The sequence below is a fragment of the Coloeus monedula genome, assembly GCF_965178545.1.
Source record: "Coloeus monedula genome assembly, chromosome: 1".
Lineage (NCBI taxonomy): Eukaryota > Metazoa > Chordata > Aves > Passeriformes > Corvidae > Coloeus > Coloeus monedula.
This window is the reverse complement of record NC_138781.1, coordinates 24,096,776-24,379,469: the sequence shown is the minus strand read 5'-3', so window position 1 is coordinate 24,379,469 and position 282,694 is coordinate 24,096,776. Positions and strand designations below refer to the sequence as shown.

The following is a 282,694-nucleotide window of genomic DNA, read 5'->3' as shown; positions in this document are numbered from 1 at the left end:
TGAAACATAATTAGGACTCAGTCTTCCTGTGTGTTACTTCTGCTAAATTTCCATTTAACAGTCAATGTTCAAGAAAAATGCTTATTTTCTCAGTCAGGTGTGGGATTGCTGCCTTGGCTCAGTGCACAACCTTATGGGATATGTTTGGGCTGTACAATGTTCCCTTTACTAGTAATGTAGATTTTGCAGTCTGTACTTTGGTCTCTGACATTTCTTCAGTTTTAGTAATGAAGAAGAATGAAAAGGAGGTTGTGGTGAATGAACTGCACAATCTTTTATTGGCACAGAGAGTGTTTGTATAGCTGAAGGTGAAAACAGACGGGATCAGGAAACAAAGATTGCATTTGCAAAGGTTTGATTTGTGGGATTTTAATAACTGCATAGCTTTCTAACCTCTATTTATTGAGTTCCCAAGAATTTCCCAGGAGCTTTTAAAAAAGTGTCTAGGGCTCCTTATCTCTGTCCTTGGAGATTTATATCTATATTTATTAAGGTAAATACCTTTGAAAATCTGGCTCCACCTCTCATTTTCAAAGTGGTTGAAGACCAGGTGGTTCACAGCTCATGCTAAATGTCCTGCTCAGAATCACACAACTTAGCATTGCTGAACATAAGACTCTTTCTTTTCTTGAGTACCAGGATCTCACCGTGCAGGTAAGATCACCATGAAAAGGGTGTGCATAATTTTGCCCATTAGGTGGGCAGTTGTTTAGAATGGGAAAGCTGAAAAACAGGAAAATAAGTGAAAAGTGCATGTATAAATGGCTGACTTGGTGAATTGGCCAGAAATGAGTGGCCAGAAATGGTCGGAGGCTGAGCCAGATCCCAGTCTCTGCTGCCTTCTGCTTTTGAATGTAAATTTGGGGCTGTGAATTTTGCAATATTAGGAGCTGCCCAAAATGTAATTGATTTGAATAAAGAAGAAAAAAAATTCCATAAATGCTGCAGTATGAGAAAGCATCAAGATGTGAACCATCCCTGTTTTCAGATTTGCAAATCAGAAACCTGTCTGGCATTTTGTGCAATCAAAACTGCACCCTTTTCCATTCAGCTTTGATTTATTAATGAGAAAACTCCCATATCATTCCCTCTTTCCATGGTTGCTGGTACTATCTGCAGTTTCAGATAACAGAAAAGAAAACTTGCTGTTCCAAAGATGGCAGTGATTATAGTTTTCATTTTTTAACACAGTTATCATTTTCACATTTCTATTTTATGTGTTTTTGATTTCTGAAATGAATCATACATGGAAAAAAATAAAACACTTTATATTAAATCAGTCTCAGAATGACAAGAAAAAATATCTACCGCACCCTGTGATTAATTCATTAATCCATCTTTCAAAACAAGCGGTCTAATTAGCTTGCAAACAAGAACATGACGCACATGTGGCTCTTCAAACAGTGTTGACATACTGAATAGTTTGGATTCCTGCAATACACAGCCTTTCACTTGCTACTTCCAGTTCCAGTAAGACCTAAGACCAGAATATTTTTGATCTCAAAGTTTCCTTGATGCACAGTAGGGAATGAGCTTGTGGTCTGTGGCTGGGGCACAAAGAACAGATTATTTGAAGAAAGTTGATATTTCAAGTGCATCTGAGTGGCAGTCCTGATCTGAACACAGCTGACTAAAAAAATATGCAGATGGTAAAAAAATCTGAGTGCTATTGTTTGGCCTCTTCATGAGAACCAAAACCCAACTGATGGCTCATGCCATATATATGTATTTGCATACATGAAAGAGAAGGAGAATTGATGGGAGCAGACTGTGAAGATTGCAAAGACAGGTCTGTCAGCTCAGTTAAGGGAGCTGTACCACATCAAGAGGCTTTACAGTGCTGTATAAAGTAAGGGTGATGGTTTCAGGGTAGAAGGTGGGGCTGAAGCTGAATTTCATATGTACCTCTCATTCAATTAAAAGGCAATCCAGAAAACCTACTGAATAAAACCTTTACTATTCTATTCATAATGATTCAATTACCTTTAAATATTTGTGAAAGATTGACCAGGATAAGCAGACTGGTTTTAATTTCTTAATTTTTGTCCTTAGGTAGTGGTTATTTTCACTTTCCCTGCTTATATCTGACTCTGCTACTATGTCACTAGATCTCAGAAATGGGACTGAGGTGAGCATGTGGTAACCCTCAAGGTCTCTGCCATGGCACCCACATTAACAGTCCTTTTGGCTAATGGAGGTACTGCTGCACTGAATTCGTCCCTGTCATCATCCAACCCAACTTCTCGTACTGACTTCTTGACCTTTTACTAACATTTTTGGCATAGACTGTGATATAACTGGAATTTTTTTTTTTTTTAATGTTCAACACAAAAGAGACAATTAAGATGCCAGCTGCATTGCTCAAGATTTTGTTTATTTTGGAAATCTGTAAGGAACACAATCAGTTTCTAAGACTTAAATTCTCCCATTGACTGCAGAAAAAAGAGGAAAGCTATAATGCCACAGCAAAGACAAGGAAGATGAATGATCTATCACATTTACCCATGTCTGACAAGATGTCTTCTGTCACATCTAATGTTTGGTTAGTGACTGGGATGGGTGAGGAGCAATGTGTGAAAATACACATACACCTTCTGTGTTGTGTAATGTTCTTGCATTGGTTGCCTGCACCAGCTGAATCAGAAAGCTGTGATGGGGTGGCCTTGCAGCAGACTATGGGAAAGGCCAGAGCTTTGGGTTCATGTGGATCCAGTCATGCTAGTAAAACAGCAGGGAGGTTGACAAATGCATTGATGGTTGAGAATGACCAACATATGAGTAAACCATGAACTGAGGGAATTTCTCCTATAGAAGGCACACAGAAAGGAACTGGTTTGGAAGCAATCAGAGCACTCAATACAATCACTCACAATATGTGTGAAATGCAGGCCTGGTAAGCAGTGCTGCTTGTTGTAACCCCAAATTTCTGTCCTTTGGGTAATCTCCAAGCTCCAAATATTTTCTTTCACTGCTGGGCTGCAAAAAAAATGAAAGTATAAATATCAGGTTTTAAGTAAAGAATGTTTTTATAAGATTGAATTGCCTCTCAAATATATAATTTTTAGTAAAAGGAGTACAAGAGCAATCAAGTCTAACCAAAAAGTCCTGAAAATAAAGATGCAAAATGCTTTGTTCTTATCTGCCCTATAAAATGTGTGAAGTAGGTTCTCACTAAACAGTCAGTCTCACACAGACTGATATTCCTTAACACAAAGTTTGTTTCTTTTGTAATGCTTCGACAAAGCCAAGTCAGAGATTTCATATATACCCAGTGCATATATAATTTTCATATCAATGAGAAATTTTGGAAGCTGTTGGGGTTTTAGTTTTCCTAGTTTTTTTCCTGTTAAAGGAATTTTTTCCCATATGCATGTTGCTAGGGGACAAATGGCTGTACTTGAGAAAGACAAAAGAGCTGCCCATTGGGGGTGGGGTGGGCCTGGCTACTCCTTTGTTTCACCTGGGTGTGGGGTCAGTTCGATCTCAGCATTCAGAGGGAGAAGCTGCAGAGAAAAGAGCTGCTTTTTCTTTCTGCTGGAAACAACGCCGGGATCCCAAAGCCGCTTTCCCTGCCCTGCTGGAGGCCGGGCTGTGGCCGCCCTGCCCCGCTGCTGCTTTGAGCCTTCGCTACGTGTTAGCCCTGCTCACCCTCCCTGCCCAACCTCCAGGGGGGTTCCCCGTTTGGATACATCTCGTCTGGCCTCCGGGATTTGTGCTCGTCCCTGCCGCTCCAGCCCGCCGTTCCAGCCTGCCGCTCCAGCCTGCCGTTCCCGAGGGTCCGGCCGGACACCGGGATCGGCTGCCCAGGGGTTTGTGGAGCCTTTGTCCCATCCCTTCCCGGGATCCCAGGCCGCCAGTGCCGCGTGCTCCCCGAGCTCGCTCCGGAGCGCCCCCTGCAGCCGCGGGGGAACCATCGCACCTGCCCTGCTCACCGGGAGCCGCCAGCGCCCCTGCCGGCTGCGAGCGGAACTGCACCCGAGGGGAAAGGGCCCGACAGCCGAGAAGGCTGGCACTGGGTTTGGGATTGTTTGCTGTTACTGCCAGAGTTATTGTTGCTTGTTTGACTGGTTATACACATATAGATATATAATAGTAAAGAACTGTTATTCCTATTTCCCACATCTTTGCCTAAAGGCCCTTGATTTCAAAATTATAATAACTTGGAGGGAAGGGGGTTATATCTGCCACTTCAAGGGAGGCTTCTGCCTTCCTTAGCAGACACCTGTCTTTCAAAACCAAGACAGAAGCCTGGTAGATGAAAATTTGGTATGTTCATTTGACTGAGAAGTCACAAAGAAATACAGGAAAACCCCAGTGTTACATCATCTGAAGAACTGCAAGGCCTAGGAGTCCTTTCAGGGTGCTTGTACATCCACCGTGAACAGTTATCAGAAATGCTTAATCTACAGACAGGGTCCCTTTATCTGAGGCATTGGGGCTAAAGATGAGCGGATAAGTGAACATAAAGAAAGTGTTTCGGCTTCTGCAGCTGCACAGATCGCTGCAGAGCCATATCATCCATCTCAGTATTGTACCCCCAGGGCTTTCAGCCTGGAAATACCAACCCAGTCTCAGCCTGGCATGAAAGCACCAGGGCTGCTGCTGGCCTGCATGACTTTAAAAACATTGTGAAGTTGCATTTTCTTGGCACTGCACATGAGCTAGGAAACCAACGCAAAAACTGGGGACCCAGCACATGGCTAAGCCTCAAGGCACAGTCTCTCAGGTTATACATTGTCAGTTCCACTCATGCTGTCCTGTGAACGAGGGAGGTCTTTTCATGATCATTGTGCAGAGCAGGAAAGAGAAGGTGTAGAAGTCATGTCCTGTAGTACAGTTAGACATTTCACAAAGTTAGTGAAAATTACTTACAAGTTGGATCATAAAGGACCTAACTTACTTGCCTAAAACAGAATGGAAAGGCTTGGATAGCAGGCAAACTTCAGTTTGGGTAATTCTGGTACCTAATGCCAAGAAAACCAGCTCTCAAATGGGCAGCTGGTTTTAGCACTAGTGCAGTCATGTCCAGCCAGACCACAGTACAAGCAAGACAAGGCTGGTCCATCATCAAAAAGAAAGATGGTCATACTCTTAGTTTATTTAGCCAAATGTTTTATATGTCAATGCAAATTTATTTATATTTAAATTTATTTACTTTTTATTTTATATACAAATATAAAATAATATAAAATATAAATACTTCTTACATACTATTTTCTGTTCCACATAAAATATTTGGATTCTTTCTCTTTAAGCACAAAGGTTTGAAATCTAGTATAATGGAAAGCAAAGGTGCTGGAGCAATATCTGACATAGGCAGACACCCATGGGATTCTTCTCACACATCATTGACCCATTTCTGTGTCTCAAAATTTTTTCAAAAAATAAAGTCTCAGCAACTTTTTACAAGCTGAATAAACAGCCATGCTATTTTCTAAAGTTAAATCTGATCAGCAGTTCCTCTTGTTGCACAAGTCTGTTCTTTTTTACTTAGATGAACAGCTTATTTTATGTTTTTTAAAAGACCTGGTCCCTAAAATTTGTCATCTGAAAGACAGATGTATAGAACACAAATTATACTGAGAAATGTAGGAGCATATACATGAGTTCCCTTGTATTCATTTTTCTTATCACATGAAGTGGGTCTAGAAAGCTAAATGTGGGTAATAGACTATTCCTGCTAAGTCATCTTAGGAGTAAGAATTTATTTTTTCAAACTAAGGTGTATTAGTATACTGTAGAGTGAAAGAAGCTATTGTCTCCCATTTAGTTTACTATATAAAATATATATAGTTAGAGGTACATATCTAGTTAGAGTTATTTGGAAGAAACATGGATGGTTCCTTCACTTCTGAAATCACATTTTCCTCTAAAGTTAAAATAGAAAGATTGGTTTACAGAGTGTTTGCAGTTAGTTTTTATTATGCACTGCTGGTTTTATAGCCCAGCATTTTATGATGTTCTGTGAAACTAACCTAGAAGCATCCCACATGTTCTTATCATCCAAAAGTCTAACCCTCCAGTCTTTTTCTAGGTAATACTCTTAATGCAATTCTTGGTAATACCATAGAACTTGGCTTTAAAACATTCTTAGCTAATTTGATGTTTCTGTTTGCTTCATCAGTTTTAATTTCAGGTATGCCCTACTGCAACCAAATATGATGACAGCATCTTTCAGAAAATCATACTAGCTTCACTCCACTAGTTTCCTTCCCTAAAATTTTGTTTCGCGCTCTTGTACCCCTTGTAACTCAGCTCTTTTTTATTGCTTTTTCTACTGATAGAGAGAACTTTACAATTCTTCCCATGTGTGTGGTAAATAAATGAAAGCCAGTTAGGAACAACAATTAAACCAGGAAACGCTTTTGAAAAAATAAAACCCAGGAAAAATACTAAAGTAACTCTTTTGATACTGTAACAAGGACTTCTTTCCAGGTTCAAAAAATACTTTGAATTGCCCTGTGGACTGTTTTCTTTTTTTCTTATTTTTTTTCACAAAAAAATGCATAATGTACGGTCTCAAAAATTACAACATTTCTGTCTATAAAATCATTAGTGCCTGGAATTGTTTTTGAGAAAGCATTTTCATGGCTCAGAAGGGGGATAAACTCACTTGAAAAAATTGATGTCCATCAGATTTCCCAGCTGCTGCTCTCACAGCCCTTGTGGTACCGTTTCTGTTTTGCTGGGGAATAGCAGCAGACTGGGCTGAGTAAGTGATCACCTTATGTATTATTAGAAACAAGGTTTGGGTAATGCTGGGCTGGATTTGGACAGAGAAGTCATGTGGCATTGCGACACAACTACACAATCTGAATTTCCAATATGGAGCAGACATTACCCTGTCCCCCATATAATTTGTCTTTTTATTCCATTTTGGTTCCAGGACACACAGAGTTGACATACCCCACAAGGAAGTGAGATTCATTTCACTTACTACTGGAAAACAGAATGGGAAATTATACTCAATAAGGCTGACTGAGAAGTTTTAAAAAATATAAAATATAACTCAATTTGAAAATCAATAAAAAAGCAGATTTATATCATTTCTCATTACAATCAGAGATAATTCTTCATAAATGCTGAACAGCTTCAAAGTATGTATTGCCTCATCTTCCAGGAAAGCCAGTTTTCTGTGAGACCCAACCTGCATATTGTAATAAAGCAAGAACCTTAGAAGTATTAAGCTGTCCTGTTCCCGATCTAGACACACTCTTTATGTGTTGTGCCTCCCTATCAGCCTGCAAGCACTCAGAAACCTTCCAGAGTGCTGGGTTGGGCTGTAGTCTTCCTTTCCAGAGCAGAAACTCTGAGATGCACTGTTTCCCACCTGGATGGGATCGCTGGCCCCAGCTGCTGCAGTATCCCCCCTCCCAACCCTAATTTGCACTCTCCAAAACCTGATGAAGACATCCCTTCCCTACATGCCCCACAGACTCCCTGCTTGCACACAGGCATGTGTGTCATGAGGCCAAAACCCATATTCACTGAGTCCTGAAGCACAGCAGCTTGAAAATGAGGATCAAAAAGACAAGATCCTAATTATACCAAGGCAGAAACTTTTCCTCTTCTTCTTCTAGCCCATTAGAAATACCAAAGAGTTTATCTTCAGAGTTCTCAGAGCCTTTGAGGTTATTTTTGTCCAGACAAATTAAATTCCTCTTTGCAAGTGACGGATATTTGTCTCACATGCAGGTAATCTGAAGAAATATATATTTCTTAACCATGAAAATTTATCAAGAGTCTGTTAATACCACATAGTGAGTGACTAATTTTGCCTAACATTTAGCAAGGTTCAGCATTGTTAGGCTGTAATGGATGCACCCAACAAGGCTTAGTTGCTTAGAAATCACAGCTCAGTGTCCAAGACAGCTCACATTGACTGCTGTCACAATATTGTTGTGAAAAGATCTGATGCCTTAGGATTTTAGCTTCTGTATTTTTCATATATATGTAACCCTGTAATTCTTTAGTTATAATTCTTTATAACTCTAAACTCCATATATAAAGTTAGCTACTGTTCTCCCATTTTGGTCAGACAAAACAATTCCTCTCTAGGCCTGGAAACCAAGGACACCTTACTGTCTCAGGCCCTGAGAAATGTAAAAAAAAGTGATTTGGGGGGAGCAAACTTGGGATAAATTACTTTATTACCTGAAGCTGTAATTGGAGGATTAACCCCTGATATGCAAATGAGCCAAACATATAAAAGTATGAAAACCCATGACCTGTCATCCATTTTTTGATTGTAGCCCTGGGGGCTTTGACTGTCCTAAATGTACCTGAAGGACCTTCAATAAATATAACTGCCTTTTATTCTCTTAATTTTGTCTAGCCTCTGTTTTTAGGTAGCCCTACAAGGCATCAGATCCTTACCAGCTACAAATTAGCACTGGTCAGCTGGATGGGCCACCGAAAACCTGTACCATACCCTTAGTGAAACAGTAGTAATGATCTGTCTTTTAGCACATTTTCTGATTTCATTGCCATCTTTTACACAGGAGCTGCTTTTCTGCTGAAGAGGAAATTAGTGACTCAGTGGCTTAATAATGCAAGGAACTGTTTTGAGCCATTTTGATTTCTTTTGAATTGGATAGATGAAATACCTGCAATATCACTATCACTTGAGTTTCTGCCTGAGTCTTTTCCCCGATGTAAGATACATTTTCTTTGTTTCATGAGCTGCTGACTGTAACTGCATTGAGTATCTCAAGAAATCCCACAAAGATGTACAGGTAACATGATGTTTCCTTGCTCCCTCTTCAACTTCTTGAATGCTTGTTTTGGATGAAGTAAAAGGAAAGGGAGGGAAATGTTTTAGCTTAAGTTAAATTTTTTTTATCTAGTTTTGTCTGTAAATATCCCACCTGAAGACATTCTGCCAAGCGTGTGCCTCTTCAGTGAAAAGTGTCTGCCTAGGTACAGTCACTAAGAGAGAGAATGAAAGAATAGGAAGAATATCAGGTTAGAAAGGAAGAGTGAATGATTGGGAAGACATGAGGGAAAAGATACTGCTCTGGCTAATGCCATTTCACCATGAGTACTATGAACATGACACTTAGAGGTATTAGCTGCATCTCTGTGCATGTTACTTCGATCTCCTTTTTATCTGTAGCATTGAGCCCTAGATCTCATTGTTGTATTGAAGAGATAAATAAACATTTATAAGGATATTCTACCTGAACTGATAGAAAACATTATTTCAAGCTGTAAAAAGGCCACATAAAAGCTTAAGACAAAAAAAGAATATTTCCAACTGAAGAGCCTTGTGACAGGCTGACATACAGCATCCTGTGGGAGTCTTGCCTTTCAGTGTCACCATCAGATTTCTGCTCACCAGGAAAAAGAATCTGGGAACATTTAGAAGCTGATTTAGATAGTTTCTAGAGAGACGACAAAAACATATTACAGCCACAGGCTGAGCAAGTGTTGGAGCACTCTTGGTTTTTGCTGTTGTGGGAGTCTACATGTCCCAGCCTCCTGCCAGGAGCGGGGTGCCAATACCATGAGGTATGCTTGTCTAGGTGCCAGCAGAAGCTTAAATGTGTACAGGAAAGATTCAGCTATGTGCAAAATCCTCATTATTAGCTGAAGATGATTCACCAAAAGAAAAAAATAAATTCAAGCATACTTATTCAGCCTAACCACAGTTAAAATGCAGAAACTCATAACCTCCAACAACATTCATAAGGCCCCTAAATTGTACATGGGGAAGGTTAACTGACAACAAGAAGTATCTATCATAGCCAACACTTAAGGTAGACAGTAAAAAGCAGTTTTTGAGTGTGCCAGTGGGACACAATTCAATCTTAGCAGACTATTGGCCTGTCATTCTGGGGAGGAATTCCCCACTAGGCTCTTCCTTGCAGGGAAGTTTGTGCTAAATAATAATTTTCCTACTGTTTCAGCCATCAGCTCAATGGTTACAGCTTTTGCATAGATATGAAGACCCATAGTCAGTTCTTTCCTCTGCCAAAATATTATAAACCTACACATTCCTCTTAAACACTCTAGCCTCACCATACAGCCTCTTCCAATCTTTCTCGTTGAAATTATTCAATAATTCAGTATTCATTGAAAGAGAAAGATGTTATTAAACATAACTATAGTCCAACGGAATATAAAAAAATGAGAGAGCAGGATTCCAGAAAGCTGCATCAGGGAACATTTTGTATGAAAAATTTAAGTAGCTGCCATCTGAATTTCTGCCTCTTCAAAAGAAAAGAAACCAACTTTACAGTCAGATTCCAGCGTCTGATTCATCTCTCATTTCTCCCATAGCCCCTGTGTGTGCAAGGCTTTCTCATGTATGTGCTCTGAGAATGCCAATGTCTAGATGGTTATGAGACACAAAAGAATGATGACTCAGTAAATCTCACCAGGGTGGTTATGAGAGAAATGTTTGTTTTCTTACGACCACATTTGAAAGATCTTTAGTCACTAAGGTCTTTGGAGGAAAAAATGTAGGTATCTACAGAATTTAAAATCTCCTAGGTTAGCAAAATTTTGAGGGCCGAAATTTTGAATGCAGGAAGTTGTGGGGCACAAATGAACAAAATATTTAATTTAATTTTGCTCTTCATAACAGTTTTCTGGGCTGTTTCTCCAGTGTTACACCTCTGGAGCTAGTACTGTTACACCAGCATGCTCAGCTGGTGGGGCAGGTCGCAGTTGTTTCAGTTGTGCTTCAGCACCAGACTCCTTCCGGCACCAGCCTATTTTCAACATTTTCAGGATTTTATTCCATACTGCTAGTCAAATAAAATAATCCCTAAAATTGCCTGTGAAACAAAGTGCAGCTACAGATCAAGGACTAAATTACAGAAATGAAATGTTTCCCATTCCAGATAAATTACTTCACCCTATATATTTCGCATGTATTTCTAAGTAACTGCATGTTCCCTCCAGAGAACTGACTTCATTTTTCAGATGCAATAAATCCCATAGGTTAAATAATTTCAGCTCTTAAGCAATCCTATTTTATCTATTCTAACTGAGCATTGCACAAGGCAGAGAAATAGCCAAAGAAGTAATTCAGCTAATCATTTCCCTGTGGTAAGGACACCTATGCTAATTTAGGGACTCCTCATCATGCTCTAAAGATCTCTTTTTATGGCAGTATGTCCGGACCAATTGCTAGATCGATTCCCTGTTCCATGGAAAAAAAAGGTGTCATCTTGTGTTGTGATTTTAATTACCTTATGCTGCCACAGCACCTTTAGGCTGCGTCTCTGTCAGCTGTGAGAAGTGGGGAAGGTTTAAATGAATCAGTTTAGAAGACTAGGCTACACGAGTCCAGATCCCTTTGTGGAGATAATTATTTTAACTCTTGAACACAAATCTATGTAAAAAAATGTCTTGATTTCATGGGCTAAAACAATCTGATTGCATTTAAAATTCTGCTTTCTCAGTGATTTCTTAAATTACACGAAAGTCTGAGCTGTATTCCCTGAACAACTAGGCAGAAAAAATAGAAAATACCTAAGAAAAGAATTCTGGCAAATGAAATACTGCCATGATAAGTTAATTCCCAAGTAACTCCATAAAGATAGCACAAATAATATTCTCCTTATCTTTCTTTTTTCAAATGAATTTTTAAAATAAAACTTAGTAAAACAGTGAATGTATTGCTACAGAAATCAGGTCATGGATGAAATTATGTTCCTTCTGAAGTCAGTGGATGAATAAAATCTACCCAAACTGATTCTAGCGTTTTACTTCAATTCTCCCTGCTTCTAGAAAAGTTGATTACCTCACCTATTCAAGTAGGCTTCAGGTATCTTTTTCTAAACTTAATCAATTTTCATGTTAAAATTATTAACTGAACACATATGAATAAAATCCCCAGTGATGATTGATCTACATTAAAATACTGATTGATTCCTACATTAGTCTCAAAAGCAGATGATAATGTCTGTGTGTAAAATGGTCAGCATTTGATAGACAAAAAGTGATTCAGTGCTTATCTCAGAAGATGAGGAATGTCAGAAACTGAAATATCTCGCTAGAGGCTTTTTTGCACCTCCAAATCCTTCTCTGTTTTGCTCCATACCTCGAGCCCCACAAGCTGCTTGAAATAGAGTGTGTGCAGGACCCTCAATAGTACCCTGTCATTGCTCTGGACTGCCCTGGATGTGTGAAGAAAATAATTTTCTATACCCTTTCCTCCTTGTTTTATACACATTTATACTATTATGTTTTTACTTCAGTTGGGTCATCTGTTAAAGGTTGAGGACAAAGAAATACAACATGAAATGGCTTAAAGTCTTGATGTGTTTCTGCCAGCTGGACAGTCTTAAATAAATAATGAGAGTTAACCTGTGCATGCAAAGCTTTTGTGAAGTTTTCTCGTTCAAGAAAGGTTGCACTCAGCTACTAATAAACTTTTGTATGCAGAAAACCTTTCTCATCTCTTCTTTTTTACAGGAAAAAGCTAGTTAGAGTAGAGCGTCCTCACACAAAGAAGGCAGGAAAAAAAAGAGGAAAAAATGCTGAGAAAGATTCTGTTTCTACCAAAAACTTCCTGTAATGAAGAGGAACTTCTCGTTTGCTGGACAAGAAAGGTCTAAGCACCCACTTCTAGCTCTGGGTCTCAAGGAAATAACCAGACCAGACCAAGCTGTTTAAATACTCAGCATTGTACCTCTACTAGTGTTTGCCAAATATAAGTGGCATTCATTTCCCATCATTATTACTGCTGGATAGGTAGGAAACCACAGCCTCCAGGGTAGCACGTTTGTCCTGTAAGGAGTCTGGTCTCATGACTAAGCACAGCTACCTTTTGATGTCACTCTTACATTTGTTTCCACAGCAGTGCTGCCCTTCTATCCCACTTAATTTTCTTGCAGAGTTCTTTTATAATGTCATCTTGATAGCCACTGCAAGAATGCAAACATAAATTGTTGGATTTCACAGTTCAGGCTGGACTATGAGGAGATAGATATTTTGTCTAACGAGTTCATGCCCGGCACTTTGAGACATTTCTTTTCTTGAAGAAAGGCATTCCTCTGTACCAGCTGGCATTTTATTTTGATAAAATCAGACAGAACAATGAGTGGTTTTACTTCAGCAATTACATCTATGCAGATTCCAAGTGGTTTATTGTTTGACTTAGTTTTTCAAGTGTCTTTTTTTCCCCTTTGCTTGCACAGAGCTTCCCACAGCAGTGCCATGCTCTGGTGAGAGCTCCAAGGCACTCCAGAGTCTTGACTTACACAACCAGCCATAGAAATGTTGAATATCAAATTAATTCCTGTTTGGTAGCAAACAGCAATGCATTCTTGGGCAATTCTTTCTTATACTTACTAGGTCTGGGATCCCTTTTCTACTTCATTTTTATAGGTTTCCTGAAAAAAGGCTTCTAGCAAACATGTGGAGAAGGTTCAATGTGTTGTGGTAATATCCTAGCAGTTAGGAAAGAATTAGAGGAAAATAGTAATATGAAATTGAAGCCCTTTGCAAAAGCAGAGAAAGAGCAGGTTAAAATACTTGTTTCCTTCTATAAAACCAAATAAACTTCATGGCCACTATTGAAATAATAGAGAATAACTTAACATTTTACAGACTGCTTTTTACATCAACACAGGGCATAGGAAGAAGAATGTAGGAAAGTGCTTTGGTACAAGCCTGGTTGCTCTGCAGCCAGTTTTGCTCTGGAGAGCACTCAAAGGAGCCAGAAGAGCAACATGGCTTGCTAAGATCAGCAAGAATTATTACTTGGAGAGTACATGCACTCCCAGGAGCTGGTGACTGGGGGAGTTAGGGGAGGAAATTATGTGTTTAGATGTGGGAAAAGCTAGCAGAGATAAGAGAAATACCAGCTCTGCTGTGCAATCCAAGAAAGGAAGGGAGGCAGTTGGTGGAGGAGTGTGGGGGTCACTACTGCAAAGCTGACCCAGAGCTGACATTATTCACAGCAAGGTTAAAAGTGAAGATGATGAGATTTTAATGTATTTGCTCAGAGAAAATTTCAGAAGTTCATTTCTATATTTTTCCTTTTATTCTGCAAATATTGAAATGTTTTCTAATATGCAAACCTTGTTGCTTAGTTTCCTTTTAACTTTTGTTCTATGCTTATTTCAGTATCACATTTACATTGGATGACATGTGTGAGTTATGTAGGATGTCTGAAAGTTGAAAAAAGGGTAGTTTATCTTTCAAAAATGACATTTTATCTTTCACAAGGGCATTTTGGTGGAAATTTCCTTCAGATTCCTTAAAAATATTTGAACTAATAAAAGTTAAATAAAACCTAAACTGGGAATTTTATATGAAGATTAGCCAGGTGAGTGTCTATTACCACTGTCAAGTTAAAGAGACTGTGAATTATGCTAAATAGAGAGAAATGATTTTCAGCATTAAATGAGATTAAATGAGGCAGAAGTAAGCCATCAGGCAACCTCTGAAAATTAGCAGGACACCTGCAAATTTCAGACAGAAGCTCTTGGTGTAACTGCACCTGTCAGCAAAGCCTTGGCAGCAAACTCTCTTCTGGGCACCACTTACCTTTCAGATCCATCATCTATTTCCATAACCCAGGAGGAGGGAAAGCTGCTCCCCTGTTTTAACACCTGAAAACTGGAGAATTTCACCAGTGATCCAAGAGAGAGATGACACAAGTCCATGCTTAGCTTTATTTTTAAAAGAAAAAAAGAAAGCAACAAAAAGCTCTGAACTCTTCAACTGGCAGCTGTTGTCACTGGTTCTGATCACTGTGTCATCCTTTTGGGACACTGACACAGTGCCCATGCCATATGCTCTCAGTTTGTAGGGTAAATGGTGACCTACTGGTTTCTTTGCCCCCAAACTGCTGGAAAGGTTGGCCCATGGGGTTGAGTTCTGTGGCTTTTGCCTTCTGGAGCAGAGGGTGCTGTGTTACTGACCTCGGAAGAGCCCAAGCTCCCATTTTTGTGAGCAGAACCTACAACATCTCTCCTGAACTCATTTACAGGGGTTTGTTGGAGCACAGGATCAATGCTGTTTCCTTGGTTTGCAAGTGGAGGATTGTGAGCAAGCACCAGTGGTGCAGACAAACAGGACTTAAAGGGCAAGAACCACCAAAGGAGCAATTTCACGTATTATTCTTGACATAGGAAAGGGATTGCATCCCAGAAGGCACTTACAGATGCACAGGAAGCATGGAAAAAAACCACTGCAAATAAAATTATAAGCAACGCAAGGAAAATCTGTGAAGAAATGCACTTCCAGACTTTTGAGTAAGAAAAAGTAGGACATTGTAAAAGCACTCAAACTTCTAGAAAGTTCTGAATTCCAACCTTTTTGTAAATAATGCTATTTATTGTGCAGCATATTTCAAAATCAGATAAAATTGTTCTTTAGATTGTTTGGATGTTGCAGCAAACTGGGCAAAAGCAGAATTTATTAAGCAAACAATTTTACTGCCTAGTTATGGGTGAAATACATATCTACCCATATCCCTAAATGTTTCATCAAGATAGGATGGGGCTTATCAGTAGTAATTTTAATTTGTTCTTGAAAGGACAGATTAGAGATTAAAAGATTGCTTCCTGTTGCATAAATTCAACCCTTAACAGCCTCCTGCTGGGAAATGGTAGGTCAATAACATGTCAAGAAGCCTTAGTAGTTTCAAAGTAAATTTTAAAAAAATTAATTAAGAGGGTGATATATCACAGTTGGCTGGAATAGCTGGGATCCAGACCATGGGTTATATTCTTCACTTGAGTTTTGACTGTCACATGTAGTGGTGTCATTGCTGCTCCCCTCATGGGAGGAAAATATTTCAGGTTTTCAGAAAAGGGATCAGAGTTGGAAGAGAATCATCATTTAAACCAGCAATAAGTGGGGTGCCACTTTCCAGAATAAAAACTTCAGTGTTGGAGGGAAATACTGCTGCTACAAAATGCAGCTGTCTTGGGGGCTGCGAGTGCTGAACTTGCTCCTTTTGTGTCGGAAAGAAGCAAGGAGAGAAAGAATTGGCAGTGGTGTTATGATGACTCATTTTTTCTCCTCTGGCATCTCCTGGTCATTCTTCTCCCTCATGTGATTCTTCCCACAAAAAAACCCTTCTAAATACATGTCAGAGGATCTATTGATGCCTTAGGTTTTAACTTCCATATTTTTCAAATCCTGTACTGCCTAGTGTGTAACTCTGAAGTTTCTTGTAGCCTGTTAACTTCTGCTCTCTCGTGCTAGGCAGACATAACAAAGCCTCTCCAGGGCTGCTCTCCAAGGACACTCAGACTGTCCTAGGCCCAAAATGTAAAACAAAGCCTCTGAAAGGGGAGGTTGGGGGGGGTGGAGCAAGCTTGGGGAAATTACATCATTAACTGAAGCTTTAATTGGGGAATTAACCCTGATATGCAAATGAACCAAACTTACAAAAGTGTGAAGAACTCATGACCTGCTGTCCAGCTTGGGGTCTATCTTGGCAGTAGTAGCCTCTGGCTCCCCAGGGGGTACCTTTGAAGGCCTTTCAAATAAACACCTACCTTTATTCCCTTATTCTTGTCTATTCTCTGTTTTTAGGTGGCCTCTTCAGGCATTACTACAGCCACACTGTCAGCACAGCTTTTGTTTGGCAGCTGCTAGGAGTCTTCTCTGTTAACTGGGGACTGTAAGGAACCACCAGTTCATGCAGTCCAGTTCATGCTAGCTTAGGTGTGAGAGAACTGGACTGCATGAGCACTTTACACCAGCATTTTATAGCATGAACTACCTCCTCAGTCCCACTAGGTATTTGGAAAAGATTCTTCTGGTGACCTAAGCTGTCTAGGTTTGTTTTGGTTGTTGAAATTCTCTCATAGATACAGAACAAAAGATTTGTGAGCAGAGAGCAACAGGTTCCTTGGCAAAAGCACTCTGAAAAGAAAAACAGCCTTTTGACCTTTAAGAAAATGTAAAGCTGGAGTAATTATTGTCATCTAAAAAACCCACAGCAAGGGGCAGCCAGGAAGTTTCATGTACCTCCTTAGAGGCAGTTACACCAGCTAGTGCTATTACAGATCTGTATTACAGATCTGTTGAAGGACAAGCCTGGATGATACATAGACGACACAGAAAAACATAATGCAATTCTTCTACATTATGGTGCAAGTGCCAATTAAAATTTGAAAAAATCTTTCAAGACATAAAAAATATTTGTACAAACCCAGTGATGTATCCTGGTATTTACTATCTGTGTCAGGAGCTGCCTTCTGCACATCATGGTTAGTCAACCCCTGGAGGGATTTGGAAGAAGGAGTAACTTGTGCGTCAGGGGCTGCTGGAGAGTTTGATGGTTGGGAGGAAATACAGAGCTGGCAATCTCACAGGGATGTTTTGGACTCTCTTCCCTGTGCCTATGATGTTTATGTGCTTAAGCTTAGCAGCGACCAGTCAGCACCTCAAAATGCATCAATAAAATAGAACCTGTTCTTCCTCCCCACCTCAAAACCTAATATTTCATTCTTCACATAGTATTGTCCAGGCCCAGAGGTCTGTGGGCTTTCTCTGCTTAGCAGATGACTGGCAGTTCATATATATTCTCTACATATATATTTTTCATGTCATTTCAGCTGTAGAAAAGACACTATCTAGTGCAAACATAGAGGTTTATACTATTAATGTGAAAGACTGTCATATATAAATTTTCATCTGTACAACAGTGGGATAAAAGGTTTTCAAGAGTCCAATTAAACCATAGTAGAAAACCAAGTCCAAGTGTTGTCTAGAAGAAGATCAAATGTTTTATTTTAATTATAGCTGGAGAAGAAAGAAAATGAGCTTGGAGCTGTTCCACTAGGTGCATGTTATTCATGTAGCAACTTTTTATTATATTAGTGATTTGAACAGAAGACAGGGAAGATACATAAATGAATTTCCTCTTTGTTATCAAAGGAAAATAATTTTAATAGGCCAAGTCTATACTATGCATCTTTCTAGGCCCAGACGTTATCACAGAATCATATAACAGTTTGGGTTGGAAGGGACTTCTAAAGATCATCTTGTCCAACTCTCCTGCAATGATCAGGGACATCTTCAATAGGATCAAGTTGCTCTGGACAACTAAATCAACCTGACCTCGAACACTTGTGGGGATGAGGCATTTACAACTTCTCTGGGCAACGTGTTCCAGTGTCTCACTGCTCTCATTGCAAAAATCTTCTTCCTTACAGCTAGTCTAAATTTACCGTATTTTAGCTTAAACCCATTACCCATTGTGTTATTGCAACAGGCCCTGCTAAAAAAAGCCTTTCTCCATCTTTTTTATTAGCCCCCTTTAAAGTATTGAAATGCTGCAGTAAAGTTTCCGTAGAACCTTCCCTTCTCCAGGTTAAACAGCTCCAACTCGCTCAGTCTTTCCTCACAGGGGAAGGTGCTCCAGCCCTCTGACCATTTTTGTGACTCTCCTCCAGACCCACTCCAACAGGTCCATGTCTTTCCTGTGGTGATGACCCCCGAGCTGGACATAGTACTTCAGATGGGTCTCATCAGGAAAGGGAAGATGGGTGGAATCACTGCCCTTGACCTGTTGGGCTTCAGAAGCAAGTCATTCTCTTTTGCTTTTCTGGGGCATTTGTGTGGGTCTTGCTGTCTACTACTAACACTAATTGGATGTTATAAATGTAGTGTCACCACATACTCAGTGATGCTGAACAGCTCTGGGGCAAAGCCTGAAAATACTACTGTTCTTGGAACCACAGTCCTTGACCACTGTGCCAGATATGCAAATAGGAATCAAACAGTTCACCCAGTTTTTATTTGCATTTCACACTGCAGCTGGCTTAAAGGAGCAGAATCTGAAAATATTAAAGCCACCCAAGCTGTTATCTGTGCTGGTACCAGTGTAAAAATCTTTAGAAATAATTTATAGATAAGAAAGCATTCTATGTTAAAGATGGAGCAGAGACTCACATCAAGAGCAGCATTAAGCTACTGTTGGCTGTGTCCACTGAGCTGAGCCTGAGAATGACAAAGCACATAGTGCACAAGAACATGCACTTTAACAGCCAATCGCCTACAAAACATAGAGTTCCTGACAGGATGCCAGACATGTTGAGGAAGAAGCTTGGCTTAGTTACCTTACAGAGCTTTTTCCTGAACATCTTTATTTGTTAAAGGATGGAAAGATACTAAGTTTTGCTTCCCATCAGGATCCAGTACTTGGCCTATTTACAATTCTGTGGGCTAGAGTCCAGCTAGGACTGTATTTGCATCCAAACAAGGCAGGTTTCTGACGGAAATACAAATAGAGTCCTGCATTTAGTCATCAAGTAGTTATCAAAATATCAAAGTACTTCCTTGGAATATTGCAACACTTAAATGTGGGAGCTCATTCTTCAGATGCCAGTCTACAAATGGCATTTCATAGGAAAATTTTGCTGATATTTTATCTCAGGGGTGTTTTCTTGGGAACATTATTAGATGTTATGATTTGTGGTAGATCTGGAAGTGCTGGGTTAACAGTGGACTTAATGACCTTAAAGGTCTTTTCCTGAATTATTCTGTGATTGTGGTAGGTCAGCCCAACTCTCTCCTCTGCCTTTTCAGCTTTCCAAAGAGGTTATGTATATTCTCTGGTGGAATAAGTTCTATAGCGATGGACACATATTATTTCATTAAAAAATGGTAAATAAAGAAAAACCCCTGTATTTTGTAGTTTCTCACAACTGATAAAGGTATGGTAATTTTAATTCAGCTTTATTCACAAATTACTCAAGAATTATTGTATTTTACTCTCATTCACAAGAAACTGCAAGCACACAGAAAGGGTAAGAACACAATTTGACTGACTTCCTGACCTGTCATCCTGGATCTGGTGACTTGCAGCCCTGGTGCTCAGTCCCTGGAGGTGATCTGTATGCATGCTGCTGGTCATCAGAGTCATGCGGGTTCAGTGTGTAACACTTCTTGAATAATGGTTGAGAAATGAGCCAGAGCTGGTTACATAAACCTTGTCATATTTCATGCACACAGCTGCCAGTCTCTGCACTGTTTGCTGCTGTTTGTCATTTGTGTTTTCTGTCACCAAGATAAGATATCACCAAAAATAAATACCTGAAGAGAAAAAAATATGGTTCTGCAAAGCTTGCTGTGCTTTTACTCTCCCTGTATATATATTGTGTTATTCTTTCCCAATGGCTAAAAGAAAAGAATAAAAACTCAGATTAACTTTCCCTTTAAACAACCTATAAGAAAAATATTGCTTGGTAGTCTTAGTCCAAATACACATAGTCAGTTTTTTAAGACAAATGTTAAGTTTTGGTTTGAAGAGAGGTTTTAAAAATCCAGGATCTGTAACATTTATCCTGTGTCTTTTGAATAATATTTTCACTGCTTTAGCAATGGTCTTATACATATAGGAAAGGTGTTCAGAGAAATCAGGCTGCTCTATGTGGAACTCATTGCTAAGAAAAAATGGTCTGGTTTTCTCAGATATCAACTGACTACAGCCCTCTGAAGTCAGAGCTCTGTGTCTGAGCCTGTATTTATGTGGGTATCTACGTCTAGATTTTGGAATGCATTTTTAGCAGCCAAATGTGAAAGTTTCGGAAATGTAAAAATTGCTGCTGACAAGAGGTAGAGATGAAAATATCAGAGTTATCAGTGAGATGTAATTGAAAGATTGACCTTATTACTTCATGAAAAATCAAGTAGTAAGAGACTGCTTAGATCTTATAGCAATGCACACAGAAAAACCCTATCCACAAGATAAGGCCAAGGGTCACAGAAATGCAGCATTTCTTCATTGCTGTCTTCTCCCTGGCTGTTACCTGTTCACAAAGGAATATGAAGCAGAATTAGAAGCAGGGCAGAACTGCATTTTTTCTCTGTCCTAATTTGTCATTGTTAATAATGATGGATGGTTACTGACCCAAAGCCATGCTGCATCTTCCCTGAGAATTACAGAGCTGCTGCTCTGGATGTGGATATTGGATCAAATTCCTGCCAACAAGTTGTTGACTGGGTTTCAGCCACAGCATGTGGACTGCTGATGGCTCCCCTCATCCCAGTGTCTCAGGGAAGACCCTAACCATTACCCTAAACACAGCCCAAATTCACTCTTAATGTGTTAATTACCTCATAACATCCTCCAGGAAGAGCTGAATGTTCCCAGAAGTACTATCATCACTCTACCCTGTGTATGGCTCTGAAAGTGAAGGATACTTGCCTTTTTCAGACAAAGAGCAAAACAAAGCTTGAGATGGGATGTGGCTCCTCCCTGACCATGACAATTGGATGACAATGCTGGCAAAAGAACAAATGAAATAGCAAAACAGGGTCAATTTATGATAGAAATTCAAAAGTGGTGTGTGTGTGGATCATGAGACCAATGAGGTTTTGGAACAGCTTTCTAGAAAAAAAATGAAGCAAAAAGTCCTTATTTTAAAAGGGATTTAAGCCTTTTTTATATAAAAGAGATTTTAAGATGTGGTTTTCTGAGCAGTCAGAGGCTCAGTCACTTCCAGTCAGATGTGCTGTGTTGGGAGACCTCTCTTCCCTCCCAATCTCCACTTTTACATGGCCTTTTTCTAGATGAAAGTTTGCCTGGTAGTCCAAGAAATCTTTTGTTTATGTGCACAAATGGCATGTTCTCCAGACACCCAAGGCTGCCACAGACTTGATCACTGTAAATGTGTCATGCTGCTGCTCACTTCTTGCACAGCTTTAACCTCCCTTAGAGGAGCTCAATTAGATGTAAATCTGCTGACAAGGCTTGACTATTATTTTGTGCTTGCCTCTCAGGTACCTCTTTTAACTGGGTCAGAGTAAACCCATTGCCCTCTATATTTGGTACACAGTAGGAATATTTACCTAGCAGAAGTCATAACTCTTTGATGTTTTCTAAAGTATATATTGATTCACCTAACCTTGAGGTCAGTCTCATTTCTAACTGTGTAGATGAACCATGCAACACTTCTTGTACGTTTTGATAGCAGTATTTCAGGACCAAAAAGGAGATGCCCTATTGTGCAGAAACCACCCTTCGGACTTTCCTTAAGTTCAAGACTTGCACAGCAGAGCTATAGGGGCACCAGGCCATTTCTGATGTAGGAAAGGCAAGGACAATTTCTCTGAGCAGATTCAGAAACCCTCACAGGCTCACCTCTGTCCAGACCACTCCCAATAGGCGTTGGTCTGTTTGAGTCTTGCTAACTCAAATCTGAGAGAGATTCTCTATGAACCATCTATTCCCATTTTAAAATTAGGCAACCACAGGCAGAGGCAACCCATCAAAGCTGGCCTTGCACAGGCAGTCTGTGGGAACTTGCTCATACAACCAAGTTCACTGCTGGGAGGTCTGAAGGTAAACTTTATGTAGGAAAAGGCACATGATTGTCTTCCTCAGGGACTTTGCAACTGCAAATTCTACAACCTATTTTGTAAATGATACTACCCAAACATATTTATTATTTGCAATTGTGTCCTAAAATCTAACATGAGTCTTCTCTGCCTCTACTTAATCTGATTTTTTGTCTTGCTCTACCCCCAGAGGCTGCCTAGATAATCACTACCGTTTCATATTGTTCAGTTATGTCCTAATTTAGATACCTCTTTTCTATATAAAATCATCCTAATTTTCTCAGGTTTTAGGTTTATTTTTTCTAAATGTCAAATAATTTCTACTGTTATTTAAATGTAATTTCTTCTGGTTTTTATGGGTACTAAAACTAAGCTGCCTAAGGTGTAATTCTCTAGGTCACAGTTTCTTCCACTTTCAAAAAAAGTTATTCTTTTTATAGTATTTTTCCTTCTCCAGTGTTCTGGGACTTCACTAACTTTTGATAAATGGTTGTTTTGGATTTTTTTTTTTTTTTGTTAAAAAATCATAATTATTTAAGCACATACAGTTTTTTCCAGTTCTGTAGGAAATCAAGGGTATGTTCATCTTGTGCCTTCAGTCTGAATATATCCCACTCACCTAAACAGTCTTTAATCTGCTCTTTCCCCTCTCCTGGTGAGGACTTTCCTCCTCAATTTTCCTTAACAGTTTAAATAACAGTCACTATTAAGATTTTTGTGAAAGTGACACCTAATAGGTTCTATGTAGTTTATTCGTCTTCCTGATGATTATTTTCTCTCCCTTTCTCATAAAAGATACATGGGTGAAAATGTAGCACATTATTTAATTTCTTATGCATTTAGCCAACATTAGTTTTACTTGCCACTTTTGCACCTTCCTCTTTGAAATTAATTTCACCCCCTGCTTGTGGCAATCAGCTATAAATATTTATAGTTATTAGCACAGTTTTCCCTTTTTATTTCTCTTGGTTTTTCTGGTTTTCCTGGTATTCCTTATCCAGCCCTTATCAATGCCCCACTGTGACATTTTCCTAGTTTTATTCTACAGGAAGACAGAATTATGTTGTTTCCTTGACATTGCTTCATATAAGAATTGGCATTTCTCCTGAAATATTTTTACCCTTTGGGATTCTTCTCCGTGAGCACCTTGCCTCCCTGTCTGCAGCCTGCTACATTGGCTGTTTTGAAGTACACTGCTAATAATCATCATCTGCTCAGATTCATTCCTTTCTCTTACAACCATGAACTCTATTAGAACAAGATCATTTTCACTCAGATTGTTTTCTGTGATTTTTTAAAAAATCCTGGTCAAACACAGTAAAAACCAAGCCAACCAGGGACACTTTCAGAGCCTCTGAATTCTAGGACAGTGAGCTGTGCCCCAAGGAAGAGGAAACGTGCCAAGAATAAAACCAGATGTTCAGTTTTTGCAGCTGTTAACATTACAAAGGGAACAGAGAGTAAGTATGCTGACTAAATAGAGGAATAGCTATTACATGAATTCAACTCTCAGAACAGCTAAGAAATGCAGGACACTTGTGCTGGTGATGCAAAGGGGTGGCACAGTGGCTACAGCAGCAGCAGCTTTATGGGCAGAACCATCTCCCTTGCAGAACTGACTTCCCTGTCACAGGTGAAACACCAGCTCCCGTGGCAAAGCCAGGCAGTTGTCCCACTGGACAACACTCAGTTCATTCACCCTTTCTCTTCTTCCAGTCCCCTTTTCTGTCCTTCAACACTCTCCTAGGAGGGGTTGCTAATTTTCCTGCTGACTGTAAATGCACAGGGTGTTGGCAGCTCAGCTTGTTCTGGCCTGGGGAAAGGAAGCCATAGAATGGCCGGTTTGGAAGGGACCTTACAGACAATCCAGTTCCAACCCCTGGCCATGGGCAGGGACAGCTTTCACTAGACCGGGTTTCTCAAAGCCCCATCCAACCTGGCCTTGAACACTTCCAGGGATGGTGTATCCACAGCTTCTTGGAACAACCTCTTCCAGTGCCTCACCACCCTCACAGTGAAGCATTTCCTCCATATATCTAATCTAAACCTACTCTCTTTCAGTTTGAAGCTATTTCCCCTTGTCCTGTCACTATATTCTTGTGTAAGTAGCCTCTCTCCATCTTTCTTTTAGGGTCCCTTCAGGTACTGAAAGGCTGCAATTAGGTCATCTTCATCAGATACTTTTTTTCCCCTCTGGTAAGCACTCATCTGTTACTGCAAGAAATACCCTTTTCTAAACTGGGTCACCCCCCCATCAGCAATTGCAGAGACATAAGGAAAAACTACATTCAGGAAGTGTTGAAAGCAGCAAATATATAAATTTGGAATAAACAGGAGCCACTGTTTTGCATCTTTCTTCTTCCTCAGATGTCTCCTTTATAATCTTCTTCCTCCGTCCCCACTACCATACCTTACTTTTTGCTTATGGAATTGTTTCATGGCTGTAGGTAGCAGGGCAGTTCTTTGATAACACAGCATGAACTCTCTCTTATTCTGGTTTTTACATAGCTTCAATTGCATGATACCTGAGTACAGTCAACAGCATTGAAAAACTGTGCTTGTCCACCAGGAAGTTAACAGAGATAAAAAATAGGAGGTAAAAAAGTAGAGATCTTGGATTTTCTCTAGTTTTATTTCTAAATTTAAATTGTCACTTCTCCAGCATTGGCAACAGCACCAGATACAGCTGATCATAAAGTCAAAGAAAACTGCTGAAAGCCTTCTGTGAGCTTCCTTTCTGCTGACGGCTGGCTGGCAAAGTCATGAGGTGCATAACACCAAGGCAGACCCTTCCCACCTGCCTACAGTCTGAAGTGCCTGAAAGCCTTGCATTTATCTCTATTTTGTTTTACTGGAAATTGATATTGGATAATTTTACATTCTTAATGCAGCTACAAAAGCCTATCATTTAGTTCTTTTAGATCTTCTCTAGAAAGAAAGCATGTATATAGAAACCTGCCATACTTTGTCAAGGCAGGGAGGTATCCACGCATATCAACCCAGGCTTTTTTTATAGCTGTGTAAGATAAGTAGACTGTCCCAGTGAAAACTCCATTACCACAGTGTTTTTCATCATGAATGCAGTCCAGGTGCTTTTATTTGGTTGAATAAATGATTTTTATAAGCTTGTATGTGTGTATGCCTAAGATGTTGTATTTATCAAAGTGGTTGCTGCTGCTGTTTGTCCAGCTAAAGATATTTTATGTTTTCGCATAAGAAATTATTTTATGCACATTACAGTCTCCAGCTTCAAACCTCTTAGAATAAGCATCCTGACATTTAGAAGAAGAATAAGGATGTCGGTGAATACAATATTTTTGTAGACCTTAGGGAAAAGTTGGAAATATTTAAAGGAAGATGGACTGCTGCTTTAAACTGGAATGGTGGAAATTAGTTCTTTTTCATGTGATTACCTTTACACAACAGTTTCTGCGTGTCTGCATTGTCTCCGCACTAGACTACAGATCTTAATGCTCAGTGTTAGATTCCAGCTGAGTCCTGGGCATTGCTTACAATTCTGATGTACAGCAAAATTTTCATACCACAGAGATATGTATGCATGAAGGAAAGTAACTTTCAACCATAGTAAAGTGAATTGCTAAGAAAAAAAAGAAAATAAAAGAAAAAAAAGGAAAAAAAGGAAAAAAGAAAAAAGAAAGAAAAAAAAGAAAAAAAAAAAAAAGTGAAAATGTTCAAAATGCCCATACTGAATATTTACCTTGAAACAGTAAAATATACCATGAAGCATACCCTGACACAGAACAGAAAGGACCATGCCACTAAAGCAAACTCTTTCCTGGCTATTGTAGCTGCATAAATTCTAGTTTTATCCAGATGACAAGATGAAGACCTTACTGGCTTACAGATGAAAAAAAGTGGGACTCAATAGCAAAAAAAGAATAAACTTTGTCAAGTTTAAAAATCAAAATAGTGAATTTTCTAATCAGGTGTCTGTCTGCATCTCATTGAACTTTGAAGAGATCTGGGCTCCTAAAAGTCGTCTTCTCAATGGTGTTTACTGCAGGCTTCTGTCTCTCAAAGGACATCTGTACTGGTGGCATTTTCAGAAGTACCTTGTGGACACAGGTCTACAGAGGTTGCTGTATTCCCCCACCAGCTTGTAGGCCATACTGTGATGGGCAAGTTCTCTTCCAGTATCATAATCCTATCACAAAAGCATTGTTATTTCCAGGGTCCGTATTTGCAGAGGGTCTCTTGCATTTTACCAAATTCCTTGCTTTTCCCCCTTCTCCAATGTCTTTCATGTGAATATTTTTTTCTTTTCACAATCTCTTCTGAGTACTTTTGCTCTGGTTTTACAAATGCGAGTTTTTGGGAATGATAATTGACACCTGAAAGTATATTTGCCTTTGACTATTTAACATCCATTGAGCCTTGGGAAAGAAATAAGCAAATAATCTTACATTTTAGCTGTCTACACCAATTTGTGTGAAGCACAGATAAAAAGGTTATTTATATATGTGTTTGGCAGGACAAAGGATTCCTATTTTTGAAGCATGGGAGAGATGGGAAAACATTCTACTTCCTTCATTTTATGAACTACCTACCAGTAATATGTCATCTGCCACTTCCTCCCCACCACTGTGCAAAGAGCAAAGAATGGAATTCAGGTCCTTCAAAGCCTAAAGAATTGATCCAGGATGCCTCATTCCTGCAGGTTATGGCTGAGCTTTGGTCCCAGGAGACTGTCTCAGTCCTGTCAAGGGAGGGAAAAGACAACCCAGACAGCAACTATTATTACTGTGTGTCAAGAAATGAAAAGCCTGACACATTAGTGTATGTAAAGGAGACTGTGAGATGAGATACCCTGTCTTCAGCACAGGTCCCTCACTCACTCACTTATGTGACAGCCTGTGATAGGAGAAAGTTGACATCAGACATATGAACTCAGCCCACAGAAACAGCAAACTTGAGACCATGTGTCAAAAAGTTTCTTTACTTGATAAGCACCAGAGTCTAGATTTCACATTTGAGATTATTTTGATCTTCTCATGTCTAGCTAATGATTGCAGCAACTTGCATGCTTCAGCAGTTAAATGAGTCCTGAAAGCTGTTTTTGTTTGAAAGAAATTACTTTAAAAAGATTTTTTTTTTTTTTTTTATCAAGCCTTCATTTTGTAAGCCACTGGAGTCAACCACAGAGGAAGTGCCTTTTTTCCTCCCAACATCACACACAAAGGAAAGGAAGTTTTCCTTCTTTTTTAAATAGCAGAATAAACACTGAAAAACTCACCCACCCAAAGTTTTATTTAAAATCTGCCATTTTCCCCAACTACATTGCAAGTTTTCCCCAGTCTGCAGAATTCTTAGATACACTCACAGCAAAGTTGAGATGTTCAACTAATCACCTATCCAATACACTGCACCTCGACAGAAACAGATACTGTGGGGTCTTTTTACTTCATGAGGAGGTAGGGCAGGTAGTAATGGTTTGCGTGTTTTACAGTGTATTGTTTTGGTCAGGATATTGGAGCCTCTTTCAGCACTCCCATATTCCTCTGTGCAACATTTTCAGCTGCTGAAATAGTCCTCATACTCTTGAGATAGCCTATTCTACCTCCCTCCCTGCCTCGCTCCCTGCTTCCCTCCCTATTTTTTTGATACCCATGGCTTAACCCAACCTCTGCGTTTGCACAGGGCTTTTAACTACCAGCCTGAGGCAAGCTGGAAGCAGCAGAGGAAGGAAGGGAGTAGATCAGGAAGCCACTAAGCCAATTTTCCATTAACCAAAGGAGCAGCGTCCTGTAACTTTTCTTTGAGGTAAGGAAAACTGAGAAATGAAAGTCTCTCATAGCTGTCTGTAGGTCACTCATTAATTCACAGCTTACTGCAACTTTCAGACTGTCCAATAATGATTTTTGCTAGCAGGGCCACATTCAAGCTGTTGATACCTTTGATTCCTACTGCTTTGTTCCAGTAATATCTCAACAGACAGGCTTAATTTTTAAAATTAATTTTCCTATGTAAAGTCAGAAGTCAATCTCCAGCAATATTGCTCTAAACAATTTGTTAGTGTTATTTTTCAGGAAAATGAAACTAAAAGCAGCATTCTCTTGCTTAAAACAAAATGCATCTGTTTCAGTTTGGAATTCATGCAGAATTTTAGAGTTGAACCTATTTCATATGGAAATTAAATTTTCCTGAAGAAAACAATTTTTTCTGGACTTTAGAATAGAGTTTCACTTTTATTTTTTGCAGGTACCAAAAAAATAACAGAACAAAAACATCACTCCTCAAGTTAATTTTTGTCGTGTTTGGAATTTTGCACTTTTCAGGTAAAACCAATTAGATTTTAGTGGGAAATTGATGCCAACTGTCAAAGTCTAAATAGGATTTATTTTTCAGGATGGACACAAAGGAGCTCTGTGGAGCTCCTAGGCAGATGAGAAGTTGCTGGGCAGTTCCATGTCAGATAAGGTATATACACACATACCTATGATTCATCCCCATTTCCTAGAAAGAGGAAATGACTTAGTAAAACCACAATGCTGGATGAAAAGTTAAACTTTTCTTTATGATGTTTCATGTACAATTATGTACATCCTCATGGACAATTATCACCATTAAAAGAAAGTAATTTTAAGAAAATCTCTATAAAATACTGTCTTTCTCTGGCAAAGAGAAACTATTCTTCACTAGAAGCTCTGGAACACTTTCCGTGAAAAACAGGTCACTTTATTCTCTCATCCTAAATAAGACTGGGTAAAACTGATCTGAAATGTCTTTCCTAGTGTCTCTCCATGTCAGAAATATTTAACTGTGGGTTATACATCCTCTGGAGTTTAGCAGCTCATTCATTATAGAAACAGCATTATAGAAACAGGTTCGTGCATTTCTGAAAGAAGAACTAATTTCTCTCTGCCAATCCAGGCAAAACCTCCAGATTTTACTCTTTAGCCTTTGCACCTGGTGGCAAAGTCAGACTAAGAAGTTCTTGGCCCTTCTCTTCTCTTGGTGCTCTCACTTCTTCCCAGGTGCTTTGCTCCTGCTGCTGCACCACGTGCTCGCCTCATCTGCACTGCTGCTTGGTGCTGGAAATCAAGTTAGGAATTAGAACTAATTTTTTAAATATAGATAATATTATGTATTTAACCCACATCAATCCCCAATCTGTTTCCCAGAAGACGCCTGGCAGAAAAAAAGCAGAATTATAACGGTCATATCCTACAACAGAAGGTCAGGAATTAGGTGCTAATGTGGAAATAAATCTTGAGAGTGGCTGAGAAACTGAATGCCTGAGTGTTGGGTTGTCCCTGGCAGAAGGTGGAAGGACACATCAGAGAATGAATACAAAAGAAAATTAGGTTTTTAAAAGTAGGTTCCCAGACTAATGAACCAGATTTGTTAAATGCTATCATTTCTTGCTGTGTATCATTTTTAATGAGTTCTGGGAACTATTATTGACATCTGACTTGTTAAAAGAATGCACTCATTATAAAGGAAGGTATAGACGTCAAAGTGCAGCATTCTGAAAATAATAGCATGATGACATTTGTATCCCAGGGGCTACAAATTATGGCTTAATTTCCGTTGCAGTCAAACTTACTCACAGCATTCACAAAAAGGAAAATTCTTCTTCTCATCCCTTGGGTACAAGGATGATCATCCACTGTATAACAAGGTTCAGAATTTCATAATAGTTTTACTGTGTAAATTGACTTTACCTGGTTGTCTGCTCAGCTGTATATGTTCAGAAAATGCAGTAGGAGATGTCTTGACCTTGATTCAGGAGGCATAGAAAAGAGTGATGGCTGAACAGACAGACTCAGTGTAGGGAGGTGAAAAAAACTATGTAGGGAGGGAGGGAAATTAGACCTCACACATATTACAGAAATGCTCAGCACAGGCAATGGACTAAGCAGGAGAAATACTCCAAGTACAGTCTTGTGTGAGTCATTATATTTCACCAGGTGACAGATCAGCATATCCCCAGGCTTTTTTGTGCCTCTGATATGTGCTACTTGTGATTAGATATGGCAAGACTGAAATGAAGAGTAACTGGGTGCTTATTCTCTTCCCTCTTACATCCATGCACACCAGGAGCCAAGAGAGTCAGAGATGTCTAAGGGTATTAGCTCTAATTCCCAGGCTTTCATATGACTAGTCTGCTACTGAACTGTTGGAGCAAAATAGATTATTTCCAACTTTTGTCTCCAGGACTATTTCCTCAGCTGCCCTCCTATCTTTCAAAGAAGTATTAATAGATGCAAGCAGGAAAGGGAAGGTTTAAGAAGCCACCTAATGCTCTCTGCAGAGAGAGCACTGGATATAGGATGGATACAGGAAATCCATTGTTTTTTTTCAAGCTGCAGTCAATAAGTTTTTTGAAGATGAATCACTAGGAGCAACTGATAGGCATAGTAAAACTGGAGGTTGTAGTCTGCTTATGAGCAGGAGTCAAAGGCTAATAACTTTCTCTATGCTGGGAAGCCCTTTGTCTGGCAGGCCCTGACTGAACTCGGCCTGAAGACATTGTTTTGTTTCAAAATCTGTGAGTACTCCTGTTTCTTTGGTTCCACTTCACATTTGTTGGGTCTATCAAGTCACACAGCTGCCATAGTGAATGTTTGTAAACAACCTCCTCCTGGAGGGTCTGAAAAAACACCCAGGCAACACCCTCGTAAAGAGAGAGAGAGTGAGCAAGAGCAAGACCAAGAGCTCTAAAAGGAGAGAGAACTCGCCATGATCTGCAAGGCAGGGTGCAACTGCAAGACACTGAGATGCACAGGAGGATGTGGGTGTCTGGAGCTTAGGCACAGTAGGGCTGCTCCTGGGGCAAAGGAGGAGTGTCCATCCCCTTCCAAATGGGTTGTGGGAGCCTGCAAAGAGCACCTGGGGAGCTCATGCTCTGCAGGCAAAGGTATCTCACCTGAGGGAGTGCCCACATTCCCCTGAGACCCCAGCCTCTGGGTGACATCATTTAACACCATGGGTGGCAGTTCTGGTGTGACATCCTGCTTTGCCCAAAAGGATGAATTCACCTCTAGAGCATTTGGTTTTCTGGTGAGTGACTCAGGTTTCCAGCTGATCTGCTGCTCACTTGGCTGAGCAAAGCCCACCCTTTTGCCAGGGTCAGACCTGGCAGCCCTTGTGCAGGAGATGCTGACTGAGCCGTGAGAGAGCTTCTCAATAGAGAGGGAACACACATCCCATCCCTGTTTCTGCCCAAGAGAGACGTAAACTCCACTTTTATGAGGAAATATGAGAAAATGTCTCAAACCTTAGAGGAGAATGACATACCAGGTTTAACTCTTCTGCCTGAGAATCTTTTGGGGCAACTTCAGGTCACACCCTCAGGAACATCAACCTCTTGGGCACCCCAGAGCTCTGCGTGGCACTCTGGGGACTGCTGGACATACATCACTTCACCTCAGCGGCTCCTTTGCTGGTGCCAAAGCAACAGACTGAATACTCTTCTTGCAATTAGATGTATTCAACATCTGCACATACAGAGATCTATCTCATCTGTTTCAGTTATCCACATGGCTATAAAGAGAATTACAAAGACTTTGGTTTTGGCCTAGGATTACTAGGCATGGAAATTGGCCTAGGATTTGGCCTAGGATTGCTAGGACTGACTCATCCATAGCTGGGCTATGTGAGAACAAAAATTCTTTGAGGAAAGACAGATATTTGCAACTGATTCAATAGGAATTTTCCATCAGCAGTATTTTCCTTCCAGTGTTAGCCCTGAGGACAAATTTCAGATGTATTCTTGACACAGAGAATATCCTAAACTTCTAGTGACACCAGTTTTATCCTCCAGGACACAGGGAAATCTCTGAGGTGGGCTCATAGCTTTGCTCCTGGTGTCAGAGAGACAGGTAGCAGTGCCTTTTTTCTCTCAATTCATGAAATGCAGACACAGAGATGTGAAGTACAAGCCCACAAAAAATGCTAACCAGTATTGCTTTGGAGTCACAAATCTGATAAAAATGTTGTCTTTTTGCCAAAGGAAGTTCCCTGAAGCACAATTTATTCTCAATTTTAATAACTTAGAAGTATTGTGATATTAGCTTTGCTTTGTTATAAAAGCACTGAAACACTAAACAAGACTACAGATTAGGGATTCTTTTTCTAAGAAGAATATCTATGCTAGTTCTCTAAATAATATCTAGGAAGTTATTTTTTAACTGACCTTGTAGGTCTTTCAGCTTTTTGTACATTATGTTAATGTGCTGAGACCTATTTCTAGAATTCAAAAAGGCAGGAAAAATCCCTCATTTTCTTATAAAAAGCAGACATTTTCTCAACCATTACTAGTAAATAGGTGTTAACAGAAATATGTGAATATATATACACACACAGATAATATACATTTTCAAACAGATAATTCTTTGAAATATACAGCCAAGATTGTTGGTACTGTCCACAGTAAATAGAAATTTAAAGAGAGGATGATTCTGACACCACAGTACCAGCAGCTTTAGAAAGGGCACAATGGCATAGCATTGTGAAGGAATCTCCTCACATGTTGATGCTGAGAGATGCAGAGCATAGAAAGGAAAGGTTTAAATGCACAGAGTCTGTGTTTGGATCCTTCTGTTGTAATAATCATGAAAAAGGAGAATAATCAGAGAACTATTATTATAAAACCTTTGCTGACACAATTGACCACTTAGTAAAGTATTAATGCAGGACATACGTCTTTGCCATATCAAGTGAACAGAGAGTCAAAAGTTTCCAGTCTTTGCTCTAACAAAAATTCTAAACTTGATCCTGGGCAACCTTCACAATGGGTTAAAAGCCTGGGCCTTTTACATGTTCTGTCCCCTGAGACTTGTCTAGACAAACCAACCACTTCCTTTTCTCAAGGATATTCATACCACAACAGGAAAAGCCACAAGGTCTTGGTCATCTCCTCTTATGTAAAATCCTACAGGAGAAGAGGGGCTGGGGTGGGGGGAAGAGCCCCTGAAATTTTCTCCACCACTAGTTGAATACCAATGCTGGAGTTTGCCTCTGGAAACCCAGCTATGGAGCCCTACCCTGTGCACGGCAATTGGGCCATCCTGTCATTACAGGTCTCTATCAGCCACGGTCCTTTCAAGATGCTGTGTCAAAAGAATCCCATGAGTGAACATTAACCAACATTTTCTATAGCATAGGCCCCAGAGAAGTCTTAATAAAGCTACAGGTTTTGTAATGTTTTCATCCACAAAAGGCAATAATTGGGTTTATGGCTCTTTCCATCTTTCTCACTTTGCAGCTCCTCTTTCCCTTATATACCATTTACTATCTGTTCCTTCAGGTGAAGAGATGGGGCCTCACTGTCTCTTTTTCCACGCTCTGTTAAGATTATGGCTTTTTTTAATATATAAGAGATTAATATCCATAGTTTGGAGTGCTGCTACGACCCTCCACTATCTACATCACTTTGGTCAACGGGGAGCAGTACAGAAGTTGCAGAGGTAGAAAAATCATAAAAGGTGCCAAGTACATCATGTAGCAAGGATTGAGTGTGATAGTGAATAAACAAGTAGTGTTTGCTGTGAAAAATGGTGTCATGAAACAGCATTTCAGTTATGAGTGCTGCTAAGAGTGTTTCTGCACTCATTGCCTCTCATAAAAAGACCCTTTTCCTCCCTGGGACACAAAAAATTCCCATTTCACACTCAGTGCCTCTCCAAAGGCTCTCAGCACTGCAGGCATCAAGGTGAAGCCTCTCCATGGCTGCAGCACCTCCTCCGAGGCTGCCAAGCCTGATACTGCTCCAGCTGCTCCTCTGCCTTTCCTCAGCTGTAGTATCCCCCACACTCACAAAAATCACTGATGAGGGAAAGATGCTGGGACTTGTATATGAGCTAGAACCTGCTGGGACGCACAGATATTAGTGAGATTGTAACTGGGCTTGGTGATTCCTATTGATGAGGAAACTTTTTGCTAAATGGGGAAAAGGCAGAACATCAAAGCCTCAGGTAACCTGCCGAAATAAGCCAAACAGGAAACAAAAGCCAGCGCCTTCATCAACATGACCCAAACAGCACAGGTCAGCCTTCAGACAGATTTCTACTTACACATTCTTCTCTAAAAAGTATGTGGTCTGCACCTTCAACTAATTTGAAGTGCAGCCTCTGCAGATCTAAGCTGCCAGCTCTTGATCTGTATGGTGCTTCCTCTACACTTTCAGAGCAGGGGCTCTGCTTCTGTTCCCTTCCTCTGCCACACTGACTCTTAACAGAGTGATAAAAATTTCACATTTAAATAAAATTAAGCCAATAAAGAAAACCAAGAATTAAAATCCATGACTGACCAATTCAGCTTCCAGATGCCGCTTTAGGCACATGACACTACAAAATTCTATTATAACTTAGCTTAATTTATGAAGAGTTTAACATGCCAGTAAAATAATTGGGAAAGAAATTCAAATAAATGGGCTCCCCTACCATGAACAGGTGAGGGGCTAAAGTTATCTAGCTCACAATACAAATGGTTTTGTTGTTCATTCAGATCAACTTCTGTGCCTGCGCCAAGGCTGAATTGTTGATTATGCCACTTGTTTTGTGAACAGATTTAAAGGCCAAAGAGAGTTCAAAGGCAATTGAGGTGTTCATGAATAAGTACAGCTCTGAGCATGGCACTGACCTGAGGACAACACCTCTTATGAGTCTCTTCTTCCAAAGTATTAATTATTGTGGAGTAGATTGCTGCAGCTTCCACAAGTGTAGGTGTGATTGCAAAACCACCTTTGTGAGCACAGCAGGTCCTGCACAGGTCTTTGGAGTTTGTCCCTTCTCTGATCACTGTAATTAATAGCCAGTTTTGGGACTGACTGGTAGCTTTTGGTATCAGTGAATAAAGGGACTTTACACTTTTAGGACAGCTTCTCCAGTGTCAGTGAGCTGATTAAATACCAGCACCTGATGTCTACCTTGGAGTGGCAGATGAGAGGAAAGGACATTTTTAGATGAACGTGCTTTTCAGATTCACAGATAGGGTTGAACAGGTCTGATTTGTTCCCTTTTCTTCTGCAGCTGTTTATAATCAGAACTATGCATGGAGAAAATGAATATTCTAATTATATTTTCTTCTATTAATGAAAAATGAGAAACAGCAGTATCATCTTCAGTTGCAAAGAATCAAAAGTGAATTGTTGTTAAAACTAGGACCACTATTTGTCATGCTAGCACACTAATTTGCATTTATTTCCCACCTTCTCCCCAAAGTACTTTGCTGATTCCTTGAAGACCACCTTGCAACCATTGGGAATTTCACCTTTTACAGGATTATAACTTCATTGAATGCCAAGGAAGCAGCAAGAACCGATGAACCTCTAAATACAAAATAGGATGCTTTGATGAACGAGGTCAGAGAAACACAGTAGCTTCCAAGTCAGAAGGTGTAAGTGTTGGTATGCCAAGGTTTACAACTGAGCCCATGGATACTGCCAACTCCATGCTGGAGTTACTCTCCATGGGTGACAACAAGAGAAGTGCTGAATCCAAAGGTGTGTCAGAAGGGGCAGCATGGGCCCACTGTGGGTGGGGTGCCACCAGGTTGGCACTCTTACGCCATCAGTGCTTCTGGTGATAGTGCATGGCTGGTGTCAAGCAGAGAACATCACTTACCAATGGGCAAACCAGGTGTCAGGGCAGCCAGAGCTTGGGCTGGACAGACAGAGCTACAAATATCCCAGCACTCAGCACTTCCACGTCTGGCAGTGGCTCAGAGAGGCAAAGGAAAGGTTGTCTCCTGCCTTACTCAACACCAGACCAAGTGACCATTCAAGTGAGGCAGAATATATAAGATCTACACAAATATAAATGGGTTTAATGCTTTTTAGACCACTAGGACTCACTGTTGGAAAGTATTAACAAAGGCAAGAACTAAATACAATTCAAACTGGACTTGAAATTCTAGAAGCCATTGGATTTTTGGTTGCATTAAACTTTAAAAACTTTGGAAATGCAGTAAATATCATGCTATTTCTGTGAGCAGGTGAATGGAGGAGAGGGTGGAGGAGTTGGGAAAAAATTTGTGGGCAGCTGATTTGGTAATTATTTACCTGAGTGTTCCTGTACTTCTCCTCAGAAAGTAGCTTGTCCTCTTCAGAAACAAGGCATGAAAACACACTGAATACTAAATTGTTCCCGTAGGCCAATTTTCTTGTGCCTAAGGATCCTCCAAAATTGAACCCAGCTACAAATTTTCCCACAAATCTTCTGTTTACCACTTTGCTTTTAATGCCTAAAATTGCACTGAAAAGTAGAGTATAAAAATACTTTTCTGGCGGCTGTATCACCACCAGTTTTTTATATCAGGACAAAATAATTTAAAAGCAAAATGCTTGCTTCCCTACTTAATAACCTGTCACTTGTTCTGGTGGGCTTTTTCCACCCCTTATTAAATTTGTTTGTTCTCTAATTTGTTGCTTTGTAGTTGTTTGCTTTTAAAGCCTTCTAGTTCTTTATTCTTTTGTGCTCCATCCACAGCAATAAAAATTCTTACAGTGAGTTTTGACTTCAGAGAAATTTTTATAAATTCATTGCTCTCATGAGCATTTGAACACCAGTCTGCTCAGCAGACTCTCAGAAGCATTCTGCCCTAAACATCAAGAAGCAGTAAGTACCTCTAGTTATCACTGATTTTCACTGACCACTTCTTGCATGACAGTGATTTTCTTTTCTCCGTGAACCTAGAATCTCCATTTTAATTTGATTGAATTTAAAAATTGATTTAATTTTAATTATATGAACTAAAACATCCATATTAAACAAGTGGAATTCAGACTGGCTGTTACTATGTGTATGCAGTAGCCATAATCACTTTGAGGTACTGTGGTTATTTGTTTCCAAATGTCTCCTTAGATTAACAGTATAAAACTCCAACTGCCATCTGATATAATGTGCCATGCTTCTGTTTAGTCAAAGCATTAATGTCCTGAAATATGGGTCCAGGTTCTGGAGCAGGCAGGCAGATCCTCCTCATGCCTCAGTAGAGGTGAGGGAAGCTGGTCACATTGGTGGGATACGGCACGGGTTGGACACCAGCCCTGCAGTGTCAGAACCACAGACAACAGAAAATATGGAAACATTTCTGTCCATCTCTTTCCAAGACAGGACACCAGGTAGTCCCAGTATGGATTTAATGCCTGGAAAAATAGTTGCAGCCACATTTATTATTATTGGTGTTACAGCAGCACCTAGAGACCCATCCTGGGACTGGGATTCCGTCTTCCTGGCAGTAGGCAAAGAGGGGCTGGAGGAGGGACCCTGAAATGAAGAGGTTACTGCCTAAATGGAAAAGACAGATGAAAGTTGGAGGGGAAGTAGTTGAGGAGCAGAATGAGGGGTTTGCATCTGCCAGCAGATAGCCTGGGCTATATCTGGATTTGTTATCACGTAAGCAGAAGAGGAAACACAACCTCCTCGTGAGCGGGCTGCATTGACACACAGTGTTTTAGCCTGAAGTTTAATATATGGGTTATCTTTGGGCTTGACTTACCAGGGGAGACATTGTTAGAAATTGAACAATATGAATTGTTTAATATCTGTGCACCAAAACAAGAAGTTTCCCGTTCATTGAGATAATTCTGAAATCAAAAGAGCTGCAGATGAGGTTATATGGAAAATAAATATTAAGATACCAGTGTTTATCAAAATCAGCTGGCCTTTTGGAGTGTTGTTACAGTGAGCTGGAAATCAGACATTGTGGACTTTATCCAAGCTGCTGTAGGAATAGATCACTTTTTCTGCCTGTTGCCTGAAATGAACAATTACCATAATATTTAATGTTTGCTTAACTATGAAAGTTGATAGAAAACCACAACAATGCTCATTTTCTAATACTGCAGTGTTTTAATTAATGATAAAGACCATATTTTGTTTAATGTGTTTGTATTTTAGGATCCTAAAGTCTCAAGTCTGGAAAGCTAAACACAAAATTGGAAGCATAATTAGAGACATTCATGAAAATATTTGCCTTATTTCTTTCTGATCTTGTACTACACTCTTGAAAATTGTGTATTCCAGCACTAGAAATAAATTTTTCTGTGTGTCTATAGAAAAGAGAAAAAGGGGTCTTGGCATAGTGTTTATTAATTTTCATTAGAAAGAATATTTTCCCAAGCATAACTTTATATGAGTTAGGAGCACAGTGAGACCTAATGCAAAGTGAGTATTTCCTGTACCTTGCAGACAACGCTTTCAGGAATCTCCATCGCTAGAGAAAAGTATTTTAAAAATATTTTAAGAATATTTTCCTCTTTCATTTGTAGTTAGTGCTGTCTTAAGGAAAGTGTTCACTCTTTAATGCCTGTGTATGGATAAGAATGATACACAGCAAAATATAAGCTTTACTAGAAATAAGTAAAGCCAGGGATGCTTCTGTGTTTATTTTCCTGTGACTTCCTCAAACTAGTGTAGAATTAGATAAATATGTAGAGCTTTCTCTGATGCTGAGAAGTGAAGGATATCCTCTGCTCTGGGAAAGGCAGTCTTCAGCACTCAGCCTCTTTGGTACAGTCCCTTCAAATAGCTATATTAGCACAAATCTGTTTTCCAGTTTTAGGTTTATTTCACTGGGAGAGGTAAAAAAAAGACACCCTGCATTTTTTCATTTCCTAAATACAGTTTCCAGTCCTCAATTTGAAGCATCACCCTGAAAACACACTAGAATATGATAACTGTATAGTTTTATCACACTAACACATATTTACCAGTCAAATAGCATTCCCAGGATATCACATCTGCTATACTTAATTCTTAAATCCCTGAGTGTTGCAGTGGGGATACTGCAACATGCATATACCAAACCAGGAGTCCCGAGGAAAGGAAATATATATGGACAGACAGATTCTTGCTAGATGTTTCAGAGATGTTTATTTCTCCAGCCCCATGGCCGGGGCTCTGCCCAGGAACTGCTCAATCCTGGGACCCGAGGGTCCTTCTGCCCACGCAGGGAACACAAACCAACCCATGGGAACGAGGCTGAGCAGGAGCAGGCAAACCCCGTGTCTGTGCCCTCAGGGCCCCTCTGCCAGGCTCCATGGCAGGGGAGGGCCCCAACACCTGAGAAAAGTGCTCTGCAAAGAAATAGGCTCAACTAGTCCACAAACTGGTTTTTAGAGGGTATATCCCTCTTCTAAGCACTCTTCCTTCTGAGTAACATGAGCTGGTTTTTAGTTAGAAAAATAAGAAGGACCTTCCAGGGCCAAAGAAATGGTGTTTGGAAGAAGTCCTGTAGGGCTTTTTTCTCCGTGCCGCTCTTCCTCATGCTGGACACAAGGTGTGGGCTGGATGAGCCAGCTGGCCCCACCAGGTGTTAGCACAGAAAGGCAACTCCGAGGGCGATGGGGTCCAGAGCCCACCCAGCTCCCCCAGCCCCCTCCTCTGGGCCCACCTTGCCCTTGTTTCACTGCTCTTCACCCAGTTGAAAGCTTGGCTGAAGATGGTTTGAGTGTGGCAAAGATCCTGCAGGCTCCAACAATGACTTCCAAAGGAGGCTCGGACAGCTTCTGTGGTTTGCAGGACTTGGTGTAGAATTCTGTAATGCAAGAGATGATGTGTTTGCTGCCCTGGTGCCTTGACATGTGAGTGCCTCATCCTGTGATGTTCTTTGGCCAGAAACTGGCTTTTGGTCTTTTATTTGCTGCATAGATTTCAAGTGTAAGCCTTTGTTTTCTTATTGGCTTTTGACTGTTATATCTTACCCGTTTGGAGAGGTGCTTGGAAGAGCTGGCTAACACACCATTCAGCATCTCTTCCCATGGCAACTCTCTGTTAGGACACAACATGAGGCAGGTGAGGCAATGTGCCTGTCTTTTCATTGTGCTGATGGGAGCTGTGGAGGAATCAGCAGGATCAATCCGCGGTGGACAAAGATCATGAGCTCTTAGGTACGGAGATCACAGTCCCCTCTGCCGTGGCACACTGAACTCACCTTCCTTGGGAGGCTTTCTCTGAAGCCCCACTGTGTGCAAGTGGGCAGATCATCATCCTGTTTGTGTTAAACATAATTTTCAATAATCTCAGTATGGAGACTTCCATTAACATCAAGATCTAGGTTCAGCTTTGTAAGTGGGCACAATTCTTTCAGTTGATGTGATTTAGTCATAGTTAAACACTCAGTCTGGCTTTAAATATGGCTCAAAGCGATGCATTTTAAGTTAAATTTTGTTTACACGAATTTAATAGGTGTGAGGTTACTCTTTATTATTTGCTTTGAGTTTGCTTGTCCTTCCTCTTTCAGCTTAGTTGTTTTCTTATTCACATTTTGCTGACTTGTGTATGTTTAGAACTTTAATACATTAAGTTACAGAGTGAATTAGTTCTTCAGTTATTAAATAGGACAAAGTATTGTGCAAAAGCATGTGCTATCCAATGTTTGAAATAGTCCTTAGGCTTTTGTTTACCAGTACTTATTCCCTGTAGTTTGGATTGCAACAGGTATGCCCAAAGTCAGCCAGGTCAGATGTATGGAAGAATAGTGATCAGTCTAAGGAAATTGTTCCTGCAAATTGGCTAATTGGCTGTTATGCACACTGTTGGTCCCTTCAACAGGAAAATTGAAATGGAAAAAAGAGCAAAATATTCATATACCCACTTAATTTTTTGTGCTGAATATTCTGAGCTGTGGAAATAATACAGGAGAATATTAACATCTAGTATTTTAACTTTAAATAGGAGCATCTTAGTTGTGATTATCTCAGCTCTGAAATAACCAGTAGGACTAGGAAACAGATCTCTTGAAGTTGGGAGTTTGGCACTATTTTGGAATGGAGGGGTAATAGCAGAGAATGAAATGGGACCTGGATGACTGGTGAACACTGTGCTGTCAGCAGCAACTGGGTTTGCTGTTTATCTCTGCACTCCTGTCTGTGGTTTAAGGGAAGGCACCAGGAAACACTTGTGTCACTGATGAAGCTCACTGATCATAAAATACAAGAATAGTTCTTGATGAACTAAAGATAAGTTTATTTCAATTGCCTGCATTTTCCTGGATGATTGATACCCTAAATAAGGGAAGGAAGATTTATGGGGTCCAGATGAGAGTGTTAAAGACACAGCAGAAAGAGAGGGGGAGCTGGCTGCAGGTGAGCTCTCTGTACTGTAGGAAAATGATTGTCTCCTACTGAGAATTGAGCAAAATGAAATAAAGCAGACGAGACATAGAAGAAAATACAAACTCTTTGGAGAATCCAGAATAAGGACAGGAATATTGGCCAGAAGTTAAAAGTGTTTGGAGTCTTCCAAAAATTTTGGGTGTTTATGAGAAAACTGATACCAGGTGGGACCCCTGCAAGGAGATGGCAAAGAAAGCATTAGAACAGATCATAGGAACAGAAAGAATGTTTTGATAAAATTGCAGGAAAGCAGCTGAGATTGACATATAGCAGAGTTGTAGCCTTCAGAATCAGAATTGAACTCTGGATGAGAAACTCTCTAAAGCCAGAGGGCAACTCGTGAGGCCAGCAGTACAAGGAGAAAGGCAATAGTTCCATGGCTTGGGGAAAAAGATGAATTAGGTTAGGAAGTTTAGCAAAATAAACACATTTTATAAGGGTATCGATGCATGGAAGAGAGGATATTAACCACGTCTATGTCTGATAAAGAACAAATAAGGAATCCTTTTCATTATAAAAAACTCAATTACAGAAGAGCACGGAAAGTGCTTCTATGAGTCCACTACAGGGAGATGTTTAATAGTGAATAAAAATCTGTCTTCTAGACACACGAGCTATTTGTGGAAGGATTAAATTTTGAAGTGATTCAAGAGGCAATCAGGAGCTCAGGAACAACAGAACACCAGGTGCTGATAATGTTGCCACAGAATTATCAGACATGGGAAAGAATATGACAATTCTTTTCCATGATTTAGAGGTTTTAAAAAGAATTGCAAGACAATGAAAGCAGGTAATGAGATTGCTGTAGGGAGAGAATAAAAGGGAAAAAATAGAAACAACAACTCCCTCATCTTATTGCTCTTTATGGCTGATAGTATCCTCTTTTTGGTATTTTTTATCATCACCTCCCTTTTAGTGAGGCTATATATGAAATCTGTGTTCTAGAAAAATATATCTCCTACAAATCAGCTGTTTTCATTTTGTCATTACTGGAGACAAAAAAATGTTAAGATTATTACAATGCTGTATTTTTAATATATGAGCTAAAATGGAAGGGTGTTGAAAACCTGGTGCATTTATCAGAATGGTGTAACTGTGAGTTTGGAGTACAAAATGTGGAATTGCATCTGTCGTATTTTGGAGACTTAGGAAAATATACTAACACTGCTGCTGGAAAGAGTAGCAGAGTTACAGCACAGTTTGCAAAACATCCGGTATTTGCAAACATAGGTGCTGCTTTGACAATCCTGTGAAGGCAAAGCAAAGACATGAAGAACATTAGGCAAAGCAAAGATTTGAAGAACATTGCTCAAATACACAGGACAGGGAGAAATATGCCTTTAATAGGAAACAAAGTGCAAAATTTGTGAGAGATGTGAAGAATCCCTAGTCTTTATTATTATGAATTCATGATAGAATTTTTAAAAATTCAAACCATGGTCAGCTTTAAACCGTGACATTCGCTGGACAGAATCATACATCATAAGTATCTGCAAAAAGAAGATTTCTTCTGATATAATTTCATTTAACCGTATGTCGTGGTTTTGAGCCCAGGTGAAAAATAAGCACCATGCAGCCACTCACTCCCTCTCTCCCTCACCCTGGTGGAATAGGGAGGAGAATTAAAGTAAAACTTGTATGTTGAGGTAAGAACAATTCAATAATTGGAAATAAAAGAAAATACAGTAATAATGGTGATTTATTATAATAATAATAATGATAGTAAAAAAAGAAAAAACAAGTGATGCACAATGCCAGACACCCCTTCCTGCACCCAGATCAGCCACCCTTCTAGTCAACTCCTCCCAGTTTATATACTGGGCATGACTTTATATGGTGTGGAACATCCCTTTGGTCAGCTCAGGTCACCTGTCCCAGCTCTGCTCCCTCCCAGTTTGTTTTGCACACCTCCTCACTGGCCCAGCATGAGACACAAAAAAAAAGTCCTTGACTCAGAATAAAGACAACTTAGCAGAAAACCAAACCACTGTGCCACCACCACCATTCTCATTCCAAATCCAAAACACAGCACTGTAACAGCTACTGAGAAGAAGTTGACTTTATCCCAGCTGAAATCCAGACACCATAGTAAAATGCTACAGACCATCTATTTATATGGGATTATACACTGTATTTTCAACTATGTATTATGGCAAGAATAAACAACTTTTTCAACCAGTATTCCTTGTTCTTGCTTTATTTTTTAAGTCAATGCAGAGATATTATTGTAAAATGTTTAAGGAGCATTAGAGAGGGTCAGTTATTTAAAACCAGCCTTATAGCTAATTTGCAGGATTGAAAAATTCCCATTTCTTCTTATATTCCTGGTGGTAATCCAGGGTCCAAGTGTACAGGCATAGTACAAGGTTAGCAGCTATGACTTAACAGAATAATCAAATCAGTACTATGAGCAGTGCAAATACATTTATTTTTCCAGTCTATAGGACTGATCCCACAAACTGCACTGAACACTATTATCCCACCTTTTTTTATGTGAATACCATACATGCAGCATAAAATTATTAGCAGACACTGTGTGCTGGAACACTGAGCTCCTGCCTGCACCTGAGAAAAGAATGATCATTTGAAGGTATTTACTATCCCCATCTTGGCTGAGAGTTCAGAGAAGCTTTCCATTAGAGAAAACAAGAGGAGACAACAACAGACACAGAGGACACTCTTTGATGATCAACTGCCTAGAAAAAAAACAAGCCCTAAAAGATGGAAAATAAAATGGATACCTATATTTTCAACAAAAAATACTACTCAGTTTCTCAAAAAGGACTTAAAATTGGATGTCATATGTCTTCTCTTTTCTCCTGAGGAACCAGGTGCTTTATTTCCCAATATCCAGATCTGTGGGGAGGCAGTTTGATTCCTGAGACCACCCCTGTAACTCTTCAGGACCCAGCTCTGCCTGCTGCTGACCTGGCAAAGAAGGGAGGCCCATCCATTGCCTGTAATGCCATCTCCCGCTCTTAGGCCACATAAAGGCACTGAGGAGACCTATTTTTTTCTCTTTTTTACCCTCCCTGCTGCTGGCTAAAGCAGGAGTTAGGGGGGCAGAAAATAAAAAAGTGATGGGGCTGTAACTACGGGTGAAAGTTATCCAGCGCAGGTTGCAAAGCCAAGTTTCAATGGCTGGAGTGAATTTGCAGTACCAGCTTTCAAAGAAAGTGTTTCCATGGAGGGACCAGGCCAGAATTTCTCCTAGGGCTGATGCTGGTGTGAATTGCACTGAAAAGGAAGCCTGGACAAAGCACATAATGTGCCCTTGCTGTGCACGAGAGGGAAATTTAATTCCCAGGGTGTCACTTGGTGTTCACACTGGGCAATTTCTGCAGGACCTTTCTTTCCATCCAAAGGGTTGTTTTTCAGTTTTTTTTCATTGTGCCACATTTTTAAAATTTTTCGTTAGTATTCATTAATTTTTGTTTCTTTGCTGTATCAGAGGCAGCGTGACTGCTGCCATCACTGTTGCATTTCTGTTTTCTCAGATGATATAACCGCAAGATACTGAACACATAGAAAAGAGCATCACACTGCTTTGCAACCCCAAAATAGGAAGACAGAGAATATTAAGTCTCTTCAGTTAGAAAGGCCTCTTTCTGATGTTTTTTTTTTTCCCAAGCCAATTACAGGTTGAGATCTGAGAAACGTCGTGTGTAAACCAAGGCTCATAGTACAGACAGTAGGATTTTGAACTTTTGAGACAGGGAAGGTGGGGAACACTGAGCTGAGGTGTGCTAGCAGGGGTCCTGGGGTTGTATTTAAGACTAAAGGGATGCATCTAGTCTGTTGTTTTCCCTGCATCAGGTTTCAACATGTTTCAAGCAACATTTCTGCCATGTTGTAGTTAGATGTTACATTTCTGCTAGATTTCCTATGGGAAAAAATTGGAGCTTTTACCGTTTTTTTCCCTTGGCTTTGTAATGTAGGGCTGGCTGCTGCCTGGAACCCTCTGTGATGAGGGAGGGAGAGAGAGAAAAGTTTACGATGGCATTTGTAGGCAAGGCTGGAAAAGCAGAGCTATCAAAAATGCATCAGAATGGGGCAGTGATGAAATGGGAGGGGAGAAAAGTTATGAAGAAATGCAGTAAATATGGAAAAAGTGGGTGAAATCCTTCTGCAGTACAGGAATACCTTTAAATTACAGGCTGATCTCATAGTTCTGTTGCTGAAAATCAGAACTACTGCAGCATGGCCTGCGTGCTCTAAGACTTGATAGCACACAGCAGGGACCTGGCCATCAGCATCTCTATACCTTGTCCATGGAAATACACTCCTGCTCTGTGGATAAAGAACTTCAAAACTCACGGGTCTCCTGACAGTAAAAAAATAGTCACAAATGTAAAAATAATGTATATTTAGACAGTGAGAGAAAGCAGATCAGAATCTCACGGGTTCATTTTCTATATATGGAAACATTTAGGACAGAAAACCTCAGTCATTCTATCCAGCACCTAAATAACTTTGAAAGGAAAAGCCAGAGGGTAATCCAGTTATCTAAAGGTTAAGGGAAAATGTGAAGTGTGTTACTGAGAAAAGTGATCCAAACCTTTGGTAGTAACACAGGGGCTGGCCATTTCATTGCACTTAATAGAATCTAAGGAAGAGCTTTTTTCTTGCAGAACTACTGCCTTATTTGTAAGTAAGGTAAACTCTATTTATCCTATTATGCATTTATTTTATTCATGCTTATACATACCTTGAAAAGCAAATAAATTTACTTTTTCTGTTGTAAAATAGAATACAAGTAGACAGCAGAAAAAGTTAGAATTCTTTTTTGGGTTTTTTTGCTAGAGGAAAATACATTTTTCAGTTAAAACACCCAGAAAGTAAGATTCTAGGCATATTTTTATCTACAAAAATGGAAACTTCTAAGTAGTTCTTTTGAGCAATAAAGAAATCAAAGCTGCCTGCAGAACACAGGCAGTACTTATAAAAATATTGTTTTGCTGAAAACTTAATTTCACATCAAAATCAGTTTTGAGAGAAAGCTTTTCATCAGTCAAAGAATGTAGCATGCTGTTTTATAACCCAGCCAGGTCCTACAGTGTCCCCGTTGCTGCTCCTGCCATCCTTCCGCAAATCTTATCCACTGCCCTGTGGAGCTGTGGATCAATGCCCAAGCTGTAGAGAACAGCTCTGCCTCCAGACCATTTCCTAACAGGGAATGGCATCTGGGGAAGGATGATCCTAGAGGTTAAGTCTCCTGAAGGCAGCTGTGGATCCACAGGATAAATTATACTCTCAGTCCTCCCCTGCACAAGGATTGCAGCTGGTTGAGCATCTCACGTTTTTCAGTAGCTCTTCACCACTTTTTCAGCTGTTTAAGCACCAGCTGAAACTGCAGTGAGTCTCAGCTGTTCAGCACTTCTCCCATCACTGATTACAAAGAGGATCCAGTCCTAGAGCTTGTCTTCTCCATCCTTCTGTGGTTTCACTCTATTTTGGTCTTCTAGTGTCTGCATTTTGCAGACAAAGGTCAGTATAATGGTTTAAAAGCTCCTTTAAAAATGTGTAAAATGATTGAGTGATATATTTTAGACTAGAAAAGTGATGGAGTTTGACATGGGGTAGTCCTGCCGTACAACCCTAATGCTGGTGGGAAGGTGTGCTGGCAGGTAAGGTGCCTCACACTGCTGTGGGACACATAAAGACAGCAGAGAAGACAACAGAGAATAGCTGGGTCTATCTGTCTGTCCATGTCTGACTTCACCTTTATCATCTTGCTACTGGCACAGAGGCATTACCACAGGATCACCAGCAGGCATTAATCACCCTACTGTGAGAAAAACCGGAAGAGAAACAAAAAAAACACCAAAAAGCCAAATTAGAATGGCAGCTACTTTTTTCCTCTCTGAAAGAATGGATTTCTTGCATTTATTTGCAGAACACAAAAAACATCTCCAAGATTTATATTAGCTTGAAAAATCCTTCAAGGTTTCTGACAGTCACCTTGGAAAATGTTATGTCAGAGCTTTTCAGACGTTACCTCTAAATGAGAGACCTTTTAGCTTCCTTCACCACCCAAAGTCAGGATGTTCAGGGTATCTGAGGAGGCTTGTTTATCTGAAACCCACTGCTTTCTTTCCAGCTCTTAGTGTCAGATAGCAATCACTTTGGGGTAGTTTTACAGCAGAGAGAAAGGATTGCTTTGGTTATGATGCCATGATTTCCGAATAATCAACCCCCAAAACAACCAGACCGCTGCAGTTTGTTCCTCAGACTCACCTCCATGAATGAGGATGATTCCATTCTGCTCTTCACAGATGGTCTGTGGCTGGACAAGTGTGTTTCAGAATTGCTTTGGCTGGGAACAGCAAGTGGAGTGCCATACTGAGGCCCTGGGAAAGGGACATGAATTAGCAGAGCTGCCTTCAGAGATCTAGCATGAGATGCTTGGCTCCCCTTGTTAACCCATTTGTAGTAATGAATGAAAAAAGCAGTCCTCAAAAGTAAAAAAAAGGATAAAAACTACCCATAAAACTGTGGCACACTTAGTGGTTGATTTACTTGCTTGGATACCTGTTTCTGGGTAAGAACTAAATCTGGTAGAAATACTCTGGGTTTCGTTCATTTATCCAAGCTTGTGAAATGTTTCAGATATTGATCTTTCAGATGTTGTACAAATAAAAATATGGAAAAAGTCTCTAGTCCTGGACAGTTTGAATTTTTAAGGTTTTCTTAAATGACGAGCAAATAAGATACATTACCAGTGATGAGACTGTGGAACTTTTTTTAGTCATAAATCTATATATTCAATTTAAAGCAAGTTTCCATGCTGGCCTCTATAACCTTTCCATCATGGGTCTTCCAAAGTTTAAAATGAATATTAGAGCCAGACTCTGATTCACTGATTGCTCTGCTGTGAGCAAAGCCATATATGAGCCTGGGATGGTCTGGTCATGTTGGTAGATGAGCTGCTGTGTGGTAGGAGGTTTGACACACACACCTGTACCACTGCAAAAGAGCACTTAAAAGCCCATTCTGTTTTCTACATTGTTCCCCCACTGCTTTCATCCCACTTTTTTCACAGAAGGCATAACATAGATATATTTTCTTGACAGACAGGGAGGATTTTCCCTGTTGGAACCTGGCTGTAATATGAAATACAGGCAGAAGCGCAGTGATTATCATTCTGTGTGTATGATTTGGGGGCAGTGAGGGACCACACAGCAACTTTCACTGGCTTGAAATGGTGTTGTAAGATGCTAGAGGCTGCAATGGAAGATTTTTGCATGTTTCTAAAACAGACGGGAAAATTAGAAGGATAATATCTGAAAACTCCTCCATATTCTGCATCATATTCTGCAAACACACAGCACTGTGAACCAAGTTAAGGAGGAAGGGTCACTAGATAATGTAAGACATTGTTTTTATGGCATTTTTCAACTAATTTTGTCATTATCTTTGCACAGAATTCATCTACATTTTTAAAGGGGAGTACAGAGATTTTAAAAGAGGAATGCTTCTCACCGTGCTTGCAAACAAAATTCAAATATGTGTTCATTCTGGATCCGTAAATGTCCTTTGGCAATTGAAGCCATAATCAATCTTCATTGCATGAGTATAGCTAAGTAGGAGCAATGGGCTTTATATGTAACAAACAGAACAGGCAATCAAGCATGAAAAGAACAGGGTTTATGTTTTACAATTGATTTATTAATAATCTATTTGTGCTGGGGAAGGAGAAGGTGAGACCACATTTAAAAGTACCAAGATGTTGTATCCCTGACTTTGAGTCTTGCCCTGTCTGCTTGTACAGCAGTGCTATGGGCTCATTCACTTATTTCTTGGGCAGGTCAGTAAAGGAAAATGAGCAAAACAGTGGGATAAACCAGTACTCAGCTTGAATGAGGATGGTAAAATGTGGTCAGTAGTCTTTTCCCCATGCCAGTAATTTTTGATGGAAGGTGAAATTAGGTTCAATGACTAAATAAAAACAATCCACATAAGAAGTTCATTTCTGGATTTTAAAAATACAAGACCTCAAGAACTCTGTTGAGTGTAGCTGAACTGTTTAAGCTTGTTGGACAACTTTTTGCACTGTTTTTGGCTATGGTAGAGGTAATTTTCTTCACAGTAGCTGTTTTGGGGCTATGTTCTGGATTTCTGCTGAACACAGGGTTTGCAGTTCAGGGATGATTTTATTACTGCTGACCAGTGCTTAACAGAGTCAAGGCCTTTCCTGCTTCTCACACCACCCCACCAGACAGGGGGCTGGGGGTACCCAAGGAGCTGGGAAGGGACACAGCCAGGACAGCTGACCCCAACTGACCACAGGGATATTTCAGACCATGTGGCATCATGACCAGAAAAACGGAGGGAAGGCTGTTCAGGAGTTCACTGCTCAGGCACTGGCTGAGCATCAGTTGGTGGTGAGCAGTAATTTTAATTTTTATCACTTGTCTTTCTTGAGTTTTATTTATCTCTGCTATTTCCCTTTTAATTACTGTTGTTGTTATTATTATTATTATTATTATTATTATTACTACTATACTCTTCCCAGCCCAAGAGGTTTCTCACTTTGTCCCTTCCAATTTTCTTGCCCCCATACAGTCTGGGTGAAGGTTGATGGAGATGTCTGGTGCATAGTTGGCAGCTTGGGTTAAACCATGGCACTCTTTCATGCCAAATACAATGTTACATATTTTTTACTGCTGTCTTGAACTGTTTATGAAGGCTGTGTAATTCTTGCCAGACTAGTGTCCCTGTAGGATATGCTGGTACATCCTATATGTGTCTTGTTACAGCCGTGACGACAACGTTAGGACAGAGGCTGGAGGTACAAACATCTAGCAATTTCTAGGAGTAGTTTTATTCTCCTCTCAGTACTATGTGCCAAAAATATATTCCAAGTTAGATTTTGTGAAATCCTAAGGCACACGAGACAGATGGAGATGCAACTGCATTCCTCTGTATTATCTTGGGTACACTTAAGCCTAATCGGCAGCTATTGAGTTTACTAGCTTGGAACAAAAACAACACATCTCAAAGTTTTTCTGGTTTATATTAATAAATGTTTTTGCTAATGATTTTCTTTCCTAAATAAACTCATATTGCATTTGAGGGAAGCCCATCCCCGTGTAGCAGGTATTTGGCAGTCTGAAACTCTGCAAGAAGTAATATGACACAAACCCAGCTCCCTATTCAAAGAGATATTAACCTTTCATAATAAGATGTAATTCCTGCTGGGAATTCAGTGCACACTTAAAAGGAGTTTCTTCCATAAAACTATCACTTTAGTTGACCTCATAAACGAAGATCTTTGCGCAAAACCAGCAGAGATTATGACTGATCACCAGCTTAAGTACTGTCATTTTTTAAAGGACAGAGTAAAAGGTCCAAGAACTGCTTCAGCTGAAGTACCAAATAACAACTAACAACTGTGTTTCACTGAAAATGAACCTGTTAAACTGCCTGGTCTCTATGAGGCAGAAAAATAGGCTGTGGTTTTATCTTCAGGAAGCTCAGAGAGTATGCAAAAAGGAACTGTGACATGCCAAAACAGGACACAGAGGAGAGTGAGGTGACTTGGAGACTCCACCTCCATCCCAGGTAATCGCTGATTGGGAGTCCTGGAGTGTATGGACATTTTCTTTCCCTTTGTAGTGAATGCCTGGGGGCTTCTGGGGTGCTCACATGAATGCAGTGCTGGGCCTGTTTGTCATGACTAAACAGAGAAACACATGTAAGCATGACAGCTACATCTAAACCTTTCAAGAATTTGTAATTACAGGTTAATCTGCAACCACTACTATGCATATTCACCTTCTCTGTTCTGGAGGTTTGGTGCTCAAGAAATGTCAGCTCCAGCACTATTGTCACTGCTCTAGGAGCAGGGGTGGTGCATCAGAAAAGACTCAGAAAGGCAAGGCTGCTTCCTCAAACAACAGCATCATGTGGAAGCTGAGCTGTCTCCCCTGCAATCCTCCTTCAAAGCATCCAGGGAAACTCAGGATATCCTTAATCTGCAAAAGTGGGATGAAGAAATTAGAAGTTCTTATAGGCTGCCAGAGTGACTGTACATAACTCTTTTCGGTAGCCTGCCCAACCATCATGACCTAGGTAGGTAGCAGCCTTGAAAACAGGATGGAAGTGAAGAAAATCAGACAAATGAAAACATCAGTGGCATTTTATTTGACCATTAGTAAAAGTTATGCAGGCAAGAATAATATAATGATATGCCATTCATCTGCAGCTTCTTAGTAGCAACAAGATTTTCAGAACTAGATCTTTGAATCTAGATTTTCCAAAGGAGACAAATCAATTCAGCTGAGAGCAGAAAGTGTGAAACAAGCTGAGAATCGTGCATTGTCTTAACTTATCACCATGTTATTGTCTTAACTTATCACCATGTTATATGTCTGTGATAATTAGGGACAAGTTCTGCGCCCAACAACATGGAAAATGAGAAAAATTATAGAATTAATCACAGTGGTATCAGTTCTCTGGAGAGTTGAAACTTAGATATGTACTAGATTTCATAGCTTAAAGTGTAATTCAATTAATTTCTTTAGCTGTGTATTAAATTGATCCTTATTAATCTTTTATGAAAAGATATTCGAGTGGATCTGAGGGTAACGATAGCATTATTTCATCTCCACACACAAATAAAGAGATGATATAAACAGTCATCATGACATAAATATAAGAACAGAATAACTGTCTGACCAATATCACAGCAAAGGTGATTTTACTCAACTTTTAAGTCTCCACCAGTGAGTAGCAATGGTACTTTATGGATAATGTGAATGGAGGTATGCCCAGGATGAGGGGTTCTTAAGCTAAAAGTAGCATGTGAGATATTTTGTTTACTAAGCAGTATAAGAACTCTTGCATTAATAATTTTGGCCACTGAAACATCCTGCAAAAATAAGCCCTATAGTTTAATTCTAGCCCAACAAATAATTCCAAAATTTTGATTCTATCAGTCCTATTTGCAAACACAACTTATGAATACTGGCAGGACTGGTAAAACACTTTTAGCACCTAGATAAGCTTTCCAGGACTGCCTTTCCTTCAGACTTGGAGGAAGTTGGCAGAATTTATTCACAATCACATTGCTGTCAAGGTCATGAGAACTAAACAACATTAGGGATTAGAGACAGAGGCCAGAAAGAACCCTTGTCCACTCAATATTCATGTGTCAACTGAGATCAGTTGTTTTATGCTTCCTTATAAACATCAGTAGACAATAAAACCAAAAGTGATTGCCTGAACCAACAAACTAACCCATCACTAATGGCAATACTACTGGCAGGACTTCGAAAGGCAGTGATGAATGAGAAAGGAAATGAGAGGAAAAAAAGAAAGTCTGAGATGTTTGGCTCAATTTTGTGTGATGTCTCCCTTGGGAAAGAGAAGGCTTTGGAGATTAGTGGCTGTAACCCTCTCAAGCAAAAGAATCAAAGATAAAAGGTCTGTACAAGGCAGTGAGTTGGCATAGAACGTGGTAATGTTGCTTTGGTAGATACCACAGGGTATCACAAGATTGCTCTCACATGGCCTCTTTAGGCTATGGATTGGATTAAGAGACCATTAAACCTTGGTTTTCTTTAAACAGAAAAATGAAATATTCTTTCATTATTCAAGGAAAAAACATTTACTGTTCTTCAAAGCATAATCATAGAATGCCGAATGGATTTTTTAATTCCTAATTGAAATGCTTTCAGATAGATATATTTAATTTTCAGATTAATTGAAGAGTCATTTTAAAGACAAGTAGTTTCCTTTTGAGAAAAAATTGCCTTTGCTTGTAATTTTTCCTCCTTTTGAAAGTCCCATTCAAATATAAAGACAAAAATGAAGCTACAGGCTTTGCTTTTAAAATGTACACCTCTATCACTACTTTCTTGATACATGAACATGAAAAACTCTTTGATGTAGCCTTGATAAGATCCAAATGTTCTTGGTTTCATGCAAACAAAATGGATATATCTTCAAAGCAGAAATCCTCCAGCTCTTTTTGTCTATAACAGATAAGCACCCCTTAAAAAGAAAGAAAATGGCAGAATTTGTACTTTAAAAAAAAGGATAGAGTTTGAAGATGTATTTCATTCTGTTTACTAGTTGGTGATGCAGGCTTTACAATGATTTGTTTGTAAGGAATAAAATGCTTTTATTCCAATGGTATTTAGTAGCCAGGATGTTTTTGTGTGACCCTTATGTACATTTTAAAAATCAAATCTATTTTTTTTTTACTAGTTCATAAAAGTCCCCAGTTGGGGAGCACACTTCTGTCTTTGCAGGAAAAGAGACCTCCAGTAGCATGAACATGACAGTGCAACTCAGGATCTGCAGTTATATCATCTGCTACTGATTTACTCTTGGACTATTTAGTAAAATGAGTTCAGACCTGTAAACACAAACAGCAAGAAAATGTATGGCTGGATTCTCAATCTGTATAAACACCCAACAAGGTTATTGGCATCTCCAGACAGTGTACATCCTCAGACAATATACTTTTATTAAAATGCATCACACAAAATGAAGCAGTTGTGATTTTTGTTTGTTTCAGCCGCTGAACCATGTCAATCAACCATGAAGCCCCGGAAGACCAAGGATTTTGGAATCACAACTTATAGGAAAAAAAGGAACAAAAAAGGAGATTCTGTTTTACTTCGTAAGTTGCTTGAACACATTTGAAAGAAATTTTTTGACAAAAATTTATACAAAAAGAAAAATTGAAGAGCATAAAACATTTTGAAATGGTGTGCTCTAGTCTTTGTTGACCAAAGTATTGTTTAATTTTTCATTGTCCCTTTCAATGTCATTTGGTCAAAATGTAGGAGAATCCTGAGTATCTAATGCTAATCCATGACTGTTTGGTTCAATCATTCCTGGAAATAACTTGATTGATTCAAAGTCTCAGCTATTCTCCAAGACTTCCTGCTATTGAATAAAATAAAGTTTGAAATAAAACAGTTTCCTTTGAAGGAAAGAATATGGAGCTAGACTGAGGTTTCATTAGAAAGAGGTGTCCAGCATCAATCAGTTTTTCTGGCAGCTGGGAGGGGATAAAGCATCAAGGTATCATTAAGATCATTGATGTAATATCTTTGAGTGACCTGATATTAGGAATTTTCTACCTACTGCCAAGCCAGTGTCTTTCAACTTCCATGAAGTAGCCAGTGCTGGTGTCACTCTGCGTGTCAGGATGGAGGCTCCCAGAGAAAGGGTTCACGTGATTTTGTGCTCCCTAGACAGGATGTGCTTCTCTTGTCTTACTGTGTGGAACACACAGCCCAGGAAAGAAGCGGAAATTCAAACAGTTCTTAAAAAGTCACTATTCTCACAACAAAACAAGTCAATGCAGAAAGACCTGATAGTGTCCTTCTAAAACTACAATGACTTTCTAGTTTTGTCTGAGTTTTGTAGAGAAACTCTAACTTGCTTTTGATTGGAGATACATGGCCAGTTGAAGATGATGAAAATGAATGTGACAAATGGAAAAATGTTTGTATAAACCACTGGAAAAATGACTTATGTTGTTTTCTACAACTGTCTCAAGCTGGAGACAAATGCTTGTCTTTCTTAAATACAATAGTAAAACCAGGATGCTGTAAGCTGATTTGCAATTCACCTACCATTGCCACAGCTGTGATTCAGAATTTTGGGTTCACTCTCAGAACTGTGTATGGTGCCCCAGAGCTGGCTGATCTTGCAAGTTTTCTGCCCTTCTTGGATGTTTGTAAAGCTACTCTCAGGATATCTGTTTACTCTTGCAGGATAGAAACATTTCTCCCCTTTTCATGACTCTTAGCATATCTGTACTCTTCAGTATCTGCAAGCTAAGTGCTTGAAGAGGTGCGGATGTGCTACAACCTGGACAAAAACTGAACCATTTTCAGTCCTGTTATTTACACAAGAGTGGCTGAGTCTCTCTTAAAAATGTGCAAACTTTTTCAGACCTTTTTTTGGTTTTTTTGGCTCTTAGCTGACATTCTAAGCCTTGCTGGTGAGCTTCCTCTGCTGATCCAGAAATGAAAGCTACCAATTGCCTGGTTTGAAACAGAGGCAGCTTGTTCTGGCTAATCTGACCAGAAGTGTCATCGTACATATCATTAACAGTTTTTTTCATACCTGGAAAGGGAAGAAAGAAAGAGGCTGATAAATATTATTCTCTTACCTGCTGGTTACATTTGAATGAAGAGGGTTACAAGCAGCTGTTGCAACAGCCGTAACAGAAAGCGCTCTTACTCAGCACTAAAGGCTTTTCCAAAAAGCATAGTAGAAATGTGTGAATGTCTTTTCACTCAGCATCATACTAGAAAACTTCTAAAAGTTCCCTGGATCCCACCAGTGATGGTACTTTTGGCAGCTTAGTGGAAAACAGAAACTGGCTGAAGTCTTTCAGCCGCATTGGTTTCTGGTTTCCCCTCTCCTGTTCAGCATTTTTCTGTGCCTTTCTGATCTGGGAACACATGAGTTCAACAATCTGTCACTGCTGTCCTAGGAAAATGGGGTATTACAGTACTTCCTGCATGCAGAGCCTTGCCTCCTGGGTTCAGCTTCTGCAGGCAGCAGCCAAAGGCTATTAGCATTACTTTCTGTATTGTTACAGTGCCTGAAAATTCAAGGCAAGAATCAGGCCTGATTGTGATGGGTGTTGAACAAGCACAGCTGGAAAGTCCTGCTCTGAAGGATTCATGGACCTCTTAGCAATAATCCTGATTATAATAATTTACAGACTTACACTAGTAGAACCTAGGGCAATTTAGCCTGTGAAATTTATAAGCATGGTGTGGAGTAACTCATGAAAATGGCAAAAAGGCATATTCACATGAAAATCTTAGTCCATGTGCCGAGGTTTAGGAGACTAATTTCACTCTATAGTCACTGGATGGTGGGGAGGATACAAGAAGCAATTCAGGGTCCTGCCCTGAATCACAACCTGGAAAAGCTCTTGCCCCATATTCCCTGAAAAAAAAAAAATCACTTCCAAGGTGGACACAAATCATAGGTTTCATGTTTAGGCTGTTTTAACACCTCCAGAAACAGAGTTTCACAAAAAATGGACCCTGATAATAAGTCCTATTTAAAGCATGCCAACATTAAATAATTCTAAGAATATGTGCAGTTTCATAAAATTTTAAGTACATTGTACAATTAAGTTAGTTGTAATGAAAGGCCTTGATATAATAATTGGAAGTTTTAATTTCTGCAGAGTCATCTTGATCCATTTCTTCTTACCTTATTACTATATGAAATACTGATTTTAACTTCATACCTAATGTTATAAGCATACAATCTTTTGCATTTCAATGTTAATCTAAGTAAAATTAATGGAAGCTTCTTAAACTTAACAAAATATATGCCTCTATATTCATACAGCATTTTTAGAAATTATTATTATTGACCTATATAGATGCTGTTTGCCTATAAAAGATAACCTAGGCTATATATTATCTATAGGTATTTATATAAAACGTGTGATTTCTCTGTTCAAGAGAAAGTTGCCATGTCATATTTTAGCTTATTGGAAGTTTTGCAATATCAGTTGTTTTTCACCATAATCTAGAATTACTAGAAGGAAGACACGAATGAAAGGCCACAGCAGATGATTCTGAAGGTCTGTACAGCTCAATGTCCTCTCTCTAACTGGGTCCCAGAGCAAGTGACTGAACGGGAGCACAGACACAGGAGAGCACACAACCATGTCGGGTGTGCCAAGCACAGTCATGGCTCTCAGGGCTTAGCAGACCAGTGTGGCTTCTGTGCCTTCAGTAACCCTTAATAAGCTGGTTTTTCTTAGACTTGTCCAGTCTCCCGTGACCCCATGTAAACTTTTAGCAACACAATACTGCAGCCAGATCATCCACATGCCAAGCTTTTGAAAGTGTGTTTTGAATAGGTCTCCTTTTGGTTTCCTTTGATGCCCCCTGTTCTTTTACTGAGAAAGACAGAAAATCAATAGTCCCTGATTCGCTTTCTCCTTGTGCCCTTCATGACTTTATGGAGTTTCAAATTTCTGGAATGCTGGAATTTTATTCTACAGAAATTACTGTGGAACAGGCTTCTGGTTCTCAAAAATTTAAAGAGAAGATTGTAATTAGCAATAATGGCAGTCCCTTCAATAGATTGTTCTCTAGTGGCTTTGGACACAGTCGTATGGGTAACATATGAAGATATATTCCTTTCTAGGTATAAAATTTTAGAATCTATTTTTGTTAGTGAACTGCAGGAAAGCACAAACACATGCACACATGCAGAACAACAAACCTTTCATTTGCTTTCTGTGAGAGGAGACAAAAATCCAGTGCTTGCCAGATTCATGTTGTTCAGATTTCTAAATATGATGAAGGACTGTGAAAATTCCCATTAACTGCAGACACAAAAGTCTTATATTTGATTTACTTATCAAAACTACACTGTACCATGTAAAGCCAAAGATTTGCTACTTTTTAGGGTATTTTGGAGTCTAGATGCTTAGTGTTATAAAAGAGCCTGAATTGATTAACTCCACCTCTAGTTAGAGGAAGTGATGCATGTTCTAATAGTTCACAGGCCATCTTTCAACCAAAAAACCTTTCTATCATCTTGTATTGCTTGTTATTATGAATCTCACAAGGTCTGAATATACTTTGAAAACATTTTCAAGCATTATTCTCCAAATCTCCCAAAATTATGGCAACTCCAAAGGCTTGCTGACATTTTTAGAGCTACTGCGTAGCACTGAGGTATCCATGTGATTCATCTGAAGTGCAAAGCAGGTGGGGCAACTGAAGACAGAAATATTTGATGAGATTGTTGCTGTTGTTGGATGGTTGCTCTGACATACAGTGTGGAAACTGAAGGCATTTTGGAGAAGAACAGGGAAGGACAATTTGGGATAATTTTGTAATTTATGATGCATGAAGTCATTATGGAAAAATTGTTCTTTTATACTTGGTAGGGATACCATCTGTCATCAACAAGGCTTTGAATAAGTATTGCATCATTATTTGCTGTTATATCAATGCTATGTGTTTCAACCACTATGATTTTGAATTTTGTTTTTATTAATTTGGAAATCTGGAATACTATGAATAAGCAGCAAATTTCTGCTGAGGAGGGCTGAAAGACCTTCACTGGATAAAGACGTTCAGATTTTGGATAACCTGTCAGGTAACAACAGCTGGGTTGCAGCTGGCTGCAGCTGGAGACAGAGGGCAGGGGACAGACCTGGAGCTGAAATGTTCGTAGAAGAGATGCTGCTGGCTTTCCTTGGCTCCTAAGGAGCCACGCGTGTTTCTGGGACAGCCTCAAGAGAATGAAGAATTTGCGAAGTTATAGGCAGAGAGGCTTTGCCTCATTTTTTCAGAAGTGTGTGGTGTATTATCTTGTTATTATTACTATTGATAGCAATGTGTGCTACATCCAGCACACTTTTTATGCTTAATATTAACAACAGATGCTGTAGGATGATAATACTAATGCAAAAGGAGAAATAAAGCAACAAGTTAAACAACTGTGAAATTGTTCATTGCTTCTTCAATACCCCATTAATCACACAGCTCACTGATGGATATTGGCTGTGAACCAATGTGACAGATGCTGAACAAAAATCAATGTCTTTTAAAAACCACCCACAGCAATATATTTCAGTTTTACATTTTGGGCCTGCTTCTCTTCTTCTAGCCATGAGGTAACGCAGCATAAGTATACATCTCTGTGAACAACAGCAATGAAAGGAGGTCCAAATCATCTTTAAAATAAAATGTAGGATCATTTCTTAGAAATAAGTAACTTACTTTGGAATTTATTTTCCAATGCATTGTGGAATTTATGTTACCTGATAGTACTAACATGAACTGTAATTGATTGTGTACTTAAAATGGAAATGGAGAATTATCACTGAGAGAATGATCTCCAGGTGACACAAAAAGTCCCACTTTAAAGTTTTTTTTAGAGATTGCGTAAAGGAAGACTAATTCTTTTACCCACTCTTTACCACCATACTTGTTCTGCAATCCTTGTGTTATGGCTTCCTCTATTGTCAAGCCCACAGCTGACATAAGAGTCAACTGGATTAATCTTCTCCTCTTCCAATAATTTTCAAAATTTACTAATTTAGTGGCATTATAAAACATTCTGCAGTTAAGGTGTGGATACCTTTAGAATTTTCCTGTACTTAGGTGTATAGATACTGTGGTTTTTTGAAAATAACAAAATTAAAATTATTGATCTATCTTCAACCAAAACTATTTGGGAATCCAAGAAGAATACCTTTAAATATTTTTTGATAGAAAGTAAACAAATTTCAAAACTTCACGTTTTGTTTATACACTTAAAAAAACCAAGTTCTGATTTCCATTTCTAAGTGAGGTTTTTCAAACTTCCAGGCTGCACAAAGAAGTTGCCCTAGGTCATGTTGTCAGGCATAGGCAACAAAAAAATCCATATGAAAAAATTCCCACTCTGATGAAAATCACCCACTGATTTACACCTAGTTTGCTCCTTTCCGTTTCGTTATCTCACTCTGTGATATCTGACACATTTGCTTTCAGTTTCTGAACTCTTTTAAGCATGTCCCTTATCTAATTTTCAGAGCATCTGTCTCTTTTCAAAGATATACTTATCTAATATTCCACTTATGGTGTCTATTTAGAATAAATATGGAATGTGAGTGCAGTGATTTGTGTCAGTGCCCTGGTTCTGGCCAGGAACAGGGTTAAAATTAACCCTGTCCTGGCCGGAACCAGGATACAAATCAAAAACTTTTGCTAGAAAAATAATGGTTCTGAATTCCACTAGGGTGAAAAATGATGGATGCAGCATTCCACCACGTCTCTCAGCTTACAGCTACCTGGGCAGAAAGCAGATAACCAATAACAGCTCTTCAGATGGCTTACCTGAAATAGATGCGCAGGCTGAAGCAGAAAGGTACACAGACACCCAGAAAATGTGCCATTATGACCTGAACAACAAAGCAACAGACTGGGACAAAAGCCAGGAGGAAGAAGCTGGTCCCAGGTGGCTGTCCCAGCTGGAGAGCCCCAGCTGCCCTCGGAGGTGCCAAGAAGCTCAGTGCAGGGCTGGGCTGGTCTCACATGTGCCACATGTGCTGGCTGGATGAAGGACAGCCAGGCTGCAGGATGCTGGTGCTGGACCTGATCAGTTTTAAAGTGCTGACATCATGTGGGCAACTACAAAGCCAAATCAAGATTTTTGCCCTTTTTCTTTAGTGGCTAGATATATTAACAAGACAAAATCCTGCTGTCAGGTTTGATTGCCTGAGTACAGTTAAGGGCACATAACATTGTCTTGCCAACCTAAGTTTTAGATCCAGCTTTGTTTGTTGCTTCTGCTACTACTGCAGGTTTGGTTTTTTTATCAGATATTTTACTGATAATATTTTATATTTTGTTGTGGCGGTGGTTTTGGTTTTTTTCCTAGAAAACTTACTTAGCAGTACTCCTGAAAGAATAAGCCAGTAGCTGCACAGCAGCACTGATGAAACTTCTAGCACCCAAAGCATCTGCAATTAAAGACCATTATTTCAGTTTGCTTTACAAGATAAATACATTTCAAAAAATCCTATTAAAAGTTGAGCACCAAAATACTCATTAAAAACCAATTAAACATCTTTAAATGTTTAAAAGCTGTAAGAATTTTATATTGTGACTGAACTGCCAACAATAATGTTTTATTAGCAGCCCTCCGCGCTGTAAAACTGTGGGAAGCAGATGCAGTATATCTGGAGCATATGATAAACAATTTCACAAAGTGTAAAATCAGAAAATCTGAATATGTTTTCATTAAATGCTTTGATGGTCATGAGCTGATTGTAAACAGAACGTCAAGCATCAGGATAAAATCTATAGCATATTAATTACCCCAAACACGGTATGCTCCAAGTAGATCTATGAAACAAGGACCCATATCAAGTGTTGAAGACTGTACTTCTAAAAAAATTGCAGCATAAAACAGGTGTTTCACTAACAGAAACTACAGATGGTCCCAGTCCAGAACATGATCCAAGCATGATATGTGGTCCAAAAGTTAGCATCAACATTGCTTATTTACAGTGGGCAACATAAGCAAATGTGAGTGGAATTGCTGCATCTTGCAAATCCTTTGGAGATTTTTCAAATCTGCCATTTCTCCAATTGTATAAACTTTTAAATGCATCCATATAACTACTTAGACCAAAGCGATCAAACCTGAGGGTGAGTGGCTCTAACCTTGTATCCCTTCAATTATTTCTTGGGAAAACAAGTTGCCATTGGAGAATGACCTGTTACAGCCAAAGTCTTCTACTTCTGTTCATCTGCTTATATCTTCCACCTGGAACACACAAAGCAGTTGCCCACTCACCCTCTCTCCTCCTGCCTCCCATATCCTGCAGGTCATGCAGATCTGCACTTATTTATACTCTGGTGTGAGTTCTCACCGCAGCACATGTAATCCCTGGAGAATGCACTCCAGCACTGCTGCTGGAGCTCTGTGCAAGAAAGGCTACAGCGACGTGGAGCTAGCAGGGTACCAGGATCCCACCACTCCAGGATCTCCAGGATCCTGGAGAACAAGGAGCAAGAAACTGAAGTGACACTGCCCATATTGCATGCAATGACAAGGTTTTAGTGTGTGGATTTTTCTGCACTTTGGCAAAGGAAGCTCTCACTTCATGTGAAAACAGATAGAAAAAGGACACAATCGTATAGACAACATGAGTAGCTGTGGATTAAGACCAAAGTATAAAATAAGAGGCATATGAATATGAGATGCAAATACACCTGCATGTCTCTAACTTGCAAACAGCAGTTATTAATTGTATCTGAGCATCACGATCCCCTTATCACAGAGATACCTATTTGAGGGACGGCAAACCCAAGGTATGTTTGAATATTTTCTGGTTTATGTAGTCCAGGTAAAAATAAAACTCGGTTACCAAGTAAATCTGATCTTACAAAAGTGACCTTTGTCTATTACAGAGTTAAGACAAAGATGTTGTCTTTTTGGCCAGAGAAAAAATTATACAAGTTTTAATAACACATCTAAAATGATCCTAGATCTGCATCATTTTTATTTGGGTTTTTCAAAAAACGTTTGCAAAATCTTTAGGGAGATACACCTAATATACAGAGTTAACCATCCTTCTTCAGAGGAAAAAAAAGTGTATTTTTTTATTTCTGATACTGTATCTTGTACTGAAACAGAGCACATGTTTTTCTCTGTTCTGCTTTCAGCTATTTTTTGCTTCTCTTCATTTGAGGCTTGGCAACAACAGAATTTATTTTCCCCGTCTGCATTGACTGAAGCAATGTGGTCCCTTCCTTCCTTGCTCTCAGCACTACTTGAACACTGCTGTATATTAGCAGAGGGTAAGACAAGACATTAGATATTAACTTTACAGAGTGAATCAGTGGCTATTTTGCAAAATAGAAGACAAATCATATATAGCCTGACATGTGAGTAGTCTAAATTAGAGCAACATCACAACACAAAGGAGGCAACTTCTGTAAGACTTTAATCCTCTTTACTAGCTTCAGCTTTCTGAAGACGAAAGTTGCTCATCACATGGCTGTTACCCAAACACCTGTTCTGTAAATTAACCAGTGATTTTCACCTCCAGTGAGGTCGATAAAGTATTTCAAACCCATCTTTACAAAGTATGCTCATTAGACAAAATGGACATGCAATAATTCTCTTCTAAAACATATAAAGTATTTCTCTAGAGCCTTATTTAGTCCTCTTTTTCACTCTGAAAATAATTAGACACTCAGAGTGAAGTGCCATACAACTTTGGTAAGGACAGCAGAATGACTCCTCTTCTGTTTGTTACGTGGTCCTTGTGGCAGCTCGCGGGTTCATAGCAGGAGGTGATGAACGGGACATTACACCAAATGTCCTCCAGAGGCAGCTTAAAAACTCTTCTCCCTGAACCATTGCAGCCAGCTCCATTTAGACCATTCACAATCAAAGATTTGATTAAAAGAGTGTATCCAACAGGAACTCATCAACCTGTGTCACTAAACAAGAATTAGAAGCCTTAGAAAGAAACCCTTTCTCTAAACCCAGGCCAAATTCAGTAGATTTGCTTTACTTTCAACAGACTCAAACAATCACATCCAGCACCTACCAGGAGAACCACCGCTGCATCCTGGAGAGCTGTACTTCTCCAAATTTCTGTCCTGGGTAACAACTGCCATCTTATAAGACAGGGAGGGCCAGGAACTCCTTTGTATGTAAAACTTATGTTTTGCATTTTGCAGCTGTCAGTTGAGCCCTGTTCTCCCAACAGGATAATTCCTTTCCTTCTGTGTGTGAGTTGGCAGGGAGAACAGGGACAGATGGTATTATTCCTGATATAAAAGGGGGAATTTAGGCATGGAGGAGAAAAGATAAATATTTATTAATTTGAATGTCCTGTTTGAAGAAGTAGGGTCTGAACTTCCAAAAATCTTTGTGCTATTTAGATATATGTGTTCAAAAGAAGACAAATTGCAGAGACGCCAGCTGTGGTTGCTATTTCTCTATGTTTTTATAAACCAGAGCTCCCAAGTCAGACAGCTGGAAAATGGGTAAAAAGAAAACAAACCCAAAGACTGCCTGTGAAAATGTTGGCTTACCTGATCTCTCCAGGACTACTCAAAGCCTCAGTTGGTAAGTTAGAACTAGGCCCCAGTTTCTGGGGCAATGTTCTTTGCATATGGTGATGCCTTTCCCTTTAGTAAGCGATCTGATCCTCAGCTCTGTGCCTGTGTTCTAAAACAAATTAAGCTCCTGATGCATTCCCAGATCAGCTCTACACTAGGCTGCATACAAGGGAGTTCTGAGGTTAAAGACAAAAATGACCATGCACAATGCAATTTCTAAAAGTGTCATTTTCTCCACAACTTCTCTATGTTTTGAAAAAAAATTTTCTTACTATATGAGAAACAAAAAGCCCCAACCAAACAAAAACACAGTAGCTATTTAATACAAATGAGTTGCAGATTCTGAAATCTGGGCATGTCATCTTTTGCTTGTTCAGTGGAGCAAAATGGAGAAAATCCCGTAACTTCATCATACTGATGAATGTCTTTCCCAGTGGAAACATTTTGATTCACTGTTGCTTGAGCTAATGAGCCTTCATTAATGCGTTGTGATCCTCCTTGAGGACCAGCCCTAAAGAGGGAAAGAGATGTTCGGAGACCAAGTCATGTACAAGTCTTCTACCAGAAAGAAATGAACTTTGGAAACTCTTTCTTTTCCAAAGGAATGGCAAAATACAGGCACTATAAAGTCATCCTCAATCCAGCCCTTCCCAGCTCTGGCTCTTGCTCCCTTTGTATTGGGCAGTTCCTTTGTACCAGCTGAGCTTTGATGCTGAGATTGACAGGTATATGCATTTTGGGATGCAAATGGTAAATTCTGCATCCAAATGAAGTGTACCTGGCCATGTGCTCCCCCATAGAAACTCTTGATAAACTTCATTATTTCTTTTACTTTCAGGGAAATATACCTGGCAAGCTTTAGTAAATAACTAGTCTGTAAAAAATACATGAACAGTGGTAAGAAAAGGCATATCTCCATTGTGGTCTTTTCCATTTTTCTATTTTTGGTTTTAAAACAAGCAAAATAAACGGAAAACCCCAAACCTTAACCAAAATGACACAATTTTTTTTTTTAGGTAGTCAGGATAGCATATTTTACATTGACCTACATCTTAAAAAATGGGTAAAAGATGTCATCAGAAATTAAATTAAAATATTCAGTCTGTGGTAGGTGCTTAAAAAGAGAATTTATTTTCAAATGCTTAAATTCTACAAAAGTTATATAACTGAAAAAGGATTAAGAGTGAGAAATACTAAGTAGGTTTAAAATAAAACTGGATCTGGAAGTAAAAATTCTATTTCACTACTTTTGTTTCAAAAGTAATACACATACCAGCTTATGCAAATTATTCATAAATTCATGCTATATTTTGATCTTTTGTCAACAAGAAAAATAACTTCACAATGCAATTGAGAAGCATTTCTTAACACTTACTGAAATTTTTTCTTTTACTCTCTTGACGTGACATTTTGACAAGTGATTTTGCATAAATTTGAAAGTCAAAAAAAAAGAAGGTAGGAGATGGTTTACCTTTCCATTTCAGGAGTGAAAGTTTAGAAGTTTTTTTTCAGATCAGATCTTCAGGAATCATTCTTTTGCCTGCTTACCAAATTGGAAAATAATCACCCATACACCTCTAAATAAGTGTCATCCTGATCATTCCCTCATTTGTCCACTTTCATTTAAAAATCTGGAAGTGAACAGATAACACACTTTGGCCCTGAACCAATCAGAACATAATTACATATGTAATACATACATAATTACATCTTTATTCACAAAGTACCTGCATGGTTTTAGCACATGATTAGGTCCTCTTCAAATTTAAATCTTAAAAGTAGATGAGGAAGAAAAAGTGCTCCAGAATGTTTTTTTTAAAGCTGTGGCCTCCCATTGTTATCCTAAAAATCAAAACACTTCCAGTAAACAGAAAACAGACACTTATTTCAGGATAAGCTGATGAACCTGTGACAATTTGGCATGGCACTGATTTAATTCCTATTAAGCCAAAAAGAAGGAGGTTGAGCCCATGATGTTATTTGGCAGAGGTTTCTGCACTAAAGGAACAGCTGTTCTTGTAAAGGTTTCTGTCCCTCTGGAGTCTCACTTAAAGGAATGGCTTCATGTAATTTTATTCTACTGAAAAGGGAAAGAGAAAAAAAACCCCAAACAACCCAAACCAAGCCCTTTTAATAATAGGTGAACTTTGTACCTTTGGAAGATCTTTTGTCACAGCATAGAGATCAGCCATTTTTAACTGGCTGCCATTAGCCCCATTTGGTCAACAGAACCAAATAATCAAAATGATACCACCAAAATAAATCACATAGTCAAATCTTTCACCAAAATGCTGATATATTCAGAAGAAAACTGCTGGAGTGGATGAGAACAGAAACATCAGGGGGAGGCACATGCATCCTTCACAGAGTTTGGGCAGTGTTAGAGCAATGAACAAAATCCCACAAGAGTAGAGGCAATTGACCTGCTGTGTCAATGTATTCATTAGACCTACAGTCCCCGGAAAAGCTTCTTCCCCAAAGCACTGGATTCAGCTGTTGCTTGCTGCTTCAGGGAATTCTGGCTGCCTATTTAATTTTTATCAATCAACAATTAATTAGCAGTTTCTTACAGAAAACTTCTGATAAACAAACATAAAATAAACTCACACAGAATTCCCTAATGATGGCCTCCTCTTCAAAACACACTTGAAAAGAAAAGCTAGTATAAGATCTTTTAAAAAAAGGAAACCAAAGAAACACTCTTTCATTTCAAGTGATTTATCCAGAGTGGAAGACGGATGGTCTTTGCACCTTTGCCAATTGTTGGTTTATACTTGGCAAATATAAGGATCTGCAAAAAAGACAAACAGAACACTAGAACTGACCACATTTCCTCCTTGCATAGGTTTGCAAAAACGCTTTCAAACCTCAGGTCTAGGATAGAACAGAGGAAAATTGGGTATTTTAAGGGTAGACTAAAAAGGACTTTTGTGTGAACTGCTTGAATATCTACTTGAAAGGTAAATGTAAAATGCTTATTAAGGTTATTTATTAGTTGTGTCTCATTCAATTTCACCCCTGGGTCTTGCCTGAGTTTTAGCCAAAATTAAGTTCTTTGAGATATAAGGAAAGCACAATACTACTGATTTCTTCCTCTCTTGTTCTCATACATGACTTGTAACCTACAAAATATTCTCAGTTTGCCATCAGCAGTAAGAAACATAATGATTGTATAAACAAATAGTGAAAAAAAGCTATATCTCTTCAAAGCAAAGGAGACTGTCCACAACCTCAGCTGCATGATCCTTCATTTCTGATGCAGTGATAAAGTTGCAGGATGCCAGATTTGCTGGAAAGCTAAAAAGGAAATGTTGGGATCAAGTATGGCATTCTACAATAAAAAAGTAGAGCAATAAGGCAAGGTGTAAGAACTGTGAGCAGTCCTCATCATTCTATTTTCTGAGCAAACATGGAAGTTTGGACAAGTCATTCTCCCTGTTGAAAACTCCATTTTCAAGGAGAGGGGGTGGAGGTGATCTAATTCAATCATACATTTGTTGTTGTTGCCCATCTGGAGCAGGAGCTGGGAGACAGCTCCAGCTCTATATTCAGGAGAGGTGGGCTGGACTGCCACACTAGTGGCTATGAGGTCAGATTTTGGAGAGCCTTTCAGAGGATCCTTTTTTCTATGATATATGTGCATCATCCTGCAGCTTTTGTTTGCACACAGCAGGCATTGCCCATGTGGATGCAAACAAGTCTCTGTTGACACTAATATGTGTTCTTGGCCTTGTGCAGATCCTGCAGTTTCTTGGTGGTGTGAGCTTATTGGTTTCTCCAGACACACCAGACTCTGCAGCTTAGCACATTGGGGAAATTTTCACCACTCTCTCAGTATGCACTTTCCCCCTCTTTGGCCAGCTGTTTTATAGTGCCTCCTTGTTCCTCCAGACTTGCACAGGAAAAGGGACTTCTAGAAGATCTATTTCTAGTACTGTGTGCTTGCTGGAGACAGCTTTAGCCATCCGCAGAATTTGCTTCTAAATAAACACAAAATTACAACACCTGCAGGACTCAAGGGTGATGTTTGGGGACAGCATGGTGTGCTGCTGGTGTGCTGTGGCCCAGCTGGGAGCAAATCCCAAGCAAAGAACCAGGCTGCTGCTGGAGGCAGAGGAAGTTCCTGGCAATGCTAACAACTATCACTCAAAGTGAGAGGAGAGCAGGATCCTGCCAGCCCTAGAGGAACATGATATCTCTTATCTTATAAACATATTGATGTTGCTGAAATGCTCCTTGTACTGAGAGCTGAGTGTCCCAGCCTGCCATAGTGCTGGCCCAAAGCTGGGAGACCTGACCAAATCCACAACAATTAGAAATCCCACGCAGCCAAGCCTCTGGGCTTTTTATCATGAATCATAAATCAGTTGCTGCTTTTAAGAATGTTTTTGGACTGCCATGTATGCCTGTATGTTTTATCAGCTTAGTCCAGTGTTGTTAAATTTGTCATTTCTCCCTTTTGGAAGGAAAGGCTTTTGAAAGGCAGCACAGCTGTGAGTGCTCTGGAGGGTCTAGCCATGCCAATAACAAGAGGGGAATTTCAGAATAGGAGCTTTAGAATCCTCCTGCCACAGCAGAGTGAGGAATGATTTCATTTGCTCTGGTGGATGATCAGGCTGTACATACAAATTCATTATCTGCATTCCAGGTGTCTAGGGAGATTAGTAATTCACTCTAGTGTGTCTCTGGTGGCTGAAGAGAACGTCTGAATTCCTTGCTATGTCTCCTAACTGCACAGTTGGGAATGCAGTCAGAAATATTAAGCAAAACCTTCTGAATGATAGTGGCAGGAATTTGTCAATCCTTACTTTCATGATGTGATGTTGAAACCTTAAAACATACAAGTCTTGGGTTTATATTCCACACCAGTGCCTGGAACAAGGTAGAAGGGGAATTTAAGGCACATGAAAAATATTGTCATCCCAGACAGACGCCATGCAGCTAGGAAATTAACTCCTTGGATACCTCCCTGACTAAGGCTCTCTTGGTGCCTAGACCTACTCTCCAAAATGTCCCCAGTCAGACCACCTTGTAGCCTACCCCTAAGGACAGCTAATGCCCCACCCTCTAAGCTCCCTGTGGGATCAGATCTAGATCAGACCCAGAAGGTGTTGCCAGACAGCACCCCACATACAGCCATCAGGCTCCTCTGAAACATATTTTCTGCAAGATAATGTGTCTGAGTGGCTACACATCATGTGTCTTAAGGGGGTATGTGGAGATCCTTCCTCTTAGAACAGTTTGTACAAGAACCTGTCTGATATATTTTCTTTTTGATGTAGCATTCTTGCTTCACTTCCTAACTGTTAATTTCCAGAACCCAGTCCCCTCTTGCGTTTTCTCATGCTGGTTCAGCAGACCTGACATTTTCTGCATTGCTGGTGACCCCAGAGGAAAGGAAGAACCCATAGAGGACAGCCTGCTGACCAATACATTGTCCTGCAGGGTGAAAAAGCTGCATGTGAACTGTCTCAACATGAACCTTCATCATCCATACAGTGGCTAGATACTGTACAACTGAGGCAGCAGTAGTATAAGTCTTGGTGCTTAATTTTTATGATCATCCAATTCAGTGGGGGATGGATACTCTGCTCATATCCTGAGACAACAGTCTTTTCCTGTGTATTTTGCAGGGAACCACAGTTTTTTTTTTCCAGGACTCTGTATTTCATTTAGATCCGTCAATGAATTTTGCTTTTGTTTTTTTGTGTTTGTCTGCAAAAAACAACCCCAGCCGAGAAATACACTGAGTGAAGTGATGGAAAAACATCATAATTTGAAAAGGTTGCCCTGTCAGTAAAATTGCACTCTATGAACACAAAATGCCTGAACATAAAGTGATCTTCATTCACTTTGTAGTAATGAGAAGTACAAGTTAGTTGGGCTTTATAATAGGAGTAGCTCTCAAATCTGTATGGCAACAATTCTGAGAGCAGAGACATCTTATACCAACTGAGGAGCAGCATTTCTCCTCAGAGCCAATATTGGTGTCAGTATACAAAAATCTTTTCTAGATTCAAGCTTAATTCTACAACCAATTCATCAGAAAGAAAACACAGCCAATAACTACTTCATACAAGGATCCTTGGTGGCAGCTATATTGAAAATCTCTCTTGGATTTGGAAAACCTGCTCCATGCAATGAGATGACATTGTAAAGAAACAAAAAACAAGTTTACTTATAACTCTCTCTCACTTTCTTGTCTGAGCAAATGCTTTTGGCATGTCTGGGACCTTTGATTTTACCTGGTAATTACACAATATTCTTAAAACGTTGATAGTTGACTGTTTAACCAGAAATTCACTTTTAGGGAAGAAGCTCACCAGTTAAGTAGCTGGTGAATCAGATGCTTTCCTTCCAAGCTCCAGTCTTAGCATCTGAAGCAGTGACCATGCTACTATCAGCACTTTGCTTGTAGATCTTAACCACATGCACTTGGATCACAGTTCTGTCCACTCTGGACCCTGCCCTACTACAAGTTCCATGTGAACTGATGATTCAATCTCTACTGAGTCTGAAATCATGATGGTGGCTGAGGATGAGAGATGACCAAGCTTCCTTGTTTTGATATTTTATTAATAAAATTGTCATTGGATGAATATCAATGAATTTTAATAGCCATCAGTGAATATTAATGAATAGGGAATTTTTTTTTTCAACTAGGGCTAATAAAATTTTTCAGACTCTTTTTTTTGCAAGAAGGTAAAAATGCAAAGTATGAGGATGTTTTATCCACTTTGAAATGCACCTACAGGTACCTAGAAAGATTAACATTTGAAAGAGTGGCTTCCTTTTGTGTTGGTTCCTTTACAAGCAAATTCTCAAATCCATATTAACAAAACTGTGGCTGTTTTCAGAAATCCCTTTGAAGACTAAGATACTATCAATAATCTATGCTCTACAATTGAATATCTGAATATTTGTACACATATACATAACATGTTTTAGTTGTCTTTTGCTAATTTAAATAGGAGCAATCAAAAGACTTCCAAAGGTTCTTAGTTTCACTGTATTTTAGGCTGAATTTATGAATAAATGAAATTCGGTAAAGAATTCTGAACAGTGCCCGCTCATTATTAACTTTTTCCCATTTATCTCAGTTTCAATTTTCTTTCATTATGGAAAAGTCCTTTTCCACAATTTTTCTATGACTTTATGGAAATTAGTATTTTAAAATATTCTTTCCCACTTCCCATTGTGAAAGTAACAAAAGAAATACATATTGTGCACTGATCCCTGTGAAGTTTAGATTTGTATTTCCTTTTATTGAGGACATATTTTAGATTTCTTGTGGGTTTCAGGAAAGCCAGGGCATCATCTTGTTTAACAGGCAGTTCTCACAGAGCTCTTTTTTTTTCTTATCCCATGATTTCTGACTGATGTGGCTATACACATCTTCTGCTACTCAGACCCCCAGAGAAGCTTTTGGTATTGATGTATTTTATAAGCCTATTATATTATATTAGCCTCCAGACATTTGAAGTAATTAAAGGAAAAGACTGCTGTTGGAGCAACTCTTTCGGGGTGTAGTGACTGTGAGCAGCCTGGCAATGATGCTGCTGCACCTTTATCAGGTTCTAAACACTCACAGCCACAGAAGTCATAAGTTTCCTACTGTGGCAAAGCAAGGCACTATGTAAAGAAAAACTTATAAAGGGGGTTGTGAAGGTTAAACCAGCAAGAAATGAGTTTGTGTTTTCAAAAAGAATGGATCAGGATGATAATAAAGGGATCTTTGAGCATGGTGACCTATGAAACAAACCTCTATAAAAAGAAGAAATAAGCACCTAAAGGGACCTGTAAGTGAGCATTCATTCATTCCACACCATGAGGTACTTGAACTCTGACATTCCACTGCCATTTGGAGTCTTCTTTCTGAAAGATTTCATGTCTGGATTTTCGTCTGGAGGACGAACAAGTTTTGAAGGTGGATAATGATCATGAACACAGAAAAACTCTACAGTAATGTAGAACAACAAACTATTAATTATCTTGTTATTTTTTTGCAGTGTGGGGTTTTTGCTTGCTCTGTTATGGTTCCACCCCACTCCCCCTCCCCAGAAAGCTACAGTTTGTCCATAGAGTAGAAAGACACCCCCAAGTTACAGATAAACAGATACAAAAGCTAGTTCTGGTAGGATGTCAAGAAATTTATCTGTTCCTAAAAGCTCTGAAACTTCTTCAAGAATTTATTATTAAAACTAGTCACAAAGTAGGCTTTATCCCCTCCAAAATTTTGTCAAAAATGTGAAATTCAATTATGGCTTTGACTTCATTAACGCTCCATGAGTTGCTCAGTGTTCTTCTCACCTGAACAGAGATCAAGATGGAGCAAATAGCTGCATATGATGGAGACTTTGAATTAAAAAAGTAGATTAGCCCTTAGAAAATATGTTAGTAGCCTGTATCAAGAAAATATGATTCATTTCCCCTGAATGAACTTCATGTGTTAGTTAATGAAACTATTCATTAGTGGGTTGTTACAGAAACACCAGCTTCGTGGCTACAATATGAATTTTTCGCTTGGAGTTCTCTATATTAAGTGCACAAAGCACGCCTAGTTTTTACACTGGCCTATCTGTGCAGAATTTAGGCATTAATATTTGAAAACTGATCCTGTATCCTGTTCAAGCCAGGAAATGTATTTTATATATTTATCTATATGCTGCCAAAAGGGCTCTATTTGTTACAGCTAAGGAAAGAATCCTTCTGTCAATAGCTGTATAAGGGCCAGCTACAATAAATTCCTGCCAGCAGGCTTCAGTGTAAGGCCCAAATTGAGCATCCAATGTTTGTCATGATTTGAATGAGTTTCTGAAGTGTAGGATACAATAAATTGACTGGAGTCTTTCAACCACTTGTACTTGTGAAAGTATTTTGTTTACTTCTCTTTTAGTTTTACAGGTAACAACTCATTAAATTACCTGATTAAAAAAAAAAAAAAGAGTAAAGAAAAGCCATCTGTTTTCTTTGCATACATTTAAATGGAGCAGGGACTTTAGTTGCTTTGGTCCATGACGTTCTGTGTGGAGGAAAAAAGTTGTCATGCTTTTGCATTTTCCCAATAATTTCCTAGAACCAGATTATCACTTGGTGGTCAGTTACCTTTAAAACCCTTATCAGTATCATTAGGAGACAGCTGTCAGCTTCTTTGATAAATGGCAGCAATTTTTATGATAAATGTGTAAAATGCATTTGGTTGCCAGATCTAACAAAGCCCAAAAGGAAAAAAATATTTCTTCTAGCTGTAGGCAACTAGCCATAAACATGTAAGATGAAGGAGAAACAAAAATGTTTATTCTCTTCCAGTGAGCTCAAGCTCAACTTCATCATTGATAACCAAATCTTTGCTTAGAAATATAACTTCCTGCCTTACAAGCAGATAAAACAGAAGGTCAACCAATTACTGAGTTTCAGTTCTTACTTTAAAGTCACAGAGCATGTAAGTGGGGTTTTTTCAGATTTATCTTCCATATTTTCAATCAAATTCTATACACTGGATATGAAGGGCCTAACTGAAACAAAGCAAACAATGAGCTGTAGGCAATATGATCAATAAAAATTCAGTGTTTGAAGGTCAAGGATCTCTAAAAGGCAATGAAACCAATATGAGGTAAATTCTACTAGTAAAATTATGTAGTGAGTTGTTAAATAATTTGGAATGGAAACACACTTACCTGCTCCTATATGTTTACTAGTGTCTTTATTTGTTACATAACCCATAGATATGGTTGTATAATATCATGTGTCAAAATACATGGCTGGGAAATCCCAAACTGAGCTTCCTTCCAACAGATACTACAGTGAGAAGAACATGAGTGACACTTGGAAAAGAGCTTTCAGCTCAGATGAAGACATGCAGCTTTCAGATGCTGAAGCTAGCACCAAAAGTCTAAAGTTTGTCCTTGCTAGTAACCTTGTGCAGAGATGATGATCTTGCTCAGGATCTTCTTTAATTCAGATTGAGATGAAATAGATTACAATGCAGATGGTGCAATCAGCGAAACCCCTAAAACTGAATTAAGCCCTTTCAATAAAGTTTTCTACAGTGTCTCTGGAAATATGTCACAGTTTAAGCCTAGCTGGAAATTAAGCACCACACAGCAGCTCACTCAACCCTCCTCTCCCCAACCGACCTGATGGAATAGGGAGGAGAATCAAAATAAAACATGTAGGTTGAGATAAGAACAGTTTAATAAGGAAAGCAAAAGCCATGCACACAAGCAGTAAAAAACAGGGAATTCAGTCACTGCTTCCCAAGGGCAGGCAGGTGTTCAGCCATCCCCAGGAGAGCAGGGCCCCATCACAGGTAACGGTGACTTGTAATGACAAACACCATCACTCCAAATGTCCCCCCAGTTCCTCCTTCTTCCCCCCTCTTTGTATACTGAGCATGACGCCATACGGTATGGAATATTCCTTTGGTCAGCTGGGGTCACCTGTCCTGGCTGTGCCTCCTCCCAACTTCCCATTCACCCCCAGACCCCCTGCCAGCGTGGCAGAATGAAGAGCAGAAAAGGCCTGGGCTCTATATAAACTCTGCTCAGCAATAGCAAAATCACCTCTGTATTATAGCCACTGTGTCCAGGACAAACCCAAAACACAGCCCCGTGCCAGCCACTGCGAAGACAGTTGATTCTACCCCAGCCAAAACCAGCATAAAATGGTAAGCAGAGGTTCGAGGTCTTGTCAAAATGGAACAATTCTCTCACTCCATTTGGGGAGTGAGATTCATCCTACAAAAAATATTATCTGAACTGATTAACTGTAAGAAAAGCATCTGACTCACTAGATGAAATAAGTCTCTGATCAGCTATTTACAGCTTGCAAGCAGAAGCAGGCAGACATGCTTATCTGTAATTGCTTTTATATTGAATTTCCATATTGACTATAATCTGTATATACATCCCCATAAATCACTGAACTGAAAGCTTAGACTTCATGCCTTACTTTAACAACACTGTAATCAGGAAGTGACAGAGAGGAAAACACAAGAGCATGACAAACCAGAACAAAAAATAAAAGACAATAAGCATTCAAATACTTCTTCTCACAAACAAAATTATTTAGGATTGCCTTATGGACAAACTGTAACTCACAGAAACACTCCAATTACAATGGGACTTGCAGTTAACTTGCATTTTTTTTCTTCTGCCACAGAAATATGAGACTGGAACACCTGTTGAGCTATCAAAATCCTCAACATGTAAAAAGAGCTCATGCATGACATACCCATTATTATACAAAAGAGTAATGCTATTTGTAAGCTCCTTCCAGCCCAGTCTATCACTAAGCACTCAAACCAGAACCAAGGCTCCATCATGCTAAAATAAAACTACAGCAGAGAAAATCAATCTAAATTACAGCATCCTATTCTGCATTGCACAAACATCCTCTTTGGTTCAAAGACATATAACTATTCCTCCGTCTCTTAATTAGGATACAGACTCATTGCAGAATGGAAACTTGAGACAGGAAGGAAAATAGGCAGGAAATAAAAAGACCATTCAGAAATATACAGTTGAGCAGTTTCCAGAATTTATTAGTATTTTCATTTCTTTCCTGTTCCAATCCTCCACGAATCTCTAGATTATTTCTTTCAACACAGATGGCTATGAAAAATTCAGTCAGCACAGGAAAGCATAATCTTCCACTCCCTGCTTTTTTCTTGTTTTCCATGCCTTCTCTTGACACTTAGGGATCTACCATTGGGATATTGTTGAGGCAGCTATGGGTATAAAATCAGTGTCTTGCTTTAAAAATAAGAAGTTCAGGCCTCCCACATTTTAACAACTTATTTCCCTGTGCCAATTTGAATTAATTTATTGTCTCACAGGTCAGAACTAGAGGTTACATTTCTGCCATACCCATTTCCTCCCACAGGAGTTGTTCACTAGGTCTTATTGCCAAGGGAAGCACTTGTGATGCTGACAGCACCATTGAGTTGCAATTTGGAGAGGCTACTGCAGTGTGCCTTACCCCAATAATTTCAGTGACCTTACATTTATTTTCCATATCACTCAATTTCTTTTAACTTTGCAAATCACAGCAGTGATTACACAGAGGTAGTCTCTCACCAGCAGTTTTTAAGTTGACATTTTAAAAAATTCATAGTTTTTCTGTGGAAGATGCCAGATGTGCTAGAATAAATAGCAGAATAGTATAGAGGTAAATACTATGTTTTTTAATGTAGCCTGCACTTACAGGATATATGTGTACATAATAAATTTATACATATATGTAATTGCACATGTGCAACTGCATGCCTGTCCCTTTTGAAAGCTGGTCTGTAGCTTGAGAATAAAGTGCTCAAGAAGGGGAATATGTGGGCTCCTTGTCCTTTGCTATGGAATTCAGGATTTAAAATATTTTTGAAAGTCTAGTGCAAAATGTGAACAAAATCCATCCCAACCTGACCTCTGAGTAAAAAAATTCTGTTACAGATACTAAAGTACAAATGCATCTAGAGTCAAAGAATCTAATCTAATGCTGAATCTAATTCAATATAGAAAGTCTTTGTTGGTATCTTGCTATACCTATTTTTTGTTTCTTGCTCTATTTCCTGAATGGTAACAATCTCTTTTAAAAATTACAGGGGTGGGATGGAGCATCATGGGGCAGCTGCTGTGTTGTATCAGGCCCTGTTTTGGAGCATTTTTAATAGCTCATATAACATTTCCCACAGAAATTGCCACTGCTGCTCTAAGATCTACTTGATGTTTCGCAGAGTATCTTGATTATACAAGTATAGTCTAAGCACACTTATATTTGTGGGTCTGATCTCCATGTGTCTAATCACAGTCTATACTCCTTGCATTCTTGATTGGCAATCAACTTCGTTAAAGCAAAATTTGAGAAATTACAGGAAGTCTAGCTGTTGGATGAAGGAGAAGAGATACAAACCCACTGTGAATACCTGATGAATGGAAGAGCCTGTGGGACAAGACAGACATGCGAAGAAATAATTCACCCTCCACAGGGAGCAATGAAGAGGAAAGTAATTCTGAGACCAAAAACAAGATCAAGAAACAGAAAAGAGGATATTTTTGAAGACATCAAAGCAGAAGTTAAAATATCCATGGTTCATTAATGTTTAGAGCATAATGTTCTTTGAAAGGTAAAACAAAAACTTTGATTAAAACATCTAATTACTACAGAATATTTGAAGTCAGAGACCTTACATTAGTCTGTAATAGACAGCCCTTAATAGAGTTGGTCTATAATCTAGTGAGTCTCATGTCTGAGCAGCAATAATCATGGTAGATAATAATATATATATAATGTATAACGCTATACATAATAGCAACGTAAGGGCAAGTAGTGCTGAGCCAAATAGTGGCTAAGAGCCAATGGATCTGTCTTTTGAAGACTGCAAAGACTCTGGTTAATAAAATGTCAATGTTTTATTAGGAGCAACATGCTCCTATTAGGATCAAGATGAGCTGTGATGAAAAATAGCGATTTTGAAAGGATCCCACAGCCTTGCCATAAAATATGCATTTCGTTTTAACAACTACAGGAAAAGATAAAATCACATTACTCATTGCCCCACCTAAAGACAAGCAGCAAATTCATCCATATTAAACCCACCCCAAGAATGTCTGTGACTTTTAAAATGAGCACACGTTGCTCCAAAAGCTTTGTAAGTGGATTGATGATGCAAGCAGACACCATCACTCCACTCTGCACCCCCCAGGCCCAACTTCCCCTCAGCAGCAGGACAGAAACCTGCCAGAGGAGATTCTGAGCTTCCAGAGCATAAAGAGGCTTTCAGTTCTTGGGTATTGGTGTCAGCTTGCAGCATCTGAAAGCTCCTTCCATGGAAATGCAGTCTAAAGCTGAAAAAGAGACACTGTGGCATCCTGCTCCAGGAACACCGTGGGCCGCTGGTTTGCATGGAATTTCCCTGTGACAAAGTGGTCACCAAGGATTTTAGATATGTTGAGAGGTAAAATCTGAACCAATCCATACTGAATTTTTACATTGTTATTTTAAATAAATGCACTGCAAAGTGCCATTTTTCTGTGTATATCAGCCAGTGAGTCACAGCCTTTATTTTCACCTTATTTTATTGATTTTTCCAAAGATAGACCAGAGCAAATTGATATAATGTGAAAATTGCTCCACTGTATCTTTTACATTAAAGCAAATACTTCTGAGATATAAAATCAATTAAAAATTAATAAACCAACAAAGGAACAAACAGGTAATAAAATATTTGTTCTTAGTTAATGCATACATAAAATCATGAATCAACAAAATAAAATAATAAAATCCCCTGACCCCTGAAATAAAATACTTCCTCCTCTGCAATAAATGTTCAGGCATTTGCATGTCATTAAATGAGTAGTTTGCATTAAGGAGCAAGATGTGTCCCTTCATTGATTAAAGCTTGTCAAGGGAATAAGCAGAGGGCAATAGCCCTGAAAAATTTTGTTCTTTGTAATTTAAACAGAAGCTTGAGAAATCAATCTTTTCTTCCGTTGTATTTGATGAGACTGTGCAGATTTACAGCTCTTTGCTGATCTGACCCTGAAAGCCAAAAGGAAGTAGTTGAATATTGAAAAATGGAAGAATGCAAGTAAATATTGTGGTGTCTTGCAACACAGTTCCATCCCTTTCAATGATAAAATCTATTGATAAAATGTGACCAGCTCTGCAGAAACAGAACCTGCACATGGTCCTTAGGTCAGTGCCATCAAACCTGCACAGAGTTAGCAGGGCCAGCTGTCAGCAGGATGCTCACACAAGAGACAAAGGAGGGAATTGGCACACTGTAACAGCATGTGACAAAAGGAAGCTGTAGATGCTTATTTAAAATTAATGTAACATAAGAAAAAAGGCATTTCAGAGACATCCTTTTTGTTGGTTCACCTGCTTTTTTTCCTTCATCAAACTGATCACACAATAACATGAGCAGCATGATGCTGCCATGGCACAGGGTTTCCTAACAAAATGAAATTAACAGAAGATAAAATGTATATAAACATAAATATTTTGGGGGTTTTTTCTAAATGAAGTGAGAAAGCCCTTATTTGTGGCATTAGTATTCAACTAGCATTTTAATCTGAGATTTTAAAACTGCCAAGGTAATGTTGTCAGACATGTCAAAGTAAATTGAAAGCAAATATCCTACAAAATCATTCTAAAAGCAAAAGGGTCATTATTCCAGTGTTCCTTCTCAAAGTGGTGAGCTGCTTCCTGGCCTGTGCTGTGAGTGGAAATCCATACTAGTAGCTGCAGACTATTTGCTTACTTGGAAAAGCACATTAGAATTAGTACATTGAATAGGTGGCAGCAGGTATGGATTGGCAATGTGTATGATAAGCCTGATTCCCAGTGTTTATGATTAGAGATACAAGTGGAAGTGAGGGGTGCAGTCTGTAAGGGTTTGTTTCTCATGTTATTGTGTTTACAAGATGATTCACTTATAAAAAAACAAGTACTAAATAAAACATTATTAATTGACCAGTCATTTTTAAGTTTTATAAACACTTAGTGAAAATGGCTTTCAGAAAATCTAATTTTGAAGGGAAAATTAATAATAATTATTAAAATGCTTAGAGAACCCTTCTGAGGAAACCTGTAAAACTGTGGTTTATATTAGACTAGATAATACAGTTGGAAAAAGGAGAACGTTTTTCTACATTTAAAGAAAATCATATTATTTGATAGAAGAAACACTTTTTGAGCAAAGCACAAATTATTCTGAGTTGAAGGGATGATGTTAATCAAATTAAGACAGCTTGAGAGGGAAGGATAACTAGCATTTCTGGAGATGGAGTAGATATGGTTTACCAAAAAAAAAAAAAAAAAAAGTAGCTTTTACACAGTAAATCCTGTGGGACCACAGGATGTAGTAATTTATATATTAAATTTATCCAGAGTTGAACTCCCAAACATCTCACAGAAAAAGGCACTTATGCATAATTCTATTATGATATTTTTATAAAAGTATATCATAACAATACTTGCTGTATCCCAAGAGAATAAACCCATTGAACAAGATTATATGATCTCACTTACTTGAAATCTGTGAAGTCAGCTTTAGTCTGAGGTATAAACAAAGTGAGATTCCCATCCTCATCCAACACTTTAATTTTGGGGCAAAATTCACAAACTACTGGATTAAAAGTAATTAGAGGGTAGAGTTTCATGGAGTTGTATGAAAGCAGAGCTCTCAACCACTAACAGTTTAATCTCTTTTTTTTTTTTTTTTGTAACTTTAATGAATTCTGAAAGCAATTGCAAAACTGAATTACTTCATGTATCATTTCTGCTGCAGGAAGTGTGGGTTATATAAACCTGTGACAGATTAGATCAATTTATATTGCAAAAACTGTTCTGCAAGTTATCAAATCCCTTTCCGACCGGCTCCATGTATTTAATAAATATGGCTGGACAGGAAGACTTCCCAATCCTTTTAAAGTGTATCCTACTCCATACATTTCCAACTGGCCAGGAGAGAACGTCTTGTGACACATTTATTACAAAACTTTGAATGCCTAATATCATAAATATTTACAGATTTCTTTAACTCATATAGCTGAATAGGATTTGATTCTACACTAAGATCCAGACAGGCAGAATTCAGTGCCAGTAGCTGATTGACTCTCAGATGTCATTCTCAAAGGTATTTGTGTTAAAGGAATTAAAAAAAACTACAGAGCAGGATGCTTAGAGTAACCCAAAGAAAAACAGTAGTAACAGCAATGACATTAAAAGCAACATTGTGCTTCCTGTATTTCTCCTTTAAAGGATTTCTCCTTCAAAGCATTACTCCTTCACTGCTCCAGGGTTGAACTATCAAAAATGTACCACCAGTTGTCTACAGGCAGTGGTAGCAACAGATCCCAGCTCCTACTGATTCCATGTCCTGCACCTCCTGTGCATCTCCACCCACATGGAATATCACTGAAGCTTCTCTGTGTCCTCCCTCCCAGGGTGCCTCCAGCTCCATCAAATGCTCCACACCTACTGAGATGAGTAAGTGGCAACAAGGTTAGGACTAGTTCAGAGCTCGAGCTACTAAATGGTCTGCTGGTTCTCTTAGGGATTTATATTTGACAGAAACAAATCATCATTTTCTTCAGTGGTATGATGAACTTGGATCTTGCCTGTCTATCCAGGCACTGATCCTCGCCAGAGTTTTTAGAACTGAACGTTTTGGAACATCCTGTCTACTGTCAGTTTTGGTTGAAATCAACTAATTACTTTAAATACTACATAAGGTGGAGAAATGGGCTAACAAACTGAGAAACTGAAGTCTTCTCTTAGGGAACAAAGCAGAGAAGTTACACAAAATATGCTCAGTCATTTTCACTCTTTCCTGTTACAATTCACTTCCTCTGATTGTAAGTGCACCTCCCCATCATCAGCACAGGAGACCTCAAAAAGCTGCAAGCACTCTTTGCTGTCCACCTGACTGGTTCAGGCACCAACAGTTTTCACATCTTCATCCCATAGAAAATACTTACCCTTCAAAGTAATTTTTGGTTGCTAGGTCAAGGACAGAGGCTGAGGGCCAGACAGCATTAATTGTTGTTTATACATTGCTGATCTTGCAAAACACTTAATTACTGACTGGATATCTAAGATATAATAAATGCCAAAGTTGACTGAGGGCCAAGCACTTCCTAAGTTCAAGGTTCAGATGTACAAGATGTCTTACTGGCACAGCAAAAATAGGCCCTGGCCTCTCTGAGCACTCTGTAATGGAGAAAATGAAGACAGAACACCAGCTGGAGGTAACATTTCCAAAGAAAAAGAAAATATGGTGACATTTACAGATTTGTATAGAGGATGTTTCGCTTAGTATTTTCTTGATAATGCTATTTTTTCTATTTTCTTGAGATAGTAGCATGTCCTGAACATAAAAAAAATAAGTGATAAAAGGGGTTTGATGACAGTACTTTGAAGTACGGAATGGAAACTGTAATGGCAGAGGGCTCATTAGAGTACAGTAGCATGGAGAAAGGCTGAGAAGTACTTGTGGGAAAAGGAAGGGTGACATGAGAAATGAAATGATAATAAATAAACTGAAGGTGGCTGAAAGTACCTAGATAGAGCTAGGGCCATGGAAAGGTCTCTGATCACAAAGGTATGAGCTCTGAATATCTCCTTTAGTACTACAAGCATCAACGGGTCAGACTACGTGCCTTGTGCTACTGGCGACATTAGCACATCACCACCAGGTAAGTATTTAATTGCCTAACACCAGGTACAAATTCCAATAATGCACTAAAGAGAGTGCTTTTTGATAGGAGAAGGGGACTTTTGCTGCCAGAGCAGTTTCATCTCTATTGATAGACCTAAGCATTTTAGTGAGAAGCCAGAGTATATAAAAGTGGGACTCTGGGCCATGTGCAATTCTTCATCTGCCTTCAAGATCCTGCTACAGCTCAAGCCCTGCTTCTTCCTTATGGAATTCCCACGAAGATGAAATAAATAAAAATCTTTTAGTTAAGCCTTTTAGTTTGCTTTTCAGGCTGAGGATTCTAAGAGGTGAATCAGTGCATAAAGCTGAGAAGAGAGCAAATGTATGCATCAAAGTGGGAAACAGCTCAAAGCCTTAAATCAGCTCTGAAAAAAATATAAACCTAAATGAGCCTGTTGAGAAAGGGGCTCCACTGACCAGCAAACCCTATGCAAAGAACACTGACTACCTACATCCCAGTTAAGCAGGGGGAACCCTGATTATCGTTAATCAAGATCTTGTCAGGAGGCTCTTGTGGGCAACTTATTTCATTGGAAATTAAGTCTGAAATGGGTCAGAGCATAGCTTCAATGTATATAAATTTATAGTGAAGAAAGAAAAGGAGGAGGAAGTACTCTGGGCACCAGAGCAGAGACTCCCCTGCAGTCAGTGGTGAAGATGATGGTGGAGCAGCGGTCCCCCCAGGGCCCAGCCCATGGAGGCCCATGGTGGAGCAGATATCCACCTGCAGCCAGTGGAGGACCCCACTGTGGAACAAGTGAATGCCCAAAGGAGGTGGAGATCCCCTGGGAAGCCCGTGCTGGAGCAGGCTCCTGGCTGGACCTGTGAACCTGTAGAGACAGGACTCCATGCTGGAGGAGATTTGTTGGCAGGACTTGTGACCCTGTGGAAGTGACTGGAGCTGGAGCAGTCTGTTTCTGAAGAACCGGAGCCCATGGGAAGGACCTATGTTGGAGCAGGGGAAGATTGAGGGGAGGAAGTAGCGGCAGAAATTGTCATGGATTGACTCCAGTCTCCATTCCTCATCCCCCTGCACTGCTGAGAGGAGGAGATAGAAAATCAGGAATAAAGTAAAGCCTGGGGAGAGAAGAGGGGCGGGGAAAGACATCTTTAATGTTTGGTTTTACTTCTCATTAAACTACTCTGATTAGATTGGTAGTAAATTAAGCCAATTTCCCCAAGTCAAGTCTATTTTGCCCATGACCATAACTGCTGGGTGATCTCTCCCTGCCCTTATCTTGACCCACAAGCCTTTCATTATATTGTCTCTTCTCTGTCCAGCTGAGGAGGGGAGTGATAGAGCAGCTTTGGTGTGCAGGTGGTGTCCAGACAGGGTCAACCCACCCCATTCCTATCACGAGTTGTAAGAGAAACTACACTAATTTTCTAGGATGCTTGTTAGAAACAGGCATTTAAAATCACGTGAAGAGGTGTCCTATCTGTGATGCTTTGACTTGGACAATCACAGTCAAATCAATTTGTTTCGAAAAATGCCTTATATACTTAGATATATTTCAATCTGACAGGTCTGACTCATGCAGCTCTTATGAGAAATGAGATCCAGTCATGTTGAATTAACTTCAGTAACACACAAAATAATCAATGTAATTCCCAGTTTTATCCTCAGCTTAGTTGTGCTGAGGGTTGAAATATAAAACCTGCAGAAACATTACTTTCACACCTCTTCCGCATACAGTTCCTCTGCCTCTCCATGCAAATGCACACATTTCCCAGAGCAGCTCTAGAGCAAGATTCTGATGCAAAGGGACATCAGCCTTCAGCAAAGCCACATATGAGCCTCTGCAGATCTTATAGACCCACACTCATAGAAATACCCTGAAGAGAATTTAGGAGACATGAGGGAAGATGTGCACCGTGTTCTCATTAAGCACCTTACCTACCTTTTGTGCAACATAATAGGTTGCAATCCAATGGCCAGAAAGTCTCTGGGGCCACCACAGACTAGTTTTCCAGTCACACCATGTACTGGGTATAAACTAAGTAGAGAGGATTCTATCTATAAACCAAAATCTGTTTTTTAGTTTCTCTCTAAAGTGTAGAAATGCTACCCTGGAAAGGGAATTTTTCACTGTTTGTAGGACATATCCTCTTTGTTGCCACTTCAAGGACTCTAAGATTTATTTGCATTTAGTCTTTGTACACTTTTGAAAGTTAGGTTGAATGTGTTCCTGTTCATGAGAACAATTCCAAGAAATGTAAAATCTAGATATGTAGCAGCCTTAGGAAAAAATATTTTAGTAGTTAATACAACAGGCAAAGGTAAGATTCAGTTTTAGAGGTATCAATTCCTCATCTTGCTAGTGCTGTGCCAGCACTTCATGATTACCCTGTATGAACAGAGAAGAACACACTGTGAAGGGTGAGCTTAACCTCAAAATCTTGCATGGCACACAGGATGTTTGGGTGGATTGAGCCATAGACTAGGATAATACTTTAAATCCTGGGAGTGTCAGAGCTGGGCTTGATAGAAACAAAACCCAATCAGCTATCTGATATCTATTGGGAACTGACAACTTGCTTCTACCATTCATAATATAGGTATTTTATTTGGTAGAACAATACTACTGAATTTAAGCATGCAACTGGAGACCTTGAAAAGATGAGTCTTGATCCTCTGCAAAAACAATGTCCTTTCAGTGACTACAGACAAAAACCTTTGAGCCGCAGTCACTAAGAGTAGAAGTGAGACTTGGAAATATAAAGAGATGACATACATACATGTGATGAACATAGACCGTTGTGTTTACAGAAGATACACACTTCATATACTCGCTTTCTCTACAGCACTGTTTTCTGTTCAACAACATTTCTGTGTTGTTTAAAAAGGCATTTCAATTTACATGCTGAATATGAGACTCTGGAGACCACCGAGCTGATGGCATGTGGCTGTTACTGAGGGCAAAAGAACAAACTACATGCTCCAAATATAATGATGTAAATAAAAGTTATTCTTATGCAGAAAGAGGTTGGTCTGCATTACTTTTAAAACAAATATGAAAATAAAGTGAGCAAGAGGATGGGCAATGAATTCAAAATTAGCTGGAAGTTTATGAAAGATTTGTTAGTACTCCTGGGAGAGCAACAAAATTGTGTGCTGGGATACCATCTAATGAAGTGGAAAGTAAAAAAAAAAATGAGGAAAAAACTATAGTGCTTAAGATTCCGCAGCTTCTTTTTCCGAAGCATGTGCTTTTGGGGTCCATCCTAAATGTCCAGATACAACAATCTTTGGGCAATACAACAGTGGATTTTTGGCAATTAACTTCCTAGAATATCATAAATCAGGAATAATGTATTTCATGTATATTCTTACCTGTCTTACAAAAATAGAGATGGACAACTACTTGAAGGAATGAAATAATTTAATATGTTCTACAGCCATATCTATTTTAATCATTAATTTTGTAAAGCTTTTATACAGGGACTGACAAAGGGGTTTGAAATACATATCCAATCTCTAGCAAGGAATAGACTGCTAACTCCTGCTTTAGATAATGCAGTGCCATGATTTAAATGCTTAACTATTTCCATTTCCTTCCAGTCAGCTAGAAGAAATACAGTGTATTCAGTCTCACCCTCTGGCTGGTAGGCATTGTCACAGCACTACAATTTAAAGGTTGCAAATATTTCAAGAAGCTGATTTAGTCCACTCAAAATGTACAGGTGCTTTGAGTATTTTTTTTTCATTCCCATGGGAAGCACTGCAAAAGATTTTCTGGGGAGATAGTAGAGTGTCCATCATAAGAAAACTTTAAAAACGGACTAGATGAATACAACAGAATCATAGAATTTTTCACAGGAAGTGTAATTTCCACTTCAGACCTGTTTTTGCAGGATCCTGACTGAGTTTTGAAGACCTCCAAGGCTGGAGGCTTCACAACCTCTTTCGGAAAAATGCTCCAGCATTTATTCACTTCCACATTGAAAAAATTCTTCCTTACAGCCTGTGAGAATTTATCTTCTTGTAGATTGCAACTGTTGCCACTTGTTTTCTTGATGTGCCAATTGGAGGAAAGTCTAGTTTCACCTTCTCTGTAACACACCTTTAGGTGGTTGGAGACAAGTATCATGTCCCTCTGTAGTCTTGTCTTCTCCAGGCTGAGCAACACCAGCTCCCTCAGTGCTCCATCTCCAGACCATTGTAGAGGTTTTCTGCTGGACTCTCAAACTTGCCATTCCATCTCTTGTTAGTGCCACCTTGTGAGAGACACATCTGGACAGAGCACTCCCAATGTGGCCTTGGAAGTGCCTTCCAGCAATGAGCCTATTCCTTGACCTGCTGGTTATGTTCATTGCTTGCAAGGACTAACTACTGACTGATGTTAAACTTGCTGGCACCAAGGCACCCAGGCCTGGTCCCTGGTCAGCCCAGTTTGCACCCAGCTCATTATTCTGTCTAGTATGGAATTATTCACATGCATTTATTAAATATATGTAGTATGGAATAGTCTGTATATAATATTTATATTTAGATATATGTGCATGAGCTGATTTGGTACAAATCTTTTTTTCTGGACCCTTTTTATGACTTTACTCACTTAACATTCTTGCTTTACTCTGCTGTAATACTGAACACAAAAGCAGATAAACTCTCCTGCTTTGTATATAGAAGTAGGTAAACCTTTTATAGCCTCAGGTGAATAAAATATTTTCACCTGGCTTTACCCTGAACTTGAATGCTGTTGCACTTTACAGTAGAATAAGAAAAAATATGGGCCATTTATTATATACGTGGACCTGAACATCTTTAATTATATTTTAGATTTTATCAACCAGTCCTTGAAAATCACTTTTCTGTTAATAGAGCCCCAATTTTCCATTCACTTCCTGACAGTTCACAGACCTTTGGAAAATCTCAGAGGGGTTTAACTGCAGTAATCAACAGTAAGTAGCAAAATGACCTGCTCTTACGCAAAGCATAGCTGAGTCACAGCAAGTTTTTACCAGTGGCAGCTCTGTGTTGAAAGTCTTTAAACTAATCAACTTCTCTAAATTCTGCTGGCAGATGATTTTTTTGCTTATATCTAACATGTGATGCACAATACTCAGAGCTGGTTTTAAAAGGACAGCTAGGAAATGAGAATATTATTCTGAGTGCTTCTTTGGTGCCTTATTTTTTACCTATGACATGGATGTGGAGAATATCCAAGAGCAGATACTGACACCAGCTCTGAAGATAGAATTTTACTGCTTTGGCAGAGATTTTTTAATTTAGATTCCCAAGAATTTGCTATGTTTGGAGACAACTCCTGAAGTAAGGAGGAGTTGAAGGAGAAAGAGCCCTTGTAGACATTTCCAAGGGCACTAGGGGATGATGCCATTGCTGAAGTATCTAAATACTTCATATATTCATCCCGCTAGAGCTAGTGGGCAGACACAAGTTTATCAGGGGAAAGAAAGGGAGCAAGTGAAAAAAGGTTAAGCAGCCCAATGACTATCTTCCCATCTCCATTGAAACTGAATTCATTTCTCATTCAAGAGGTAGAGTTCCAACAGGAGAATCTGATTTTTTTTTACCAAGTGTCTCCTTACTCGGGCAAACACTTGATAAAGTTTGCAGAGTTATCTTCTTTCTGTTCCTATCACATCATCCCCAGGGCTGTCAAAGATTCACATAATATTTGACATTCTGGACTGGTGGGTCAGAATCACACCTGTGGTACCAGGTATCTAATTCTACAACTGACAGTGCCTTGTCACCTCTACATAGCTACATTATGGGGTACCAATATTGTCCTAGGATGTGTTTTCCACACTTCCTCTGTATGAAGGGGCGTGATGATGACCAACCAGTTTCACTGTCAGCTCAAACCTGTCTCTGACTATTTTCTGCAGCAGATCACCAAAAAATAGGACTGAAAAGAATCTGAAGAGAAGCCAGACATCTTATCTGCCTGCCTAATCCCTGATGGCAGCTGCCAAATAGCTGCAATCTGTGATGGAAGTTCACCACTGCACCCCCATATCAGCTGAACCAGGGATCTGCTGCAAGAAATTTTTATCTTCTTTGTGGCCTACACCTTGTTTTACTTTGCCTGGAAAATAGGGTAGGGAATGGGAAGATGTTCAGGAATGGGAAGGAGATGATTATTTTGTCTGGATAACTGGGGCACAGCAAGGACTTACCCAGTCACAGGAGACCAGACTGTCCTGCAATACAAACTATTTTGTACTCTATGGGGTCCTCTTCAGATCTTCCAATGAGAAAGATATGACACATTACAGATAATGTATTCCTGTCTTTCACCCTCCTTACCACCAGAAAAACCTCCCTGATGTGAATCCTAAATCTTGGTTACTCAAAGCTAATGACATCTGTCTTCTTACCTGCAGCAACTAAGTCATCAGAATCTGCTTTCTTTTTTAAGGATCCCTTAGGTCTTCTCTTGGTATTTTTCAGACTGAACGGATTTCCTTACATCTTCTTAGGCCATGCTTGTTTGGCAGCTGATCACTCTCACAGCTTATTGTTGGTCTCTTTTTTATCCAGCTGCTGCTTGATGGTTGAACACAGTTCTTCAGAAAGAAGCATCTGTCATTTAAAGCATGAGCCACAATCCTCATTGCTTCCCATCTGGGTCTGAAATTTGAAAGCTAAATGAACAAGGAAAAGTGAGAATTCCTTGCTACAGTAATCTTATAGTAACAGTTACTTAGCAGCCCCTTTTCCTTGTTGCAGGCAGGTTTAAATCCACTTTTTCACTTAATGTAATTTTCCTTAAGTTAAAACAAGTATTACAAATTTTAGGGGTCATTCAAAATTTAAAGTGCCCACCCAAATCCACTCACCAAGAAAAATCCTGCTTTAAAATATAGTTAACTAAACCACCAAAATTGGAAAGCAGGAAATCTTTTGATTTATTTGCATTAAACCAAAAATGGCTATGGCCACATGCCTCTTAATATTTTAATGAAAAAATTTAAAAATCTAGGATATTTCTAGCCACAAAATTAGTTCCAAAACAAATTTCAAATGTCATTCTTCAAAAATCCAATAGATACATTTTTAGAATAGTATTATATTATTTTAAAGACTTATCATGTGAGTTATGCCCATTTTCTAGTGACTTGGGAACTAATTTTGTTCATAGCATGTTGCACCTTATGAAAAACCCTAATGTCTCCAAATTTCTGATTATTTTCTACTGAAACAGGATGGATATTTATAAATAGCATTTTCTCACTCCCCACACAGTCATTAGCTAACCAAATCTCTCTCCAGCCCAGGGCTCTAGATATGAGACATCAGTTGGGGTACAACAGCATTACTGACTGTGTGTTTGAGATACATGATCCATGCTCCTGTTTTCCTCCAATTTTTCACAAAAAAGCTTTTCCTGTGAAGGTTGGTTCCCTAGCTAACTGCCCTTTGAATTTAGTCTTCCTTTTTTTTTTTTTTTTTTTTTTAATTGCCTGGATGCCTCAGAGTCTGCTTGGTTTAAATTAGGCTGGCCATTTTAATCTTTTACATTTGGTCTTTAAAATGTGAGAGTGAGCAGAAACCCTTCATTCCCAGGGACAAGGTGCATGAGAGATACTTGCTTCTGCCAGGTCGCTGACTGTGAGCCAGCACTCACTTCCTTTTCTCAGGACAGGACCAACAGCATCCTGCTGGTGTGAGAGGAAGCAATCCAAACCAAGCAGCTCCACAGCACCTGCAGGAAGCACCTGATTGCCTCTATCTTGTGCCTGAGAGCAGCAGCTCCTGCTGAGTTCCTGCTGGCATTCTGAATGCAGCCATGTTCTTCTCCCACAGTGGGTGAAAATAGGTCTAAATTCACATTGAAATGGGTGGTACGATATGCCACCCTATTCTGCTTCAGTCTGCTCCCGGATCATGCTAACAGGGAAGTGTTATACTGCACTGATTCACAGAGTGAATCTGTCTTCTCACTGATGCAAATTAGACAAAAACACTTGGAAGTCACACCTCAATAAAACAACAATATGAAGCAGGATGAGAAACCCCTACAACATAACTCCTGAATTCCATTTGCAAAAGCTGGGACAGTCAGCCAGCCATCAGCACCAAGGAAGAAAGAAACCTGGCAGAGATGCTTTTCCAGCTGACACATTCTGAGATGCTACAAGGAGCGGAGCAAGACCATTGCCAAATGTTCGTGGGAATTCCGTATTTCTGCTGACAAGTACTGCAAGGACATTTTAATACCACTCAGTTTTGCATACACTTTGCTTGAGAATGTGTTCATGGAGTATACCAACTAAATGGTCATTTAAAGTCACCAGATTTTACTATGGCACAAACTGTCTGCATTACCCAGTATTTGTCCTCAAAATAGCAATAACAAATCTTTCTGCATGAGCTGTACTGAAGTCAGTTGACAGGGTACAATAATGCTAAGTAGCAACAAGGAAGAATTGTATTTGTCAACCACAAAACACAAATGCTACACAGCCAATTTTGAGGGCCAGGACATGATGGGATGACCAGAAAGGGAGAGACCACATGCTGAAGGCAGCTGGCAGAGGTGACAAGTGCATTCATTTGGGCTTTCAAAAGTAATAAAAGTTGGAAGACCTCTAGAGGCAAATACAGGCTGACTGAAGCATTTCTTGGGCTCTCCTTGATTTAGCTGTGCTCTCCCTGGTAGTTTCCACACTAAGCGCCCATAGCAGGACACACGACGTTGTTGTGGGTCAGGAATCACAAATCATCTTCATGTTGGAAAAAAAAATACTTAAGCCATGAAAAAAAATCTTCTCTTACTTAATTCTTAACTTTCCCAAGAGCTTCTCTTGCTCATTGCTAGCACACTGTTTCTATCTATCTCAAGTAGTTCCAAAGGACAGTAGGGGAGAAAAAAGTGCATAAAGACAATTAAATACAAAAGAATTCAAATACAATGACAAAGAGATTCTAGAGACTTATTAGGAGGGAAAAAAAAGAAACGTGATGGGTTTTCAATCTATGAGTGCCAAATTGGAAGGAAAAAACTTTTATTTTAAAACCATACCAAAATCTACCACAAAAATGCTGAAAGTAGAATCAGTGAAGGACTTTTAGGGTTCTGGAGCAGTACTCATGCAACATCCCTTCTAACATGTCCAGGTTAGGACCTTCAGAATGGTGAGCCAAAGCAGATGAGAAGATAAACAGGGAGCCATCATCTTCACTCTCCTCAGTGTGAAACACTCTTTAACTATCTTGCAGGAAAATACAGATGACTGAGACAACGAAACCTTTTTGCTAGATAACTTACTGTGTTTTTATAATGGAGAGCATTTTCTTGCCATTTGCGTCGTCTAAAGGAGTCTTGAGGAAATCAGTGTATCTAAAACCAGGGGTATTTAGCACAATAGGTACATCAGATGAACTTTCCTGCATGATGGGGCCAAGGCAGCATCACACATTATCCTGTCTCTTAGAAATTACCAGAAGAAGTGCTTTGATTTCATTTCAAAGTTATGAAGCAACAAAATGGTGACTGATGAATATATTCTGTTCCAAATGAACTCAGTGTTAGGCTGGGCATGTGCTTCAGGGGAATTGGGGCTTGAGAGACTGGATGCATGACCTCATTTGGGGATCTGGTATTAAGTAACAAGGAACATCACTGATACAATCCCCAGTCCTATCAGTTTAAGGAAAAAGAAAACAGAACCATGTTTTAATTCAACTAAATTATTTTTTATGGTGCACTATATATCAAGCTTCAAAAATGTTCACTCACTTTGGAATAGACACTTCTAAAGCAATATTGTACTGTAAAATGTCTGGAAAAATCTTTGAATGCTGTTAAAGTTGGTGGGGTGAGGCACTGGGAATTGCATTTTTCTTGTATTTTGGGGCTGGTATTTTTTGGTTAGTTGGTTTGGTGCTTTCTCCCCCGAACCCCCCACAAATATATACCCCAAAATCTTGAAAAGAAAACAAGTACTAGTGGACTTTTTACTAGGCAAGAATACCTCCAAAATGACTACATTCCATCAGCCTAGAGAGTGGAGTAGGAGGAGATTTCTTTTCTTCCCAGTCTTCCTTCTCATTGTGATATTTTGTCCAGTTCCTCATCTTCCTCTACACTACTCATATTCCTCATGAATTATGAAATTAGCAACCTCAGTACAATTCTTTGTTACAACTATTCTTTCAGTTACATAGACAACTAGATAGTAAAGCATGTATGCAGTCAGAACACTCAGCAACAAGTTGGTAAGATATATTCCGTTTCACAAAAAAATCCAACCAATTCTAGGTTGAAACAGCATAATATACAAAAAAGTATAGTAAAACTCTGCCCAGCATTCCTCCTTGCCTCTCTTTACTCTTCTCTACAGATGTAAAAGAACATCAGGAGTTATGTTCTTGAGCAAATATTCAGTAGGGTACTCAGACCCAGTTTTAGGCCACCAAGTAAGTGCCATGTGTTTTCAGAGGTTATCTAGCAGTGATGTCAATGAAGGCATTGCTGCCATCTTTCACTAAGCTATCCCAGTTAGATATTTTTCATTTTGCCTCATGTGGCTGATGCTATATCCTTCTTGTAATAGTTGCTAAATCAAAAGATCGTCTCCTGACCTGAATGTAGTGAACTCAGAGGAAAGAACCCTTTCCAAGAGACTGTAGACATGGTTCCACTAAACAAACCTTCACTATTTGGATTGCTTCATAGTCTGAATTAAATACATCCTACAGTAAGAAAATTCATCTTGATATAATGGCTTTTCTCTGGGCACAAAGATCTCTAGCAGCTTCATAATAGCTACAAAAATGAAAAAGACAAATAAACAAAATCTGTAGCCTTCTCTTTCAAATATTTTTGCATTCTCGACCTCATCCTGAAAAAAATTCAAAACATGTAGCAACAGCAGCAAAAAGAGCAAAGTCCTTCACTGTTGGGGTCCCCCCCCCTGCCATGTGGTCCTGGGAGAGGGGCCCTGAGGGCACAGGCACGGGGTTTCCCTGCCCCTGCTCAGCCTCGTTCCCATGGGTTGGTTTGTGTTCCCTGCGCGGGCAGAAGGACCCTCGGGTCCTGTGATTGAGCAGTTCCTCAGCAGAGCCCCGGCCATGGGGCTGGAGAAATAAACATCTCTGAAACAGCCATCAAGAATCGGTCCTTATATATTTCTTTCCCATGGGCCTCCTTGTTTGGTACATCATGTTACAGAATCCCCACTGTACCACTTCACCTTACAGGAAAAAGGTTTATTAAATCTTGAACAGCTGAAAGAATATCTCATGAGCATTTTATACTGGAAGGTAAAATGAACTTGCAGAGACAAGTTCAGCCCACTGGATGATATGTGCTTGTTGTTATTAAGTTATATATATGACACTGTGATGTGTGACTGAAGCTACTCTGGGAAGAAGGGAATTATGTCCTGTCTGACTTTCCTTGGAAAGAATTGGAAACACTTTTAAATGAATGTCCTAGATCTTTAACAAGAATTGTGTCATCTGAAATATATGACTCATACCATGTACCATCTAATGCTCTTGCAGTAAATAGAATCACTGTTAGAAAGAATGAAATGCACAAATGCTTCAGTTTTCATTATGGTTTAATAAATATGGAAATAATATGAGTGTTAAACACTTCATTTATGTATTAAAAGTTACTGACCCTCAGTTTCCGACTCAACTTCTAAGGACCCACACTTGTTTAGACATGTGGTGAGCCAGGCTCCACACCTCAAAAAAATTCATTAATCACTAGGAAAACTCATCTTGCAAAGTGAGTTCAGAGATGTTACATTGAGAAAAATGATGCCAGCATCACAAAAGATCAGGATTTGCATTAGATTAACACGCAATCAAACTGGTCCCACCACATCTCTAATGATGTCTTTAGAATACACCCTCTTTAGAAAGAGTATATGGAAATTATAATGATTGAATTCACACCATGTGCTCAAACCGGGACCAGAAATTTTAAGCACAACTCTCTCAAATTTTCTTCTGTGATTTGCAGTCTTCTTTGAGTATCCTGCTAACATTTAACTTGTGTTCACAGTTCACGGGGAGACATTACACTGGACAACAAGTGGATCAATATTACTGCTAGAATAAAGATGTAATTGTGTACATGTTTATGCCTCAGTAGTGTGGAGAGAGGTGAGAGTCCTGGGTATATTTACTGCCCAAATTTGATGTATTTTCACATTCTGTAAAACTGCAAGTGACAAAAATTAGGCTGTGAAGAATTTGAAAAGAACCTTGTTAAACTCCTGTGAGGTGATTCACAGCTCAGAACATAACAGTATGGAAAACTATGCCATATTTTTATTTTTAGGACTCGTCAGCAAAAAGTAACAGTTTAAAAAAGGTTTCAGCTTAAAAAAATGCTAAAACCACATCACACAGGAAGTTACAACAGAAGAATGCTTTTCTTCTTCTTTCCAGTTGCAATTTATTGTCTGAGACATTTGTTATTTATGTAAAAATTTCAGATTTTTCATTTACTGGCATTTGAAAGAAACCTTTAAATCTTTTTCCAAATCTCTCTACAGACAAGGTCCAAAACACAAACAGAAAAGGTGTTATTGGCCAAGACTAAAATGCATTGGCAGTCTTCTGATTGAAAACTTCTAATATTCTTGCTTTCTGATATTCAGCAATAACTAAAAGGACTGGTTTGGGCTTAGGCAGGTGGCAACTCCTGCATCTCCTGCCTTTCTAGCATTTATTTTTCCCTTTGAAAGAGCAAAGAGGAGCAAAGAACACAGAGGAGTATTTTACACATGACTACCTCCAAAGATTTCATGATGATAAGAAGAACTAAGGAGAGGCTTTTAGGGCTTGAGAAAGTGATAAAACATATCAAGAATAGAAATAGAAAAGTGGCAGACAAAATTACTTTCCTCTGGGAGATCTTGTTATATTTAAATGTCTGGACCCTCTAGAGCCTGGCACCTCTCATCTCTGTCCCTATATCTGTTTCAAATGACTGAAGAAGCACCAGCCTTACAGTGCTCTTTCAGAAATACAGGCCTGGTGTAGGACCTCTTCACGTGATTTCACTTACGTATCAGGAGGAAAGGAAATGCAGCTAAGGGAGACCTCAGATGCACAGCCATCTGTGCCTCTGCTGTACAAAGTGAATCATTAGGTTCAGACAAAGGTAAGCAACATTTTTTATGCTCAGACATTTCCCTGAAGACTTGTGTTCTGTGATTTGCAGCTCTCTTTGAGCATCTGACCCTCAATAACCACATTTAGTTTCTATTACAAGTTTGGTTGGTGAGATTTAAATGGGCAGCTGTTACAGGAAAAACAGTGTCAAAGATATTCAATTACTAACCATACTGGAATAAATATGTGCTTGTTCTTGTGTGCATGTGTGAAGAGAAGTGAGAGGAGAATAACACTGGAAGTGAGAAGGTGAATTTTTTTACGTGAATCAACATGATGAGCATGCATTTTGTCTCTGTAGTGCTTTCCTGCTAGCTCCCTTTTCCAGGCTAGTGCTTGTCCCCAACTGCATGCAATCACCTACTTGTTTTGTCATCAGAACCTAAAGTCCTTCGAGATGCAAACATTCTCATCCTACTTTCTTTAATATGAGCTGTATATTTAGAAATCTACTCATAATTATGCTCCTCATTCCTTACAGTAAGGTTAAATATAAAAGTAGTAGCTGATGTTCTCATGCTCATCAAACCCTCTAGACTCGCATGGGTTATAATTATGATGCTAGATGAAATACTGAAAATTAGTCCCTACTCCACAAATTCCTTACAGACTTCAGAGACAAGGAGAAGAAAAGACTGTAAGGGAAGTCAGATGTATCTGGAGAAAACTATCTGAACTTTTGCCTCTTCAGCTGCTCTGTGTCTAAATATTGCATAAAGGTCGTTACCCATTTGAAATGAATTCTGCCAATTTAATCTTTACTTTAAAAGCTGAGAAAAATCGATTAGACTTCTTCTCTAATGTCTTTTTGTGATACTGATATTCATCCGTAAAGGCAGCTGAAATATTTCCCAGCTTCCCTGTACTACATGTCATTATGGCCAAGTATCTGTAAGGCCCCTCACTGCTCTAGTATATTCACCAAGGCTCTGCCAGGCATTCTGTTGATGGGAGACAGCAGTGCCTCCCTTAAAGACTTCGATTAACACCTCCACCCTGCAAACATCTCTGCACCCAAGGAACTCTATGTCAGTCACTTGTCGTGTTGCTGTGGGAGAACTTTCACACCCAACACAAGGAGATTTCTACACACCAACTTGTTTGGAGGGGCAGAACTTAATTTTAGACACGTCAAACTGAGTGACAAACAAATGATGGTAATGAGAATGATTAAGCCTACATTTACTGTCAAGAGCTGGGGTTTAATCAGTTGTGTGTCTATTACAGTTCTATTTTTCAGGCAACAAGACTTTTTGAAATACCATGCTAATCAGAAATAATTTCTGTCTAGCAGAGCAAGGATTTAATCTAAATTTCACCTTTTTTCACAAAACTAATATGAGCTTTTAGCACTGCTTTAGTTTCACTTAAAACATATACTGAGGGGGTAAGCAAAGCCTTAATGATACACAGGCCCCAGGCCAGTTTGCAAGATAGAAAATTTTATCTGTATGAAAATACATAGATGAGTCTTGAGTTTTAATAGATTCTTAGATTACCTGTAACTACATTTTTGACTTAAGGTAAAACTTATATTGATGGGACCTTCTAAGTATGTATGATTTATTAAATATGCCTGCTGGTGGTTTGTAGACAGTTCATAAGCTCTTAAAATAGTTTCCAGGGAAATTTTGTGTGACCTAGAATATGTAATGATTTATACACTGTACAAACACCAGAGAGGACATTTCTTGCAACTGTCAGTGCCTTTAATTCTCCTGAAGAGCTCTTCTTTTTGATGCTTGTCTGAGGTTCAGCCTAGAATCATGTACAGCTACACACTGGCTTAATGAAGCCTGGGGTACTGGGTTCCAAGTGAAGATGGAAAATACTTGCTCATTCTGAGGGAATCAGATGCCCACTCTTTGGAAACATTCCGTAGATTTTCATTATCTTGTTTGCTTTCCCTTTTCCTCCTCTACACAGAGCAAGCAGAGCCCACTGTGTTTCTGCTACCAAGATGGATAATTACTGAGTGCTGTACTAATGAAAACATGTGTAGCTAAATTAAAATAGTTTCTTCTAGAGAAAATTGAACATGGTATAAATACTAGCAACTGGAATGTCTCTATTCATTTTTGTTTATTCTTTGAAAACTTGAATACAAGTAATTTTCTTGTATTTTTCATTTTCTATTTCTTTGCTTTTGTATCTCTGAATTACTGACTTAATGTATTGTTCTTTAAAAAGCCCAAAAAAACACTAAAACCCAAAAATTATCTTTTAGAGGCATATGTTGGGATTTTTTCCCTTCACTTCAAAATGTTTTGGAGATCCTCTTAGAAAGTCCTGAGATGTGAATTGAAGAATCAATACTTGGATACATTACGTAACGTAACATAAATTAAAAACAGGAATTTAAGCAAGGAGGCAAATGCAATTACCCATGCCTTTTTTGTGCATTAAGAAACTTACTGAGATTGTTGTACATTAAGCAACTGATTTAAATAAATCTATTGTGAAATAAGAACAATTTGTACATCATTCTAATGAAATATCCGCTATTGGATAAACACGTAAATCTTGATTTTTCAGGTTTCTACAAACAAAACTAACAAAAAATTTAACACAATCATTAATTTTGGAAAGAGCTGTTTTAAAAACACAGTTCTTTGATAACTTGATAGCTTCTGAGATTAGAAATAAAACACTGTTACAATTCTCTAATAATCCTAGTCTAAACTCTTCATACGTCTTCCAGCCACTTGAGCATTTCTATACTTCTCCTGACGTTGCCTTTCTTGTTTGGAATGGACTTCTGCAACTGGCAGTAGCCTCATAAATATGTTTCCCTGTCACTCTGCAAATCCCTAATTCTGGAGTGACCTCTTTTTCTGAAAATTAGAAGAAACATTGTCTCATTAGAGATGCATGGTTGGAACAGCAGCTACAGCCGCTCTGTGAATTTCCCCTCACAGAGCTGATGTGTTTTCCAGTGGGCAGGGTTTGGAAGCCAGCATTGCTGCTGATAATTCTGTAACTATTCTCAGAGTTTTCAATCAGGTCACGTCCAGGAGTGAAGATTACCAAGTTGTATGCAAAAGAATTAAATACTCCTATGGAAGCCTTAAAAGGACTGATGTTAACTTCTGCTGAAGCTAATGGCAAATTCCCATTCTTTTGATCTTGTACTGGATTAGGGTGAATGTCTTACCCTTTTTGTTTAAATGCTGTCTTTTATTCATTCCAGTTTTTTATCCAAATTGTGAATGCAGCCCTCACTCGAGTGCATTATTTACAATCCTTTTATCAAAGGATACAGCATCCCCCCACAGTCTTCTCTAAACAGCTCAATGCTCACACTTCCCATGCTTCAAATGACCTAAATCTGAACAAACTCTTCTTTGATAATACTGTGCTCTGGGTAATTCCTATGGGGTATACCATTCCAAGCAGGAAAGATACACAAACTATGACAGGAAATAATTTGTCTCCCAGCAGCTTGCAATGCAGGCATCTGCAAAAGATTGTGGAAATTTCTCTACCCAATCCATGGAAAGCTTATAGGTCCAGCTGGGAATTTTTCTTTCAAATTCTTCACCTGACCAAGAAAATTAGGCTAGTGCCTGTTTCATAAGTGGCATCCTCACTATTAAATGTAAACAAAATTAAAGTACTATTAAAGGTAAACAAAATATATTTACAGAATAAAAGGTGGTGTAAATGAGACAAACTACACAACTGCACAACTTTCCATAGTATGTGGAAAAATGTTTTCCCTCCTAACAGAATAAAATCACTGAAATTTTGGAAGGTTTGGACTTTCTTCACTTTTCACGTACAGAGCAAAACTATAACATCACAACATAAAACACTAGCTCAGCCTCTTTTCCACAGAAGTCAGTGTTGTAATGACTCGTGAGCATAAGAAGAAATAAAACCATCAAGGTACAGTTAATAATAATTTTCCAGTTGTTATTTATGGGCATGACCAGAATTTTACATACATGCTAAATAGTAACTCCTCATTGCTTGCAGTCCCATGGGGCACAGTGGAATTGCTTACAGCAGAACAAAAGAGAAAGTGCTGCTTCTGTGTGCAAGATAATGGTCAACAAACGGGAGTTTATAAAAAAAACCACCCAAACCTTAGGAAAGCTATTTCCAGATTATGGGACGACAGATTTATACTTAAGCAGATGAATACTATTCACTAAGAAAACAGAGCAACATGCAATCTGTTTTGAAATAAATATAAAACCAGTCAGTGAAAATGTGATGCGTTCCAATCATAGAATGAACAGCATTAGCTGGATAACACACAAAAATTTCCTAAATAGGTGGACCTTGGGAGAAACTAGCTCTCTATTTTACCTCTTTCAATTTACTGCTGCAGTGTCAGGAAGAGGGATTCTCCTGCTTTCCCTAGGCTTCAGCATGAGGTTTTGCTTCTCAGCAGTCCCTCTTCCACAAACATCTGAAGCACTTAGAACCGTGACTCACCCAAGCCCACCTCGGGCAGCTGTAGCATGAGAGGGACACGACTGCAGTGAGTCCATAGGGGTGCTGCTCCATGGTGCCAGACCTAGTGCAGCTAATGAGAACCTCCCCTAACTTCACTGTTCCTACCAGAGAATGCTGCAAAGAGTGAAGCAATTGTGGCACACTGAGAGCTCATAAAAGCAGTTTCCACGTTTCTCTTTGCTATCTCCAGAATAGTAACGGATAAAACCTACAGTGAAAGTTTAAATCCTAAAGGAATAACAATTTACATCTTATTACAGTTGGCCCCAGCTTGCCCCCACTCCCCCCAATATCAAGGAGGAAGGAGGAAAACTTTTCTTCAATGGTATTATCTAGAGGAACTCTTTTATCAGCTGCTGGGAAAAGTTGCAAGAAGTTCTTTATTCTTGGACCTTGGTGCATACTAAGCCCAGCACCTCCTTCTGAGCACTAAGCTCCCTTGCTCCTGTCCCTCCCACCCTTCTCAGCATGGCTTGAGCTGCAGAAAGGCAGCCAGCTGCTGTTGCATGCAGGTTTCTGTGAGAAAGGCAAGCTGTAAAATTTGGCTGTAGTCTGTAAGAGAAAGTGGCAGGTGGAAAAAAAACACCTGAGAACCGTTTCAATGTGAGCTAACTTTCCATTCAGAAGTAAGCGAGGCGACTTTAAAGCCAGTTTCTTTTATTTTATGGCAGCAACAGCCTTCACACAGAAAGACGAAAGAAAAAAAGCTGCTCTCAGCCGGGTGGTGGTACCTTTTGAACAAGTTTGTTTGCTTCCTGACTCCACCTGCTGGGAAGACACTCCACTACCTGCTATCCGCCCTGACATGTTTGTCAGGAGTGCTGAGGTGAATCACCGTGCGTTCGCTCCGTCTCCCACCCTCACTGTGGCTCTCTGGATGTTTAAATGGCGGGCAGCTTGGAACAGTCATAGCAGAGAAGTCCTTCCCTGCACTACTTCATGCACAACCACTCGACGTTCTTCCGCGAGGTGGGGGGTGTTGGCTCAGTTGCCCCTGCATGCCCGTGTAGCTGGGGTCTGCTTTTGTGAGGAGACCAGAGGTGCTTGGAACCAGGTCTTTCTCGACCTCTTCTTAGAGTTAGTTAGTATAAAACGCTTACATGGCTTCTGGAGGAGAAACGAGAATTTAGATGACTCTGCCGTCCGATGAATGCTGCGGCCATCCCTTGTTCATCCTCCCCAGCTTGGTAGACGGTAGGTAGATGGTTCATGCAAGCTGGAAAAGCATCAGAGGAGACAGGGCAGACGGGAGGACGCGGGACAGCATCCCCGGGGCGTCCAGGGGCCACCTCGATCCGCTGCGGGAGTAGCGCCCCACCCGCCCAGGTGCCGGATCGCAGGGGTCCCACGCTCCACGCCCTGCATTCCCCCGGCATTCCTTTCCGAAAGATGCCCGCGATGAAACCTCAACGCTGGCTCGGGTCTGAAGACCGTCTCCTCCAAGAGGAGGACGCGAGGTCCCCGGCCGGGCCTCTGACACCGCAGGGTCCGAGCTCCTGCGGGGCGACGCACCCTCGCTGCGGACAGAGCCCGGCCGACGGCGGACCGGGAACTCCCGGCCCCGCACGGAAGGGACCGCCGGGACAAAGGGCAGTCGGCCGCGCTGCCGCCCCCGCCTCCCCCGCGGGGACGAGGGGCGTGGGGGACGCGCCCCCGCCCCTGGGCCGGGCGTCCCTCGGCTCCGCGCAGCGGGACCGCCGTTCCTCAGGCGCTGTGCGGCCCCGGCTCCCCGCCGCCCCCGCAGCGCCGGCTCCGGCACGGCCGCCCCGCCGGCAGCAGCGCCGGGAGCCGCGGGGAGGCGGGGGCGGGGGAGGCGCTGCCGCCGCCGCCGGGCGGGCTCCGGCCGCCCCGCACCGACGTCGGCGCGAAGCCCCGCCGCGCCCGGGGTGGAGCGGGGACTGGGCGCGTCGCGGGAGAGAGGAGGCAGATGCTTCCCGAGGCGCAGCCCCGCCGGAGGGGCTCGACCCTGGCTAGTGCCTGTCCGCCCCCTCCGGGCCGCGGGGACCCACCGGGCGGGTGCCGGGGAGCGGGCAGCGCCATGCGCCGTTCCGAGGAGTGAAGGGACGTCCGGGCTGCTCCGGTGCGGGCGCGGAGCCGCCGCGGAGGTGGCCCGAGGTGACGGGAGGCCGGGAGAGGTGCCGCGCCAGCGCCGGTAGCGCTGCCACCGTAAGTCCCGGCACCTTCGCCGCCTGCCCTTCCCCACCCGCCGCCCCCGGGACAGCGGCCGCGGGGCAGGAGGGGCGAGAGAGGCGCCGGGTCCAGCGAACCCGCGGGGCAGGCAGGGAGCGGGGTACCGGGGGAACACAGCCCCTGGCTGGCAGTGCACCCAAAAACAGGGGGGAGAGAGGGACTGGGTTGTAGGAGCTCCGACCCGCTGCGACGGCGTGTGCGGTGCACCCCGGGGGAAGGGGCGAGGGACGGCCGGCCGCTGCTGCCCGGCGCCGGCGGTCGGGGCGCAGCGCGGGGACGGGGCACGGTGGACCCCGGAGTTTCCACTGCGGTTTCTGCACTGGCGAGCAGGTCGCTGCCGGTACCGTATTGCACAGAGAGCAGCCACTCTCCGTACTGGAAGTACAGGGCGTTTAAATTACACCTGAGTCACTAGTTCGTGCTCCTCAGGCATATCAGATATCATTTCCGTGTTATTTTTCATCTGCTGGACCGATATCTGTACTTACTTTGGCGTTTCACACCGCAAATGTAATAAACAACATTAGTAGGTTTCAGAATATTTCCATTGATGACGGTAGATTGATGTATGAGGCTCTTTACTGGATGTGTCCAAGTACAATATAGTGCCTGCCAATTTTGTCTTTAAATTGCTATATTGATTTCATTGTGGGGTTTTTTTTGACAAGGTTAATGTAGTTAACAATTATGCAGAGGAAAGAGAAAAGCTTCTGGTTTATTTTAGTAACAGAATGGCAATTGTAGCTGAAATGATGAATGAAAAAATCATTCATAAGAAGAGTAAATAGAAAGATGTGTATCCTAAGACCTCTTGAAGTCAATGTTGTCGATATGTAACAGATATCTTCCTACCAAGCTTTTACATACACTGGTAACACTTGAACTTAAGGGTAATGTGGTGTGTGATATTCTTCTCAGGACTGTGCACTTTAGAGTTAAGTAGTCTGATTAGAGGGAGTTTAGAATGAATTAAATGAGGCATCACATTATAATGCCTTTGCTTTTTTATAGGCGCTGAATGAAATTAAGGTCTTGCTTCTTCTCCTTTTCCTCTTCAGTGGTTGAAGGATGATATTGTGGGGGAAACCCTTGCATTTGGTCAGTGAAAGGGTTCACGTGTATCACGGCTGCCCAGAATAACATTTCTTTGCTACCAACAGCTCAAAGTGCAGGTGGTGTTGAGCTGAACAGGAAATTTAATTCACCACTCGGAATCCTAGGCATAATTGTCAAGTAGGTAAATTAAATACAGGAGAGCTAATACTTCATTTTAATTTCTTCAGACATATGACAACCTTTGCCGGGAGGCAACTTTTGCTGAGCTACCACTCTGATGCTTACTGTGGCTGTCATATGCTAGCTGGGATGAAATAGTTCTGAATTAATTAGAATACTGTGTTTCTGTACCTACTGGCATGTATTAGAGTATGAAAAACTTAGAAATCTTGAGTAGATGTTGGTCCTGTTAAGATCAACGGCAAAATCCCAATTAACTCCTTCAAAGGGTGCGTTTCACTGTAGGTCTTCATTATAATTTATAGTGAGTGCCAGCCAAATTTAGTTAGAAATTCAAGTGGCAATGTTTAAATTTCACTGGTGATGGCACTTCAAACAACTCTGCATAGTACTGCTCTAGAATCATGGATAAGAGCCACATAGGTCTTAATACTTGTTTAAAAAAACTATATAGAATAAACTGTATTGTGCTTTCAAGAGGAGCAGGCAGTTCAGATTTGTCTTACACTCCAATTTTTATGTTTCATCAGACTCGATCACTCAATCATAAAAAAGTTGGATTGCAGTTTACATATGCACCACATTTTAACTGAGATATTCTGGCAGCACAGGGATGTTTTCTGATTATGTTGTTTGTGGCAAAGAAGTAAACTGCTAAATATTTGACTTACTATAAAAATGTCAGCAAACAACTGAGCCATGTTACAGTTTAGTTCCCTGCAGTTCATAAGCTTTGTTGGGAGATGAATGAACAGAAGCATCTTTTCTAAAAACCTTGTTGAAATATTAATGAATAATGTGTTCACAAACATTAGCTTAATAAACTGACAGAATCTAGTTTAGCAAACCTTTTTCTTTGCTTGTCTACAGCTGAATGGTTTTGAAAAGCTTCTAAAAAAGTTGAGAATTTTCATTAAAGATGAAAACAATGTTCTACAGAGGGTTTGCTGAATTATTTTTATTTCAGGTCTCTTCTAGATCAAGATAAAATGAAAAAATGTTTAAAACGTAGCCAGTTAATTTTAAATCTGTATCTGTGGACCTATAAGAAGCTACATGCAAGTCCCATTACAAAATAATATTGGCATGACCAACATAGCTGCCAGTAATTCCTACTAGTTTTGTATAAGTGAAAATGGAGGAAGAGACAGTGTATCGTGACTCAAAGTTCCTTAAAAATCAGTAGATAGAAAAAAAAAATACTCTTCTATGCTTATTTTAAAAATAATACATGCAAATAGAAGTTTTGGGAAAATAAGCAACTAAATAATTGAGCTGTACTTGACAGAAAGTTACGCTAGCAAATACCATGAAATTCAGTTTTGAAAGTGAAAATTGGTTCTGCATACTAGTAAGCTGGTAAACTCAGTTTTGTTTTGTTTCTGGTAATAAATGTTAGGGCCCTAACTGTTGTCATTGCAGTCAATATTGAAACTCATATTAATGCCAGCACAGATCTTACCTTGGCCTTTCAGGAGCGACGCTGTTACGTGCTGAGCACTTTCAACCATTGTTTGTGTTAGAGTGGCATCCAGTTAGGTCCCTACCTAGAACTGCAAACACAGAGTTAAATTCACTCCCTTGAAAATTTTGCAGTGTAAATAGTCATGAAGGTCTAAGACATCTAGCTGAAGGCCAGATCATGATCTCAGTCTGAAACATGAATACTCTGTACCTAACAATGGTAGAATGAGCACCTTTTAACAGGATTGAATGTTAGTTTATTCTTTGATAAAGGTACCCAGAAATGAATGACCAATGCCTTAAGGTTGTATGTTATTTTCCTCTGATCTCATTTTCTTCAGTATTAATCTCCATATTTACTAGCATTGGCCTTCCATAGAACAGCACATAATTACACATTGTTTTATATTGATTTTTGCTCTTCTGCCCACTTTCCATTTGATATTGCTTTTAGTCACTTCAATGGAGTGAATTACTTAGTAACTTAAGTGAAGAGACACACTGAATTGCTCACATGACGGGCTACCTAATACAAGATAACAATGGCAGAGGTAGTTGGCCACATCTCATTTAAGAATGGGCACTGCTAACAACATTGGGCTTGATAGTCACCTGGAAGTTACATCCGGAAAATACATGTTTCCTGCCAAGTGTAGTTACAGCCATGTTTCAGCTGGACACCTTTTTAGTCAAGGTGGTATCCATAGATACCACAGGAATCCTTCAGGCCATCTTCTGAACAAACCAAGGCTATGGTCTTGCCTTACCAGAGAGCCTGTGAGCTGTTCCGTTGGCTCCATGCTTTTGAGGTGACTCTCGGTCGGGAAGAGTGGGAAGGACCTGGGGGTGGTAGTTGCCCTCTGGCAGTGAGCTCCTTTTGACTCTGTGCTGCTTTGTATGCATGTATGCAAAGATTTAGCACTAAACCAAGGAAGTACCAGAAATTTGGGTGTTCAGCCATAAGAAGAAAGTGGAGTCATTGGTCATAGTTGATAGAGAATAGCACTGGAAATAAGAGTAGATACAAAGCACATCAGAGGTGTGCTGCCATATGTTTTTCCATGGTTCCCAAAATGCCTTCTGAATTAGGGTCATATGGTAGACAGGAGAACTAGAACTGGTTTTAGCAGGTTACATACTGAAGAGTAGTCCTGAAAGGTGGCTTTCCACAAGGATCAGATTAACCTGTGCACCAGAGACCAAGGGAACCTAGTGGGGAGGAAGACTCCTGGGTCCGGGAGATGGACTGATGGGGCAGTACTAATTTTCTTACTAGTAGATGTTGTACACAAAACCAACTGAAAAATGCAGTTCATGTAAGTGCATCTTATCCACTGCATCTCAACATGATGGCCATACTCCTTTTTCCACAGTAACCGTGTGGGGTTCAGGAAAGGTAACATGCAGTGGCATCTGGACCCTGGCTTTTTTGTCATTTGTGATATAGAAGACCTGACACAGATTTGGCAGAAATAGCTGTTCTCACCACACTCTTAGGAGTGTTGTTTCTTCTTTTAATAAGCATGCATTTCTGTATAATATGTCACATTTCAGTATTGCAGTTTTATGTGACACTGTTTAGCAAATAACTTCTTATTTGGTCGTATCCAGCAGTGTATATAAGAACCAAATCACTTTGCCTGTGGTTTTTGATGAATAATGTTAACTATTGCCAGGAGATAAATGAATAATACATTTGATAAATTCTGCAGAATTTCTAAATCTATGGTTTCACTGTATTTTACTCAAGACAGCTCTAGTGGTTTGTACTTTTAAGGAGCATTAAGACAGGATGTAAACTTGTTGGTGGCTTTGACATGTTTATTTTGTGATGTCCTCATTACTTTGGGGTAAAGCAGGGGTTATAAAATTGTTATTATTCAAAAGGAGGTGTTTCAAATGCCTTTCTCTTCCTGGGTGCTCTACAAAGTGACTAACTGCCCCTCCACAATTAGAAAAAAAAGGTTTTTATTCTGGTTACTTCTTCTAGAAATTAAACAGTCTGCAGGCAATGCCAAGTGAGTTTACAGACATATTTGGAGGTTGCTTGAGTCAAGATGAATTGTGCCTTATCTTCAGAGTTGTCTTCTCAGAATTAAGCTGACAATTAAAAACACCTCTTTTAAATATATTAAATGCCTCTGAAAATGCAGTATTGCCATTACAGAGATGTCAAAGCTTCATGATTAAGACTGTGCTGAGGTATACTTGTAAAACTGAACTTCTGTTTTACCTTTTATTAGTGACTGCAATGAGACTCCACGTTTGGCATAGTGTCCCTTCAAAGGTCAACTACATTTTCTGCTTGTGTTTTTTTAATAATGAAATATTTACTTACTTTTCAATGCTCACATAACAAAAACTGCTGTAATTCATGGCACTGTTTAGAGCTCAATGAAAGAGAGGGAAAGGTAGCCAAAGACTTAAGAAATTCATGGAGTGAATTAGCCACTTCTGTTTCTCTCAGGCAGCGCTGAGGCATACTCTAACATCAGAAAGCTCAAGTGACTGTAGCATCTAAGCTATGATGTATGCAGATGGATGACTCCATTTTTAGTCTTGATTTTCCTCCAGCTGATATCAGCAGTGAGTGTTAACTGCTTAGAAAAATCACAGGTACCTCTGCAGTTGTATTTTGTTTGTATCTTTATCTTCCCTACAAGTTTTGTGTGCCAGAGCAGTTCTGTAGCAAATCTAGATATCATGATTTAAGTGAATCATAGAATACCAGGTTGGAGAGAGCCTCAACATGAGCTGGCAATGTTCCTGTGCAGCCCAGAAAGCCAGACGTGTCCTGGGCTGCACAGAAAGCAGCGTGACCAACAGGTCAAGGGAGGTGATTCTCCCACTCTGTTCTGCTCTTGTGAGACCCCATGTGCAGTGCTGCATCCAGCTCTTGGGCCACCAACACAAGAAGGATGTGAACCTGTTGGAGCAGTTATGGAGGAGGGATGTGAAGTTGATCAGAGGTCTGGAACATCTCTGCCATGAAGATAGACTGAGAGAATTGGGGCTGTTCAGCCTTGGAAAAGAGAAAGCTCCATGGAGACCTTATAGTCACCCTCCAGTACCTAAAACGGGTCCAGTACCTAAAACAAGAGGGCTGGAGAGTGACATTTTACAAGGGCATGTAGTGATAGAACAAAGGCGAATGGCTTTAAACTGAAAGAGGGCATGTTTAGATTGTGTAACAGGAAAAAACTTTATGATGAGAGGGGTGAGAATCTAAAGCAGACTGCCCAGAGAAGTTGTGGGTGCTGCATACTTGGAAGTGCTCAAGACCATGCTGGATATGGTCTGTGATCTGTGAAGAAGCAACATGAGCCCTAAAAATGATTTTTCTGTTTAAATTTACCCCCACTGGTAATGGGGGTAAACTGCCAAACTGGTGATGTTTTACACTTCCTTCAGTACAGGATCTCTTTATGTCTCACTTTATTTTGCACAAGCTACATTCTTTTGAGCAGACCTATCAACATTTGATTTTTTCCAACTTTATTTTTTCATTGCTGTCTCTATTCACATAATCTTAGTGACCTTAGTAGCCTTAGTCTGTAGCCTGTGTTCTGTAGTCTTAGTTACCTGTGCTGTGCAGGTGCTTCATCACTAGGCCCTTCTCTTGCATTGCACTCCCTTTTCACTGTTGAGAAGTGATGGTGTAATTTGCCTTATGCCAGCTAACAAGCAAATGGTAAACATCTCTTAATGGATAAGTATGATTCTTCATGCAAGAGGTATGAATGCTGTCCCATAAAGTTACAGTTCTTTCTATGTTATGGGCTATCATCATCCACTGGAGTAAAATGAACACCAAAAGATGTTAAATGATCATTACATTGTTGTGATAGTCTCTTTCCAGACTATACGATGCAGCCTGAAACAGGGTGAGCATTTCATACTCTTAAACATGCTGTGTGCAATCTCATCCAGCCTTGAATATTGAAGGACAGGAGATAGAGGATGCTCACACCTTCACTACTCAGACTGCTTAGAGAAACTTTCTGAAGTTTCTTGGATTTGGTAAAAAACGGTGTCTAAGACTGATGAATGTCCTCATATGACTAAAAGTTGTATCCCTCTTGATAAGAACTCCTGTTCTCACCAGTCAATCCAGCACTTAATGGGATCTTCATTTTCTTCTGTCTGCAAAACCATACAGAAGGGAAACAGAAGGTTTACTGCTGTTATCCTCAGCTGTGCTGTTGCTGCAGAGGTGGAAACACTATTAGGACTGAAGGGTATGGGATGCAGAAATTGCATCAAATAACACAAAATTTAAAGAATGAAATGTTTTGGAGGAAAGGGAAAACTCAGAAGAAAGAGGTGTTTTGAATGCTATATGCACCTGAGCATTTAGTGGTAGAGATGAGCTGGGAAGTTATCCTACAAAATGCCTCATTAACCAATAGACAGGTCTGTCCTCCATTTACCGATATTGCATCAGGGGAAATTCCATTTACAGTTCAGAGGGCAGTTTAGTCAAACTAGCTTAGAGAATCTCTGGTAAATCTTTGGCTTTGCTTGAGTGTTTAAGAGCATTGAGAAAGTGAAAGAGTAACCCATAGGCAGCTGATCACGGACTCCTGACTGTGCAGAGTTGTAGTGCTTGGAGTTCAGCAAGTCTTTTAAGCCCTGGTCTTGATTAAAACTCGGTGATGGGGAACAAATTGTGTGAGTGGAGACTTCCTTTAATGTTCTGGGGATCATTTCCACTACTACAGACTGCTGAAGGGCCTGACTCTTTTAAGCCTTTGAGCTGTTTTTTGTTACAATACAATGTTTCTTCTGTGTTCAAATGTTGCCAAGAACATTTTGGGTTGAAGCAGGATCAAGTAATAAATAATAATCATTGTTACCATATGTTCTCACAGGTAAAGCAAACCCAGTATTTTCTTGTCAGCTGGTTTTTCTTGCATTTTTTGTTTTTGTCTCAGGGTATTTGATAGTGTATGCTTCCTAAAGACTGGAGTAATTTCAGCACTGAAAAGAAAACAAGTATGTGTAGATTGATAAGTGCTTAAATGCCTGCTGACTTATTGGCAACCAGATCTGCAGTGTTTTGGAAGAAAAGTGTTTATCCCATCAAATGCCTGAGGTAATCAGAGGTCATCACTGGAGAAGCCAGTAGGTAGTCACCAAATAAATTTATCACTTCTTTTTCATCTGCTGCTCAGATTTACATGCAGAATAATAATCCAAGCCCACTCCAGCATTTTGTCATTGCTGTAACTGTTTGAGTTGTCTGCACGGTGACCGAAACACACAAATCGTTGTATTTAAACTAGCAGCCTCCCCTTTAATAAGAGGAAAAGAAGTGGGGCTAAATGGCCTACAGTGCATGAGAAATGAGTGTGATTAAGCCAGAAGGAGGTATGTATACACTGTGGGCAGAAAGGATCCTGAGGAACCTCAAATACTAACTGAAGGTGTGTCCATCCTCTTGCAAAATATTGGGACAGTGCTTTATTAGACTCAAAGCCTATAGTTTATCTACTTATGTAAATAACTTGCAATGTATGGTCAGTATATTATATACTGCAATGGGGATCATCAAATGTTGCAGACATATCAGACCACATCAAAGAACATATTTGATGAGAGGTTTCTTGAAGTGATGAATTATGGTTTTTCCAATTGATGTGTAATTCCACGTGGAGAAATCACATGGGTTTAATATTTAAAGGCAGTTAGTTATGCCAATTACTTTAGTGTATAATTTAAGAAATTGCATTTCAGAACTGATTTTACTATTGAAAATGTTCAAATTTTTTTTTTAAGTGAAAATTAAACATATAAATTAATTACAGGATTTTAAAAATAAAATCTGGGTTTTACTATCATTATAAAAATACTTCTACACGTGATCAAAATTTCGGTTATGTATAAAAATATATATTAAAATACTATTTTAATTTTAAAAATTTCACTGTAGTACAATAAGCGTCTTGAACTCAACAGCAGACATGGTTTGGACAGACAAGGATGCAACAGCCTAGAGGAGATATTGGGAGAGAAAACAGCCCTATTCACAGTGCGTAATTACTTTAAAAAAAAAAAAAAAAAAAGCGTCTCTATCTTCAGTCTGTTGGACTTATTTGGAAAGTTTTAGCCAGATAATTTTCACGACCTCTGAAGATCTCCTCCAGTGCGTGATATATTGCTTTGCTTACGTTCGCAAGTTCTGGTCGCTCTTTTTGCCTGAGAAGTTCTTGTGCTACCATGCGGTGGAAAATGGACTTGGCAGTAGAAGGCTTCTGAGTCAAGACTGAACCTTCTACATTTGTGTAAGAACACACCCACACATGTACAGCCCAGATCTTCCAGAGCTTTCATCTGCAGGCACAGTTTTGAGGTAGCATAAGCCAGTTTGTGCTGCCTAAGACAGAGCAGTTAGAACACATCTAAAGTACAAAAGAAAAGCAGGGAGAGGTGTAAACAGTGTGGAAAAATGGAAATGGTTTCATACATGGAAGAGGCATCCTGGAATTAGGAGTTAGTACTGAGGACCAGTGGAATTTGGGGCAGGAGTCATTTGAGAAGGACAAGCTTGAACAACATGTTGGATGCTCTGGGAGAAACTGATACCTGAACACCACTGACATTTCCATTTAGAGGCTAGCCAGGGTAGGAACTTGCACGACATCAGAACATCAGGAGGAAGATGCAGAATTATCTTCCCCCTTCCCCACTATATATACTGGAGTCATGAAGCCAGGAAAATGAGAGAGTTAAGGGGAGAAACTGAAGGCCTGGAAAAGACATTTGAACTGCAGTGGCAGAAAGCTTGGCAGGAACTTCATCTGATTAGGAATTGTAAATGGTACTGAAAGAATGGAGACTGGAAATAGATGGGAAGAAACAGCTAATATCCGTGAGGAGAGAGGAGTACAACATAAAAAGTTTATAATGGAGAAGCTCAGAGTAGAAAGAGGCAATACCCTTGACAATGCACCAGTCATACATGACCTGCCAGAGTCTCACCTGTATTCTGCTGTCAGCCCACATCTGTGAAGATTTCTGGTGAGGACCTTTTGCAGCAGAGTTTAAAGGCTCTTTCATGAACCATTTTCACCATGTGTAGCTAAAACACTAGTATAATGATCTTAAGATGGTGGTATTTATTCTTCATGGGTTTATTGTGCCAAGCTTCAGTGAGTAGGGTACAGAAGCTATCCGAAAAGCTAATTAACTGAAGCAGCTCTGTTTAGTTCAGGGCATTTAGTGTGTGAGCAGGGTTTGCGGACTGTGAGCCACGTACCAGTCTTTATGGCAATAATCTAAACCAAGCTCACAGACAGAAACTGGAGAAATTTTATGTTCCTCACAAGAAAAAAGCAAGAAGCATAGACCTTTTGAAAGAAGAAAGCTTCATTTAATGCACAACTTTGGTTGATGGAATATATTTTTTTTGCTGGACTTCAGGCAAAGAATGAGGAAGATCCTGTTTCTCATATTCTTTTGTACAGAGAGATGCGAAGATTTATAGATGTCTATAAGGCAAAAGTTCTGAAGCTGACAGAAAAAATGTGGATAGACAGTTGGAGCAATTTGAAGTAAGTGGTTTCAGAGAGAGAAGTTCTCTGTTGAGCAAAGAAATCTTAGGAAAGCTGAGTACCTACTGAGTCCTTTGGTGTGAGTGAATCAGCCAGCTGAAACTCATTACAAAATGACTGGGTTTGCTGAGGAGAGGTGAAAATGAAATAAAAATATGTATGTTAGTGGAGGAGACTTGAACATCCTAGAATACCACTAGAATATCCAGAGAAGATACAGATCAGATGAGAGGACATTTCAGTAGTGGTGATGACATGTAGATGATAAAATGTGGGTCAGTCATCATTTGTGTGCATAGTCCCAGAGAGAAGTACCAGCCACAGTTCACATTAGAAGCATACTCCAGAGCCACAAACCCAGCAAGTTGCCAGTGAGCATGGAAGTATCATAAAATGAAAAATGAAAAGCAGGTGTTTAAGAATATGTATGCTAAATACAGCAAAGCAAACTGAGGAGATCAAAGGTGAAAAGTGTGCAGCTGAAGAATGTCGCTGGGGAAAGCAGCCAGCAGCAGTGTTGCTGTTTAAAAAAGGAGATTTATAGTGGTGAAACATATATCTTTTCAAATAAATTAAGAAAAAATAGCCATAAAAATGAGCATCAGTATTGGGGTACAAGTTTTGGGACTGATTTCAGGAAAAATTGAATCTGTGGCACAAAAAATGGCTAGTAGTATACAAGAACATTTATTCTATGCAGATAAAAGTCCAAAGATGCAAGTAAACCTCCAGATATCTCTATAATATACACTCCTGCAGAAATAATTTTGCATGTAAAGTTTAGCAATACATTAAATTTGATAAATACATTAAAAGCAGTGAAAACTGGAAAAGACTATGTAGCCTGGCCGGCCTGTGTAATACTAAGTTTATGAGTGGGTTCGAAGACAGAGGATGTCAACTGCTTGCTGCAGAATCTACCTAGAAGGCGGTACCAGAAGTGCACTGCACTGTGAGAGCTATTTCCACTGCAAGCCCCTTGGCAATAAAGATGTTGATTAGAAAAGTGAAGAAGCCATGGGAAGGGGTGCACTTGATGATGTCAGTAGAGAGGAAAAATGATAGGGTATTCCATGTGTGCATAGATATTAAAGATCTTTAAGGTGATAAATCAAGAACAAATCAACACGAGAACAATCATGCAATGAGACAGAAACAAAACAACCCACTCATGCTAAATGTCATCACTTTCAGGCGTTCACTAACAACCAAATTCATTATGCTAGATGCACGGTTTGATAGTGGAAAGTCAGATAGGACGAGGAGAGCAGCTAATTAATGCTTTCCAACACTTTATCCAGAAGGCACTGTTTCAGAAAATCTGCTGGCAAATTGTCTGCACAAGATATATTGAAAAAGAAAGGTCTTGAAATAGCAGAATGTCTCACACTCTTACCAGAGTGAATGTCACTAAAATCCAATAGTGTTAATCACATGATAGTGGGGGCATTTTGAAATGAGAGTCAGATCTTAATCATTAGCAAGTAGATGAGTGGTAACAGATGAGCACTGGAACAGATTTCCCAGAGAAGCTGTGGAATTCCCATCCTTGGGGAGATTCAAACTAGCCTGGATATGACCCTGAATAAGCAGATCTATCTTTGAAGTTAGCCCTGCTTTGAGCAGGGAGCTTACTAGATAGTCTCCAGAGGTCCTTTACAGCCAATTTTATTCTATGACTCGGGGAATTACTGTGGTCTCGAAAGGAGGCATCCAGGCATGTCCAAATATGGAAGAAAGGAAAAGAGCTGAAAGCACTGATCTTCCCAAAGGAAATTAAACTCAGAGTAGGGTCAGCAACTCACCTGCTAAACAGCAGAAATTATTTCATCTCTGTAAGAACTTGAAGGAGGAACAGGTTTTTGTGTGCAATTCAAAAATGGCCTAGGAAATTTAGAAAATAGAGACACAGTTTACCTTGAAATAAAAGGCAACATTCCATGGGAAAATACCTCTACAGGATGTGTTGCATGAGCTGTGGACATTGTAATGGTGATGTACATTTATGCAACATTTACAAAACCACAATTCACTGTCAGCTATATTTTAAATGTTTTTCCTTCTATGTCTTAGATATTGCTTCTTTATCCTTCATGTGTATGATATGCTGAGCTACTGAAAGCAGGTAGTAAGTTTTAGAAGTCTTTGGTTAAGGAAAAAAATGCCAACCCATCAATGCAGCACTGGCTCCTCATCTGTGAAATCACAATAATGCTATCTCACCAACCAGCAGTAGTTTGGAGGTTAATTATTTGTCAGTGAAGCATTTATACTGCAGTACTGAGCACCTAGGAAAAAGCCATGTAAAAAATGAATAAATCTGTTTACCGTGAAAGGTTTTATGTATGTACAATAAATGAAATCCACTGACTACCAGTGATAAAATACTGAATCACTTTTCAGCAAGTGGGCACTGTTCATTCTTAAAAACCCAGGGAAGGATTCCAAGGGAAAAAGAAGTGTGAGGACTAGCAATTAAAACTGTAGTAACTATTCCCAAAAAGGCTAAATAAGGGTTATGTTAGTAGTTTCTAACTTTGGAGTTACCTTTATAATCTGGGGAGGCTTCAATTATGACTTTATTACCTGAATTTGGTTTTATTAATTTGATTCCAAGAGACCTTATAGGACATAGGGACACAAGTGATTTACAAACACAGGCAAGGGCCAAGATTTTCTTTAGAAGATCTTTTAACACCATTGAACTCAGAGTCTTTGGTAAAAATTTCATCCATTAGGAAAAGCAAAGGTGGAAAGTAAAAACAATGAAGAAATTTAAGTGCCTTAGACTGCAAAAACAGCAACAACAACACAAAAAAACCAAACACCAGAAAGCTAACACTGTTATACTTGGAATACTGTTGAGAGCTAATGTTAAGGTGGTCTTAATGCTGCTGAATAAAGCTCATCATTCTTCAAGGAGTTGGCAGTCTGACAGTCAGTCTGTTAGCGTTCGGGTTTAATGCTAGTCCATTAAGAACTCGCATTTTTTCTGTAGATCATTACCATTAGCCTGACAAAAGAGGTACAACTCTATTCTTCATACTTTGATTCCTTTTAGGGTATTTTTTTAAGAACAGGTTTTACATGCTGCAGGAGAAATGAAGTGGTGCTAGGGCATGAGTTAGCTCCCGTAGCTGGAAGCACTGCCGTCACTGTCAGAGAGACTGAAACATGTCAGGGGCAGGTTTTTCTGTGACAGGAACTAAGATGTGATCTGCCATTCAAAGTAGTTAAAGTATTGGATCCTGTAAAATATCTAAGATACTTGTTTACTATACTTAAGACACCTCTAGAATTCTCATAGGGTTTCATACCTCTGTCAATGTCTGTATATAAAAAGAGGACTATCAGACTGGTGAAATCCTGTTTGGTGTACTGAGTTCCTCAAAATCTGCTGAATCACAAAGCAATGGGATTATGTATGACAGAACTCCCAGTTAAAAATAAAAAAAGAGAGGGAGACTTGGAGACCATATCAGGTACCCATCCCCACATTTACTTGAGAGAGAAATCTAGTAGAAAACTGTCTTTCCTCTTCCTCTTTTTTGCTTTATTTGTACATGATTATTCCTGAGTAGTTTCTTCCTTCTTAATTCTCTTTGATATTTCAGGATGATCCTTGGGTATGGTCAAAGCTTGAGGGTGGAAAATTTGAGAAGACAGATTTGCTGTTCTTAAAATCAGTAATTTATATTTTTTCTTATAATTTAATAAAGCAGCATTTCACAAACTATTTTGCATAGTATCCTCATCCTAAGCAAACTTTTTAAGGCAAATAGAGCAAGTGAGAAGCACTGCCATACAGACAGGAAAAATGTAGTACTTCTCGAGTATACAAGCTGACTTACGTGATTTCTCAAGAGGAGAAAAAGGAAAATCTCTCTACATTGTTTTTTTAGGTAGAACTAGGGGTTTCTGTATCTAGGAGATACACTCTTAAAGTATGGTCTGTGTGCATGATGCAATGCCTGTCACATTGAAACAAGGCCCCTATCCCATCTGCTTACAGACCTTATTTTGCCATTCTGCTTAGAGCCAATCTGGTTGGCTAATAATTAAAGAAACCCTCTCTTTTGCATTTTTCTTCCCATAGTTTCTGCTACCCTTGGGCAGAACTCTTTATTCAGGGATTGTGAAACAGTGTAAAATGGGTATTTCCATAAATAAGTCATAACCACTTGAATCACTAGCCTGAATTCATGCATTTAACTCAGTGGTTGTGCAGACTGGAATCAGAGCATCTGTCTTTTTATGCCTGGAAGTAAAATGGTAAAATACAATAAAAATACTTGACAAAATTAATCGGTGTCTACTGAGGAGACTGGACTGATCCCAGGTACTCCTAGTATGGATGCTGTGTGTGGTGGCCTTAGAAAGTGTAATCTAGGGAAGTTAGATGCCAGCACCCCTTTCACCTTTCCTGGCTAGCAGACTTGTGGGACAGGGGTTTGCCTGGTGCAGCCGTGCAGCTCCAAGCCGTGCTGGTGGGGGCCAGGCTGACATTGCAGACCGATGATCCCGCTCTGCACTTGCTGTCTCGGGCTGCCTCAGCGCCGCTCTCAGACGGGCACACACACGTACCTGCGCTCAAACCTGCCACAAATGTGATGCCTTGTCCCTCCACTGTGTGGATATGCTCTGAGATTCTTGTAACACAGTCTTTCCTTTTGAGAATCACAGGCATGAAAGCTCTGTGAACACGGATTTAAAGAGTGGTCTTGACTTGCTGACATCCAGGTGCTGGTTAGGCTTGGATTGCTGTGCTATGGTAGTAGGAGTGAACTAGTAAAAAATTATAGAGCTACCATGGAGTGCAAAGTTAGAACAAGGTAAGTAGGCACACCCTAGTTTGGGTGGGAAGAAGGAACTGTGTGTTGATGGATAAAAAGCACATCTGTACTCTTACCACATCAGATACTGCACCAAATACTTCTTCCAATTCCAAAAAGGAGGATACTCTTAGAAGACATATTGATACTTCTTTTAAAACTATGTAAACCAACACTGTGACCCCTTGTACATCACACTGTTGTTATATTAAAGCCTTAACCCTTACTTGAAAAGGGTTGATTCATATGAAGTCCTCTTTGTACTGCCAATGTAGCAAACAATGAACATAGTGAAAATGAGAATAGGATCCAATGCAAAGACTTACAATCTATTTATATAATTAATATTACTTTGTATTAATCTGTTAGTGAAAAGGAATCTGGATAAGGTAGGAATAAATGTAATCCATGCTTCTTTCAAAGTCTTTTAACTCTGCTAGAATAGAATAAATTGGTCTGAGTGGTAAATGAGAACGTGTCCCTCTGTTTTGTTTGTACTCTGTAACAAGACGTGGGCAAGACCTACACACTTTTCTGGAAGTTTATGTTTAATGGAGACTATACACTCATTCCAGCTCTGAGGATTTTTCTGGTATCTTGCACTCCACAATTGGAAGGGATGTTAGACATAAATATACCTGACAATTTCCTGCTAGAAAGCAATACTGTAAATAACAAGGAGACCTGATAGTTGAAGCAGAATATAGTGGCCGAACAATTAAATAACAGGGCTGAAATAATCTCACAATCCCAGGAAATATAAACTCAAAGCTGAAACTTCTTTTTAACTTTTCTTTTTGGCCACACCAAGCAGAACCTAAAGCACAGCCTGTTTTTTCCCTAAAACGTGATATGAATTCCATCATGTTTGCTTGTGTGCATCTCTGCATATGTGTGTATATATTGCATATTTTAATTGTTTTCAATGGAAAGCCTGGACAGTACCTGTTAGTCTAATGAAGGAGAACAGGAAAAAAATGGTAAACAGATTGATAAGATGCAGCCCTCTCATCAGGAATAGAAGCACCAGGAGGGGAAGATTTAATAGGAAAATACAAAGAATAAATGTTTATGAAACATGTCTATTGCTACTGCTTCTACTACAAGAGAAAAAAAGAGGCATCAGAAAGCTGTCAGAAAATAAATAAAACCTTGAGCCTGGGGGAAACCCTGAGCTTAAAGAGCACCAAGAGGTATTAATTTTTAATTTTCTTATGCAGGTTTTAGGGAGCTACCCTATAAAGCAGCCTTTTTCATTTTTTTCAGATCTACTTCACTTACCTCTCCAGGACTCTTGCTGGAGGTTGATGAGGTGCCCGGTAGGTGGCATCCTTTTAACACACTGCTGGTATGAGTTGGTTTGGGCTTTTATATATATATATATATATATATATATATATATATATATATATATTTAGTTAAAAGCATTTTTTCTGCAGAATTTAAGAGGATTATCACAGAATTGGCACATGCAGAAGTTATATTGTTGTGAGGACTTTCATTCAAGGCTTGCATATTTGGCATTCCCAAGCTTCAAAAAAATCTTTATTTAGGAATCTAAATGGAAGAGAGAGAAGGAGAAATTGTTTTCCCTCATTGGTTCAGGGCAAGTTTCTGAGGGAGTTTACAAAGGGCTACATGTTCCCATTACCTACTGAAATCAATCTGTGTTTTCTGACTTAAGGACTCTGGTCTAAATTAAATAGTCGTTTTCAGAACATGGTGATTAGGATATCGTATTTGCATTTGAGCAACTGGTGTTTGAAATTGTGACATCTTACCACCTGCATTTAATTTGCCTCTGTTACATCTTGTTCATTTTTGAAATGTATTCATTTTTTTCTTCCTAAGAAATAATCCTCATGATAGCTGGGGAAGTCTATGTTATTACAAACCCATCTCTGCTTCAGTGTTTGCACACAGTTCTACATATGAACAATGTCATGGGATGTAGTTCCAACAGGCACATGCTTCAGGCTGTTAGTGTTTGGCACAGGACATCAGTATCAGGTGCCAGCTATCCATTCAGTTAAAGCAAGACCCCCTCTGGAAGCACTCAGATAATTCACAGGCTGATTGCAGGTGGAAAACAAATCTGCTTAACATGTTTAGGAATGTGTAGTGGATCAGGATGTTGAGCAGCCAGGGATATCTGGGGATGTCTTGAGAAAATGTTTCCAAAAAGCTGTTCTTCAATTCAAACTTCATCCCCTGGTCTGCTTGAAGGCTCACCTTGCTTGGAGGAGAAAAGTAGCAGAAGTTCATTGTGCCTGGAAACAAGATCAAAAAAAATTTCTCAGCCACTGTCTAATAATACAGGATCTGAAATAAACATACCTGGTAGCTGAACAAGTCTCACTAGTTCTCAAGCTGTCCTTGCACAGAATAGGATTGACAGATGCGTGTCAAATGGAACATAGACAGCGGGGGCTTTCAAACATTTTTCTGTAATTTACTGCTCTGAGATTTGTGAATTACCATGGGGATAAAGATGTCATAGTGTCCTCTGCCTAGCTGCAATTGGTCTAGTTGTATCTCCAAGTCCTAGTACTGTAACAAATCAATTATCCTGTCAATTTGCATCAGATTGACAGGTCACGGAGAAGTGAAGTTTAAAAAAAGTGAAGTTGAGATACTGGCCTATTTTCATTTCTTCTGTTATTTGTTCTGAATATATATTTAACCCAAAATTGTGTTGAAGATGTTGTTTTAAGGGGAATACAGGTGTTTTTATATTCTCTATACATGTGCGCTCAGTGTTGTTCTTTTCACATACACACCAATCAAAGAGTCCATCTCTGTAACTTCTTCCATCCCTGTCTACTTTGGCTGAGCCAATCTATCCCAGACAAAACTCCCCAAAAGACAAAAGTAAAAAAAAATTATGTGGATTATTGCTGGTACATATATAAATAGAAACATTATTTCCAGAGCTAGACAATTCAATTTAAAGTAAAAGTATGGGAAAACTTTTTTTGGTGCAATTGTCAAAAAGTAGTACATTAAATGAATATGCCTGGGGACTACAAGGATAACTTTCTAACCAAATGTGAAATGCAAAGTCATCTTCCCAAGTCTGCAGACAGACTATCCCTGTTTATCTGCTGCCAACCATAACTTTCCCAGGTTGTACCAGACTGAAATTCACATGAGAGGATCATACCCACCCTTCGGAGTGTAAGTGGCAGTGTATGAATCATGCCACTTTATAAAACTGCTGCTGCTGTTTGGAAAAAGCTCAGAGGAGCTGAATTAGTAGGGTCAGGGGAAAGACCCCAGTAAATGAAGTTTCGGGCCTGGATAGACTGATAAAATCTTCTGAAATAGGCAGGCTGCTGAAGGAAGTGAAGGGGCAAAATTCCTTCTTCCTTTGAACTGACAACAGGAATGGAGTTTCAATACTTGAGATAGACATGGGAGAGAGAGACAATAACGTAGAGAACACCCTGGGGCAGTGCTCTCTCAGATGTCACAGCACACACTATCGCAGCAGACAGAGATATTTGTCTCAGCCCTTGCACAATGATGTTCCCGATTTGCTTTAGTGACTCATCTTCATTGTTGGTGTTAAAGCAGTAGGTGTCTGGTAGCAAGATCTGCCTGTAATCATAACTTGAGCTCTGTGGAAATTGCTTAACAAGTCGGCAGCCTATCCAGTGCATCTGTCACAGCTTAATGTGCAGGCATGGAGAGCTGTGCTCACACAGCCCCCAGGGATGTTTCTCATCTTCGAATGTTGCAACTTGGTTCTAGATCTGGCTGAGAGGTGTGCAGAGCCCAACACTGCTGAGAAGGTACCTGAGGAGGGCCATGTAGGGAAGTTTCTTTTCTTTCCAATAAAGGTACTCTTTACTGCTAATAAGTGGTCTGTAGGACAGACTCCCCACATATTTAAGCAAACTGAGGTCCAGTTTGAAGAAAGGAAGAATTACTGAATGCCTCAGTGCAGAATTAATTATGTCAGATTCTATAGGGAACATTTATCCCTATATATTATTAAAGTTTCTTTAAAATAAACTATCATCTGTGTCCGAATAGTTGGAAACTACTCTTCAGGGCTCTTCAAACACCAAACCAGAACACTGTTCCCATCCCAGAAGATTTACTGCTAAGCCAAGAGAAAGATGTACTCAATGTGGATAGAAACGGAGATAGTTGGATGAGAGGCTGTAGTTAAGAGCAACCTATTCAGTAATACTACAAGTTTATTTGGAGCACTTCTTTCATGGCAGATGTTTCAAAAAATGCAGCAAAGTTTAATTATATAGTTAGTTAATTACGAAATTATAGCAGGCACAGAGTGAAATTAGGATCTATAATCAGAAAGGGAAAGTTTTTTATAGATCAGCTTTGAAAACAGAAGTGTGAGTAAAGCTGAGAGACAAGAGAGCAGGAAAAGAGACAGTAGAATGAGCCAAGTAGGCTTTTAACACAGCATTGTCTAGTATGAATAAAGAAGATAGGGCACACATAGATATTAGATAGTAGAAGAAAACATGGATTCAAAAGAAATGCTGATATTAAAAGAGAAAGTATGGAAGAGATCCAGAAGATAGATTGGAGCAAGTACATGGCAAGTTTGAAATTAATTTTTTAAAAAATTCAGAAAAGAATTGTATGCTGGTGAAGTTAAAAGAGAACGGATAAATAAGTATGGGTCTTCAAGTTGGCAAAAGTCTCTCTAGACAGCTCAGTCCTGGAGCCTGAGTCTTGTAACGGGTTGCAATAAATAGCTGCACTAGATAAGCCGACCAAAAAAGAAACTGTGAAGGCCTTTTTATGTCTGCAGTCCAGCATATTTTCTTCTTACTTTACGGTTTTTCCTTTTATAGTTTTTGCTTGATGGTAATATTTCTTTAGATTACATCTGTATTTGGTGATCCCCCCGACAGGTTTGTGGCTGGATTGTTGTTCGGTTACACAGTAGATTACTTGGTTTGTTTCTATTTTGTTTGTTTGTAAATGTCCCCCAAATTTTTGTCCTACGTTACGTCCTTTAAAATATAAAACTTGTAAAAGAAAGCAAAATTCATGTGTGTAGTAGCTTCTGCTTTATAATTAGCATTTGATCCTGGTTTTGCTTTGGAACCTACTAACTCGAAGCACCTTTCGGTTGCTCGTCTTGTTACAGAAAATGGTGTGGTCTTGACTCACAGAAGAGAGTTATTGGTGGTGAAGTTGCAGAGCAATGTGTGGTTTGGAGAGGCAAATATTTGCTTGAGCAAGTGCATTTTTTTTTTCATATTGCGACACAGTCTGGGTGTTTAATAATTATTGCTTACTATACCAACTTGGGTATGTCATGCTCCTTTTTTAGGCAAGATTTATGTGATTCCTGCTTACATACCTGGCTTGATATTTGAACATACCCTCAGGATCTAATTGTCCTTCAGCTGAAATCACCTCTAAAACCAACACAGTTGTAACAGATCAGGCAAGTTCTTAATAATCCTGTGACATACCCAGAGTGGGTAATTCTGAGAAGAAATGATTGATATTATTCCTGATTTATCAATCAAGAATTAGACAAGGGCTAAGTTAACAAAAATAACTGAGCAGTTCAGAATGCAACTGTTCTGTCCCCATACTTTGTTTCATGTTTATCTATTAATTACATTTCCTGCAACTATCTCTGCCTACCAGATTGACAACACATATGCAAAACACATTTAAAACCATTTCATCACAAACAGACAGAGGTAATGAGCTCATTTCTATGGAAATAATTCAATATTGTTATTGTTGCTTGCCTACCAACTGATCTGTAAAAATGTTTGTCCAAATTTAATAGCTTCTCATTTATTGAGAAATACTGAAAAATAAGAGTATAAAACACACATAGAAGGTAATTGATTAAAAAATAAGCTTGGCTTTCTGTGAGATAATTGGTCTGACCCTAATTCAGAATAAAAAATTAGTAAGTCAGTCCTGGCAGGTAGCTCTTGTAAGGGAGAGAAGTATCAACTGTAAGACTAATAATTACATGTCTTGTGTGTTCAGTATTTCATCAATGCAAATCCACTAATCCTTCTGAAGGTGATCCTGCTCACATTTGCAAATGTTATTCAAAAACCTTTGCCTTGAATATAATGATCTGCCTGGAAAAACGCAAACAAGTAAACCAACCCTAAATCTATTCATATTTGATGTTTGCATGAGCTTTCATGATTTCTGAGGGCAAGAAAGGAATGCGTTAGAAAATTTATTTTGAAAATTAGAGTGGGAGTCAATTTAGATTCTCTGAAGACCTGGCTTCAAACACATAAATTGAGGGACTCATCCAAATGCATTAAGTGATAGGTACACTCTCTTTCAGCTTTCCTTTCAGCATTGTAGTGCTCCATGTTTCTTCAGCCTTTTAACTAGAAGGATTGGCTCTGCCAGTAATGAAAATTTGTCAGGAAAAGTCAAGCCTCAGAAGGTAAAGGACTGGCCTGATCTGACATCTGATGTATCAGATGGTGATTTCATCAGATTTCAAGACTTGTAAGCTTCAAGATTGCTGAAATCATGCTGGAAAGACAGCCAGGAATACAAGAGTGTAATGGGTGGTTTCTTAGATGATAGTCTTTGTCCAGAATCAATATTGAACCAATACTGCAGGGATGTTTGATGACTAAACACAGTGAGCAGTCAAAAACAAGATTCTGCTCATTAGTTAATGGTAACTAAGGACATTACTTAGTGTTTCCGTTTGTTTATTTCTTTGTGAGATCATTGGTGATAACTATGCTGTCTAAAAACAATTTCCAGCAAGGGAACACACAACAAAAACTTAGAAAATGCTTCATTCCTCCCCTGGCTTCCTCTGATCCAGTCAATAGAAGGCAGGAACTTTTTGAGACTTTCTCAGAAATGATTTTCTGAAAAACTATAGAAGCCAGGTCTTTTAATTACATTGTACCTCTATATATTCTTTCTCCATGCAACTTCAATAAAATGAGAATTGCAGTCATTCTCTGCTGTCCTAGATCTTGTCCCAGTGAAACATTTCATGCACAAAAAATATTTACAAGACTGGTCCTTAAATTATGATGTGGTATACAGCTGTGAAGTGTTAGAAGACTACCCTGATGAATCTCAGAAACAGAAATTAATATGATTTGTTATTTAAAGGTGTAATTTTTAAAGTATCTTCTAGCTCTTTGAAATTAAAAGTGCCATAAAGGCTGCTGATATATGTCATACAAACAACTGAAAAAAAAACATCCTTAGGTAGCTGCCATAGTACTTGCTATATTTTGTCATGTGTGTTCATAATACAGTGCTAGTTTCAATACAACAGAATTAGAATATCAATTGCCTGTCTTTATTAGAGCACATTAAACTGTTTAACCAAAGTGAAATTGATTGCATTGAATTGCAAATTTCAAGTGAGAAAAAGCAGTTGAAAATAAAATTAGGCTCACTAGAGAGAAGTTAATATGCTCTTTAGCTCTACTGTACAGTAATGCAAGCTTGAAATATGACTGAACATTCTGCTAAAATTGGGTTATATGGTTACCTTTGTTTACATCACCTTTAGGTTGTTTCCTGAAACTTCTCTGGGTCTTAATGCCACCAGACGTAACCTATACATATCTACCAGGCAGATATAGCACAATGACAGCCTTTCTATTATCTCTGGTTTTACTTAAGTTGCATGGGAGCTCAATCACTCAAAGTGAAGTGAAGGTGAACTCAAAAGTTCACCAGCGAACTTTACTATATTTATAGTATAAAAATAAACAAATATAAGGAGGAAAGGCATTTTGTTTTAATCTGATGTACTGCTCAAAGGTCTGCAAAACACAACACTCCCTGCCCTTGCAAGTAATGGTGCAGCTCAGCTGTACAGAATGCTTTGCATTCTCATGGTGCTGCAGGTATCCCAGCTAACGAGGAAACCGACTCTGCTTATATGATGGAAAGACAAATCCCACTGAAGTTACTGTTGGGTTTGATGTACACTTTTCTCCATGATGTGGGAAGGGGAGTGTTGGCTAGTGCTGGCACTGACCTGTATCAGGACGAAACCAGTAATCAACCAGAATGACTTTTCTGTTGTGCTCATTTCTAGCAGCCAGCATGTAGTTTTAAACTTACACTGGTGAATTTAATGAATGTCAGGAAAATGGGAATATTAAATGTCAACATTTTTAGGGCATGGAACGGAAAATCTCGCTGCTTTCAGACTATGACTAATGTGAGAAATTTTCCAAATCATAGAAACTAAAAAACCCCAATAGAAATGCCATAGAAATGGAAATGATCCTTCCTACATGATTGTTTTATTATGCTTTGGTTTTTTGTACTTCTTAACTTGGCATCAGGAGTAATTTACAAAGGCCTTATTTCAATGGTATAGATGGCTTGACTGGTTAGTACTTTGCATGTTGTATATTGCTATGGGACATTGCAAAAGTTATTTTGTGGGCTTATGACTGTTTCTGTGTTTGTGAAATTAATCGAAGCCTATGTCTTACAGTTCCTCAAACTCTTAAAAAACCACTTATACCTATACCAGAGTCCCACACACATAGCGGAAGCCAACTGGAAAAAACGCATGCACATGCAAATTTACTGCTGTTTTTCACTGTAGAATGAAGGATGGTCTACAGGTAATTTTGGAAAGAGTGAAGTGGTCCTTTGTTTAACATGGGTTTGGAAATGCTGCTATACACTCCACAACACAGTTTTTTCAATTAAGTGAGTTTGGAGATATAAAGTTGTAGAATCATAGAATCACAGAAAGGTTTTTGTTGGAAGGGACCTTACAGACAATCCAGTTCCAAACCCCTTGCCATGGGCAGGGACACCTTCCTCTGGACCAGGTTGCTCAGAGCTCCATCCAACCTGGCCTTGAACACTTCCAGGGATGGGGCATCCACAGAAACTTGCTCCAGTTCCTCACTGCCTTATCATTAATACAACTGCACACTGAAAATATTATGTGTACTTTTGGTTGGGAACAATTGTGAACAGATACTTTTTATTCTCTTTAGAGAATAATTAAATGCATGACTTGTTACGTTTTCTTGTTTTCTGAATCTCCTTGCCTCACTACAATGGATAGCCTGCAGTACCTCCCACTGCTTCTGCTGGCTGGGGGTGTCTCCCCCTTTTGATGGGGGAGCTTCTTCTTGCTGACAGCTCAGTTCTGAGTGTGAGAGAGCTGTTACAACCAAAATCACAAGGCATGTGAAGGCCGAATGGAGCTATGGAGGTGGAAAAGGTTCCTGGAAAACAAGTCTAGCTGGAGAAGGTTATTTAAAGTTCTACTTTCCAAACTGGTGTCCATGGAGTACTGTGTGGTGTTCTCACAGAACAAGCTGTTCTTGTTTCCAGCTGCTAAGTCACATTAGAGTCAGCTAAAAATATATTATTTTCCTGGTATTAGTTCTTTTCATATGAGCAACTGATGTGCAGTAAAATGGGACTCTGAGGAGGAACAGAACTGGGTTTTGATATTGAAAACAGAGTTGTAATGTAGATCTCAGATCTCAGAAATTAAGGAAAATTAGGTCTGTGAAGTCCTTCAGGGGAAGAGTTTTTGTTTCTGATCACACAGGGAAAGGGAAGATGTGTGCAGATTCTCTTTTTGTTAAAATTTGTTCAGGTAAAAGGTAATTATTATTGTGACATAATAACCTGAAATCAAAAATGTCAGTTTAATTTGTGTGAAGAAGAAAGGCCTTGTTCAGCCTCCAAGCAGTAGCTGTAGTGGCTGCACTGGGGGAAGGGAAGTTCTTCCCCTGCTCTGCTTCAGTTTTGGGATGCATCAAGAGACCTGCTTCTATGCTACCATATTAATGCATGTAGTTCTTGATGATTCAGTCACTGCAGCAATAAAATTCAGACTGGTTCCTGATCAGAAGGGAAATTCTGGTGTATTTCTGGCATCTGTTTTGGGTGTTAGGTTGTAATTGAGTCTTAATTAATAACAAGCTGTTCCCATCAAAACCTCCGTTAGAAACAACCTGGGCATTACTGCATCATTTTGCAGTTGTGTTCAAATGATGCACCGCAGTACAAAAAGTACTCCTTTAGCAAAACTTAGAGAAATTATAATTAGCCTCTTGTAGTCATCCTTTCTGAAAACTTCTGTCAGTCTAAGTTTGGACCTTCCTGTTTATGTATGAGGGGCTAAATTTTCTTATCTGCTGGAGGGAATTGCTCTGTGTCTTGTCATAAAGGTGTTCTTATGGTGGCTGGTAAGTCTTGAACCTTAGCGCTCCTTTGCCGACCAAGAGTGTAAATCAGTTCAAGTCTTGCACCAGATCATCCTAACTAGAGACTCTGGTGCAATTCAAACACAACTGGCTTCCTTTCCATTTTGAAAATACAATATTATCTAGAAATTAAAGGATGTGTGTGAACAGGTTGCCTTCCATATGACCAGTTGATCCCTAACTTGAGAGTCGGTCTGCGTAACGCCACCTCCTTCTAGCCTGTCATGTCTGCCTATATGTAATATTCATGTAGATGGCTATATGAATAGTTCCTCTTCATTCTATGGACTCCTAATCTGCATGTGTATCCTATATTTTATTGACTCCTGTCTCTCCCTTCTAGTCTGCATTCCCTTCATTCTTTTATTTGTTAGCTCCATTATAAAGCATTGTATTGCATCTATACTGCATTCTACTCTTCTGGTATAAATCATTACAACCCCACAATGTTTGTTGGTTACTGAAATCTAATTATAGATTGAATTCACATTGACTTCTTAGGACAAGTTTTAATAAAATAACAAAAATATGCTTAGAATATTTCAGTGGCTTTTTTTGTAAGCTGTGCTCTCACATTTACAAGGACATGACTCTGATGATCATTTTTTACCAAAAACCCAGCAAGAAAACAACAAACTTGGAGAACAATTTTGTTGTGGCGACTGTTTTCACATACAGATTTTTGAGCGAACTCTTCTGAAAATGTTTCTACAAAGTTGTTCATTAATCATATTCCTGTACTACTTACAGAGGACATCCTTTGCCTTGAAAAATATGATTTTGTTATTTATGCAAGGTGGGAAATGGGAGCCTGACCATATCCTAGTTTATAATCAGTACAATTAGAATGCAAACATTTCATATTACCCATAACTTCCTTTTGATTGTGTATCAAAACTTAGTCTTAAATACAATTTAGTGACAATTTATTGAATTAATATTATGCAGTAGAATAATTAAGGGATAAGTAGTTTAGAATTTCAGATCAAGACTATGTAAGCATGTTTAATGTTGGGATATAATGTTGGTTGTTAGTGTAATGGCTATATAGCAAAAAAATCACAATTTTTTCTCACTGTTGATGACACAGAGAGGAGCAGTGGTGTAGTCTAAGCAGTTCTGTACTGAAGAAGTAATCATCACATCTAGGATTATAGCTATACTTCCTGCTTGACAGGATTCTTCATTTTCAGATAATAAGAACAATTTTTCCCTCAGCAAACTCTGCTGGTTAAATTTATTGTGACTGTGATAAACATTTCTCAGTAGTAGCATTTGCACTCAGGTTTGACTGGGTGTTTAATTACAAACTAGTTTTTTGAAATGGCATTACCAGAATGTGGCTATAGTTTCCTAAAACTCCATTATAGGATGAAAAGGAACTGTATAAAGAGAACATAATACACAGGAAGATAAAATTAATAAATTCGAAATATCTAATGCAGCCTTGATTTTAAGAAGATTCTATAGGGAATGGGTTGCAAAGTGTTTGACATTGTGTACTGAGTGTAGTATTATTGGAGTATCAAGAGGCCCTATGGCTAGTATTTCTCTAATGACTACTATTAGTGCAAAGCTTGTATCCCTTATCATTATCCTGCTGTTTATTATGTAATTATATATGTTGCTCTGACAAGAACACTAAAAGAGTCTGCAGGCATTGTGAAAGATTTGCATTGTACATAGTGGTATCAATGAAATGAACATATCTTCATAATAAAAGGTACAAGAAGTTAAATTTACCACGGCGAAAGATTTTTCTTTCCTTTTTTTTTTAATAGATAGGTCGTGGGCAGCACAGACAAAAAGGCTTCTGTACAAGTTTGTGCCCATGTCCTTGTAAAACTGCAGAGCAAAAAAATTACTTTGATGAATTTCATATGTCATAGAGTCCAATAAAAGTTTTCATTAATGACTAGCTGAATGTGTGGAGTTGTTTGTCTTCCTTATAACTTTTGTGTGCTTGCATAGACAGTGACTATACTGGATGCCATCATATCTGATTGGGATTAAGAGTAACAGGATTTAGATTGTGTTCTTGACTTGCTTTATCACTTTACACAAATCATTTCATTACATCAAGACTGTCAGTTCTTCCTTGTGGTGAAAGAGGACTTGTGACCATGTACTTAATAGACTGTTGGAAGTTCTGTGAGTGAAACTAGATTTCCTTTGTCAATTTTGATGCCTTCTTGTCTTTCCTCCAAATGATCGGTATGTCTTTATGTGGGAAAATTTTGCAGTAGTATTTCTGTATTTCACTTGGGCTGAAAATATGAACCTTATCATTGACTTTTCTGAACTGTCATAGGTATAGAAAAAATCATGATTTTAAACAATGTATAGTGTCATAACAGAATCAATAATTTTGAGATGGGTTAATTTCATTTTTTGGTTTCATTTGAGGAATAAGAAAAATGGAGTCATAAAGATGTTCTATAACCAATTTCTGTAGTGGAAAATTTTGTTGATTTAGAATATAACCAGAAGTTTATAGGGAATAAAAAGTTCAAAAGTATCCCAAATAAGAAATTTTAGGCAGATATAAAGCATTTTGTATTGAATCTATAAGATTTTTTAATCATTTTTTGAATGATATTAATTATCTGATAGAGGACAATGTGGATGGGGGAATGCAGACTCAGCTCACATGAGACTATAGCAGCTCAGGCAGTTATGGAAAATTGTCTAAGGACAAAATACAAAAATGTGTCCTCTCAATTTAACAGCAGAAATAATATGATAATTCTTTTCCTTCATGTGTTCCCACAAAAAAAGCAACACTTTTCTTAATGGAATCATGATGCTTTCCAGTGAAAAACCAAAATACTTCAGTGAAATAATTATTTTCTTTTGGCCAAAAACTTGAATACAGATTCAAGACTTGTCATTCTAGAACACATCTAGTCTTTTGTGGGTAACTGCCTTTACATGGCAGGAAAAATATTGAAAGACTGGAATTAAGGCTCCTAGTCAACATGCCATAATTAAACCATTATTTGGCTTATTCTCATTAGTGACTGACCCAGATTACACATACCGCACTCCAGTGGCTTTCTCACATGATAAAAGGATTACATACTTGAGTGGTATTGATACAGTTCTGTCAAGTAAGTCACTCAGAGTTTTTAAGGCTTCGTAAGTGTGTGTGTATCTCAGGCTACATTCCCAATCACAGCAATATCATCATACTTCAAAACTGTTGGAGAAATCTCTGGCACACTCCTCTCCTCAGCTAATTTAGAGGTCTCCCAAGGCTCACTGGATGAAGTTTGGGAGCTGGCATGGGCCTGGGATGGGCACAACAGGCAGCTGGGGTGTGGATACTCTGTTTTCAAAGAGAGGACGTTCAAATAGTATGTGTGGGGGTTATTGCATGCCTTAGTGCCAGAGAACTGTTTTGGGTATGTTTGGATTACTAAAATAAATGTAATCTCAGTGTCTTGAATGTGCTACGTTTTGTATTGTGCTCATTCAGAAGTTTCATTAATAATTTTCTATTTCTATAGGCTGTACTTTAGAAAAGAAAAATTGTAGTATTGTTTTACAATATGTATGGGTAAATTCATCACTTTAAGTGCATCTTGCTAATACTAATTTGAAGTCAGTCTTAAGCATCCCATGAAATACAGCAGTATATGATTCTAAATCAAGGACTACTCTGATAATATTTTTGTCATGAGCTTAGGAAAGGCAGATTTTTCCATGCTGGAATAAATTATACCCTGGAATCCTACAAAAATCGTTGCCTTTAGTGGGAGTCTGTTTCACTCATAAGGCAACAATAATGAGGATCCATTTCTCTTCTCCATGTCCATATAGATACCTGCCTTCAGAGAAAATGAGGACATGGTGAGACAGAGAGGTCAGCCTGCAACTTATGGTTTCTCATGTTTTGTATTCTCAATAGGAACGACTTGTGCACAGCAGAGACCAGGGAACTAATAATTTTTCCTAAAATCAAAATGTTTTTCTGCAAATATTTATGCTAAATAAACTTTCAGTCAGGTGCGCTGGTGGACCATGGTGGACCAGGACTTCCAATAGCCAAGGCCCTGAGAAAGCCATGTGCTCCAGGGCTTCCCACCTTTCTGCTGTAGAGCTGAGAGGCTTGGCAGGTCCTGTCTCCGTAGGCTGGAGCCTGAAAGCTGTGGAAATGAGGGATTTGTGGCCAATTGTGGAGGAATGGCTGGGTGTAGCTGCAGGGCAGGATCGGGAGGCAGGGCTGTGAGCAGGGAGCCAGGGCGGCTGTGCGGGCATGGGGCTGGAGCGCCCTCGCAGCTGCTGGGGAAAGCGAGGTGGGTGATTAGCAAGCGTGAAAGTACAAAGAATGCTGAGCAGCTGCTGCATGCAGTGAGGTTATTTCCTGGAGGAAGTTTCATGTGCTGGTGTTGTAGGAATGAAATATTCTCTCAGTTTCCAGTTCGTGGGAAATTAAAAAAAGGATTTTTTTTTATTCGGAGTAAAACCAAATAACCCTCCTTGCTTCCAACCAAAACTTTTTCACAAATCAGAAATGCTACCCTTCAGCCAGCTTTACTCAACAAACAGACTACTGGGAGAATGTACTTTATTCATGCTTGTACTGATTTTGCAGACCAATGCAAGTTTGAAAATGTAAATTTGTTCATAGACATCTTACCCATTGTAATACTAACCTTCTAAATCAGCTGGTAGTTTCTACATTGGATCAGTCCTTTCATCTTTACATACGGTTATAAAACTCAACTCTGAAGCTAATGCAGAGTGCTGATCAGAATTCATCCTGATGCTTTTCAGAAAGCCAAATTAACATTTGGATTAGAGAGCCCGATACTTTTCCTTGAATGTTTGGAATATTAAAGCACAATTCATGCTGTAGATGTTAAATTTCAGTACTCAGAATAATATCTAAATCACGCAAAACTCAAGAAAAAGAGACATCTAGATAATGGAGGTTTGCTTTCATCTTGTGACAGAAAGCATAATAATTTTTGGGGGGGACAAACTGTAGGTGTGGAACAAGCTTCCCCAATCTGTATGGCATTTAAGTAGGATCCTCTTCAGAGTTCCTGACATGCTTTTCTGACAACATTTGCAGAGCTCAACGTTTGCTGTGCCAGGTAGTAATTTCTGCAGTTTACTACTCAGAAGTCGTTTTTAAACTTTTCTTCTTTTTCTTGGCCTTCACCACCCTGGATTCAATGCCTGATGTGTTGGCCAAGAAAACAGCCATTCCCATTAGTTGGGACTTATTTGGTATTTATCAGTTTGCCATAGATACTTGGGACAAGGGATTTTTTTTAAATGGGAAGATGTGTCACCATCTGCTGAGTTTGTGGTCTAGTTTACAGAGAGCATGAGTTGTTATAGTTCCTTGTAGTGGATTTTTTCATCTGATTCCTGAGGTCTCAGCTCAGTCCTGTGCCATGGCCAGGACAGTACTGTTACAATTGCAAGGCAAATAGCTCTTGGCAAGTGGCATTTACTAGTTACAGCAGAGTGCACACCTGTACATTAGTGTGGAGAAACCAGCCAGCACAGCCCTGTCTCTGTCAGAAACGTGATGGTAAATACAGTTCACCTGAGTGAATCTGCAGCTGCAGTGAGACAGGTAGCTCACCAGCAGAGTTCTTAATTCTTTCTGAATAAGTGTTGGGAGATCCCAGCAAAGGCAAACTCTCGTGTCCTCAGTGCTGCAGTTCACTCTGCCTGTACTCCCTGGGGACATGGTTGCAGGCAGGGGGGCTCTGGTTGATGTTAGCACCCCTGAGAGAACTTAGTTGTGGGTTTTCCTAGATCCCAGAGCTCTTACTGAGCAGTGTCCCTGTGTGCAAGTGCCACTGGTTTCAGACAGAATATGATACTACTGATTTAACACAGAAGACTAGTAAAATCTGGCTTGAACTGGCTACTATAGCCAGCCTTTGGTCCTTTGTTTTACTTGGGGGTAGTCTCTGATCTGTAAGGGAAAAGAGCATAAAACTTAATCCCTTTCTTACACAAGTAAAGAGACAAAAGGTTTTTCTGTTTGTGCATCACTTGGTGCAAGGAGGCAGTCAATCAGCACCACCCAGAGGGATACGATAAAGGATTCTTCCACATCTTCTGAGAGTGGACTGAAGTTATGCCTCTCCAAAAAGGACAGTAACATCACAAAACTGAGGCATTTGTGGACTCTTCTTTGCAGCTTCCTGGTATATTTCAGAAGATTTTCTGCATTATATTTTTGATGTGATGTAAGACTGTTTTTATCAGAGAATATAAGATTGTATCGTTAAATATACTACTGGGTTTGAGACTAGTGTTGTCAGAAAATTACTACCTTAGCAGTGCTTGCACAGCTATCTACTACTATGTGATATATGAGTGTTTCTGTCGAAATGAACGGCAATAACTGCATTTTTCTGAAAACAATGGAAAAATACTTGGTTACATGATGAGCAACAGGAAAAATGTTAATTCTTCATAGAAGGTTCTAGAAGATTCTTATTTTACATAAAATATTGACATTGGTGGTTCAGAAAATTATTCGCTTCCAGTTTCAGGTGCTTTCCTCATTCATTCCCTCTCAACAGGGAGATACCCCTCTTTCCTAATTTGGTTTTCAAGGTCACTATTGAAATAGTTGTTTCTTGCAGAGAACTAGTAAATATTCCATCTTTTCCTAAAACTCCTTGACATACCTTTATGAAATATTAGTGTAAACCCTGCCTCTCTCCCAGAAAAATCCTATAAAAGCTGAAATCTCTTAAGGCTTTGAAACTCAAATCGAAGCTGTGTTCAGACATGAGGGTTGATTCTTAGTCTACTGAAACTCAGCTCTGACAGGACAGAGGCTTCATGGCTGATTCAGCTCTCACTGATGCCAGCAGAGAAAAGGCTATTCAAATTCTTACATAGCAACTTCATGACATCAGGAGATGACAGGTGCTACAACTCATGTGCAGATTTAATAAAACAGCTGCTTCAAAAATGAATATGTACTAATATCTAATAAACTGCCTTTTAAAGTTGTTCTCAAGTTGTAATGTTAGAAGTGCAAGCACTTTTGTTTAGGAGATTTTTCATCAAAAATACTTGCCAAATTGCTTTAAAAAGCAATATGGAAATATCTCAGCAAAATGGTTCTAAAATGTGTGCATACATAAGTCTATAAAGAAGAGGATCTTGAAACACCAACATCTTGATTTTTAAAAAAATAGAAAAAAGAAAAAGCCACTAAAAATTTCATTGAAACACAAAACTGAAGGTTTTAAAATTATTTGTTGGAAAAAAAAAATTGTGCATTTTTTCTGGAAAAAACAAATAGTTTTATTTCATAATGAGAATCAATCCATTAAGAAAAGACCAAAACATTGCATTTGTGTGACTTTTAATCCTTCCTAGACCTCCCAATACAGACAGCGTCTTCATTTTTTTGTGAGAACTCACTGAGAAATCACAAGGAAAAGATAAAGAGGAATTATTATTGTGAAAAAACTGAATTGCATCTGCATAGTGTATCCAGAGTTGTTTTGGTGAACACTTTAGGAGTATACTGCCCATGTACTTCCAACTCAGGTTTCTGTGTTTATTATGCTAGCAAAATACAATAGTCATGGAAAGACATAAAATGGGATAACTCCTCATGCGCATTACTAAGAAATCCTGATGTAGTTCTTAGCAAAATTTATTTTGGGGATTATGGCTCTGTAGTGTTTGTAATTGCAGTCCTAAGAGTGGCTCAAAAGCTAAAGCTAGTTATAACTTCTGCGTATTAAGGGCAGATCCTTCAATGCTTATTCAGGAGAATTGCTCATTGGTTTCAATGGGAATTTAGCCTCATCAATAAGCATTACAAAGTCAGGCCCTCGAGAGTCGCACTTCATAAATCAATTATAATTCATTCATCAAAAAAAAAAAGCTAATTCTTATTCAGTTTAGAACAGCCAATCTAATTTCAAATCATTAGTTACCTAATCATGACGGAAATTAAAATATTGTTAGAATTAATCGTGTGTGACTCAGCAGTCCAAAAGACCTTCAGCTAACAGATCGAGATAAAACTTCCCACTGATGCAATATGCTAAACAAATATACCTGGGGATTTTGTGAGATCAGAGTATTGTTTGTGCGTAAACTGTTGTGAGGTAATTAATGTAAGATTATTGATAATGCATGATGAAAAGAAAGCATTTCTGATAAAGAGTGTGGTTATCTGAGGAAAGCACATGTAACTTGAGATGAAAATCCTGCTTTTCCACTTGGAACCTGTGTTGACAGCAGAAGTAATGACAGCAGTATCTGCCATACCAGTGCCATTATAAAAGTGATGGAGAAGCTGCCTTTGCTTTGTAAATTAAGTTTGCTTATTTTTTTAAAATGTATTAGATGATGTTCAACACAGGAGCTTTATTAATTCCAGAGAGGGAACCAGTCTTACTGCCTTGGGACTGGTCATAGTACTTTGAGACTATAAAGCAGTGCTCAGAGCAGCTGTGTTCAGATAGAAACCTGTTGGGCTGCTTGTCCTTAAATAGCTTTGGCCCCTTTCCAGAAAAAAACAGACAGAAACACTGTTTTGTGGTCCTATCTGTAAACATGGCAAGAAGTCAAACACGTGTGAGCTTGTGTCAGCTTTTCTTTCTTTCCTTTGCAATAATTCTCCATGAGCTTTCAGAAGTCAGAATCAACTGGTTTACAAAACACATCACAGCTGTGTAAATAAAATACCTTCCTCTAGAAATTATATAGGCATCAGGACAAAATGCAGTGCTGCTGAGTTTCAGTTATACTACTGCTGAATCTCTGTTTGCAGCATAACTGTAAACAAGAAAATAAAATACCTAATGGGCAATGGGGTTGAAGAAGGTTTGGAATGGTAACTTTTGCTTTTCCTGTCCATTCCTGTTTCAAGTATGCAGGTATTCTACTGCACTGGGAATGAATCTTGTGTCTACTCTACTGCCTTCCTTTAGAATGAATTCAAGAAGTAATGCTTTAATCACATTTTGATGTTCATATCTCACTAAAGAGAATAGTATTTGTTCTTCCTATACTGGTACTGAATGGGATAGTTCTCTGTAAAAGAGAAGCAAGATTGTGACATCATGCCTAAACTCCAAATTTACTGCACAGTAGTTTACATATTCAAACATAATGAGAAACAAATGTCCTTCAAATTTGCAATTACTGAAACTGCTGCACTCATGGGTTGCTCTGTTTTCTTTTACTGCTCATGACAGCACTATGGTTACAGTTCTATTGACTACACATAATTTATTTTTTAGGACAAATAAGATAATAAAGCCTTCCTATGAGTGTATCCTTTCTTAATTAATTAAGTTGCTTTGACTAGTTGGCTTTAGTTTCTTTGGTATCAGTTAAAAACCAGAAACCTCAAAAAACAGAACCTCAGAAACTGTCCATGCAATGGAGGTGTTGTGCATTTCTGTATGTCCATTATTAAATAGGTTTCATGGGCAATATCAGAAGCCTCTGATATTTTTCTTTTCCTGTACCTGGGAAATACCAGTCAGCTAAAGTCTCTTCCTGACAGCTGTGGTAGCTTTCTTAGCAAAATTTGATCCCTGTCCAGAACTATGATCTTCATCCTTCAACTGGTGAGGTCTCATTGCTTTTTGGGGTGGAGTGGTCCTATTATTCCTGCAGAAATACTGTCTGTAATCTGAAAGCTACCGAAGTCAGAGAAAAGATTCCTACTGACATCAGTAGGCTTTGAATCAGGTTTGAGCAGTTCCAGCATAAAGCCAAATAACAACTTTCATATATGTTAGAAAACTGCTTACAAAGCATAAAAACTCATTTGACGATCATTAAAACACCCACATTTTTGGTGAACTTTTGTTGTTCATGACTTCGGATTGCAAGCTAGCTGTTTAGTTTAAAAGGACACTTAAGGTTTTCCTGAATTAATTACGGGCTCCTAAAGTCGCTGAAACGAGCAATTTGTCCATGATTACTTTAGTGAAAATTAGTGATTTTACCCACAAAAGCTCTGTGCTTGGAAAGAAAAAGATTGATTCTCTGCCACAACTTGTTTTTAGGAAGATTTATCATGAAACCTGAATTCCTCTGATAAGTTGTGTTACACTCCAGTGAGTCCTGTGGGCCACCTTGTGTGAGCAAATATTATTTCTGTGAGTAACGGCTGCGAAGACCAAGCCATCTGGCAACGACTGATTTCTTTGTACTTCTTACTGCTTCAGTTGCCTTACTGTGGTAGCTAAATGAGATGTTATAATTAGGAACCCACCAACACTGTATTCATTTTAGAGGTCAAGTTCTAAACACACTTTTCTGAAAAATCTCCCAGTACTGTCTATGGGAATGTAATTTTTGTCAGGATTAAGTTCCTTATTTGACTGCTAATTTCATGGCTGTGTTGCACAGCTTGATAATAGGGAAGCTCATAAAATAAAAATTCACTAGCTCTGTGACTAAATTCTGTAATGCATGTGAAAATTGTTTTTTTCTTTTTATAATTACAACTGGTATTTCAGTGTTCTCTGCCAGCCCTCACTTTCCTCCATCCACTCCCTCTTTATTTCTTCCTTACTGGCAAAAACATTAAATTGATCACTTTCCAACATATTTGTAGAAAAGTTCTCTACAATTTATAGTTGTCCCTGACAGGACTGCTGAAAATGGACAACAGGTCCATATATCTATATAGCTGTGTTGTCTTTCATTCTGGTTTATGTTTGCAGAGGATACAGGTGTACAGCTGTGTTTTCTTTCTGTCTAAACAAACAGATAAGTAAAGTATCATTTAAATACCTTAAGAAGAACAGCAATTACAGCTGTTTTTCTTACCAGTTATGTTTTGCAGCTATAGGAATTATTAACTTCTCTAAAAAACCTCAATTTTTTATCTTTGCTTCTGACACACAACAAACCTATGCTTCCATTTCCTTCATCCACTGCAGCAACAGACCTGTCAGTTCTTGTACTGCTATCTATCTAGCATGTAATTTGGTACAACAGGAGCAAAGCAGTAGATCAAAGCACTTGGTGCTTATGTTTATCACATACTCATTATGCACATTTGAGTATTTTACTCCAGCCTAGGGTTACTCTGGTTCCTTGACCAAAACTGATGCCTCGGTTCCTATGCATGATCACCAAGACTGGCGACAGGCGGAGAACAGCAAGGTGGAGGTGACATTTAGCAGTGGGAGAGGGAGGAGAAGGCTCCTAGAGGGAAATTGCTCCCTTATGTTGATTTTTTTTTTTTTTTTTTTTTTTTTTTGCACTGAATGGACAGTGGGCCAGAGCTTCCTGCTGTTCCAAGAGCCCCTGAGGTAGCAGTCGGGGCCTGAGCACAGTGGAGATGTCCCAGCAGGTGTTTGCTGTGACTCCACTCCTATGCCTGACTGCCTGTCCACACTGAGGAACAGCAGATGTCAAGTTCTATAGAGAGTCTGCATCAGCCTGGGCTGGCTCTCCATGGCTCCCATGCAATCAGCTATCTAGTATTCCTCCCAGCACACAAAATTTCCTCCATTCCCATCTCCCTGGGTGCTGAATGGCACAAGTGTCTGTCTGGGACCCTAGCAGAGCTGTGTTATGGCATGCTGCCTGCACAGCTGGACAGTCACTGGCACACAGCTTGATACTTGTACAGACTGGGACTAGGAGGGGAGCTTCTGATGTAGTTAGCTGTCACATAGAGGAGTTCCCCCACAGCTCATAACCACAGACATTTATCAAGGCACAACAGCCTTTGTCATCTCCATCATGACCCAAGTGTCAGAAACATCATGTTACTCCCATTCCACAATAATGACCTGCACAGAAACAGTATACTGGCCCGAACTGGACTCTGTAACACTGGCACAGATTTGCTTTGCAGAAACAAGCCAGACAAACACTCCTGTTTCTGCTGTGGTAGTGTTCTTCTGTGGCATGCATGGACAGGATTCCAGAGTGGCTGAAGAGTGTGCTTGCAGATATGTTGTCCTGTATCCCAGAGCACAGACAGCCAAATGGGCAATATAATCAATGACAGTTCTCACCAGGAGATCAATTCCAGCTCTCCAGAACATGGATACTCTTGCTGTGCTGCCCCCAAAGGGTGTTTGCTTCCCTTACTCTTCAAGAATGATTTTCATCCTTCAAATATAAGGTTGTTTGGCTCATCAGTCCCCTTCACTCATCAACCATGATGCACCCCTCTGAGACTGCCAGTGCTAGGCTGCTGCTGAAGAAACCTTCAACCCTTTCATGGCACAGTATAATTTGCACCTTCTGGAATTTTGCACCTCACCATTGCAAAAGAGATAAAACTCAATAGTAAAAGATCAGAAAGGGTGGATGGACAGCAATTGTCATAGGGAAGTTAAATAAGTGTTCCAGGCTAGGATTAGAGAAGATGAAGGTGAAGGAGTGCTAGAGATTCAAAGAGTCAGGGGCTGACTGTTGACAATAATTATGGCAGCAGATATACAGCATTTGGTTCATTTTATAGGTCCCAAAAGACCTCAGATTGTGACAGAAACACTTGGTGGTTTAAGAACTTTTTGATGTTCATGCTTTTGGGGTAGAACTTTGTGACAATATAGCCCACTTTGGATTAGCCCTTTAGTTCCTCTTCACGGTAAGCATGCTTTTCATTTACACTTCAGAGCACAACTCCTGGAACAGTTTTCTTCCAAAGGTGGAAGCCAAGCAGCTCCACCAACAAAACTGACATGCACTAAGTGGAAACACTGAAGTCATCTGTTCAGAACTCCTATGCTCTAAACCAAAATGCCAATATAGATAAGGCCTTTGAAAATTGCCTTTTCATGCTGTTGCAGCAGCTCGCTGTTCTTTTTTCCCTTTTTAATTTTTTTTTTTCAATTCTCCTGCAGATTCTTCAATGTATTATCCTATTTCCACATACTTTTCTAGTCTCCCAATATCCCTGTCTGCTCTTCTTGGCACATTAGTTCTCCCTCTCCTTCTCCCCTCTGTTTCTTCTTCTTTCTTTATTTTTGTCTTCTGGAGCAACAAGCCTCTTCTGGAAGTTTTTATTTCTTTTTTATTCCTTCTTCAATGCCTGTCTCTTCTTCCTCATAATGGTGTTCAGCCATTCTCATGAGGTATTCTTTGCTGAACCTTCTCTTTCCCTTCATCCATCCTGTCCTCGAGTCTTGCCTGAATTCCGTCATGATTTCCAGCTGCATCTCTAGTGCTCAGGCACTTTTTTCCCTGTGGGTCCTCTCATGCAACACTTGATACATAAATAGCTTCTAACAAGTACCCACTTGATGGTAAAGTACATCCTGCAGCTTCTGCATTCAGCCATTTGCAATTATTTGGTCTCATCTGCTGTTACCTTAACTGACATTATTTTTCTTCCCTGTCTCTCTCTTTTAAAGAAAAGAAATAAGTCAAAGACATGTTTTTACTGCCCTCTGTGTAAGGGGTTCCTATGTTCAATATCTGTTTGCTGTTTTAAACATTTTACGTAGAATAGCCTGGCTCCCTCACTTAGACCCATTAATAACTGCTTGCTTGCTGTGTTCAGACAGTTTGATGTTTTTATCTTTTTTTTAATATCTTACCTGTAAGGTCTTGTTTGTGCTTGCAACATACAACTCTCAGAGTGCTCTACAAACTGGATCCACAACATGTACCCTATAATCTGCAGCTGAACAAGTCACAAGGACAGTTCTTTCACCACAGACAAGTCCAGTGCAGACTCTCCTGATGACATGGTCATATGTGATATCTTTATTGGATTCTCATGTGGTTGTAATTACTGGTTGAATGTGCTGTCTCTTTGCAAAATTGTGGAGAAGCTATTTTGTATTGCTGGCCTTACTTCTTTTCTCATAGATAAATAATAGAAGTAACATCACACTAAAGAAAGTAACAGTCTTACAGTCTTACACACAATTCTGTTCACATGGTCAACAGTGGATTTTTTCATGTTGAATTCAGTAATGAAGGACTTGAAAAATATTTTTATTTCCTAGATGTCATGATGTCTGCCAGATTTGCATTGAGAAAAACTTTGGTTTTTTATTCCCCAGATACTGATTGTTAGGTGACACAAATTTTCTACATAAATACATGTGCTATTATTAGCAAGTTTTGTTACTTTAAAAAATATGCCAGAATTACTAAGAAAACACTTCAGTTCTTTCCAACTACCCTTCATGTATTTAAGTTTGATAAATTGTGTTAGTGGTTTAAAATTCATGTTTTGTGGTATGGGAATACAACTAATTTTCTTCAGGAAAATGAGAAAATTAAGTCTTCCCTTCTGAGACTTCCTTAGTTATAACATGGGTGTGATGATATTCATCCTTTAATAATGCATATAATTTATTTCAACATAACTGTGATGGCTGAGAGATCCAAACCAACAATTTACAGCTCATCAACTTAATTACCACTTCCAGTCATCTTTGAGACAAGGAATAGTTCAGATGAGCCTCAAAACAAGAAGGTAACTCTAATTCAAAGTGCATGACCCGAAAGAAACCAGAATGATGCTGAATTATTTCAGTAATGCCTGAAAAATTGCACTGTAAAACTTTAGCTTTAAAGGAACCAGGAGTCAAAGAACCACGGAATCACAGCTGAGTTGATGCTGAAGACATAAGAAGGTCTCCAGTCCAACATCTTTAAATCTGAAGTCATATCAGCTAGGAGATCAAACCAGGTTGCTTGTGGCTTTCTTCAGCTGCGTCTTGAAAATCTGCAAGGATGGAGACTGTAAAACCTCTCTAGAAAACCTGCTCCAATGAGTGACTGTCCTTATTGTGAAAATTTTTTTCTTATATCCTGTCAGAAATTTTTTGTTTCTATTTATGTTCATTGTCTCTTGTCCTCCTACAGATGTGGTGGCTCTCTGCTGAACTCACTTCATGTCATTAACACTGCATTTCTTTGCAGAGAACCTGAAACTGTATGCAGTGTTCCAGATGTGATCTAACAAGTGCCAAGTAGAAAGTGATAATCACGTCCCTGAATCTTCTGTCTGTGCTTAGTACAGCCCAGGATACTGTTGTCCATCTTGGCTGCCAGAGCATCCTGCTGGCTCATGCTGGCTCATCTTGCTGTCTGTCAAGATTCCCAGGTGCAGAACTCTGCATAGATTATCATAAAATTTCCTAATGTTCCTCTGTCAGCCTGTTCCTCCAGCCTGTGTGGCTCCCTCTGCATGACAGACCTGCCCCTGAGTCTGTTCTTCCTGATTTGGTATCATCTGCAAGTTTGATGGAACTGTACTCCATCACCTCCTCCAGATCACTGAGCGAGATGCTGGACAAGACAGGTCCTGGTGCAGAGCCATGCAACAGTGCACTTGTTGCAGGCTTCTAGTAGTGTGTGAGCCATTAACTGCTGACTTCCTGACTGTCCAAGCTGTTTTTTCCCCATCTAACTCTCCTCTCATCCAGGCTATAAAGTTCTAGTTTGGTTACTAGAGACAATGTGGAAAGGCTTGATTATGAAAAGTTGCACTTAAAAATAATGTAGGATGAACAGTCAGCCTTCTTAGGGCTAGGTTCAGTCTGCACACTGAATGTAAGAATGTGCAGGCAGGAATTGCTTTCCAGTGGGCATATGGGATGCTTTCTTCAGGTACAGATTCCAGTTCACTCTTTTTTCTCCTCTGTCATTCAAGAATTGGTTGTGGCTAATACCCTTTAAAATGTTAGATTTCTTCAAAATTTCTGTATCATTACTGCATTGCAAAGGGTCCAGGCTTTTTACTGGCCTCTCCTTGTAAAGGTTTGTGCTTATAGTATTGCAATAAAGTGTTGTATCACCTATTTGGGGGTGGTGATGACAGTAAAGGTGCACTCCAGGTCTGATGTTGAGGCTGGATGCCCATGCAGAGAAAAACACAAGAGTCAAAGGTGAACCTTCATGCCTACAACTTGGGGAGCAATAAAAACAAGTCCTAGTTTTTAGTCTGTGCATATTTTTGTTTTACTCTTTTGGGCAGTCCATAAACACTAGGATTGTGTAGAAGGCAGAAATATAGGAACTACTTAACAATTCTAGAATAGCCAAGTAGGTGACCTCTATAGACCACTGTGTGACTAAGCAGTGCACACAGTGGCATATTTCTGTAGGAAGAATAGAGTGTATATCCAAAAAGGTCTACAGGCTAAGAAAGTAGGTATTTAGATTTCCCTGTGAAAAAAAATGGGGGAAATGAATGGGGTTTTTTTCTGTTTCTCTTTCCCATAAAACTACATATTTATTCCTGCACTGCCTACTGAAAATTGCTTTGGGTCTGAACTGCAATGTCATCTGCACCAAGACAGTCTCAAAGATAGTATTAGTTAATATGGGTCAAAATCATGCCAGAGCACTTTCAAACAGATAAGAGGAAAAACGGTTGCAGACTTGTTGCTTGCACCGTACCCTAATACTATTGTAATTGAAAGTACAGATATAGTTCAGTGGATTCTGACAGAGGAATTGATAATTTCTGAGGCTTAGCCCTGAGATAGTCACTGGGTTTCTCAGGCATGTCAAGAGTTAGATAGTCAGTGGCAGGCACAGGCCGACAGTTTTAGGTATGTGGGAACTTGTAAAGTACATATGAATATGACATTTACGTACTTCTTGGAAAGGCAATTTTTTATGTACCAAAAAATAAAGTATTTAAATTCCAACTGGATCCTTATTTGGTTATCTAAATCCTTTTCTGACACTTCCATTACTGTTTTTTTCCCCAATATGAGTAGCAGTAGAGACAGGGAAAGTGTGCTTGTTAAAAACATCAGATTTAAAACCAGAGAAAGTTTTCCAGCTCACCTGGGTGAGCTTTGGATAAGGACCTTGCTCATGGTTTACTTTTCCTACTGCTTCAGTGTTTTGTGTATCTTTATGAACTTGAGCATGGAAAAGCATTTACAGGTCTCAGCCAATAACAGATATATTTCTAAATTGCCAGTTGTCATTGATGAAACAGAAGATGACAAGACTTTGTGTACAACAACCCTTACTGGGTAAAAGATAATTAGATAAGGAGAGCATTTAAACCATCTGCCACAGAATAAAAGCCTCAGCCAAATAGGACTCTGCAAACCATGAAATCTGTCAAAGGTTCCCTTTACAAGCACTGGATTAGGCTGCCCAGAGTGGGTTCTCAGTCCCTGGAAGTGTTCAATTGTAATGTGGATGTAGCACTTGGCGATACACTTTAATGGTGAACACAGCAGTGGTGGGTTAACGGTTGGACTCAGTCTTCTTAGACGTCTTTTCCAACCTTAATGATTCCATGAGTCCATCTTTGTAAATGTGTTGTGTTTGTTTATTATTTGGTATTTAGTTTTAGAGCTATGTGTCTTTCCATCACAGTTATAGGTTAAAGACACACATACCTCAAAGAATATGCATAGTGGCTGAAATGCAATTATGTGAAGATTGATGAAAGATGTGAAGTGCTAAATCATAAGATGAAACAAAAATTGGTTTGTGTTTTCTGTGCTTCCAAAGCCAAATATTTTATCATTACAAAACTCCATAAAACATATCCAGTAAAAATAATGCTCACAGAAGATTAGGACAGCAGGACAGCAGATTGTCTTTCTGTATTTCATACTTCCTAAATGTTGTTAGATTGAAGACTTGTTAATAATTGTTACAGCTTGTTTTTGTGGACCAAACTGGCAATTTAATATTTCTGAAATTACTGATTTTTAAGAATTTTAATACTGTTCAAAATGTCGCAGTTACTGTGTAGCATCATTGGGCTTCTTTCTACCTGCCTGCCCCTCAGCTTTTTAAGAGAAGACAAGTAAATTAGGCCTAGAAGCACAATATTTTTCTTTCTTTTAAAAAAATCTTTAATTGACCCTTACTATGATCTGTTGGTACTAGACATTCCTTCATGCCTGATCACTGAGAATCTTTTAACATTACAAAATATCTCCCTGTATATGGTAGCAGTGGCAAACATTTTATTATTCACCTGGTTTATTTTAGCTTAGGTATTCTGCATAACCTCTGGGCTTCTAAAGCATCCACACAACTGAAGAACTGAGCAACTGTCTTCCACCTCTGGAGACAGAAAATTATTTTGCGTTTATTTTAGAACTGTGTAAGGCTTCATGCTTTAATCCTCGTCAGTCCGTTTGAGTCCTTTGCTTGATCACTCACCTCCACAGTTGTAGGTATTTCTCCATGAGAACAGGATTCAAATACTTTCAACCCTTAGGAAATGGCACAAAATCACTGAGTATGATGACATACTTGTGTCATTGGCAATTTAAAAAAAATGCAGATACTTAAAGAGACAGTCCTGTAAATTAGGAGTAAAATTGCCATGTCTGTATGTACTAGTTTATCCTAAGTATAAAAGAGTTAGTTAATTACATTCTGCTTAGTAATTTTGAGAGGTAGAAACCTGATATTCTGGTAGACCTAATGTTGTTTATAAGCTGCTACTGCTGCTAAGGGAATCTCTCACAATCTGTTATATTTATCTGTCATTTATCGAAGGACAACAAAGATAAACAAAAGATGATGTCATCACTGTGTATTCAGCCATCACAAAGATGCACTGCTACAGCTGTCATCATGATAGGGAACAGAAAGAACATGTACACCACCACTGATAGTCTAACGCCTGCTCCTGGAAGGGACTTGCACAGCAGTGCTGTCTCCTCCTTCCAACAAGTGAGATGGAGCTGACTGTGATGTCAGCCAGGAAAACCAGAACCAGGAAAACCAGTAAGTTGTCTGAACTGCCTGTCCCAATAGACCCGTGGTTTTTTTATGGGACCCTCTATAACCATAGTGATATATACACTTCCTTTTACTATTTACTTTTCTCTTAGTAAACTTTTAGAGACAATACTTTAAACTTCTGGTTTTGTTTCTCCATGGAGTAGTCAACATTGTCCCAATACGTTATCATAATGATATCTCCTTTCACTGTCAGACCCTTTGTATAACAGAGTGAATACTTCAGTAATTTTGTAAGATATTTTCTAACAGTTACTTGTTATTCTAGTGCTTTTGTCTCATACCCGTTTTGGGATTTGCTTTTCATTTAGCATAAAATCTCCTAAACTTTAAGTAACTGGTGTCATCCCCTTGTGTACTGAGAAGTCACTACCTAAAGGCACCTTTCATGTAATATCTGAACTGCTTACCAAAGAACTGAAATTATGTAGTGTATGAAGCTGAACATAAAACTACAATGAAAATGGAAGCCATGAGCAGAACCACATTAAATTTACAGAGAATGCAGGAAAAGAGTTAGCCATTTCCTTGTCTGAACCAGAAATATTGGTGGGGAGGGTTGTTGTGGTTCCCATTAGCCTCACTCCCATTGTCCATGTGTAATTCTGAATCTAGTTATAATCCTGCAACCGCCTCACCTACCATGTCTTAGAAGGAACACAAATGGCCATTTGCTCTTCAAGAAGATGGCTCAATTGGTATTGCAAACAAAAGGCCAAAAGCAAGTAACTTTCAGCTCTCAGCCACAAAGGCAACTGTTGGAATGGATTACAAAAGATGTTCCTCTGACATGCAGGTACAAGGCAATAGCGCAGTTAAACAAAAGACAGATTAAAAAAACAGCATTTAAAAAAAAACCCAGTAGATATTAGATAACAAACAAACAGATTTTCATTCATTGGCAGTATAAGTGGGGCTGTGGCACCATTTTTTGCTTGCCAGGCTTTACCTGTAGTACAAAGTTAGATGGTAAACGTGAGCTGTGCTCCCTTCCTGCCTGTCATTAAAATCCATTACCCCACAGAAGTTAGTGTAAGACCTAAATGGCAGAAGTAGCCATCTTTTATAAAGAAGCAGAAGTGGTTACAAGTCTTCATTTTGGAGAGGAGAAAGCCATGGGGATGTGCTCAAGGTTTACAAAATCATGAAGGTGGTTAAGAAGATGAATGTGTGCCAAACACTTGTTCACCAAGTCCCACAAAACTGGAAAGTGGGAGCTGTAATTTAAAACAGATAAAAGCTACTGGTGAACCAGTGGAAGTTCACTGTTGCCACAAGAGTCTGTGAAGAGCAGAGTATTGGCAGGTTTCCAAAAAGGATTGGACAAATTAACAGACAGTGAGCTGATAGACCCTGTTGGGAATTAGACAGACAGGGATGAGGAGATCTGCTCTAAACTGCCTTACTCCAGTAACTATGGACACTGGATGGAAGGGAGAAAGAAATAAGGTAGAGCTGAGCTGGATGTACTATCATTGTGACCCCAAAGGCCATTTCTTGTGGTCTAATATCTGCTTCCAGGTTTTCGCCTACGTCATGAAGATTCTTCCTTCATGACATTTGTGAGTGATGAATTTCCCTATCCCATCAAAAAATACCACTTACACAGTCTTTCACTGACTTACTTCTCAGATACTAAGTCATCACCTTCTGTCATGAGCAAATACCTTCTTACTACTGCTGCAGAATAGTAAAAGATTTTCTATAAAGACACCAGGGTACTATCTGAGTGCTTTCTAAATGTGCAGGTGGACTCCTTTTTCTGATGTGCAACCAGATCTTCCCTCTGGAATGCTATGCAGGTTGTCTGTCGTTCTGTCCAGTGTCCTGTCATTCGTGGACAACAGAAATCTATCCTCTTTCTCATATTTCAAAACACTGCTGAATCTTTCCTTTATTTAGACATCTTCTGCCACATCTCATGTGATGGCTTTCTCACACAGATTTTATGTTACTCTCCTCTGGACATTAATTTGTCCTCACCTTTACTGAAAAGCTGATTTCAAAAGTGTTCAAAAGGGGACATTATACTCCATACAAAACCTCACATACTGGAAAGGAGAAAGTTTGAATTTTAAAAAGCGAGATAATATCAGGCTCTGGAGAGAGCCTCACAACATTGATATGCCTCACTTTGCTGACAGGAAATCTTTTGCACCAAGTCCTTAAATCTTATTTCTCAACTGGGTCTGCATCCATCTTATAGTGCTGTCATCTAGACCATGTTTCCCAGATTTTTGCGTGAGAATGTTGTGGAGACTGTGTTAGAAAAATCATGTTCAAGTCACGCTGACAGCAGTCTCCACAGTTAGATAAGCTGGCATGAAATTAGTCTGGCTCAATACAATTTCTTCTTCGCATACTCACAAAGATTGTTTCTTATCATTGTTTTGTTTACTAGGTAGTCATAAATGGTTTGTTCCCTATCACAGTTCAGTATCGTTTAATGTTGAAGTTAGGCTGAGTTGTTAGATTTCTCCAGTACCATCTCATGTCCTTTCTTTATGACTGGGTCATCCATCATCTTCAGGGGCATCAGCCATGCCCCTGTATCCCACTGGAAGCTCACCATCCTCATGCTCACAGTCTCTTTTCCTTTGCTCATGGGGCTCTTCTAGCCTGCACTGTGCTGAATTGCATGACAGTCACATATCTCAGGCATTATGAGTTAGTCAGCCTCCCTTTCTGCTTCTAAATAACCCTGGTGTAGCTCACTAATGCACCAACCACTTGTTAGAGAAAACCCCTCCATTCTCTTTCCTGGACCACCTCGGGTCATTGGGAGTAGTCCCTGGTGAATAACCACTCCTCTGTTCCCCTACAAACCCACTTTTTCTGTGACGTTTATTGACCTCAGTTGAGATGGTTGTCTGGAGATCTTCCTTTTACTCCATTCTCCCCCTGTATTGACCCATTTCTCTTGTCATATAGCTAAGTTTCCTTGCACAGGTATATTTTCCTTTGCATGTTTTCTTACTTTGCTGAACACAAGGGGTTACTGATCTGCGACAAGGTGTCCTGGATATTGTCATAGTACACATAATGGGTAATGACAGAGTAGGGGCGGAGGAATCAGTCTACGTGGTTAAAAAAAAATACAGTTGTGGTAACTTTCTTAATATTTTAGTTCTCATGGTTTCATAGTAAAAGAAAAAACAAAATACAAATAAAATTCAAATTCAGAGGTATTGATTAATTGCTCCAGTGTGTGTTAAAAATACACTGCTAACCATAATACCTCTCTCTTTCTTGAAAAAAATATCTTTTGAGTTCTTTCACAATTGTTCTAGATTCCAACAATACCTAATTGCTCTGAATAAAGCAGACTGTCCTCCTAACATAAGACTTCAGGTCTATAAATCAGTTAAGTGAGATATGACATGACATTTCAAGCTTCTATGTAACTTAAGAAAATCATCTCCTAACAATACTAAAATATCTCACTGAAATACACAAATTTAGTAATATTCCTGAGAAGAAAAATATTTTCTTTCTGTTTGGCCTTCTTATGGCATTTATGTTTAATCTCATTTCCTATCTGTACTTTTGCTTCCAAGAATTGTTGTGACAGTCCTTAAAGTAAATATTCCTTCTAAAATCTATCCATCATCATTGACATTTTTTCTGGGTTTTGGCACTTTGCAGTTCTAGAAACACAATCTTTCCATCTTTTGTTAAATGTCAAAAATGGCACAAAACACTGTGCTTCACTGTTCTAAGTAAAATAGTTCTTTCACTTTTCTTAAAAGAGCACAAATTAATCTCCCAGAAAGAGAGAAAATAAATGATTGTTCTGTATCTTTTGAAGCATTGCAAAAATCAGAATACGATATCAGTAAGACTTGTTTCCAACACAGCTGTGTCTCCTCTAATAGTCATTTAAACATAGAATGAATTTCCAGTTATTTACTATTGCAGGCTGTTTTAAATTCATTGATTTTGAGATAAAAGCACAGCAAACAGAACTGAAACTACAAGGGTAGCTTGAACAATTTTTTCTGCAGTGTTTTCATTCTTCAATGTCTGTTCTGCTGCTATTCAATGCTAATATTGAAAAGTAAAGCTGCTCATTTATTCCTCAAGATTTTTTTAATTCCTTAATAAGTTCTTTTAAAAATTTTAAAACCTATATAACACTGTTCTGGTTTGATTTAAAAAATATTATTAGTCATGTGATCTAAGAAACAGTTGGATTAAAGGTTTTTGTGGGCCTGTCTTAAACATTTTTCATTAAGTACTTCTCTGTTAAGAAAATTTTACATCATTTGAATCAAAATATTTATGGAACTGTATTCTCTTGACAGACTTAACTGAGAGTTGCCAAGCATGCCCAGGGTTCCAGTCACTCTCATTCTTTAAATTCGTGGGGGTGTGTGAACAATGGCAGGTTTGGATTGGCCAATCAAATTTCTTGATTAACCTTTGTGAAAAATAACCTCTCTTTATGGAAATTGAGAAGAAAATTATTTGTGTAATTAAAAAATACTCAGCTGGAAAGATCCTTGAACACTTGAATTTATTACCTGTCTCAGAGATTTTCATTTCAAAAGCAAATATATTCCAGAAGTTTTTGCTTAGTTTATTTTGGTTTTATGTGAGAAATATATTCCTTTTTTCCTTGTAATAGAGAAGCATGGATTACAGTTTTTAAATTCCTATGTATAGAGCAATTACAAATAGCATGCAAATTTGTTACAGAATGGAAGTGGCATTGCTGACAAATTATTTGAACGTACTGCCATGGCAGTATTAAGAAGGTTTTTTTCAGTCTCCACAACAAATTAATGAGGAAAAATATGGAGTGCCTCTGACTCATTAGTGTGAGGAATTTTTCAAAATTAGTTAGTGCAGTTCCTTACTGGTTTTAGGACAGCTTTAGTCAGGATTTCCATTTTCAATCAAATATATGTTTCTGAGTTCTACATACATGACTGATATTGGTCAGCTGCCTACATTTGTAGTCCAAAGACTGAATCACTCCAATTCACAAATAAACCCTGACCTAAGTTTTAATTCTTTGCATGGAATGACTCTGAGATTCTCACTTCTGCTTCCCTGGGGTGCCTGTCAGAAGAGAACAGTTCTCATTCCCAGTCAGTGCTCTGTAGAAGGCATCAGGAATGGCTGAAATGAGTCATTCACCAGTGTCACTCCCAGGAACAGCAGTGAAAATTAACTACACAGGTTATGCCTGTGCTCCTGTTGTGCCATACCTAGTCTGTTAGTTCCCCTGCCTGACTGCAGCTTTCCTGGTGAAATACTAGTCTAGTCTGATTCTTCATTTATGTTGTTTTTCCAGCAGAGGTGTTGAAACACAGGATTTCAGAAAATTCCATGGCATGTGCTGAAGCAGCAGCCACGCTTCTGAAGGATGGGGCTTTTAGTAAAAGTAGAGACTGGAAATGTAAAAAGAGTTTCTGCTGCTGCAAGCCAGACAGGTACTGGAAACCGAGTTGTGCCTGTGTCTCCTTGATGAACCATTCTTTTCATCTTTCTTCTGAGGCAGACTATCAGCAATGATGAAACTTAGGAATGGAGAGCTACATCTCCAGGCCAGCTGAAAAGGGCACAGACACAGATTCAAAAGTAGATCTTCCAGGCTCTTTGTAGTTCCTGTTACAGACAGGTTATATCTGTTTTATCTGGGGTCCAGTGTGTAGAACATTTCAGCTAGACAGTGATAGTTGGTATCCTTACCACATCCCCTGAAATACAGGCCAGTTATTTTCAGATTCTTTTATTTTGTCAGTGTACTAAAATCTGTGTTACCTGCAGACATACGTGATTTTATCCTAAATGCTGGCACTCAAAAAAATCAGAGTATGTAAGTCACAGTCCTTAGAAAATAATACTTAAAAAATGTTTGAGGTTGACCTGAGAATAAAAAAGGAACCCCAACAGAGCTAACCCATTGTGGCAGAATGATGAAAACTTTTATTTTCCTGGATTTTGTGGGTTTTTTGGGGGGACAGTGACTTATTATCATGATCTCTAGGCAAATAGTGGAGAAAAAATACAATTTTTTATAAAAAAGGGCAAAATCTTGCATTTCCCATTTTTTCAGCCCAAACGAAATAACAGTTTTGCATGAAGTTTCAGAGAACCAAAACTCATATTTCTGGTGAGTTTTTGATTAGTGTAAAATGTTGTGCAATTTTAGCAAATTTATTTTCAGCTAAAATTTACTTTCTATTCTCCACCCAAATCCTCTGGTTGCAAACTCAGTATTCATCACAAGAGAAGTCAATTACAGTGCTTCCTGCTCACAATAATAAATAAACTCTAAATCAATGTTCTGTTTCAGAAGGGTGAAGGATTAATAATATTTTGTTTTAGTAGAGTCTTTCACTAGTCCTCTCAGCAGCATTCCTGTCTTTTCTTAAATGTCATGCTGTTGAACAGCATTCTGATCTCAGCTTCCCACGCTAACATGAGAAGTTTAAAATTCTCTTTAATTTATTCCATCCCTTTCTACTGAAAACAGGAAACATGTTTTGGATTGCTTGGGGAGCAATGTCAAGGACTTAGTGTAATCTGTCAATTTCAACATTGTTGTGTTCGTCCTGAGAAGCAGGAAGATTTACAAGAACTGCACAACTTCAATAGGAAGATACCACTGGATATATAAACAGCAAGTGCATGGGGCAAGTTTGTTGTTGTCTTTGGCCATGTGAGCAATGATGGACTCCCCATAGCTGGAGCTAGGATGTGTGCCACAACTGACCCCTTCCCTTGTGGCCATTCCTTCCTTCCCACCTGGACTGTAGGTCAACTGGCACCTGTGGAGGTGCAAGTCTTGAAAGAAAAGCATGCCAATGAAGAGGAGAGGAGGAGATCATTTGGCTAAAAAGAGCTAGTTGAAGTCTCTAGTGGGGTAATCATTTGCCTCCTCCTAGTTCTCCATGTGATAGAAATGACAGTTTTTTCCTTGAGAATTCAGTTGACCTTGTGATTTGCAAGCAGAAGATATTAAATCCATTTCCTTTACCTTTGTCCCTTCTTCCATGTGTAATCTCACTTATGTCATTTAGCATCAGTATTTGCTCCTGTTTAAGTAATTTTGAAGTTTTAATGGACTTCATAGCTCTCCTTTCTCTTTAAGTGCTCTCACAGAAACATAGAATCATGCAAATCTGTGCAAGTACTTTGTCAACAACCATTCAGCCTCCTGAAGTGTGTTAGCCATTTCTAAATTTACATTTACTACAGTACTATGGGCACTAAGGATATCAAACTATTAATAAAATTGGTATGAGGAATCTAGTTAAAAAGGAAGCTTTCTTCTTCAATTAGCTTTAGCACTAAAAAAGGAAATGCTTGTTTCTAGGTGTATCTAAGCTAAAGTGACCTGAAATCTGCCAATTTTCTTTCTAATATATATTCCTTTTCATATAAATATGTAATTGTAAATACAAGTCCCTCAGTCATGCCTCTGTGTACAATTTTACCTTTTGGTAGTGGAAATAAAAAGAAAGCAATATGAAAACAGATATAAAAAACATCCTATGGCATGTGGCATTCACTGAAAACTGTTCCTACTTCATTGTGTGTCTCAGTAATCAGCTCCCCATCAAATCCTGACGAAACATCTAAGGTGAAGTAGTATATAGAAAACTATTGGTTTCAGTAGCTTGATAAAAAGAATATACTTGAAAACAGGCGGGTTATTTTCTAGGTAGGTGGTGGACTAGATGTTACTGTATGATCGGATTGCCCTGCAAACTGGAACCCAGATCTTACATATCCTTAATAAGAGGATATGAAAAACCTGAATCAATATTTGTACTTAAATGCTGTGCATAGACCTAGTTTTGTTTTGTTTTGTTTCATCACATATTGAAAATGCAAATAATTCGTTTGAGACTTTAAATGTGGAAGATGAAGGTCAAGCGCCCATCAAATATCATGGTTTGTATTTGAAAGCAAGTTAGAGCTTAAGTGACTTGCTTATAACTTCAGCAGAAACTTGCTAAACCTTGAGCATCAAATTCTAACCTTTTCTTAATGCTTCTATGACAATTTTTGAAAAGAACTGATTTTGTCTGGTGTCATTTAGCTATTGTCCACAAATGTGATATTTTAAACTGTTGATAAGGACTAACGAGAGGCATTTTGAGAAGAACTGTTCTCTGCCTGAGCACACCTGCACCCCAAAGCTGCAGCTGGCGTCTCCACAGGCTCACCATTGCTTTGTGCACTAAGTGCTTCTATCTAGCAAATAAGGGTTTGTGGTGACCTGAAAGCAAAATCGTTGCCAGTGCTCTTCTGAGAAAGTGATAAAGGATCTGAGAGAGTGATTAGGGATCAACAGGAAAGCATTCTCTTGAAGCTGCACTTGTTGACACTTTTAATACTAGTTACTACTACTACTGTTAGATGATCGAGTTACTACCTAACACAGAGAAATCCTGCCTTGAATTTGAAAGCTCTGACAGGAATCTGGGAGTCTATGAGAGACAGCACAGAAATCTGATTCATGATTATCACCCTGAGTTGTCACTAGTTTAAAAACTGGCTTAGGTTTAGCTAATATCAAAAATGTGCATGTCTGCTACTTAAGACAAGCAGGTATATGGAACTGTAATAATTAAGATGCACACAGAGAGGAGTGATGAAGAATGACAGCTGAGCAGAATACTGCTGTATGTGGATGTTAAATATTTCCTGTTTCTAAATTAAGCCATCTGTCATCTCCTCTACTTATCTATTAATTGGTGCTTAAAAGTCCTCATGGTGCATGTGCAAGGAAAGAGATGCAGAGTAAATTTGATAAGAACCTAAAGTGCACAGCAGACAATGAAGAGTTCCAAAATATACAATAATGGCCCAATTCATGGTCAATGGTCCCGTTAAAATTTGCCTCCCATTGGTCTCAATTTAGGAAAACATGAAAATGCAGGCCTAAATCATACCCCCTTAAATTATCTCTGGCTTTGCTGATTGCGATAAGGCTTCAATGCACACTCAGATTTACATACATATTTATATCTTCTTCCAAATAAAATTTTCCTGAAAAGGACTATTAGTCACAGTATGCAGAAACTGGCTTTGTGAAACTAAAATCTATAATTCTGATCCATCCTCTACTATAAATCATGTTGATTCCTAAAAGACTTGATCTTGGAGCGAGGAATTTTTGCATATGGATTTCTTTGTGGCCAGTGATTGGTGAATTAACGAGGTAAGAAGAAGACTTGAGCTCACCTTTTGACTGCAGGAGTGGTTTGGCTGCTGGAATATGCAAATAACTTTGTAGATCTGCTTTTATATTAATCCATGTTTAGTCAACAAGAGGCTCTATCTCTATTCATGGCTGTTGTCACACTGTGAAGACATGTCCACTTCCCTGAACTACATTGCCATCTGTGGCATAACTGCTTTGGATCAGTTACACAGGGATGGATGCTGGCCTCAGAAGGAGTGAGCGTGAAACCTGGGGCCTATTGTAATTTACAGGCTTTCACTGACTTCATTGAATATAGGAAAAAGGCCAAGGTCTAGCACGTCAGGACAGTCTATTCACAGTCTTCATATCTGAGATCTGATAGATAAAGAGAGAAAGATGCATTCTTGAAGATGAAACATTGCACCACACTTTTGGGCTGAAATAGCAGATACGCCGGTTATGGAGAGTTTGAAGATGCCGAGTGTAGCACAAAGGGCTGATGACATGACACAACATACAGTTATACTTCAGACCCTGTCTTGCCCCACAAACATCCAGAGAAACAAGCAGTTTTAGAGGGTTTCTTCGGTTTCAGAGTGCTGAGCAGATAGAGTGGCCCAAATAGCACCCTGTTGGAAAGCACCAGGGTTGCCTGCCTTTAGCTTGCAGCTGAATTTGTGCAGAAAAGTTGCAGTCCTGTTCCAGAGGCTTCCTCACCTATTCCCACACTCCTAGGGATCTTGCTTGGCAGAGAATAGTCATGGCAGTGGAGCTGGGGTTTCATGGGAGGGCACTTACCATCTTCTCTCATCTCCCTGCAGAACAGGGGATGAAGACCAACTGTTGTCTGGGTTGGCAAACCCACCAAACGTCATCGCAGTGTTGTGCAGAGCCTGTGTAGCTCAGGAACTCAGTTGTTCCTCAGTTTGGACAGGCAGCCAAGGGTGAGAGAAGTGTCATGGAACCTGTCTGCTGTGCTCAGGCCTCATCAGCTGACCCAGGGCTCTTGGAGCAGCAGAAAGCTCTGGCCCACTCTCCAAAGAAAACTCAACATGAGGGAGCAATTTCCCTCTAGGAGCCTGCTCCTTCCACTCTCACTGCTTAGCATGAACTTTTTACCCTGCTGTTCTTCACCACTCCAGCACCTGGGGCTGCTCCTTCCCTCCAGGCTGCTGCAGAGGACAGCAGGTCATAGAATACAGAGTCCCTGGGGCACAGCAGGCTGCTGGTACCTGCTCGTTGCCCATTCCTGCTGTGGGGGATGAGGGGGAGAAAGTTGCTTGTTTGGAGCCAAACTCCATCTGCCCTTCACACCAGCTGGGTATGGCAGAAGCAGTGGACCCCACTGTGCCTGAACTGGGTCCTGGATAACCTGGGATCTGTTCAGCAATGTGTGCAAGCAACCAGTAGAGGAATGCTGTGCAGTCCATAAGACACTCCTTTTCTCTCTCTCTGTTGGAGAGTAGGGTCAAAGGAGCTGCACTTCCCCTTTTTCTTGCTTCAGCATGTTGTCTCCATGCTGCTGCAGGCATTCAGCAGGGTATGCACCAGGAAGCCATGCTGGAGCCTCACAGGTGAGGATGTTCTGCAGACAGCAGAGAAGAGGGGTAGAGAACATGGAAGTTGTGGTTGAAAGGCACCCAAACACAGCTGGCAGCAGCCCTCAATCCTCAGGAGCAGCATGATCTTCAAAGATGGCAGAAATTACAACTTTCTGAATGCCCTTTGGCCTTGGTGTCAGGACAGCAGTAAGTGGTTTCCAGGAGAAAGAAGCTTGTGCCGAGGGGAACTGCAGTGAGCTTTTGTGGTGGCTCTGGGCCCACACCAAGCTGTTGTTCATCCTCACAAGTCAGTGTGGGAGGACAACAGAGGACAAGCAGTGGCTTTGAGTCCTCCACTGCTTGCTGCAGACCTCCAGGTATTGTGACTGGTTCTTTAGTTAGCCCATGGTGGTCAGCTTGTTTTGATATCAGTCTTTAGTATGTCCTGTTTTTACTGTCTGGCTACGTTACTTCATATAATGCTTACACCTGGACTTCTTTCCTAATTCTCTTCCCCTTATGATTTTAATATCTCTAATACTCATCTCTTCCAGCTCATAAGTTACAGGCATGTTCCCTTCCTCTTCCATCCAACTTCTCTGCTTTAAGAAAGTTTTCCTATTGGCTTTAACAGTTTTGCAATAAACATCTGAAGTTGGAGATGGAGCATCCTTGCTTTCAGAAGTCACAGATTTTCATGTCCAGTTGTGCTTGAAGTTCCCATTCTCAACCTCCGGCCATACCGCCTCCTGTGTGAGGCTCTGGTTCCTGCAGAACCTATCAATCTCTGGTGCAAACACATTTGTGCCACCCAGTCTGCTCTCCTGCCTCAGCAGGGCTTGAGCTTCCCGCTGTTGGGGCCATTCCTCCAGCCTCAGGCTCAAGGACACCCTGGGCTCTCCCTGTAGCTGGAGAAGTAGATGGGTGCATCTGCTTTGAGGAGCTGAATCCTGCTCCTAGGGCTCCAACTTGACAGAAGTGTCCCTTCTGCTGCTTCCAGCTCTGCAGATGGTACACACTCCATAGCTTCTGATTATACTGTCACTAATATATGCATAACTGATAGAAAAATGGATTCTGGAGGATGGTAGATCTTATTATTCTTTGTATTTGTTTACAGTAAATATATCTCATTCCTAGAATTATTGCTGTCATATTTAGTACTAAAATTACAGACTAAGTGGTGCAGTAAAGTATTTCTATGACATTCAAAAATAACAGGGTACCAGACTCAAAAGACATCAGTCTAAATATACTGAGCTGCAATATGTTCCAGCAATTCAGTCTTTTAAATGTGCCTATTGCAATAGAACTGAATTGGGCTGTGATGGGAGTAGGAAAAGGGTGAAGTTTATCGCAGTGTACGGTGAAAGATAGTCTTGTAGCAGAGGGGTTGATTGGACCTGTGAAGGTGAAGACCTATTTCCCTGCTGTGCTATGGGTTACAAGTGCAAACTCAGAAAAAGTAATGTAAAATACCATTGACTTTAGTGGTCTAAGTTAGAAGGGATAATTCTGGAAAAAGGATTTAGGTGTTTTAAAGCATGAACAGCCAAATGCATTGCTTCTACTTCACCCATTTGTACCTTTTCTGAGGCCTGTCATCCACCCCTTTTCCCTTGAAACCTCATCTTAACCTGCTGCTGAGACACTTCTCTTCCTTTTTTCAGGGGTGATTAGGTGCTGGTAAAGAGTCCTTAAGAGGCAGGATGTTTTCAAAATAGAATCCTTAGAGCTGAACTCTAAGGCACAGATCAATAGCTGTTGGAAACTCAGCTTTACTGCCATATTCTGCTGCTATTATCCCTCTCCACAGATTCCCACCAAGTCCCCAAAAGTGTCAAAAGAAGGATAATGTACTAAGCAAATCTCATTTTTGTTCTTTTACATCGTTCTGCTATCTGCTCCAATGCTCTTCTAGGGAGTAGGCTAAGCCATATTAACCTGCAATTTTTTTTGGAAACCAACCTCAAAGAAAATGTCTGTAGGTCTGGCACAAGGAAATGTTTGTAATGCTGTTAGCAATTACTTTTTATGAGATTTTTCTCTGAAATAGGTGACTCAGACCTTGTGCTGGCTGTAGTTTTGAGACAAGACATGAATTCTAATTTCTTATGAGTTAACCTGAATTCATGAATGCGAGAAAATTCTTGTCTGGCAGAGCCACAAACACACACACACACACACGCACACAGAGACTCTCAGGAGCTGGTCTTCCAGAGGTCAAAAAGTCCCTTAAACTGTGTTCACAGGCACTGTCAGGGAGGGCTCTCTCTCTCTGTAAACCATTCTGTCTTTCTCTGGGGGTTTGGAGGGAGATACTCTTTCTGTCAAATATATGTCAGCCAACTAAATTTATTCTGATACTGTGTCTCAGTATGAAATCATCTGTGAAGGCTATGATTTTTTTTTCAAAATGAGATCTGCCACACTTCCATTTTCTGTATACCGTTTGATTACAAATTAAAGGAAGTTCAGGAAAATAATCTAAGCAAATTTGTCAGTTTTGTAGCTTGAAGGAATTTTAGGTACACCCAGACAGATAAAAGTTGTAACTAATTTCATTTCATCTAGCCTCTCCATCCTTCAAGTCTCCCAAGGCAGCAGAGTAAATACAAAGACAGTGTGGATAACACTGTTCCAAGCAGCTGTGAAATGAGTCCACTGTGTATAGTACTAAACAATTCAAATGACCAGAACTGAATATTCCTGTAAAATAAGTTGTGTTGCAAGCATCTGGTGGGCTGTGAGCTGTGGTTGTTTTATCATGCTCTTTTCTTCCTTCATTTTTTCCACCTGAGTCCTGTGTGTGCCTTGGCACTCTCTTGAACAAGGTACTCTACCAGTTTGCATTGCAATTATCATGGTGAGGCTGTGGCCCTAATTTTGAGACTCCATGTCATTAAAGTAGTGAAAATTAATAAGCCAGTAGTATTCCTGTCCTACCTCTGTTGCTTTCCTTCCTGAAGCAAAAGCAGTCATGAGCTAAATGTCTTTATCATTTGGGCAGATAACAAATTGGGTATTTAATAGAAGGATAAACTATTTCCAGAAATAAAGCAATTAATTTAATTTATGTTATTTGATTATTTTTCTGTTCTATGAGTACATTGGGCTGGTAAAATAAGAAAGGTGGAGTCAGTCTTTGGGAATAAGGCAGACTCTATTTCATTTTGCTTTATTTTCAAATATTTCAAGGTTCTCAAGGGATTACTAGTTCATATTCTTATTGTGCATCTTTCTGAGGGTAAAATAAGAAGATTGGGGAACCAAAGTGAGCCTTAGAGGCAGCTAAAAATTTGAATGCCTCCTTCCCTTCACTGATTACTTTACCTTGATGGGCAAGTCCAGCTACCTGGGTTTTTGCCAGGGAGGAATTGCCCCACAGACCCTGGAAAAGCCCAGAAGCAAGGATGAGTGAAGGAGGCAGTCCTGCCGGTCACAGACTAGAGAGAAAAAGAGTGAGGCAAAGAGCTGTTCATGTAAAAGAAGAGTTCATGTAAAATGACCTGCCCACATAATGGGATACAAATATTTCACTAGCTGCTTTTATCCCTCTGAGCTGTACTTCTAGGAATTAAACAACTCCTCCATTTTTCAAAGATGGCTATACAGGTGGGCACAACAGGCACAAGTCCAGTATTTTCCTAGTTAGATGATTAGTAGCCAAGCCTGTGTGAAATCTGTGTGTGTATGATCATGTAGTTTATGCACAAATACCGTCAGTTTTTCTGGAAATGCTCTAGGCTTTTTCTGTAATTTTTTTAACATTTCATGGAATTGTTAGTAGTCATCCACCTCACTAGTCCAACAACAGACTAATTATTCCCTGCCAAAAAAACTCAAAAATACTACACTGGCATTCTTAGGGACATTGTGGATATCCATATGCAAAATCTTGTACTTCTTTGGACCCTCTTATTTCTCATGCTTTCCCTTTTTAGATTTTGCTTATGGCTATGATTATTAAAATTGGCTCTGAAAAACTAGCAGGAAATTAGCTGTGTATTTGAATGGGTTTATTCAATGAAGATCAATTTACTAATTTTTTAATTAATTTTCTTTAGTGCTTCCAACCATTTGGAGAGGATCCATTATTATAAGTGATTTAATCAAAGTACTGTATTACGAATGCCATATTTAATTAGCAAAGATAGCAAGTAAACTGTTATAGTATTGCATTATAATTATAAATCTACATATAGTTATATTAAAACTAGGAAGTCAGTAATCAGTACAGTGCTGCAGCAATTGGTGATGAGTATCTGTTCTTATGAAAGATGTAATTTCAATTAATTTATGGTTTCAAGTTCTCAGATGACATAGATTAGTGAAGAACTGCAGGAGTTTGGACCAACAAAAATTTTGCTGATGATATGTTGAGGATTAAAATATTGAGAAAAAAAATTAAAACATGCCTCATTTAAATTAAATTTAAATGCCATTAAATTAAGTTCACCAATAAAAATTAATAATGACCAGGTCATAGTGACAAAGATTTAAACTAAGGAGTAGTACCAACCACTGCTCAGAAATAGTTGATACTTTGAAATAGGTGAAACCCACAACTAAAAAAAAACACTCCAACTAACTTTTGCAATCTCCATGACTGATCATGTTCATAATATTAAGTAGATAGAAGAGTGCTTGCAGATTTAAGACCTAAAAATGCTCTTTCATGGAACTACTGCTGGGCTCTGCTTCACTGAGTAAAGTACATTAGGATTTGGACCTTGTCACACAGTCTTTGTCAGAGTACAAAGTGACATTATGAACATCTACTTTTAAATAATCGGAATGCAAAAACCAGACTAGGACTTCATTATAGAATTTGTTCTGTTCAAAGGAGAAGCTGAACATATTCCTGGAGAACTGAGATGACTGGAGGTTTTACCTTCCAGGCTCCCAGTTGGGGCACAGGTTAGTCTATGATTTCAAGAACTCAGAATAGAGATGGTGTTAATGAATGAGACTCATATTGGTATTATCAGCAAGAGATTTACTATAGAGTATTTTTATATTTCCTGAGACTTATTATTGTTCAGTCAAACCCTAGTTAAAAATGGACTGATTTTATTTATGTTTTCTCATTTTTCCTAGTTACAGGACAAAGACATGATGGCCAGGTACTCTTGGTCTAAGCCAGCCACTCTACTGAAGTAAATTCAAGGCAGCCTGGCTTTGCAGCACCCTGAGAAGAGACAGCAGGCATTTTACCACACTACAACTCAGTCCCAAGCGTGAGGGCATAAGTAGGAGTTTTCTGTTACAGTCTGTTCAGCTAGGAAGTGCTGCTGTTTAGTAGCATAACATATGTTCTCTTGTTTACATCAAAACAAATGTACCCAAAGCTAGACTGAGCCAGGGGCTCCTGGGAGAGTACTTGACCGAATCTTGAAATGTAGTGACTGGTTCCAGAATGGATATTGCAGTTCTCTGGAGCACAGCTGTCAGTTAGCAGTGTTTGCCTTTCACTCTTTGCAACTTCTTGACATAAATTAAATTTCTGAAAGGCAGAGGTTGGATTTCAAGAGAAAACTAAAGACTAAAAGATGAAAGAAGGTTAGAATTGACTTACTGATTCTTAGTATGGTAGTTCAGCTTTATACATTTATTAGCAAACAAGAAAAGAATAGATGTATCTTCTTGGGTTCCTGTAACTCTCCTGAGATAGAGCCAATTACAGATGAAAATATATTGGTGAGTTTATGTGCTAGAGAATTTTGGTCTAGTGTTTCACCTAATTAAATCCAAACAGGATAAAAGAAAAGCACTGCTCCCTAGAGATAAGAGTGGGTGCATACTGCAAATATCTATGTATACTACACACCACTGACTCCAAGACAAGGCTCAAAGTAACTGGGTAGAATTTCTGATAAAGCTGTCTTCTCTCTGGATATTTGAGAAGACATTCTTATCTCTATGATCAAATAATTGACCCACATTTCTTGTCATAACCTCCACCATCCCAAACTCAGTGAAGAAGAAGGACTGTTTGAAGGAGTTAGATAATTCTTTGAAAGTAAATCAATAGCCTATGTAGATGTTGTACAAATATTCTCTAGATGACAACAATTCAAATGAGCAAGAAAGACATTAAGCTGCTTTCGGGTAGTCCTCAAGACATGTCATGAGAGATTCACACATGAACCCCTGAAGGGCATCATGTTGTTCTGTGTCATGCATGGCTCCCCATGCATCTATGGGGAAAACTGGGAATGCAGAACCAGATTTCACTGAGGAATACTAAGGTGTCTTGAGGGGAAACATCAAGTATTGGAGCCTAATTCTGTGGTAAGAGGAACTAACACTGCTGATGGCTCGAGCCACAGTCTTGTCAGCTCCCTGCTAGCAGGGGCTCACACCAGCTCTGTCTTGCAAAATCTTGCTCTTTGAAGCCTTGCACATTCTTCTACAGGTGTCTTCAGATAACAGGCAACTCTCCCACTTGGATTATAAGTAATACTTGGATAAAGATAACATCCTTTGAATTGTGCTGAAGTTAGAGCAGTGCAGACCTCTGATCATACTCATTTGGCAGTGAGGGTAAGCATCAGTTTTAAATCCAGAATTTGAGGTTTTCCACACATTTTGTGGCAGTTTGTAGCACACTGCTTATCTGTATATCATAGAATCCTATCTGTAACTCAAATTTTAGAGATATGTAATTACAGAGATGAGCAGCATGCCACAAATCAATACCGATTTGTGTGAAGCAGTATGTAGATTTTGCCATATAGTATATAGATTTTTACCACAAGTTAGCAGCACAGTCTTTACTTCTGCTCTTGATCTGATCTGACAGAGTGAAAAAAGCTGTTCACAAACCATTCACATATCACAGATAGGTCTCACAAGTGTACTCAAAAGAATGTGCTATAATCAATGTCATGCACTTGCACCTGTCAACCACGAGATGAAAGTAAATCTGAAGGCTGCCAGTATCTTTATGTACAACTGTTTGCCCAGCTACTGTGACATGTTGTTCTGCTGTCTTATATCATCTTCATCTGCAGCAAATAGAGCTAGAAACCACTTTTTACATAAAAACAGAGCATTCAGGAAAGGCTGCCTACTCATGCAGGCCGAATAAAGCATGAGTTTGTTGGCCACAGTTTATTGCGAAACTGTGAGAGAGAGGCCACTTGAGTCTCAAGTAAAAATAGCAGTATTAAAAGGCAATTTATGTCTTAGAATTTTTCTTTAATGTTTTGCTTTCCAAATTTCATGAAATACAATCAGAAATAGCTTGCTTACTATTTTATGTTTCATCAAGTGAGATCTCAGTCGACTGACTCAAATGGTGTTGGAAATCACCAGAAGGCAATGCCAATTTATTTTCTCAGGTCTTTTTAGCGTCCGTTTATGTTCAGCATTATTGTTATGCTTTTCAAAGGTCCCATTCATACAAGGCAGTTCTAGAGGGGAACAACAGCAAGAAAGTTTCATGAGAAAGGATGATTTTATATATATATATATATATATGTATTTTTAATAGTCTGTCAAACCTTCCTTTTCAGTCCTTGAAAATCCAGCCAGCATCTTTCTAGTATTCAAGCACCGTATTCCAGAAACTGAATCATATCCAAAGCCCATACTTCCACAGTGGAGCTCTCTGTCAGAAGCTGTTCCCTCAAAAATTGCTAGCAAGCCTTTCCAAACTGTAGCCCTCTCCCAATAAGGACTCTCATGAAAAAGTAAGTGTGTGAGAACCAAACACCAGTCCTGGAGTCAGTCTTGCCAGCAGTTCTGTCTTCTACTTGATGCTAGTTTAGTATATCAAGTTGCTCTTTTGTTGGACCTCATTCCACACCTGAAAAATGGATGTAGTATGTTTTGCTGCTTTTTCCATAGTGTTTAATGAGATCAGTCAACTAAAACGTGAACCATGCCTAGAAAAGTAGCGCTAAATTTTCTTGCTGGAGTTCTGATACGCACCTTAGTCTCATGTCACTGTAGCAGCTTCTGTGTGGTGTGTGAAAGCTAGTGCCATGGGGCACCTGCTGAAACTCCTTCAGCTGCCATTGCTATCCTAGGAATGACTGGAGAGATCCCAGCCAAATGGCCCCAAAATTTCCTCGTAAATGGGGAGTCACAAATTGTTCCCGGTATCAATGCAATATCCAACAGTATTTATCCCAGAGGAAGGCAGACATGTCTTTGAACTTGTCTTTGATCCATCATTTTCACACCTTTTGCACATTTTGGCCTTCCTGAGAAACTTAATGCCATCAATGCCATGGTGCCCCTTTTCAATGTTGCAAATTCCAGTGTGTTCCTAATGCATTGTTGCAGAAAACAGACATATCTGTGAAAGGAAGGGTAAACTGTCAAAAAACATACAGTGCATAACTGCAATGCAATGACTGTATTAAGTAATGAAAAAGTACGTTGCTAAGTCATGAATTTTCTTGTATTTATGTGAATTATCTGTAGAATATTGGAATAATTGACCTTGTGAATGGATACTGAGAAATTTGGGCTGCTGTTTGTTTATCAGAGCTGCCTTCCTGCAACACTCTTAAAAAGGTAATTGTAACGGAAATTGTTTCCATTAGGAACATAATAGGCCAGGTAAAAGGAAAGAATAATAGCTCAGTGCAAAATTCTTCACAAGGATATTGGAAATCTCTGCTAGAAATGCAGCTTCTGTGGTGTAGAGTTTTTTTAATAAAAAATTAAACAGGCATTTTTACTGTAAACAACAAAGAAATTGTTGCTGAACCCTTTGAAAATAGACTGCTGACAAAAAACATTCTTTTTTTTCATGTGTGATCTACAAGAAGCTCATTTGAGGGACTTAATATCATTAAACTGCATTATAGTAAATTACTGTAATTTATTTTGTGTTTTCTGAAAAACTGTGTATACATATACATTTACGTACTAGAAATGCATTTCTAGTCTGAATCAGACATAACTGACAGGGACCCATTTTATTATTTCTAATGGGGTTTTTGTATCAAAATGGTTTTTCTGATTTGTAATTTTGAGGGAAAATGCCAATTTTTGAAATAAAAGCATGCAGCAGCATATACATTTCAGTAAGTTCTTATATGGAAAAGTTAATCAGGTTCAGGGCAGACCATTTGCAAACAAAAAAAAAGGTAAAGGGATGCAGTTTAAGCCCTGGAAGTTGTCCATTCCAGTGCTTCTAAGCCTAGATACTCCCAATTACTCTCCATTCAAGTGACCTTAACTTTTCTATGACACATTATTCTTCCATCCATCCTGAAAGATGCTCAGGCTGCATTGCTGTGCTGTGGGCTGCAGGGAGCTCGCTGGCTCTAGAGCTCAAACTCAATGTAACAACATTTAAATTCACAAGAGCAATAATGATTCAGATTAAGAGAAAGAAAAATTAAATAGCCAGATGCTTTGCCTTCCTCAGTTGCATCTCATAAGGATTTTCTCCTTCTGATTCAGATAATAGTATCACAGTCCAAGGAGACAGCAATTAAGGACAGCAGGTAGTAGGAAGTAAACACCACTGGAGAGACGTGCTGAATTTGTCTTTGTTGCCCCAATAGGGAAGTTGTATACAACCTCACATGACTGTATTTCTAACCATGCAGGTGACACAGATTTTTGGGCTATTCTTTCAGACTCAGTCTTTGACTTGGACAAGCTCCAGTTTGATGTCATCACGATTTTGATTTGCAAATATTGGTTTGGAATGTACTAAAGCACCCTGAAGTATCAAGGAAAGGCAATGCTTGCAGTTCTTGTTGCTGATGTTCCCCAGTAGCAGATCTTCTGCAGTTTCATCAAAACCATGATATGGTGTTCGTGGAACCAATGGAGAAATGCATAGATTATGTAGAAACAGACATATAAATGTATTAATTTGTATCACCCTAAAATAAACACTTAAAAGAGAATGTGAATTAGTAATGTCCTACAAGTACCTGTTTGTCTTGCTGAGTATGAAATGAAAGATGAGTGTGTATCCCAGATACCACCTGGAAGATACAGTGTTTTTAACATGCCCATTTTTTAAAAGAATAATAACATGAAAGGACCAGACTTTTCAAGTATCATTCAGAGAGGGACACTTAATATTCCTGGGCCCATCTCTTACCTTCAGGCATCCTTTGAGAGTGTGTTTGCAGAGAGAAGAGAAGATGCTGAGGAGGAAAGAGCATGTTCTCATAATATTCTAAAAAGATCAGGCACAAACTTATTAGCATAATAATCTCAGCATAGTTCCGTTGTGTTCTAAATATTAAATTGCTAATGAGTGTTAACATACTAGAACATACAAGCTACAAAAATAAAAGAATAATTTCTTTTTTTCACAATACCTTACTTTTCCTCAGAGAGAAATGGATGAGTTCCCACTTGCACTTTCAATAAAGCAGCAGCTTTCTTTACTTGCTTACTACTGCAATTTGTATCACTAGTGATGTCAGACCAGTTTAAGAAGGGCTTTTATTGAAGGGAACTGTGCTCCTTCTAATATCTGATTATCCTGAATTTCTGATTCATCAAAAGAAAAGAACTCCTGCCTAGATGCTGCTTTTGTTCATGCTGAGCTGACCTTTATCTCTTGAATTGTGGCATTGAAGCCAATGCGTCTTCTTGGGAAGTAAAACGCTCTTTAATATGAGTCACAGTGTCACAATTCAGACTGAGGGTCAGTTTTATCATGTTGATTAATCATCTTCATTAAGAATTAGGTTACACCTGTACACTTATCTCTGGGCAAGGACAACATGAGCTGTCTCACAGTGGGAGAACCTTTGGGATGCAGTAGTGATTCAGGGTAACCATACCTGCCAGTCTAATTTGCTCGCTCTTGAGAAGTAATTTGTTGTAACCCTGCACGTGAGGGGATTTTTTCCCTCATCTTGGTCAGGATGCTGTTGCTGATCCACTGAAATGCTTTAGACAAGTCCCCAAGTTCCACACTCAGCTGTTCTAAAAGTAAAGGGTTTGATGTGTCTTTTCTGCCTGTGTCTGAGCAATGAGGTACCAACACCACCAACATGACAAGAGGTAGAGCTCTAGGTTTTCAGAGGTAGCATTAAAAATGAAAGCAAATGAAAAAGCATTTAAAAGAGCAAGGGGTATAAAAATATTAGTCATATTAGAGCCTCATATGTCTGCCAAAATCAAGTGTTGCCATATAGGTTTTCCTGCCACTGAGATAATGGAGCCTGTTGTGAGAGCCAACTTCTGACACTAATTTGCATTTCATTGCTGTTACAAATTGCTAGGCTTTTCCATTTGCCAAGATTTTGCTTGCTACAAAACCAGTGCACTGACGTCCTGTCAGGAATTCCAGTGTCAATTTTATCCCTCTCTCCTATGCAATTTAGCAATAAGGGATGGGTAATATAAAATAACCATTATTTTATGAGTAGGTGAATTCTTGGGCATTTGGCGTGAAAAGGATTTGGGATAGGACACATACCATAGCTCTGATACAGTAACCAAGATGTTGAACTAGCATGGTTTGCATTTTTATTCTGAAAAAAAGTGTTTTAGCCATTTCCTTTCTTGGCCTGGAAAACCCTCCAGTGTATAATGAGTGGGTTACAACATGCTTAACATTTCCAGGGGAATGCAGAAACTGGGCTGGGAAATAGCAGCCCCTATGTAGAGTTTCATTTCAGAGTTTGTATTTAAACCCCAAGGAAGATTTTTGATGACTGCTCATCAAACTTTAATTAATAATAAAATCATAGAATGGTTTTGTTTGGAAAGGACCTTAAAGATCACCCAGTTACAGCGCCCCTGCCTTGTGCAGGGACACTTTGACTAAACCAGGTTTCTCAGAGCCACACCTAACCCGGCCTTGAACGCTTCCAGGGATGGGGCAGCCTGAATATGAATATACTTAGGTGAAATCAGGGTTTAATTGAGAGACTGGGAACTCTATAGGTTGTGTGCATTAGCATGCTGTTTTTCTCTTGAGTTTCAAAAGTGGATGTCTGCAGTGGTAGTGCTGCCATCATGTATGGGAGTAACTCCCACTTACTCATGGTAAAGGAGGAGGATCTGTCCTGTTGTATTTTAAATTGTTCATGTTCTGTGTCTCCAAGGCAAGGATTCCATGTGGAACTGAAGAATTTGTCTTTGTTAAAGGTTGTGGCATTGATTTGCTTAAAAAGGATTTGACATTGAACTGTGTAGCTTCTGAAGAGTGCAATTTGGTTGGACAGATATACTGACATGAAATTGAATAAAGCACATTAGTGTGTTTCATCAACCCACTGAAGCAAGATTTCTGTGCTGGTGATTCACTTTAGCCTGGACGTGCAGAAAGTACAATTATCTGATTGATAACTGTATCTACATTTATAAATAAATTGATCTTGAGGCTCTGACAGATGAATTAGAAAAAAATCTTAGAAAGATTTGTTTATCAAGTTATTAAAATATGAATGTTTTTAGTAATTCTCTTCAACTCTCTTTGATCTGCTACCAGAAGGAAGTCCTCTCTGTCTTGGTTTGGGTCCCATGCATGTGAGAGGCTCTCCATCCCCACTGCAGTGGTACCAATCCACATGGTGGTCATCCCAGGGTGGCCTCACTGTTTGCATTCACTTCCATGGCATGGGCAGCACACTTTTACTGTCCTTATACAGGTCGCTTCTGGGACTGCTTGTTATGGGAAGAAGCACTGATCAGCTGCTTCCATACAGACGTGAATTTATACCACACACAGATGTTCAGCCCTAGCACTTGCTTGCGTCTTCTTGATCACATGATGCAGGATGAAACCAGGTCAGGAGGCAAATTTTCTAGGTGAGGAAAAGGAGAAGATACTCGGTTGGTCCCCAAAAGTACTGGATTATCTTCTTGTCCTTGAGGGCCCTTATGATGTGTATCCTGCTTTCCTCCATGTATAAAGTGATGCAGGTGATCTGGGCCATTATTTCTCTTGCCAGCAGTAGAAGGACTGTACGTTATATATTGAGTCATTCTCATATAGTCCACGCAAAGGAGACAAACAATTTGTATCAAGATTAGTAATTCATACTCTGTTGCACTAGCTCAGATCCATGTCTCCACTGCTCTGGTGGCTTGTCTGCCCCCTTTACCAGCAGTAGTTGTTTCAGAGGAAGCAATAGTTGCTATCCTCCAGGAAAACAGCTGAAGACATATGCTGATTTTGCTCATATTGTGTCCAAAAGGGCAAGATTCTTGCTGATGTCTGTGCCTTGCTCTGCAATCTTCACCAGAACACCTGTAAGCATAATGTAAACTGGATCCTTTCTTCTCAGATTAGAAAAAATCTCTTTTCACAGTCTTTCCCTGTGCCTTTTCCAGTCTTATCAAACAAAAATAAGGTTTTGCAAAGTGTGAGAAGATTAAATCAAATAAAACCAGGACATTCACTACTTCTAAAGAGTATGCTGGAATATTTTTTTCAAGGAGGGATAGAAAACAGATTTTGCAAGTATTCCTTACATTGCATAAAATATAGAAATGTTATTTGTAACAGATGTCTAGTTAATCAAGAGCTGATTATTAATGATTATTTCAGTATTCTCTGGTCTTAGTTTTAGGTTTGTTGTCAAAATTCATGACTCTTTGTATCCTGTCCCTTATTTTTGAACAAATGTCCTTGTAAATGTACAAAAATACTACCTTCCCAACATTATTCCTTCCGCGGTCAAAACCTCTAGCTAGAACTGTGCCCCAATATCCTATCCTGAAGTAGCCTATTGCTTTCTTCGTGTACAAAGAATTGTGAAAACTTTAAGGCTGTTGCATTATGAAGGCTACATATGGTTTGCATGCTCCATCCCAAGACTGAAAATTCCTTTCATATTTCATTGTGGCTCAGATAATGAAGGAGAAACTGTTCTTGTTTTTATATGAAAAACCTGTTAACACTTCTCCACAGAGTACAGAAAGCTGCAATTCAGGTCTTAGGCTGCCAAATATTGCCTTGCTTCAGTTCTGTGCACGCTTAAAGAGGGGGTTACGCTTGTCTTGACATTAATTTCTAAATCTGCAGATGCCAAAGACACTGTAGGCCTTAACTGTTTCCCCTCATTCTGACATAAAATAAATGGGAATTAAATGTTTGAGTGGTAATTTATGGCAGTGCTAGTCAAGGACATTTACTGTGCTTGAGAGAGTATTAAGTTTCCCCGCATAGCTCTTTCCTGAATACAGAATATTATACATCTAGGCTCTAGTCCCCTCTTCATACCATTGGCTCTCTAATGGCATCAAGGATGGTAGCATATACAGATCTTACATGACACATACAGACAAAAGGAAAGGTGAGAAAACACTGTAGAAAACATGAATTGAAAAGGAAATTTGCAGATGCCATTATGACACTTGTTCTTAAAGTTTGCTCTCCTTGGGTGTACCAGTTTGTGATAACAGTACGGCACACTGCCAGAGTGGCCTTTTTTTAAATTTTGTAAAAAAAAAATGTATGCATGACTTGATCTGTGGGGAAAGTAGAATGGCATATTCTTCGGTGTGAAATACCTGTCACCAGAGCAGAGAAGGCATTCTCCTGTCAGCATTCATAACTTCAAAGAACTATTGTTCTTATCGTACTTGAATCCTGTGTATTTTCTGCAAGAGTGCAATTTTTGTAATAATTGCACAAGAGCTGCCTGATGTATTCTTATGCATCACAAAGCAAATGTTTATCTCTGGAAGTCCCTAAATAGTGTTGTAGTGACGCAAATTTCAATTATTTAATTCCTCAAATGTGTTTAGCGACTAGAATCTCTAGGTAGGCTGCTGTATGTAACCAAGATGTATATCTCTGTCTGACTGTTTTTGCCAGGCTGTTTTTTGAAAGTGCAGTTGTTGTTATGTTTACTTCAAGTATGAAAATAATCCTTTTTTCAATGGAATATAAAAATTTTGCATGGTTTCAATAAAAAATAAGCCTGAAGGCAGAAATGATAGTTCATACATATGAATTTAGAATGCTCAGGTGAAATTGCTTTAACTACCAGTACCAAGAGAGTGTGTTTGATGCTATTATCTGATGTGACTTTATCAGTAGAGAATTGCATTAATCTTTACACTACCTCATTCTCATTTTAGTACTTTTTTCAATCTTAAGTCTGGTTAGGGGGGGGTTTCCATTATTTTTTGCTAACTTATCTTCAAGTAAGGTGCAATGTCCTGTTCAAGTCATAGATGGTAAAGTGAAAAAAAGTCCTTAATTTGTATCAAGGAAAGCAAAAAGAAACAGCTTATCTTCTGTGGTGGCATTAGAAATCATGACTGTTCTTTTTGGTATTACAGTGTCACAATTCACAGGGTTTTTCATTCTGTCTCTTCAGAACAAAAAATTTATTTCCATGTCTGACAGCTAACTTTGGTGTCATACAGACTTATATTCATATAGACTCAGAACCTGCATCCCTGGAAGCAGCTTATCCCATGATTTTAGCAAACTGTGGAATTGAAAATCTCTTTTGGCATTAGAACATCTGTTGAGCTTTTTTTGGAACTTCAACTTGTGCAGCTTGTGGAAGGAGATTGGAGCAGAAAAGTTCTGTTACAGTGTGGTAGTAACAAGTCTGTATGGAGGTTTTGTTAAATTTTATAAAACTTGTAATTAAGCAGGGCAGTGAACTTATTTCTAAGCCCTCATTATTTAATTTGATTCAACCAAGGCATGGTTGTGTGGACAGTGTTGTGTGCCCCAGCTCAGAATTGCAATTATCAGGGAGGATGTTTGAGCTAGAAATCCATGATGAGTAAAGAGGTTTGTCTTTCTGTCAGCTTTGCTCTCTGCGGGAGCCTGCCCTTCTCTTTGCAGCAGTGTTCTTTTCCTCTGTCTACTTCAAACTCCTTTTCATTGAAATCAATACCAAATGTTGACTTTGTTTGAACAGTACCATTGGCCCAAAGTAAGGCCAAAGTTAAATTAGAAAAAATACTTCTTACTACTTCAAAATTGATAGTGATTAAACAGTTGTTACATTTAATTTACATTTATGGGCTAGATGTTTATTCCTATTTAATCAGCAGTATATAATATTAATAATGACTTAGTCCTGGAATTAAGCCTTAAAGCCACACTCAAAAATTAAGCTACTTAAAAATATTTTTTGGTTAAAATCAGTTTAATTGAGTATATTGGTTCATATGAAAATAAGCTGAACAACAATTTGTCCCAGAAAACTTTGCCTATTTCAGATATTTTATGTCTCACAGTCTGTATCTCGCTGGCTCGAAATGTTCATTTGTTATAAATGCTGCAATACAATGTTCAAAAACCCACACTGAAGAACCTGATGTTAAAAATGAAGTTGCCAAACAATCTTTCCCAAAACTGTTACTTCTGTAATTAAAATTTCCTATGAGATATTTATTAATCTATAAACATCTACTTGAACCACTGGCCTCTATCCTGGCACAAGAGTTCCCAGTGAGACCCTATTGTACGCAGTGCTGACTGTATCACTTTTTTTGCAATGGTTAAGTCCTGTGCAAACAGAAAGATACAGACTTGCTGCCTGAAAAGTCACAGTCCTGATCTTCCAAAAATATGAGTACTACAAAATAAGCATTTTTTCCAAGGAACTGTCTCTGCAGCTGTTTGAAAAGGGACCCAGTGTTAAATAAAGATGAGCACTGGTGAGTTTTCCTAAGAAGGATCTATGCATTGCTGAGTATCCAGCACCAAGACCAGCTCCAAAATAATATCATCACTTCATTGTCTTTACTCTGAAAAAAAAAGTTGAAATGCAAGCGGTGTAATGACAGTTCAAATTACAGCATCACATACAGGTCATTGATTTTCAACACATCCAAACAGAAGTTTCATAACATAATTCCAAGGTCCCTTAATAGGCAAATGGAGGTTTAGGGTCTTTTGTATATCTGCTGGTATCTCCTTCACTATCTCACCAGAGCAGAGCAATTTGATGGTTTTCTGATCAATAGCTATAGAGAGAAATTAAAATAAGCTGCACCTGGTAGAAACCAGAAACAGACCCGGTAAGCCATTACTTTAAGTGTAGAGAAAAGAGTGTTACTGGTCTGTTCCAGAAGAGATGTATAAAGTAGAATCTTTATTTTCATCTAAGCTTTGCTTCATGTCTTCTGTTTTAATCTGCAGCATTTGCTAGTCTTTCAGGTAGGACATATTAGTAAGATTTGCTTGATATCTATGGTACTTGTAGTTTAAATGAGAACCTAAATTACATAAAAATGAAAAATGCAATCTAAAATCAGTTAATTTTTAAATGAACTCAAACAGCTAATTTTGTTATGGTACATGATTAATACTTTCCTTGCAAGTGCGGGACTGAAATATGATTGCCTAGGGTCAGGGTTCAGAGCTTTGGCACTGTCCTAATGTACTTAGGTCTTTCACCAGGAGCTCTTTGGTACAGGTGGGACCCCTGACTGCAGCACCTTTCTATACCAAAACAAAACACAGAGGGTTTATTTCATGAGTACACAGTGTCTTCAGTTAAATGTCCTGCAGAATAGTATTGAAGCTCTTCCACCCCAGTACATAGACAACTGACCACTGCTGTTGACCCGTTGGTAGGCAAAGAATTTAAGAAGGGAGGTGTCCCACCCAGTAACAGGAGAGAGCAGCCTATAACATACACATCCATTGACATCAGGTAAGAGACACCAGACGTCATCAGGAGCCTTCTGGTGACTCCTGGTCATCAGAAGCCACAGGACCTTCTGCCAAACTGTTCAGGGTGTAGATGGCCTGCTGCTGCTGATCTGCTGCTCTGCCTCCAGAAGGTCTGTGAATACATAGATCAAAAGGGATTGCACTCATAATGTGGACTAGGGGTCAGCCACTTCAGAAGGCTAACATAGGATACAGCACTCCTGTGTGCTATGCCTGCATCTCTTGAAATATGCACACTGTAAACCAGGTAAATCCTGTATCTTCCTCTTGAACACAGGACTGTTGGCAGTATCAGGCTACCAGTCTGTGTTGCATCCTTTTGGCTGAGTCATCAGATTGAGGAGTTGGTTCAGTATCTGTTACCAGATTAAGGAGTGGGTTCAGTATCTGTTAGCAGAACTCCTGTTAGTAGCTGGGACCTAGTGTCAAGAGCTCTAAGCATCTGTCTTCCTATCATTATCTTCCATGACTTATGCATCTGAATTTCCCTGTGGAAGTCAGTGTGTTGCCGTTAGCCCAATCCTTTCTGATTAAGTAAAAGCAGCTCTTGGCAAGGATTCTCCTTTATATTTGAAATCCTCTCCTGGCTTCTGCAGTTTGTCAGCCAGAATGGAATAAGTGCATTGTCTTTTATTCTGCCTTTCATGTCAAAGGTAAGGTTTTTAGTTTGTTTCATGCACAGATTATTTTTTCCACATATGTTCTACTTTTCCTGGTAGAACTCACGACAGTAAAGACAGGTTTGTGCTGCTAATGATCAAAGACCAAGTTAATGATCTAGTTACAGATATCAAAATGTTTGAGTCAAAATCTGGACACCACTGAGAAAAGTGATACCAAGAACAGGATTCAAGATCTGCCCATTAGCTTAAGTGCCATTGGAGTGTTATACCAAAAGATGGTTTTACTGAACATAGATCTGATCACACAAGAAGGAAATGGTACAAAACCATATTATGCCAGTCAGGAAATTAGTTCATTATTTGATTTTTTTGTCCCATTATTCTAACTCAAATGTCAATTAAGGAAGCTAATCTAGTAGAATTATTCAATAGAGATGAATGGCTGGGCAAGACTTTGTGTAAAAATTCAAGGAGCAATCATAGGAGCAGTATGATTTTCCACACCCTCTCCTGTTACTACCAGCATGAATATTGGAGATCGATGAAAAAAATGATTGTCATTATTAAAACACTTCAAACCAGCAAAATCCATGAATTTGGTTATTGTCATTGACCACTCCCAATATTTTGATGACACTGGAGTAAAAGTGGAGTTTCATGCATTTGGGACTGCCCGGGAACCACAAAAAGTGAAAGTTTGTTATTTTATACCAGTTGCAGTAAATTAAAAGATACATAAAGCTATACACCAACATGTACTCATCCCCTGCCCAGCAGCTCCTCTGTCTGTGTGGCAATGTGTGATTGCATGTTGCTGATGGGATGCAGTGGGTGTCCAGATGCAGCCTGCTGGGGGGAGCATCTCTGAAGCTGTGCCTAGACAAGGCTGACCCAGATGGATGCGTGGGCTGAGTCATTCTTTGCTTAGCAGCTGTTCAAACTGCACAATGTGAATGCATTTAATCCCTGTTATAGTGGTTCTTTCAGAACTCACTTTCCAAAGTATCTTTTGTGGAGTTGTTAACTTCCCTGTTTGTTTTTGGGTGGTTTGTTTGTTTTGGTTTTGGTTTGGGGATTTTTGTTTGGTTGGTTTTTTGCAGTTGGTATTTTTGCTGTTTCTTTTGAACTGTTTTCAAAGGGATTGTGGGATTCCTGATTGATAGCAAGTGAACCTGTCTTACCAACTCTATTCATTAAGAGGGAAAGTAAAGCTGAATGAGTTTGTCATGGTGAGATCCCTGGAGCAGAAATATGTAACCAAAGCTCCAGAAGCCTATCCTAATTCTGTAACAAAGGGTTGGGTATTTTGCAGACATAATACAGTCATCTAGATGGGAGGTAAAGTTTTGAGACGAATTCCATATGAGTGTTTTACTGAAACAATGTGGGTAGCAGTTAGCACAATATTCACTGAAAGTAAAGTAAATTAATATTGCACCAGATTTTCCATTCTTTGCTGTGGAACTCTGTGCTATCGCTATAGCATTATGGCTAAATTTAAAGAAGATGGAAACAGTATCTTCTGGAAAAAAAATGCAGGGGGAAAAGGAAGGGTAGTGGGAAAATGCTAAATATAGGGAAGAGAACTATGACTATAAGGCCTGGAAGAAGAAGTTTTAGGACAAATAGCCACAGTAAAACAAGTTCTGCTGCTTGTGTTGTTGCTGTGAACTGTACTATTAAAAAGGAAGAGCAAAGATCACAGCTGATTTATCAGCTTATTTGGCAAGACTCATTCTACAAAAAAGTTGTATTGCTTCTATCCCAAAGGAGATTGTCCATTCACAGTAAGATCCAGGCTACAGAGCTACACAAACCTACAACTTTATTTTCCAGTGCAAATCCTACTCCTGAGCTCATTTGTAGTTTCACAGTGATGTCTTCCTCTATTAAAGCATTGCTTTTTCTTTTCCTTGTAGATATCTGAAACACCTGCTCAAATGGGATCACTGAATAAGGCTACAAAAGTGGTATTTTTTGCACATACTAATAACCAATGAATTAATAAAAATTCCTAATAATTAAAATATGAAGGATGTTTTTATCTTAATAAAGAAAAAATACGCAGATGCTGTTTGCCATCCACAAATAAAATATATGGCTTTTACATTGCATTTTTTGATTGTATATGTGTAATGTGTGAGTATGTAATATGTAAAACCAGACTTTACTCTAAGAAACCAGAGCTGGCCCTCTCACTTCCTTGATGAAGCACTAAGTACGGTGCAGAAGATTAAAAATGCACACATAACTAAAAATATTTTGATTGTTTAAGAAAAAAATATTCTTTAGGTGCCTTTTAATTGGTGGTGCCTGAAAAACATACTTAATAGAAAGGTCAAGTGCTTCATCAGGATGAATACTTGGCAAGCTTAGCAAAAGCTCCAAGTTACTTATAAGCAAGTAAAAGCCTGAGCTCTTTCCATTGCCAGAAGGCCAAGTAAACACTAGAGGGGCAAAAGGCCTCAAGACATGATCTCTACAGATCTCATAAGAGCTGGGCTGTGTTAAATTCCCCACATCTTGAGATTTTATACACCTCTGCAGAAGCTTACACCCATATATACACACACACACACATCCCTTTGGATTCAACGAGACACTCAGGATTTCAAGCAAGGTCAGCTGTAGCTGCTGTCGAAAAGACTGTTCTGACTTCTTTCCAGAGCCATCAGAAATCTTTTCTGTATCTCAGTACTCATCCAAATATGCTTCCCTTTTGTCCTCTCTCTGCAATATAAAGTACTTTCCATACGAAGGCACTTCGTCTGGCAATGTAATTTATAGAAGAGACCATCTATTATTTTTCCACATGAAGCTTTAGATCATGGATGGATAATTGAAGTTTTTAACATCACAGAGAGTCTAAAGTTTCAGGTCTTTTAATTTATTGCCAGTGAAATAAATACTAAAGTTGGCAGCCTATGGTGTAACAGGAAAAATCTTGCTAAAATTACAGACTACTTCCAGGGGTTTATTTTGAAAAGACTTACAAATAGACTGCTACACTGGAGCCATTTATTTTCTTGTTTAACTTTACCATTTGTGATCCAGATTATCCTTTGTCTCTGAAGCCAGATTTGGTAGGAAGATTTGGGGAAACCCTAAGCCTAGCTGTTACATAAGCATCCAAGTTCCAACTCTATAGGCTAAACTAAGAACAGCCCCCTGGCACATGTATGGGTCTGGAATGTGCTCAGAAAGGAAAATTGTCTCTATATTTTCAGCTGACTCAAAACTTGGAGGCTTGTCTTCAGTGACTTCAGATGTCATTCTGGGGTTGGTTCTGAATTCTTTGGGTACTGGAGCCAGAAATTCATTTCATCTGCCCCAACAAAATAAAACCCTTCTAAAGACATGCTTTAGCCAGTGTATATTAAGACTTTACTGAAAGCAAACCTTGGCATAAGGAAGCATTTGGAGTTAGTTTTGGCATCCTTAAGAAATATGTTATAAATGATGGTAATTGGACTTTGACTGACTTGCTTGAGAATTGCAGTGGCCCCAGAGGCTTCCAGTGCTAACAGTGGAGCGGGTGGGAGCCAGATCACACGATGCTTTACCCACAACCCGTCTCACTGGCCCTGCATAACAAGAGGCTTTGGAGTGGCCCTGCTCCCCAGCACAAAATGGTGCCCTGTCCAGCACAAAATTAGGCTACACATTATCTGTCTGACTAGAATGTCACATCCAAAATAACACATGAAAAGAGAACAAAATCATATAAATGAACTTTAAAATAATAACAGCAATATGAAATGGGATAGTGACATTGCCAGGAAGCTAATGAAAGAAATCAGTATACCATTTAATGGGCTCTGAGGAGCCAATGTAAGTGGCAACAAATCATTCCCATGTTAAGCCATTTTCCTTTTCAAGGTATATATGTTAACTTCCCAGTGCTGTCTCAGAGCTCCATTCAACGTGTGTAATGGAAGAAGAAAAAGCCAGGGCTCACAGAAGGGCAGTTCTGCTGAAGGCAGTGAGAACCTTGACACTTTGGAGGATCCAGCTTGGAGCTTACCCCCCAGCACAGTGGGCAGCAAAAGCAAAATGTCGCCCTGTAGTCTGTGAGAGTCAGCATGAACTCTCATTTTTGTCCTCAGAAGGCAGGATAGGAAGAGATCTTCAATAAATGGAGCTTAATACAAGCAGAGCTTCACTAACTTCTCAAGAACTTATTCATGATAGCTCATCTTAGCAGAAAGATGCAAAGACTTACAGATCCAAAGACTGTGCTCTGCTCTTCCTGTTTGGGAGGGTTGTGGTGAAAGAGCTTGTTTTGCTTTTTACTGACTTTCTCATGCTTCAGGTTTTTTTTTTTTTTGGTTTTTTTTTTTGGTTTTTTTTAACATTACATCCACTGTCAGAAAATAAAGCTTTTTTCCATGGACTTGAATACTTGGGTTCCAATGAAACTCCTGTAATAAGTGGTTGATCCTCCATAACCACATGTATTTAGGATCTGTGGAAGGTATTGCTGAGTGGTTATGAAAATTCTTCTGCTTAATAATATTTATAAGCAGAGGAAGAGGCCACCAGAGATTCTGTTTGCATGGCTGGCACTGATGTCCCTGAAAGGTCATTGTTAGTGTTGGTAACGGGTAATGACTGACCTTTCAGCTCACAAGGCACATTCACATGTTTCAGCCACCATCTATTTTAGCCATCTCCTGGTCTTGTTTTCCTGCAAATACATTGTGTCTCATCTGGATTCAGCTGTTCTTTTGGGACACTTGCATGAACCCTGGACTTCAGGCTGCAAGCCTGGAAGGATGTTTAGGACAAAGAGCAAAGGCTTTTTACAAATTTTCTTGGAGTATATGAGTGAGCTACACCAGTAATAACTTGTCTCACTGTTCAGGTGATTCCCATTCCCTCATCTGTATTCCTCACGAATCCACTCTAATTTACAGATAAAAAGAGGAACCATGAAGAAAACACTAACCTTCTCTCTGCAGATCTTGGCCAAGACCCATTTTACCCTCTATTTTATCCTAAGCACTGTGAACCTCACCTCCCTAGTTATCATTGAAAGTACATATCTTCATGTACGTTAGTCTGGAAGCCTTCCACAGAATTTTTAGTGGCTAATAGCTGCCTCTTGGGAAAATGTCAGTTCATAGTAATTTACTGTATATAAATTGCCCTGTTGAACTTCTGAAATGGATGTATAACGCCTTAGTGAGAAATATGTAGATTTTGCTCTAACTGAAACTGGAAATTTAGACTGTTACATTCAATTTAACTTTTTATTGCAATGGTGCCATAATTCCTGGCAGGGAAAACACAATACCCAAGCACTACAGCTGTGATATTCAAATAATCTGTAATAACTGATGCACATAATCTTATTATTACTGACTTATCCATCTTTCCTTACATCCCCATTAATCACTACATTATTGTATCTTCATCTTTAGAATAGCTGTAAAAATAGTTTAAAATGCAGTGACAGCTTTGGGTCACTTTTTTATTCATTGTAGGGTAGGTGTGATACAGAACTATCAGTATTGCAGTAGATACAATAATTTAAGAGCATAGGTAAAGCAAGATGTATCAGCAGTGGTAAAAATCCTTTAGGTAAACCAACTGGTGTATCTGTGAATGTTAGCTGAGACCTCAGACATAAAAAGCCTTCTCCAGAGAGTGTCACAAGAGGGTTTGCATGTCCCAAAACTCCTATCCTTCTATTAAGGAATTTAAAATACTCCAAAATAATACCTTAGATACAACCCTTAGAGATCAACAATGATATACCCTGACCTCAAATCAAAATCAAGATTTTTATTCATTATTAACAAAACTGCCATAAAATTAGAACCAGACTCAAGGAAAATGCATTATTTCCACACAGGCTCATATTTGCTGAGGTAGAATTGAAACCTACATCCAGCTGTAACATGAGCTATTCTGCCAAGTGGGAAAAAATGCTTTAAATATATGTCATGTGCATTTGATTTAACACAATCTACTCACAGGCTTTTTCACACTTTATATGACTTACATAAAAACATTGACTTAATAAGAAATGATAATATTTTTCTTGGTTTTTTGCCAACCCCATAAAATAGTCAATTGCTTCAAATAATTTATAGAAATGTATGGTTAGGGGAAAAAAAAGACCAGTGGGAGTTTTTCTGGGGAAGGATTGAATGGAAAACCAAGAGGGAATTGGCAGCAAATAAATATTAAATTACTAGTTTTCTTCCCGGTATATGCTGCAACTAAAAGAAAAATTTTTAACAAAAAACTTAATATATGGAATCAACAAAGTATTGACTGGAACAAGTATTGATCCAAGAGCAAAGATCATATATGAGGTTACATTCACCCAATTATATGAAGATTTTTCCAGTGTGATACAGAAAGAATTTGGTAATTGGAAAAATTACCTTACATTCAACTCGTATCCTGCAGTTTTTCTTTCTTCTTCCTAACTCTTTATGTGTGCTTCCAAAGTCCATCCAGGTCTGCCTTGTCATTATACTCTTGCTTCACTGAACTCAAGTATTTGTTAGAGTATTTTTAAATACATTAACAGGCATGTTTGGTATGTAAGATCTAGGCTGTATGTACAGTACTGTTGGGATGCTGCTCCAGTTAAAAAAAGGCAACCACGGATATGGTTTTTTCCTTGACTCAAAACTGTTGACTGAAGCTGTGTAGTATGGTTCATTTTCTTTAGCAATGTATATTTAGCTCTACCCTCACAATTCTCCTCATAAATTACACTGATATATTAATCTTATCCACAAAGGTTATTTTGCAGGTGATAAGGACTGTGAAAACTGTATTCTCTGTTAAAAAAAAATTATATATAGAGAAAATCATTCTAAATTTCTGCTTTAATTTTGCAGGCTATGTGAAAGATTTGAGTCTGACATAAATGCATGCAATTCTTTTGAAATCTTTGTCTTACAGTAGGATAGTATTCATCCCAAGCTTTTGGCTATGTCCAAGCTGCATTGTCTCTAAGATAAGATAATTGCATATTTGCTTGTTGTACAAGCATTGCTGCAAAGTCCTCCAAAAATTGCAAGCATTTTTGAAAAGACCTTTCACAGCTGGGCCTAAAAGGCTAAAATTATACTGTGCTAATATGTGACATGCCAAACCAGAGATTCATAATGATGTAGCAAAATGGCAAGGAAGTGTTCTGCTTGGGGGGACATTCAGTAATGAACTAGGCATTCCTGCAGTGTGGCTGCTTTCATCTGTTGAATGGTGGACCAGTGGCCAAAGCTGCCTCACTTAGCCCCACTGTTTGAGCACTCAGAATAGCATGAATGCTCTGCTATAGATTTTATCCCTCTGCTTTGTTACATAGCTTTCTGTTTCTCCTGCTTCTTTCTTTCTTTGTTCTACAGATTGGAAACATTTGACTTTAACATGGTAACATTTACTGGCACTTAGTAAGTTTTTTAAAATATTGCTGGTTTTATCTTGTTATCCATTACTGGAAGCAGAGCTAGTAAAATCCTGAGTGTTCCTTCAGAAATGTAAGGTTTGCATTTAACTTCAGCATTTCAAATTTGATTGTAAAAAATAAAAAAATTAAAGCCTTCACCATCAAGTTTGAACATTGTGACATGACAATAGTATCCTGGGCTGTGTCAAAAGCATCATGACAATTAGATTGAGGGAGGTGATCCTGCCCCTCTGCTTGCTCTGGTGAGACCCCACCTGCAGTGCTGTAACCAGCTCTGGTGGCCCCAATGTAAGAAGGATGTGGACCTGTTAGAATGAGTCCAGAGGAGGCTATGAGGATGATCAGAGGCCTGGAGCTGTCTCCTATGGAGACAAACTGAGAGAGCTGGGGGTGCTCACCCTGGAGGAGAGAAGGCTCCAAGTACACCTTATTGTAGCCTTTCAGTAGCTAACAGGGTCTTAAAAGAAAGACAGGGACAAACTTTTTTACCAGGGTCTGTAGTCACAGAAAAAGATCAATGGTTTTAAACTGAAAGAAGGTAGATTTTGATTGTATATTAGGAATAATTTTTTGCTGTGAGGGAGATGAAACCCTGGAACATGTTGCCCAGAAATTTTGGATGCCCCATCCCCCAAAGTGTTCAAGACCAGGCTGGATGGGGCCCTGAGGAACTTGGTCTAGTGGAGGCCCCTTCCCATGGCACAGGGGGTTTGGACTAGATGGTATTTAAAAGTTGCATCCAGCCCAATCTGCTCTATGATAATTTGATGGGTCCTGAGACCCTGACATAATCCTTATGTGAGCAATCATTGTTTTGTAACAGTGAGATTATTTCAAGAGTGTACCCTTTGAATAGTGATAGAAGACAATGAACTCATTTTCCAGAATCACAGTGTGACCCACTCTCTGTACTGCATTATGGCTGAAGTAAAAGTGTAATTGCATGTGTTGCTTCTTTCACTGCAAAGCACAGAAGTCGATTTTCTTTTAATTTCAATTCCACAAAAGCTTAAATTGATTTATATAGGGGCAGATGTGCTGGTTTTACTCACCATCTCCTCCATCTCTAAACTCCCTTCCTTTAATCACTCTTTGTGTCACCGGAGCCTGTGGTGGAGAGGCATAAAACCTTGTCCCTCAGTCACTATTTCTGCATAAAACAGAATGATTTTGCCAAATTCAGAAAAATACAACAAGGTACAGAGGTCCTGTAGATGCCGAACTCCAGAATTGCTCAGTGTGCAACTCTTCACATAATCCTGTTAACATTTTGGGCTAAAATACTTCATAGAAGATATAAAACTAAGTTTTTTGAAACTAATTACACAATCCAGTTTGTGTAAGTACTCCAAACTTTGTTGGCCAACAAATCCCCTGAAATACCTTGCTAGTCTCTTCCTGAAATTATCTTTGCTTTTATTTGCAACCTCATAAAACCCCTTGTCCAATAGCCAAGAGGGGCATTAGCAATAGCTTCCTAAGGACTGCAGAAGTAGGGGTTTTTTGGCCAATACCTAGCAGGCACCACCCCCGATTTACAGTCATTAGAGGATGCAGAAGTACTACACCCACCCATACCTACATGTGATACAAATGGGATTTGTCCCTCTGCTCAGCCAGATACCTCAGCACTCCCTTCCTAAGTTACGCTCTGGCAGGTGGAAGGAATCCAACTCCTTTGAGGCTTTACTATCTTTTATTTCATAAAATGTTCAGCCTTTCTGAAAATGTTCTGGATAATTTGGCTCGCATATTTTTAAAGTCCTAGATAAATAGCTCTTATTCAAAGAATATTTCTTGGATTTTTTTGGCTCTTTCAAAGAATGCTTGCCTCTGTCATATCACCCCATCTAAGATCCACCATCTTCAATTTTCTCTCTGGTGTGTATGATCACATCGGCTGCTCAGATATGTAATGTGTGGGCTTTCAAAACTTTGTGATTACCTTAAACATAGATACAGACAGGTTTGTAGCTACTTTCTTCCTATTTTTGTCCAGTTTACTGCAAAGGATTTGGTTAAAGGGAAACCTAAGGTAAAATGACCCCTTTGGGTTGACTGGTTTTAAATGGAAAAATTAAGTATCAAGCATCGCAGCTCCCATGTAATCCAAATGAATCAATAAAGTAGAATTATTTGGTCATTTGCTCTGTGTAATTCTGAAATTGCCTGTTTGCCAGGGCTGATAGTTTCAGTTTGTTAAAAGCACACACTTGAGATGCAGTTCACAATCTCCACCAGGCAATCTAATGGAAACTGTGATCTCTTACAATAACAACTGAGTAGTCATCACACAACTTAACATTTGGGTCTCCAAGACTCCCAAAAGGAATGAGATAAGCAGCAAGTGTCCTATATACCTGCAATTTTAAAAGTCACAATGTTTTTATGTGCCTGACACCAGAAACTGAGAATTTGGAATTTTTATTTCTCAGGGGATTCCCATATGAAAAGGAAGGTTAGACAAAACATGGAGGTACTGTGCGAAGGTAAGCCATAGGGAGTACAGGAGTAGGACATAATAGATACATCTTCTGCCTTGCCTCATCTTCTTGGACACTTGACTAGAGGTTCTTAGGAGACCCATCCCTGCCTGGGACTGATGGTCACCAGTTTTCTGGCATATGAGAAATAACTGAGCAGAGCTCACCATTTCTACTGGAAATGCCAGAAGGTCCTGGTGCCACTTAAACCATCTCAAGACTATTGCTGGCTAATGGCTGGAGAATGTGCTGGGGAAATAGGAGGGAGTGGCTCTACTGTCATCTCAGGTGTGGGGATTAAACTCTTGACATTTCCTCTGCCTGATGGGGCTGTAACTACAGTGCTGGTCAGCACAAGACCTGGGATTATAGAAGCGTGATGTACAGCTCATTCCTGGCCCAAAGCAGTAGTTTAAATTAGGAAACCAGGGGTAAAATGTCCCACTGGGAGTGAGGGGATAATTTTAATACTTTCCTCAAAACTATCTGTATTTTTGGCTACACAAACAGACCTGCAACCTCCTCCCTGGACCCAAACACCTAAAACACTCAGCAGCAGGATCTGCTGGCTTGCCTGTGCCTTGCTCAGATGCGTCTGCCTGGTGTTTCCCAGTCTAGTGTTAATGCAGGCAGAGCAGCTTGTTGCCTTCTGTGCTGAGTGGCAGGGTACTCCCCGGGAGGGTCTGAAGGCCTTACCTAAGTTAGAAAACACAGAGACCTTGGAGTTTGAGGTGTGTACCCATCTAGTCACCCGAGAAAGCTGCACGGGGGGGAAAGGAAGCTCTCTAAGGAACTTGCAGCCTAATAGGGAGGTTGCAAGTGAAGTTTCAAAGTTTCTGACGATAATAAACACACTGAGAAAGAGATTTTTGCATCACATCTCTGTACTTAGCCACAATTCCTCAAAATCTTATTTTGAAAACCATTTTTAAAATAATTTCCTCAACCAAAGGTGTGTCGGCAGTATTGTGACACATGGCATTGCAGATTTATCAGAGCAGAATAATTAAAGAAGGTTTTTCAGTTTTCTTTCTTCCTTTCTTCCTTTCTTCCTTCCTTTCTTCCTTTCTTTTTCTTCAGAACTTGGCAGAGAATTGTTGTTCTACTGCCCTTTTAAATCTTCCATCTTACACCCTTCTTTCTGATTAAATTTGACTTCCCTTGTTGGCCTTGTGCAAATGGCTGCGCATGGAGGATTTTCCCACCTTCTGGATAATGCAGTGGTAACTGTTCATCTGTTCATCACAGCCTTGTTCATCACAGTACTACACCTGTAGACATCTGGACAGAGATAAAAGAGATGTCATTACTGAGTAGGATGCTGTGTTCATCCTCAGATAAGTTTCACGACTAACCCCACAGTGTCAGTGGTATTAGTATTATAGCTAAAGCAGGATTAAGCACATAATGAGGTACATAAATTCTACATTTGCAAAGAAAGAAGGAACAACACTCTAGTTTAAATAACAGGGATGTTGTATGTAACTATTATAAGCAACAGGGGCTGAGGAATTAATACAATCATGAAAAACTACTGGGCTTTAGCAATCTACTTATGATTAATGCCTAAATATGGGTATTCTAAAATTGAAATGCATGAAGCATGTTATACCAACTTAATATCGAGAAAGGACATCATTGGACTTATGGAAAAAGGCTAAATACTATAGGAACAGGAACCAGCATAGCACCTAAAAAATTTTGGGAACTTCAACAAATGAAACAAATTTTTAGGTAATTCAAAACTGTATTAAACTGCCATAATAATCATTCTTGTATAAGCTCTGGTGATCCCAAGAACTATCAGCACATTTTCTATAATTCCTGTTGTTTATTGTAATAAGCATCATCTCAAGAAAACCTCATGCATACCTTAAAATCTCTGCAATACCTATTCTTAAAACAGCGTGAAATATTATTGTTTCTCCATCTGTAATGGTTAAAAAAAATAAATTAAAAACCCTATTTAAATCTATTTTAAAATTGTGTAGCTGAAAACTAATTTCCTGACCTCTTCATAGTGTGGCCCTTTAGTGTGGCTGTGGAGTTAGCACAAGTCGGGTGGTACTGAGCAGCCACAAGAAGGCATGGAGAACAGCCTCCTGTGGGCACTGCTGTGGAAGCCCATGTGTGGTTGAGTCATGGTGTGAGTATGCACCAGGGAGCAGACTCTTTTCTGGTTCCACCCTCTGTTCCTGATAGCACAGCTCCAGTGCTCTGGGCTGTCCAGCTTTCCTTCAGCTGCAAGCACACTGACCCTGGGCTGTAGTGTCTGTGTAAAAAAGCGATTGTTCCAGCACAAAACACCCAAAATAGCAGGCACTTGAACATAATGCTTTGCACATCCCAGCTTGCCTGGCATGTCACACCTGAACCTGGATCACTGGAGATGGGAGCAGAGCCACAGAGGTGTTGGTTTGTTCCTCTGTCTGGAGGCTGACAGGGTCCATCTCCTGGGGTTCCCCTTGTGTGAATCTTTCTGCCTCACTGTTGTTTGTGCCCTGCTCACTGACCAACACTTTGTATTTGCATGTACCTTTTAATGTCAATGAGGTCATCATCCTTGATCCAGTACTGATGCCAGCCTAAGTGTGCTGTAACATTATGGGCAAGTCTTGTGGTTAAAGTAAAAAAAACCTCTTCTTAGTCAGGGGCTTCACAGTTTGATTGTTAAAATATTTTAGTTCAACAATTCTTGACATTTTTGCCACTGGAAAAGGCTTCTCTGAAAGAGAAAGACAAAAAAGGTGCTGGATTTTATCCGGCATGTCAGCTGTTCCTGTGGTTACAGCTGGCTAAAAGAAAAATGACTAGAAATAAATAGACTAGCTAAGATTCAGCATGGGAAGTAGTTCTTACTCATTTACTCGTATGTAGTATCATATGGTGCAGTCAATTTAGTTCACACAGGCGAAAATAATGTGTTAAGTATTTTACAGATGGCTTTTTTTTAATTAACGGAGACAAGCTCAAGAAACATTTTAAATATCTCTTTCAGTACATAATAACAAATGTTCACAAAATCTCATGAGTATTAGATTTACCTGCATCTATATCTGTAACCCAACATGGTGCTGCAGGCACTCTAGGCACAAAGTGCAGGAAAAGCAGGCATAAAGCAGGTAAATTCAGCTGATATTGATTTTGCTTATGCTTTCTAGGTCACAATATTTTGTTAATCTCTGTGCCATTTGTAGAAACTGTTGTGTACTTTAAAGCTGTTGACAGTTTGTAAGGCAAAGTGCTCCATTTGCCTACTTGATGCTAAATCCAGATGCAGCAGAAGTGAGGAGGCTTACAGGAATGGAGGCACCCACCAGACTGGCTTTACACCATGCTGTAGAACACCTTGCAGTACAGTGCGTAACTGGACAAACACCATGTTGTGCTTGTACGTCTGCTTACTGTACAGCTGTCCAAGAGCCACTATTTATATGCTCTTCATTAGTCTTTATTGTCAGTTTGAACCAATACAGACTGCAGAGAAGAGCCTGGAAAACATGCAGAAAACAAAATTCTGGGCATTTTTCTCTGATCTAGCTATCCATTTATTGCTCCAATTGTGTTGTCTACCACTCATAATCTAATGCAAGTTTGTAGCTCACAGTGTAATTACATATTATTTCTGTATCATAATGCATGTTGCATTACTGCTGTCACAGCAGAATGGTTCTGGCAAGATTCAGACAATAATAAGACTACTTCTTAGTAGAGTCAAATCCTCGGAACCCCCTTTGCAATCACTTTATGTTTTGTGTAATCTCAGTGACACAATTGCAACGATCCCACTGGATCATATGTGTAACATTGAAGTGCAAGTGACACACCTTTATTACATTTTGACATTATAGATTTCTGCTTTAGATGAGGACTATATTTCATTTCCCCTCTGAAAATGGGTGACCTTCCAGACCATTTAAAGACGAGAAAAGCTGTTACAGTGTTGTTGCTGAGACAAATGTTACACAAGTGATTGTGTTGTTCGCTACATGTCTACTAGACTAAGCGCTCAAGTTCCTGTGCTTTATCCCATTCAATTTATGGGTTTCAAATGTGTAGGGTGCTCAAAGGATTGTTTTCCCAGGTAGAAAACACCTAACTTCTAGTTTTTAAGCTGTCTGAAAAATGAAGGTGTGTGAGTGCTCACTGTGTTACTGCAACTGAAGGTGATCTCAGCCACATGTTGCTCAGTACATATACCACAAGTGGTCTGTGACACATCAGAAGGCACAACATGTTTTGACAAAAGCTGCATTTCTCACTTTAATGCAGAATTTACATTTTAATAAAACTTAAAGTGATGTGTTAATGCAAAGAGCTTTGCGTGCTTGAACTCCCACAACTGTTTTGTGCACCTGGATATTTTTCCCAGATAGGACTGATGAGCGTTGATGTAAAACACTCTGAGGAAAAAAATAGGAAACCAAAAAGTTGTTGATCCAGTTCCTTTCAAACCTGTGGAGCCATGTCCATGCTCTGCCTCTCCAGTACTTGTGCTGAAGCAGTCATGCTCAATGGCCTGAGGCTTACACTGCTGTGTGTCTATCCACAGCCCAGCCACCCAGCTGCATTATGGAGAGTGTAATCCCACGGTGTTGTTCCCAGTTTCTCTTTTCCTGCCACACATGCTTGTTCACCTAGCTAGAGATTACTCAAACTCTGGCTTTCTCTAGCCCCATAAATATGAGTTTTGAGCTGCTATTACACTTGTCTGCAAACTGGATCTTTCTGGGTTTTGTAGGTCAGGTTTAAAATATCTGGATTATTCATAGGTCTGCAGCTCTGCATTAGGTTAGAAGCAGGTGAAAAAGGACAACAAAGGTAGCCTCAGCTGGCAAAGACCCGGGACTTAACCCAGATCTGCTGCTGGTGACACTGTGACATGGAGCTGTACCCCACGTCATTCAATCATCTGTGAACCAGAGATTCACAAAGGACACTAAATTTAAAGCATACTAACCTCCAGTTAAATCAACCTTGAGCACGTGTAAGGCTGGGGGTGCTCAAATAACCATGCACACAGAGTCCACTCTAAGTCTAAAAAGATGCTCATACACAAAGACAAGGAATTTATCATGACAGATAAAGTCCAATACCGCTTTTGTTTTTGTTGTTTAATTCCCAGAAGGGTCATCTACAACGTGTCTCTCCAGGAAGACTCCACAATGAGAAAAACAACCCAGAGTTGCTTCTTACTCATCATTCTTCTAACTGTAAGTACAAGAAAACTGAACTGCTCATGACACCTGCCTCATTTAAACTTGTGACTATGTTAAGAAAAACGAGTACCAAGTGATACTTGTTATACTGCACAGGTGAAGAAAAGAGTTTCCTTAGTAATAAATTTCAAAAGGAGATTAATAAAATTACCTAATAAATGTTTGAACTTGAAAGTGTTATTTCTTGGTGAGACAGAACTGCAAGTCTGAAGAAGTTTATGCATCCGTCTTTTCGTTTCTGTGTTTTACAGGCTACAACATATCAGTGACATGGGAATATGTGTGGTTGAAAACTGCCCTTAATGTTGTTCTGTGAGACAAACTGACTTAAGTAGTGATTGATTTTCACTGTTTATAGTTGATCTGCTATTAGGAAAGCAACCGAAATAAAAAATAGTCGTATAAAGTCCATTTATTTAGTTCAAAGGCTGTTTTCAACTGTTTCATATCAAAATTACATTTATTTTAATGTATGCAACATGGCTGAGTAATTGTGGTTCTAAATACGCAGTAAATTCAGAGGCTAAATACCTCTCACATAAATTGAACCCTTTTGCTGATGTCTACTTGCGAAACCTCAAATTATTAGTGATTATCATAAAATCATAGACATTACAAGTAGTCAGAATTGAGAATACTGCCCAAAATCTCAGTTACAGAATGATCAACATATGTCTGAATATTGCTATCGGGAACAAGCACCTGGACTATGCTGGTGTGGTATGAGTAACTTGCATGATGGCTGCCAACTTATTCCCCATCTAACTCTATCTCTGTGTTCCTGAAGAAAGCTTTCTTCTTCTTGTGTTTTGTTGGTTAGGTCCTCCTGCCCCTCTGCTTCTCATCTTCTCTTTTAATATCTGGACATGAAATATCTCTGTGTATCTCCTCATCAACTCCCATGTTGTAGCAAATACTTTGGAGACCATAAGCGACTGCTCTCCCTGGTTTACTCATTGGGTTGTGTGTCTCCTCTCAGCCTAGCATAATTTGTCCATAGTGCTGTTTGCCACTTAAATTTATAGACATAAAAAGATGGAAAGGAAAGTAGAGAATAGTAAGAGAATGATGGATAGAAGGAGGTGAAAACAATTAAATGAGATCATGGAGAACCCAGGAGAACAGCAAAGAACACATTACTTCGGAAAAATATTGAATTATTTCCACGATTCTACGATCCATGATTAGGATCCTCCATCAAAGAAGAGCTGAAGAGCAGGAGAAAGAATTGAAGAGAGTTAATACATTTCTGCTAACTTGGTCCCAAAAGAATTTTTCCAGAATTAGAATTGAGGAATCATCTCCGTGCTCGAGATAAGTGTTCTACCCCGAGGTATATTGGAGTATTCTGGCATTTGTGATTATTTGTGGTGGCTGTTCTACCTATCCTGCAAGGGTGCATGTGACAATGCACTGGCTATGAAATCACCCATGGTCAGAGATGTCTGTAACAAAGAGGCTGAGACAGACCAGCTTCCTTCTGGTTTGAATCCCATCTGATGTGCATAGCTTGATAGGGGTCTTGACAAAGAACAGCAATTCTTCTTATGAAAAGCCAATGCCAAATGAAGAAACAGATCCAGCTTATTTTGATCCCAGTCAAGTGACAGGACTGTAAATATTCTGATAACTAGAATTGTCAACAGCACTTCTGAACACTTGAGGTGCTTTGACCTACAGCATGGGTTTGTAGGTCAACCTTGAAGGACTGATCCTTGCCCTGTTGTCCCGAGATCTTTTAAATCTCTCACCCATGAGAGCATGTGTGCAATGTTAGTTCTGTGCTCATCCCTGCAGTACTCCAGGGCTAGGATATCTTTAAAAAACTCTTCAGTGAGATCTGCATCTGCATTCATTTCAAATATCTTTGCACCAAAGGGCGCTTCAGCTTCTGACTTCAATGGATAATTTAAGCACAAATTTCCTTACATTTTCACTCTTCCAGTCTCTATGTGCCTTCTTTCCCTACTGCAGTGGGCATACTGTTCTCTACTTTGACATCTCTTAGATTAATTTACCTTTCTGTAGGGAAGAAGCCACAGTCACAGAACTAGACCACAAACAAGCTTTGTTTCCTTCACGAAATTTATCCAGAGTACTGTTGTTAGATCAAATATGAAAAATATTTTGTCTCAGCTATTTTTCCAAAAATTTCCCTATCTGTAGATGGTAGAAACTATTCATTTTTTGCATTTTATTTATGATTTGTAATGAGTAAAGAGTGCTCTTCTTTCAAAAAGACTGTTCCCACCCTGTTGGTTCTTCAAATCACTCCTTTGTTCCAAGAACTGCGAGACATCAGCCACTGTCTGAGGCTGAGGAAAATATAGTAATTAAAGTGATTTGTGACACAGGCATGAGTGATCTCCCATTCCTCTCCTCTACCCACCCCACAAGGAATCCTCTAGATCTCCATTCTTTGATGACTTTGATGGTTTTCTGTCATACTCCCATTTGTGACCTGCACTCTCAGTTGGTTACTGCAAGCTGCTGCAAAGCAGCACAACTTTTTGTGGTCCTTGTTTTCTCCTTTGGGCTCCAGGCTCTCTGTTTGTGCCATTTGTCCCACTGAAGATGCTGGTGGTTGCCCTGTGGTGGTCCCCCTACTGAGCAGGGGAGACTTTTACCTGAAATCTCATCTCTTAGGGTAGCTGTGAGCCCCTAACACAATCTCAGTGTAGCCCTCTATGCAATGTTGGTGCTTTGCAGAAGACTTCCTCAGATTCATCTCGTATCTCTCCTTCAATGTCTTGTCACAGGCCCTGCTTACTTGGTGTGCACAGACATTCCCTCTCCACCACCTCTTTTAGACTTGTCACCAAGGGGGTTTGGTACCTTCTGATAGAAACCATCTCCTTTATGTGTGTAATTTTTTGCATAGAATAAATAGCACTTCCATGTACAGATCCATAATAACTCGTCTTTGCCAAACAAAACCTGAAGTATCAGTTGTTCCAAAACCTAATTTAGAAATAAAAGCAGCTCCTTATTTTCTTCCTCTTGGATGGATTCCCTTGATTTTGGATGCACAAGAATGCATCACCAGATAGCCCTCTACAGTACAAAGGGAATTTCATTAGAAAATATAACTGTTCATTATGTCTTAGTTCACTTTATACCTGATGCTCTCTAGTTTTTGGCAATTATTGAGAGCCACAGAATCTGGCTGAGGTTTGTTTCCTCAAGTACGTGAGCCCCTGTATGCTGAAGAAATTAGTTCCTCTCCTTAGTGCACATTTCTCTTCACAAGAAGGATGGAGCATAAGCACAATGTGCCCAGCAGCATCAAACTGCTGAGAATGAGGAATAAGAAAAAGGTTTGGGTCTCTTTCCTGTGTGACCAGTCAATTTTTCAGGACACTGAGAGAAGAGATACGTATTGTCTGCTTTATTTTGTCAAGTAAGAAATGTACCTACAAATGGCCCTGGAAATGAGGATTGAAGAAGCAGTTTTTCCCATATACTCCAATTTTGTGTCCTGAGCCAACCACAACGTGCATAGTAAGGACTAAATAGGTGCTGCAGCTGAAAGCCATACTATTTTCAATTAGGCCCACTAGATCAATGCTGAATTTTAGAATAAATTTATTTTGAGCAAAAAACCAATTACGAGTGTTCACTAAGTCAAAATCCGTCAAATTGTTACCAAGCCTCTGTCATAAAGCTATGCAGAGTCTGGTACTTCTTTCCAACTCCTGAAAGACTCGTGAATAATTCCTGCTCACAAAGCATCGAAAATTAATTATATGGAAACCTAAATGTAATTTTTGGTAACTGCACAAACTGGTGTATTTTGGAATACAGCTGTGGTACAGTCGGTTCAAGCCTCCAGAACCCATTAGCAAAGCACTTGCCACTGTGATGGGGCAGCTGCCCATGGTGCACCTGTTTGAGCCTCACAGCTGGGGGGCAATGTGCACTGGTGGGGTGGTGTGGCCACCAGCTCCTGGGCTCCTGCTGGGCTCCTGCTCCTGCCCGGCTCAGTGGCTCTCACTGTGAATCTCTGAAACACATACCTGTGCAGGTGTTGTGAGAACAAGCCTTTTCCTGCTTAGACAGCATCTCTTCCAACATCTGGTCCAGAGAAGACCTCCCATGGCAGAAGAGCTGCTGAAGACCTGTCACAGACTCCTTTGTCTTGCTTCTTCTGAGCCTTCTTGCTGTCTGGCACCTCAGGGAGCCCAGGGTCCTCCCCAGGCTTGGATGGTGAGATCCCCCAGGGTCTCATCTCCTGACACCATGTCTTTGGAAGCTGTTGTTCTGCATGCACATTTCCCTGTGTAACTATTTATGGGTTGCTTCACACTGTAAATACATGTACTCACAATTGCTGAAGCTGTTCTCAAGCAAGGGAAGCTCTGGAAAGCAAACTGCTGGTATTTTAAGATGGTAAGAACTAGTGTGAGAATTTGAGACTCAAGCAGCTCATGGTTTCCCAAGAAATAGGAATGCTGTATTCTGTTCTATTCACCCAGTTTCAGGGATGATCAGGACATTTTGACTACATCTCTGCTTTTTTAAAAAAACAAGGCTGTTGCTACACAGCTGATTGCAGTAAAGAGGCCTCTCACAAGATGATAATCAGGGCTGAAAAGAAATATCCATGAAGTATTCTGGATTAGCCCACACTTTTCACCAGGGTAACATGCAAGTAAAGCTTCTTCATGTAAGCAAATCTTGTAGGAATGGAAAAGGACTGTAAGATTTGTGACCTGCTTTTCATTACAACAAACTTGTCTTCATCTACTGTACCTGACAATCTCATGCTTGTTTAAATGTCTGCCAAAATCTGCATGGTAGTCATATGGGATCTCACTGAGATAATTACCATCCTGCTCCAACAGCAATAGAGTATGGGAAAATTCTAACATTTAGTGATTAAGTAAAACATGTCATGTTGTAGTATTTCCCCAAAGAAATTGCCTGCTGCCTGCTAGCACACTTGTGATGGATACAAATGATTATGTTTACTGAATACCGTATGCTAATGACCTTCCTAAGGTATCACAGTTGTTTTTTTATCTGTTCCAACACTAGCAGTTGTGAAAAGTAGTTGAAACATAATCAAAGTATGAGAGGGGCTCTGCAACTCATCTAAATTATGCTGAGCTCTTTCTCTAAAATGGGACGTCCTGAAGAACAGGAGGTTAGTGATCCACAAAGTGATGACTGCACACAGCAGTTTTAAAAGAATTATACCAAGTGAATGTTTGAGCTGTTGAAATCAATAACAAAAAGTTAGAGCATCCAGAATTTCTACTAGTCTAAGCTCACCAATAAGTGTTGCTAAATTACTATATTTAGCGGAAGGAGGGAAAAAGAAAATGACAGCTATAATCAAAGACTGCTACAAATGCCTTCTTTTCCCAAATGTCATGTATAGGTACTGTTAGTGTTCTGCAAGCTCCTTGATGGCAGAAGAAAAATATTTAGGGATGCTTGTTCATCATGTCCAATATTTTGTGGGAAAAAAGTGAAATAATTTTATGCTTACTTTATCTGGATTCTCTCTTGCAGAAATGGGCACAGTCTTTCACAGGTTAACAGCGGTTTCTCTTACAGAAACCAGGGCACTGTTTGTTCATTCCTGTATAGTTTAATAATAAAGCCAAATTGCTTTCTCAGAATCCTTTATTCATTCTAGGTATAAGGTGAACTTCAGCATTCCCAGCAGCCTGGTATTTCTCTTTGTAATGATAATTCACTTTCTTATATCAGTCATTTGTCACGTGGTGGCTTGGTGGTCGTATGTATGACGTCATTTACTTGGACTTTTAGGAGTGACATCATATGTACGGCTGCTAAACTGCTGCATGGGACATCACTTAAACTGTTTTCTTCTGAAGAATTCAGTGCATTTTCAGGCAATGATCACATCAATTATTGTGAATTTTTAATTTCTCCCTAATAAAGAGTGTTTATAAATGAATGAGGCATTCTGTTATTGTATAAACATCATTTATATTTACATCTGAAGTATCTTATGAATGGATGGGAAGGCTTTTTAATGTGTAGTAATGGACTCTGAACATTTAAAATTTCTTCCATATTTTGTAGGTTCAATATATGTAGGTAGTTATGTTACCAGGTGAAGATTAATTGACCTTGGTTTTTTTGTGGTACAAATGTGTGGTTTAAGTCTTAATTCCTAAAATACATTGATATAACAATTAAAATGTAGTAGCAGATATGAGTCCTAATCATTAACTCCATGAGAGCATATACAAACACTGATACACAGAGATTCATGGAACATTCCCAGCCTCTCCTATTAACATGACACACTAAGCTTTCCCTCCCATGTAACCATACCCAAGCTCCTGCTATTTCTGGTGAGAGAATAATGATCCAGACCTATCTTCCTGCCCCATTTGCCTTTGTCTGACCCCTACAGTAAGGAGTGAGGAAGACTAAAACAAATAATTACATCTGACATCACAAACTGCATCAAGATTCTTGTCTGACTGAACTGCAGGTGTATAAAGGCTAGATCACCACCCCACTGGGCTGACTTTGGGATGTCAGGCTTTAAATTCCGGGTGATGGACATGGGATTCTCTTGCACATGGTAAAAAACCCAGTGTTTCAAACATGGATATGACTTCTCCACCTCCAGCAAGCCAAAGAATTAATATTTCATTAATCTGCTGAAGTGGTAATCTGATTTTAAGGCAGAAGAAAATTGTGTTCAAGCTCCCAAGGCCAGCTTTTCAAATCTAGGCAAACAGAAATGAGTAATAGCAATCAAAGGAAAGAGTACATTTAAAAGGCATATCACAGATGAACAATACCAGTGACATACTTATGTATAACCCCTTAATGTGATTTCACACACAAATTATTCAATAACATAAAAAGTGCCTGGAAAGAGTTTTGGGCAATTAACTTTGAAAATCTGAGTCTCTGTGTTCAGTAGAAAGAAAAAGAAAAAAGAAAGGGAAAAAAATTTTAAAAATAAAAGAAGAATAAAAGAAAAAGATAATTTAAAAGACAACTGTAAATCTAATAGTATTACTCCAATTTTTATCCAAACTTGCTTTTTTCATTTTACTGGAAGCCATTAAGTGATTTCCACTGATGAGCTTTAGTGACACAACTCATCCATATTTTTAATCTGTCTGAGTGAATTCCTGGCCTAAATGTGGGCAGCAGAAACTTTGCTGGCAATTTCAGCTGTGCCATGAGTGCTTTGTACAGGGGCAGTAGAATAGGCCTCCTGGTCACATGGTTGAGCAGTCAGACATAATTTTGTACACAATCCAGGACACTTAGTGTATCCACCACCACGCACACACTGCAAGTAATGAAACTATCTATAAGAGTAGGATGACTTTAGTGTCTGAATTGTATTTCACACCTCAAAACCATCATCCCACACATGGATGTGTTCCCAAACTGGCCCAGAATTGCAGAAGAAAGGTGTTGCCACAGAAGTCCTCCTAGCTTCCTGTGATGAAACTGTTATTTCTCTCTTGAATACAAACAGCTTGGAACTGAGGTATTATTCAGGATAAGAATGGGAAAAATTAGCATGGAGTATCTATTAATTACTTCAGAGAAGCACCAGAGCCTGTGACATGGATATGGACATGAAGGGCTAAGGCAAAGCTGAGGGTATCTGAAGAACCTCATCTGCACTTTCCTGTGCTGGATTTAGGATTTTGCTTGGCTGGTTTTTAAATGATTCTTGGGGCCTCCAGCTGCTCCCCTTAGTCTTTTTAAAAGTTAGGGATCTGTGATGTTTGGCTTTGCTTCTGTATTTCCTGTATTTCCTAACTTTCTAGATAGTTAATTTTTCACATGGATGGCCAGAAGAAATGTTCCAAATGGCTTCATTGTCCAAGTATATCTTTGGCGGGGGGGAGGGGAGGGGTAGATGTATACATACACATAAAATTTATATAAAATTATCTCTTCCAGAAAATATTTTCCTTCTTATTCCTCCTATTTTATTTCAAGCACCTACTTAAGTACAGCAAGATTGACTGCCTCCATGTCCTCCAGCTAGCAGGTGTATGCAGTTGAAAATGTCTGTGTCAAAAGAGATTAAATTAGATTCGATTAGAAAAATATAATTTATTAGATATAAGAGTATAAAAACATTAAACTGACATGGCTTGGCATAGAAGTATCAGGATAAAAGTAACAGCTTTCTTTTTCAATGAGGTCATACATACTGTGGTTTTGCTGTGTATTTTACCAAGGTGTTTTAGCGTGCAAATGGGGAAAAAAGTAACATTGATGCAATACAATAGCCTGGGATGTGCAGTAAAAAAGGGGGAGCAAAACGTAAGAAGTAAGCCGATACTTGAACTTTCAAACCTATCATGCTTTCAGTTCAAACAACTATAAATGCATGCTTAAAGATCTCTGTATTAGCATTTGCTGTTAAAAAGGTCAAGTTTGTGTCTTTATGAGAGTCCTGGATTTTGAAGCGGCCTGCAAATGAGTCTGAATGTGCTTGTGATGGCTTTGGTACCATTTAGTATAAGGGAAAACAGAGGGTCATGCTAAGAAAGTGCTACAAAAATGTTGCTTTTGTGTGCGGAAGCAGAGGAACTAATAATTTACTATCACCTTCAAGCAGAGTCCTGATACAGGACTGAGGCAAAACAGAGCAAACTAAAGCCCCACTAATCTCTGGTCACACACCTCCACTGTACAAGGGAGGGAGGGAAGGAGGGAGGGAGGGATGGATGGATGGATGGATGGATGGATGGATGGATGGATGGATGGATGGATGGCAAAAGAACATAGCTGACCTCTCTAGCTGAGATCTTTGCCTTCCAGAGGCAATGATCCTTTCCTTTAACCTGCAGGCAGTTCAAAATGGGATAATTCTGAAGATGCCACTAGATCAAAGAGGACCTTGCTCTTTAGACTATCAAATTTAGAGAGTCTGCTTCGGTACTTAGCTAGAATCTAAGGTCAGGTATCGAGGTTTAAACTCTCCCCTGTGTTTCTATGACCTTAACAGTTACTGAAGCTCAAGACGTGACATAAAACAAGAAATAATCAGTTCAAAGCAAAGGCTGTGTCACTGAGGTATTTTGTCTGCACAGTCTAGCGAGAAATCAGCACAAGTATGCAGAAATACATGGGTTTAACTTTGGGAAGATAGACAATTTTCTTGCAGACACTAAATGAAATGAAAAGATTTTGAAAACCTTATCAAGTATTTAATAATCCTCTCTTTGCCAAGAAAAATGGCTTGGTTAAAATCTTCTGTTTTAATGAGGTAAACTAATAAAATTCAGCACTTATTTTGTAAATAGTACAAGTTTGAAGAATTCATTCTTTGAAGAATGAATAATAGAAATTTCTGGTCCTCACTTTTTTTTAATTTAATCCTCTTTGTTTATTCAATTGTACTAACAACTTTTCCTTTCCGTACAGAGAATTGTTCCAAGTCTTTCTTCTACTGTAAATTATACTGATCCTACATTAGAGCCTGTAGTAACTGAAAATTCAGTCATACGACAGAAGATAATAGATTCGCAGTTCAAATGTTATGAGAGGATGAACAGAGCTCCTCCATACAAGAAAAAAGGTAAAAAGGGTTTTTAAAATATCTGTATTTTGCCATGTGTGGTTATATAACTATAAAGAAATTCTTCTCTATACTAACCCATAGTCTTCCTCAGGGTGCAGTTTCCTTTCCACAAACAGTAATTAAATTCACACTTACTTAGCATCCTCCTAAGTGCAGAGAAAGAAAAAAGGCTGGGAGGAGCCAAGGAAATGAACCTACATTCTGTCACCTACATTTCTGGCACAGTGCTTTCCTGCTTGAATCGCTCTTGTTCTTGCTTCGGGAATAGCATTTTCCTAAACCTCTCAGCAAGGTCACACCTGATTGTGAATCTTAAATACAAATGTTGTTCTGTTTGCTCCACTCACTGTTTCAATTTTTTTTGTCATTTCTGTATTGACTGCTGGCTGTCATGCTCTGTACCAGCACAAGTTCCATGTATTCTATATCCAGCAGCAACAATAGGAAAAAGAAGTTTATAAAACACTGAGTGCTCATCTTTACTGAATATGAGGCATATGTGAAAATTAATAAAAAGGGAAGACAAGTAATAGCAGTGCTGCAATTGCATAATATAAAACAGCATTTCTGTTTGGGACTGAGTGTTCTGGCCATTTTTTCTCACAGAAGATATGAAAGAAGATATGAGGAGCTAGAGAAAAAAATGTCACAGTGTGACACATAGTGTGAGACTTCTGCAAGTAAACAACAGATATTGAGGACACAGTTAAAAGGGAAAATATATTTTTAAAAATTAACGAAAACACCCAACCTAATAGAGGTGTTGATAATGTGGGAATTTTTGTAATACAAGAATGAAGACATTTCTACAGCTCTTTATCTTAAAAGTTTTACTGGGCTCTGTAAAACTCAAAGATGGGTTAGATGTTGTCTTGATGCAGAAATATTTGGGAATGAATATAGAGATTTCCACTGCTTAAAATAGGTTTTAATTCAGGACAGTGTTGGGGAATACCCACAAGCAGTTAAACACAGCTATGGGATAGAAAGAGTGATGTTTCAGGCATGAAAAAGCCTTTTAGTTGCTGGACTTGTGGGGGAAATAACTTATATTTCTTGTTAGATTACTCTTTTAGTCTCCAGCTCTGTAAACACCTAGTTTTTGCATCCATTGTTAGTAACCACTGGATTCACCTTTCTTTTGCACTTTGCTGGTGTGATAAGTTGCAAAGGGCGGGTTTTCCAGCATCAGCTGGGAATTCATATGTATCAAGACATGAATTCCTAGTAGTGTTCTCATGGGCGGCATTATGGCAGGAGGAAAGCAGGGCAGTCTCTGCATTCCTTCAGCTGGCAGCTAGGTTTAAGTGATGCCATTGGGGGCTGTTGTTTTCATAGCAACATGCACTTAATTCCTTTCTAACTCAGAATGGAGATAATGGGTGAGTAAGGAACGATGCCAGCACCACTGAAGTAGTATTCTGAACTGAAGACATAGTAAAATGAGGATCTCAAGCACATGGAAACACATCATCACCCCTCCAGAACAGCACAGTGTGTGTGTATATATATATGTGTGTGTATATGTATGCATAGATAGATACAGATAAATGTGTGTATATATATATACATCGTGTTAGTTACCTTGAAAGCCCACGATGTAGAGATTGACCTATGTGATTATTTTTCTGTATCAGGCCAGGCAAAGAATTTAAAGTTTTAGAACTACAAATTCCCTCCAGTTCCATTTGGCACTACTTTTCAAATACAAGCTCAAGTTATAATCATTCTCTACTCTTCTTTTTCTTTGATATTACGAAAATATTCCTAAAAGTCTTTCAGATACATTTCAAAGATATAGAAGAACATGACAATGCCTGAAGGAAAGATAACAAACTGCTGATACGATGATTGGTTAATTAAATAAACAAGTAACATTAGCACATTTAACTTGATAACTGAAAAATATATGTGCATAAAATCTTAGCTAATGAAGAAAAAGTGTACATAAAAATTTCCTTTTTGAACAACAATTACTCTGGAAAAAATTAATTTTGAAATTTTTATGCTTTCCTTTATTAATCAACAACTGCTTTACTTACAAACAGTTATTGGTGCAAAATGGAGCAATTCAGTTGTCTTTTTACAACTTTCTTGCTTCAGTAAGAAAGTTTAGCTGTGGATAGTTTCAAAAGCTCTAGAAGCAATTAGTTAGCCATATGTTAACAACTTTCGGTGGTTATTAGGTGCCTTCTATATGATTCTTTCAAAAACAGCCTCCATTTTGATACTTCCTCAGGCCCAGAGCAAACAAAAAGCTAAGACGTATCTTTTCATTCTATTTCACTTTAACCTGATGGTCTTGATGATAAATACTTTGTCCCCAACACAAACTGGTTTTGAATGGAAAATAACTAGGAAGTGTAGTGGGGTTTTAATGTGTTTCTTGTATAAATCCACAATGAGTCATGTTACAGCACAATTTTCGAGGACCATAGCACGTACAGTCCCTGTAATGGGAATCAGCAATGAGCTGTATTCTGCCTCCCGGCATTGCTGCTGTTTGGGGGCTGGAAACATCCCACAGACTCAACAGCACCATGCCCAGAAGGGGCATGAAGAGATCACAGCATGTCTACCTAGACAACATCAGCAGGCAGAATCTGCATGTTACAGATCAGTCTTGCACCTGCTTCACTGGATTTTGTAGTTGCATCACCGATCTCTGGTGTTGAACAAGGCAACAGCCTGACAGGGACCTGTCTCTGCACATGCTGCTTTTAGCTGGGATGTCTCTACAAATGCTTCCTACCTTTACATTTCAAAAACCTGGTTTTCAGAGTTACTGAGCAGCAAAAGATGAAATGAAAAGTGGGTGTCTCATAAGTCTATGGGTACCACTAGTGTGCATGCTTAGAGCTGACAACAGAAAGAGGACCAAGGAGAGAAATTTGAAGGATTGGATCCTACATTCAAAGTTCAATTCAACAGGCTTTAAAACATGACTTTCTGGTAAAATGGACACCACCACTAACATCAGGTCAGCAACCACAAGTACCTTGTAGCAACTGAATGCCACTCTAAGTGTAACAATAACAAAGGCCTGTATTACAAAAAGAAAACTTGATTGTCTGCAGGCAGCAATATTCCTCAAGAGGCTAGAACAGTGTGGTTCAGGAGAGACTTTATGTTGAATTAACTCCTGCAATTGTCTTAAATGTCCAGGTCTGTTCTGCAACCGAACATGGGATGGCTGGTTGTGCTGGGATGACACACCTGCTGGAAGGCTCACTGCTCAGAATTGTCCGGATTATTTTCCAGACTTCGATCCAACTGGTACAGTATTTCTTTTTACCATTTTATCTTTCAAAGGATGTCTTCAGGACATTTGTGCCATTGAGTGGATGCGTTCAATCCAGTGGCATTTTTGCAGCACTGTGAAACCTCAGAAAGTTTGGCTGAAATTAAAACACATCAAGCTTCTGGGTTCCCTAATTTACATATTTTCATTTGAAAAATATTTTATATGTATTTATATTTATGTAAATATAACCCATGGATTTATGGAACCTAGTTTATGAAAATGTCAACTTCTGAATTATAACATCAAAGTATTCTTAACACCTCATTCTAAGTTTTTATAATGAAGAGCAAATGCTTATGTGCTTGCAATAGGTATCAGTATGCTCTTTATTCAGTTTTTATTGGAAAATATCATTTTATGGAAGAAGATGAGCAGAAATGTCTCTGAGTTTCAGTTGTTAGCTGAATTCTCCATACAAATACTAGAATCAGACTGAGAGAAGTAATTGAAGAACATTGAAAAGGAAAAATGAAAAATCAATGAAGTATTTCTAAATATATATGAGGAAATATTAGACACAAGTTTAACTCTGCAAAGAGTACCATTTGAAGAGAGACACAGTCACGTGCTCCATGCTCAGGACATGTTGCTTATAGGCGGTGCTTGATGCCACACTGTGCTAAATTCCACATAGTCACAATGCACCAATTACAGTTAAAATCAATTAAATTAAACATTTGGGAGGGTGGGTACATAAATCTAAACATTTTCAACAAGCTTAAACCAAGCTGTATGTGCCAAACTGGAAATGAAGGAAGCAGACTATTACATAGCTGTGAGTTAATTACCCAGCATCATTAGATAAAATTGATGATTTTCTTGAGCTTTTTGCTTATTTAGAAACTGAGGGGTTTCCAGGTTGGATCAAACCCAGTATGCATTTTGCTGAATCCTGTTTACAGTAGCAGCCAGATTGATTGTTATTTCTGCTCTTCATAAATCAAGCTGTCCATAGTTACAGAATTCACGCAGCAAGTGGGAAATCTCCAATGTCAGAGTGTGAGGGGATTCAAACCTCCATTCAATCTTTGGTGAAGAAACATCCCTCTTTCCAGTGGAAGAAGGCATTGGACAGGATGGATTGAAGGAAATCTGTTTGCTCAGCAGTTCTCTGCTTGGAAAGTGAGCTCATGGGGCAAGGTCACTATCCACTTCCTGTGGAAACACCCTGAGACCAACCCCACAAATCTTTGTAGCTTACATTCCTGAGACAGACAATGGGAACCAGATCGCACGGTCCTGTCTTTTGTGCCCTTTTTTTGCTTTCTGACATGCAAGACTTGACCTCTTTTCTGTACAGTGCCATAGTTTTCAAGGAGGAGTCTTGCAGCTGCATCATGCTCATGGCTCATCATTGGCGCATCTGGGGACAACAGACTGAAAAGCTGAGGCCCTCAGCTGCAGGACTGCCTTTCACTCAGATCTCCCTCTCTGTGGACAAATGCTTCAACCATTAGACTATTTGCACAAAAGATTCCAAAAGAGCATTTTAGAAGAATTGGGAGAACTTGGTTCAGTTCCCGGACAGAAGTGCCCACCTTCAGGAGAGAGCTTGAGGCTCTGGATCCTGAGGTTACACAAGCCTTTTCCTGTATGCATGTTAATAGTGCTTCTAGGATGGGGTCTGTACCTTCTGCTTCAGACCCCATTTTATTCATGATATCCTTCCCATAGAGCAACAGCTCACTTCATGAACAGGAAGATTTACTACAAGTCTTTTGCTTTCCCTGCTTCCCTGGTTTTCATAGAAGAAAAAAAATTGTGGCACTAACAATCATAGTTTGTGCATTCTCCATGTAATGCTCAGCTTGTACCTGCAAAGGTGGGTGTTGGGCAGCCTTGTGATCACGGAAGTTTCCCAATGACTAAAGGTCCTCATCCTTCATAGAGGGGATGATTTCAGAGCCACTCTCCTGCTCACTCCCAAGCCACCTATTCTCCACTTTTCCATTTGTCTGTTTACCTCCAGTGACTCGTTCTGAACTAATTGCTCTGCTACAACAGCGCTCTTCAAAGTAACACTTGAAGTCATCCATGGAGAAGCATCTCACTCCACTTACTAATGCTTATTAATGCCAAGGCCTCTGATTGCAAATCACTCCTTAATGTACAAATACTTGTCACAGAATCTGGCCCACAGTGTGTGCATACTGCAGTTACTCTTTCTGCCAAGTTTTAAAAGTTGAAATTTGGCAATATTTTAGTATTCCTGTTCTCTGTACACAGCCGTAGGAAGAAAAGCCTACTCAAGTAATTAATTTCCTACTGTTATCTCTGCTGTCCTCTTTAAGAACAATACCTGTGGTCTTCTGGACCCAATATTTTCCTCTGCCACATTTCTGTTCTCCTCATCAGCACCTCTATCAGCCTCTTTCCCTGCATCCTGGTCAGTCAGCCCTGTTTCCCAGTTTCAGCAGCACCTCAGCATCTCCTGGTTGAGGCAGAGCTGCTTTCCTAGAATAGCTGTTGAGTAACCCAGCATGTGTTACAGATGTGGCATCAAACCAGTGGGTAGTCAGCCTTTGCTTTACAGGTGGCTGGTTGTCACATGGAGACTTAATAAAGTAGGAGGGAGACAAGAAATAAGGGGGGTGTCTACAAGTCTGTCAACTGCTAATGAAAATGGCTGCCACTTACAGGTGGCCAAAAGCACAGACTGAACTGTCCTGAGAAGTCTGTCAGGTTTTGTGTCTCAAGCCATTTTTTCCTTTGGTAACTTCTTCGTGTTAAACAAAATACAGTTGGATTTTCTGCTGAGAAACAAAAAAATTCATCCTAAAGTACAGTAATTTCCCATGATGAAAAATGTAGTGACTGTCAGATTTCCTTCCCATTGAGTCTGTGATATCCAAGCACCTCAGTAGGCATGCAAGTAACCCCATGGAATTCTGAAACAAGTATTTCATGCTGTGTTGCTTTGGGCTGCACCAAGATCTGCAGAACCACTGTGTATCAGCTGATTGATAGCTATGTCACTTCATTAGGAGACCATGTATAGCTTTGAGACCTGTAATAAAATAATGTCCTTCCTCTCTATTTTTGTTCTTTGATACTTACATCCTTCATAATTGGAAAAGTGAAACATTATTGTCAGCATAGTATCAAGTCCTTCTCCCACCTGTATCTGTGGGTGCCAAATACCAGCTCTCTATCTGACCCCCAACAACATTCAGCATTGATGCCAAGAAGAAATTGATAGAGTATGTTAGAAAGTAAACAAGGTGAAATCGTATTCTGAAGAAAAGAACACAGAAACAAAGTGAAGAAGAACATACTCAGTGCTGTTCATTTTCTGTCTGACAACTTCACAGTTAGCTACCCAGTGTAGTCCCACTTATTTCACTGATCTTAGATCAGTTCTTACTAGATAGGAATCTGTGTTCTGAAAGAAACAATCTCCTCCTTGCAGTGCACATCATGCGCAATGTGATAATGCATAAAAACAAATCAATTTGTCTGGAAAACATAACAAGACCTACTGCTTTAATGCCAGTGACAGCAGGAAACTCGTTGTCTCATCCACTTCTGGCTGTGAAGCTCTGAGCAGGGCTATTTTATATGCTCCTATTCAGGCAAGACTCAATTCTCTTGAATTGTATTTTATATTCATATTTTAGACAGGTTAATCTTTAGTATAATCCTCTACAATGGTTCCAGGTCACACCAAGATTGGTAGGAGTTTAGCTTTTGAGGAATGCCATATGCACTTCCTGCTGGCAATATTCTTACAAATGAAAGAAAAGAAAAAGCATTGTGGATATAATGGCCTTCTATTAAGGCAGGTGTGTAGAGGGCAACAGGATGAACGGAGCCCTGCCCTGTGCCACCCATGGGCTGTTTGGTTTGTGGCAGGGGAGTGTTACACTGCCCACCTCATTGTCTCTGTACAGTGCATTTAGCCAGGATTAGTTTGGTGCAGTCACATAGCAAGGGAGCCAGATGTGCAAGTATTTTTGTGGCAGACACACCTTTTCATCTCACTTTCACTCTCTTTGCTTTTTGGCAGACAGCAGCATTTAAGAGCAGTATCCACCCCACTTTGTGAGCCAAAGCCACATTTAGCAAATCTCCTCTCAGTTCTCTCCTTTGCTGGGTTTCTGTCTTTAGTTCCCTTTTGTAAACTATTACTCAAAACTTTTCATGTAGTTCCAGAAAGATATTTTCTAGAAGTGCAATTTGGAAACAAATCCATATGCATCCATAAGCAACTAGATGATGATTAATCAGATGATAATTAATGTGTTGTTACCTCTCACAATTGAAGAACATGCATGTACAGCCTTGCCTTCCTGCTCTGACACTGGGAGAACCCTTCTCTTGCTGCCACAAAATGCAGATTGTGGCTGAATTTAACTAAAATAGGCAGTTCTGGATTTCTGTTGGTCCTATTTTCTTGTCTTGAAGTGATATAATTTAGACAATTATAAATAAGACAAATCCAAACACTTTGTACAGCTGCTTCTTTTCTCCTTACCCCTCTGTGTACTTCTGTCCAGCTCCTTAGCAAGTTTGACAGCCGTATTTTAAAAATCAATTCCTATCCCCATAGTGCCCAATATGACTCTTATACAGATTCTAGTTCTGCCGACTAAGACGCTCTGAAGACAGTGATAATCCTTCATTTACTAGGACACTGGAATTGAAGTTTTCTAGGGTCTCCACTGCATTATATGAGATTATTTTTTTCATTTTTGAAAAAGTTTCTTCCAGAATATTTTACGGAGGATGTAAGTAAATCAGATGTGTTATATCAACTATTCCTTCATCAGCAAAACTAAGCACTGCACAGGTCTATCTAAACAATGGCAAAGAATCCAACATCTAGTATGTGCTGAGCATGACTGCAACAGGGGATAGCTTCTTTCTTCTTTCATCTTATAACTCAGCAATAAAAAAAACTTTGCTTATTTTGATTGCTGTGTTTTGATTCCTATGTTGACTCCTTTAACATGTGCTAGCTGTAGAGCTGGTCTAATTGTGAAAAGCCTGATTGAAAGAGCTATCATGTTGTTCCAGAGATATTAAGACATTTGTTACATGTAAATGACTGAGGGTTTTTTTATGAAAATATGATTTATAAAAGCATTATTAGTGCAACAAAAAATATATACGCAAATAATTGCTACTGGTTAATCTTTCAAGATACTTCACTAATGCCATGAAACCTCCCTTGTGGATGAGATTCCTCTCACCCATTTTCCCCAGACAGCTCTTGAAGATGTCTGTCTCTCTCAGTTAACTGCAGAAATCCTGCCCAACTGCCTGTGAATTATGTAACTTTAAGGTTGCTACCGTCAGGCGAGATCAGTCCAATGTGATGTCACTGATCTTCCACTTTGAATAATGTGATGCTCAAGTGGTGCTCTATCCAAGCCGATAGGGTACAGACAGAGCCTAAAAAATTAGTATTTACACAATATTTTAATAATCAAAAAGCCCACGCTTCCATTTTGCCTTGCTAGTGTAGTCCTACCCAGCCTTGCAGGTGTGTATTTTTTCAGACTTCACCATAATCTTCTGGTTAGCACAAGAACCAACACATGCCCAGGTTCATAATTCCCTACCCACTACTGGGCCACTCTAGAATAACTTGCAGTAGAACAGTGGTTGGATTGCAGCTTTGTTTTTGTATAAAAGAATAAATTTAGAAGAGATGTTTGACTTGTTTGAGTCTCTGGGATGGACAGTAAAGAGTGCTTATTCCCCAGTTGTGTATTCTCACATCACAGCAAGGAATCCACGGGGCATGGGCACTTTCAGAGTAGGATCAGCCGTGTTTGTCTGGCTTCAAGGAAAAGTATGAGGCGAAAGGTTTGTCTCTAACTTAGAGAGGCCACATTATACTCTGGCAGAGCGCCTACCTAGGCACTGAAGTACAGAGATGATGGATGACCTTGCCATAAGCACTCTGTAGCAGATTAACCAAAGCTGTGCACTTTGCAGAGTGCATGGGATAGTGCAATGTTTGCACACTGTGTTCCATGGTAGCATGACCATTAATCTTTCCTCTATGACTGAAAACTTTTTCCAGCATTTGATAGCATCTGGCGATGAGTAAAAGGGAACTCTGCTACACGGGCAGTCTGAGATTATCTCCAAGCTGCAGCAATGGAAGGCTCAAATAACATGTACTGTTCCTCTTGGTATCGTTGATGCACGTATTGATTTTTAACAAGTCCCCCAAAACAATGATTTGAAATCCACAATCATTTCAAAACTATGCTGTGTTCTGGAGGATTTTTTGGTTTTTGCTGCAATGGCACTATATGAATTGTACTTCTAGTCAGAGTAAGATAACTCAGTCTGTACAAACCTTACCTTACCCATATGATCAGTTCCTTTCTTTGGGTTGTATAGAGGGAATATGAATCTTAAAAATTAATAGAGCCATTAATCATCAGATGAGGAAAAGTAACTGGGATTGTTAACCACAAAAAATGAAAATGTGTATGTTCAAATGAGTGTGGGCTCTGTAAAAGTGTATTGACTGGAAATGCTGATAATCTAAGTATAAAGCCAAACAAATTATAGAGCGAGAAAAGGAAATTCAAGGTAGACTTTTTAGACTATTTTAAAAGTCAGACTTGAAAAACCTTTTTTTTGCATGTGTCTGTGTCACCATCTAAGAAAACATAAAATAATTAAAGTTTACGATCTTATCCTGTCTTTGTTACTTGGGCAAACATTCCTGTGGCTCCCATGTGGCTAATGCTTGAGGAAAGGCCAAAGGAACTGGTCCAAAACCTGACAGGCAATTAGGAGTGACCGTCTGTGCCTCAGCATCCAAGGTGTCCCCAGCAGGAGTGTGAGTGTGATGGGGGGACACGCACACATCTGCAGATCCAGGCATCCCTCAGAGCTGTGAGCTGCTGAAGGCCCACCATCCCCCCACCACGATAAAAGGACGTGCAGAGGAGCACGAGCCTGGAGCATGATCCATATGGCAGGGATTTCGGGAAGTATGCCAGAGCCACCTGGACTAAGAAACTAGTACCAGAGACACCTGTGTAGAGGCCAAAGACACATCACATTATTTAAACAGAGAACTCTGCAGCAACCTTAAATTAAACTGGACAAGTGGTACCAGTGCCAAAATGTTTGTGAGGCTGCTTGTCTCTGTGCCTGCATGCTGTGCAGACCCTGAGGAGAACAAGAAATGCTCCTGCTCTCCATGTCAGGATTCCACCAGCATGGAGGTTGGGCAAGATTCTTCCACTCCTCTGCACAAAGAGAGCACTGGCTTGGGGCTGTTGACATCTCCAGCACCCAGGCTCTGGTTTATATACTACTGACTGCCCTTTATGCAGGATTTTTAACTCACTTAACCCTGACACCTGAAACCCCTCACACTTCCTTCAGGTCTGGCATCAGCACCTAAGGTTATTTTCTCTTCCATAAGTTGCTGTCAGCAGCCTCTTTAAATGGATTATTATCAGCTAAATATTGCATCTGAATGGAGGTTGAGATGTATACTCTAGTGGGTTCAGGGCAAAAGGAGACATCTAAACAACTTTACCACCAGATAAGTCTCAGAAAAAAACTAAAACAACAAACCAGCGAGATGCATATGAATTACACTGGTTGAAAAGCATTTGGATTTTATTACACAGACATTTTGTTCCCAAATAAAGAAATTCTTTTCAATGGGCTTTTTAATGCATAATATGTTTATGTTAAAATAACTATTATTGCAATTTATCATCAGAGAGGGCTTCAAAATATTGTGATGAAACTGGAAATTGGTTCCGCCACCCTGAGAGCAACCGGACTTGGTCCAACTACACCCTGTGCAACTCTTTCACCTCTGAAAAATTGAAGGTATGCTGAAGTTAAAGAGGCAGAGGTTGTTTGGCAATGGTTTTGGGCTGGACTAGCAATAAGACTTCAGAGAGACCAGAACAGCCCTATCTTTCAGCTTTATTTGCTGCACAAGTTAAAAACAACATTGTTCTTGTGACTTTAGCTTATCCAAATTTTTTAGTGAGTGCTCAAACCTAAGTGTAAGTTTGCTGTGGGGTGGATGGTTTAGTGGTAATTCATGTGACAAGTTTTGCAGTATTTTTGAAATGCATTTTTAATTCCTATGATTTTTCCTGATTGACCAACAGTTATAAAATAATCTTTTAGAGTCTCAATTTTGCTTCCTGTAACAATAATATTCCAAGATGTTGATGTCTTCTCTGCAGGGCTATGTAAGTTAAATTATTTTTATTACATTTGCAAATGTTAGTCAAAATTATTTTTCTTAAGCAAAGAGTATCACCCTGTATTCACACTCTTTGAAAATAAATATTTATGAAGGTACCATCAATCCAGAAAATCTTACAAACATGAACAAATTTAACTTTGAGTTTTACTGAAGTAATTGAGACTATTTACAATAATGAATTAGGCATTTACATCAGTATTGTCATAATCAAGTTGCTAAACTGAAAAAGAACTAAATATAAAAGCACCAAAAGAAGCAAAGAGAGAGAAATCTGAGAAAAGCTTAAAAAAATTAAGTTAGGGAAGCTCATAAAAATACTATATTTCTCAAATGCAGGTGGAGCTCCAGGAAAATCTGATTACAGATTTGTGACAGAATAATTTGTGACTATTTGGAATAGTGGAAGGAAAAGTTTCAAGAAGTTATTTGATTTAGGGTTTGTGTTGGAGGACCTTTTTTTATGTAGCTGAAAAGCAGTATGTAGTTATATTCAGTAGTAACTCAGCCCAAAGGGCCTTGGAAAAGTCCACTGGACTAGGCAGGAGGTGAATTCTAAAGGTTTTTGCAGCATGATGAACCATCATGGTAAAATGGGGCTCACCTATGTGACATGACAAGAATAATAGTAACAATATGAGCTTACAGAGGAATTACGTGGAAGCACCATAAAAATATAATTTTTCCAGATGTTGGCACATGTAAGGAGGCAAAAAATCTAGTTCTGTTACCTATTATCCATGCCTTCCAGAAGAAGAATTTTGAACATCATTCATGCAGAGAACAGAACACAAAGGAAAATCATATGCACATCATGATTTTTCTGAAATGAAAAATTATGGAAAATGCAGAAAGAATCTATCTTTACAGAAATGCCAAGTTGGATTATGACCTTTAAACCAATTCTTCAGTAAACAGAAATGTGCTTCATTTGTAGACTATTTCTACTTACCTACACATAATATAATTAACTGAGTCGAAGGAATTCTCTTTCCTCAAGTGAAGAATTCTAGAGAAACAAGGAAGAACATTTAAGTTCTCTAAATCCAGGACAAAAAGTCTGAATAAACAAAAAATTTAATGAGTCACCATGTTATATAAGTCCTATATGTCAGAAGGACATGACAGGTGGCCAGTTCAAGGAATGCAGAAATTAGTAAAAGTGTTCATTATTTGTTTGAAATTAACTGAAAATACCAATATGCTATACTTTTGAGACAGATCACTTAAAAAAAAAATTTTAGCCAGTTCTTAAGAATGTACTGATAGACCATATGCTTTGTTAGCTGACATTTCTGTCCATTTTGATCTGTCATCATTGTTATATTTCAAAGGCTTTTTAAACATTTGGCATAATAAGTTTGCAGGATGCAATCAAAAAAGCAGTGGCTGAGTCCCAAATACACAGTTAATTTGGCAGTTGAAAACTGAAAGTTAGATAGATTGAATAACCAAGAATCCTCCAGGGTGCACATAAATTTGCATGTAGCTATCTCAAGGCCTTTCCTACTTTTAGCTGTTTCAGGCTATAGGTTGTGTAATACATAGGCAGAAAAAATATTTTTGAACAAGTCATCTGCAAATTAAATTCAGGCTTTAAGAAAATATCCATTTAATGTCATGAAAAAACACAGCAACCATGTAGTACGAAGTGGAAGAAATATCACGTACACAGGTACACCTCTCCCACTACTCTGTATTGGAGAAAGTCGTCTCATCTTCTCCACACTCAGGTCTGTCCTGCCTGGGGTTGCTGGTGCTCTCAGAACAAGTTATCAAGCATTTGTGCTCATTAGCAATGCAGTGGTTAGTCTTCATGAAGGAAAACTAGAAGACCTAGGGTATTTTCAATTAATATGCATAGTTTTCCATAACTTGGTGAATGGTATTTATACTCAGATCACATCTCTTCTACATGGTCTGATCAGTGTAAATGTGACTTTGGTTTAAATCTGGATCAGGCCACCACCACCTAGGTTAATGAATGCAGAAGTTTATTTGAAAGCTGTAAAATGTCTTGAGACCAAATTATATAAGATGTGCAACTTTACTAAGGGGAATGACTTTGCTTTCTGAATTGTGTTTGTATTTGTTCTCGAGTGAAAGTTTAGAATTACTTGGTAACACCGAAAAGATGTGGGTGTCAAAACTTCAGGCTACGAAAAGGAATTCATCTAATCACTGAGAAATGGAAAATTGCTCATGCATAGCCAAAAAAAAAAAAAAAAAAAAAAAAAAAGGATGAAGTAGAGCTGAGAAGAAAATAAACCCAGCAGAGAAACTAAGACTTCCAGTCTTTTTTGCAGCACAGGCTGCTACTATGTCCTTGCTGTAAGAAAAGAGGCAGTGGTGAAGCCTGGCATGACATTTAGCCTCCTGCACTCCTCTGACAGATGGCTGATGCTTAAGAGCTTGGCTGACACCAAAGTGTGACATTTAAATACCTCAACATTCTGAAGTTCAGGTGCTGCCCTGCAATTTTATTTTACAACTGGCATAAAAAATGTGGATCAGCCTCTCTTAGATTTCACTGCCACGAGTCACAGTTGAAAGCCCAGTTATCTGTTCATGGGCACTGGATTCACAGCACTGTCAGACCATTGAGTTGCCCAGTACCGAGGCTCACACTAACGTGAACCAGAATGTGTCTCTGGGTGTGCTGTTCTTGTGTGGTAGGAGTTGATAATGCTCACCACATCTGCAGCTCCCATGACTCTGAAGACCTTGGTCATAAACCCCGTCTGATTTCTCCTCTCCAAAGAGGAGAATCCCAGCCTTTTTACCCACAGAAACCCAACCTCACCTCTTTTAGTTGCCTTCTTTGCACCTTTCCTTGCTCTGCTATGCCCATAGGGTACGGAGACCAGAAGCACACGTGCATTTAAGGCTTGTGGTGTAAATTTCAAACATATGTTGATGTTCTACCCTCAGTGCCTTTTTTGGTCATAATCAGCATTTTGCTGGCTTTTTTGCTATCATTACACGGTGAGCCAATGATTCAGAGAACCGGCCTGGATGACTCCAAGATCCCTGTCCTGAGTTTGGTTTCCAGTTCTAAGTTAAGCATTGTGCAGACAGGATTTAGATCACTTGTCCTAGGTCTATCAGCCCACTTTTTTTTGTATTAAAGCTCATACGGCATCTTCTTGTCCTCTCAGTTAAATGAGGATCTCTGTAAGTGCCTCACTATTGTCTGGAAGACCTAAGTATCACCTGGAAATTTAGAAGTTTCTCTGCATCATGAATTGATGAATACACTGAAAAAAACTGAGCCCTAATACAAGTCCTGAAGGCAGTTAACTGCTGACTCATCTCCAAAAGTGACCATTAAGCTTTCGATCCTTGTTGCTTAAGCTGCTTTCAACCCATAAAAGTTTTTCTACTAATCCTGCAGTAACCTATTTTATTGAATTTTTTTTTATTTAATTATTATTATTATTTAACAATTTTTTGCATATATGTGAAAACTTGTCATGGGTGTACTGAAAATCTGAATGTATTAAGTCTGCTGCACTTTCCTAGAGCTTGGGAATGTTAGTGACATGGTGTGAGCAGGGATATCACCAGTTACTTCAGTACATCAGGAACAGATCTACATATGTAAGAAACACTTTATCTTTAGGCCATGAGTCATGCTATTTAAGAGATTGCTGATATTAAAAATATATAGAAAAAGAATGAAAGAAAAAAATATAAATAGGAGGTTGCTTTTGTAGATTGTTCCTTAATGAGAAAACAAACTGAGTGCCTGCAAATTGTTCATGCTTGCCTTTTCTTTTTGTTAAATTGCAGATGGCGTTCATACTTTATTATATGGCAATCGTTGGCCATGCTTTGTCTATTACATCCCTGTTGATTTCCTTGGCAATTTTCTTCTATTTCAAGTAAGTGTTTCTTACACTCTCGCTTCTTTCCCTGAGGCATCTCAACCAAAGAAAATCTTGAAAGGCATCATGGCAGTGAGAAGCCCCTCTTCTGAGTGTCTTTTTATATAATCCTGATAAAGAAGTCTGAGCACAGGCTCCTCTCACTATTGGGACCTCTCCCAGTGGTGTGTAACCAAGACCATGTTATTACATTGTCAGGACTGGTGGGAAAGCGCAGCCCATGGGGAAATGATGCAACTAGGGATGCAGTAAGGCCTTTCATTTACCTATTGCCTTATGTTCCTTGAAGAGCATGTCCAGAGCCTGCCAGGCACAGTGACTGTATGGGGCAGTGGCTGAGAGCTCCCAGCTCCTGAAGAACAAGGCTACTTGTATCTGAGACTGAAGGATTGAGTGATTAGTCTGAGTAGGTGCTTACAGGACTCTGCCCTAAGAGTGAATTTGGCATTAGCGTGCAGCCTATTACCCTCATTAAAAGGAAAAACAGTGATGTGCTGTATCAGAATTTAAAGGGAGACTAAACTGATATTCACTGAAAGCACTACAGCTAATGTATGGCAACTTCACTAGAGAATTTCAGTCTTGTTCTTTAGTGAACCTGTCTGCTCTCAGTTAGATGCCTCTGCCTCAACTGTCAAACGGGAAGAGTAGTAAAAGATCAAGCACCCAACATCACCACCACCAAGAATAAGACTAGGAAATGCAGGAAAACAAAATGGTTGGACTTTTCATAGATTATAGATTGCAAACTCCAAATAGTTTGCAAGTAAGATTGCAAACTCCAAATAGGTGGATCCAAAATACAGGATGTGAATTCTGGTAATTTCCAAAGAGGCAATTTGATGAGTGCCTGTGATAACACATCTTAATCAGATGCAGAGATAGCTAGAAACTCTGCCCAATGGACTGATGAATTCCCTCCCATCTAAGTAGATAAACAGTACAAAACCATAGCCACAGTAAAGCTTTGAGAAGACTTGAAAGAGCACAATTTAATCTGATTTTGAACCCCATACCCTGGTTTGAGATCTTTGGGACAGTAAAGACGGGATCTGGTCAAATTATGTATGCTAAATGGATCAGAAAGGTGACTCCTTGCAGCAAGCGAGTCAGGGTCAGCCTGTCTGACTCACTCTGAGCTCTGAGTCACGGACAACGCATGATCTTGACTGGTCCTAGGCCGCACTGAAAGACTGGTCTTTGCAGCAGCCTTCCAGACAGTAGCACACCTCTTCCTCTCTTTCCTCCTCCACTTCTCCTTCCCCTTCCATGACTAAGCCATGACACAAAGGTTACAGGGAGAAGAGAGAAAGGAATTAAACCAAAGTGCTTCATAATGGGAGGAAAAAGAGGAAACCAAACTACAATCATAGGAAAGTGAGAATGAAGCTGTGTGGGAGCAGGGCTCATGTTACCTTCACTTGTTTTCTATCATCTCGCTATGACAGCAATAGATTATTTGACCTTCAGCTGAAGGGAAGCTGTCAGTCAGACAGTCTATCACATAGCAAGAGATGATTTCAGGACTGTATAACAGCCTTTGACTTCAGAGGCAGCTTGGAGGGATTGCAGTTTCCCACAAATAAGTTTTTGCTAGCAGAGATTTATTTTCAGTTCAGTTTTGGGTATCAGGATCCATAATGATCTGGCATCACAGATGCTGCAGTACATTCAGAATGGAATAATAAATCAGTAGTGGTGAGCATCACTAAGCACTGCGAACTCATAACAGGAGAAAGTATTCACAGAGTAGGGTGTCTAACAGCTACATGCATCGTCGCATTATTTCAGTATTCCTATAACTGCAGACTGAGACCCCATTATCTTATTTAATAAAACACAAAAGAAAAGAGGTACTCCTAGCTCCAAATCACTCCAACTGAATTATTAAAACAAAGACATTTGCATAAATCCAGATGGGGAGTACAACAAATCTAGATTTGCCAAAATAATAGATGGTGTGTTATGAATGCACCTGCAGTCTAATTGCTGCCAAGGCTTTTAAAAGGAGTTGAAGGGTAATGGATGGAAGGATAATTTGTGAAATTTTGGGGGGGGGGGGGGGGAGTTCCTCAGGTGCAAGGGAGAACATGGCACAAAGCATGAAAATAGTTTGAAAACTAAACAACAGGGTAGGAGAGGAAAATAAGTGGCTAGGGGTGAAATTCAGTATTCTCAGTACTCGAAAATGACAAAATGAAGGTCAAATTAGAAAGTGAGGGTATGGAAATACATGCTGAATGGTACAGGTGGATCTTTAACATGAAAGCCAGAATCAAGGAAAGAAGATGGGGAACACTGAGGGAAAAGGAGAAGAGAGTAAAACTAAGAGGGGAAGGCAGGCAGATAAAAGAGGCTGGACAGCAGAAAAAGGCAACATGCAGTGAGGGACAGTCCAATTTTATAGATGAATAAGACTGCCAAAAGTCAAGCAGAGCTATTAGAGAGGACAGGAATGAGAGTTGAGAGACATGTACCTGGCTGAGATCATCACTAAAGACTCTGTACCAGAAACCACATAGAAAGGCAGCTGAAAAGAAAAGTGTCTGCACTTCTTTGGCCAGGAGCTGAAGAGACTGTTCCTGGTAATACGGAAATTTTTATTTCTTGGGAACAGCATTGATGTCACACCAGTCCTGTTCCCAGGGCTGCAAAAGAAAGACAGAGTGATAAGCATGTCATAGTGTCCCAAGAACAGTGGGGTTAAGTGGCATAGGCAAAGTATTGTGATGGAGTATGGGGAGAAAGGAAGACTCAGGACTGAATAAATATCACCAGAGCTTAGGAGCAGAAAAGGAATGTCAGACTAGATTTGTGATGGGGACAAATAGAGGTGGGGTAAGCACAGGTACATAGTGTAGCAAAAATAGCTCCAAAGAATGGTTCATTTTCTCCAATACCCTGTCCTACAGTGAATCAAACTGGAAGTTCATGCACCCAGCCCTGTATCTGGTGCTCAATATTTGCCAATAGCTGATGCTAAAAGAAGACTATAAAATCAGGGCAAGTGTACAGAGATACTCTCGTTCCTAGACACCAGGATCTGCATGTCAAGGACACCCTGAACCGAAGAAGGTGCCTTGATAAATAAGAAGGTGAAAAGAAGTGATAAGCATTGCTGGATGGTGATAACCATAACCAGAAAGATGAGCTCAAGCTAAAGGAAGAATTCTGTGCAATGACTCGGAAAGTAGGTGTAAGAAAACAAAGAATAAATGGCAGGTGACCAAAGAGCTAAAGAAGGGAAATAAGCAAGCAAGCAAGCAAAATAAGCAGAAAAGGATTCAACTGGCTAGATTAGCTCTCTCTTATTGAAGACAATGCATTCTGCATTGGCCTCCACATGCAGAGGAACAGAAAGCCACAGCCTGTGCTCCATTCCAGACTGCAAAAGACTCCTAGTGCTGAGCTTACCCCACCAAGACAGCAGTATTTCTTGGCTGTTCTTTACCTAGCAGTTTTGCCTTCTTGCTCTCAGTGATCACTGGACATCACAGCATTATCTAACAGCTCCATGAGGGCCTTTCTGCAGACACCTTCTGTCAGCCTGTTGCTATGCTCCGGGGCATGGAGTGCTGCAGGGGCTTTTTTCTCTGCCTCAGAGATGTATGAGGAGGTGACATGAGGATTTGGGCATGAATTAGAAATGGGGGAAATGGTTTGGGTCGGAAACTGTAGTCGTGATTTGGTTTCACAAGAATTCTGAAAACTTCTCTTGTGAAACTGCCACCCACAATAGCATAAATCCTACCCTCCCCAAAACCAGTCATTTCAAGAGATTTCTTCTCCTTTTGAGCAGGAAAACAACCTCCGCTGCTTTAGAATCTCAGCTGGAGTTAGAAATATGCAGGATACCAACCCAAATCCCCCTGTAATTTAAGGAGATTCCTGCCTAAATTCCCATCCTGTCTCACTACTAATCCTGAAGTAGAAAATAATTTTCATCTGAGTATTTGAGAAATTGAGTCTCCAGGGAACGGTTACTTATAAAGAAAGCTGTATTCCTGATATTCATTACTTGTATCATGCGCATCCAATAATTCTCAGGGTTCTGCTTCACCACTAAATATCTCAATTACCATGAAATAAAGAAAGGCATCAAAAGCTAAGAATGTAGCTGGATAGGTCTTTACAGCATGGTTTAAAAAGCATGTGGTGCTAAACAGGTGTAAAAACAAACCCAAAAATTTTTCAGAGGTTATGGCTGCAATGCAAGGCATGTATTTTCCAATTATGCCTTGCCAAAAGACATTCTTGAGAGACTGTTGCCAGAAAGAGCTTGTTAAAGTGACATCAGAAGAAAAACACTAATTTACAACATGTGTTGTATATTTTTCAGGAGCCTCAGCTGTCAAAGGATAACACTGCATAAGAATTTGTTTTTTTCCTATGTGCTGAACTCCATGTTTACAATTGCCCACCTCATTGCTGTTGTCCCTAACCCGGGCCTTGTAAAAAGGGATCCTGTAAGTACTGCATGACTTCTCTCCATCTTAACACCCAAGTAAAATTACTATGGCCAATGAACCAAGAATTCCCATTCAGCAGCTAATGATAGCCATCTGGGAAAACACACACAGAGGGTGCAGATTCTGAGAATTTCACTCAACCTTGCTCAGTTCTGTTACCAAGCAATAAAACTCTTTGAATCTTGTACAAGCCCCAGACTTGTTCCAGCCAGCCCATCCATACAACTATGTGTCAGACCTCCACTGCTCCTGGCCACAAGCACCTGATGATTCCCAGCAAAGCCCCTGAGGTGGTAGATGCCTGTCCTTCTTCACAAGCACACACACTGGGGAGGGACAGGGTGGAGAGAGACAGCTTATTTCAATGTAACACACAAAAAGGTCTATTTGCTGCATTTTTTAACTTGGGAGGTGGTAAATCAAAGAATTAGTTTCCTTCACTGCTCTTACGGAGTGATACAAATTGTGCCATTCCCTCAGCTGATAACTATGTACGGCAGATCTCATCCAGCTCCGATCTTGCTCCCTAACCCAGCAATCACATTGTGCTCAGTCCTAACAGCAGCCCCAACCAATGTGAAATTAATGCAAACGTGGTAATCTCAAGTTTCATTTTAACACTGATCACCTTGTAGCCTAATAAGATCGTTCAATTATGATTCAACCATTTATCTGCTTCTAATTTCATGAAAGCAATTAAATATTAGCACCTGATATTATCTGATCACATGTGTGTCTCTCAAATGTGTGCTGATTAAGTTAATTAAAGCAGAAAATATATAGCCTAAAGAAGACATCACCAGCCTCAGGGACCATCTGGAGATTAAAAAATAGGAGAGCAGAAGAATAATTTTAAAATCACACATTTTGTTTCTCCTCATTGCATAGCATAATGCGTACATAGCCTGTGCAAGAGATGCAATGAAAACTCACTTGATATTTGAAGATAAAAATCTGGCAGATGGTATCAGGCACCTAAATTGAAGTAAAATCATTACCTCAGGGTTAAGAATTATTCTTTCTGACAGCACAAATAAACTATCTGAAATGGTTTAAACTAAAATTTGAGGACATGGGAAGGAGTCTTGTGTTATAAGATTTCTTTAAAAAACTGTATCTAGTGCCTTCTGGCCTGATCTTTATTTGAAGTGAAATCTTGACACCAATGACAAAGCTCTCAGGGGCTCCCATAGAGCCATGTAGCCACAGAACAGGTACCAGCCCACTGAGCATCACCTGTTGAAAACCCCAACCTCCAATGCTATGGCACAGAGTATAAAAATGACACCGGTGGTTACCTTTGGAGGCCATGGAGCCCAAAGTGGTACAGAGGTTCATGTACTGCGCATAGCTCTCAGGCGTCTGGTCAGAAAATGAAGAGGAGCCTGAATGCTCAGTATAGTCATGGAAATGACCCAGCTGATGTCCTGTCAACAAAACTGGCTCCAGCTATTGGCTAAGCAGATGTTTTGATGAGCAAAGCCTCTGTTTTGCAATTTCTCCTTCCAAACCAGATTTGCTCTTTGACACAGCAGTGAAAGGCTGTCTATAGAAGACGAACAAGGCCAAAACATCTTGCATCTTTCATTTTTGTTCCACCATCAAGTATGGCACGAGGGTACACTCGCCGCCTCACGTTCTAGATTTCCCTTCCAAAAAACCAAAAAAGAATAAAAAGGAGGTGAGGTGACCTGTTAATCTGTTCAAAGTCTCCCGACATTACTAGAAAGTGTACCCTGCTGCCTTAGTAATATAATAAACTTACAAGTTTGTGATTGGGAAAAGAAAATGAACAGACAGGAGCACATTTTTAACATATGATGAAAGTACAGAAAATCTCTATGTGAGTATATGAAGACTTTAGGGATTTATATTTAAAATGTTAAAAAAATATACAAAAATTCCCATAACATTTTTATGCTGATGCGTATTAACAGAGCAAATGACAGTTTTACAGCTTGGGTTTTTTCTACTCCTACTGCACCCTCTGTTTTAATAAGTCCATTTGAAGATTACTGCTCCTGACTTCTGGTAGTTCGCTGCATTTATCCACTTTCCACATGTGCATCTTTGGAGCTTCACAGGCTCATGTATGTATGGCTCTCACCTTTAGCACATACAGAAATATTGAAGTGTGTAGATTGAATTTCAAGCAATCACAGATACCATTCGGGTAACAGCCATATACAGAGATGAAGTTGGTGGTATTTATTCTGAAAAATAATAAAAGTGTTTCCACCCCAATAGTTCCTGCCTTTTTTTTTTTTTTCCTACCTAAAGTTTCACAATAGATTTTAAATATGAAATGCCATGGGAAAATACTTTCAGTGATGCATAATTTATGAGGATATCAACAAATCCACATAATTTTGAAGGAAGAAAGAATGATCTGTTAAATAACAAGGAGAAAAGTCAGAAGGATCAAGAGAGGAAATTCCTTCCTAACACCAAGACACACCCATTCTCCCTGTGACCCAGGGAGAAACGATGTGAGACAATCCAAAGCATCATTTACATGAGGAGAGTCTGTACCACATCCTTACTCACACTGCTGCTAAGAGTTAAATCCTTTGATGATCACTCTGCTCATGTAAAATGGTAAGTCAAGCCGCTTTTATGATAATCTTAATTTGCTTATTTACTTCATGTTTTCTGGTTATACAATGTTCTCTCTCTTTCTCTCTCTCTTTCTGTTGGATTTATCTGGATCTGAAATCATGGAAAAGAAAGATCCTAGTCCAGGTGGCCATACAAGAAATGAAGAAGCAATGGACGAGGTTCAAAGATACTTAAACAAAAATAAACAGGACACGTGAATGAACACTTATTTACATATACTGAAAATTTTGATTGTATCTGAATTAGGAATTATGCTCTTACTGGAACAGTGTTTATAGGAAGACATATCATCCATCACCTTCCTAAATGAGACTGACCCACCGTAGAAGGGTGATCTGTGGACAGCATTTCATGTTTTCCATTAAAACCTCCAGAAATATAAATAAAACTCTTGCTGCCAAATCCCTCAATATAATCTTACTCATCAGATCTGTATTTTTCATTTTCTGTATTCCACAAGACTAGTAATTTTAATACTCAGTATTGATGGAGGTAAAGGGAAGCTACAGTTAATGCCTGAAGGGGCAGGTCTACCAATGAGAAACTGAGCAAATTCATCAGCTCCATGGGCACCAATATAAATACGCTTTTAGGGGAGGCTAAGTTTGGCCACCAATTTGTAATGTCTCAGTAATTAGAACCTCTTCCACAAAAGCTTTTAGAGATTTTACTGTATTTTGTTCACTTTCCTGTTCTACTAGAGATATCTGTTCTATTCTTTCTGCGGGTTCTTCTGTAGCCTCTTCACATTTTATGTAGTAATTTCACCCTTGCTTCTGTCATTGTATGGTATGAAAGTTTATATTTCAATTGCAGTTTTATAGAGGCCATGGCAAGGGCCGGTCCTCCACTTGTAGTTCCCAGGAGCCCTGTGTGGGGTCTCATGCTTGGCCATGTTATGTCAGAGAGTAAGGACACAGCATCTATTCAGGAACACTCCAATCTCACTGTCAAGTCCCATCTCATTTCCACACAGCTTCTTTAGGCCTTACTGTATAAACAATCTGTACACCCTCTTATATGGATGGGTTCAGTAGCAGAGCTGGTAAGAAAGAACCCAAAGCAATCCCTGTTTAATTACACACAGAGTGATTTCTTTTCCTCCTGGCAGCATCTGTAACTAAATTAGCTCTTGAACACGGGGGTGAGAGGATGGAGGCTGTTTTTCCCTCCTTGTGTAGATGTAGATATATTTTAAAGATCTTGAGCTATTTTACCACTCTAGCTGATGGTGCAACGTGCACTCTGTGTCTCTGGCAGGAGCACGTAGTCCATTTTTTCCCTTTGCAAGCATTTCACTAAGGTTGCTGACGCTGTGGGTATGAGGTGGGATGATGAACAAGGGGTACTTTGTTATCTGAACTGCCCAAAACCCACCTCCTGGAACAAGCAAGCCTTCTAACCAGTAAGACCCTTCCCATTCAGCATTACTAGTTAGAGCAAGAGAGCACAAAGGCTGGTGCCCACTAACATTAAAATTTTTAAAGCAAGGCCACGGTAGTAGCAATATTAAAAATTCTAGCTTCCTCATGGACACCAGAACACTATAAATAATCTCTCCATTAAAAAATTCAAGTGAAAACTGTGACTGCCCAATTGTGTTAGGTTTTCCTCCCTATCACAGTTACAGCAAAACAGTAGAAATAAAACATTGAGCTGTGTGTGCAGATGAGGAGTGCATAAAGCACTGTTGCTGTGATTTATGGGGTTCCAGGGGTTCCAGTATTGGTATTCCCCTGTTCCTAAAGGAATAGAGAGACAATGTAAGACAAGAAAACAAAGGAGATTTGCAGCATTTCAGAAAGAGTGTCAATTTTAGGGGTTTTTGCCATACCAATGCTACCTTCTCGTCTCTTCTTGCTTTCAGTTCCTGCTGATCTAGCCCGGCAGAGCCTGGGGGGTTTAAAACATATTTTTATCAAACGTGGTGGTCATAGATAATACCAGTGAAGATAAATGGCAAAACTGCTGCTCCATGTGACTTATCTTCCTTAGTTGCCCCAGCAGTCCCCCTCATAGAGCAGCAAAGGTGGAAACAGCAAAGGTGGAAATCCACAAAGGAAAGGGGCACTTCGATCTTCTGAGTGGTTTCATGTATTATACTTGGGGTAGAGCTTCAAGAGGTGCCATTTTTCTTATATAATTGGATTTTTTTTTTAATGTGACTATTTCCAGAACTTTCCTGTGGCTCTCAAAGCATCTCTGAAATCTTTTATCTTAGTACATCTCCTCCTCCATCCTGCTTCCATTAGATTAGTTGTAGGCACCTCAGCAGCCAATTTAGCCACAAAGAGGTGACACAGAGCCTGGGCAATTGTGAAATCAATAGAATGAGAGTGAGAATATGAAGATTTGGCACTAATGTTGAGAGTTTGAGAGAAGTTGTCCCCTCTAAGAAGAATTTCTGAATTGAACAAAGCACCATATCACATTTCTGAGGTTCACAGTTGGGGTGGCTGAGCCTGTGAGGTGCAAGCAAGCACAGTTCCTGATGTTCATGTGTGTACGGAGGGGTGACCACAGGAGGTGACAGGGAAAGGAAATTCCTACTCTATCTGTCTATGCCCCCATCCATAAAGGAAAACTGATATATGGAGAGGACAGTGCTGCCATTGCACTCCTCTCATATCAGCAGAATCACACTTCTCAGGGTGTAATTCTTTGCCTAACAGTATTTTCTGTCTAGACTCTCCCTTACCAGACCTGTCCAGTCCTTCTAAGCTGCAGGGGTGAGGAAAATGGAGCAGTACTGTACAGGATGCACAGGCATAAGATATCCTACTGTCCAGCTCTGGCACCCAGGCACAACCAGTGTGGAATCACTGACAGAGTCCTATGCCTGTGAGCAGAGAGCTGCGTGACCTTCCATGGAGGCAAGGACTGACTGTCACTTTGATTCAGGAACATGTGTTCACCTTTCAGAGTCGGAATTTGTTTTATGCCGGTGAATCATTTGCAAATGAAGTTTTTGCCAACAGTAAGCGCATGGCTCATGACCAGCACCAGGATTGTGCTGCACCAGTTTCATTGAAATCACTGGGTTGCACAGGCAAACACTGTGGTAATACAGATGTAAATCAGAATCTCTTCCTCCATCCTAGGAAAGATCAAGTCTTTCCCCTCCTACCAAGTTCAGTGAGATTAGTGCAGAGTAAGGCAGGTTGTGAATTCAGAACCAGACATATTCAATAAATTCTCACAAATTTTCAGGCTTAAAGAATACCTGGATTCATTTAAGACAGACCTCTCAGTGTCTAAATGGCATGAAGCAGAGCAGTAATTCCCATCATTTTCCCAAGGTGTCTCTCCAAGTTTTCCTTGCCGTATCTTTGAAAGGGTCTAACTGAAATGTGGGAAATTTGAGTATGAATTGCCCAAAAAGATTTTTCAAAATTTTTCAAAACATGAATTCTTTGTAAAGGACAGTACCATAATATTTCCAAAACACGGTATTCTCCCTGATACCATGCTGCCACAGATATTTTCCTCACTGGGATTTGTCTGATTAAATGGCAGTGCTTCCTGTGGAGGCAGCTGCGTCTCAGCCCAAGAGACCACTTACCTCACTCTAAAGCAGGTGGCTAAATCAGGCCAGGTGAATTAAATGCAGAGTGCCCATTCCTCTCCAGAGGCTACATCATGCTGCACACCTATACTATGAAATCAGACATGCCCTTCAATGACTGCTGTGCAGACCAGAGGTATTGCCCATTTTCAGCCATGATCCTGCTACCCTGTGCTTCTTGAAGGTATCTAAGACTAGAAGTAGCCTGAATCAGAAGAGAAAAAAATGAAAGAATATCAAAGTGCCTTTACAGATGACAGCCAAGCATGTGAAATAAGGGTATGGAAGAAGAAACAGTAATGACTTCCAGCAGGAGTTAAAAATCAAGAGGCTTGGGTTAGTTATGTACATGACCTTTAAATTTAGTTGGTAGAATGAGCTATTGGCCAATAATAGGCCAGTTGTTTGGATAATTGAGCTCCTTTGCTCACCATTTCACCTCTGAGTGGCTTATGCTTGCATACACCCAACCGACTGACTTCAGAATTCTCTGGCGTCCCCTTGGCCCAACATCCTTTGAAGGGCTGGTAGCTCTACCTAGCAGCAGGTTACCCTGGGAATGACACTGGAACAGCATCTGAGTACATCTGGAGAATTAAAACACTCATGAACGTTTAAGGACATGTCTTACATTTGCACACCTGTTTTGCAGACACATACAGCTGACCTAGTCATCCCATGCTAAAGATAGACAAAATTACATTCAGGGTGCTATCCATCTTGCTTATTTAAGCTATATCCTTTAGGATGAGGTAATTTTTACTATAATCTCCATCACCTCTCTTGTTATCTTTTGATTACTGGAGAGACAGATTGGGTGTCTATATTTAGTATCTCAAATCCCGGTCATATCATTAGAAAACTCTTGGAGCATTTAACTGAATCGTGGAGTGGATATATCCACGTCATCAAAGCTATATGTGTACCTAGTTCCCAGGAAATCCTTTTGCAGGTCTAGATCTTGCACCTCAAACATAAGGTAGGTACACATGGCTGTTAGATATATTTCATGTAAACTTAAACTACCCTGGCTATGCCTGGATATAGATTTGAGTAACCTCTGCCTTGTCCTATCCTCCTGTGCCTGATGGCTCTTCCTCCTGGTGTGATGGTGGAGGACTGGTGCCTGGAATAGAGGGATTTTTATCGGCAATTACCTCCCTCCACGGTGAGAAGGTGGCAGCAGATCCTGTCCAAATGAAGAGCAGGTCACACCATTTTGTGTTATTTTTTACGAAACCCTTGTTTTCTCTCCCTCTTTGCTCACCTCTCTGCTCTCCTCCATCACTCAGGCTCATATCTACAATGACTCCCTGAAAAGCTGCTTCCCTCTGGCAAGTGGCAGCACCACTCAGAAAGCAGGCTGATAAAACCCCTTGGGAATGATGAGGCTGTTTTGCTTTGCCTCACACCCTGCATCACACTTGCCGTGGTGCATCCTGCAGGTGAGGAGCCAGTGGCTTCTGCACACTGAGGCAGTGCCAGATGTGCCACAATAACCCCTTGGGCTCTGCAGAGCTCAAAGCTGCAGTCCAGGGAGAACTACTGCTACAGCAGCCAGGACTCAAGTATGTGCAGATGTAGCTGTATTAATTACTGTCCTGAATGTGTAAATCTGGGCTGGCTGCTTTGCTATAGCATAGACATGGACACACATGCTGTTAAGAATATCCTCTATTGTTTAATTTCATATTTTGCTTTCTTGTAACACAAAACCTAGGAGCCCTCTGAGCAACTCTGTACATTTCGTTCTGTAAATTGTTTAAAAGTATATTAAAGCATTAATCTTCTTCCAAGCCCCAGTATGCCAGGTTTCTGACTAGAACACAGCTTAATGGATGACTCATTGCAGATACATTGTATAATGGTGTGATGTTCTGATAGCCAGTGATTTACAGCTGCAATACTTAGCACTGTCCTGCTTTGGAAAATCCTTTTATTGCTTATTTGTGTAACATATGGATACTCGGAATTTAAGAATATTTTCATAGAATAGTGTTCTAATAATCAGAAAAAAAAAACCAAAAGACAATGTTTAATGTCAGAGCACTAATCAAACTTGAAGCTACTCCTTTAAAATGCTAAGTTTAGAATGTTTGAGAATATACTGTATTGCCTTCAAACTGAATTTGAATAAATCATGTCTGGCCTCCATGGCAAGCAGGAATCTCTTGGAGGGGGGTCCTTTGCTGCCATGCACTGGTGAGGTTTCCCAGATGTGAAGAGGAACTAGAATGGTAAGGTCAAATATGTTTATTTCCCTTTAAACAAAGTGTACAGCTGTAGTGAAGGCTCATATAGCTGGCTTGGTTTAAAATCGATAACCTTGACTGGCCTTTTCTCAGCAATTTATTTGAAATGTCAGTCAGGGGCATTTCAATGGACAGAGAGCACTGGAGAAGACACATTTCATTATGCATGCTGAGGGGCTTTTCCACACTTCCTTTCCATAGGGCAGGCTCTCTGGGGTTGAGAAGGACCGGTGTAAAACACAGACCTCCCAACCTGCCAACCTGAGTTCCTTCACCAAGGAAAGCACTGCAGGAATGAGCACGCATGGGAATCTGTACAACTTTACTATGCCAAAACAGAGTCAGGCCTTTTGCTCTGGCTGAATTACTAGGACAACCTCCTCAAACAATTAGCAGGTTTATTTCATATTACATTTTGTTACTATTGAAAGTGAACTTCTGGGGTTTATGTAGTTGAAGAGTTTTGTCTTGAATTGCCCTGATGAGTAAAGATGGTAATTAATGGTGCAGTTTTCTGTCCATAAGCTATTAACCAATAACCAAGGAGAGCCTTAAGAGAGAAATGACAAGCACATATGATGAGAGGCTGCTGATGACATTAGCTGAGGAGAGCACTATGCCAATTACATTATTGTGCAATTGCAGGGTCCTGCATAAGCAGATGGACCTTTGGGACTCCTTTGGCAGGACTGGAACATTAACTGTGTTTACAGTATGCCAATATATCCTGCAAAACATCACAGACACCGTTTCTAGCTCTTTCTTGTAAAAGGAGAGTAAATTGTTTTATTTCTCCTCTGGGAAATGTTCCAGAATCCTTTTGAAGTGCTTATGTTGCATACTGCAGCTGTGGTGTTTACAAGTTCCATAACTCTCTGCAAGATTTGCAAGTGAGAAGAATATGACTGGCTGTATTCCTATTGACCCCTTTAGCCCCTGAGTAGTTAGGCCACAATTTAAGGTCATTGCAGGGTGTTTTTATGAGGAAAGAGAACTAGCAAAAATGGAGATCTTTCTTCTTGGGTACTGTCTACAGATCTGTAAAGAACCTTTCTCATCTTCTGTGTCCATCAATGCAATGCAAACACATGGCCAGAAGCAGCCTCTTTGCTTGCAGGTTGAGTTTCTTTTCCACGTTGCATTCTGCCAAAAAAAAAAGTTCATTCTAGGACATCCTTCCAGAAGCACAAAAGGAGCTGCTTTCTCAGGTGGTTACCTGACTTCGAGGGCTGGTAATTTTTTCCTGATAATTTTTTCACACTTCCCCTTGCTATAGCCACCAACTTGTGCAGGACAGTGCTATCTGCTTCCAGACTCTCAAAAAGAGGAGCATTTGTTTATTCCTTTGCTCAGGAGACAGGCACACCAACCGGCGCAACAGTAATGGGGCTGCACTAGAAAGGACCTGCTGTTTCGTCTCAGCCTGTGCTGCTCATGAGTTAAAACCCACTAGCTTCAGTCACCTGCACACCTTCAGACTGATAAGCTCATGACTTTTAACTCTGCTTCAGAGTGTGAAGGTACTGCAATAATCCTTTCCTGGGTTTGACTGTGCTGCTTATTGTACAAGACACGACAGAACAGAGCCTCTGCCTCAAAGAACTTAAAATAAAACTTTTGTCTTCAGCAGAAAAAAAACTCCCTACACATGTTTTTATCTCAAAGTTAACAGTCATAAAACTGTAGAATCGTGGAATGGTTTGGTTGGAAGGGACCTTTAAGATCATCTAGTTCCAACAGCCCTGCCGTGGGCACGGACACCTTCTCTTAGACCAGGCTACTCAGAGCCCCATCCAACGTGGTCTTGAACACTTCCAGGAACAAGGAGTCTACAACATCTCTGGGCAACCTGTTCCAGTGCCTCACCACCCTTATAGTAAAAATATCAGTCTTTATAAATTAAAGGTATCAGTCTTTATATACTACAGTAAAGATTTATAAATTATAGTAAAGAAAACAATCAGTTATCAAGCAGTAAGCAGGCGGAAGATTTGCTTCTGTATCATCTTGCTGTTTTATTTTACTTGTTTCTGTAAGAATAAACAATATATAAAACTTACTATTTTTGCAATTTTCTCAGTTAAGACTAATGTACACCAAGGTGTTGGTTATATTTGTCATATTTTATTTGTACCAATCCAATTCTTATCAGTAAAAGGGTCATCTCTTTTTCTTGCTCCGACCTTAGAAAAACAGTTTCTTTATAGTAGGAAAATACTTCCATTGCATCACTTAGCCCCAGCTGAAACAGGCTGCATTTGTTAGCTCATGCAAAGCAAAGACTGATTCTTTTTTCCCTTTGAATAATATGAATTTAACATAATTTATCTCAATGCACTGTTGTGCTTAAACTCCTTATAATAACTTTTGCAGATAAATTCTTAAATTAATGTGATGTGTATCAAAGTACTTGTCACACCAGTCCTTTATTCTTTGCCAAGGGTTTTCTTACTTCTTTAACTTATTACATCAGAAGTGATTACAGTCCTCAAGAGTCATGTGTTGTCTGCATGCCCATTGCTCCAAAGGATAAGTAGAAGATTTCGTTTTTAAAGCCAAAAATCATAGTTCAGATGGGGGGTACACGGAAGAAAGAAATGTTGGGAAATGAAGCAAATGGAGCTCAGCTCTGCAGCTGTCAGGGAACGTGTTTCTATGTGTGCATTTCTTTGAGCTACAGATAAAAGTTCCAGCAAAGACTGACTTGGTTCTTGTGGAAGGTATGTTCAGTCAGTGTCTGCTCAGAGGGTTGGTGAGCAGTGCATACAGCTGGCAAAGAGAAGCAAGGATCATCCACAGTAACCTTCCTTTCAGTTGAAACAGGGAAAGCATTAAGTCAAAATGACAGGTTTGAGAAGTATCATGGATTTTATTGCAGAACTCACCATCTGTGCTCAGCTCCCCTCCACCTGCCAAGCTGAAGGCAAAGTTGTTCCTAGAGCCCAGGTGACTGGATGGAACACTGGGACAATTTGGCCCTGGCAGGAGCAGGACCAGCCTGTATGCGACGTGCAGGCGCTCTGAGTCACTCGCACTGAAGCCACCAGGAAAATGATGCCTCAAGCCCTCAGGTGGCCCCCCCTGACCTGCAGCTCCTCCTGCAAGGGACAGGAGACCTCCACAAGGGACATGTTGCTGGACCAGCCCAAATCTCAGACACGGAAAACTGCTGTGATAGCTCAGGAAGTTTGCTTACATTTTAGAGGCCAGGGTGGCTGGCTGATGCCAGGGAGGGTGCCACCTGAATCTGTGTGCAGACTGAGGAAACTGCCTGTCAGGCAAGGCAGTCCTTGTAGGTATGGGTGATCCATAAGGGGAGAATGGAGAAAGGTAAGCCACCAGCTAGGAGGCTGCACTGAGCATGGGCAAGGGAACAAGGAAGGAAACGTATTGACCCAGACATGTGAAAAACAGTCCATGATATAAGAGCTTTAATAAATACTTTTGCCCACAGAAGAAGGAGCAAATATATCTTCCCTTTTCACTTGTTTTGATGGTTGTGGTGGTGGTTGGTTGGGTTGGGTTCAGTATACAACCCTTTTTGGACACATTTTTAAGAACTGTTCAGGTACAGTGTGGAAGAAAGAACAGTCTGTTCTGTCTTATGTGGTGAGCAGAAAAAATTAATTACCAGAAAATAAAAATCAGTTCTTTGCACTAATCTTGTCAGAATCCTATATCCTAACCTATCAATAAACCTATATTTTCATGAACACAAAGCTCCACTGTAAATATTGAAAAAGAGTTAATACACATGTTCAGGCAATTGGGAATGTTTTTCAGCAACTGAAGTTGGTGGACTGGATGGCTAAGAAGCTTTTCTGATCCAGAGGAGCGGTCCAGACAGATGCAGAACATGCAGTCCCCTGTCTGCTGAACTGCTGAAACGTCTCTTGAAAGAGACAAGTGAATGCAAATAACATCTTGTGGAGCCCAGGTAGTCAGCTTGGAAAACATCTTCAGAAGTTAAGGGAAAGGAGTATTTACCTTTGGCCACAGATGATGACTGTTAGTTTGCCATCACTGCTGTGACCTCAGGTTTCCAGGTAGCATGTGATGTTCCTCAGAAGCGGTGGGTCTGTGTCAGCACAGCAATGCCTGCCCACTCCTCCTGGCCCTCCTGGGTGGTGGTGGCAAGGAAGTCCAAGTAGAGGACCTCACTGGCCTCCCTAAGAAAGCAAATGGACATGAGAACCATTCAGAAGAGCAGCAGCACTATCCCTCACCAGCTGGCACTCCAGTAGTGGACACAACATGCTTCCCTCCACCATCTGCCCACTGCTTCCCAGAAATTTGAAGACACAATCCCTTGTCAAGGTCTAAGTCTGCAGCCTCGTCTGAACCATGCATGGGAACCACTTCACCAGCTCCATTTAGCTCCACGTGTCAGTTTGTTAGTTCATAAAAATAGAGCAAAGCTATCACCTCACAAAGCAGCAAAGACAGTATCCCTAGTACTCTACAAAAAGAATCTCTGCTGACACCAAAACTTGCACTTTCCAAAGGAATTACTTCAGAGCTGGGGGCTGTTTAAAGCATAAATGACTCTGGCTTAGAAGACAGACCTGAAAAAAAACTTTTCTAAGTTTGGTCAAAAGGAAATCACCCAGATTGGAGCTCGATCTTATTGTCTTTTTCACAGCCCTCCTTTGACCTCTAGAACAAGTTGTTTGTTTCAGTTCTAAAGAAAACCATCAGATTACTGACTTTTGAAGGAATTTTTTTATTTTGTGGTACCTTTTGGAGTGCTGTTTTCATAATTCTCTTCTACATTGTGAGGGCTCTTCCTTTAATTCATCTTTTATAAAAGTTGAAAATCCCTCTCACTGGTGGGTGCTGAAAAAAAGCCCCAAAAAACAGAAGACCTGAGAATTTTTGTTCCCCTTTGCTTTCTTATAGCATACTAGTAACATTTGTCATTGCCTACTTAAATGCAAAATGCTGGTCAAGTGTGTGACTTTCTCTCATTTATCTGACAGGTAAGCTGCAAAGTGCTGCAATTCTTTCATCAGTACATGCTGGGCTGCAACTACTTCTGGATGCTCTGCGAAGGCATTTACCTTCACACGCTGATCGTGGTGGCAGTGTTTGCTGAGGAACAGCGTTTGCACTGGTATTACCTCTTGGGCTGGGGTATGTATGTCACCATTTGTAGCAAGAGGGTCAATACTTTCAGATGTTTAAATTCTTCTAGCACTTATATAGCACTAATGATCTAGTTTATATCACTAGATCACAGCTTAAGATTGAGTTATTGGATCCTAAATTTGAGTGCATATAGTTGCACAGGCTTAGAGACTTACAAAAAACAGAAAGAAGGGTATTTTTTATTTGCTGCATCTTGGGATTTGCAGAAAGAAATGCTTATGTTCTATTAAGAAAAGCTATGGGAGAAAATATGTTTCTATTCAAATATATCTCTTGTCTAAAAAAAGTTGTTTATTTTTGTCACTTATATGCAAAAACAGGAATGCGTGACAGTACCTAGAAAGTATAATTTTCCTGGAATCAAGAGGAAGGATCAATATCTATGTCTCACAAAGTGAAGCAAACACAGAATATGAAAAGAGGAACCAGAATTTCTCTGGAAGTGAATCCAGTATCAGATATATTTTAGCATATGTTGTTTTAGAGGAAAAAATTTGATTTTGCCTACTGCATAGATAATGGCTTTGCTGTCAGGACTGTTTTTGTCCAACAAGAGACAAGAGATCTCTAAAGCATTTCAGAGAAACACACAGGTGTCAAAAAGCAAAGCTCAATGATGTTCTACAAGAGTGGTTACAAATTTGTGCACAATGGATACAAACTGCATGTGGTCACGTGCATATTGCCCAAGGAACGATGACTAGGTCTGGTTCTTCATCTCCAGATATGCAAACTCTTCTGTTTTCACTAAGGGACCCCTTGCCTTTTTAATGGGTAGCAACAGCAGATATTTTTCCTTTGGACTGTCTGGTCCAATAGAAGACCATATAAATATAACCAGTATATTACAATTAAGTTTCTTTTACATTTAAATCACTATTGTAAATCCAGTCCACATCAGTGTTGACAGAAAATCAATATCAAGAGCTTTTTTCCAATTTGGCAACCATGAATCTCTGGCCTCATTCCAATTTCTGGTAAGGCAGTTCCCATGTCTTAAAACCACTGGTGCAGCAAAGCAGGAAATGATGGACCTTTATCCATTGGCCCACTGCACATAGGGATGTTCTTGCAATCCCTTTCTGAAGCAGATACAATTTATTCTATATTTGCTATCCTTTTTGGTGAAGTTGTACTTTTTCAAGATTATTTCATTTACAGCAGGAAAACAGAAACATAGCCCTATTGCTTAAACCAAGAAAAATTAGGAATTTTTAGATTAGATTAACAGATAATCAGATAATTAAGTAATTAGATCAGAGGAAAATGACCCAATTCTACATGTTCTGCAAAAACTTAAAACACTATCTTCAAACACAAATTAGGCATCCAATAGTTGATCCTAAATAGGCAGTAACAGCAAAGTTATCCCCTATTTGGATTTTCATTTTAAAGTCTGGTAATTTATTTTTCTTTTATGATACAAGGCTTAGTGCTCTCTGGATACCTACATTAGATACCAAGAAAATTGGCATGATTTTCTAGTTTATATAGATTGTAGTGCCAGACAGCCGTCTCCAGGCATGTAAGAATTTGTCTTTGGTTGGTTTTGTTGGGATTTTTGGGGTTTTTTAATGACAACACCAGCATGCACTCTTTTTTCTAATGAGAATGGCATCTTTTCTAAGAAGAGAGGCACCTGTCATGCTTTTGGAATTAAAAGTATGTGGAACGTTATCAGCTCTTAAGTGAAGACAACCTTCCTGAAGAATTCTAAATCAAGTTAAAGTTTCTGGACTTCGTCAATCCAAATAGCTGGGTCCTCTTGGAGAGAGGAACTGTGTTATCACAAAAATCTCATTGCTCAGAATATTTGAATATAAAAAGTCTCATAGGGCTCTGAAACAGTAGCCTGATGTGAAGAATCATTTTAAACGTTTGCTTCCAGACAAAGCTTTTTCCATTTTCATGTCTTGCAGAAAAAGGCTTCCCAAAATGTGTCCCTCCATATCCAATTTGCAAGAGGAATATGGTCATAGACATTTTCTTTTCTCGTGACATTCAATTTAGGCAGTGCAATTCAATGCAGCTGTGGCATCCAGTCTGCAATGAAAGTTTACAAGCCAGCTGTAGTAGTGCTGACAATGACACCAGCAGTGTGGTGGGTAATTCAGTGAAGTTACCTGATAAGACACACATCTGTATCTGCAGCACTGCCTAAAAAATGAAGAGGGTAGTGGCTATGGTAATAGGCCTCTGATAGCTTGAGAAGGAAAAAGTTATTTTAAATGAGCATAACTCTTGACAATGGTGTCTGCAGCCTTTTTAATGAAACTATGTGAATACTTCCACAAAAAAAAAGGTAATGGTTAGCACCTCCTAACTGTAGTAGAAATATTATTAATAGCAAAATGGTCCAGTTAGGACTATCTGGTGACCCCTTAAGTCTGCATGAATCAGTGTAATTCCACTGATTCCAGAAGGAGTAGTAACACAGTCTAACTTTAAACATCCAGCAGTGTTAATCAGTGGAGAGATATGCTTCTCCAAAGTGCAAGACAAAGGAACCAGGGCAGTCTGTGCTCTGAATTACAATTCAAGACATCAAGGCAAACGTACAAGATAGAGTTACTTGTTATTCATTGCTATTGCTAATCCCTATGCAAGAAGATCTGGCTTATTTTATGTGGAAAAATCACTAATGACATTTGTAAAATACCTTTATAAAAAAAAAAATAAAATCTGAGCAAATATAAAAACATCTACAAAAGGTTTGAGGTGACTGAATGGAATCTGACATGGGCAGATGTATTTCAAGGCTGATGCCGTCAGTTCACCCCTTCTCTGGGAGCTGCTGCTGGGGATGTCATTTCTTGTTTGTTATTGTTTCACTGGGTCAGGAAATCACCATCAGGCAGGACAATAAAACAGTATCAACAGTGTGCAACAATATAGTCAGTTCTGGCTGCTTCAGGCAGCTTCACCCAAATAAAAGTGAAAAGGGAATCATTAATTTGGACAGTGCTGGAGCTGAGTGCCTTCCAAGTTGTACTGGGAATACTGACCTAGTTGCTAGTTTGTGCTGTAAAGGACCTGGCATGACCTAAAGGGATATGTTATATCTGTTCCTGGGACAGCTGGGGTAACACCTGCCCGGCGTTATTCACTGCTCACCATGTGTAGGTGGGACTCTGTCGTGGTACCTGTCACCATGACCGCATGGTCCTTTACAAGAGAAGAGCAACATTTAGCCCTAGAAGTGTCCATCCAGCCTGCAGCTGGAAATCTGAGCCATAGAGAATCATGAGCTTCTTAGCCTGTAACTGGCTAATAAAGACTTTCCATTGCATTCTTGAGATTTGCTTTTGAGCTTGTTGAGCCAAATATCCTAGGCTAATGCATTTAACAGAAGAAAAAAACTCTTTTTGCATCATGTGGCATGCTCTACTTGCAAATACTTCAGGCCACAGTTTTCAGCTGAAGCATTTTTGCTGTAACAGAAAGGCCCCTTAAAAATTGCATTTCAATCTTTTAACAAAACTGACCCAGACTTGCTCCATTTCCCCATCAAAACTATGTTTTCAAGCTGTCAACCCCATCAGCTCACCCTAAGGTCATAAGCTCCTTTCTTTTTTATTCTGATCTTTTTTTTGTTTTGCTGTGCATCATCAACCAAAAAGGCATTCTTCAAACAGAGGCCAAGTCATCATTTTCTAAAAACATATAAAGGAGAAGGCAATCCAGTTTGTTCTCCCACAGCTGCATTGTCCCCCCAAGGTAAATTGCAACAATAATTTTTTTTTTTTGCAGTAGAGTAAGCACCTATTGCTTAAAGATACCTGGAGACATAAGAGTGCCCTATTTATGTATTTTTGGACCTTATTCTCACTCCCCACAATGTGACTAAGGATCCTCCATCTCTTCTAAACATTTTTATAAAATCACTAACATGAAAAAGCCAGGAGCTGTGTTCTTCCCTCTGTGATTAATCATGGTATTGACAGGATATTTTCACACGTTTTCATTTACAATTATAGAATATCCAAAGCTCAGTAGAAAGGTCCATGGTTTATAGGGAACAGGCAGCAGTAGCACCAAAGGTGTGCACCAAGCTCTCTGCACAGGACAGACAAGGCAGTAGATCATGTCCAGCTCTCTGTATGCGCAAGGCAGTGCAAACTGGGGTCAGCACTGTGGTGCAGGCTCCCCAGTTCCAGGTTTCTAACCTGTCAGAGAGCGACATGGCAGTTAAGCAAGCTGAAGGGAAATGAACAGGAGTGGACCAGACTGTCACTTTCAGTGTCAGGCTGGAAATAAGAACTTGAGCTTTCCACTTTGTTAAGCATGGCATGTTGCCAAGCCCAGTGCAAATTTACTCCCATCAGCTCCCCGTCAAAGCCTCCTCTGAGGTGTCACAAATAAGTCAGGATGTGCGAATTTATGGTATTCACAGCTCCTCTCCCTGCAGAGATAAAGCTGCATGGAGTGGGCTTGGCTGCACAAAGGCTGGGAACCTACAGGAGACATCACAAATCCCCATCCCCCAAAAACCTCCTGGCTCCAAACACTTTCTCATGCCATTGGCTCCAAAAGAGAAACTCTTCACTCTGTTTTTTATTGCTCCATAATCTGGCATGCAAGTCAGTGTACCTCTCTCTTGCTCAACAGTTATTTACATGATTTTAACAAGTGTCCCCGGTTTCCTGAGGGAATACTGCTCTGAGAACAGAATGATCTTTACAGCCTTCCCACACTGCCTGCTCACACCCTTCCCTACACAAGCCACAGCAATGCAGGGGAGCCTGGCAGCAGCTTTGAGACATTCAAGGAGAGCATGGTCTGTGGGCTTTTCTTCTCCTTTTGGCCTGCCTTGAATGTTAATCCCTTTTGCATCTCACCACTGAGGTGCTGCCAGGGTCTGAGTGTGACGGACTAACAGTTCTTCCCTGAAACGTGATTTCATACGTTTTGTGAACAAGAGACTTTTTAGTGTGTGAGACACATGAAATTCAAGCTAAACAAATACCAAGACTGATCCATAACTTTAATCATTTCAGGGTTCCCTTTGGTGCCAGCATCCATTCATGCAGTTGCAAGAGCCAGATACTTCAATGATAAGTGAGTAGCATGTCTGTTTTTGAAAGAACTTAGCATTATTTAACTGTGCAGCAAATTTTATTCAAGTCAAAAATAAATGGTAATGTTGTATTTCTTCTCCAGCTGCTGGATGAGTGTTGACACATACTTGCTTTATATTGTTCATGGACCTGTAATGGCAGCTTTATTGGTAAGAATATTATTTGGTATCAGCAGTATAATAATTATTTTAGAAATGATGCTAACCTGAACAAAATAGAAGCTTCTGTACTACAAGTATTTTAGTCAAAACTCAGAAGAAACTAGAGGTTTTCTCTCTTCAATGTTACAAAGGACAGGCTCACAACACTTTATTCCAGTGAGACTTATTTGGGACTGAATACACTGCATTTATGTGACATCAATTATTTAGCTGTGTCTCAGCTGAGGCGAGCTGGTGGCTCAGCATGAGTTTTGCTGGTCACTGACCTGGTATGTCCAAAGGCAGGGAGCTAAAAGAGTCCAGGGGAAGAACTGGACTGGGCTGTCTGAGTAGGAGGACAAGATTCAAAATGCAGCTTGGCAATAACATCTGGTATGCCAGTCACGCAGTTTGGCGTGGTAACCCTGACCCTCCTGAAAGGCACAGAAAGGGTTTTAGTCAACCCGAGCCCCAAACTCATCTCAGTGTGTCATCCAAGATGCACTTTCAGCTTTTGATCTGCCTCTTACTTGCAAACAACTGTGTGGACCTATCTGCAATTATTCCCTCGGAGATCAAACAGTAACACAGTGAGTACTGGGAACACCTTTGAATAAACAACTTTCCATCTCATAGTTTAAAAAAAACAAAAACCTTTCCACCCTTTCTGGAGCAGCAGTTTTTAACATTAGCTATGTGAAGCAGCCCATCCTTCCCTGCCTTATAGGTTGTTTGTTGGTCCCACAGAATCACATTTATTGTGGGTTTATTGGTTCAATCTTGATTGTATCTCCTATTGTAATGTCAATTACCATCTGAGAGAGGCCATTTAGCCTTTATTTTTGTCATTGTGATCCCATATTGGCCACAAAGAAAAAAGAAGCAACTGCTTTTTAATGGAAAAAGAGCAATCTTTAGCTGTTTTCAAAGTAAGACATTATAATTTCTGTATCATATTTATGTCATTTCCAGTCATTTTTGTGAAGATGTCAATGTCTACAGAATGTCCTGCTTGATTTGCTACAAAAATCCCATAGTGACAGATTGATTCCAAAGAGTTGAGGATTTTTAGCTTTTTTAAGTCTTTCTTTGACTTTTCACAGTTACTTTCAGAAAATCTAAAAGTGGAGGTTAAGCAGAGTGAGTGAAGTCAGAATTGGATGGAGAATAAGGGCTACATTTAATGCTGAATGGGACCTCAGAAGTAATTTATTACTCCTCTTTTCCAGTAGAGCACAAATGTAAAACAGTTGAAAGGTCTCCCAGTGTAGTTTAGAAGTGGTAAAATGCTTTACCAGAGCTTTCTGATTCACCGTTCTGAAAAAAATCAGCTGAAATTTCTGGTACATAGATGTGATTTGAGCTCTTGAAATATCTATGGAAGTTATACAACTTACATACTTATTTCAAAAAATTAGCAGGAAGAAGAAAGTCTATTAAAGCTCCGAAGTGTCAGTGCCTGATTTTACTGTAGCAGACTAGAAAAGAGTGATCTGGGTACACTGGAGACCGAGGAGGTCTGTGATGTCAAGGACGTCCACAGGGTAACCACTGAGCTCATCATCAGCCTGGGTCTGCCTTCCCTCTTCCTGCAGGTTCTCAGCATATCCCGCAAGGAGCTCTCTGTGAAGCCAGGGCCAAGGGCAGGTTACTTGATGCTGGGATCAGATTTCCAGAAATAATTGAGGAGAGAAGGTGCTGAACTACTTGGCATCACTGACCATAAGGGTCAGGGGCAAAATTTTCTGGTATCTGGAGTTTCTGCCCTGGGACAGCAACCGTTACCTGTTCCCTGTGGGTAGAGTACCACGGGGTCCCTGCAGTCTGGTGGAACAAAGGGATGGCCTAGGTTTTCCTCAAGAGCAGCCTTACACCCCTGGTCACACACAAGCCTGAAGCATTAGTCCATGGAGCATATTCCTTAGGGAAATTGTGTGCTCCCATAGGTCCCATGTGCCCAGGGGACATGCCAGGGTTTGTCTCACCTGGCAAGATTGCTTGGCAACTGTCAGACTCAGGACAAAGTCATGGTTATTTCTAGGGGACAATTCGTCCACCCCATATAAACTTCAGACATAAAAATAATATTAAATGTTCCCTGGAAACCCTAAATTTGCCCACATCAGTGTCAAAACAGCCAGTTCATCCTAGAACTGACCCCTGCCCACCTGAAACACCCATGCAGACTCCAAAGCATGTAGAGTATGGCAGCTGGTGAAGAGTCAGTAGCTCTGACCGAGGAAGCTGTGACCGGTCCGGAGAGATGGTCCCTTGGAGGATCATCTTCCCGAGGCCCGGTGTCTTCCCTCAGCTGCTGGCCAGGAGGGCCCCTGCAGAAGCTGTCAGCTCTTTAGTGATTGTCAGCTCGTGATTGCAGCTCAGCTCTGCAGGGCAGCCTCCAGGCGAAGCCAGACCAGAGAGAGAGATGAGAGGCTCGTGTAGCTGTTCCACACGAGGCAGCTTTATTAGTTCGCCGAAGGGGAGCCAGGGACGAGCATCTCTCTCCTTCCCAGGGGCAGGGGGCTCGCTTTATAGGGATACAGGGGGTGGGTGCCAGAGGGTAAAGGCCAATGGGCTACAAAGGATCTACACAGGGTCTCCCAGAGGATTCTGGGTTTGTCTTCTCGCCGTAACTGAAGGGGAGCTCCCTTTCCAGGGGAGTTCCACTGGGAGGTTTAGGCACTCTCCTTATCTCAGCAGATGTCTCTCCAGGGCAGGGGCTGGGCATACCCCACAGTAGAGAGCTGCTTCACATATCTTTTCTGAAAATAGTCAAGATACTTTCCAAGACCTGACTGCACAGGAGCTGCCCATTATGAGATACAATAAAGCTAGAAAGCGACACTTTACTGCCATTTATGTGCTCCGTATTTGTATTTTGAAAATCTGTTTAATTTGAATGCTTTCACCTACAATAGCTTTGGTTTTGCAGGTCAATTTTTTCTTTTTGCTTAACATTGTCCGAGTTTTGGTGACAAAGCTGAGAGATACCCACCGTGCTGAGTCCAACATGTATATGAAAGCTGTCAGAGCCACTTTAATCCTGGTGCCCTTATTAGGAATTCAGTTTGTTATTATTCCCTGGAGACCAGAAAACCGACTTGCTGGAGAAATATACGATTACATCATGCATATATTAATGCATTACCAGGTATGTTAAATAGTAACAGCTTCAGAGTAGTTGAATTGTTTGATGTTAAACTAATTTACTCAAAGATACTGTTGCCAGGGGTTTTGCCCTGAAACTGAAAAAAGCTGGGTTTTCAGTTCTTTTCCAACCGTTTCACACTATTTGATTATCTGCATTTACACAAGCATCACCACTGTGTAAAGAACAGAGACAAGATAGGGGAAACGATGTAATTATCAGTTTATGCTATTTCTAAACTATGGAGAGAAAAATGAGTTCACAGAGGGCTTTTAAGTTCCAACACAATTTCTGTTGACATGCTCAAATTGACTGAAACTAATGCTGTGACCTTAATATTAAAATTAGCAGTGTTTGCAAACTGTTTAACAGAGGGAATGCCAAAAGAAAAAACGGAGACAACTAAGCTACATTTAGGAGTTAGAATTCCATTATTGGGCAGTTTAAATTACAAGACTGACATTTTGATTTCAAAAATGCTTTGAAAATACATCATTCAGTAAGTCTAGTTTATTTTCTTTTGAAAACAAAACAAGCCGAACCTAAATGACTTTAAATGCTGGCTTATCTGGTTTACTGACTGGAATATATCCAGTCCTATATTGACTAGGAAAGGCAGTTTTTCAATGCATTTTTGAATAGTGGTCAACACAAGTGAATTGGGTAACCTACTTCTTGCTTCCTTTCATATGGAAGCTAAGTGAAGAAATTATTTTAATGCCGTAATAAGAAGAGAGCTTAAAAAATCGGTAGTGCTTTTTCCTTAAATGAAATTATAAATTAGGCTACCAAAATCTATGTATTCTGTCAGATTATATATACTGCTTATCACCCTTATCCCTTCAAAACTGCAGGTGTTCTTGCTGCTTCATGGATAGAATAACTGAACTTATAGGTCTGCTTTTGAAGTGTATGCCATCTTATATTACAGTTCTGCTTAAAAGGAATGAGAGCCTTGTTTCTTCTATTATTGCCTGTATTGTTACTTTTTCATTCACAAGAGCTATAAAGGAATATCTCCAAATTAGCTTTTTGGAGACAAGTTATTTGCTTACAGTTTTAGTAATTTAGGATAAGACACATTGTTACAATAACCAATTTACTCTTAAAATACCTTTTAAATCCTGCGCAGTTGTTCGAGAATTGCAAAACCAATTATAATTTTCTCAATTAAAAATTCTAATTGTGATCATTATGGAATAGAAAGTCACCAAACTGAGGTTAAAATGGAGTCTGTACTGATGAAGGGGGCTGGGTGAGGGAGGGATCCAAGGCAGGAAAGTTTCATCCCTGTTGGGTTCCTTCTGCTCTCACAGAAGAGCTCTTGACAACTCTGCAGTAAAATCTTGGTGTGTTTCCTGCTAAAGTTTGGCCTTTTGGAAGGACTGTGCAGTTGTCCTGCTGGCTGCAACCGACTGCAATCCTCCCTTTTCCACTTGGAGTGGATTTTTAATTGTAACCTAAAATAAACATTCTTAATCCTTTCCCAAAGATTTCTTGTAGGCATATTTAAGACTGCCAGCTATACAATCACTCCTCTGGTGCTCGTTTTCTTCTAGGGCTGGTTCTGTAATTAGCAGATACTGTATTCATTTGTTTAATGGCTGTGTTTCCCTCTAGCTATTGCGCTCCCGTGACCCACAGCACAGCCAGCCTATGCAGACACCAGCAAGAGTCTGTGGGGTTTTGCAGCTCAGGGCACGTCAGTCGTATACAAGCAGGCATCGTGAGAACAATTACCAATCTTTTTTGGTGGAAAATGTAATAAATTCTTCATTTCTGCACTACTTAAATGAGTAATTTTTATGCCTTTTCTAGAACAGAAAGAGAGACATGTTCTCACAGTACATCACTGCTTTAAGTGAATGTGAAGGATTGATACATTAATTGTATAGTTCTTGTACACAGAAATAGTGCAAACAAGCACTGCATTCTATTGTAAAACTCAGAGGATTGAAGATAAGAAAGAATCTGTTCCCAAAAGAAATCATGTAACAAGCTAGGTTTCCTCTGCTGCAGTCACTTCTGAATAACAGCAGAAGTCTTGTTTTGACCTGTCCCACTCTTTTTGTGATGATATCATCAATGTTCACCATTTTAAGTGGAAGTGGTTTTTCAAATATGCCTGTAAGAACACTGAATGTCTACTGCATGTATATTTCACACATTAGACCAGATTCTTCTTAACAGATCTGAAGAAAAGATACGTAAATGATAAAAAAATGGAAGGCTGGCTTTTGTGCTGCAAATGTGAATGCATATACTTTTCCAGCCCACCTAGCCAACTTCCCATTAATCCTCTAAATGAAGAGGTTCATATCTCTTCTCACCATCACCAATATCAGCTCTTTAGTCTCCAGAAGGTTGAAAAGAAAAGTTCACCAGGCAAAAGAAAGACATTTCAACCCTTATGTTGTGGTTTAACCCCAGCTGGTGACTCAGCCCCACAGAGCCACTTGCTCACTCCCCACAGTAGGATGGAGAAGAGAATTGGAAGGGTAAAAGTGGGAAAAGTCATGGGTTGAGATAAAGACAGTTCAGTAGATAAAGCAAAAGCCACATACACAAGAAAAGCAAAATACAGAATCCATTCACGCAGGTGTTCAGCCATGCTCAGGGAAGTAGGGCTCCGTCATACATAAAAATTACCTGGGACTAAAAAAGCCAGTGCTCCAAACAGCCCCCTTTTTCTTCTTCTCCCACTTTATATGCTGATCATGGTGCCATATGATCTGGGATATTCCTTGGATCAGCTGGGTTCAGCTATCCTGACTGTGCTCCCTCCCAACTCCTTGTGCGCTCCCTGCCCGCTCGTGGTGGGATGAGATGAAAAGCAGCAAAGGCCTTGATTTTTGGAAGCCCTGCTCAGCCATAGCTAAAACATCCCTGCATTATCAACACTGTTTCCAGCCCACATCCAAAGCAGAGCCCCATACTAGCTGCTATGAAGAAAATTACTCTATACAAAACCAGCACACCTTAATTGGAAAGACATGCATGGATTGGGATGCTGTAGGTGCATTGCTGAACACACACAGCTATCTTATCTAACAGAGCTCCTAAATTAGGCACCACAAAGCAAACATTTTCACTCCAGAAGAGCCAGTGAGTTGCAGATCTACATTAAAGGACCTGACTTTCAGAACCTGGTAGATGATGCTGAAAGCAGATGGAAGATGCAAACTTCCTCGGGCTGTCAAGCATTAGGGTACAGGATACGCTGACTCTTTGCACACCTCTGGCATTAAAACACACATGTCAAAAGCCTGAAAACCCCATCATGCTGCCCAGTGAAGACAAAACTGTACACCTGGGCAAAGGGAATGCCTCCTGTGAAGGAATGGACAGCAACAGCCCTCGGTCCTGCACGTGGCTGCACTCAGATCTCCATTCCAAGATAGAGCAAGAGAGATGTGGCCTGTGCCTGACAACCTGGCACAGCCTCCTGCACCTCTGCTGGTGCTGGGGCCGCAGCTGACACTTCCTCCATCCTTGGAACCATTGAAAATCTTTTGAGAAGTCCCAGGCTCTAAAGAGATTGGGGTGCTGTGCTTCTGTCAGAGGTTCTGCTACAAAAAACCACTACCCTAACCTCTGATTTCTGACAGTAGTCCATAGCAAATGCCTCACAAGAAAAAAGGAAGAGTAGAAAAAAAACTGTGTGATGCATCAATTAGTCCCACTAACTGACCTACACAGTCCTCTCAGAGCTCTCAAACCAGCCTAGGGATGAACAAGCCTCTGCTTTCAAGCTCCCTCCACCTGAATTCTATCTCACTGAATTCTATCTCCAGCACCTTCAAGCTGGGTTTTTAGAGGCTGTCGGTTTACATAAAATGGCACTGTCGCTGCTCCAGAGAAGAGAGAGCTGTGAAGGTCTGTGAGGGAGGGGTGGAGGAACAGCCCCAGAATCAACAGCAATACACAAGCAGGTAAAGCTGCTCTTCTCAATACCTTGGGGACTGTGGCTCTAAATGTATAAGTCTCCCCCTAATGAGAAGATAAAAAGCAATTCAGCATAAGGACCTTGGTTTTTATTGGCAAATGAAAAGGGTTTTTTCTGCTGAACAGAGAATAATCACAGGTTTTTTTCTCCACAAGTGAGATCCCTTGTGTGCCATCCAGCAGCTTCCAAGCAGCACCCCCAGGACTGCAGCACCCACCCTGCCAGGCAGGAGGATGCAGCTCAGAGGGACCTGGTCTGGTACAAGGATATTTTGAATCTTTTAGGCCTGGGTTTGGACTGCATATATATCTACACTGCCTCCAAGTTCTAAATTTATCTTTCTATGCAGCCTTATACAGAACACAATTAACCCATTTAAAAGTAGTCTCTTAAACATAGTGAGATATTTCAAGGTATTTCAGAAGGTGTTAATTCCATCTGTTTCTCACTTTAAAAGGAAATAAATATCCTTTGTAATGCCAAATCAGGCAGAAATATTTTTTCCTTCTGTTCAGAGTTAAGGTTGTAGGACTGCTTTTGACAACATAAGTGTTCTTTTTTTATTTTCTGTTCTTTTTATTTCTCTTTGGATTATTAGTAGTTTAAAAACTTTTTAATATTTTGAACCAATTAAAGTTATGGAGAATATTTTTTTGTAAGCCAGATATAATAAAGTACCATTTTTGTATGAAAAATACATGCAAAAAAAAGACAGTAATGAAACCTCCACAGAGAGCAGGAGAAGAAGCAAAGCATGAGCTTTGGCTGATGGGATGTCTCTATCATTTTGCAGCAGGTGGGCTGCTGTCTTCAGCCCTCTCATGACAATCTCCCCACCTCAGTGGCAGCAGAAACTGCACAGACACATTCTTTGCTTTATTTTTTTTAATGTAACTTAAATGAACAATTGATAACCCAGTAATTTACCTCAGAGATTCTGTATGAGTGTGCAGTGAATGAAGATGGTGAGAAACACACTGCTGTTTTCCTCAAAGCTTTTTTATCCTTGCCAAAATGAAAGAGGTGGGAATGAGATGTACTTCTAAGAACAACCTCGGGCATGCTTTTCTTTTTTTTTGCTGTCCATTCAGATCCAGAAGTGAGAAGTGAATGGACATGGAACAAAGCCCACATAGAGAATCAAAAACTGATTTTTTTGTTATGACCATCTGTACAATTACATATGACATCATATTCTAGCATCAATAATGAATATATCACACCACTAAAGTCTGAACAGCAACACAGTGTGTATTTGATTAGGGTACAAATTAAGGCCCTGGACACAGTCAGGAACAGCAGGAATAAGTATATCTATTTATGCTTTCTTGGTTTAATGGAGACATAACCTCAAATAAAAAAGTAAAAAGAGATATGAGAAACCTATGTAAATTTGCAGTATCTGCATTTTACATTTGTTTCTCTTTAACATGAGCAAATTACTCAAACTTCTCTTCAAGACACTCATGTCTTCTAAGAGAGTGAGATACAAATTAAATACCTGTCAAGCAAAGAATTTACTTAGACCAGTATAGTCACTAAAACACAGGAAAAACTCACGACAGTGTTAATAAGGTACGTGAAGGTCTGAGAGCTGCTGACTCTGGACAATCCCTATGGCATGATTGAGCTGAAAGGCACATTCATTTGTTCTTCACATAGTTTCAGAAGTAAAGAATTTCAGAAGTCATTAAAGGCCCTAATCTTAAAATAAATATGTTCTTCATTTCTTCTTTCAATACCACTGCCAACATTATCTTGCTGGGAGCAGGCAATATATCACAGGTTAGTTTAGCAACTCCACACAGTGGCAGAGAGATATAATTGGCCTAGACATTTCATCCTCAGCAAGAATTGTATCCCCAGCAAAAACCAGCAGCAGTCAGAATTTGGAAGATAAACATCAAAGAGATATGAGAAATAAACCATGGGCCTGAAATTAAATAATTAACCTACATGTAGTCTGTCACATGTTTTAACAGATCCACTGTAGAATTATGGTCATTCCAAGCCCTCCTGGCTCCTAGCAGACAAAGCTGGTGTCTGCTACTCATATCTCTGTAGCTTTACAACTGAAGATAACAATAGCCCTCTGAACAATGGGCCAAACTTTATGTATAAAATGGAAGAAATTAAAATACAGATGGCAGAGTCCAGAGGACCATGGCAGGTGGAAGAAGAGCAATGGGATATACATGGAACGGACTACAGAAAATAATTCCTTCAGCCAGAACATGTACAACATGCATGGTCTCAAAATAACAAGAAGCCAGGTGTGCTTTCAGCTCACTCTGAACTAGAAGAGAGCCTGGAAGGGATATGAGGCATCACCACACCTTCCTCTTTAGCTTTTCTGCCAGAAATTATCTGGAGAAAACATTAGGTAAGGGAACTACACTCTTGAATAGCAGAAAACTGGAGCAATTGCAGGATGTAACAGCAGAATTCCAATACCATAGAGGAACTGAAATGAAAAATGGCTTCACTTCAATAGTTCAGGTTTGATTCTTGTCTTTAGGGGAACTGAGGTTCCCAAATTCCCCCTAAACACTCCCACAGAAGAGCAGACTTGGAAAAAATTTCCCTGCTTCTTTCTCTCCCCCTGCTGTCTTCTGATTTGCCATGCCTCATGTAGACTGTCCATTGAGCATCCCTGCTCCCAGAGGAGATCAAGATCCATCTCATTTGCCATTATGGCTGACTGCTGTTAATGAAAACACATTTAGCACAATAGCAAGGCCCCTGCTGAAATTTACATTACAGCTCAAGAGCAGAGGTTTTGCACGACTACGCACGTTTCTGCAGTGCTCACAGCACAAACAACATTGGTACAGGCCATGAGGAACTGGAGAACTTTCTACCCTTGCAAAAATTTTGATTTAGAAGTGTCTGATCTGGAAAAGTCCTGCTTTAGAGTTGTAAGGTTTTTTTTGACTTTGTGGTGCTTCTCAGCCCAAAACTTATGGACAAGCTATTGTGTATCGCTTACTGCACACTGGGATAAGAGTTTTTTGAGAATATTCATTGCTTTGCCAAAATGTGAAAAGAAAGGGTTTTTTCTCACTATGTCTACCCTTCATCTTCCTCCTACATGCTTTTCTGTGTTGATATTTGAATTTATGTCAAATTACAAATTCTGCATCAGAGAAAATCTATTAGAGAAAAATAATGGTAAAAATTGAAGCTGTCAGCACTTGTTCAAACCAGCCCGTGTATCTCTATATAAGCATTTTGTTAAAAAGTTATTGCTTATCACGTTTGTGGCCCAAAACATACATCTGAGAGTCAAAGACATTTTGCAAAGCATTATCTACAACGCAAGTGGTAATCATCTAAATAAAGGTTTTATAGAAAAGATACAGCTGTAAAGTTCTTCAAAGCAGCCCTTGGGAACATAAGCTACATTGCAGTTTTCCCCTCAATTTCACAAACTGCCATACGTTTAGTTTATAATAACTGCTTTAACTAATTTAAAATGAAGGCATTTGGCTCCCAGTGATGCTTTGTAATGCTATTTTAATAAGAGTGAGTGCAGTTAGGACATGGACCAGTGTAACTACATAATCCTGAATGGCAGGCTCTATGTGCAAGAATTTTCTCGCTTATTAATTTCACACTTTCTCATCTCATATTCCTGCCTTGGCCCTGTTTAATCTTATAGCTGTGGTGATGATGAAATTAATTTAAAACCATTTATGACCAAGCTGTGATCTGTAGCATCTCTTTTTTCTGCCTCCCTACCTTTTAACTCATGTGCTGGGTGGGTTTTTTTCTTTTTCTGACCACTTACACCTCTTCTCACATCCTGTCCATCCATTGTGATGCCCAGCATACAAGTTTATTTATCCTGACATAAACAGTTCAATTTAAAGCCTTCCTGGGACAGCTGGATACTCTGTGGCTGACAGTTATGATTGGATTGCTACACTCTGATGAATGAGTGGCAGCATATAGGACACAAATCCTCTTCAGCAAATTCAGTGGCAGTGCGGCTCTCCTCTGTAAGCAAAATATATACCTACCTTTCATTTTCCTTCTCTACATCTCTTGTATATAAATAACTTCATAGCCATAACAGATAATCTATAAAATCTAGTAATATGGGGGGGGGGGGGGGGGAGGGAAACATTATGAAAAGACAAAAAAATCCATTTAATAGCACACCTATGAAAGACGGGGAGTGTCTCTGATGCAGAGGAAGTGGATTAATGTTTTTACCTTACATCCATCAAGTCTGAATTTCCAAAATATGTTGAAGTCTATATATTCTGATCCCTAAACTCTTTTCCTTCTCTTAGGGCTTGCTTGTGGCTACCATATTCTGCTTCTTCAATGGTGAGGTAAGTACATGGAATGCAGAAAATGAGCAGAACTTGAAAAACAGTCATTCTGCTGTTCATTAATGCAGATGTGAAGCATGTCACACTACAAACTTCCAAACCACACAAAGTCACTTTTACTCTGTACACACAAGCAGTGGTGTGCATTTCTGACAGCACTGTGCAGAGTGTGACTGGAATATCTCTGAGCAGATAAATCAGGTGTGTTGCCATTACAAAGCAGATGGCACTTAATGAGGTACAGGCATGACACTCTCCCCTTACTACCTGCAACCTTGAGATGGAAGTCTAAGTAAAGGAAAGAAATGCTTTACTCTCCTTCCTGCCCCAGGAACAACCACAATACTCCATAAGAAGCAGAGGGGACATTCAGGGATCTGTTTGGAGAATGCAGTGCTGAGCTCAGGCCAGAGCCATGGCAAATCCATCCATGGTAGCATTGTCAGAGGTGGAATAGTGCAGTTACTTGCACCCCTTTGAGGATTACCACAGGCCTTTTTACAGGCAATGCTTCTTATCTAGTCAGTGAGAAATAAAAACCTTTGAGGCAGAGATCTCTCCCACTCTCTTATAGCTGGATCATATATATGTATATACACATACAGCAGGTTTTAGATCCACTTTACTTTTTTTTGGGTTTTTTTTTCCAAAAATAGCAGGTTAAAATCTGTCAAGAACCATTTAAATTCCTACAGCAAGCCGTTTTCCAGAGATGGTTGGCAGAAAAAAGCTTTTTCAACACATCAAGAGCATTCAACTGTAGCAAAATAAAACACCATATATCTTAGCAAAGCTGAGAAATCCATTAAGAAGTCCATTTTCAATCCAGAGCAGGTGAATTAGATACAGAACAAACTTGGTGATGCTAACGCTCAGCATTTCAACCTAGAGAGATATTTGTGGTCCTGTTTATCCCTGTATATCATTAGAAACCAGAAAATTCCATATAATGATGTAACCACACTGCTGTTTTGATAGAGACTGAAAGCAAGTTATCTTATTGATAAGGTGTTACTGGCTCATTTGATAACATTCAGGATAGCACAGAGTGTTAAATTCTGCCACCACTTGTCAACATCTCTATACATTTGCCTCTGGCTGGCTCCCTGTGTAAATGTAGAGAGAAACTCAAGAATAAAAAGATGAGGCCTCCCACCACAGTTCTGTAGCATGGCTCCTCAGGAGACATGAAAGAGAATGGCAAAATGTGAGCAGCTAATGGTATCAGAACCTAACATGAAATGAGAGCTGTGAAGATCATGCTACAGAAGTTCACAGTTTCATGCATCCAACTAAACAAAACTGAAGACATGTACAGCTCTTTTCCTAACACAATTCTGTCCCCAGTATCTGCAGGCTACTCTCACCTTTCCCCATCTGTCTCACTGTCATCACTCTGACACAGCTGAATATCCATGCCCTGGAAACAAAGAAAAACTTCTGGTACTCCCTAGTATGGAGGACCTGCTGTGAAGAAAGTAGAGACCAGTCAGGCAGTTTCTGAAGCATCCTCTCCCCGTAGGAATGGCTGCATTGCTGTGTACAAGCAGTACTCCAGTGTCTCCTCACTGGCCTCCAAACAATGTGTTACCCCAAAAATCCTGGTCTTGAACATTGCCTTCTTCATTCTCCCCAGTGTTGCCTTCCATTGTTTTCAGATTAGATTTTGCAAAACAAATTCCCTTAATGTTTTATAGCTTTAGTGCAAAAGGTTAATTCTCCAGCTCTAATGAGAACACCTGGATTAGTGTCTAGATTAAAGGTTGTAGCAATGTTAAAAATTAGGAAAGGCCACAATAAAATGCACTGAAAACATAAAGTATCTTAAAGGCTATTAGTTTCTTAATTTCGTCAACTAGCTCTAATTCCAAAGTACTTTTGGCAACGCTACAGTGTCAGAAGAGCATATCCAACCTTACAACCCCAGGAATACAATTCTCAAGTTATGCACTAACGAATATATCTGAAGCATCTGCTTGCCAATATGTATAATTGATGACTCCTTGGTGGAGAGGCTGATCAGAAGCATGGCTCCATGTCAGGCAGTAAGAACAAATGACTGTGAGGATGCAGGTTTCTCGGACAGGTTGAGAGTGATTTTGTTGGTGCTTGGGTACTTTTCACCATTACACCCCTTTTCAAAATTATTGCATCTGCTTCAGATTTACAGACTGTCAGTGGCAGGAGTGCTGAAAAACCATCTCATTATTTTCTTCTAGGAAATTTTATATACGGAAGCTTTTTTTAGAGCTTCCTGTTAAGGTGAACAGCGTCAATGATGACACCTCTCTAATATGGAATCAAGACATTTTGGTGCTACTTGCAATAGCACGTTACCCATAAACATCCAGCAAAGTTTATGCACTAGAGTGGCTGGGCTGAGCTGGGGTAGGCCAGGAGAGGATGAAAGGGTTATGACCCCTTCTTCCCCTTTATTTCTGCAGTTACACAATCTGTAGATATACAAGGCACAAAACCTATAGAAGAGCAACAACAGACTAAGGGTAAACTGGTATTGGGGCCTTCCAAAGGGAGCACTAGTCTGAGTTTGACCAAGAAAACTGAGCTAACTTCCCCCAGTCCTGGTGTGTGCAGAAGAACATAGAGCAAAGACACAGTCTGGTCTTCAGTTGTGATATAAGATTGTTTCCAAGCTGCTGCCTACATCTGCTGCAATAGAGGCCAGAATTTTCTCATGAGAAAATTCATTGTGGAGCAAGGAGATTAATTTTACTACTGCAGAAGCTTGGCTAATCTGGGATTTACTTTTTCCTACTGGAATATTTAACTTCAAGACTGAAACACATGAAGCTTAGCCAGGGCAAACAATGCTAATCTCAGGAGCACTTGACTGTGCTTTATAGTGCATTCGTCACTGCAGCCTCACTAACCTCACTTTAGTACCATGAGCCCATATATAGAAAGAAATCTAAAAATAATAAGAAGCTGTACCAGTGTCTGAATTCACGTGGAAGAACACATAAACAATGGGGTGTTTTTTACTTTTAAAATGACAAGTCTTCTTGCACATACTCATATAAAATCTTGGTGTCTAGCAGTGCTGTACTTTCTCTGTCCAACAGCAATAGTGTAGTACAGATGATACAGGGCCTCTGCAATAATCTGCTCACCAGACCACATTTTCAAGCCTGGGATTGCTTCTAGACTGAAAGACTGGACAACAGAATGGAAAGTCTGTTTGGGGAAAAAAACAGCCATGTACCTTATGTGCCAATGAGGCGTGAATGGCTAACAGTGAACAGAAAAACCTTTAAAGTCTTGAAGAGCAGAGTAAATAAACTTGGGCTCTTCATTGCTTCACTCTTTGCTTTTTTTACCTGCCATCACAGTGGAAAACATGGCAGGCATCTCTCTGCACCTCCTGGTCCCCAGGCACCTCCTCAGTCATTAATATGTCGTGGCTGTGCATGTGACTTTCAGTAATGCTGCTTACTTATTTAAAATCCATGCCTAAATTGTTTTAGTTGGCACTGAGCTATGATCATCTGAGATTCTTGGAATCATGGAAGAAAACTAGATCAGCAAGTTTTTCTCAAATGCAGCAACTTGTACAATCCATTATCCATTTGTAGGCAGATCCTTGTACAGACAAGCAGTTCAGCAGAGAACAAAAACAAAGATGCTTTGATCTTATGTTCTCCCTGCTCTGTGGAGCCTTTTACACCTGCATAATGGCACTTGTAATCATGGGCTGAACTGGAAGGGATGTGTCTGTTGTCTACCCATCATACATACAATGTAAGTGTCACTCCCTCTGAAGAAGAAAATTATAAGCTCCTCATGACAGGCTCTGTAAGACTCAGGGACATTGTTCTTCCCTCTCCAGTTAGCCATCTATCATCTCCAGATCTGTGGTTGCCCTGGTGGACTGTCAGACTCCGGTTCAGCTGAGAGCAGTTGGGGAGCTTGTCAGGAGCTTCTCACCTGCACAGCAGCTCTTCTCCCCATGCAAGAGTGATCAAAGCCTTGGGGTCTGTGTAGGGGGTAGGGGAAGGAGAGGGCTAGGAGAGGAACAGAAGGGCTCTAAGAGCAGACCCTTGCTGCCTTCACTAAAGATGCTGACATGAATCCAGATGGATGACGTGCTGTGAAATGCGAACATGGTCAGCTTGGGGCAGAGGTGAAGACCAGGGGTGTGCAATGGCTGGTGACCATGGTGTGGTGGGGGAGAGGTGGCTGCAGGCAGGCAGAGCCCCTGTGCGCAGCCCAGGTTTCTCCGTTGTCCTCATTGTGTCTGCCCTAGATGCCACCACCCCAGTGAGATATGGGGGAAGTCACTGTCCTAGTACTTCTGAAGATTTCTTCTTCCAGTCCCTCCCCATAGCTTCTGGGGTGACTAAGCTACAATATTCATACTGTAACATCAAAAGGCAATTTTAGAGTGACTAAAATCTTTACAAAGTTTAACTAGTGTAATATTTCTGTATCAAGTGCTGCCACTGCATTAGTCTTTGACCCAGTAACTCTTTCTCACTGATAAACTTGGGATAGTGTGATAAAACATCCTTGCATGCAGCAATTTCACTTTAATTCTCAATATGGGCATCGTAGACCTTGCTCATAGCCCAAGTACTTGAAGTTCCATTGTGACTGTATGCCTTTCCTGTGCTCAATATCTAATTAACCTGTGCACAGTCATTTGTTTTCTTTTCCTCATGTGTTAGGACAAGGTGAATAGCAATACATTCTCCAAATAACAAACAGTGCCCACCTCAGCAGGAGGTTTCCTGAAACCTGTGGACAGAAACTTGCGGATTCCTGTGATCACGGTGCCTCACATGCACGTGCCTTCCCCTGGAGGAGAGGGTCATTTACACCAGATTATTCTGTCAAACTGCTCCTATTCCCACTTTGTGTTGTTCGGAATCACTGATCCAAACAAAAAGAGCCAGGATTTGCCCAATTCCTGCTCATGTCACAGTGCTATCAAGAGCTGCCATGCATGGAAATGCAGCTGGAGAAGTGCTTCTTGTTCCCTGGCAGGACTCAACAGTTTAAATCATTTCCTAGTGCCATGTATAACATCACTCTTAATGTGAATGTAGAATAAAATGTCTTATTCCTAGCAGATGAATGTTCAAAGGCTGGAATCCTCTGCCATGCAGAGGGCTATGACCAATGTTACATTTTGTGAGCACAGAACCTGTTTTTAAATTACCAGAACAAAATTCCTATTTAGATATCCTAATCCTCTAACTCTACAACATTAGTCCTGGCAAGCTCTTGAAGTGTATTTACACTTTACCCTCCATGGCAAAGGCTCATTACTCAAGGCTGAGCTTCTTCAGATATCAAAATGCATCAGGTATTTCAGGAACAAGAATCCAGCTGCAGCATCAGGTGGGTTTTAGTCCCCATTCTGCTCTCCTCTTCCACCATAGCATCATGCTGTGTCCCTGTGCAGCAATCTCTTTCACATTTAGCTAACCTATAGGCAACTGCACAAGTGTAGGCAGGGAGGAAGTTTAGGCTGAGAGCTGAACTGCTTCTGGAACAGACAGGAGGAGAGAGGCTGACTGGATGTCAGATTCTGATGGAATTAGACCTGGATAATTCCCTTCCCTTCCCTTCCCTTCCCTTCCCTTCCCTTCCCTTCCCTTCCCTTCCCTTCCCTTCCCTGTCACAGGGGTGTATGTACATCATGCCTCACCCTAGCTGTGTGTTTCTCTAACAGGTACAAGGAGCTTTGAAGAGGCAATGGGCACAGTACAAAACGCAGTGGGGCCAAAGGCGCCGAGAGCACTGTTCCACTCGATCTACCTCCTACACCGCCACATCAATCACAGAGGTCCCTGTTTACCTGTACCCCCATGACGCCAACAATGAACAGTTAAATGGAAGATATGTAGAGGACTCTGAACTCGTTGCATTAAAATCTGGAGAGACATCTGCCTAGCTCAGCACCAGCCATTGCAAACACATCGTTTCCTGTTCTGCTTGTGAAAAAATTGAGGAGAAGGGTGGGAGTGTGGAAATTCAAGATGCTGTGTCAGAGTGCAGGCCCAGGTGGAAGGACACAACCTGTTTGAACCACATCAACCTCTGACAGTAACAATGTAGAGGGAGTGTGATGCAGACCTGGAGTAGCATTTCTTCCTGAGCACTGCAACAGGGAGTGAACAGAGACCTGCTCACCAGGCTGTGTAATCTCCACATCTCCTGATACCAGCTGTGTGAAGTGACCATCTGACATCTGTAACAACCCCAGGTAGCCAATAGCAAATAGGAAAGAAAGAACCAGTATGTGGCAATTGGAAACTTTTGGCACTTTTTGCTTTTGGTACTTTTCCTTAACACTAGATTTTAAACCATCAACTTCCACAAAGTGTAACTGACTTGGAGTCCTTTATTTTTCCCTTTTAATGAGCTTGATGACTGCTTAAAAGATTTTGCACATCGCAAGACAGATCAAACATATGAACAGCAGAAAGTCATTCCAAAGTATTGAAATCTTGATGCTTTCCAAAGAATGCCACAAAATATTTCCATCCCCAAAGGATACCCCAAAATAACATCAAAATATTACCCATTAGCAGGTGCATAAAGCAAATCAAGGTGAAATAGCCATTGCATGCCAAGATCTCAAATACCCTCAGAGAAACAGATCAACCCTTCGGGCTTAATAACACAAGTCCTGAAGGCATATCAAAATAGATTTCATTTAACAATACTGGTAGTTCAAGAATATTTATTTAATAGGAAAAATTGTCACCCTAATACTTTGCCCAGAAACTCATCATTAAGTCACATTTCTCTCACCCTGAATAAACTGTGGTATTTGTTTGGAAACTATGGTTTTATTTAATAGATGTTCTGAGATGAATGCTAGATGAAAGCTTGTCTCTGTTACAAAATTTTGGCAGTAAATGTTTCTGTGAAAGAAATCAGAAGCTAATGTCTTAGCACAGGAAGCACCTACTTTTAGAATCTGGTTGCTCTCCTGAGTTCCTAATCATTAGATATTCCTCCAAAAACCTTTATAAGCTATTTCAGTTTATCCTGAAATTAACAGACGAATCCCTGTTAATTTGGATAAGCACTGAACAACCCTCTTCAGTGTTCAGGAATGAGTTATGCAATACAGTTCAGTGTAGACTTCAAAAACATGAGGCCATTTCCTCCACAGTGAATTGAAACCATTTTTAAAAATTGTGTCCAGACAGGCTGATTTTCCTTCCCTGACATAACCAGACCCTAAGCTTTACTCTCAATCTGTAGATTTTCAATGGAGATATAATGTACATGTCTACCTACATTAGTCACCATCTCACTGGAAAAGTCCCTTCCAGGAATGAGTTCATGAAGAATAGCTGTAAACCCAGCACTATGAGAAGGGACCAAATTCCCACTATGCATGCATGAGTCAATGCCTAGCAGGGAAGGGAGCTGCTCTGTGTTCACCACCAGCACACACACCAGCTGTGCACCACAACACGCTGTCCCCAGGGTGAGGAGGGAGCTGCTGGCTCTGCCACCGTGGAACAAAAGAGGAACTGGGGAACAAGAAGGAATTGTCTGCTAGTGGTGCAGATCATCACACAGTCAATCCAGCGGAACACTTACAAGAAAATACCATCATATGTGTTTGTTCAAGCCACATACCTATTTTTCAGACTTCAAGGAACACAGTTATTTTTTCAAACAACAGTATTTCTCATATTGCTATTTCTACTTTCACCTGTGAACAATAGGAAATGCAGGAGTCAGTTGCTAAAGACAATAAAGTGGCTCTGCTATGAGTCTGCATTATTCTGAATAGCTTTGGGGCACACTACACTTCCCAGGAGTGCTGCAGAAGGCATTCCTGCTTTCTAAAGACACAGATGAGCTGATCGTAAAAGAAGTGTGCATAATATAGAGAGTTTAATAATGGACATGTTGGTTTTAATAATGTACATGTTTACAACATGTAAGTGCAAGTTGTTTCACAGTCAGTTATGTTCATGTGGATGTACAAAATGGAAATGCTTTGCCGTTATATTGATTGTTTTCTTTCTTCGCTAATGATATTTTCTTGCTCTGTTTAGTAGAGTACTCTGAAAAGTCAAATTCAGGATCTGAGGTTTAGGATATTGTTTGCAGCTTCAGTGTGTTTGTGTCAGTCTTTATGGAAGCTTTGCTTTCAGTCAAGGGATGATGATTTGCAGCCACAAAAAATTTGGTCTAACATACATACTGAGTTTAGGGCTGTCATCACACTTGGGTTTTGTAGGAAAGGTTGAGTTTTAAAGGCACTTACTGAGTAATTTCTAATCGAAATAATTTCCCATGGGAAATGCTATTTTTCTTCATCTTAAGATGGTTTGCAATGTCATCACTGCACACATAAGGTACATTTCATTCTCTATTTCATAAATATCACCTTAAACTAGTGACAGCAATATTGGGAATGCTGCTACAAGTTCAATAATTTTAATTATGAAAGTGTTTTGACTCTAATAGATTTCACAAGAACAGCAGAAACACATAATTAATGTATCAGTGTATCAAAAAGTAGGGAGGAAGATGACACTTGAAGCAGTGGAATCGAGGTGTATTTTAAGAGGAAACCAACCTTACATTTATCACCTCTGCAGTACCTGTTTCCTCTCAAACATGACACCCAACACATGAAAACCCAGTTTAGTGAGTATTTGCTCTGGCAGAAGGTTTTGTGTCGTTGCTCTGAGCAACCAAATCTATCAGGAAGATGGATTTAGATGGATGCTGGTTGTTATTCTTTACGAGGTACAGAAACACAGCACAAATTAAAATAACTTTTGTGGCATGGGATGTTGAAAGTAAGACTTTATTTTTATTTTATTTACTTAATAAATATATTTTATCTGAAATAAAACAGCAACAAAAGCAGAACAGACAATTTTATCTGTATTAAAATTCTTAGCAGTTATGCTACCTTAATTAAAACGCTACAGAGTGCTCACGTAGCAAAATAACTCTGCTTTGCAATAAGAACAACCCTGCAAATGTGATGAGTTTCTGTTCTCTTCTCCCATCCTTTGCCAGCCTCAATAAACAAAATATGAGCAAACATCCAAAGATGGAAATCTGAAACACTAAAAATGTGAAGGTACCTATATTTCCACTGCTTGGAATTTTAAAAGTTTGGTGTGTCTTTGTGAAGCTAAATACTGCTTAAAAATATGAGGATTTGTAACCTAAAAGTCATTTGCATTGAAACAGTAGTTGATCCCAAGCCAGTGAGATTCTGCAGTGTGAACATGCCCTCTCTGCCCCCTACAGAACTTCTCATGTACTTCCAGATGGATTCCAAATCTGTATTTAAGAACCCCTTTATTGAGCATTCAGAGAATAATTGAGAAAATAAATTAATTCTCAGCATCGCAAATACAGATCACGATGTTGCCCTCATCCCAATAAAGGCCAGCTGTTTTAACCAGTGAAATCAAGTGCTGAGCAGGCTCCCATTGCTGACCATGTCATAGTGCTGCAGGGGAAGGAAGCATTGTAGTAAAATGGCTAACCAAGGTGTGCTGTTGTGAGTCTCAGGAAACACAAATTGGCACAGTCAGCACTGGGGATGATTTGGGCCTGGCTCACCTGCCTTGGCTTAGGGACCATTTAGATGACCTGTTGAATTCCTGTCAAAGCTTATTTTCTAGGGTTTCATAGCAGCAGGCGCTATTTCAGGCGCTGTGCTCTGCTGGAGCAGGACGGTACTTATATGCTATTTAAGATTTTCTTCATAATCCAACTTCAGAACCTCACAAGCCTCTCTTTAAAAGAACCAATTATCTTTAGCCAATTTTTAAAGGACATCAGCACTGATTTTAAGAATCTGGTCCTTTTTCTCTCACTGCAAGCAAAAGCAACTTTGAGCAGTGACCACACTACGGGAAGTTTCAACGTGCAACGTGCAATGTGTGCTGATGTGGGACAACATGGCCCCCATTCTCAAGTGCTGGTGATGTTGGTTTGCATAATATGGTCAAATAGATACAGCTCCTTCCCTCATATGCTTTGCATTTTTCTCCCCCTCAGTATCACCACCATAAGAAGTGTATATTTCCCAAACTGTGCATTCTACACATTTTGAGGAGAAACATTTTTTTCTTTACAGTTTGCAACTTATGTTAACTTGCTCTTGGCCCAAGATGTATTCACTGAAACCAGACTGGAAAATGTGAATTTGTTCCAAACCAGATTATAGAATTCAGGTGCTTGGCCCATACTCTTTTTTTAAAACTACCCACTGGAATTACGGAAATGGTAGGTGCTGATTTAAAGCTAAGTAAAGAACAAAATTCTGAGCACACAAACCAAGTATCTTTAGAAGCAGAGTAACATTACCTTTCTACTTTTGACAGAATACAACCCTGTTACGTAAAAAAAAAAAATTAAAAATAAAAGAAAAAATCTAAAAAGGTCTTGAGAAGTTGAAATTTATACAAAAGGCACCAAAAACCAACCATCTGGAAAGCCTAGATGGCATACATACATATGAATATATGTACAGTGAATTATTATGAGAGCTGTGTTCAGGTAGAAAGTGGCCCATCATTCCAAAATGCACAAAATCTAAGTCATGAGCAGGAGATACTGTGGGGCAGAGAAGATTCATAGCCTCCATTAAGTGCCTTAATGCTTTCTGGAGACTCCATATGGAACACAGACTACCAAGGACACCCATCATCCCACTCCCATACCAGATGTGTTCACAATGGGAATGACTGGGACATTGGCTACTCTGCATTTCTCAGCTTCATAAACCAACACTGAGCTGACAAAAGGGACCAGCTGGGAGGTGAGCAGGAGCAATCTCTTTCCCAGTTGCATGGTGATGTTGGGTTATCGCACTAGCATAAGACCCACTGTTGTGGAGAAGACCAGGCAGCTCCTTGGTATGGAAAACCTTTTAATTTCACTTTACCCTGGGTAACACACCTGTAATTCTCACTGACTTCAGCAGTGTGGCTAAAGGCAGGACTTCTCCAACTTTGGAGGTTATCTAAATACCAAGCAAACACTGAAAATTCGTGGTGTAATAGAATATCACCTGCATATCTGACATCAAAGTCTCAGTTCATCTGTATTATGCTACATAGAGATGCCTTAAGGTAACAAGATACTATTTTCATATCTGCCTGGGGTATTTTAGTAAAATGTGCGATCTCTATTAGCACCATGTTTATATGTGTTACATGTATTTGACAAACTTCACAGATTACTTGGCCACTAACATGTATTTTACTTGTTTTATTTATAAGTACAGTTGCTTATATGAAAGGCTTATTATATAGCAGTTCCAGAAGATCAAAATAAAAAGAATGCAAAAGGCCCTCCCAGTTCATGCTGACCATACAGAAAAACCTGAGAGGTAGGAACCCCTTGTATCCTACTCTCCTCACTTGTCTCCTAGTTACTTCTTTACTTTTGAGCAAGAAGGCCAACTTACCTCAGTCCAGACGGCAGCACAAGGCTGATCAGCACTGTGTTGTATGGATAGGCACTTCTAGGAGGTACACAAGGAGATGTAGAGCTTTTCCCACTCATCATTGCAAGGAGAGGAACTTCTCCCAGTGTGTGTGCACATGCATGCAAGATACCTTTAGGTATATGTACCATCACAATTCACATCCCTGCTAAGAAGGGGTGGGAGAGAGTTCTGCAGAATTTAAACAGTCTGTGAAATAAGATTCAAGAAGAAAGGCTGTATCTCAGGTTCAGAGACAGCAGTGCACCTATAGGCTTCCACAGGGAAGTTACATAACATAACTGCCTTTAAAGAGTGTCACTCTACAAATGGTCAGAGCCCATATTCTGCTTGCTGCGTGCTGTGTAGGCAAGTTTAACAAGTTCAGGCCCACAATAAATGAAGAGGAGATAGCTTAAGAAAAGGTTCTTCTTATTATATTATCCTACAGGCTTTTGTCTTTTATTCTTTTGGCATATAGCAAATATTTAACTCCCAAGGACCCAGCCACTGAGCTCAGAATTGCCCCTCCAGCAGCAGAAGGGAGCTGCCCCTCTGGGGAGGCTGCAGCTTTGAACTGGCAGCAATTTGAAGTCTTCATAAGAATTATGGTGAAAGTGTATCCAATGCAAAGTAGCCTTCAATTGTGAAAGAAGAAACTGCAGAGATTTTTCATTTTAATCCTCTGCTGTAAAATTTATTCCCTATGGGAGATTCCTTGGGAAGTCAGAGTTAGAAAGGATGCGGAAGGACAACAGATCACTCCACATGTGCCATCACTGCCACTTATATGACAAACAGTTTGTTATGACTTGTCAAGTTTTGGTAAATGAAAAAAAAAAAAAAAAAAAAATAGATCATGTTTCTCCTTTGTAAGTACAGCCCACGTATAAGAAATTTGATATCAACTTTTCTTGTACATCAGGATAGCCTGAACAAAGATCTTTGTTTTTCAGACATTTGTTTTACTTTACACAAGCACTAGCACTCTTCAGTGCAGAATGGTGCATCAGTAACCGACAATGCACTTCAGCAAAAGAAATAAATGCAATCAGGACAAAGAAACAAAATAAGTATATTTGATAATCAACATATACAGTCACCGTAAATTAGCAATGTACCTCCAGTAATCAAAACACATACAATAAAATCTGGGTATAATTTAAACAATTCCATGAGTACATAAGAAGTTTTCACTTTTTTGTAATATTGTCTAGATAGAATATTACTGTATGTTCATGGCAGGAAGTGTTATACAATAAAGTTTTATTGGATGATGTTTGAAATGCATGGTTCACACAATTGAAAAGGCTTGAAAATGTAGTAAGACTTCCCATGTTGGCAGATCTGAGGCACATTCATAGGTCACAAATTCATTGTTCATGACTGATATGAATGAAAAGACAGTTATAATTGAATTGCTCCTTTCTTTTTATACAAGCCAAGAAATTAATTGTCTGCTTTAGTATTTGCTACGTGTTTTTATGGCATAAAAAATACCCTGATGATTATCTACACCAGGAGATGTATATTTTTGATTGTAAACCAATTGTTCTGTTGCCTTGTGTGCTGTACATAAGCTGAATTTTGCTGTAAGGAATCCACCACATGTAGAAAACCTTCTTACAAAGAAACACTGACCAAAGATGTGAGTGAAATCTCGACCTTACTGAAATCAAAAGTATCAGCTAAATTATTTCTGTGGTAACAAGGATTCCATTGTTTACAGATTCTATTTTCTCAGTGTTAATGGCTATGGAGGGATCAGGGAAAGGGGTGCTTGGTACTGACTCTGTAACACCCATGTCACCCACAGGGACTGCAAATAAGTGGGGGTTGCTGTTGTCTTTGCCGCTCCTTCCCCTCAAAGAGCTGCGGAGGTTGATCAGAGAGCAAGGCTGGAGGGAACAATGCAGAAGTTAAGCCTTGCTCTGACATTTCCTTTCACAGCAGATACAAGAAGATGTAGCTCCAGAAAGGATTTTCAGATACTCTGCAAAGCTTGGTCTGCTCCAGCCCTTGGGTCAGGCAGTGCCTGGTGGGATCCATGCTGAGCTGAGTGCCAGTCAATCACCCTTTCTTAGTTTATTTTACATGTTGCACAGCAGTGGTTTAGATGAAATTCCTTTGGTGTAGAACCTTTGGGAAATCTTGGCTTTGTGAGGGGCTTCTATTTTTGCAATTAAAGTCAGATTCATTTTAAAACTGTTGGGATGTCTTCTTCTCTTAAGATGTTCTGATATAAATGAATACCAAACCACTGGTTCTTAAACAGTTGAATAGCCCTCACTCCCTCAAAGGCTTTCTTAAAATCTCTAACAGCTATGAGCTAGTAGAATAATAGCATTAAAGGTCACAGAAATACCTACTAAAATCAAGCAAAAACCTGTGGTTAAGGTACTGGACTGCATGGACTCAGCAGACTTACATTTGGGTCATGTCCCTCCCACAGACTCACTGTATGGTCCTGAGAAAATGATTGCGAACCAAGTGCCAGACTCACTGAATCCACTGAAACTTCCACTGACAGATTTAGGTGCCTACACTCAAAATTGAGACTTTTCCTCCAAGTGTGTTTTTGTTGGTGAGAATTCCCAGCCTGTCAGATAACTTTATCGTAGATGCATCTAAACTGTCTCTAAGTCCTAACCAATATTCCCATAAAGGTCAGTGGGGAAAAGCTGTCCCTTCACAGCTGCAAACAACATATTCCTGACTGACCTGGGTTTCTGCTTTCTGATAGGATTTTTGTACCAAAATCTCCTCCTTTGCCATAGTGCTCACTCATGAGCACTAATTAGTTTCTTCCCTCTGGTTAGTGAATTTTGTGAAATATTTAAAACATTTTAAAGAGTTAGAAGGAAATACGTTCAACAATTTCTTCTGAAAGAGCCCTGTCTTAGAGAGCCCTCTAGCATGCCCTGATGTAGAGACCACACACAAACATACATTTATACATTCACATATAGTGCAGAATATCTACATAGACTCTACACCTACAGTTCCAGTCATCTGATTGGGGTTTAAGTGATGCAATTCCAAGTGTTGCTGGGCAGGGAGGTGATTAGCAATGTAGCCAAATAACCTTAGGCAATTCTACCTGCATGGGGCACTGTGGTGTTCAAATGTATCTTAAGAATACTTTCATTCAGCCAAGGCACAAAACCTTTCAGTGGCCCTTCCCAAATATAGTTGCATTTGTTATTTTTCTCAGTGCATTAAAAAGCTGCCCAGGAGAGTCTGGACCATCGCTACCCATCAGATTCACTGGGCTGGCAAATTTATTTCATAGATACATGGTTTTTTGGCATCAAGTGTGTATCTATTTAATGGAACCTTCTGTACCTAAACAACATCTGGGAGGAAATAGGGGAGAAACCTTTTTATTTTCATATTCCTTGAACAAATTACAAGACTAAAGGACTTCCATTTGCAGTTACTCATTATCTATCTTAGAAATAGAAGTCTTCCTCATCTGGGGGACAATAGTCCAAGAGACACCTGAGTGTCTGTCTTGGGAGGTGTTTAAGGACATCAGACGAACAAACACAGGTCTGATAGACAAGTACAAAACTTTGATAATATTGTGGTAAAAACTAATTGCTCGTTAACAATATTCCATTTTCTGTGTGGGAACTCTCCTCCAACTCTTCAGACACTTACTTTACTTCTGGATGGGGTGCTTATTTCTCCTGGTAGCAATGCACTCACTGCCCATCAAAACAGGTTTCATCCCTATGGATACTTTTTCATAATGTTGCTTGTAGTTCTGAGCTGAAAAGCAGAATAATGGTGTGTGTCTATGCAGTTCAAAAGCAACAGCCAAAAATGATTGCTCCATTTACAAATCAAAAACCACTCTGCTTCACACAGAATTTTGTACATTTTTCTGCTGTTTTCAGATATTGCTGTGAGATTCTTCTCTGCATGGCTCTTGAGTGTGAATGGATTTTGTAATGACAAAGAACCTCTACCGAGCATTTTCACTCATATGAATTTCAAGAACATAGGTAAGGAATGGTTTGTGTTCAGACTGTATGACACTGATATTTAGAATGGACATGAAGTCTTTCAGCAACAGAGAAAGCCTAGATATTCAAAGGTGTTTTAGTACCATGGATTTCTAAGATTCTTTTAAGGATGGTCTCAATCTTAGAAAATTTTCCCTCTTCCTCTGGTAGGTCAAATATCTGTACTCTTATGCTAAGTATTACATAATTTCACAGTGCCACGTGGCACAGCTTGAAAAGGTTATCAACGTTATGTCAGAGTAATAAATTCCAAACCAAGACTCTGGTTAATGGTGTAGGAGCAAGGCAGTGAATACTTCTGCAAGACTAAATTTTACCCCCCAGATAATCTGCCATAGCAAGATGTAATCATAATAGATCCATACCTTTGTTGTGACTGCAGCCATTGCCCACTGCCCCCAAATAGCCACCTTATTTCTCCTAAAAACCTAAACTATTCCTTTTCATGAAAGCCTTGAAAAATTCCCACTGCTTCATGCTGGAAAGCCTCCATCCCATTGCCATTCTCTGGCTAATTTAACATGAAATGAATGGGGCATTTTATCTCTGATGGAAGGTGTGGTTTTGTCCTTTGCTGGCAAGAACCTCAGCAGTAAAATTTTGGTTAATGTCCATCAGCTTTCTTTAGGTTTAGAGTCTGTCTCCACTGTTTTTGTGTTGTGACAGATCCAGAATAGACATGGACTAAGAGAAATTTTCCTGCACTTCTCTGTTTTCTCAAAACCAAGTTGTGTTGGATGTAGCACCTTGGAAAATATATCTGAAATCAACAGAGTTTTGCTATTATTGTTGCACTTCAAAAAACACAGCTCATTGGATTCCTTAGGAAACATAGCTGATTAAAGCCAAGGTTCGGTGCGGTCAAATTAGAAGCAGCTGAAATATTAAATCTAAGTTTCCAAGATGGAAATTACAACACACAAAATACAACGCTGCAGTTGATACTAAGAAGAAACTGGGATTAAAGAGGAGCCACGATGCACTGTGGTGGTAGAATATATGTATTCTAGTTGCATTTTTGCACAGAATTCAAAATGCAAAATTCATACCAGAATCACACTTCAGACATTTTTCTTACAGAATAATTTTTCGTTCCTTCATCTCTGTCTTTCAGAAAACTTTCATTCTCATTCTAATTCTCTGCTACAACTGACTCTCTCAAAATGTGGTTTGAAAATGCCGGGATTTCCAGAGGCCTTGTACATGAGTAGGGTCACCTCACTCCTCGGATTTCTTGCTGAGAGCATGTTCATATTAGCTTCATTTTTCTTCTGACATTGAAAGAAGGTGTTGATAGTGGAGGAAATGTGTCTTCCTGTTGGCTTGGTTCTGGTTTCAGGTTCTCACTGCCCTAAGGGAAGGGTTGGGTTGGGATTGTTGTTATTTCTTCGCTGGTGATGGTTCTGGTCTTAGCTGTAGAGCAAAATGTGAAAGGCAGAAAGTTTCCCTCACAGCCCCAAACAACACAGATTAGAGTGACTAGGCCAAAAAAAAAAAAAAAAAAAAAGAAAAAAAGCTGGAGATGTGTATGAAATCCCTGCAAGCTACAAGTTTTCTCTAGAGATGGTATATGCCCCTTTAATTACAGAACCACAAAACAAGAAAGCAACTATTGCAAACAACTTTTCTAGTTTTTCTAGCTCTAAAATACGTGCTGTGGAGCAGCATATTGTGTGTTATGAGGTTACTTCCTTTCTTAGGCTTGGAAGGGTTTCATAAAAAGAGCATCAGAGCCCAAGCAGACATCATAAGTAGTCTCCCTAAATCTGAGAAAACCTCACTGAGCCAGATACAGAGGGATTTGGAAGGTTTAATTTTTCTGACAATCCAACTGTAACTGAACATATAGGAGGTAGCCTGTTTGAATTAATCTATCTTTGAAAACACATGGGCTTCAAATGGAGCCTGTTTCCTATATATAAAAAAGTCAGGCTAGAAAGCTTTCAAGTCCCACTAGCCTTACTGCTGTCTAGAGACAATTTGGCTTGCATGAAAACAGTGACAAAGCTTGTGTTATTCTGTTTCTCTTTTGTTTGAGTTAGAAATGTCTCTGAAGAATCCAGAAAACACTTCTGTGCATCCAAATTTTTTAGCAGTTTTTCATGTTTCCTCTCAACTTAACTGCTTTGGTTTTGGTCTTCATACCAGTTGGTCTTCATGGCCAGTTGGAACAGAAAATTATAAAATTTGCTGTACTCCTCCCAAACATGGAGCTCACAGAGCCCTTCACAGCAAATCTTTCAGGTTCTATCTAAGATATGATTGAGACAATCTCAATAGTCTTTATTATGATTATTATTTATTTAAGGGTTTTCATAGCCAAAAGGTCCTCAGCACCGGCTAAAATGCTGTTACCTGGGTACAGCAAGACAAAGTCAAGAGGAGAGTCTGCTCTATGAAGAGCTCAGGGGTATGCCCACAGACACTGTTTTCACAGCACATGCTGAAATTACACAGGGCAAGTGAGCAAAGGGCTGATGCCTGGGCATGGGGTACTTCCTACTTTGAGGAATACAGCTTGCAAAGTGCAGGAGTAATGCAGGTGGGAAAAAAAAGGATATGTTTTGTTACAAATATATGTATATTTACTTGTAAATTTATGTGCCTCTTAAGACTTGAGCAAATTTCATTGAGGCCCCGTGTAAACTATTCTCTACGTGCACACCAGTGATAATAGATGTCAGGAACCTGCTGTGTTTGGAGCAGACAAAGAAACCAGGAGGCAATTAGGCTGCTATGCAGCCAACTATCCTCAGAATGTACAAACAGCTTTGGGTTGACTAAAGCAGTATTTCAATGTAATGAAGATTTTTTTTTTTTTTTTTTTTTTGACAATAACTATTTTAGGAGAGGTTTGTTTGTCTGTTTCTGTTGGTTTTGTTTGGGACTGTTCTTACTTGTTCTGCACCTTGGGATCAAGGAGCTCAGAGCCCCTGCAGTGGAAGGAGGAAAGCCTTACTCACAGCCACTCCCACCCGGCATGCAGCTTGGTGTTTTTCCACCGGACACGATTTGTTTCACAAAAGTGCCAGCAGACGTTAACACCTCATTAACATATTCCACATCTTCTTTAAGAAGCATTTTGGTTATTTTCTAAGATCTCTCACTTCCTAATTAATTTCTCTGTCATCTTTTTTTCGCAGCGTCTCAGCCAGGGGAGTATAGTCTTTAATGAATTAAACAAAATCGTATTTTTGTCTTAGGGCTCCAGGTATATTGGATATTTAATTCTGGTTTGTGTTAAACTAGTCCACCCTCCTCTTAGGCAAGATTTCTTACCTAGAAATAACATCATTTGTTAATACGCAGATTAAAGGCAATTATAAAAGTACCTGAAGTGCTTCCTCTCCTCTCTCTACATGTTAGATAGCCATTTCTACACATCCAGTTTTATTCATAGAAATTTGACTATTTTCCCTAACTACAAATAAATAAATAGATAAATTTCACACTCCAAATTTTTCCTTTATCTATCTCAGTCATTTGATAGACTTGATTGAGGACAGTGCAGTGAGGAGGTGGTAAAAGGCAATGTAAAAGGGAAAGGAGGGGGAAAAGGCTTTGGCTTTGCTTCCAGAGAAAATGCAAAATAGATCCACTTCTTGTGTTTAATTTCCTTTGTACTGAGTAATGAACTGGTGAACATCTTTCCTCAGTTATGGTCAGGAAAACACACTTCACACCAATAGATCCAAGGGGAATGGCAGCAAGAGAAGAGCTGATTCCACCTGTGAAAGGGAAGGTGGGGTCACAGAAGATGAGCATGGAGAAAAATGCATGGTAAATTGAAACCTCTGCTTCTGCTAAGGCATTTTGTTTAGTGTTTAATACTCTAATCTTCAAGCTCAGATTCTGAAGATATTTCATGCTCTAATCATACAGGTTACAAAGAGAAAAGGAGTTTCACAGGCACTCAGCACTGAAAACCCATGTAGCAAAGAGGAAGGGAACACCTGTTACATGGTCATCAGGAAGACAGGGTTATAAATTTAGCACTAAGGACTTGGAAACTAGTTTTTCTCCCCAAAAATAAATTGTGTTGTTTTTTCTAAGCTTTCTCTTTTAATTTCTTGTCCAGTTGAAAACCCCAGCAAACCACTCATTCTCCATTTCCCACTAGCATGGAGTCTAGACGCTGTCTAGGTTGATTTCTAACATAAATTTCTACATAGATTTTCTAAGATTAATTTCTAACCTAAATGTTCTATGCTTTATGGCAAAAGGCCTCACTCTCCAGAATTTCACTATGACATGAAAACTTCAGCAATTGTTCTAATTACAAATCTCTTAGTTATGCCTTCAAATCTATGGCTCCAAACACTTATGGCTTCCAATCTCAGCAAAGTAAGCCTCAGAGATAAAAAACTATTGGTTTCCATAACAGTGATGCACAGGAATTTTACATCTCTGCAACTGAAGGCTGAAACAGTGAGGATCTATCAGGACTAAAAGGCTGAGACTCAGTCTGAATGACCCTCTCAATTATCCTCTTGATTGATTGGCTGTCTGCAGTTTGCTGCTCTCTCCATTTTCAGGAGTCCGAGTTAACTGAAACATGTCTCCCTGTAAGAGCCATGTTATAAATTCACTGAAGATTCAGAACAGACAGATAGGACCAAAATTAGTTCAGCTTCCAAGCACTGAAACCAAGGAGATTGTTGGAAGAGCCCTAGAAATTATTATTCCCATGTTGCCTACCCCTCCTTCTGCCAGATGCGGCTGCCCCCACAGCTGATACATCAATATATCCTTTTCCTGGTCACCATTAAATCAAACTGCTATCAATTTCAGGTCTCATACGAAGTTGCAAGAACTCTCTCTGATTTAGGGACTGCACCCTTCAGGTCCGAAAATTTATTGTCAGCACTCTAAGTGATACCTGGGATAAAAGTGTATTCTATGAATTTTCTGTCAAATGAGGTTCAAGAAAACTGAAGCTATGTATATGTGTAATTATATTCTTTTCAGTCATTTTGCTACAGGTACAAATAGCATACACAAAATATGTAATTTTAGAAATAAATATGTACATTGTTTAGTATATGCTATAAGAGAATAATATTCTATGAATGTATTTTAATCATTTTACCAAACTGGAAAACTCTTAATTCTGTGCCAGAAGGCTGATACAATAATTATTTTGGTTATCTGGTCCAAAGCTCTATAATTTGGAAAATAAATAGTGGCAACTACTCTTACTAAAAAATATTTCTAAGGAAGCCAATAAACAGTATTTTAACTTTGGTAACAAAACACACAGTATTCACCACAAAAATGTGCTTACCATGAAACTAAACAACAAATGAAAATTCTTGTGTGATTGCCTTGTGTAAATAAAGGAAAAATATTTGTGCAGGTCTTAGAAAGAAGAACAAGAAGGGTTTTTTTCCCAGAAGTTATTAGTGACTTTGGATTACTGCAATTAGAATTCCTAGACTTGGATTTTACCTTAAAAGAGCTACAGTTTTCATATGTCAAATTCTCAACAGGGTGTCTTAAGGAAGATATAATATAAACATTAATATAATATAATATAATATAAATTTTCAATATACTATATATGAATATGGTATTATGTATTATAATAACGTAATTTGTAATACATTACAATATGCTATAATTTGGAACAAACATTTGCAAAGCCAGTGGAAAAAACCCTCATCAAATTCCAGCAAGAATTTCACTTTGGAGGAGGATACCCAGAGAGAGAGCTAGGATAAGGTAAAGAAAAGAACTGCAGAGTAATTCACCATGCTACCAAGGGAGAGGAACAGCAGCTGCAATTAAAGTGAGAATCAGGATTTCCTCGGAATCACAGAATCATGGAATGGTTGGGTGGGAAGGGTCTTTAGAGATCATCTTGCTCCCACCTCCCTTTCACTAGAGCAGGTTGCTCAGGGCCCCATCCAACCTTGCCACAGTGCCCCAAGCCTCGCTGCCCAAGCAGCTCTCTCAGCAAGCTGGCAACATTCTCAGCAGCTCCCTGCTCAAATCCTGCTTTGCTGCATGTGGGGCAAGTGTATCCATGAGCAATTTCTGTGCTGTTTCTGAGCAGGTGAAAATAAGCACCAGTACTTTACTTGGTTGCTGAACCCTGGAGGGTTTTGCTGCCTTATGTAAGGCTTCTGGCTACCATCAGGGAAAAGTATCACAAATGAGATTGAGGAGGAAAAAAGTCCATAAATCTGTATTGCAGTTTTTATGGGGAAATGAAAACACACATAAAAATTAGAGTATTTTATTTCAGAGGCATGGCCTCAAAGTGTCGAGTCAGTAGAACAGGAAGCAGAAGTGTTGTAAAATAATCTGGGATAAATTGCTCATAGAGAAGAAATCCACTTCAAACACATGGAGTATTGTGTCCAAGCCACTTTCCCTTTGCCTGTACCCACTAGGCCTTTGGAGATGAACTTCCTTGCTTGGACTCCTGTTTTCCAAAAAGCTGAGAAAAGATAGAGTGTGAGTATTCCACATGCTTGAGAGGAGATTGTTAGATTAGGATCCAATATCTACAGCTGTGCTGCAATGCAATGAGTTCAGTAAGAGAGGAAAAAAAGAGGCTTGGATAGCAGCACTGCACCTGAGATGAAAGTCGCATCTCACAGGAGCTCAAAGCTTTATTACAACAAAGCAGAGCAAGCAGATTCCTGACTCAATCCAACATACGTGAGACTAGGGAGCACAGCTAGCTGGAGGATGGCTGCGCTGACTCGGAGACAGGTATGGAGCTGGAAACACATCCCATCAGGGGACATGGCAAAGCAGCTTGCGTGCAATGCTCCACAACCCTCCAAAACTGCTTTATGGTCACAGGCAACTCGTATCAGCTCACTGTGATTTACAAACAAGCCAGTCCATCTTTGACTGACAGCAGTTGTTCCCATCCCTGCTGGCCCATACACATTATGCCAGCTAGTCCATGGCAAAAGTGAGGGCCTCTGAAATCTGGTGGGAAAAACAGGAAAGGGCAGTAAAAACACAGGAAGTTATCTTTGCTGAGATTCAGAGCCCTTAGTCCTACAGGAGAGACACACAGTGTCACACAGGCACATAGAAGTGGTAGTGGTATCTCCTGCTTTGGGGATGGGGCTGACAGAAGAGGAAGAGCACATTTGATCTTTTACCCAATGGGCTGCAAAGCTGCCCAGAGTAAAGAGGTCCCTGCCTGGGACTTAGAGAAGTCCAGGAGCCCATTGTGCCACCTCAGCAAAGGTGCTTTCATCTAAGGCTCCAAAGAGTAAGTAATAAAAGTGATGGACTCTCTGGATTCACAATTCTTACTACTTAAACTCTCACCCTGCTATTGCAGGTCTTTGCAGCTTTATGTAAGTTGTGGAACACATATTATCTCTTGTCTGAAAGCAGGTGAGACATCTTTTCAGTGTAACATCCCCACAGGATCCCAGTGGCTTTATTCAAAATCTCTAGAAAGCTCTTGGATGCACCTTGAGCAAATATCTCCTCATAAACCTGACAAGGTTTTAGGAGCCACAGACACAGAGGGCGTTTGGTGCAGCAGTGTGAGCAGAAAACCAGATGGATGAGATGAGCAAATTGTCAGTGCAGGTTTCATGGCAGTAACACCTATGTTACCCTTTCTTCAGCAGAACAGGTTTAAATCCGCTTTAACAATTAACTGGTTTTCTTTTTATCAAAGAGAAGTAGAATATTTGTGCCTGCAAAAAAAATCTTCTGCGACTATTTAACATTACTTCAAGAGCTCAACTATTCTTAAGAAAATCTTGACAATCTTTCCCCACCTTTAAGAGAAATTAACATGTTATCCCTCAAAAAAGACAGAATGAAAGCAGATATCTAAGAAGAGAGAATCCAACACTTTTGAAGGTTTTATTTGGCCAAACACCAGGGGGGGCTTAAGAGTGGTGCAAACACAGGAGTCTTACCAAGCAGAATTAGCTCCGCTCCTGGCAACACACTTCAAAAATCCACTAGATCCAGCACCAACTGTTAGTGTTCATTATTGTCAGGGAAAAAACAGTGATAATGGGAGCTATCTAACTAGTTCAGTGAAGCTCTTGCTGTGCCAATTCATTCCCAAAACTGTGACTGTAACTAAAACACCAGACACACGAGCAGACCCTGCTACAGCTGCTTCTATGGCAGCATCCCCCGCTGTTTCCTTCTGACCTGTGATCTGCTTGAAGATAATACGGCCATGTTCACCCTCATCTGTAGTCAGGACCACAGGTTTCCCTAAAGCAAAAGAGTGCAGGAACACAGGCACCAGAGTGAGTGGGATAAAGCACCAAGTGGGAATGACATCAGTGAAAAGCGAAAAAATTCCTTTTTACATTGGCTTTATATCCAATTGCCCATTTTATTGCTTTTATTTTCTTGCTTACAGGAGGGGATAATGTATCTTCTGGTGCCTATGTAAAAAACACATCATACCAGGACAAACGGCCTTAATAACTATTCCATAACCAACAGGATAAATGAAAACAGAAGGGCATTTTAAGGACAAGCTCTGACTTTCCCTGAACCTTTGCAAATTTGATATGCTTCACAAAAGTTACCAAGAATAGGGAAAGTTTACTGTCTTTGGATCATTTATAGATAAACTCAGTGACAAGGTGTAGGAAAAATGTTTCTATTTCCTGGCTGTACAATCAGCCAAGTGGACAGACCCTTAGGACTGAAACACTCTGCAAGTGCAGAAATACATTGCATTTGGATCTAATGCATCCTTAGACAAAAATCAGCTTTCCATTTTTCCATTGCCTTCAAAGAACATCTTAACAGGCAGAATGTGACAATATTAATTAATAATTAATAATAATTATGATAATAATAAAAATTAATTGATTTTGTCCCCAAGAAATTTTCCCAGGTGGCTCTGTTACTGAATCAGTGCAGAACATTATTTCAGATGGTGGTACAAAGGCCTGGTGTGTTTGCCAGCTCTGATCACGACTGATGGCTCTAGCAACAAAGAGCACAAGGGGACACATTCCAGCTTCCAGGGCTGTTAAGCCCTGGGAAGGCAGTTCCCTTGGTGCAGCAAGACCGTAAGGAAAAATGATAGAGCTGCAATACCTAAGCTGAATAATACTTATTTACCTAAAAAAAAAATAGGTAGTTGATGAAAAAGACCTCAATTATCTGAATTGTTCCTTTGAACACCCACCCAGTTTGGTTCTTCATTTGATGTATCTGAAGCCACAGGTTTGAAAACTGACCCTGCCACTCAAAGAAGGTGCTCATTTAATAGTTTGGTTCAGATAAAAAATGTTGTGGCCCTTAAACAATCTTTTTTTTTTTCTGTTTAAAGCTTAGCTAAGCATTTTCCCAAGTGCTTCAATAAAGTGAAGCTCTCATTACTATTTTTCAAAATAGACTGGTTGTATTGTAAAATGTGCTAAGTTTTCCTGCCTACAGGCAAGTGAAAGAAATTGCTGTTGCTCATGCCTTGAAATGTTTACTTATTCCAAGAAGGGACTAAGTCATCCTTGACTTCAGCAGTGGTCCTGTGTGGCCTTTTAGCACAGGGTACAGCCCATATGGTTCACGTAAAATGTTCCCAAAATTAACAGTAAAAAATATTTAGTAAACAGGTAGAGTAAAGACCTCTGGAATTGTCCAAAGACTCATCTGGTAAATCTACAGGTACTCTGCTGAAACTATAGAGGTTTTTACAGTGATATTACTCTTGTGAATTGTCTTCTTCATCATCATATTGTCACAAGATATTTGCTGAAATGAGAGACAATTTTACTTCATCTATCTGACATCTGCAGAGCAGGAATGCTGTATAAAAATAAGGAAATATAAATCATGCAACTGTCTGCCAGAACTGCTTACCCTAGCAAATATTTTTCCTATAAAAATGGGTTGAAAGGTTGAAATTTGATGTGAAAAGCAATATTTACTAATTTCATTTTTTCACCATATGATGAAAGGCTTAGAAGGAATAATTATTTTTAAATGTAGGGGAAAAGAAATCTCAGGTGCTTCTGGTTTGTTAAGAGAAATCTTTTACCATTCCTTCTATCTCAGGGCCAAATAATGCATTTTCTAATTTTCCATTAGATCTGCCTTCCTCTCATTGGTTCCATCACTTAAACTGGGAATATCCTAAAAGTTATAATTATTTGCTTATAACTCTTTCCTCCTGAGACCTGCCATTCAACAGGACAGCGACTCCAGTTTGGACTTACCTAATGCAGCAAGTCCATTTCTGTGCCATGTGGCCAGAGGAAAAGAAGAAGTTGCCTAAACTCTTCCCTGCCTCTCAGGGCTGATAGAGGACACCCTTCCAACATGACTCCTCAAATATGAAATTAATTTTCGTGCCCTTATTCACAAAAGCCATGCCTGACTCAGCAGCTGTTTGCAAAGGCAACAACAGTTTGGGTGGGAACAAGGTGTGACTCCAGCTGGTCATGCAGGTGCTGCATCCTCCTTGCCAACAGGTCTGACATTTATTTGGTCACCTTCCTCCGTGCAATTAAGTAGCACATCACGGGGCACAGGCTGCTGAGTATGTAACTGTAAAACCTGGGAAAGCAATGTACTTTCCTCTCAGAAATAAATTGTACCAGTTGTGGGTCACTCCTGTGTGCAAAAGTGGTTGTTAATGTCTCACAGAATTACAGCCTTGCACACCTGTCTTGGGGTGACTTTATGATGTGTATCGCTGCCCAGAAATGAGTTCTGTGCCTTTCTGTGTCTTTAAAACTGGGTGCAAGAGAAAGAAAAAAAAAGCCAGATGAACTTTTCAGAGCAGTTTGTGTTCAAGGCCACAACAATAGCAGCTTCTGTGGCAGAGCAGAGGAAAGCAGCTTCTGGCTTTTTCCCAGCTCTTGGCTCCTTTTCTTGGAAAGAGAGAGACAGAGAGTTAAACTCCTTTGTTTCTCTGGGACTTTGGGTTCTTCTTCTTTTCTTCTGGAACTGTTTGGCAACACCAAAACTTACCCGGGAGACCTTACATCTCCGGCCTGGGGGGGGCTCCGCAGAAAACCCAGCTCTGAAGAGGAGGAGAGAGACCACACCCACAGAAAGGACTTTAAATCTTCCCAGGTTTCTCTCCACACTGAGAGGTTTTATTATTTAGCATTATTATTCTTTTCCTGTGTGTTTGTTAAATAAATAGGGGTTTTTTCCCTATTCACTTTCCTCCAACGAATATTTTTTCCCAAACCTGGTGGAGGAGGGGCAACTGTAACCTGCCTTTTATTGGAGGACGTTCAAATTTGGATGTTTCTCCAAATTTTATCTCAAATCGGCATGACATGGCCACATGACTGGACATTTATCAGTATTTTAATGTACATTCAAATAAAAATGTTTACTTGAAAATTCCACAAAGCCAGACCCTGCTTTCACCAATATGCAATCTAGGGAAATCTTTCAAGGCAGAAGTGGCAGTCAGGGCGTATCTCTGGCTCACCTTGGCCAGTCCCCCATGGCTCCTAGAGAGCATATTGCTCCCTTTTCTGCAGATTAATTTGCCACAGCTGTCAGAGCATCACACACAGCATACAGACAGTGGCAAGTGTTTGCCTGACTTTGTCAGGTTGCAGTGTATACAGTCTGATGGCCACCAGCTCTTAAAAATTCATTTTCCTGAGTACATTTTCACAAATATTGAAGACAGCTTTAGGATGTACCATCATAGCTCAGTTTTCCCTCCCCTCAGGAACAAACAAAGCATGGCAATACAGAAGCAAGCAGTGCCTAGTCTGATAGACTTCATCATATATATTTACCTTGCAAATAGAACAGTGAAACTTGAAAAGAAAACAAACATTCAAAGTGATGTTTCTTTACATGGAAAAATAATCCATCAGTCCTTGCTGGAGAGAATAAAACTCCTCCACTCAGAGGATCTTACTGATTTACATCATCCTTTCAGATATGCAAGAGGCATATGTGAGATCTATCTTCACCTCACAGTAGCTCCCTGTTCACTTCATTTTGTACCTAATCTAAATTAACCACCTAGCTTTCATTCACGGTGAGTGAAAAGATATTTCTAGAGGTTACTAGAGGTTACTCATGGCCCCTAAAGTCACATGGCTAAAGTTAGAGGACATTGATGCTGCTTTTTTTTTTCCTTGTATTACCAGAAGATCAGAATTCATTCCCTCACTCCCTTTAGAAAGCACCAGCCTCAGCTTATGTGGTTTAGGAGGAATTTCTATTCATTCTCATAAAGCAAGATGACTGACTACCCCTCTTTTCATGGACATGGCAATATCCTTGCTGCCTAATTCTATGTCTCTTTCAGCAACATCTTATCCCAAAAAGTTAGTTAGTCCCTTACTCTCTCTGTCAATGCTTCCAGGTTGCCATCAATGCATCTGCTCTGTATGTCTTCTTGCCATTTCTCTGCTTCTTCTGCCACTTCTGTACACACTGATACACACAGAGTAAAATAAACCGAAATATAAATTGCCTTTATATTCTCTGTCAGGGTCCTAGAGGAATCTATTCAATCAGCTGCCTAATCCCCTGCCTAAACCTGCATGAAACTAAGCTTCCCATTATTACAGCTATTGCTAAACCAGGCATTTAATAGACCTATGATTTGTCCTGGAAGTCATTTATCACATTCAGCAGCTTCAGTGAAGTGTTTTAAATAATTATCCAATAGTAAAATAATATTTAAAAAAAAAAAAAGTTGAGAAAAACCTAGGGGGATATAGAGGGATTCAAAAAGTGACAGCAAGCATTTTTTAACTGGGCATACACACATAGGAAGCAATGTTCAGTATCATGCATATTTTGTTGAGCTAAAAATCACAACATCCTGAAATTGCCTTTTAATGATTGCACATGAAAACAGCATTCATCAAAGATGACAATAACATGCAGATATTGGTGGATTGAAAACCTTACTGCCAAGGCAATTTCACAGAAAGACCTGGGTTTTTTTCTGTAAAACCTCTTGTTTGCTTAAACCCCAAAACTGAGGTCTGGAAAAAAGAAAGCAAGTCTATTGTTCATTGCACGAGTCATACCTAGCACTAAGTTAGACACCCTGGTGGTCAGGGGTGCTCCTCCCTGAAAGACAAGGATTTTCTGTAGATTCCACATCCCCCGCTGCCAGGCCCAGTCAGACCTCTCAGTTTTGCTGGGGTTCCACAAATCTCTCTAATGATACATTTCACTCATGCCTTTTCAGCCATATGGTTTTTTTTCTTTTCTATCTACAGTTCCATTTTTACAGATTGACCTCTAGTAGCACAGTAAATATTACCATATCCCGCAGCTGTAGGGAGGAGGAGAGAAATCCAGCAGGCAGGAATTGTGCAGCAAGATTGATTTATGTAATTATTTTACAAACTCTTTTATAGACTTTTTTCTTCATAGTCTAATTGGACAAAGGATCAGCCACCCCCTGGGTGGATTGGCTAAAAATCCTAAACATCCATTGTCAAAATATTTTTCTACCATACCATAAACATAGTTCTACAAGGTCGCAGGTGTTCATGGTTTACAGAACTTCTGCTAATCTCTTCATGAGAGAGAAAAGTATCCCACAGCTTAGAAAGCAGCAGGAAAATTCCTTGCTAACAGCATTTTTGTATCCACAGACCTCAGCGTTCAATTGCACAGCTTGACATGAAGCATCTCCATTTTATCTCTATACCCTGTCCCTGTGGTGAAGGGACCCCAGTGCATAATCATGCTCATGGCACAGAGGTGGGCTTGTGCAGTGTCTACCTAGAAAAGGGCTTCCACAAGGTACTCAAGTGTGAGATTTATAGTCAGAAATGGTGACTAAGCTGTAGCAAAAGGATGGTATACAAAGAGTGAACTTGCTCAACAAGGCTCCCAACATTCTCAAGAACCTGCCTTCCTCCAGAAAAATCTGTGACAGTTGTCCCAGAAAAGTACATACCTTTAATGTGCATCACATGGTCATCCTTCCATAAATGTTCCCAAGTTGTTTCTCCTCTGCTCTGTATTATCCACTCGCTATTGAATCGTGCCAAACACCTAAGCTCTTCCATTTTTTTCCTCAACTTACTTAATAGATGCTTTTATCTTAACTGCTCTTTCATTATTTTATGTTTTAGTGAATTACCAGTTTTTACAATCGTTAGTGTCCCTGTGTTGTTGTGTTTTGTAGGTGTCACAAGAATTCACTGCTCTCAATGCTATAGAAAGGAAAATACAGACAGAAAAGGAGTTCAGGAAGCCAGGGAAACAGTGCTGGTCACCATGACAGGCACTAGTCTTGGTATATAAAGAATTTCATACATTTCTTATGTTTGAAAACATCAAAGCAAAGGAAAGAATTTTAAGGAGTGATTTGCAGAAGAGCAGCATGGTCAGCAGGAGGGTGTTATTGGTAAGTCATTTTTCCCCAGACTTGAGGCACAGAATAGGAGAAAGCACAATGATTGTCACTTGAAATTCAGTCAATATGAGTAGGATAGTTGGCACTGTGGGCAGGATGTAGGCCAGGGTGAGCTTCTTGGGCTCAAAGGAAGACAGACAATTCAGATTTGATGTTTTAGAGGACTGGGAGACAGCAAAGTATGGAGACAGAGAGAAGTTGCCTGCTCACTGCAGATCCTCCATGCAGCCCTTTGCATATGTAAATGTTGGCACCGGAGGCAAGGTCTAGGACACAGCTGCAGGGGTCTCATTTTGCACATACCCTGTCCTGACTCACACAGCTACACGGACTGAACTCTGAAGTGAGGATACAGCTCACAGAAAAAACAAGGCAGGCTCTGTCCTGGAGACCTCTGCTGAAAGGATAAAGGGATTTCATGAAAGAAAAGCCACTGCTGATGTGGTTTGATACAGGTTAGCATGTCTAAAAACTGCACTGGCAGCCCAATGGTAGGCTGCATGTACTGATAAGGACTTTCTTAGACATTTCTGCATGCACCAGTTCTCACACAAGGCTGGTGCTCACTGCTGAGGTGCTTTACAGCCAGAGAAACAGAGCGGTGACCTGTGGAAACACCACGTGAAACCAGGGTGAATGCAGCACTGTGGTGGGTAAGCTGGGGAGCCATGAAATAACTCAGTGCCTGAGAGCCAGCAGTCCTTGCCAGCTTTCATACCACAGAGATTTATGGAGAAGTTTTCTAGAAGTATTTTTTTCCAATATTTAATCATAAAGTAGTCCTGAGGTTTCAAAAGCATTCAAAACTCCTGGAAACAGCACTTCTCATTTTTGGTTATTTTCACTTAGATTAGCTAAATACTTACCTATCAGACTTTCAAATACAGTACCTCAAGGGCAATTTTGTGAGAGTTGGGGTAACTGGTAGGTCTTAAACTGTTAATAAGCGTAATATGCCACAGTCCAAATATGCTTTAGCTTATGGAAAAACAGCTTAGTTAACTTTTTAATGTTTAGTCACACCTGTTCTCCCCAGTTTATATCAATAAAGCGTACAAATGTATTTGAACTAGAAAATATTCCATTTTTGAGCTGGAAGAGATTTGCTTTCAACCCAGATTGTCCCTTTTCAGCACAGTCCTTTAAATAGAGAGCACATCAAAAAATATCAAAATCACAAATATTAGATCTCCCACTGAAGTTACAAGTCTGGCATTAAATTTTCATTTGACTGCCAAGGTAACAAAGAGAAATCTTCCACATTTTCTTTGAGCTGGTACTTCTAATCTGCCAGTAAACTCCCTGTGCATCCAAAAAATTATGGTCATTGTAAAACACCAGAGTTTTAGTAGTTGGTGTTAAGTCCTTTTCACAGAAAAAAATCTGTGAATGTTATTTCACATTTATGTAGGGAAACTTCTATTCCTCCATGTGAGGATGTGGCACTCACACCTCTCAGAAACAGATTATATGTGAATTTTACTGTATGAGTTGGGATCAATACCCTTTATTCCACATCATGAAAACATTGCCTATAGTTCCATTTCACTTCTGACATCGTGGCATTTTTTCTTGATTTGGGAACATTTTTCCTTTTAAAAACTTCTGGGCATGTAAATCATCTCTAAAGTTCCTCTGGAAGTGTTCCAGAAGACAGGAGACACACCTTTGGTAATTTCACCCCAAAGCCTCATTAGTCATCTCCTTCATTCTCAGCTCCATGAAAAGAAAAATCTGAGCCTGATGGTGTTCTCAAAGAGCTTTTACCAGTCATTTGATTCAAAATTTGGCTAAATTGACAAGATGTTTCTTCCAGCCCTCATTAGTTCATGTTTCAGGATCGTAGCACAAGACAGTCTTCAAAAACCCACAAATCTGCAAACACAACCCAAATCTCTGGGCAGCTTTTATCCCCAGGGAAGTCTCAGTTCCAACAGCACAAGCCCTTAGATTTCTAATTTTGTTAATCAGTTGCTAACAGCTTCAGGTCTGAACCAAACTATTTATGTCCACAGAGAGCGGCCCCACAATGGCAGTAGCAGTGTTTGGAGCAGCAGTATGGCAATATTGCCAACATTTGAAGATGTTTCTCAGAACAGAGCAGACAGAACCAGTGGATCCATAAAAGGCTGTGTTTATAGTGAATGCACAAATTAAATCTGGTAAAAGTTATGAATTTCATCACTCATGCAGTTTCTTCATTCCATTTTTTCATTAATATTTGTAGCAACTATGAATGTTATGACTCATAAAAATTGTTGATTATTTTTATTGCCGTAGGTTTGAAATTTAATGGGTTTGATGCAATGACAGAAGCATTTATATTTACAATATGAATCTCAGGATGTGCAAAACAGTGCAATGTAGTGTTCTACATAAACACATCATGTAATTCTTTGAGTTGTAATACATTAGCATTTCTTCAGGCATATGAACTAACTAAGGACTGTATTATTGTCACTATTAGTAAGAAAAGAAAGCATCAATTATAAAACTTGCTGCAGCTCTTTAAGCTCCACTTTAAGCACCTAAGTTCAAAGAGCAGAACCTGAAAACCCATCTTGTCCTGAAGATTCTTCATGATTATGCGCTGAATTGTTGGCAGTAAATGATTTTAAAAGCTTAAATTTCTTCAAGTATTTATGTGCACAGTAACCCAGGAGCCAGACGAGCAAACCTTTCCAACACTTCAGGGCTGTGAATTAAACAGAGCAGAAGAACTGCTAAAAGCTAAAGGCTGTGGTCATGATCTTACATCCTCATTGTCCATCTAGTTCTGGATATTTTATTCTAAATTAAATGGCAAGAGTTTGTGTTTAATTTTTGAACAGGACCTCTGCCACCAGTTTCTGAGTCACTGACTCAGAAAGGTTTCTGATGCAGATTTTAGGAGGGCCAGAAGAAAATCAAGAATTATGACCTCCAAGCACATCAAGGAAAAACTGCTGTTGACTTATTCAAAAGATTTGGAGTTGGTCCTCATTCATTCGCTTTCACTAATTTCTGAACATGGGTTGTGGGCTAACTGTGTCTGACCCTTTTGGACAAGTTCCCTTTACTTCTGTGCTGAGTCTGTATTTAGTACTACAGAACCTGATGGATTTTGCTATTATTGACATTGTTCAGAATAATTTCTTTCAGATATCATTTACTGTCAGTTATATATTAAATGTAGTTAAAGTCTCTTTATTTTGGTCCTTAACAGCTGCTATTGAGAAAAACTGAATGAAAAATGCTCAACCTGGTCTCAGAGACACCAACAA

The 282,694-nt window shown here is 39.6% G+C and overlaps 1 protein-coding gene across 1 annotated transcript; it reads left to right on the top strand.

Moving 5' to 3' along the window:
* Positions 1–100,878: 100,878 nt before the first annotated feature.
* Positions 100,879–255,533, top strand: CALCR (calcitonin receptor; the record flags this gene model as incomplete). Its single annotated transcript, XM_082299429.1, has 13 exons — positions 100,879–100,922; positions 189,868–189,955; positions 199,358–199,511; positions 202,680–202,790; positions 210,524–210,636; positions 214,817–214,908; positions 219,251–219,377; positions 232,796–232,949; positions 237,962–238,022; positions 238,125–238,191; positions 241,115–241,333; positions 249,575–249,616; positions 255,312–255,533. 13 exons carry the CDS (start codon positions 100,879–100,881, stop codon positions 255,531–255,533), a joined length of 1,494 nt encoding a protein of 497 aa, XP_082155555.1.
* Between the last annotated feature and the right edge of the window lie 27,161 nt (positions 255,534–282,694).